Consider the following 269,007-nt stretch of genomic DNA (forward strand, 5'->3'; position numbering starts at 1 on the left):
CTTCAACCAAGGCCAACCAGATGGCCCCATTCCAGGTTTCAGTGTCCCATTCTTCCCACATCACTGCCCACGATTCACGTGTGAAATGTGGCGAGGCTGGAAATTCATCACTTTGGGAATCTGTAACTGGCACAATAAAATGTGTTTGATTGTCAGAACTGTCAGCCCTGCAAGTACAAGGAGTAAGGGAACTTTGAGGCCTTTCCTGGAAGCACCCTGGTTCTCTTACTGTGGCTTGAGCTGAGAGTTAGGGAGCCTGAGCCCATTGTGTCTTCATGGTACATAGTCAGGGTCACTAAGGATCATCCCATACCACAGCCCTCATAGCCATCAGTGACCACCATGACAGGTGCAGCAAGGACTTGAGCTCCCTGGTGCTTGTTTCAGTTGGCCCATCATCCCAAGCAACCGAAGTGACAGCTAGATTAATTGTGAAGCCACTGCAGGTCATGGATGGCTCATGCCCCACTTCCCACTGGGAAAATGCTCAACCCTGCACTCCAGCCCAAAGGCAGGACCAGACCAATCGCCAGATTCCGTGTGAATAGGCCTTTTCTTCCAGAACCTTACCCAGGGCCAGTTCTGGATTAGTCAGGAACCAGTTAGGAGACAAAAATACATACCTAGTATCTCAAGAAAGGGAAGTGAAAGCGTGTTTACTTGGGGTTTGAGGACTGAAAGTGCAAAAGGGACACTGAAGTAACAGAGTTGATGAAGGAAGAAGCTACAACCCCCAGAGCAGGGGGGGCAAAAATAAAGACGTTGGGGTGACCAGGAGTGTAGTAGTGAGCCTGGGAGCATGGAAGGCCTAGGGCTCTGGACCTCGAGGAGGGGCTGCTGCAGTGCATCACAGAAGGAGGAAGCCACATCGTCTGCTAAGAACGGGGCAGGAGGAAGTGTCTTTGGCATCGTCTTCCAGGTCACTCATTCTGTGTTCAGGGGCATCAATTTGCTGTTGAGTCCATCGGATGAGATTTTCATTTCAATGACTAGGCTTGTGTACGTGCTGCTTTTCAAATCTCCCTGGATTTCTAACTCTTCTCTTTTGTATCTCTTTCTTTCTACCCTTAGGTGGTTGTGTCAGAGAGACTATTAGAGATCTGAGGAGTCAGTAGCTTTACATCACAATAATGCAAACATCTATGAGAACTGCTCTGTGATCTGCTGAGAATTCTAAGCTGGTCAGTCTGTGCTTGCAGAGTTCAGCCGATTAGGCCCGAGAGGAGAACAGCGGTTCTCATTTTACCCTCCTCTGTTTTTCGCGTGATGACCCGAGGCCTGGGAGATACTGAGCCAGACTTGCCTCTGACTCCTTCCTTCCACATGCATCACACTCCACACACCACACACCACACACCACGGGGAATCTCCAAAGGGCAGGAGTGGGAGGGAGTGCAGCAAAGCCGAGAAAGGGCTCAGGCTCTGGAGCCCAACTTCATGAGTCACATTTCCCTCCTGTTCTTGTCTGAAAATGGGGATAACACTGGCACCGACATCCTAGGGCTGCTGTGAGGAGGGGGTGGATGCTCCCAGCCATTGCTGACAATGATGTGATTGGGGATCTTTGAGGATTCCACCCCGGAACCCTGACAGGTCCAGCCTTACTCTTTGACCTGCCCACTGACTCTACTCTCCATGACGGTGGCCAGTGCTGTTATCGTGAGGCTGTGGGCCCCACTTCAGCTTTACCTCCAAAAGTCCTGTGGCAGAATCCTGGGGTGACGTGTCCCCTCTAGGGAAGGTAGGTTGTCTCTGCCAGGATCCCAGCAGTATGACCGCACTAAGGAGGCAAGGTGATCTATCAGCCAGGGCTCACAGAGACCTGAGCCTTTTCCCCGCGCCTGTGGGCGGGCAGGCCGTGCTGGAGGGTGCTCAGGGCACCTGCTGGGAGGCAGGCAGATTCCTTCTCACCTGCTCACGCAGACCCAGGCTAACATGGACCTGCTATCCCTGAACTCCCTGTGCTGAGGCAGGGCTCACCCCATCTTTCCTTTATCCCGGAAGTAACCCTGCAAAAACACTGGGTTGAGCTGAGGGGTTCCTTTCGGCACACTCACCTGAAGGCACAAGGCCTCCTGTCCCAGAGGCCATCAAGACCAAGTGCAGCAAGCTGCTTCTGCACGGCCCCAGCATCAGGTCCTGCTTAGGCCTGTTTTTTTGGTTGTTTCTATTTTTTTCTCTGTATTTAGAGATGGGGTCTCACCTTGTTGCCCAGGCTGGTCTCCAGTGATCCTCCTGCCTCAGCCTCCAAAAATTCTGGGATTACAGGTGTGATCTACCGAGTCCCGACCCCTCTGTGTTTTCATTTGCTCTTTGTTTCCACCCAGGGACGGCCCTCACTCACCTGTGGCCCAGGTATGCTTGAAATGACACAACTACAAGTTGTATCATTGCTCTTTTCCTTGCCTTCTCCCAAACTCCACTAAGGATGCATGGAGGACAGGCGATGGGGTCTGACAGGTGCGATGCTCATCCCAGCCTAGTTAGCACTGGCTCATGTAACCTAGACCACAGGCCATAGCTGGACAGGGCTGGCGGGGCGACCTGCCCAGCTTGGTTCAATCAGGAATTTGTAACGGGCACTCAGAAATCTCACCTACAGCTGGGTGAGGTGGCTCATGCCTGTAATCCCAAGACTTTGGGAGGCTGAGGTGGGTAGATCAATTGAGGTCAGGAGTTCGAGACCAGCCTGGCCAACATGGTGAAACCACGTCTACTAAAAATACAGAAATTAGCCGGGCATGGTGGAACATGCCTGTAATCTCAGCTACCCGGGGGGCTGAGGCAGGAGAATCTGGCTTGAACCTGGGAGGTGGAGGTTTGAGTGAGCCAAGATCACACCACTGCACTCCAGCCTGGGACCACAGAGCAAGACTCTTCTGTCTCCGAAAAAAAAGAAAAAAGAAATTGCACCTACAGTCTCCTCACTCTCTAGTGGGCGTTAAAATGAACTTTCTGTAGCCAGTTTGGGCAGATGGAGGATATAGCCTAATCCTGGGTGCCCTAGAAGGTCGTGCAGGCTGTTCTCTGCACAAGGACACCTTCCTGGGGAGCGAGAGGGCTGAAATCCCTCCCGTGTCCTCGCCTCCAGCCGAGTACCTGCCCCAGAGCAGAGTGCCTCTTGCTGATCCGCACATAAGCCTGCAGGGGTGGGTGGGGGCCCTGGAGCCCAGACAGGCACCAAGGAATCTTGCAGCCCTACAAGGTGAGGACGGGGGAACTGTCGGAGTTCCACCTGTTGGCTCCTCTCCCTCCTGACCTTCCCACGGGAATCCTTCCAACCGTTGGCTCAAAGAAATTGAAGTGGGTTTCTCCATTGCTACCCTCGCCATCTAGGACTCCACTGTCCTTTTTTTTTTTCTGAGATGGAGTTTCGCTCTTATTGCCCAGGCTGGAGTGCAATGGCGCGATCTTGGCCCACCGCAACCTCTGCCTCCCGAGTTCGAGCGATTCTCCTGCCTCAGCCTCCCGAGTAGCTGGGATCACAGGCATGTGCCACCATGCCTGGCTTATTTTGTATTTTTAGTAGAGACAGGGTTTCTCCGTGTGGTCAGGCTGGTCTCAAACTCCTGACCTCAGGTGATCTGCCCGCCTCAGCCTCCCAATGTGCTGGAATTACAGGTGTGAGCCACCATGCCCGGCTTTTTTTTTTTTTTTTAATTGAGACAGGGTCCTGCTCCGTTACCCAGACTGGAATGCAGTGGCACGATCAACACTCACTGCAGCCTCGAACTCCTGGGCTCCAGAGATGCTCCTGCCTCAGCCTCCCAATCAGCTGGGACTACAGGCACACGCCACCATGCCTGGATAATTTTTTTTTTTTTTCTTTTGTAGAGATGGGGCCTTGTTAGGTTGCCCAGACTGGTCTTGAACTGCTGGAGCCAAGTGATCCTCCTGCCCTAACCCTAACCCAAAGTGCTGGGATTACAGGCAGGAGCCAACGTGCCTGGCCAGACTCCATGGTCTCTTACCTGGACCAGGGCGATGGCCCCACCCAGGCCCTCAGAACTGTGGGATGAGGTGTTTGCTTCTGGCTCACCCACGAGAAAGAAACTCCCGGAAGGAAGGGACCGTGTCTGGAGCGCTCCAACTCCAGGCCCCAGACTGCAGGTATCCCTTGCCAACAGAGCTGAGGCCAGCAGGGGAAACCATTCCTGCCGCCTGGACTAAGAATGAGATCCTCTTGAAAAAAACAATGCTGAGAAGTGGGCTCTTCCCATCACGCCACCAGAGTCCCAGGAAGCCAGGGATGTGGGTGTCTAATGGTCCGGGACAAGATGATGGGAAACTTCACATGGAGAAGAAAATGCCCAAGAATGACTGAAACTGTCTGCAAGGTCCTGCTAAGGGAGCTGGCAGGTGCACCAGGTATGGCGAGATGCAAAGCAAGGAGCCCACTGCATTGTTCCCTGGAAGGACAAGTGCAGAGGAGACCACAGATGCCTGCGCATTTAGCGGGAGTACGGCAGTGCCATCATGGGGGAAAGGCTGTGTGTGACAAATGGTATGGAGGAGACTGACTGTCCCTTAGAAAATGGGAAAGGAGCCAGGCGCGGTGGCTCACGCCTGTCATCCCAGCACTTTGGGAGGCCGAGGCGGGGGGATTACTTGAGGTCAGGAGTTCAAGACCAGCCTGGCCAACATGGTGAAACCCCGTCTCTACTAAAAATGCAAAAACTAGCTGGGCGTGGTGGCTCACGCCTGTAATCCCAGCTACTCGGTAGGCTGAGGTGGGAGAATTGCTTAAACCCAGGAGGTGAATGTTGCAGTGAGCCAAGATTGTGCCACTGCACTCCAGCCTGGGTGACAGAGTGAGACTCTTTCTTTAACAAAACAAACAAACAAAAAAAAGGCCAGGCACGGTGGCTCACACCTGTCATCCCAGCACTTTGGGAGGCCGAGGCCGGCGGATCAGGAGGTCAGGAGATCGAAACCATCCTGGCTACCACGGTGAAACCCTGTCTCTACTAAAAAAATACAAAAAATTAACCGGGCGTGGTGGCAGGCGCCCGTAGTCCCAGCTACTCGGGAGGCTGAGGCAGGAGAATAGCATGAACCCGGGAGGCAGAGCTTGCAGTGAGCCGAGATTCGCGCCACTGCACTCCAGCCTGGGTGACAGAGCGAGACTCCGTCTCAAAAAGAAAATAAAAATAAAAGAAAATGGGAAAGGAGCCAGGCATGGTGGCTCGCCTGTTATCCCAGCACTTTGGGAGGCCGAGGCGGGGGGATCACTTGAGGTCAGGAGTTCAGGACCAGCCTGGCCAACACGGTGAAACCCCGTCTCCACTAAAAATACAAAAATTAGCCGGGCGTGGTGGCGTGCGCCTTTAGTCCCAGCTACTTGGTAGGCTGAGGTGGGAGAATTGCTTATACCCAGGAGGTGAATGTTGCAGTGAGCCGAGATCGCGCCACTGCACTCCAGCCTGGGTGACAGAGTGAGACTCTTTCAAAAAAAAAAAAAAAAAGAACAGAACAAACATAAGAAAATGAAGCATCAATGTTCTTGAACCCAGCAATCCTACCCCTTGATACCTCAGCAAGAGCAATTCTCCCTTCTCGCTAAGGCCACATTCCGTGCCATGGCCTTGGTGGCATGGTTTGTGGCACACCAGGAGCTGAAGCCCTGGGGTTGCATCACTCAGGGTGGGAATGATCAAATGTGTTGCATCCAAGTTCTGAAATCCTCTGCAGGAGCACAGGAGTCAACTGTATGTCTCCAGGGCCACAGACAAAGAGCTGAGAAACCCTGTTGAATGATGGAAGCAGTCAGCAGAATAGGAATGCAGCACAGGGACAGTTACGGTGGGCAAAACCATACACACAAAAAATCCACAGGTGCGGGGCGGTGGCTCACACCTGTCATCCAAGCACTTTGGGAGGCTGAGACGGGCAGATCGCTTGAAGCCAGGAATAGGAGACCAGCCTGGGCAACAGGGTGAGACCTCATCTCTACAAAAAAATAAAATTAGCTGGCGTGGTGGCACATGCCTGTAGTCCTAGTTACTCCAGAAGCTGAGGTGGGAGGATCACTTGAGTCTGGGACATCAAGGCTGCCGTGAGCTATGATCACACCACTGCACTCCAGCCTGGGTGACAAAGCGAGGCCCTGTCTCAGAAAACTAAAATACAATTGAACAAACACATTCCAAATGACACCACATTTTAAATGACCCCTTTGGGAGGGAGGGGAACAGGACTAGGAAACAGGGAAGAAGGAAAAAGCGAAAAGCTACAGTTCTCCCATCTAATTTTCAGCTACCTAAAAAGCTGTTAGCCCAAAAGGTGCTGGTGAGGCTGTGGGTAAACACTGAGGGTACAATGTGAGGGACGGACAGTATCAAAGGTAGGGTCTTCTGGGGAGGCAATTCCCTAGTGTCTCTTACAATTTTAAATGCAGGCCACACAAGGTGGGACACATCTGTAAAACCAGCACTTTGAGAGGCCAAGGAGGGAGGACTTGAGCCCAGGGGTTCAAGACCAGCCTGGGCAACACAGTGAGACCCTGTCTGTACAAAAAGAAGTTTTCTAAAAAAGCCAGGGATGGTGGCACACACTTGTGGTCCCAGCAGCTCAGGAGGCTGAAATAGGAAGATCACTTGAGCCCAGGAGGTTGAGGCGGTGGTGAGCTGTGATCGAGCCACTCCACTCCAGCCTGAGCGACAGACTGAGATCCTGTCTCAAAAAAAAAAAAAAAAAAAAAAATTTTTTTTAATGTACATATATCTCGACCCAGCAATTCCACTTACAGGTAATTATTCTAGAGAGAGATGGATGCACGTTCAAGGCTGTGTTCATAGTAAATGCAAGGTAGAAATAATAATGCTTTAAAAGTACATCAAATGGAAGCCCGGTGCAGTGGCACATGCCTGTAATCCCAGCTACTCGGGAGGCTGAGGCAGGAGAATCACTTGAGCCCAGGAGGTGGAGGTTGCGGTGAGCTGAGATCTTTTGTTTTTGAGACGGAGTCTCACTGTGTCACCCAGGCTGGAGTGCAGTGGTGCGATCTCGGCTTGCTGCAACCTTCACCTCCCGGGTTCAAGCGATTCTTCTGCCTCAGCCTCCCGAGTAGCTGGGACTACAGGCACAGGCCACCACGCCCAGCTAATTTTTGTATTTTTAGTAGAAACGAGGTTTCACCATATTAGCCAGGCTGGTCTCGAACTCCTGACCTCGTGATCCACGCGCCTCAGCCTCCCAAAGTGCTGGGATTACAGGCGTGAGCCACCGCGCCCGGCCGCATAATGGGTCTTAACTTGGTTAACTATGTGGGTGATCGCACAGAAAAATAGTATAAATAACTTTATGCTTTTTTATACATGGGATAACTTGCTTCAAGTTGTTTCAAAAACTTTTTTTTTTTTTTTGAGACAGAATCTTGCTCTATCACCCAGGCTGGAGTGCCGTGGTGCGATCTCGGCTCAGTGCAACCTCTGCCTCCTGGGTTCAAGCGATTCTCCTGCCTCAGCCTCCTGAGTACTTGGGATTATAGGCGAGGGCGCCACCACACCCGGCTAATTTTGTATTTTTATTAGAGACAGAGTTTCACTATGTTGGTCAGGCTGGTCTCAAAACTCCTGACCTCAAACGATCCACCCGCCTCGGCCTCCCAAAGTGCTGGGATCAAGGCGTGAGCTACCGCGCCCGGCCTCAAACACCTCTCAATGATTCGCTTGAGTATGTATGTGTAAAGTGATGCACGGGCCACCCTGAAGACCTTGGTGGTTTCTATTGAAACTACACATCAAGCCGGGCGCGGCGGCCGGTGCCCGGTGCCCAGAATCCCAGCACTTTGTGAGGCTGGGGTGGATCACCTGAGCCCAGGAATCCCAGACCAACCTGGGCGAAAAAGCGAGACCCCATCTCTACAAAAAGTAAAAAAATTAGCCGGACATGGTGGTGGCGTGCGCCTGTAGTCCCAGCTACACGGAAGGCTGAGGCTGGAGGTTGAAGCCCTCGCTGGGGTGGAGAGGTCAAGGCTGTAGTGAGCCCTCATCGCGCCACTGCACTCCAGACTGGGCGCAGAGTGAGACCCTGACTCAAAAAGAAAGAAAAGGAAAGAAAGAAGGAAAGAAAGGAAGAAAGAAAGAGAATTACAAATAAAGCTACACATCCACTTCTACACTTCTGCGTGGACTCGAGCGTTCAAGATGGGCGTGGCAACCCGATGACAAGAAACCCTACACGTGCGTGCTCCCAGCAGGCTCCTCCGTGAGGGCCACCAGCCACGGGAAACCACGACCTTGTCCCTCACCAGCAAAAGCTCAGCCTGCGGCTCCGCGAGCGTGGACCGTTCCGTGGCCATGAGCGGGAAGAACCACGGGCCCCCGCCAATGGCTGGGATGGATCTCGCGGGCGGGAGGCGGAGGGTACTCGGCCCACCCCAGCGGAGGACACCGCGTGGGTCCGCTGAGATAACGCTCCGCGGTGATGGACTCCATGACTCCCGGAGCAGAGCCCTGGCTGCGCTGCACCGCGGGAGGGAGGGGCTGCGTCTACTGCGGGGCCGCGAGAGGGAGGGGCCGGGGCCGGGGCGGGACAGGAACCCGCGCAAGCGCGGAAATGCCCACGGCCGCGCCCTCCCGCGCGCACCGCGGCGACACCCGGGCCGCCCTCGGAAGGCACGGACGTCGCGCCGCGCTCCCGGGGCGCTTCACTTGCGCCCACGGCCGACGCCCCGGCAGCGGCGGGCAGGTGCCACGACCTCTGGACGTTTCTCGCCCCTTCTCGGGAATGGAACGCTTAGAGAAGCGCAGGTCCACACCCAAAACACAAGGCGGCACTGTTGCGTGTGCACCGGCGACTCTGCGGCCAGCGCCCTGGGTCTCGCCCCGGGAACGCCTAGGAGCCTGAGAGCGCCGCGCCACACCCGGCAGGGCCCCAGCGGCGCGCACGCGACGGGGTGTCGTCCACTGGGCAGCAGGAGCGTCAGTCAAGGGCGAGGGGCGGGAATCCCGTGCAATCTGAGCATGGTCATTGGCGAGGACAGGCGAAGAGGAGGACGGATAGGCGGGGCTGGGCGGGGCTTCCCGTGGGCGCCTGGAGCTTACGAGGAGCGACCGAAGCGGAGGCGGGGAGCGAGGCAGCTGTGAGCCCCGGCGGGCGGAGACTAGGGCTGTCCCTCCACGCCCCGCCCCCGCCTCGGCACCGCCTTCCGCGCCTGCGAGTCCTGGGCCGGCCCTGCCGGGCATGCGCCGAGTCCCCTTCCTTTGCAGACCGGTGGTCGCTGTCCTCCCCCGGGGACGAGGCGGACAGGCGTCCCCTGAGATCAGGGCCCGGGAAGCCCCGTGAGCCGCTCTCGCCTCGGCGCCGTCGAGGGGCCGCCCCGCCCTTCCCACTCCACTATGCTGCGAAAGTGCCTCGGGGCGCGTCTGGGGGGTCGTGGGGAAGCAGGGCCGCGCCCACCCGGCAGCGTCCAGGGAGAGGTGGGCAGAGCGGGGCGGGCGGCGGTCCTGGGGGAAGTGGCGTCTGGAGGTGTCTGTGCACCATTCCGCGGTGGCGCGCGGTGGGGTAACAAAGTCTTCCCCGTCCCTTGACAGCGGTGGCCGCCGGGGAGGGAATCCTGCTCTGCTGCGGGCGGTCGTGGGCTGGGGCGCTTCCTGGCCTGACTGTCTCCTGGGGGAGGTAGGAAAGGCGAGCCCCGCAGAGAAGGCGGTGGCTTCCCTCGACGTGGGTGCCAACAGGAGCCATCCCTCCAGCCGGTCTTCCCGCGGGTGGGTGCCTGGGAACACCCGCAGGGCTGGTTCCAGCACCCCTGGGACCGCTGGGTCCAGCCCAGTGTTTCCGGGGAAGCCCCGCCTTACCCGCCAACCTTCCCGCACCGGGAGGGTTCCCAGCTGCTGGTGATGCTGCTCAGGCGACTCCCCGCAGCGCCACCACCCACCCCCCGGGAGCCGGCCGCTGGGTTTGGCCCGTCCGCCCTGGTTCCTCTTTGCTGGGCTCCGAGGCCCGGCGGGACTTCTCCGCGGCGGCTCTGGCGACCCAGCATCTCTTTGCCCTGGGGTCAGACGGGCTCCCAAGGAATTGCATCCCGGTGGAGAAGACGCTTCCTTCCCTCTCCCTTCCTCTCCTCCGCCCCCTTTTGCTCTCTTGTCCTTGCACTTTGCCTTGTCCGTGTGTCCGGCTCTGTGTGTGTGTGACTGACGCGAGCCCTTAGTCACCTCTTGCTACTATTTTCTCCCCTTGTTATCACTTGTCTCTTGACTGTGTGGTTTGCGGGTTGTGCTTGGTCACAGAGGGGATTTTAGTTTTCGTGTCATCAGAATCTCCAGGCTTTCCTGATGGTTTCTGGGGGTTCTTGTCGGTTTGTTTCCTTCTGGCTCACGCCGTGTCTTGCTCCCTGGACGCTGGGCACCAGTTCCGACTACTGGGTAACAGACGACTTCACGTTTCGGTCCTTCCCCACCTAGCACTCGTGTCACCCCCCCAGCACTCGTGTCACCCCCCCAGGGTTCTGAGGGACAGGCTCTGGGAGGGCTCTCGGGGAGCCAGGACTGTGGCTCAGGGTCCCTCTCAGGCTGCGGTCAGGTGTCCACTGGGGCCCAGCCATCCTATCTGACTGGGTGGGGAGCCCTCGTGATGACTCTCCCTCTGGAGGCTGTGGCAGGAGGCCTCAGTTCCTCCCCACCGGGCCTCCTCCCCAGGGCTGCTCGGCTTCCCCCGGACCTGCAATCCAGTCGAACCAGCAGGAGAGGGCGCCCCAGACCCGGCCACAGTCTCTTCATGGCCCGGGCTCCTAAGTGACTCGCCTCGCCTCCGCTGTGGTTTTTATTGGTCTCACAGGTCCACCCTGGCACGTGCTGGAGAGGGCGCCACGCTCAGGGTGGAGGCTGTTCCTGAGTGCTGCGAGTCAGAAGCACCCTTGCACGTGTGGACCTGCGTCGGCTGCTGGAGATCCCGAGCGGGCCGCCTCAGGAACATGTCCTTGGTGTCAGCGGGAGCAGCAGGCCACCTCCTGGGGCCGACACTGGCCGGGGCCTGCATTTCTGAGGGCGGGGCGTGCTTTGACATCCTGAAAGGGTTGCAAAACCCATCACAGAGAACCCCAAGAAGGGAGACTCTGCCACCGAGACCCCGTGTGCCCAGCAGGGCCTGCGCCGTGTGCTCTCTGGCTCTTCATGGAAGCCTTTCCCAGCCCTGGTCGGGGAGCCCCGGTCCAACATCCCCAGGAGCCGGTGGGAAGCCCCTTCTGGTCTGCATGGCATGAGTGCCCCACGCCAGCCTGGGTGGCAGGATGTGCCCCCCACCTCCAATGCCCCCCTCCCAGGGGCTCATTCCTGCCCCTGTCCCCTCTCTGCCCCAGGTGGGGCGACCTCTCTCTGCAGACAGGGGAGGCCTCTCCTCCCCGCATGCAGCCCTGAAGGGGAGGGGCCGGGGCAGGGAGGGGGTGTGCCGCGTCGTCGTGGTGAAGGCAGAGCAGCTCCTTTTTTCCGTGATGTGTCAGGTTGCCGGATACTGGGCTCCGGTCCCTGGCCTGGAGGGTGGGATGTGGAGGGCCAGGTGGGTCCTGGAAGGAGCTTTCCACTGGGGCCCCAGGAGGACCTTGGCGTCTCGTTTCCCTGGAGATGTGCCCCATCCTTCCCACTGGGACTGGCAAGTGACTTGCTGATGACGCTCTCCGTGGCTCTGAGTTTGTCACAGAGGTTCCGTGGGCGGTGAGTGCTTTTCCTGTTGGCCCGCGCCGCCTCTGGGCAATGCGGGGGCCCTTGGTGACAGCTCCTGGCCCCTTCCAAAGCCGCCTGGCCCTTCTTGAACCCGACGAGAGCAGGTTGCCGGGCCTTCCCTGAGGAATGTGTTCCTGGCAGGTGGGGACAGCCCCTCCGCCAGGGTGTCGGATACAGGGTCCTGGGGTGCTTCAGGACACGGTCAGGCCCACCGACCCCCCACACTCCTGGGCCACCTGCCTGCTGGCTGTCCTCTGTGACCCTCTCTCCCCTGAGCCGAGGTGCCGGCCCGGTCCCGCGGGAAGAACAGCGAGGAGGGCCGGCTCTCCCTGCTATGGGGGCCTCGGGGGCCTGGACGGGGACTGTGTCCTCCCTCCCCGGGCTGCCCGGCGCCCTCGCTGAGGGAGTGCTCTCCTAGCGGCCTGTTCGGCAGATGGGCACAGTCACGACAGCAGCCAGACCCTGTCCCGGCCCATGCACCCACCTGGACGGATCGGCGGCCTCCTGGACTTACTGGCTCCATTGAGGGTCCCAAAGGAGCTGCCCCAGAGCACCCTAGGGGTGTCCGGACTCCTCGGCCCGCAGCAGCTACCAGCAGCCCAGGCAGGACCCAGGGGCTTCCGGGCACAGAGGCGCCGCTCCCTGGCTCGTGAGCCCAGGGCCTCTCCAGCCGTCCCCTGTTGGGGGCCTCCATTCCTGCTCTGGATCAAGGTCCTGCCCCTAGGGAGAGCTGGTGCCTTCGGGGGAGCGGGCCCTGGTTGCAGTTGGAGTGTGGGTCCAGGGATGGTGTTCTGCTTGGCTGCCGCCCTGCCTCCTGGGGGCCTCCCCAGGTCCCCGGCTGCTGTCAGCTGGGGCTGAGGGGTCCTGTGGCCTAGGGGGCATCCTGGTTCGGGAGTGCCCTGCCCTGGACACCGTGTCCAGGAAGGATACATGCTCACCCTTTGTTGGGGGCCAGGCACAGGGTGAGGGGGCACTCGGCCCCACCACCCGTGTCTCTGGGAACCCTGGCTGGGTACGGCCCCTCTTCCGAGAGATCCTGCCCGGGACTGGTGCCGCCTGCCTCCGGCCTGCCCCCCACACAGTTGGGGACCCTGGCGGGGCACCTCCTGCCAGCCACCTGCTGCTGTCCTAGCCTCAGCCGGGCCCTGCAAGCTGTCCGTGTGCCTGGGACACCCGGTCCCTCTGCAAATGTTTGCAAACACCCCTGCCCCCACAGGCATGTCTGGGGGCCTCTCTGGGCCTTTGTGTGCCGAGTTGGGCGTGGGTGGCGGCGGGGGTCTTTCCATAGTCACCTACTTCCTGTCCTCCTCGGCCCCAGGTCCAGCGGTGCCCTGTCTGCTCGGTTTCCAGCCTGAGCCCTTTCCTGAGCTGGCCGGGTCCCCTAAGCTTCTGCAGCAGGTTCCCAGGTCCACCCCGAGGGACTCCTGGCCAGTGTTCCCAACAGTGTCTGAGTGCTGGCCTCAGTCCCTGGCCATAGATTTTGGGGAACCCCGCTCTGAGGGGCCGTTGCTTCCCTTTCCTCTCCAGGTCCCCTCCCAGTTTCCTCGGAGAGCGGGGATGGGGCTGTTGGGAGGCGGAAGGGAGGGTTGGGGTGCAGAGGCGTGGCTTGGGGGAGGGAAGGTCAACTGGGCTACCGCCCCTCCCTGCCCTCCCTGGACTCGGTCCAGACACAACCTGCGGGTTGGAGGCCTGTGCACCCTTTATCTCCTCCTAGTAGCCTGGCGGGTCCTCCTGGGTCTTCCTCAGTGTGTCTGGGTCCCCAGGCCATAGGCCCCCGGCAGGGTGGGGGCCCGTGCTCTGCTCTTGTTTTTGCTCCTACTTGCCCGCCCTTCCCGGGGAGGCCCCTGGCCAGGACCGTGCCAGTCTCTTTCCCTGCTGCCTGCCTGCCTGCCTGGGTGGCCTCCAGCTCACCACCCTGTGAGGCCTGTGGCCTCCCGCCAGGGCTGTCCTCAGGGGCCTGGATCCCCCTAGTTTATCTTCTGCCCTTGCCGCCCCACATGTGTCCCTGCAGCCTGGGGACGATCGGCAGGTTTGGGGGACCGGTGCCCTTGGTTCACCTAGCCCAGCCGTAGGGCGGTGGCCCTGCCAGGCATGGGGCTTGAGAGAGGATGTGATGGAGCAGGCACAGGGAGGGGGCAGGAGACTCTGGGTGACTCGGGACAGGAGGGAGTGCCCCAGAGGTTCAGAATCCTGGGCACACAGTGGGCTGAGCGGACAAGTCGCAGCCTCAGGGGGACCTCCCGTCCTCCCAACTGGCACTGCATCTTTCTGGGCCTGGCTCTGCTGCCTCACACCCACGTTCAGCTGGTGGCTTTTAGAGGCTTCCAGAGTGTGCTTGGCCCCTTTGCCTCTATGCCATTGGGCCCAGGGGGAGCAGTAGAGTGGCTGTGGCTGGGGGTGGGACTTCCCCTTTCTGTGTCTTGCTTGCCCCGTGTCTCCCAGTGAGTGGCTGCCCTGAGCCTGGGGCCAGCAGCCCAGCCCCAGGTGGAAGTCAGGCAGGGTTCCTCTGCCGTTTTCCTTTCCTTTATGCCATCAGAGTCAGGAGTGTGCCATGCTCATGAAGCCACAGGTTCTACACCCCTGGCACTCTCTTCTTGAAAGTGGTAGCGGCCCCGCAGACACCCCTCGTACCTCCACCCCAGCTGAGGGTCAAGGCAAATGTCCTTCTTGGCCGGTCTTGGTGCTGTCACCTCTTTTGGACCTGTCTGGGGCCGAGGTCAAGGGCCTTGCCAGGACCATGGGTTCTGGACCCTGGCCCTGCAGTCCGTCTCCACAGTCTCCTTCTCCACTGGCTGCCTCCACACCCTCCCAGCCCCCTCAGGTGGTTCTCCTCCCTGGTCTGGCAGGGCCTGGTGGTAGCGGAGGAAAAAAATGCAGTATCTTCTTGGACAGTGCCCAGAGTGGCCTCTCGCTTGGACCTTGGGCAGCTGCTGCCCCCTGCTGTATGTCTGAGCATGACTGGAGCCCTGCGGGGGACCCCAGATTCTTTAGGAACTTTTGAAAGTGGGGCCACAGTGGTCTCTCAGAGCTCTGGAGAACATGTAAGTGGAGGCCTGGAGGCTCTTGAGGCCCATGGAACCTTCCTAATCCTCTGGTTCCAGTTGGGGCACCCAGTGCACTTGGGTGTGTCCAGAATAGTCAGGATCCTTCATGGGGTTCGAAGCCCTGGGGGTTGGACAGATCACAGGATGGGGTTGGCAGAACCCTGAGGAGCCCTGAAACGGCGGGGCGGGGTACTCCAAGGCCCATGGAGCCCTGGGGATTGGTGACCAAGCCCAAGTGGGAGGCCTCAGGAATCCAGGGGGAGCTCAGGGAGGTGGTGGGAGCAGAGCCCTGGGGAAGGCCATGAGCCCTCAGGAGCAGGGAGTCTCGCAGCCCTTTTCATTCCCTGGGGAACTGGGGTGGGGACTCCGGGAGCCCTCTTCCATCCAATCTTGGGAGCTCTTTTGGAATGAATGAAAAGGGGCAAGCTACGTCAGGGGTGGCCGCTGTTCCTTCCCTCTCTTCCCTCACACCAGACACCACAGTGGTTTCCAAGTACACCCAGCTACCTCCTCTTTACTCCCCACCTGGAACAGATCCAGGACCTGACCTAAGGCCTAGAAAGCACCATTTCGTCCCGATACCTGGATATCTTTTCCCTCCTTGGGATGCCCCGAGCCCAGCTCCACATCCCCCATCTCCCTGACACCAGCTATTACTCCAGAGCTTTGGGATGTCAACCTTGCCACCACCCCAGGTCCCATGTAGGTTCCTGCTAGGCCCCATCTGCCTCTGTCCAGCCACACTGGGCTGCAGTCCAGCCCCAATCCCGGGTAGTGAGTGCTTCCTGGGGGAACTGGACTGAGGTGAGTTCGGTTCTTCCTGTCAGCGTACTTGGTTTTTATCAGCTGCTGAAACAGGAGGTTCTGTCACTGCGTCCTTCTAGGGTCCTGGCAGTAGCAACCTGTTTGTTGTGCCCCCCACGTACAGGCTCATTAATGGGATCATTGAGTCCCTAAGGTGGACCTGTGAGGAGGTGGCATCCCCTGCCCATGCCTGCCACCCGCCATGGACCATCCAGGTCTCGCCTGCTGCAGGGCCAGCCATCAGTCTGTTGCATTAGGCTTAGGATGGTGAGGGGCAGAGGGCAGGGGCTTGGGGAATCCACACAGCAAGTGGCTGGGCACTGGGGGGTGAGCCAGGTAAGAGGAGCTTATAGCAATCAAACAAGAAAGGCTGAAACTGTGAGTGGTAAGAAAATTAGAAGTGATTCACTCTTTTCTGCATGTTTGCAACACACAAGGACCATGTACTATTTTAGGACCAAAAATATACGTGAGGAGAGACGAGGATGCAGCCAAGATAAATGGTCAGGAGTAGCCAGGGAGGGTCCCAGCCCCAGCCCTGCCTCCACAAATGCATGTGCAGGCACTACATGGGAGCTGTGCCAAGTGTGGGAGGCTGGGCTGTCCCACTACCTGCAGCAAGGAGCCAAAGGCTTGGGTGACTAATGCCAGCACCCCACCCCTTGCTGGGCCTCTGCTTCCCACCTGCCCATGTGCAGTGGACGGCAGCCCTTCTGTGCTTTCCCGCCCTCTGCCGGCAGCATAGAGCCAGGCATGCACAGCAACACGTGGCATTGTCTTGGGTTTTAGTACCCACTTTCCACTTAAAAACATGTATGTAGACTGGGCGCGGTGGCTCACACATGTAATCCCAGCACTTTCGGAGGCCAAAGTGGGTGGATCACGAGGTCAGAAGATTGAGACCATCCTGGCCAACATGGTGAAACCCTGTCTCTACCAAAATACAAAGCAATAGCCTTGCATGGTGGTGCACACCTGTAGTCGCAGCTACTCGGGAGGCTGAGGGAGGGGAATCGCTTGGACTCAGGAGGCAGAGGTTGCGGTGAGCTGAGATTGCGCCACTGCACTCCACCCTGGTGACAGTGAGACTGCATCTCAAAAAAATAAATATATAATATATATAGTAAACTTTGGCTGGGCATGGTGGCTCATACCTGTAATCCCAGCACTTTGGGAGGCCAAGATGGGTGGGTCACCTGAGGTCAGGAGTTTGAGACCAGCCTGACCAATATGGTGAAACCTTGTCTCTACTAAAAATACAAAAATTAGCCAGGTATGGTGGCGTGCGACTGTAGTCCCAGCTACTAGGGAGCTACTAGAAGAATTGCTTGAACCCGGAGGCAGAGATTGCAGTGAGCCAAGATCGTGCCATTGCACTCCAGCCTGGGTGACAGAGCATGACTCCGTGTCAAAAAAGAAAAAAAATTATATATATATATACTTTGAAGATTATGAAATACATACCCAGGGCAGAAAACCTGGGAGCTAAGTGAGAATATAGGCAGGTGAATTCCATCACCCAGGGATGATGGGGCATTTCAGCCTTTGGAGCTTTTCTCCCATGTTAAACAAGCAGCAGTTCCAGGAGCTGAGAATGATGTGCCAGAGACGCCTCATTTTCTTTCCATCCCCATGCCCTTGGACACTGGGGTGGACTTCGGCTTTTTCCAGTTAAAACACCCGCAGACTGCTGGTAGCGTGCACGCAGCTTTGCCTGAATTTCCGAGTGGGTTCTCTGTATATACCTTGTTGTACCACAATTATATGTATAAGCAGTTACACGTGCTTTGGGGAATGAGTTAGGGAATAAAACTCCCAAACAAAACACAAACATCTCTGGGTAGCATTTGATTCCTATCCCCAGACCAAAGCAAAAATGTGGACCCAACAAAGCCAGATTGCAATCCTGGAGCCCCAAGACGCAGAGGCCCTTGCCATGGGAGCCCAACCCTCTCCTCCAGGAAGAGCCAACGCATTACAAATAAACGGGGCTTTTATTGTGTGTCCACAAAAACAAAGTCAGGGTGGCCTTTGGTTAATCCTCTCCCCCCAACAAGATGACAAAAGGAGGAATGCATGTCAACAAAATGACAAAGAGGACCATGGAGGGCCTGAGTCTGCTGCCTCCCTGGTGGGACAAGGCAGGGGGAGCAAGCACTACTCTGGGCTAGGCCCAGCGCCCCCCCCCCCCCCAAGCAAAAACACATAAAAGCCCCTGCCCCTGCCCCCGCCCCCACCCCCACCCCCACCCCCACCCCCACCCCCACCGCTAAGGCAGTCAGCCAGGACTTCCCCAAAGACCTAGCTCTGAAGCCCAGACCCTCATGGCTCCCTCTAGAAGGGGTTGCCTTCTTCAGCCTGCATGAAGTGGTAAATGAAGAAGAGGACGATCACAAAGACCACGAAAAGCAGCAGCTGGCCCCAGAGTGGGACCTGGCGATCCTGGCCCAGCCCAGCCCCAGGAGCATGGTTTTCAGGCCGGATGGCACGGCGGGTGAGCCATGAAGAGGAAGATGATGAAGAGGACATAAAAGAGGTGGAGGAGGAAGTGGGATAATAGGACAGGTCCAGGGAGCTCCTGGAGGCTGAAACAGGGCGGTAGTGCGTGATGCTCTGGTAGGCACTGTCCCGGCCGTACATGGGGCGTTCCCTGAGGCAAAAGAGGGGAGCAAGTGGGCCAGGAGCCTGGACCCAGAACCAGCCCCTGTCCCTGGGCTCCCCCACTACGCACCTATCTTTGCACTCCTCTTCAGAAGAAGACAAAAGATCGTCATCACGCACCTGCAGAAGAGAGTCAGGGTGAGGGGACTGGCTGGCAGGGCCACCATGGCCCTGTCATGTCCCTCAGTCCAAACTTCCCCAGCCGGTCCCCTCTGACCTTTGGTTAGAGGCCAGGGACCCACACCCTCCTGAATGGCTCTGGGTGTTCAGCCTTTTATCCATGGGGCCTTGCCACTTGTGCTCATGCCCCAGCATCCCCTTTTGCCCCCAGGACTCTCAGGAAGAGTCTGAGCCTAGATCCCAGACCAGGGTGCTCTAGTCACATAGTTCAAACAGGTGTCTGCTGAGCCAGAGTCTCCCCGGAAGCCCAAGAGCCACCATTTGTACCCAGTGCCCCCCTGGATTTATCCAAACACAGCCGCGATCTCCTAGGTTGTACCCAAGTACAGGACGCCTGCCAGCCACCTCACCTGGTGGTGGAAAGCGTCAGCATCTGGGAATGAAGTCACTGACTGGCGGACGGCCCTGGACGGGCCCGCAGACTCGGGCTCCCCGTAAGTCCTGGTAGTGAAGTAGCTCTCTTCATAGTAGTCGTCATTGTAGCCTTGGGAAGGGGGGCAGCGGTAGCAGAGAGGGCATCGGTGTGCCCCGCCTGGCCCGATGGCCCTAATCTGAATCCCATTTCGGGACCTGTAACAGTTTCTCCCTCCTAAGGCTGCTGGAGTGGTTGGGACTGAGGTCTCAGGTCCTCCCTGTGAGCGGGGTCCCTGATGCAGTCGGGTGAAGGTGCCAGCATGCCCACCCAACCCCTGCCTTACCCTTGCTCTGGTAGAGTAAAGCGTCCTCTTTCTTGGGAAGATCATACATATCTGCATCCCCTCTAGTCGAATTCAAGTCTGGATTGAAAGGAGGAGACAGAACTGTTTGCCCCCCCCAGACTTCCCTCCCCTTTCTCCAGTGCCGCTCTCGACCGGCCCCCCTGCCACACCCTCGCGACCCCATCCTCCCCGCGTCCCAGGCCGTCCCCACAGGCGAGGCTCTCACCAGAGAAGCTATAAGAGGAGGCGGCGGACGAGCTGGGTGGCGAGAGCCGCCGCCTCTGGGTCTCGTACTCGAAGATCTTCTTCTCGTAAAGCCTACGAGTTGATCCTGGCCGGACACGGGGCGGTCAGGGCCGCGGGCCGGGGAAGGGGCGCGGGGAGGGCAGCGGGGAGGTCGCGAGGCGGAGCACGAGGAGGGGGCCCGGAAGGGGTCCCGCCCGCCGCCGCGTACCTACTACAGGCCCGTGCGGGATGTTGTACCGGCGCAGCAAGGTGGTCAGCTCGGTATCCGAAAGATCTGCGTAGTTGTCCATGGCGGGTGCGGGCTCAGGCGGAGGCCTGGCGGCGGCCCGGGCCTACCAAAACCGGCCGAGCAACGGCTGCCGAGGAGCACGGCGGGGGCGGCACGAGCGCATCGGGAGCGGCCGCGCTCGCGTCACAGCCGAATCGTTGTCGCGTCACAGCCGAATCGTTGTCGCGTCACGGCCGCTGGCTCCGCAGGCTGCGCGCGCTGCGCGGGGCGGGACCTAACCGCGGGAGCAGCCGGCACAGACCGGCCGTGCCCTGAGAGCTGGGAGGCTGGGGCCGCGAGCCCAAACGTCATCAACGCGAGGATTGGCTAGCGGCGGAGAGGGCGGGGCCCGCCCGGGAGTCAGGGGGGTGGGAACCATTCTCGCGATGGGAGCGGGCGGGGCCGCAAGCCCATATGTCACAAGCACGGGGATTGGCTAGTGATGGAGGGGGCGGGGCCCGCGCGGGCGCGGAGCAAAAGGTCTCGCGGTGGGAGCGAGCGGGGCCGCGAGCCCATACGTCACAAAACGGGGATTGGCTAGCGATGGAGGGGGAGGGGCCCGCGCGGGCGCGGAGCAGAAGGTCTCGCGGTGGGAGCGAGCGGCACTGCGAGCCCAGACGCCACTAATGCATGGATTGGCTAGCGGCGTAGGGGGCGGGGCCCGCGCGGGAGTCAGGGCAATGCAAACCGGTATCGCTGTGGGAGCAGGCGGGGCTGCGGGCCCAAAAGTCACAAACGCACAGATTGGCTAGCGGCAGGGGGCGGGGCCCGCGCGGGAGTCAGGGCGACGCGACTGGGAGCCGAGACGGCACCCTGTGGCGTGAGGCGGGGTGAGAGGGGCGGGGCCTGCGCGCGAGGGACCCGGGACGTGCGAGCGGGCGAAGTCGGCGCTTGGGGTGGCTCTGGTCCCTAAGTCACTTGGGCTTCGCCCGATGCCTGCACATCCCTACTCCCCGCCGTCGTCCCCCTTCCCCGGGACCCAGCGCCTAGGGTTCCCCGGCCGCATCCCGGTCGGCTGCCCCAGCAGCGGCGGGAAGGGCCCAGACCCTAAGAGCGCGCGGGCCCCGGGCCAGGCGCTGCCGAGGGCGCTTTGTGTGCGCACCGCCCGGGAAGCGGCTGCAGGGCAAGGCCCGCGCCTACGCGATCCCCGCAGACCCCCTGCCATGGGCCCGCCTTCCCAGTCTGCGGGGCTCTCGCCCGCGCACATGTGCCTGCTGCTTGCCACCGCCTACCTTTCTGCTTCCCTTCCTCCTCCCTCGCTCCACCCGGGAGGAAATGGGGCACTGGGCCAGGAGGCCGCTGGCACTCCAGAAGCAAGCAGCCTTCGAAGGGGCCTGGGCATGCCGACGGGCACGCCAGTGGGCGCGGGCAGAGGGCGCCGTGCGATGCATGCAGAGACGACGTGTGCCCGCCTAACCCTTCATGCCGTTCATTCACCCGGGGCATTGGGGGGAGCTGAAGTGGGGCGTCCTCTCCTGTCGGAATGGTCCCTGAGCGCAGCGTGGCTAGGCAGGGGGCAGACGTGGGTGGCGAGCTATGGAAGGCTGCCAAGGCCTGCTCAGGAGCCTGGACTGTGGCTAGGATTCCCAGGGCCTTGATCAGATATTGGCTGTCTCATGGAGAAGAGAAAGGAGGTGACATTCATCATTTATATTCTTTTTTTTTTTTTTTTTTTGAGACAGAGTCTCGCTCTGTCACCCAGGCTGGAGTGCAGTGGCGCAATCTTGGCTCTCTGTAGCCTCCACCTCCCGGGTTCAAGTGATTCTCCTGTCTCAGCCTCCCGAGTAGCTGGGAGTACAGTCATATGCCACCATGCCTGGCTTTGTATTTTTAGTATTTAGTATTTGTATTTTTAGTAGAAACAGGATTTCACCATGTTGGCCAGGCTGGTCTCGAACTCCTGACCTCAAGTGATCAGCCCGGCTCGGCCTCCCAAAGTGCTGGGATTACAGGCATGAGCCACCGCGCCTGGCTGTGACATTCACATTCTAAACAAAGCCAGCTGAGGGTGTATGGAATCAACTAGTGTGCCCCTCACTGGGTAGGCCCCAAACTGGGAGCATTAAGAGGTGACATGCCATCTGTAGTTTCACAGATGAGGGCTGGTGACAAGGGAAGAAGAGGGGAGGGCTCTGGTCATGTCCAGAATGGCCGGCCTGGCTGGTGAGGGTCACAGACCGGTCATCCATGGAGGTTTGCCCATGGGGTGGGAAGAGGTAGACACCTGGGGGAGTACTGAGGAGATGGGGCCCTGTTTTGACTACACACAAAGATCCTAACAAAGAGGAATCACTGTTGGCAAGGCCCCACTCTGTCCCCAGCAATATGGAAGGAAGTGTGGGTCCATGAAGACAGTGCCTGGCAGTGTGCAGCAGGAGAGCCTTGGGTAGGGCAGGGGTTTGCACCTCATCTTTCAGAGCTGAGGGGACAGATGGCAGTTTGGACTCTGGGCTGCTCAGAGGCTGCCTCGTGGATTTTTTAGTTTTGACAAAATCAGATTCCCCAGCACCTCTGCAAGCCTTCTGCAATCCTGGCCCCTCTCCCAGAGGCCTCTGTGTACTAAGTGCTGCTCCATCCTCCCCCATGCCACCCCTCCCCATACGGATCCAAGCTGTTTCCTTATGAGGTCAAGGAATTCTAGATTTGCCTTCTCCCTAAGGAGCACCCCCCCACCCGTTCTGTACCTGCCTCGACACTCTGCCTTTTATGTCCCACCCCTTTGCCCCACAATCAGGTCCCACCACAGATGGCACCAGGAAGCTGAACTGTGATGGTCCCCCTGCACCCACCCTGTGGGTACCTGGAGCCTAAGTCCAGCCCCATTGCAGTGCAGCTCCACTCCAGACCACTGGAAGCCAGGCAGGCTCCTGAGCAGCAGAGCCTCCATCTTATACAGGGAGAGTCAGGACCCTGCGATCAGGGGAGACTTGTCCAAGAGCCCTGAGTACAGCAGTTAATTCATGGAACATTCCCCCACCAGTACCTGGTCCCTGGGGGTGATGACCTGGACAGCCTCAGAGAGTTTCCCATCAAGGGTAGGGTGGGATTTGCAGTCGTCAGAGGGTCTGGGAAGGGCGTGTACAGGAAAATCTGAGGGCCTCAGGGGGTTCTTCCTGGGAAGTGCAGGCAGAGGAGACATCGGGATGCAACCAATTCTAAGTCAAGAATAAGAAAACTGAGTTGCTCCTTAAGGATGGAATGGCTTGCAAGCAGTATATGCTGTATAACTTACAATCCCAACATGATTGAGTTACAAGGAAAAAATATCAACATGGAAACATTCCTCAGTGTCTATGACAAGTAGATGATTGTTCACTGAGCTGTTAACATTATTTTTTTATTTGTATTTGTATTTTTATCTTTATTATTTTTTTCCAAGACAGAGTCTAGCTCTATCGCCCAGGCTGGAGTGCAGTGGCAACAATCTCAGCTCACTGCAACCTCCGCCTCCCGGGTTCACGCGATTCTCCTGTCTCAGCCTCTCGAGTAGCTGGGATTACAGGCGCCTGCCACCACGCCCAGCTAATTTTTGTATTTTTAGTAGAGACCTGGTTTCACTGTGTTGACCAGTCTGGTCTCAAACTCCTGACCTCGTGATCCACCTGCCTCAGCCTCCCAAAGTGCTGGGATCCACCACGCCCGGCATTTTTTTTTTTTTTTTTTGAGACGGAGTCTCACTCTATCACCCAGGTTGGAGTGCAGTGACGTGATCTCGGCTCACTGCAACCTCTGCCGCCCGGGTTTACGCGATTCTCCTTCCTCAGCCTCCCGAGTAGCTGGGATTACAGGCGCCTGCCACTGCGCCCGGCTAGTTTTTATATTTTTAGTAGAGACGGGGTTTCACCATCTTGGCCAGGCTGGTCTTGAACTCCTGACCTCGTGATCCACCCACTTCGGCCTCCCAAAGTGCTGGGATTACAGGCATGAACCACCGCACCTGGCCTTTTTTTTTTATGTTTAGTGACAGGGTTTCACTGTGTGACCCAGGCTGGAGTGTAGTGGTGAAATTATAGCTCACTGCAGCCTCAAACTCCCGGGCTTAAACGATCCTCCCACCTGTCTCCTGAGCAGCTGAGACTACCGGTGCACGTCACCACGCCCAGCTAATTTTTATATTTTTGGTAGAGATAGTGTCTTGCTGTGTTGCCCAGGTTGGTCTCAAACTCCTGGGCTCAATTAATCCACCTGCCTCAGCTTCCCACAGTGCTAGGATTATAGGCATGAGCCACCATGCCCGGCCAATGTTTTCTTTAAGATCAGAATCTTCTTAATACTAAACAAACTTAACTTTCGCGTCCCCCTGAGCGATCCTGTTTCTGCTGCCCACCCCAGGCCAGACCTGGCAGCGCCTGATCCATGGCAGTCAGGTTCATCCCAGGGCTCGGAGCCCTGCAGTCCCGTCCCGGGGCCCTGCCTGACGTAGGCGCCCAGCCAACACCTGCAACGACCTGTTGCCCCCACCCCAGCAAACAATCCCGGCTTGGGACAGACACCAGGGGCTGTGACTGTGGGTGGTTCCTTGGAGAAGGTGGCCTTGGGCCTCGGCCTTTCCACCTGGGGTGCGCTTGGCTCCCCCAGACTCAGACACGCAGGATCCTTGTGATTGGGCCTAGACACGAGCCCTGCAGTCCCTGTGGGCGCTGGAGGCGACTCCCCCACGAAGCCCTCCCTCCCCTAGGGCCTGGCGGCCCTCGCCGGCGGTGAGCTCATCTCGGGGGGCGGCGTCGCCCGGCGGCGGGTCGCTGGAGCTCATGGCGCGCCCCCGCACCCCCGCCCCCCACGCACCCGTCCCGGGCTCCTGGGCAATTTTACCAATTAAGGCTTTCTCGCCGGGCCGGGCCGGGCGCGGGGCGGGCGCGGGGCGGGGGTGCGGCCAACAAGAAGGCGGGCGGCGGCGGCCCATTCGCGTGGAGGCGCGTCGCGCGCAGCGGACGCCGACAGAACCCCCGAGGCGCCTGGCGCGGGCGCGAAGGCGATCCGGGCGCCACCCCGCGGTCATCGGTCACCGGTCGCTCTCAGGAACAGCAGGTGAGGTCTCCGCGGCCCGGCTTCGCGCCTTAGGGTCGCCGCGCTCCTCGTCGGCCGGGGGCGGGGTTGGAGAAGGCGGCCAGAGAGGCCAGAGAACGCAGGCGCCAGCTCGCGCCCAGGTCCGGGCCAGGTTCAGCTGGGATGCGTGAGCCGATGGAGGCGCCCCTGGCATCTGGGAGTGAGTGTCCAGAGAATAGCTTCCCTAGTTGACCCACGAGCCATATCTGTGCCCAAGAATGTGGGAGCCTGAGGCCATGGGGGGGTCCCCGAGAGAGAGAGGGTGTCTGGGCACTTGCCAGGAAACTGGTGCCTGCGTGGGTGCCCATGAACGGACCACTGCATGCCTATCTGAGAGAGAAGGGCCCTGACACCAGGAACTTGTGTGGACTCAGGGCGAGTGGCCACCTGGAAGGACACTTCTCAGCCAGTGTGCCCACTGGGAGGGGGACAGCGCGTCCCTTGCTGGCTCGAGTCCACAGGGCACCAGCTGCTTTGGGCACAGGGGAGCTGGTTCTGGGGCTGCTCTACTCCATGGGGGCCATGGTGAGGATGAGACCAGGCCAGGTTCCTTGGTTGGGCCCTGGGCCCTATGCCAGGTTGGCTCTGAGTTGGATGCGCACTGCCAGCCAGGATGTAACCAACAATGTCCCCAGATTCCCATGCCACCTGGGGCCAGGCAAAGTAGGTTAAAATCCACTGGCAGACCCATTTGTAAGTGCTCCGAGTGCACCGTCAAGGTGGGAGCTTGGGAATGGGCGACCTCACCTGCCGCACCTGGACTTGCCAGCACAGGTCTCTTCTCACCTTGCCAATCTGCTGCTTCCTTCCCTCCTGCGCCCCCTGGCTACGCAGGCCCAGAAACGGCTCCTTAGGGATCCCAGCTGAACAGCCCCTGGGTTTGGGCTATACCTCCCAGTGGGAGGGTCTGGCCTGGGGTCTGAGGGCCAGGGGTGGTGTGGTGGGTGGGGTGTCTAACATCCAAGAATCTACTCCAAATAAGGGAAAATATGAAAGAGCTGGATTTTGGCTTCCCAGGACTGCCCGATCTGGTGGCTTTGGGATCGGGCGACATCTGGCGGTGATACTATGTTCTGGGGACAAGAACCCTCTACACGCCCATTCCTTGTTTCCTCTAAATAGGGAAAAGCTAGGGCTGGAAGACACGGCACCCACCTCCTGACACCCTTTCTGCTGGAATTGACCACTGGTCACTCTGACTCAGTTTCCCTGAGCTCTGAAGATTAAGGAATGAACCCAGACAACCCAGCTCAATGGCCTTAGTGGAGAGAGAGTCAATTATTGATGGAATTCCGTGCCTGGGAACTTGCTTTCCAGTGGGGCAGGGGAACCAGAAGGACTACTTCAAGCCCGTCTTGAATGGGGCCCGTGCAGGGAGGGGTCTGTATGGGTTCCCCCTTCCCAGCCCTCCCTCCCACCTCCACCCCAGCTCCCAGACGCCCAGGCGCACTTGGTGCAGGTGTGTCTCAAAGTGGTCAGGAGAGGGGACAATATACAGGGGTTGGCCTCAGTACTGGAAAATGCCATTTGCACCCCCTAACACCACTACTAGTGGGAAAAACCAGTGGGGCCACAGGCAGCCCCGAAGTGAATGTGCTGGGCGGATCACAGCCCCACCACATGTCATGTAGACACCCAGGGCTACAGGAGAGTCAACCATATTTGGGCATGACGAGCTGGCCAACCCAGGGCCTCCATCTCTCACTGGTCTTTAGCAGATAAATTAATTATTACTAGAATTGAACAGGAGGGACAGATACCTGCCTTCCTAGAAAAAAAAAAAAACACTCAGAGGAGGAAACATTCTGGAGAGGGGAGGTACCGAGGACTGAGAGGGAGGGGAGTGCACGCTGGGAAGGAAGCCATAGGCAGGCTGGCTTCTGACTGAAGATAGTAGCAGTGAGCGTCCCCAACCGTTCCCTGGTCCCAGTCTACATCTCGGCACAGCAGCCACTGCACCATCTCCAGAGTTATCTACCAGAAAATTTTGAGTGAAGAGCCCCCACGGCTCTGGGGACACAACCCCCCAGGCCCCTGATCCCTGTCCTCAGGCCTCCTCTGCACCCAGGTGCTCAGAGCCTGACAAGTCTTATGGGAACCTCTGAGCAGGCCCCTGTGGGTCTGGAATGCCACTCCCGTTTGCCCCCTGCCCTGGCCACGCTGGGCTAAGGGGACTTTCCGACAGGAGAGGAACCCCCGCTTCAGCTCCCCCCAGTGCCCCGGGTGAACTGGCATGAAGGGTTAGGCGGGCACACGTCTCTGCATGCATCGCACGGCGCCCTCTGCCCGCGCCCACTGGCGTGCCCGTTGGCATGCCCGGACCCCTTCGAAGGCTGCTTGCTCCTGGAGTGCCGGCGGCCTCCTGGCCCAGTGCCCCATATCCTCCCGGGTGGAGGGAAGCAGAGAGGGAGGCGGTGGGAAGCAGCGGGCACAGGTGCGCGGGCGAGGGCCCTACAGACTGGGAAGGCGGGCCCGTGGCAGGGGGTCTGCGGGGACCGCGTAGGCGCAGGCCTTGCCCTGCAGCCGCTTCCCAGGTGATGAGCACACAAAGCGCCCTCGGCAGTGCCTGGTCCGGGGCTGCCGCTCTCCAGAGGTTCGCTCTTAGGGTTGGCCCCTTCCCGCCGCTGCCGGGGCGGCGGACCGGGATGCCGCCGGGGAACCCTAGGCCCTGGGGGCCCGGGGAAGGGGGATGACGGCGGGGGGTAGGGATGTGCAGGGACGGGGCAGAGCCCAAGTGACTTAGGGACGAGAGCCACCCCACCCCCCGCAGGGGCCCTGGGGAAGGAAAGTCCCTTGTAAGGCGCGCCGGCTGCAGGCCAAGCAGTCCCGCGCCAGACACTGCTCAGCCTTTCCTCGCTCTAGGGCGCGTTTCCTGCAGCGCCAACGCGAGGCTGCGGGGCTGGGAGCATCCTTGCCCACCCCACTGCCCAGCGACCCACCCTGGAGCCCGGGTTTCGTGTCTGATCAGCCGAAGCCGGGGGCCTAGTGGGGGCATTCCAACGGGCGGGGCGGGGTGGGGCAGGCGCGCCCTCGAAGCCCCACCCCACGGCCCCTCCCCGCAGGAGGCCCGCCCCTGGCCCCGCCCTCCGCTCGCATTTAAAGGGCTCGCTCTCTCCGCAGCGCAACCTCTGCTCCCTGCCTCGCCTCCCGCGCGCCTAGGTGCCTGCGACTTTAATTAAAGGGCCGTCCCCTCGCCGAGGCTGCAGCACCGCCCCCCCGGCTTCTCGCGCCTCAAAATGAGTAGCTCCCACTCTCGGGCGGGCCAGAGCGCAGCAGGCGCGGCTCCGGGCGGCGGCGTCGACACGCGGGACGCCGAGATGCCGGCCACCGAGAAGGACCTGGCGGAGGACGCGCCGTGGAAGAAGATCCAGCAGAACACTTTCACGCGCTGGTGCAACGAGCACCTGAAGTGCGTGAGCAAGCGCATCGCCAACCTGCAGACGGACCTGAGCGACGGGCTGCGGCTCATCGCGCTGTTGGAGGTGCTCAGCCAGAAGAAGATGCACCGCAAGCACAACCAGCGGCCCACTTTCCGCCAAATGCAGCTTGAGAACGTGTCGGTGGCGCTCGAGTTCCTGGACCGCGAGAGCATCAAACTGGTGTCCATCGGTGAGGGACGCCCCGAAGCGCCGGGCGGGCGGGGGCGGGGACTCCGTGCGTCCTTCCATCCCCCCGGGCGGACCCCTCCAAACCACCCCCTTCCGGGCCGCGGCGCAACTCCCGAGGCCTCCGGCTGCTCTGCTCCACGAGGGCCTGGAGAACAAAGGCGCGCGGGCTGGCTGGCTGGCTGGCCGGCCGGGCGTGCGAACCGCTACGCGCCCCCGCCCGCTGCGCCCCGGCTGGCCGGCGCCCAGGCTGAACTCACATCCTCCGCAGGCCGCGCCTCTGCGGCTGTGCTCGCGGTGGGAGTGGGCCTTGGGGGTCGGGCACTGGGCAGGCTCCTGGCCCTGCGCCCCATCCCCGAGGAGGAGGAGGCCCGGGCTCTCCCGCCACAGCTGTTTAGAGAGGGCCCTCTGGCCTTCAGACGCCCGTTGGTTCTGAAGTGTGGGTTGGAGCTCTTTGTGTCCCTGGAGGATGGGTCGCCCATCGGAGATGGCTCCAACCACCAGTTTAGATCTACCCCCCCCCCCCCACACACACACACACAGGCAACCTGGGGGCCAGAAAGAGGCATAGTTAGCAAAACTGCACCCGGGGTGAGTTGGGCGTGGTTGACTGAGGGACCTGGCTTGTAGACTACTTGGACGCCAACTTTTCTCTTCATCTTGGGCCAAACTCTTGCTTCCATGTAGGCCTTGCTTTTCTGCGTGTAGCACGCAGGAGTTGGTTGGTAGATGCTCCAGCGTGCATTGTGCCAGCCCAGTGTCTGTGTCACTGGACTGGAGAGGCTGGCATTGACCGGGCCTGCTGCAGCATCCCAGTTTGTTCTCAAGATAGGGGCTGCATGGGAGGGCAGGCCCCAGAATGGGTGACTTGGGGGTGATGTGGAACAGGGAGAGGAGAAGGATGATGAGTCTTCTCTTCTTCAGAATTGAGAGGCCTTCCAGTTACCCTGCAGCCCTGGAATGGCCCTTGCTGAACCCAAGAAAGTGAGGGACCAAGACTTGAGTTCCCCCAGCCACTCAGAGGGCAGATCCCAAGAACCAAAGTTCTTTCTTTGGAATGCCAGTTGAGGCGAGGGGCAGGCCCACCCCCCCAAGTCCCAGCCTCAGTCTAGCCAAGCTGAGTCATCTCAGTCCTGGATGGTGGGGGGGGCGACCGGATGTGGGGAGGCGGGCCACACCCCAGCTCTTTGGGGGGGGTCTCCTCCCTCCTCCCAGCTCCCCTCCTCCTTGTGAGCTGGCTGGAGCAGGCCTAGTTCCCAGAGCTTTGCCATATAAGGCAAAAAAATGTTGGAAAGCAGCAGTGATTAGGGGAGGGAGGGGTTGGCTGGCCCAGGGGCTGGGGAAAGGGGGTGGGATGGGGCGGGGCCATCCAGCCAGACAGTCTTCCAGCCCTGGGCCCTGATCCTTCCCTCTCTCTTTTGGGAGGGGGATGGGGACGGAGTAGGCTGGCCTAACATGGACCTGGTGGGCCTGGTTGCTCCCCGTGTGGGGGTGGTTGAGGGGTCTGAGGCTGGACTGGGGTGGGGGCCTGATGGGAAGCCCTGGCTGGCCTTGTTCCCTGGCCCTGCACCCTTGGTCCTCTCTGAGCCCCCCTCCCTGCTGCCATTTGGGGAGAATGAAAGGCAGCCTCGTGGGGCCAGGACCAACCTGGGAACTGGGGAGGCCACTCTGAGCGGCTCACCTGGCCCTCCAGGTGCTGCCTGCTGGGCTGGGAAGCAGCTGCCGTGGACAGCCCAGCCCCTCCTCATAGGCCCGCCCCCTAGTTGACTCACCAGAGAAGTATGTTGTCTGATTATGGGGGAGGCTGACAGGGCTTCTAAAGCCTGAGACCCAGAAGTAGCCTTGGGTGGGGCCCAGAGCCCAGCAGGGTTGCCATGGTGATGGGGGGTGTCAGGGACCCGCCCTAACCACTTCCCCTGTGGCGAGCCTGCCGAGGCCCAGAGGCCCGTTAGGTGGCAAGTGGGTCAGGCAGTGGGTGGCAAGGGGGTTCCCAGTGTCTCTTGCTGCCACCCCGGCATCTCCTGATGGGCCCCAGTGAGTCAGGGCCATGTGGCCCAACTGCTGGTTCCTTTGGGCTCTGGGCCCCTCCCCTGGCTAGGCCTGTGGCCTCCCAACTCCAAGCTTGGGTCTTCGAGGTGGTAGAGGAAGTGGGGGTGGTGGCGGGGGTCACGATCTCTCACCCAAAGGGCGTTTGCCCAACTCCCCCACTTCCCCTGCCTCACCCCACCCACCCTGGAACAACAGTTGTATTTCCCAACCACCCAGGGCCACCCGCCTTCCTCTTCCTCAGCCCCAGCCCCACTCCAGGTCATGGGCCCTGGATTCTGGGCCAGCTGGAGTCAGCCTCCTCCTCCTGGTTCCCCATAGGCCCCTGAGGTGTGTGGCGGACCCCTGCTCTGGCAGCTGTGGACACTGTCCAGCTGTTCTCCAGAGCTGCCCATCTGCGGGCTGGGTCTGCCCTCTGCCCTTCCTCTGGGCCCAGGGCTTCTGGCAGTAATCATACCCTGCTGGCATCGTGTATCTGTGTGTATCTGCCCTCACCCCAAAGTCTCCTTCACCTCTGAACACCCCCTGGGACCCTGGGCAGAGAGGGCCTCATCCACATCCTACCACTGGCCAAGAGGGGGTATCTACCTCCTCCTTGGCCCCTGCTACCCCATGCTGCCAGACCCTGACCCCAAAGCCTGGGAGCGGCCCCTCCCGCACAGCTGTGTGCCCAGCATGGCCACTCTTCTACTCACAGACAGCAAGGCCATCGTGGACGGGAACCTGAAGCTGATCCTGGGCCTCATCTGGACCCTGATCCTGCACTACTCCATCTCCATGCCCATGTGGGACGAGGAGGAGGATGAGGAGGCCAAGAAGCAGACCCCCAAGCAGAGGCTCCTGGGTTGGATCCAGAACAAGCTGCCGCAGCTGCCCATCACCAACTTCAGCCGGGACTGGCAGAGCGGCCGGGCCCTGGGCGCCCTGGTGGACAGCTGTGCCCCGGGTGAGGGGGCGCAGAGGCAGGAGAGACTGGGCTGTGGTCACCCATGGGCGGCCCTTGAGGGGGTTCTGCGGCCCCCAGACTCACAGCCTCCCTTGCGTCACAGGCCTGTGTCCTGACTGGGACTCTTGGGACGCCAGCAAGCCCGTTACCAATGCGCGAGAGGCCATGCAGCAGGCGGATGACTGGCTGGGCATCCCCCAGGTACACCCACCCGGCCTGGCTACAGCTGTAGGGGACTGGATCGGCAGTTGGGAGAGACTCGGAGGCCCGATGGCTCCTGTTTTCTGCCTGTGACAGGTGATCACCCCCGAGGAGATTGTGGACCCCAACGTGGACGAGCACTCTGTCATGACCTACCTGTCCCAGTTCCCCAAGGCCAAGCTGAAGCCAGGGGCTCCCTTGCGGCCCAAACTGAACCCGAAGAAAGCCCGTGCCTACGGGCCAGGTGAGGGAGCCCCGCCAGGGGTGCACCCGTGTGCCAACGTCTTCCCCATAAGACAGTGTCCCATCTAAACGTGGCGGTCCCGAGGGGTCTTGGGTTACATGGCGGCTAGGTGATCAAGCCACCCAAGAGTCAGACAGGAGTGGGTTTTTGGGACTAGTGAAAACACTCCACTGAGTAGACAAGAGAATGCGAATAGGTTTCTCCAGTCACAGAAGCCTGCTGCGTGGGGTCCTCGGGGAGGTAGCATCCAGCGGTCTTTATTATAAATGGAGATGAACCAGGTCTCAGTAACAGGGACCTAAAACCCAGTCAAGGCTCACACAGGAACAAGGGCCCAGTGCGGTGAGAATGAATGTTCCAGAAAACAGGCATGGGCCTGTCCCAGCAGCAAGAGCACAGCTGGGTCCCGAGGCCAGGCTCTGTGCCGCAGCTCACACTGAATGAACTTGCCCAGTTTGGAATGTGCCTGACTTAGGGGCCGGCAGGGAGGGGCATTGAGCCTTAACGTCCAGGGCTGAAGGGTGGAGGGGTGAGGCTGTGGCCTTAACAGCTGGCCCGTGGTTGGCTCGCCTTCCCCTGCCAGGCATCGAGCCCACAGGCAACATGGTGAAGAAGCGGGCAGAGTTCACTGTGGAGACCAGAAGTGCTGGCCAGGGAGAGGTGCTGGTGTACGTGGAGGACCCGGCCGGACACCAGGAGGAGGTAGGGCCAGCTGCTGGCAGCAGAGGCCCCGCAGCGCTCCCTTTCAGTGGGGCTGCTCTTAGCAAAGGCTCACAGGCTCCTTCCCACCGCAGGCAAAAGTGACCGCCAATAACGACAAGAACCGCACCTTCTCCGTCTGGTACGTCCCCGAGGTGACGGGGACTCATAAGGTGAGCCTTGGCCGGGGGGAGGTTTGTGACCTCAGGCAGTGGCTGGAGGCCCCCAGCCCTACCCTCACGGCCCACCCTTCTGGGGACAGGTTACTGTGCTCTTTGCTGGCCAGCACATCGCCAAGAGCCCCTTCGAGGTGTACGTGGATAAGTCACAGGGTGACGCCAGCAAAGTGACAGCCCAAGGTCCCGGCCTGGAGCCCAGTGGCAACATCGCCAACAAGACCACCTACTTTGAGATCTTTACGGCAGGTGAGGGGAGGCTGCCGAGGCCCAGCTGGTCTGTGGGGAGAGCCGCACCTGGGGCCTGGGAGCTGAGCAGGTGCCTCGTGGCAGGAGCTGGCACGGGTGAGGTCGAGGTTGTGATCCAGGACCCCATGGGACAGAAGGGCACCGTAGAGCCTCAGCTGGAGGCCCGGGGCGACAGCACATACCGCTGCAGCTACCAGCCCACCATGGAGGGCGTCCACACCGTGCACGTCACGTTTGCCGGCGTGCCCATCCCTCGCAGCCCCTACACTGTCACTGTTGGCCAAGGTAGGCCCGGCCCTGACTGCCCTCTGCTGTGGCACTGCAGTCTGGGCCTCCCACAGGAGGGGGACCCCCTGGGCCAGTCCCGCTGCAGCCCGCCCCGGGGCCCCTACTCTTTGAGCTTCTACTGTCTGGGCACATGCTTTTTTTCCTCCCCTGCTGGGGCCCTTCCTCCTCTCCTCTCCTCGCCCCTCTCCATCTCTCTCCTCACGCTTTCACCTTCGGAAGAGCTCGCTCCAGCTGTCTAGAAACCTGCTGCTCTCTGCTCTGCCCACAGGGTCAACGGTACTTGGATCTGTCTTCTTCTTGGAAGGGAGGATGGGGGGCTCTGGGCTGGTGTGGAGCAGGTGGGAGGAGGCCTGCCATGTCCTGGCCCAGGCCACAGTTCCTGGGGTCACGGTCCCTTCTAGTTCTTTCTTGCATGTCCCCCTCCAGCCAAGCTCTGAGGGACCCACCAGTCCTGACAGCCCGGCCCTGTGGGAGGCAAGGGAGGGGTCGCCCAGCCGAGCTGCTGGTGCTCAGCTGGCCCCTCTGCCTGCAGCCTGTAACCCGAGTGCCTGCCGGGCGGTTGGCCGGGGCCTCCAGCCCAAGGGTGTGCGGGTGAAGGAGACAGCTGACTTCAAGGTGTACACAAAGGGCGCTGGCAGTGGGGAGCTGAAGGTCGCCGTGAAGGGCCCTAGTAAGTTGGCCTGGAGCCAGGCCAGGATGGGTGGCGGCAGCCCCCGGGTTCACTGCTGGGCAGGCCTGAGGCCCTCCTTGTCTTGGCAGAGGGAGAGGAGCGCGTGAAGCAGAAGGACCTGGGGGATGGCGTGTATGGCTTCGAGTATTACCCCATGGTCCCTGGAACCTATATCGTCACCATCACGTGGGGTGGTCAGAACATCGGGCGCAGGTGAGGCCCCCAGGCATCCCTCTCCCAGCTCTGCACGCTCTGCCTCTTCCTTCTGCCTCCCCACCTGATGATGAGGGGCCACATGGGCTCCTCCTGCCTGGCCGCCACAGTGGGGCCCACGCTGGCTCACGTGGTGATCCTCGGTGTTCCCTGTGTGGCTCTCGCATTTGCAGTCCCTTCGAGGTGAAGGTGGGCACCGAGTGTGGCAATCAGAAGGTACGGGCCTGGGGCCCTGGGCTGGAGGGCGGCGTCGTTGGCAAGTCAGCAGACTTTGTGGTGGAGGCTATTGGGGACGACGTGGGCACGCTGGGTAAGTTGGAGGCTGCAGCATGGGCACCTGGGGACAGACGATGGCAAGGACAGCCCACCCTGAGGCTCCAGGGCACTGAGGGGACTGGTGGCTGTTGTCAGGCTTCTCGGTGGAAGGGCCATCGCAGGCTAAGATCGAATGTGACGACAAGGGTGATGGCTCCTGTGATGTGCGCTACTGGCCGCAGGAGGCTGGCGAGTATGCCGTTCACGTGCTGTGCAACAGCGAAGACATCCGCCTCAGCCCCTTCATGGCTGACATCCGTGACGCGCCCCAGGACTTCCACCCAGACAGGGTAAAGAGCAGGCTGTGATGGCCTAAGTCTCGCCCTGCTGCTCCTGCTTGGGGTCTGGTGGGGGTGAGCCCAGGCCCTGGGCTGGTATCCCCAGCAGTATTCCTGGCACTCTGTGTCCCTGGCCACCCTGCCTGGGTTGTAGCTCTGGTCCCCTGACAGCTGGGTGGTCTCCCGCTAGGTGAAGGCACGTGGGCCTGGATTGGAGAAGACGGGTGTGGCCGTCAACAAGCCAGCAGAGTTCACAGTGGATGCCAAGCACGGTGGCAAGGCCCCACTTCGGGTCCAAGTCCAGGTAGAGCACCCATGGGTGTTGGGGGCAGGGCAGGTGTGGGCACCCAGGCCTGGGCACTGACCAGCAGGCCACCTGCTCCTATCTGCCTGACAGGACAATGAAGGCTGCCCTGTGGAGGCGTTGGTCAAGGACAACGGCAATGGCACTTACAGCTGCTCCTACGTGCCCAGGAAGCCGGTGAAGCACACAGCCATGGTGTCCTGGGGAGGCGTCAGCATCCCCAACAGCCCCTTCAGGGTGAGCCAACCTCCACCGGCCTTTAATCCATCTCGATAGCATTCACATAGCACACGATTTGTCCATTTCAAGTGGTTGTAGCATGCCATCCTGACTCCCCTGTCCCACAGCTCCTGGTGACCACTAACCTGCTTTCTGCTGTGGCTTTGCCTATCCTGGACATGTTCTATAGATGGAACTGTGTGCCACGTGGCCTTTTGTGTCTGGCTTCTTTCGCTCACCACGAAGTTTTCCGTGTTTTCATTCATGTTTAGCATGTCTTGGCACTTTGTTCCTTTATAATTATTTTGTTTATTTATTTATTTATTTGAGATGGAGTCTCGCACTGTCGCCCAGGCTGGAGTGCAATGGCGCGATCTCGGCTCACTGCAGGCTCTTTCTCCCAGGTTCACACCATTGTCTTGCCTCAGCCTCCCGGGTAGCTGGGACTACAGGCGCCTGCCACCCCCGCCCCCCCCCAGCTAATTTTTTTTATTTTTAGTAGAGACAAGGTTTCACTGTGTCAGCCAGGATGGTGTCGATCTCCTGACCTTGTGATCCGCCCACCTCGGCCTCCCAAAGTGCTGGGATTACAGGCATGAGCCACTGCACCCGTCCTGTTTTTTTTTTTGAGCCAGAGTTTTGCTCTTATTGCCAGGCTGGAGTGCAATGACGTGATCTCAGCTCGCTGCAACCTCTGCCTGCCAGGTTCAAGCAATTCTCTCCTGCCTCAGCCTCCTGAGTAGCTGGGATTGCAGGCATACGCCACCATTCCCAGCTAATTTTGTATTTTTAGTACAGACGGGGTTTCTCCATGTTGGTCAGACTGGTCTCAACCGCCTGACCCCAGGTGGTCCGCCCACCTTGGCCTTCCAAAGTGCTGGGATTACAGGCGTGAGCCACCACGTCCGGCCGCTTCATTTCTTTTTATTGCTGCATAATACTCCATTGTGTGGCCAGACCACGTTCCATTTTTCCGTTCACTTGCTAACAGATATTGAGGATGAGCTTGCCTTTGGTGATCATGAACAGTGCTGTTAACAGTGAGTCCAGGTGTTTGCGTGGACATTTGCTTTCATTTCTCTTGGGTAGTTGCCTCGGAGTGAACCGGAGCATCACACAGTCCCTCTGTGGTCAACTGAGGAACTGCCAGACTCTTCCCAAGGCAGCTGGACCATTTTGTGTGCCTGCCAGTGTAGCTGAGGGAGCTTCTGAGTCTCCTCCAGGCTGCTCATGCCCTTGCCCTTGCCCCTGTGCCCTGCAGGTGAATGTGGGAGCTGGCAGCCACCCCAACAAGGTCAAAGTATACGGCCCCGGAGTAGCCAAGACAGGGCTCAAGGCCCACGAGCCTACCTACTTCACTGTGGACTGTGCCGAGGCTGGCCAGGGTAAGGCCTGGCTGTGGGTGGGAGGGCAGGTGGCTGGGGTGTCCCTGCGAGGTCTCAGCCTCCGCTCCTCTCCCCGCCGCAGGGGACGTCAGCATCGGCATCAAGTGTGCCCCTGGAGTGGTAGGCCCTGCCGAAGCTGACATCGACTTCGACATCATCCGCAATGACAATGACACCTTCACGGTCAAGTACACGCCCCGGGGGGCTGGCAGCTACACCATTATGGTCCTCTTTGCTGACCAGGTGGGTGCTGCGCTCCTGGCCGCTAAGATGTCATTGTGGATGACATCTGCCCTCCTCTAAGGCCTTCTCCTCCCACTGCCTGCAGGCCACGCCCACCAGCCCCATCCGAGTCAAGGTGGAGCCCTCTCATGATGCCAGTAAGGTGAAGGCCGAGGGCCCTGGCCTCAGTCGCACTGGTGAGGACAGGTACCCCATGGCAGGTTGCGGGGCATCAAGGGTAGGAGGGCTTGGGGCAGGGTGCCCCTACATGGTCCCTGTGTGTTCCTCAGGTGTCGAGCTTGGCAAGCCCACCCACTTCACAGTAAATGCCAAAGCCGCTGGCAAAGGCAAGCTGGACGTCCAGTTCTCAGGACTCACCAAGGGGGATGCAGTGCGAGATGTGGACATCATCGACCACCATGACAACACCTACACAGTCAAGTACACGCCTGTGCAGCAGGTAGCCACACCCTCCACTACAGTCACCGAGTCCCCAGCCTCCTCATGCAGCAGCCTAGGGGACAGCTCCGAGGGACTTTCTGCCCACTCTCATTCCTTACCTGGGAGAGGACAGGCATGGAGGCCCAGGAGGGGGTTGGGGAGCAATTCTGGTGTCTCTAAATACCCCCTTCCCTTCTGCACCCTTCCCAGGGTCCAGTAGGCGTCAATGTCACTTATGGAGGGGATCCCATCCCTAAGAGCCCTTTCTCAGTGGCAGTATCTCCAAGCCTGGACCTCAGCAAGATCAAGGTGTCTGGCCTGGGAGAGAGTAAGTAGTTGGGGCCCTTGTCGCAAAGGCCTTTGTCACATCCAGGGATTGGCTAAGCTGGGTGTCATGTCTCTCTCCTTCCTTTCATCGTTTCCACAGAGGTGGACATTGGCAAAGACCAGGAGTTCACAGTCAAATCAAAGGGTGCTGGTGGTCAAGGCAAAGTGGCATCCAAGATTGTGGGCCCCTCGGGTGGAGCGGTGCCCTGCAAGGTGGAGCCAGGCCTGGGGGCTGACAACAGTGTGGTGCGCTTCGTGCCCCGTGAGGAAGGGCCCTACGAGGTGGAGGTGACCTATGACGGCGTGCCTGTGCCTGGCAGCCCCTTTCCTCTGGAAGCTGTGGCCCCCACCAAGCCTAGCAAGGTAATTGGGGTATGGGAGGCCCTAAGGGTAGAACCCACTGTGCTCTCTGAGGGCCCCAAAGGTACCCCATCTTCTCCAGACCTGCCCTAAATCCTTTTTTTTTTTTTTTTTTTTTTCCTGAGACAGACTGTCAACCTTGACCCTGTTTAAGTGAGAGTAAAGGGGAGGAGGGAAATAGAAACCCACAAAAAGTCATCAGGGTTGAAGAATTTCTTTTTTTCTTTTTTTTTGAGAAAGACTCTCACTCTGTCGCCCAGGCTGGAGTGCAGTGGCGCGATCTTGGCTCACGGCACCCTCCGCCTCCTGGCTTCAAGCAATACTCCTGCCTCAGCCTCCCAAGTAGCTGGGATTACAGGTGCCTGCCACCATGCCCAGCTAATTTTGGTATTTTTAGTAGGGACGAGGTTTCACCATGTTGGCCAGGCTGTTCTCAAACTCCTGACCTCAGGTGATCCACCCACCTTGGCCTCCCAAAGGGCTGAGATTACAGGCTTGAGTGACCACGCCCTGCCCTCCTTTTTGTCCTTATGACTGATGGATGGCCCATCTGGCAGGCAGCCTGGGCCCACCCGTGTCCCTGTTTGGTGAGGGCAGGAAGCCAGGGCAAGGGGAGGCAGGTGGAAAGTCAAGCAGGAGGTCTGGGATCGGGGCACAGCGTGGCCTTGGCTCCTGACCCCTTCTTCCCTCAGGTGAAGGCGTTTGGGCCGGGGCTGCAGGGAGGCAGTGCAGGCTCCCCCGCCCGCTTCACCATCGACACCAAGGGCGCCGGCACAGGTGGCCTGGGCCTGACGGTGGAGGGCCCCTGCGAGGCGCAGCTCGAGTGCTTGGACAATGGGGATGGCACATGTTCCGTGTCCTACGTGCCCACCGAGCCCGGGGACTACAACATCAACATCCTCTTCGCTGACACCCACATCCCTGGCTCCCCATTCAAGGCCCACGTGGTTCCTTGCTTTGACGCATCCAAAGTCAAGTGCTCAGGCCCCGGGCTGGAGCGGGCCACCGCTGGGGAGGTGGGCCAATTCCAAGTGGACTGCTCGAGCGCAGGCAGCGCGGAGCTGACCATTGAGATCTGCTCGGAGGCGGGGCTTCCGGCCGAGGTGTACATCCAGGACCACGGTGACGGCACGCACACCATTACATACATTCCCCTCTGCCCCGGGGCCTACACCGTCACCATCAAGTACGGCGGCCAGCCCGTGCCCAACTTCCCCAGCAAGCTGCAGGTGGAACCTGCGGTGGACACTTCCGGTGTCCAGTGCTATGGGCCTGGTATCGAGGGCCAGGGTGAGTTGCCCTGCCGTGGAGTATGTGACAGCGGGGACAGGGACCAGAACCCCAGAGCCCCAAGCCTCCTCTCTGTGCCTTTGCAGGTGTCTTCCGTGAGGCCACCACTGAGTTCAGTGTGGACGCCCGGGCTCTGACACAGACCGGAGGGCCGCACGTCAAGGCCCGTGTGGCCAACCCCTCAGGCAACCTGACGGAGACCTACGTTCAGGACCGTGGCGACGGCATGTACAAAGTGGAGTACACGCCTTACGAGGAGGGTGCGTGCTGGGGACTCCCACAGGCTGGCAGACGGGGGTGGGTGGGGTGGCCCGGGCTCCTCCTGACCTGGCCTGCACTCCTCCAGGACTGCACTCCGTGGACGTGACCTACGACGGCAGCCCCGTGCCCAGCAGCCCCTTCCAGGTGCCCGTGACCGAGGGCTGCGACCCCTCCCGGGTGCGTGTCCACGGGCCAGGCATCCAAAGTGGCACCACCAACAAGCCCAACAAGTTCACTGTGGAGACCAGGTAAGGGAGCCCCCAGGAGCCTGTGTGGCTGGTGGGCCTGGGAACCCCAGGAACGACCGGCTGTCTGTTTGGACCAGGGGAGCTGGCACGGGCGGCCTGGGCCTGGCTGTAGAGGGCCCCTCTGAGGCCAAGATGTCCTGCATGGATAACAAGGACGGCAGCTGCTCGGTCGAGTACATCCCTTATGAGGCTGGTACCTACAGCCTCAACGTCACCTATGGTGGCCATCAAGTGCCAGGTGAGGAGGTGGCGGCCAGGGCAGGGCTGGGACTGTCTGCTTGTCCCCACCCTGTCTCATACAGCCGCCATCCCTTTGCCCCAACCCTCAGGCAGTCCTTTCAAGGTCCCTGTGCATGATGTGACAGATGCGTCCAAGGTCAAGTGCTCTGGGCCCGGCCTGAGCCCAGGCATGGTTCGTGCCAACCTCCCTCAGTCCTTCCAGGTGGACACAAGCAAGGCTGGTGTGGCCCCGTTGCAGGTCAAAGTGCAAGGGCCCAAAGGTGAGTGTTTGCATGCCTGGAGCCAGGGGTCGGGAGGGCAGTGTCCTCTTTGAGGGCCGGGAAAGGAAACTGGAGGCCCAAAGTGAGGCCCAGAGTGCAGAGGTGGTGCAAGTGTGTAGGTGTTTTTGGAAGAGCCTCAGGTGACAGTGCAGCCAGGTGGGGGACTTGGAGGAGGTAGAGCAGATGGGACTGGTCACTGAGCAGATGTGGCAGGAAGGCAGGCAGGCAAGGGTCACAGCTGGCACCCAGATGGGTGTCTTTCGTGCCAGAGGGGGTCAAGGCCATTCCCAGGGTCGGGTGGATGAGGATAAAGCGAGGTCTAAGCCTGGGGCTGGGTCCTGGCCGTCCAGTGTGGTGGGGTAGGAATGGAGGCCCAGGAGACTAGCTGAGGCTCTGTCCCTGGGGCTGGGGCCAGGCCTGGTGGAGCCAGTGGACGTGGTAGACAACGCTGATGGCACCCAGACCGTCAATTATGTGCCCAGCCGAGAAGGGCCGTACAGCATCTCAGTACTGTACGGAGATGAAGAGGTACCCCGGAGGTAAGAGGCAGGGCCTGCTGCCTGTGGGGAGTGGCCCAGGCTGGATGCTGAGAACCCGTGTGACTGCTCACGACACCATCCCTCACAGCCCCTTCAAGGTCAAGGTGCTGCCTACTCATGATGCCAGCAAGGTGAAGGCCAGTGGCCCCGGGCTCAACACCACTGGCGTGCCCGCCAGCCTGCCCGTGGAGTTCACCATCGATGCAAAGGACGCCGGGGAGGGCCTGCTGGCTGTCCAGATCACGGTGAGCCCCGGGCACAGGCAGGGGAGGCAAGGGGGGCCTGGGCGGCTGGAGTGTGGGCTGCGGGTGGCCGGTGTCTGATCTCCCTGGGGAGCTGCACCAAGGAGGGCAGGGAAGGACAGGGCCCCTGTCTTTGGTTCGCTAAGGTTGTGACTACCTCAGGATGGTGGTGACAGGCACAGGCTTCCCCAGACATGCACTTGCTGCTAACTTTGAGCACGTCACCAAAGCCTTTTGTGCCTCAGTTTCCCCACCTGTAATATTCTCATGGGGCAGGTATAGGATAGAAGCTTGAGATCACCCCGGTGAGCTCCTCCTAGTGCTGGCCAGGCCCTGGGGCTGAGGATGGGTGCCAAGCTCTCTGGCCGCGCCTGTTGTCATGTGGGAAGTGTGGGATGTTTTAGTCTCCATTCTGGACTCTGCCAGGTGCAGGCAGCCCTTTTGCGCCATAGCAGTTGAGAGGCCTGAGGCCCAGAGACTGTCCCTGTAGCAGCAGCGCTGGGCACTCTGGGAGCGCCTGAGGCAGGCCCGGGGCTACTCGGGCTTGGGCCAACTGCCTCCCCTGCCTCTGCCACACACAGGATCCCGAAGGCAAGCCGAAGAAGACACACATCCAAGACAACCATGACGGCACGTATACAGTGGCCTACGTGCCAGACGTGACGGGTCGCTACACCATCCTCATCAAGTACGGTGGTGACGAGATCCCCTTCTCCCCGTACCGCGTGCGTGCCGTGCCCACCGGGGACGCCAGCAAGTGCACAGTCACAGGTGAGCCTGCCCGCTGTTGGCCGCTGCGGCGCTCGGCACGGGGCTTGGGTTGTGCCTGTGTGCAAGGGCTCGCTGCTTGGGGCGGCGTGTGGGAGTGGGGGCCGCCCCCTTGAGTGACTCACCTGACCTTTCTCCTTGCTCTCTGCCCTCTCACCTCAGTGTCAATCGGAGGTCACGGGCTAGGTAAGCTGCTTGCTGGGGCCACTCCCAATGCCCCTCCTGCCCAGAGGGGCAGCTTCCTTTCCTCTTGGGGCCGATTCCCAGGACAGTTCCAGCTGCAGCTCTAGGCAGGGACAGAGTTGGGTGGGGTGCAGAAGATGAGGCCGTGGGCTGGAGGGCGAGGGCCCAGGGAGGCTTCCGGAGCTGAGCATGACCGCTCCAGCTCTTCCCCTCTCTGGGCCTTTATTTCCCCATCTGAGAACTCGGGTTGCAGCTGAGAGCTTTGGGGTGAGGTGCATCCTGAGAGGCACCCCACTGGGGACTTTGGGGTCTCGGGATCTTGGCACCCAGGAAGGCACAAGGGCTCCTGCGTGAGCTGAGGGAACAAGGGGTCTCCCCAACTCAATGGGAGCCCCAGCCCTGGCCAGATCCACAGACCCCCATCCCCACCTTCCAGGGGCCTCTGCGTCCCGGGCCGGGGGAGGTGCATGAGCGGGTGGGGCTGGCTGGTAGTGCAGTAGCGCCAGTGTCGACTGCTTGGGCGGCCAGCATGGCGGGGCCCGGCCCAGCCTCAGAGCCCCAAAGTGCATTCTGTGGCCCGTCTCCCTCCTTCCCCCTTCCCCTATCCCCCAGCAGTGACGTTATTCAGACATTCCCCAACAGGCATGGAGGGTCACCTGCCCCAGCCAGGGACACCCAGGGATGCTGATGAGAGGCTACAGGCCTGGCACTTGGGCGAGGTGGCTAAGGAAAGGGTTAGAGGGTGGCTAGAGTTTTGCGGCAGGAGCGACATGGCTTTATAGAGCAGGCCGTAGGATCCGATGTGTGTGTGACAGGCGTGTGTGTGCAGGGCGGGGGAGGCTGGGGAGTACTGATTGCAGGGCCTTGGGGGCTTTGAGGGTGGGAGCAAGACTCAGTAACCTCAGTTTCCCTGTGGAGACAGGGAGACAGGGAGCCCGGGGGGGAAGGGGGGGCTGAAGTTGCTCTCTGGCAAGCTTGATGGCCACGGGGCTTCAGTGAGAGCCAAATTAGGAGGCATACTTTGAGGATGGAGTGGCTGAGACCTGCGGTTGGCTGGGAGCCGGGCAGGGAAAGTGGGGGCAGTCGGGTACCTGTGAGGTTGGGGCCCAAGCCACTAACTAGATGGCATGGGGTGCGCATGAGTGAAGCCTCCCAGGGCAGCGTGGGCAGCCGGCAGCCAGGTCTGGAGCCTGGGAGAGCTGCCTGGCTGCGGCAGGCCAGCATGGAGCCTAGTGCAGCAGGAGCCCTCGGCCGATAGTGGGACTTGGTGGCAGGGCCCCTCGAGCTTGGCCTTCAAGTAGGTTTCATGCTCCTGGCTGCTTCCCTGGCAGGAGGCCAGGCTGCAGGGGGCACTCTCACTGCCAGGCCTCACAGCCCACAGCCCCCCAAGCCTCCACGGCGGAGCCCCAGATCATAACGTCACTGTCTCTCCCCTTTCCTCGGGCACTCTGGGGCCCTGGAGCCTGCTCAGCTGCTCTGCCCTCGCAACCCAGCGGTGGTGGCTGTAGCTTGGGCCTCCTGTTCCCTGTCTCCCTGGGCGCTATCCCCGCTCTGCCAAGCCTGCTGCGCTGCGCAACTCAGGTGCTAACCCTGCTGCCTCCTGCTTCCCCGCTCCCACTCCTGTCTGCACCGGGCTGCTTTTCACCGCGAGCCTTCTCAGTTGTCAGGAAACTCCGGTTTCACCATCAGGCCTGGGGGGTGGGGAGGCAAGTGTCACGTCCCCCCACGCTGCAGCAGGACTCCGCCTCACCGCGTCCACACACAGCAATGGGGGCCGGGGCCAGGCCACAAGGGCGCAGGCAGCCGTGTGCCCAGCCAGATGCTGGCGTTCAGCAGTGTGGGCCATGGTGCTGAACGAGGCTGAGTAGGCAAGGGAGTGGCTGTCAACACTTAGGCTGGAGTGGGCCCTTCCTTTTCCTCCCAGGCACCTGGGTGCTACTGTCGGGCCTCTCCCACATGGGCACTTGAGGTGGTCAGGAGAACCCTTCCTGCCTTCTGAGAAACCACTCGCCATCCCAGCTTGGAGGGGCAGGGCGGGGCAGGAGGCCTGGTGGCCTGGCTGTGCTTGGTGGTGGCAATGAGAGGCCTGTGTGGGCGGCAGGCGGACGGGAACAACCTGAACCCGAGCTCACACGCTGGCCCCCCTTTGGGGACCCACCCTGCCCCACCAGGTGCTGGCATCGGCCCCACCATTCAGATTGGGGAGGAGACGGTGATCACTGTGGACACTAAGGCGGCAGGCAAAGGCAAAGTGACGTGCACCGTGTGCACGCCTGATGGCTCAGAGGTGGATGTGGACGTGGTGGAGAATGAGGACGGCACTTTCGACATCTTCTACACGGCCCCCCAGCCGGGCAAATACGTCATCTGTGTGCGCTTTGGTGGCGAGCACGTGCCCAACAGCCCCTTCCAAGTGACGGTGAGGAGGGGTGGGGGGTAGGTCAGCAGAGGCATCTGGCAGGTCCTGGCCTGTTCCCCTGGGGCCCCTCTGTGACAACAGACTCTCCAGCAGCTCTCTGCTTTGCCCTGCAGGCTCTGGCTGGGGACCAGCCCTCGGTGCAGCCCCCTCTACGGTCTCAGCAGCTGGCCCCACAGTACACCTACGCCCAGGGCGGCCAGCAGACTTGGGTACGGCCTGGCCAGCTAGGGACACTGGGGCTAGCCAGCTGGGTGTTCTGTGAGCCCCTAGTTTACCATGTGTGAGGAGGGACCCCAGATCCTCCCACTGTCCCTCACCCATGCCCTGTGTCTCCACTGCAGGCCCCGGAGAGGCCCCTGGTGGGTGTCAATGGGCTGGATGTGACCAGCCTGAGGCCCTTTGACCTTGTTATCCCCTTCACCATCAAGAAGGGTGAGATCACAGGTGAGTGGGGACTTGGGAAGGAGCTCGGGAGCCAAGGAGGCCAGATTGTGCCAATGAGCTGCCCTGACCTCAGCCCCACTGCCCCACAGGGGAGGTTCGGATGCCCTCAGGCAAGGTGGCGCAGCCCACCATCGCTGACAACAAAGACGGCACCGTGACCGTGCGGTATGCACCCAGCGAGGCTGGCCTGCACGAGATGGACATCCGCTACGACAACATGCACATCCCAGGTGGGCCTGCCCTGCCTCTGCCCACTCCACCGCCACCACCTCACAGAGAGATGGGGCTGGGGGACACACGAGGCTGCCATTCCACAAGGCCCTTCTTCCTGCCTCAGGAAGCCCCTTGCAGTTCTATGTGGATTATGTCAACTGTGGCCATGTCACTGCCTATGGGCCTGGCCTCACCCATGGAGTAGTGAACAAGCCTGCCACCTTCACCGTCAACACCAAGGATGCAGGAGAGGGTGAGCAATAGCTCTGGTCTTGACCTGCTCTGTGCCCGGGATGCCCTCACCGGGGTAAGGGGTGGACTCAGGAGATACTCCTGAATGGGGCTCCCTGCCCTGCTGCCCTGGCCATCGGAGCTCCTCAGTGCAGGCCAACTGGAGTGTCCCCAGCATAGTTCCCATGCTCACCCACGGCTCTCTCCAGGGGGCCTGTCTCTGGCCATCGAGGGCCCGTCCAAAGCAGAAATCAGCTGCACTGACAACCAGGATGGGACATGCAGCGTGTCCTACCTGCCTGTGCTGCCGGGGGACTACAGCATTCTAGTCAAGTACAATGAACAGCACGTCCCAGGCAGCCCCTTCACTGCCCGGGTCACAGGTGGGTGGCACTGGGAGCAGTGACAGAAACGGGTGGCAGGGTGGGCATGGTCTCCCATGGCTGGACGCACAGTGATGGCTGGCCTGTCCCCACCAGGTGACGACTCCATGCGTATGTCCCACCTAAAGGTCGGCTCTGCTGCCGACATCCCCATCAACATCTCAGAGACGGATCTCAGCCTGCTGACGGCCACTGTGGTCCCGCCCTCGGGCCGGGAGGAGCCCTGTTTGCTGAAGCGGCTGCGTAATGGCCACGTGGGTAAGCGGCTGAAAGGTCCAGGGATTTCAGAAAGGAGGCAGTCTGTGGGGAGCCATGCCCTCCCTGACTGACAGCCATGCCCTGTGTCCAGGGATTTCATTCGTGCCCAAGGAGACAGGGGAGCACCTGGTGCATGTGAAGAAAAATGGCCAGCACGTGGCCAGCAGCCCCATCCCGGTGGTGATCAGCCAGTCGGAAATTGGGGATGCCAGTCGTGTTCGGGTCTCTGGTCAGGGCCTTCATGAAGGCCACACCTTTGAGCCTGCAGAGTTTATCATTGATACCCGAGATGCAGGTAGGCAGTGGCTGCCCACCAGCTGGGGCGGGAGCACTGTGCATAGCACCGAAGCTCAGGGGTATCCCTCCCCTAGGCTATGGTGGGCTCAGCCTGTCCATTGAGGGCCCCAGCAAGGTGGACATCAACACAGAGGACCTGGAGGACGGGACGTGCAGGGTCACCTACTGCCCCACAGAGCCAGGCAACTACATCATCAACATCAAGTTTGCCGACCAGCACGTGCCTGGTGAGTGCAGCAGTGCCTCGGCAGCCCCCCTCACTACACCAGGGCCCACAGGCAGCGTGTGACTGGAGGGGCGTGGGCCGTGCTTTCTTCCTGCAGGCAGCCCCTTCTCTGTGAAGGTGACAGGCGAGGGCCGGGTGAAAGAGAGCATCACCCGCAGGCGTCGGGCTCCTTCAGTGGCCAACGTTGGTAGTCATTGTGACCTCAGCCTGAAGATCCCTGGTAGGGGCTGTGGGGAGCCTGGGGAGGGGTCCTGGGGCTCAAGCAGCCCCAAGAGGAGGGGTGGAGCCCAGGGCTGCTGCTCACTAGCCCATCCCCGCCCTGCAGAAATTAGCATCCAGGATATGACAGCCCAGGTGACCAGCCCATCGGGCAAGACCCATGAGGCCGAGATCGTGGAAGGGGAGAACCACACCTACTGTATCCGCTTTGTTCCCGCTGAGATGGGCACACACACAGTCAGCGTCAAGTACAAGGGCCAGCACGTGCCTGGGAGCCCCTTCCAGTTCACCGTGGGGCCCCTAGGGGAAGGGGGAGCCCACAAGGTCCGAGCTGGGGGCCCTGGCCTGGAGAGAGCTGAAGCTGGAGTGCCAGGTAGGCCTGCTCACACCCCGAGCACTCGCTCTCCTGTGTTGGCCAGGGTGGGGTTGGGGGTGGAGGAAAGAGCTGGCAGGCATGTCTACCTTGGCTATGCCTGGAGGGGGCCAAGGCTGGTGAAGCAGCCTTCAGTGAGGACACACTGTTCTCCCACAGCCGAATTCAGTATCTGGACCCGGGAAGCTGGTGCCGGAGGCCTGGCCATTGCTGTCGAGGGCCCCAGCAAGGCTGAGATCTCTTTTGAGGACCGCAAGGACGGCTCCTGTGGTGTGGCTTATGTGGTCCAGGAGCCAGGTACTGGGAACCCGGCTGGGGTTGGAGGAGGTGGGGCCTGAGTGTGGGTATTGGACCCAGGGGTTGCACAGATAGCCCTGCCTGGCACTCACTCTTCACTTTGAGGTCACAGGGCCACCCAGGCTGTTCGTGGGAGGTGGGAGGCCCAAAGGCTGATGAGCCGGTCTTACACTCTTTCCCTGCCCAGGTGACTACGAAGTCTCAGTCAAGTTCAACGAGGAACACATTCCCGACAGCCCCTTCGTGGTGCCTGTGGCTTCTCCGTCTGGCGACGCCCGCCGCCTCACTGTTTCTAGCCTTCAGGTGAGGCACCGAGAGAAACCGCCCACCTGGGGCTCCTGGGCCCGGACAGACCAGAGCCACCGCAGAGAGCAGGCCTTGGCCCTGTGTTCAGTGACCCCCCTGGCCCAGCTCTGGGTTCCAGGCCTCTGCTCTGGCCGGGTGCAGCCCACGCTTGGGGTCGGCAGGAAATATCCTGCCCACCACGTGGAGTTTTTCTCGTGTCTCAGGTCTAAAGGCTTTGAACAGAAGCCTGTGCCCCTTGAGCACCAGGGCTGCGGTTTAAAGAGGGACAGCCTGCCAAGGCTGGGTGCTGCCCACAGGGTGGGGCAGCCCTCCCTTCCTGCCACCTGGGTGTGTGCGACGGCAGAGTGTGGGGGCAGGGGCAGGGATGTGCGCCTGTGGCTTGCTGCCCCTTGCAAATCAGTGGCTCTCCCTCTTTAAACCAAGTTGGACGCCAGATGGGTAAGTGCGACCCGCGGGCCTCTTGCTCCTGGGGCCTTTCCTTCCTCCCTTGCCCTGGCCCAAGCCCCCCCATCTAACCATGTCTGCTGTGCTTCCAGGAGTCAGGGCTAAAGGTCAACCAGCCAGCCTCTTTTGCAGTCAGCCTGAACGGGGCCAAGGGGGCGATCGATGCCAAGGTGCACAGCCCCTCAGGAGCCCTGGAGGAGTGCTATGTCACAGAAATTGACCAAGGTGAGGCCCTGTCCCTGCCCGGCCGCCCTGCCCTGCTGGCTGGAAGCAGGCTGAGAGTACAAAAGGAAGGTACCGCTTCTGTAAGCAGCCAAGACGGGGCCCCAACTCCTGGGCCCCCTAAGCCAGGCAACCCTTTCCCAATTGGTGACCCAAGCCGTTGGGGATGTGGCTCGCCACCTACAGCTATTAGGAAGGCCTTCTACCCTGCAGTACCATGCCATCTCCACAGGGAAAGACTCAAAGTCCAGCCTCAGTGCTGCCCGGCCCTTCAGCCACGGCCATGGTACTTGTGCACAGGCCTGGGGCAGCCTTGCGGGTAGGAGGAGCCCAGTGGGCTTCATTTCACAGCCTAGTCCTGCCCTTCCCAGCTGCATGACCTGAAGCAAGTTCCTGCCTGTCTCTGAGCCCGTTAACATGCAGGGGATATGGTGTTCACGGTAACCTTTCTTAGGAGGCAGCAAGGCCTGGGTTTGGCTTGTAAAAGATTTCCGTCCCAATGCACCCTGACGGTGGGCAGCTTGAGTGTCTAAAGCTTCGGCCCTCAGGAGGTCTGCTTCGGGGTGCAGGTGCCCAGCGTGGCTGGGCTCACACTGATGGACCGGCAAAATGGGGAGGGCCAGGGTTGAGGCTGTTCCTCACAGACACCATCTGCTGGTTTGAGGAGGGGCCCCAGGCCCACAGCATGACTCCCTGCTCCTCAGATAAGTATGCTGTGCGCTTCATCCCTCGGGAGAATGGCGTTTACCTGATTGACGTCAAGTTCAACGGCACCCACATCCCTGGAAGCCCCTTCAAGATTCGAGTTGGGGAGCCTGGGCATGGAGGGGACCCAGGCTTGGTGTCTGCTTACGGAGCAGGTCTGGAAGGCGGTGTCACAGGTAAGTCTGTGGGTGCGGCTGCAGGTGTGCACACAGCTGCTAGGCCCTTGCCTCCAAGCTCTTGGTGACAACAGGAGGCACCTGGAGGTGACAAGCCTGCGCTGGGTGGCCGAGGACAGGGAGGCAGGCCAGTCTGGCTCTGCCTGACCTCCTGTGCTCCCAGGGAACCCAGCTGAGTTCGTCGTGAACACGAGCAGTGCGGGAGCTGGTGCCCTGTCGGTGACCATTGACGGCCCCTCCAAGGTGAAGATGGATTGCCAGGAGTGCCCTGAGGGCTACCGCGTCACCTATACCCCCATGGCACCTGGCAGCTACCTCATCTCCATCAAGTATGGCGGCCCCTACCACATTGGGGGCAGCCCCTTCAAGGCCAAAGTCACAGGTGAGCCTGGGGCCAAGCTACTGGCATCTGCCCAATGCCGGGCACCACAGCCACCTCTTAGCCCCACCCACTCTGCCTTGCAGGCCCCCGTCTCGTCAGCAACCACAGCCTCCACGAGACATCATCGGTGTTTGTAGACTCTCTGACCAAGGCCACCTGTGCCCCCCAGCATGGGGCCCCGGGTCCTGGGCCTGCTGACGCCAGCAAGGTGGTGGCCAAGGGCCTGGGGCTGAGCAAGGCCTACATAGGCCAGAAAAGCAGCTTCACAGTAGACTGCAGCAAAGCAGGTGGGCAACCCGGGCCCCCGGCCCACCTTCCCACCAAAATGAGGCCAGAAATCACAGGATGGCCAGTGTCTGGGAGAGCAGGGACCGCCTTTGGGGTGTGGCTTTCACTTCTAGAGCCACCTCCCTGCCACCTCCTGGACCCCTCAAACAAAGGCCAGGGAGGAGCTGGAATCTGCTAAGCTGGCCTGGGTTGGGGAGGTGCTGGCAGCTCTTTAGGAAGCGAGAACTGTGACCCCAGAACTGGCTTAGGGACAGGAGAGGAGAGCAGGACACCAGTGGGAGGAAGGGGGCTGGGACCTGGGACTGAGGACCCCTCTTGCCTCAGGCAACAACATGCTGCTGGTGGGGGTTCATGGCCCAAGGACCCCCTGCGAGGAGATCCTGGTGAAGCACGTGGGCAGCCGGCTCTACAGCGTGTCCTACCTGCTCAAGGACAAGGGGGAGTACACACTGGTGGTCAAATGGGGGGACGAGCACATCCCAGGCAGCCCCTACCGCGTTGTGGTGCCCTGAGTCTGGGGCCCGTGCCAGCCGGCAGCCCCCAAGCCTGCCCCACTACCCAAGCAGCCCCGCCCTCTTCCCCTCAACCCCGGCCCCTGGGCCGCCCTGGCCGCCCGCCTGTCACTGCAGCCTCCCCTGCCCTGTGCCGTGCTGCGCTCACCTGCCTCCCCAGCCAGCCGCTGACCTCTCGGCTTTCACTTGGGCAGAGGGAGCCATTTGGTGGCGCTGCTTGTCTTCTTTGGTTCTGGGAGGGGTGAGGGATGGGGGTCCTGTACACAACCACCCACTAGTTCTCTTCTCCAGCCAAGAGGAATAAAGTTTTGCTTCCATTCTCCTTTGGGTGGCTGTAGCTTTGTTGGGGTTGGGGGACCAGTCAAGGCCAACCTGACAGGGGTGCCAATGAGCAGATCAAAGCATGGGCTGAGCACAGGTCACCTCCCTCCGGGGCTCCTGCTTCACCCCACCCTGACTCCAGAAGGCGCTATCTATCTTTGCTTCCTCTGCCTCCCTGAGTTCAAGCCAACGTAAGGAGAGGGACATGTAGCAACCTGGAATGGAGCCCAGGCAGCAAGGAGGCAAAGAGCTGGGCAGGAGAGCCCATTACTGGGTAGGGTGGTGTCAGGAAGGCTCCCTGGTGGAGGTGGCCAGATAATCAAGGGCCCTCTAAGCAGCCCTCAAAATCACAGCAGGCCCGGCCGGGTGTGGTGGCTCACGCCTGTAATCCCAGCACTTTGGGAGGCCGAGGCAGGCGGATCACGAGGTCAGGAGATCGAGACCATCCTGGCTAACACGGTGAAACCCCGTCTCTACTAAAAATACAAAAAATTAGCCAGGTGTGGTGGCGGGCGCTTGTAGTCCCAGCTCCTCGGGAGGCTGAGGCAGTAGAATGGCGCGAACCCAGGAGACAGAGCTTGCAGTGAGCCGAGATCGCGCCACTGCACTCCAGCCTGGGCGACAGAGCGAGACTCTGTCTCAAAAAAAAAAAAAAAAAAGAAAATCACAGCAGGCCCTGGCCATCTGCCAGGTAACTCGAACATGCCACCATTCCCCCGAACAAGGGACTGGGATGAGGCCCCCTCCCCCAGGCTCTGGGCCTCAGGGCCCTTTAGTTAACAGGTGGCAGGAGGTGGATGCATTCAAGGTGCCAATCCCAGGTACCCTGGGCCCCCTGCTGAATATCCCCTCATTGGTACCCCTGCCGTGGATTCCCACACCAACCTATGCGTCTCCCACTGTAAAGACTGCCCCCAAACACACAACATCCCAAGTTGTCCTGGCTCCTGGTGCTGCCTGCATGCTATTGGGACATCCCAACTGCAGCACGCAAAGCTGCCTGCTCCCTGGGCCAAAGGCTTTGGCCCTCAATCAAACCCCTGACAAGGACACCACCACCTCAGACATCTGCAGACAAGGGCCAGGAAGCAAGGCTCTCAGGGGTAACGCTCAGCTTTCTCGCCACATCCTCCCTCAGCTCCCTCGCCACATCCTCCCTCAGCTCCACAGCGTCTGACACGACCAGGCCGTAGCCTGCAGCCATGGCACACATCAAACCCAGACCTTCTGAGACCTCAACACCACGCGTACCCTCCTTGACCCCTGTTGAGAGAGCAAAGTAGAAAAGGCAGCGGCAGTTGAGGCAGGATGGCTACTTTTATTTCTCACTGGGGCTGGGCTGCTGGCCCCAGGCTCAGGGTGGCCACTCACTGGGAGACACGGGGCAAGCAAGACACAGAAAGGGGAAGTCCCACCCCCAGCCGCAGCCACTCTACTGCTCCCCCTGGGCCCAATGGCATAGAGGCAAAGGGGCCAAGCACACTCTGGAAGCCTCTAAAAGCCACCAGCTGAACGTGGGTGTGAGGCAGCAGAGCCAGGCCCAGAAAGATGCAGTGCCAGTTGGGAGGACGGGAGGTCCCCCTGAGGCTGCGACTTGTCCGCTCAGCCCACTGTGTGCCCAGGACTCTGAACCTCTGGGGCACTCCCTCCTGTCCCGAGTCACCCAGAGTCTCCTGCCCCCTCCCTGTGCCTGCTCCATCACATCCTCTCTCAAGCCCCATGCCTGGCAGGGCCACCGCCCTACGGCTGGGCTAGGTGAACCAAGGGCACCGGTCCCCCAAACCTGCCGATCGTCCCCAGGCTGCAGGGACACATGTGGGGCGGCAAGGGCAGAAGATAAACTAGGGGGATCCAGGCCCCTGAGGACAGCCCTGGCGGGAGGCCACAGGCCTCACAGGGTGGTGAGCTGGAGGCCACCCAGGCAGGCAGGCAGGCAGCAGGGAAAGAGACTGGCACCGTCCTGGCCAGGGGCCTCCCCGGGAAGGGCGGGCAAGTAGGAGCAAAAACAAGAGCAGAGCACGGGCACCCACCCTGCCGGGGGCCTATGGCCTGGGGACCCAGACACACTGAGGAAGACCCAGGAGGACCCGCCAGGCTACTAGGAGGAGATAAAGGGTGCACAGGCCTCCAACCCGCAGGTTGTGTCTGGACCGAGTCCAGGGAGGGCAGGGAGGGGCGGTAGCCCAGTTGACCTTCCCTCCCCCAAGCCACGCCTCTGCACCCCAACCCTCCCTTCCGCCTCCCAACAGCCCCATCCCCGCTCTCCGAGGAAACTGGGAGGGGACCTGGAGAGGAAAGGGAAGCAACGGCCCCTCAGAGCGGGGTTCCCCAAAATCTATGGCCAGGGACTGAGGCCAGCACTCAGACACTGTTGGGAACACTGGCCAGGAGTCCCTCGGGGTGGACCTGGGAACCTGCTGCAGAAGCTTAGGGGACCCGGCCAGCTCAGGAAAGGGCTCAGGCTGGAAACCGAGCAGACAGGGCACCGCTGGACCTGGGGCCGAGGAGGACAGGAAGTAGGTGACTATGGAAAGACCCCCGCCGCCACCCACGCCCAACTCGGCACACAAAGGCCCAGAGAGGCCCCCAGACATGCCTGTGGGGGCAGGGGTGTTTGCAAACATTTGCAGAGGGACCGGGTGTCCCAGGCACACGGACAGCTTGCAGGGCCCGGCTGAGGCTAGGACAGCAGCAGGTGGCTGGCAGGAGGTGCCCCGCCAGGGTCCCCAACTGTGTGGGGGGCAGGCCGGAGGCAGGCGGCACCAGTCCTGGGCAGGATCTCTCGGAAGAGGGGCCGTACCCAGCCAGGGTTCCCAGAGACACGGGTGGTGGGGCCGAGTGCCCCCTCACCCTGTGCCTGGCCCCCAACAAAGGGTGAGCATGTATCCTTCCTGGACACGGTGTCCAGGGCAGGGCACTCCCGAACCAGGATGCCCCCTAGGCCACAGGACCCCTCAGCCCCAGCTGACAGCAGCCGGGGACCTGGGGAGGCCCCCAGGAGGCAGGGCGGCAGCCAAGCAGAACACCATCCCTGGACCCACACTCCAACTGCAACCAGGGCCCGCTCCCCCGAAGGCACCAGCTCTCCCTAGGGGCAGGACCTTGATCCAGAGCAGGAATGGAGGCCCCCAACAGGGGACGGCTGGAGAGGCCCTGAGCTCACGAGCCAGGGAGCGGCGCCTCTGTGCCCGGAAGCCCCTGGGTCCTGCCTGGGCTGCTGGTAGCTGCTGCGGGCCGAGGAGTCCGGACACCCCTAGGGTGCTCTGGGGCAGCTCCTTTGGGACCCTCAATGGAGCCAGTAAGTCCAGGAGGCCGCCGATCCGTCCAGGTGGGTGCATGGGCCGGGACAGGGTCTGGCTGCTGTCGTGACTGTGCCCATCTGCCGAACAGGCCGCTAGGAGAGCACTCCCTCAGCGAGGGCGCCGGGCAGCCCGGGGAGGGAGGACACAGTCCCCGTCCAGGCCCCCGAGGCCCCCATAGCAGGGAGAGCCGGCCCTCCTCGCTGTTCTTCCCGCGGGACCGGGCCGGCACCTCGGCTCAGGGGAGAGAGGGTCACAGAGGACAGCCAGCAGGCAGGTGGCCCAGGAGTGTGGGGGGTCGGTGGGCCTGACCGTGTCCTGAAGCACCCCAGGACCCTGTATCCGACACCCTGGCGGAGGGGCTGTCCCCACCTGCCAGGAACACATTCCTCAGGGAAGGCCCGGCAACCTGCTCTCGTCGGGTTCAAGAAGGGCCAGGCGGCTTTGGAAGGGGCCAGGAGCTGTCACCAAGGGCCCCCGCATTGCCCAGAGGCGGCGCGGGCCAACAGGAAAAGCACTCACCGCCCACGGAACCTCTGTGACAAACTCAGAGCCACGGAGAGCGTCATCAGCAAGTCACTTGCCAGTCCCAGTGGGAAGGATGGGGCACATCTCCAGGGAAACGAGACGCCAAGGTCCTCCTGGGGCCCCAGTGGAAAGCTCCTTCCAGGACCCACCTGGCCCTCCACATCCCACCCTCCAGGCCAGGGACCGGAGCCCAGTATCCGGCAACCTGACACATCACGGAAAAAAGGAGCTGCTCTGCCTTCACCACGACGACGCGGCACACCCCCTCCCTGCCCCGGCCCCTCCCCTTCAGGGCTGCATGCGGGGAGGAGAGGCCTCCCCTGTCTGCAGAGAGAGGTCGCCCCACCTGGGGCAGAGAGGGGACAGGGGCAGGAATGAGCCCCTGGGAGGGGGGCATTGGAGGTGGGGGGCACATCCTGCCACCCAGGCTGGCGTGGGGCACTCATGCCATGCAGACCAGAAGGGGCTTCCCACCGGCTCCTGGGGATGTTGGACCGGGGCTCCCCGACCAGGGCTGGGAAAGGCTTCCATGAAGAGCCAGAGAGCACACGGCGCAGGCCCTGCTGGGCACACGGGGTCTCGGTGGCAGAGTCTCCCTTCTTGGGGTTCTCTGTGATGGGTTTTGCAACCCTTTCAGGATGTCAAAGCACGCCCCGCCCTCAGAAATGCAGGCCCCGGCCAGTGTCGGCCCCAGGAGGTGGCCTGCTGCTCCCGCTGACACCAAGGACATGTTCCTGAGGCGGCCCGCTCGGGATCTCCAGCAGCCGACGCAGGTCCACACGTGCAAGGGTGCTTCTGACTCGCAGCACTCAGGAACAGCCTCCACCCTGAGCGTGGCGCCCTCTCCAGCACGTGCCAGGGTGGACCTGTGAGACCAATAAAAACCACAGCGGAGGCGAGGCGAGTCACTTAGGAGCCCGGGCCATGAAGAGACTGTGGCCGGGTCTGGGGCGCCCTCTCCTGCTGGTTCGACTGGATTGCAGGTCCGGGGGAAGCCGAGCAGCCCTGGGGAGGAGGCCCGGTGGGGAGGAACTGAGGCCTCCTGCCACAGCCTCCAGAGGGAGAGTCATCACGAGGGCTCCCCACCCAGTCAGATAGGATGGCTGGGCCCCAGTGGACACCTGACCGCAGCCTGAGAGGGACCCTGAGCCACAGTCCTGGCTCCCCGAGAGCCCTCCCAGAGCCTGTCCCTCAGAACCCTGGGGGGGTGACACGAGTGCTGGGGGGGTGACACGAGTGCTAGGTGGGGAAGGACCGAAACGTGAAGTCGTCTGTTACCCAGTAGTCGGAACTGGTGCCCAGCGTCCAGGGAGCAAGACACGGCGTGAGCCAGAAGGAAACAAACCGACAAGAACCCCCAGAAACCATCAGGAAAGCCTGGAGATTCTGATGACACGAAAACTAAAATCCCCTCTGTGACCAAGCACAACCCGCAAACCACACAGTCAAGAGACAAGTGATAACAAGGGGAGAAAATAGTAGCAAGAGGTGACTAAGGGCTCGCGTCAGTCACACACACACAGAGCCGGACACACGGACAAGGCAAAGTGCAAGGACAAGAGAGCAAAAGGGGGCGGAGGAGAGGAAGGGAGAGGGAAGGAAGCGTCTTCTCCACCGGGATGCAATTCCTTGGGAGCCCGTCTGACCCCAGGGCAAAGAGATGCTGGGTCGCCAGAGCCGCCGCGGAGAAGTCCCGCCGGGCCTCGGAGCCCAGCAAAGAGGAACCAGGGCGGACGGGCCAAACCCAGCGGCCGGCTCCCGGGGGGTGGGTGGTGGCGCTGCGGGGAGTCGCCTGAGCAGCATCACCAGCAGCTGGGAACCCTCCCGGTGCGGGAAGGTTGGCGGGTAAGGCGGGGCTTCCCCGGAAACACTGGGCTGGACCCAGCGGTCCCAGGGGTGCTGGAACCAGCCCTGCGGGTGTTCCCAGGCACCCACCCGCGGGAAGACCGGCTGGAGGGATGGCTCCTGTTGGCACCCACGTCGAGGGAAGCCACCGCCTTCTCTGCGGGGCTCGCCTTTCCTACCTCCCCCAGGAGACAGTCAGGCCAGGAAGCGCCCCAGCCCACGACCGCCCGCAGCAGAGCAGGATTCCCTCCCCGGCGGCCACCGCTGTCAAGGGACGGGGAAGACTTTGTTACCCCACCGCGCGCCACCGCGGAATGGTGCACAGACACCTCCAGACGCCACTTCCCCCAGGACCGCCGCCCGCCCCGCTCTGCCCACCTCTCCCTGGACGCTGCCGGGTGGGCGCGGCCCTGCTTCCCCACGACCCCCCAGACGCGCCCCGAGGCACTTTCGCAGCATAGTGGAGTGGGAAGGGCGGGGCGGCCCCTCGACGGCGCCGAGGCGAGAGCGGCTCACGGGGCTTCCCGGGCCCTGATCTCAGGGGACGCCTGTCCGCCTCGTCCCCGGGGGAGGACAGCGACCACCGGTCTGCAAAGGAAGGGGACTCGGCGCATGCCCGGCAGGGCCGGCCCAGGACTCGCAGGCGCGGAAGGCGGTGCCGAGGCGGGGGCGGGGCGTGGAGGGACAGCCCTAGTCTCCGCCCGCCGGGGCTCACAGCTGCCTCGCTCCCCGCCTCCGCTTCGGTCGCTCCTCGTAAGCTCCAGGCGCCCACGGGAAGCCCCGCCCAGCCCCGCCTATCCGTCCTCCTCTTCGCCTGTCCTCGCCAATGACCATGCTCAGATTGCACGGGATTCCCGCCCCTCGCCCTTGACTGACGCTCCTGCTGCCCAGTGGACGACACCCCGTCGCGTGCGCGCCGCTGGGGCCCTGCCGGGTGTGGCGCGGCGCTCTCAGGCTCCTAGGCGTTCCCGGGGCGAGACCCAGGGCGCTGGCCGCAGAGTCGCCGGTGCACACGCAACAGTGCCGCCTTGTGTTTTGGGTGTGGACCTGCGCTTCTCTAAGCGTTCCATTCCCGAGAAGGGGCGAGAAACGTCCAGAGGTCGTGGCACCTGCCCGCCGCTGCCGGGGCGTCGGCCGTGGGCGCAAGTGAAGCGCCCCGGGAGCGCGGCGCGACGTCCGTGCCTTCCGAGGGCGGCCCGGGTGTCGCCGCGGTGCGCGCGGGAGGGCGCGGCCGTGGGCATTTCCGCGCTTGCGCGGGTTCCTGTCCCGCCCCGGCCCCGGCCCCTCCCTCTCGCGGCCCCGCAGTAGACGCAGCCCCTCCCTCCCGCGGTGCAGCGCAGCCAGGGCTCTGCTCCGGGAGTCATGGAGTCCATCACCGCGGAGCGTTATCTCAGCGGACCCACGCGGTGTCCTCCGCTGGGGTGGGCCGAGTACCCTCCGCCTCCCGCCCGCGAGATCCATCCCAGCCATTGGCGGGGGCCCGTGGTTCTTCCCGCTCATGGCCACGGAACGGTCCACGCTCGCGGAGCCGCAGGCTGAGCTTTTGCTGGTGAGGGACAAGGTCGTGGTTTCCCGTGGCTGGTGGCCCTCACGGAGGAGCCTGCTGGGAGCACGCACGTGTAGGGTTTCTTGTCATCGGGTTGCCACGCCCATCTTGAACGCTCGAGTCCACGCAGAAGTGTAGAAGTGGATGTGTAGCTTTATTTGTAATTCTCTTTCTTTCTTCCTTTCTTTCCTTCTTTCTTTCCTTTTCTTTCTTTTTGAGTCAGGGTCTCACTCTGCGCCCAGTCTGGAGTGCAGTGGCGCGATGAGGGCTCACTACAGCCTTGACCTCTCCACCCCAGCGAGGGCTTCAACCTCCAGCCTCAGCCTTCCGTGTAGCTGGGACTACAGGCGCACGCCACCACCATGTCCGGCTAATTTTTTTACTTTTTGTAGAGATGGGGTCTCGCTTTTTCGCCCAGGTTGGTCTGGGATTCCTGGGCTCAGGTGATCCACCCCAGCCTCACAAAGTGCTGGGATTCTGGGCACCGGGCACCGGCCGCCGCGCCCGGCTTGATGTGTAGTTTCAATAGAAACCACCAAGGTCTTCAGGGTGGCCCGTGCATCACTTTACACATACATACTCAAGCGAATCATTGAGAGGTGTTTGAGGCCGGGCGCGGTAGCTCACGCCTTGATCCCAGCACTTTGGGAGGCCGAGGCGGGTGGATCGTTTGAGGTCAGGAGTTTTGAGACCAGCCTGACCAACATAGTGAAACTCTGTCTCTAATAAAAATACAAAATTAGCCGGGTGTGGTGGCGCCCTCGCCTATAATCCCAAGTACTCAGGAGGCTGAGGCAGGAGAATCGCTTGAACCCAGGAGGCAGAGGTTGCACTGAGCCGAGATCGCACCACGGCACTCCAGCCTGGGTGATAGAGCAAGATTCTGTCTCAAAAAAAAAAAAAAAGTTTTTGAAACAACTTGAAGCAAGTTATCCCATGTATAAAAAAGCATAAAGTTATTTATACTATTTTTCTGTGCGATCACCCACATAGTTAACCAAGTTAAGACCCATTATGCGGCCGGGCGCGGTGGCTCACGCCTGTAATCCCAGCACTTTGGGAGGCTGAGGCGCGTGGATCACGAGGTCAGGAGTTCGAGACCAGCCTGGCTAATATGGTGAAACCTCGTTTCTACTAAAAATACAAAAATTAGCTGGGCGTGGTGGCCTGTGCCTGTAGTCCCAGCTACTCGGGAGGCTGAGGCAGAAGAATCGCTTGAACCCGGGAGGTGAAGGTTGCAGCAAGCCGAGATCGCACCACTGCACTCCAGCCTGGGTGACACAGTGAGACTCCGTCTCAAAAACAAAAGATCTCAGCTCACCGCAACCTCCACCTCCTGGGCTCAAGTGATTCTCCTGCCTCAGCCTCCCGAGTAGCTGGGATTACAGGCATGTGCCACTGCACCGGGCTTCCATTTGATGTACTTTTAAAGCATTATTATTTCTACCTTGCATTTACTATGAACACAGCCTTGAACGTGCATCCATCTCTCTCTAGAATAATTACCTGTAAGTGGAATTGCTGGGTCGAGATATATGTACATTAAAAAAAATTTTTTTTTTTTTTTTTTTTTTTGAGACAGGATCTCAGTCTGTCGCTCAGGCTGGAGTGGAGTGGCTCGATCACAGCTCACCACCGCCTCAACCTCCTGGGCTCAAGTGATCTTCCTATTTCAGCCTCCTGAGCTGCTGGGACCACAAGTGTGTGCCACCATCCCTGGCTTTTTTAGAAAACTTCTTTTTGTACAGACAGGGTCTCACTGTGTTGCCCAGGCTGGTCTTGAACCCCTGGGCTCAAGTCCTCCCTCCTTGGCCTCTCAAAGTGCTGGTTTTACAGATGTGTCCCACCTTGTGTGGCCTGCATTTAAAATTGTAAGAGACACTAGGGAATTGCCTCCCCAGAAGACCCTACCTTTGATACTGTCCGTCCCTCACATTGTACCCTCAGTGTTTACCCACAGCCTCACCAGCACCTTTTGGGCTAACAGCTTTTTAGGTAGCTGAAAATTAGATGGGAGAACTGTAGCTTTTCGCTTTTTCCTTCTTCCCTGTTTCCTAGTCCTGTTCCCCTCCCTCCCAAAGGGGTCATTTAAAATGTGGTGTCATTTGGAATGTGTTTGTTCAATTGTATTTTAGTTTTCTGAGACAGGGCCTCGCTTTGTCACCCAGGCTGGAGTGCAGTGGTGTGATCATAGCTCACGGCAGCCTTGATGTCCCAGACTCAAGTGATCCTCCCACCTCAGCTTCTGGAGTAACTAGGACTACAGGCATGTGCCACCACGCCAGCTAATTTTATTTTTTTGTAGAGATGAGGTCTCACCCTGTTGCCCAGGCTGGTCTCCTATTCCTGGCTTCAAGCGATCTGCCCGTCTCAGCCTCCCAAAGTGCTTGGATGACAGGTGTGAGCCACCGCCCCGCACCTGTGGATTTTTTGTGTGTATGGTTTTGCCCACCGTAACTGTCCCTGTGCTGCATTCCTATTCTGCTGACTGCTTCCATCATTCAACAGGGTTTCTCAGCTCTTTGTCTGTGGCCCTGGAGACATACAGTTGACTCCTGTGCTCCTGCAGAGGATTTCAGAACTTGGATGCAACACATTTGATCATTCCCACCCTGAGTGATGCAACCCCAGGGCTTCAGCTCCTGGTGTGCCACAAACCATGCCACCAAGGCCATGGCACGGAATGTGGCCTTAGCGAGAAGGGAGAATTGCTCTTGCTGAGGTATCAAGGGGTAGGATTGCTGGGTTCAAGAACATTGATGCTTCATTTTCTTATGTTTGTTCTGTTCTTTTTTTTTTTTTTTTTGAAAGAGTCTCACTCTGTCACCCAGGCTGGAGTGCAGTGGCGCGATCTCGGCTCACTGCAACATTCACCTCCTGGGTATAAGCAATTCTCCCACCTCAGCCTACCAAGTAGCTGGGACTAAAGGCGCACGCCACCACGCCCGGCTAATTTTTGTATTTTTAGTGGAGACGGGGTTTCACCGTGTTGGCCAGGCTGGTCCTGAACTCCTGACCTCAAGTGATCCCCCCGCCTCGGCCTCCCAAAGTGCTGGGATAACAGGCGAGCCACCATGCCTGGCTCCTTTCCCATTTTCTTTTATTTTTATTTTCTTTTTGAGACGGAGTCTCGCTCTGTCACCCAGGCTGGAGTGCAGTGGCGCGAATCTCGGCTCACTGCAAGCTCTGCCTCCCGGGTTCATGCTATTCTCCTGCCTCAGCCTCCCGAGTAGCTGGGACTACGGGCGCCTGCCACCACGCCCGGTTAATTTTTTGTATTTTTTTAGTAGAGACAGGGTTTCACCGTGGTAGCCAGGATGGTTTCGATCTCCTGACCTCCTGATCCGCCGGCCTCGGCCTCCCAAAGTGCTGGGATGACAGGTGTGAGCCACCGTGCCTGGCCTTTTTTTTGTTTGTTTGTTTTGTTAAAGAAAGAGTCTCACTCTGTCACCCAGGCTGGAGTGCAGTGGCACAATCTTGGCTCACTGCAACATTCACCTCCTGGGTTTAAGCAATTCTCCCACCTCAGCCTACCGAGTAGCTGGGATTACAGGCGTGAGCCACCACGCCCAGCTAGTTTTTGCATTTTTAGTAGAGACGGGGTTTCACCATGTTGGCCAGGCTGGTCTTGAACTCCTGACCTCAAGTAATCCCCCCGCCTCGGCCTCCCAAAGTGCTGGGATGACAGGCGTGAGCCACCGCGCCTGGCTCCTTTCCCATTTTCTAAGGGACAGTCAGTCTCCTCCATACCATTTGTCACACACAGCCTTTCCCCCATGATGGCACTGCCGTACTCCCGCTAAATGCGCAGGCATCTGTGGTCTCCTCTGCACTTGTCCTTCCAGGGAACAATGCAGTGGGCTCCTTGCTTTGCATCTCGCCATACCTGGTGCACCTGCCAGCTCCCTTAGCAGGACCTTGCAGACAGTTTCAGTCATTCTTGGGCATTTTCTTCTCCATGTGAAGTTTCCCATCATCTTGTCCCGGACCATTAGACACCCACATCCCTGGCTTCCTGGGACTCTGGTGGCGTGATGGGAAGAGCCCACTTCTCAGCATTGTTTTTTTCAAGAGGATCTCATTCTTAGTCCAGGCGGCAGGAATGGTTTCCCCTGCTGGCCTCAGCTCTGTTGGCAAGGGATACCTGCAGTCTGGGGCCTGGAGTTGGAGCGCTCCAGACACGGTCCCTTCCTTCCGGGAGTTTCTTTCTCGTGGGTGAGCCAGAAGCAAACACCTCATCCCACAGTTCTGAGGGCCTGGGTGGGGCCATCGCCCTGGTCCAGGTAAGAGACCATGGAGTCTGGCCAGGCACGTTGGCTCCTGCCTGTAATCCCAGCACTTTGGGTTAGGGTTAGGGCAGGAGGATCACTTGGCTCCAGCAGTTCAAGACCAGTCTGGGCAACCTAACAAGGCCCCATCTCTACAAAAGAAAAAAAAAAAAATTATCCAGGCATGGTGGCGTGTGCCTGTAGTCCCAGCTGATTGGGAGGCTGAGGCAGGAGCATCTCTGGAGCCCAGGAGTTCGAGGCTGCAGTGAGTGTTGATCGTGCCACTGCATTCCAGTCTGGGTAACGGAGCAGGACCCTGTCTCAATTAAAAAAAAAAAAAAAAGCCGGGCATGGTGGCTCACACCTGTAATTCCAGCACATTGGGAGGCTGAGGCGGGCAGATCACCTGAGGTCAGGAGTTTGAGACCAGCCTGACCACACGGAGAAACCCTGTCTCTACTAAAAATACAAAATAAGCCAGGCATGGTGGCACATGCCTGTGATCCCAGCTACTCGGGAGGCTGAGGCAGGAGAATCGCTCGAACTCGGGAGGCAGAGGTTGCGGTGGGCCAAGATCGCGCCATTGCACTCCAGCCTGGGCAATAAGAGCGAAACTCCATCTCAGAAAAAAAAAAAGGACAGTGGAGTCCTAGATGGCGAGGGTAGCAATGGAGAAACCCACTTCAATTTCTTTGAGCCAACGGTTGGAAGGATTCCCGTGGGAAGGTCAGGAGGGAGAGGAGCCAACAGGTGGAACTCCGACAGTTCCCCCGTCCTCACCTTGTAGGGCTGCAAGATTCCTTGGTGCCTGTCTGGGCTCCAGGGCCCCCACCCACCCCTGCAGGCTTATGTGCGGATCAGCAAGAGGCACTCTGCTCTGGGGCAGGTACTCGGCTGGAGGCGAGGACATGGGAGGGATTTCAGCCCTCTCGCTCCCCAGGAAGGTGTCCTTGTGCAGAGAACAGCCTGCACGACCTTCTAGGGCACCCAGGATTAGGCTGTATCCTCCGTCTGCCCAAACTGGCTACAGAAAGTTCATTTTAACGCCCACTAGAGAGTGAGGAGACTGTAGGTGCAATTTCTTTTTTCTTTTTTTTCGGAGACAGAAGAGTCTTGCTCTGTGGTCCCAGGCTGGAGTGCAGTGGTGTGATCTTGGCTCACTCAAACCTCCACCTCCCAGGTTCAAGCCAGATTCTCCTGCCTCAGCCCCCCGGGTAGCTGAGATTACAGGCACGTTCCACCATGCCCGGCTAATTTCTGTATTTTTAGTAGACGTGGTTTCACCATGTTGGCCAGGCTGGTCTCGAACTCCTGACCTCAATTGATCTACCCACCTCAGCCTCCCAAAGTGCTGGGATTATAGGCGTGAGCCACTGCACCCGCCTTGTAGGCAGATTTTTTTTTTTTTTTTTTTTTTTTCTGAGATAGTTTCTCTGTAGACCAGGCTGGAGTGCAGTGGCATGATCTCGGCTCACTGCAACCTCTGTCTTCCGGGCTCAAGCAATTCTCCTGCCTCAGCCTCCCAAGTAGCTAGAATTACAGGTGTGTGCCACCACACCCGGCTTATTTTTGTATGTTTAGTAGACAGGGTTTCACCATGTTGGCCAGGTTGGCCTCGAACTCCTGACCTCAGGTAATCCGCCCGCTTCGGCCTCCCAAAGCGCTGGGATTGCAGGCGTGAGCCACCGTGCCTGGCCATACACGAATTTTTTTGAGACAGTCTTGCTCTGTCGCCCAGGCTGGAGAACAGTGGTGTGATCTCAGCTCACTGCAGTCTCTGCCTCCTGAGCTCAAGCGATCCTCCCACCTCAGCTGGGATTAGAGTGTGCCGCCACGCCTGGCTAATTTTTAAATATATATATCTAGATATATATATATATATAGATATATATATCTAAATATATATATATCTAAATATATATATATTTAGATATATATATATGGTTTTTTTTGTTTTTTTTTTTTCTGAGACGGAGTCTCGCTCTGTCGCCCAGGCTGGAGTGCAATGGCGTGGTTTCGGCTCACTGCAACCTCCGCCTCCTGGGTTCAAGCGATTCTCCTGCTTCAGCCTCCAGAGCAGCTGGGATTACAGGCGCCCGCCAGTATGCCCGGCTAATTTTTGTATTTTTAGTAGAGACGGGGTTTCACCATGTTGGCCAGGCTGGTCTCGATCTGCTGACCTCATGATCCGCCCGCCTCGGCCTCCCAAAGTGCTGGGATTACAGGCGTGAGCCACTGCGCCCAGCCAATTTTTAGGTTTTAATTTTTGTAGAAGCGGTTTTTCGCCATGTTGTCCAGGCTGGTCTCAAATTCCTGGGCTCAAGTGATCCGCCCACCTCCGCCCCTGAAAGTGCTGAGATTACAGGCGTGAGCCACCGCGCTCCGCCGCAATTCCTGACTTGTACTGCCCCAGTGGTGTTACAGCCTCGAACCCAGTTTCCAGACCTAAGTCACCGCCGGGATCCAGAGTCCCATGATGGAAAGGGCGGCTAGGTTCCCCTGGGAAGGACCTTGCACCATTGCTGCAAGTGCACCCCAGAAATCGTCCCAAGCTTTTCCCAAAGGGACCTGCAGCCATTTATAAAAGCGACATATCATCCTGGAAAACAGGTGCGCTCGAGCAGGATTTCCTCCCGTCCTTCCTGTCAAAGGACGGGAAGACTTTGTTACCCCACCGCGCCCCACCTGCAGAATGGTGGACAGATACCTCCAGATGCCACTTCCCCCAGGACGCCCGCCTGCTCTGCGCACCTCTCCCCGGATGCTGCCCCGTGGGCGGGTGGGGGCGGCCCTGCTTCCCCACGACCCCCAGACGCACCCCGAGGGACTCTGAGCACAGTGGAGTGGGAAGGGCGAGGTGGGGCGGTGCCCAGGCGAGAGCGGCTCACGGGAGGCGGCGCCCGAGACGCAGCTTGTCGGGAGGGTGTGGGTCAGGGTGGGCGGAGCGGGGCCAGAGATGCCCCGGGGTTTCCCAGGCCATGAGTCTCGATGGAGATTTCTCCTCGACCTCTTCCCCGCGGCAATGTGCGAACCCGGGTCTCCAGGAAACGGGGATACGGGGCATGGCTCCCAGCAAGGCCTGGTCCAGCCTCTCCGGTAGGGGAATGGGTCTCCCCCTCCGGCCTCCCGGGTTGACAAAGGAACGCGGGCCCAGGTCCCTGTATGGCGCTTCACCGCCGGGGCCTCTAGCCTAGAAGGAGGCACGGAGCGCGTGTGCGGGACCCGTGCAAGCTCAGGGACACTCTCGCGGTCGCCGGGAGGCCCACCTAGGGTACTTTCCTTTTTTCCACTCTCAGAAATATACGTCTGTCACAGTTAACGGCAAAGCCTAGGGCAAGAGTTCTACGCCCAAGATGGCCAGCCGGAAGCGGGCTTCTCGCGACCATGTGGCGGAGCCCCATTCGTCAGCTGGCCGCCCGCGGCCCTGGTACCCGGTCACCTCTCTGATCTGCGCATGTGCTGGGCTACGCCCGGGCGCAAGCGCCAAGAGCGGCTGCGTCTATGGTCATGACGTCTGACAGAGCGTCCACCCGTCTTCGCCAGGACTCTATGGTTCTTACGCGCGCAGACAGACCGCCTATATAAGCCATGCGCAGGCGGAGGAGCGCCTCTTTCCCTTCGGTGTGGTGAGTAAGCGCAGTTGTCGTCTCTTGCGGTGCTGTTGCTGGTTCTCACACCTTTTAGGTCTGTTCTCGTCTTCCGTTCCGACTCTCTCTTTTTCGTTGCAGCCACTGAAGATCCTGGTGTCGCCATGGGCCGCCGCCCCGCCCGTTGGTGAGTCTTGAATCCGTGTACTTTCACTGCTGGGAAACGGGCGGGGAAAGAAGTGCCTATGGCCGCTGACAACAATTGTGGGGTGGAGCCTCCCCCGTGCGGCGGCCCTGTCTTGGGAACTGACCCTATGTTTTACACTTCCCGGCTATTTTTCAGTCTGCAATATTACTGTCTGTTCCTTCGTTCCCGTGTCGGTGTGGAAGCGACGGTTCCCTCGTATCTTTGCCTGTGTCCTGCAAGCTCACCGCATTTTCGGGCGCTCGATACTCTCTTGGGGCCTTTGTGTGCGTTCTCTGTCTTATTTCCGGGCGACGTGCCGCGTGCGTTGTCGGACGTGAAGGGCAGTCCGGGAAAAACGGGTGCGGCCGCCTCCTGTGTCCTACAGGGGGCGCCAGACGCATTTCCACTCGGCTCGGAGGTGGATTTAGTGCCACGTGCCCGAAAGTCTTAAATTGGGTGACCTGAGTTGTGCAATGATAGTGCGGCGATTTTGTAGTACGCAATGTCTTGAAGAGAGAATTTTTAACTAGGAAAGTTTGTTGCAAAGTGTTTATAGGAAGCGTAAGACAAAGTAACGGAAGATGGTGGCTGTTGTGTTTCTAGTCTTGGGTGTTCTGTGTTGTAGCAGCCAACTGTTGCTTTGTAGTTTATTTCCCCGAATGGAAACGGTTTAGAAGTGGACGTGCATTCCCCACCCTTTTCCCGTCCCTCGTTTGGGTTGTTCCTTGAGGGGCAAAGTGCCTGTTGGGCTTTCTGTGAACCTCACCTAACCTGTGTTTTTTCACTCCCCTGCAGTTACCGGTATTGTAAGAACAAGCCGTACCCAAAGTCTCGCTTCTGCCGAGGTGTCCCTGGTAAGTAGTGGAAGAGCCCCTGCACTGGTTGGCTGTGCTGACTCAGCGTCCGTCTGTGACACCCCCTGCACACTTACCCAATCCTTTTAGATGCCAAGATTCGCATTTTTGACCTGGGGCGGAAAAAGGCAAAAGTGGATGAGTTTCCGCTCTGTGGCCACATGGTGTCAGATGAATATGAGCAGCTGTCCTCTGAAGGTAAGGCAGGATTCTTTGTTCGTCACCCCCCAGTCCTTCCTCCGTGCTCCCTCAACCCCACCCACATACACTGCACTGGAATTGGGAGTTGATGAAACATGAGCCTTACAAAACTCAGCCAACACAATTCCCCTGAGCTGGAGATAGTCGTGGTGAATGTTTCTCTATTATCTTCTCTCACTTTGCTGCTTTTCTTCTCCCTACCTAGCCCTGGAGGCTGCCCGAATTTGTGCCAATAAGTACATGGTAAAAAGTTGTGGCAAAGATGGCTTCCATATCCGGGTGCGGCTCCACCCTTTCCACGTCATCCGCATCAACAAGATGTTGTCCTGTGCTGGGGCTGACAGGTGAGCTTGGTCTGGGCCTTTTAAGGCAGTTGGAGTCTCTACATTATTAGGCTTGCATTATTTTATCAGAGCATAGAGGTGGCCCCAGTGACTCAGCCACTATGGCTACTAGAAAAGCCAGGCTGGCAAGTGACTTTCAGTGGTCACTCAGGACCCCTTCCTGTGGACTGTTGCGGATACAAACAAAGCATGAGTAAGTCTTAGCAAGCTCTTCCCCACAGGTTAGGGGAAACACTTGTGATGGGAGTAGCTCTTCTTGCTTTTAGCTGAATGACAACCATCTTGCCAGCAGGTAGCTGAAGCTGGCGGAGGAGCCCAGTGGCGCCTTTTCAGTGGTTCTTGGGATGCTCCGCAGCCAATTAAGCCGACTGAGTTCCTTTCTTCATGGGGACCCAGTGTGCAATGGCTGCACACAGCAGCTTCCTTGGTAGTGTACGCAGCCTGTTGGTTGTATGGGTTGCTCTAAGGGACCTTGGAGACAGGCCTTTCCGGTGGATGTTCATGTTTCTGACCTTGCACTACCCCAATGTAGGCTCCAAACAGGCATGCGAGGTGCCTTTGGAAAGCCCCAGGGCACTGTGGCCAGGGTTCACATTGGCCAAGTTATCATGTCCATCCGCACCAAGCTGCAGAACAAGGAGCATGTGATTGAGGCCCTGCGCAGGGCCAAGTTCAAGTTTCCTGGCCGCCAGAAGGTATGTAGTGCGCCAGCCCCCTTCTCCCACCTTTCTTTGTCCCAGGCCTCCTGACTCAGTTCTTTCCATTGCTCCCTAGATCCACATCTCAAAGAAGTGGGGCTTCACCAAGTTCAATGCTGATGAATTTGAAGACATGGTGGCTGAAAAGCGGCTCATCCCAGATGGCTGTGGGGTCAAGTACATCCCCAATCGTGGCCCTCTGGACAAGTGGCGGGCCCTGCACTCATGAGGGCTTCCAATGTGCTGCCCCCCCTCTTAATACTCACCAATAAATTCTACTCCTGTCCACCTATGTCTTTGTATCTACATTCTTGACGGGGAAGGAACTTCCTCTGGGAACCTTTGGGTCATTGCCCTTTCACTTCAGAAACAGGTTGACAACTCAGCCCTGCTAATGAGGCAGCAAACCCTGCAAAGGGCTGGGACTGGTGGCCTTATGTCAGTTGTCTACTCTGGAGCTTGACTTGGACCTCCCCAGGTCCTAGGCAGTAGGTTGGAAAACACTGAAGTGCTTTTCATGAAGCACAGCTGCAGCAAAGCCTTGCAATCCCAGGCTGGGGTCAGCCTACAGTTGTGTTGCTTATTACAACACATGCGGACCAAGAGGGGCTTGTGGGCTAGAGGCTGACCAGCAGCGTTTATTTAGCAAGGGTAGGTGTGCATCACATGTGGCTTGTTCTCACCCATCTGGTTTGGCCATTCCTCCTTGGTGGGAATCATCCAGGTACTGCTGATGTCACCTGCGATTTGCCCCATTTCCTATCTCTAGCAACCTCCTGGGCCCCATGCCCCCACCCCTTCTACAGCCTGCATTCCCAGGGCCCTCACCACCTGACCAAAGGTCTAGGCTAACCTTTGGTCCTTTGTAACAAAAAGACCTCGGAACAGACACGTGTGTGGCATGGTTTGGCCTGGGGATCTTAGATGTCTGACCTGAACTATTGTAGAACAGCGCTGGCTTTTGGGGGAGCAGCAAAAATGAGAGGAGTGCTAGGTGGGTGGCCTGAGCATCTGTATCCAGGGACAGGACTCCAAAGGCTTTTGGTCCCAGAGCTGGGATATGTTGGCCCCAGCCCCCAGCCTGTGGCTCTCAAAAGGCCTCTGGTTTTTTGTAATCTCAGTTTACAGCCATTTCTTAGGTTTTTAATTACCTTTATTTTCTTTTGCCAAACATGCCTGGGAATACCTTTTATTTTTTTTTTTTTTTACCTTGGGGTGATGGTTCCAAACCATAAATGTGATTATAGTTAACACATGACCCTTCTAGCGTCCCAGCCAGTGTTTTTCCTGACCTCTGTTCTTTGGAGAGGAGGATGGAAGGGAGGGGTCCGGCACGCTGCTGGCATTTTGCTGTGTCCTGCAGCCCCTTTCCGGGGCACCTGGGTTCACACAGCTTTTTAGGTTACATAACGTGCAGATTTTCTGTGTGGAGATGTTGCCTTGACCAGCCTTGGCTGGACTTTACCAGGCATGCAGAAGCCTGTGCCAACACAGACTACAGCACCCAGGAGGTGCGAGTGTGGCTGCTCAGCGGTTATAACAGGCCTGACTGCATTGTTCACCGGATTACAATGAGCCGAAATGTTTCCTGGTGTTTGCTGGTTTCAGGGAAGGAGTTTGATGTAGCAGATTAACCACCCTCCTTGTAGCTATTGGGGCTTAATGGTTTCCTGGTGATTCTTACCAATCCACAATAAACATGGCCCATTGGCGTATCTGCTGCACAAGTGTCCTATCTCACCAATCTGGGTTTTTGTTCTCAGTAACTTTCCTTCTTGTCATACAACATCTTGATTCCTCTTTCTGAGCCCTCCCTTCCCCTACCCCAACCCAGAGCCCACTTTGTCTCCACTCCTGATACTACACTACCTGGCAGGTGGTATGAGTGCAGCCTTGGGGCCCCTGGCTTCCTCTCCTAATCTAGGCACAAGCCCAACCAAAGAACAAGAGCCAAATCAAACAAAAGGCAGGCGGGGGTGGACTACAGTCACAGGGCAACTGTAGTTGAAGCCCCCCCAGCCCCAGGGCTGGATGGACAGGGGAGGCTGGGGTTTAAGTCCCAAAAGGCAGCAGGCCCTGCGGGGGGTAGGGGGACGCTCAGGCGGCAGGGCACAGCTGAGGGGACAGGAGTGATAGCAGCAACAGAACAGTGAGGCTGAGAGGCTGGACGCTGTGCGCCTGGCTCAGCTTCAGCTCCACCTCCACGGGGTAGTGGTCACTGATGTTGAGGGCCTGGGAATGGGTGGTGGGGCAGTGTCAGTGCCCGGGGCCGAGGGGCTTCCCTGTGACCCTGCTGCTGCCCTCCCTCCTCGTGCCAGCCCCATCCCTTCACCTCCTCCTCGGTGAGCTGGAAGCTCGTGGGGAAGTCAAAGGCAGCCGCAGTGTGCAGCAGACTCCGGCAGCGCTCCCCGTGCAGCACGATGCGGTCATAGGTGCAGTGGGTGCTGGCCCGCACTGTGGTGTCCTCCCCGTCGGCAATCACCCAGTGGAAGCCTGGCTCAGTCCGCAGCTCCAGCTTGTCCAGGCGCTTTTTGGTCAGTGAAGCGCAGTCAGCATTGAAGTCCCCGAGCAGGATCACGTCCTAGAGACACAGCAGCCATCAGGCTGGCCGCTGGGCCGCCCTATCCTTGTTCCTCCTGTACAAACTGCCCAGGCCTACCTTGCTCTGCCAGTGCTGGGAGACCTCCAGAAACACATCGTAGAGGGCGTTCAGCTCCTTCTCTACGGCCTTAGGAGTGGTGTGCAGCGGGACCAACACCAGGCTGGGAAGGACTGCAAGGCCCAGGGACCAAGGGCTGCCATCCACTCCTGGACCTTCTCCCCCTAGCCCCTCTGGGTGATGAAGCCCCCAGTGGAGCCAGCCAGAACTCCCCTTCTGCTCCCACATACCAAGCCCACCCTTCCCTTCCTACCATTGCTGGGCAAAGAGAACTGGGCCACAAATGGCTCCCGGGCAAAGACGTCATCCTCGTCGTTGTACACGTAGGAACTCAGGACCTGTGTTTTGTGTGACCTGGGAGGACAAAGGGATGGGCAGCAGTGGCCCCACGTCTTTGATTTTGGCTTGCAAGTGCCAAACGGCGCTCAGGGAGGGGCCCTCCACTAACAGCGGCAATGTGGGCACAGCCCTCCCAACCTGTCTCTAGAACTTTAAAAAATCAGACATAATTCATATGCCATAAAATTCACCTGCTTCAAGTACACAACACGGTTTTTTTGTACATTCATAAGGCTGTGCAACTATTGCTAAAATCAATTTTAAAACATTGGTATCCATTACCCCTAATAAAAACATAACATCCATTACCAGTTACTCTCCATTCTCCCCTCCCCCCAGCCCCTGCAACCATTAATCTGTTCTCTATCTTGTACATTTGCCTATTCTGGATATTTCATATGAATGAAATCAGCTCATCGATGTTTTCTGCATTCGTCCATATGCTGTGGCACGTCTGTGCTTCATTCCTCTTTCTGGCTGAATAATATTCCACGGACTGGGTATAGTACATTTTGACATTTGGACACTTTGATGTCATTCTTTTTTTTTTTTTTTTTTTTTTTTTGAGACATGGTCTCACTCTGTTGCTCAGGCTGCAGTGCACTGGCACAATCATAGCTCACTGCAGCCTTGAACTCTTGGGTTCAAGTGATCCTGCTGCTTCAGCCTCCCAAAGCGTTGGGATTACAGGCATGAGCCACTGTACCCTGCCTACCCAGTAATTTTGGAGCACATACCAGATGTCATATCATTTTATTTATATAGAGAATCAGTTCTCCTTCCCTGCAGCCTCCCTTGCCCTCTGGATCCTGACTCCAAAGGGCTCCCTGCCAGCCTGTCCTCCCAGGGACTTAGAAGATCGGGTCTACGCAAGGCCCATAAGTGGTCCCCACGGAGCCTCTTCCCAGGAGCTGCAGCCCTTGCTGGCCACTTTCATAGAGGGGGCCAGCCACACCTTGAGCCCCAGCAGCTCCCACAGGAGAGAGGAGGAGGGACCCCACATTTGTGCTTATAGAAGGAAGGCCTCCTGCTCTATGGACACTCTGGCGGGGGTCGAGGATGGGAAGAGCCCAGAATAAAAGGTGTTGAGAAGAGAAAGCATGCAAAGCAGGTGAGGCTGTCCCAGGATGGGGGGCCTGTGGGCCCGGGGACTAATGAGCCTACCTCACATTAGGGCCAAGGACCGCCCCCCACCCTGCTGCGCTGCCAGCTCCGTGCTCACCGATAGAAGTACACATACGTCTCCATGTAGGTGCTGCGCCCCAGCTGGGGGCTGCTCAGGGTGCTGTAGGGCCCGGAGCCATCAAATCTGCCAAGAAAAGGGGAGGCGGGGTCAGGGCCTCAAGCCTCTGGGTGTGCCCCTGATTAGACCTACAGAACCTTCCTCACCGATTGAGTTCTCGAAGCAGGAGGGGGATGGCGCTGCCAGAAGAGTCCACCACCTCCTGCAGCACCATGATGTCACAGCGAGCCAGTATCTGTGGGACACCAGGAAGGCCAGCCTGACTCAGTGCCAACTGCCCTGAGGGGAGGCAGTGGGCCCAGGGAACTGGCACTGTTGTGGCCAAGAGTGTTAAGGCTCACTGGCTGCAGCCCACAGAAAGCAGTGGGACTGGAAATGCCCCAGGAAAAGACTCATCCCACCCACATGTCACCTGTTTCACAGAGGAGGAGACTGAGGCCAGCAGCAGGCAAGCGCCTGCGCTGCATCTCCGTGCCACACCTCTTCTTGTCCCCTCTTCTCTAGAACATACCCCTGGTCAGGCAGGGCTGGGGGCTTTGGGTCATGGTGGTTAGGGGCACGGCTTCCCTGAAGTGATGAACTTACCCGAACTAAGGTGTCCATCACCTGCTCCCTGGCCACCTTGGCCAGCGTCAGCCGCTGGGCATTGAAGGCACAGATGCGAAAGGCCTGGGCCCCATTGGCCAGGATGAGGAAGAGGAGTGCAGTTGGGTAGTGCATGGCTGTGTGTGGCTGCCGGGGACACCCCAGGAATCCAGGCTGCCCCAGGGTGCGCTCTCACTGGGCTCAGTTCTGGCTCTGGAAGCGCTGAAATATGGAACAGAGAAAGTGGCACTAGCTGCTGCCCAGTACCAGCCTCCCAGTGACCTCCTGAGATCATACCACTGCACTCCAGCCTGGGTGACAGAGTGAGACTCTGTCTCCAAAAAAAAAAATTGTTTTTGAGACAGAGTCTTGCTCTGTGAAGATCAAGCCAAGATCGCACCACTGCACTCCAGCCTGGGCGACAATAAGACTCCGTCTCAAAAAAAAAGTGAAATCCTACAGTATTTGTCTTTTTGTGACTGGCTCATTTCACTGAGCAAAATGTCCTCAAGGGTCATTCATGTTGGAGCATATGTCAGAATTTTTTTTTTTTTTCTTTTTGAGACGGAGTCTCACTCTGTCGCCCAGGCTGGAGTGCAGTGGCGCAAACGCGGCTCACTGCAAGCTCCACCTCCTGGGTTCACGCCATTCTCCTGCCTCAGCCTCCCGAGTAGCTGGGACTACAGGCGCCCGCCACCGTGCCCGGCTAATTTTTTTGTATTTTTAGTAGAGACGGGGTTTCACCATGTTAGCCAGAATGGTCTCCATCTCCTGACCTCGTGATCTGCCCACCTCGGCCTCCCAAAATGCTGGGATTACAGGCGTGAGCCACCGCACCCGGCTGTAGAATTTCTTTCCTTTTCATGACTGAATCATATTCCATTGTCTAGGCATCTGGGTAGACCACATTTTGTTCATTCATTCATTCATCCATCCATCTGGTGTTTTTTTTTTTTTTTTTGAGACGGAGTTTCGCTCTTGCTGCCCAGGCTGGAATGCAATGGTGCGATCTCAGCTTACTGCAACCTCTGCCTCCCAGGTTCAAGCGATTCTCCTGCCTCAGCCTCCCAAATAGCTGGGACTACAGGCACGCTCCACCACGCCCAGCTAATTTTGTATTTTTAGTAGAGACGGGGTTTCTTCATGTTGGTCAGGCTGGTCTCGAACTCCTGACCTCAGGTGAGGTGCCCACCTTGGCCTCCCAAAGTGCTGGGATTACAGGCGTGAGCCACCGTGTCCTTTTTTTTTTTTAAATAGAGACAAGGTCTCACTATGTTTCCCAGGCTGGTCTTGAACTCCTGGGCTCAAGCAATTCTCCTGCCTCAGCCTCCTAAAGTGCTGGGATTGCAGGAATGAGCCCTGGTGCCCCAGCCTCATGAATCTCTTGACCTCGTGATCTGCCCACCTCGGCATCTCAAAGTGCTGGGATTACAGGCGTGAGCCACAGCGCCCAGCCCCTGCTTTCAGTTCTTTTCGGTATATACCCAGAAGTGGAATTGCTGGATCATATGGTAGTTCTATTTTTAATTTTCTGAGGAACTGTCATATTGGTCTCCATGGTGACTGCACCATTTTACGTTCTCGCCAACAGTGCACAAGCGGTCAAGCTTATTCTTTTATTGTTTATTTATTTGGGACAAAGTCTTGCTCTGTCGCCCAGACTGGAGTGCAATGGTGCCATCACAGCTCACTGTAGCCTCCTGAATTCTATGTTTCCCAGGCTGGTCTCAAACTCCTGGACTCAAGTGATCTTCCTACCTCAGCCTCCCAAAGTGCTGGGATTTTTTTTTTTTTTTTTGAGACAGAGTCTCACTCTGTCGCCCGGACTGGAGAGCAGTGGCGTGATCTCGGCTTACTGCAACCTCAGCCTCCTGGGTTCAAGCAACTCCCTGCCTCAGCCTCCCGAGTAGCTGGGATTACAGGCACCCGCCACCACGCCCAGCTAATTTTTATATTTTTTAGTAGAGACAGGGTTTCACCATCTTGGCCAGGATGGTCTCGAACTCCTGACTTCAGGTGATCAGCCGGCCTTGGCCTCCCAAAGTGCTGGGATTACAGGTGTGAGCCACTGCGCCCAGCCAGTGCTGGGATATTATAGGCCTGACCCACTGCGCCTGGCCTAGTCTACCTTTTTTTTTTTTTTTTTTTTTTGAGATGGAGTCTTGCTCTGTCACCAGGCTGGAGTGCAGTGGCGTGATCTTGGCTCACTGCAACCTCTGCCTTCCGGGTTCAAGTGATTCTCCTGCCTCAGCCTCCTGAGTAGTTGGGGCTACAGGCGTGAGCCACCGCGCCCGGCCCCCCCCCTTTTTTTTTTTTTTTTTTTTTTTGATAGTCTCATTCTGTTGCTCAGGCTGGAGGGCAGTAATGTGATCTCAGCTCACTGCAATCTCCACCTTCCAGGCTCAAGTGATGCTCTCACCTCAGCCTTCCGAGTAGCTGGGACTACAGGTGCATGCTGCCACACCAAGCTAATTTTTTTTTCTTTTTTTGAGATGGAGTCTCACTCTGTCTCCCAGGCTGGAGTGCAGTGGCTCGATCTCAGTTCACTGCAGCCTCCGTCTCCCAGGCTCAAGAGATTCTCCTGCCTCAGCCTCCCGAGTAGCTGGGATTACAGGCGCGTGCCACCACACCCGGCTAATTTTTGTACTTTTAGTAGAGACAGGGTTTCACCATGTTGGCCAGGCTGGTCTCAAACTCCTGACCTCAAGTAATCCTCCCACCTCAGCCTCCCAAAGTGCTGGAATTACAGGTGTGAGCCACCGTGCCCGGCTACCAAGCTAATTTTTTAAATTTGTTTGGAGAGATGGGGTTTCACCATGTTGTTCCAAGACCCCAGTGCTTTTCGCCTCCATTAGCAACTACAGGAACATCTTCGTTCATCTCTGTCTCCCCACTTGTGAGATGTTCTCTTTAAGATAAACTCCCGGCAGTGAAGGGTGTGTGCATTTTAAAAGGTCTCAGATATGGCCAAATCATCCCCATTGCAACCTGTGATGGGGACTCTTTCCCATGCCCCTGCCACCACTAGGGAGCCCTTCTTGTTCATCTCACCAGCTGGAGCCCCCCTCTCTCAGTTTATCTTTGTCTCACACTCACCTGACCTTGCAGGGCTCAGCTCCTTGGTCCACACCCTGTCCATGTGGCTTTTGCATCCTGAGGCATGAGTTCCTCTGCTCTGTCTGCCTGCTTTTCTCTATCAACCTGTCACCTTCCCTTCGGGCTCACTTCCTGCCTCTCTGAGGCTCTGCCTGTCTCTGTCTCACTTTCCCTCTCGTCTCTGGTTTCCCTTCTCTGTCTCTCTGTTGCGGTGTCTCTCTCCTCGCTGGGTTTGATGTCTGTTTCTCCCTGACCACCTGCTCTGTCACTCATGCTAGTTTGGGTTCCCTACCCTGGTGCCTATTCTGGGATATACATGGGCATGTGGGCAGCCCTGGGCTGGCACAGGCAGCCTTGGAGGCTCTGGCGTCAGGGACCCCCACGAGGGCTACCAGTAAGAACCAGAGAGAGCGACGGTTCCTGGCTTCAGCCCCAAACCCTGGCTGTCAATATCAGCCTTGGTGGGAGCCCTAGGCTTCCCTCTCCCTCCCAAACCCTCCCCAGGCAGAAGGCAACTTCCTCCCTTCTTCCGTCTCCCCAGGGGGCTCCCATACCTGCTCAGACCAGCTTGTCACCAAGTCTGCCTCATCCTTAAGTGGATCGCGATACCCCAGAAGAGCAGCTCCTGCCTGAATAGGGCTAGGAGGGGAAAAAAAAGAGGAAGAGGCTGTGTTCCTGAGCCACCCGGCCAGGAAGGGCCTGGCTGGGCTGCCAACAGGCAGGCCCGCCCCGTCTCCGCCCCGCCGCCAACAAGGAGGACAACGAGCACTGGGCCTGGGAACTGCTGACCTACCCGCCCACCTTCCCACCCAGACCCCGCCTTCCCGGGCCAGCGGGACATGACAGACCTGTGAGTCACTCAAGACTGGCAGGCCAGCTGTCTCCGCGGCTGAGCAGCAGCAGTCCCTTAATGAGCAGTTACCTGTGCCAAGGGCCTGGGGCAAGGAGGAGCTGGTGCCTGAGTGAGACCCCGAGCTTCGCTCACCAGGCCCGTCGCTCAGCTCCCGGTCTGGGTCCCCAGTCAGCAGTTGCTGGGGAAGGCTCAGGAGCTGGAAGTCATGCCTGATGCCACGAGACCGGGCACCCCAAGGGCGTGAGTCTTCTGTCCCTGTTCTTGGGTTCTGAGTCCCAGTGTGGCTGCACACTTCTGAGTTAGGGGTGTTTGATGCAAGCGCTCTGGAGGCCCAAAGAGAGGGACAGTCCACACATGATCTGGCCACAGTCGTGAAGTCAAGGGAGGACTGAGGATCTGCCCCAGAGAGGAGGAGACCCAGGGAGCTGGCAGTCCAACGTCCTGGGGGTCCTGCAGTGACGCTGTTGGGACAACTGAGGTGCTCGGACAGCGTCTGTGAGCAGGAGGTGGGGCTGAATCCACTCAGCTTCTCATGGGATGGCTGTAGCTAATGGATTCGACGTGGTGATAGAAGGCTGGACAAATTTTAAAAAATCAATAAATTATGGGCTGGGCGTGGTGGCTCATGCCTGTAATCCCAGCACTTTGGGAGGCTGAGGCGGGTGGATATGAGGTCAGGTGTTCAAGACCGCGTTCAAGACCAGCCTGGCCAACATAATGAAACCCGTTTCTACTAAAAATACAAAAAATTAGCTGGGCGTGGTGGTGGGCGCCTGTAATCCCAGCTACTCAGGAGGCTGAGGCAGGAGAATTGCTTGAACCTGGAAGGCGGAGCTTGCAGTGAGCCGAGATCACACCACTGCACTCGCACTCCAGCCCGGGCGACAGTGCGAGACTCCATCTCAAAAAAAAAATCAATAAATTATGGTTTAAAAATAAAAAACAGGCCAGGTAGGATGACTCACACTTTGGGAGGAGAGGCGGGTGGATCACCTGAGGCCGGGAGTTCGAGACCAGCCTGACCAACATGAAGAAACCCAGCCTCTACTAAAAATACAAAAATTAGCCAGGTGTGGTGGCTTGCGCCTGTAATCCCAGCTACTCAGGAGGCTGAGACAGAAGAATCGCTTGAACCTGGGAGGCAGAGGTTGCAATGAGCTGAGATCTCGTCACTGCACTCCAGCCTGGGCAACAGAGCAAGACTCTGTCTCAAAAATAAAAATAAATAAAAATAAAAATAAAAAACTGCCGGGTGCGGTGGCCCATGCCTGTAATCCTAGCACTTTGGGAGGCTGAGGTGGGTGGACTGCCTGAGCTCAGGAGTTCAAGACCAACCTGGGCAACATGGTGAAACCCCATCTCTACTAAAATACAAAAAAAAAAAAAAAAAAAAAATTAGCTGGGCGTGGCGACCTGCGCCTGTGGTCCCAGCTACTCAGGAGGCTGAGGCAGGAGAATAGCTTGAACCCGGGAGGCGGAGGTTGCAGTGAGCCGAGATTGTGCCACTGCACTCCAGCCTGGCGACAGAGCGAGACTCCTAAAAAAATAATAATAAATAAATAAATATCAAATAAAAATAAAAAACTGGCTGCTTAATGCATAGGGGGCTTTCTTTCCGGGTCATGAATATGTTTCAGAACTAGAGGTAGTAGCTGACATTGTGACTGTATCAGATGGTATAAAATACTGTTTCTTGTATTACATATAATACACAATATGTTTGTATATATTGCTGTATATATTGTATATTTTGCCATACAGTAGATTATACATTGCTACATACACATAGTATCATGTAGTACTGTAACTATGTAAAATTGTATATGTGGCTGGGCGGGGTGGCTCACGGCTGTAATCCCAACACTTTGGGAGGCCGAGGCGGGTGGATCAGTGTGTGATGGCGGGCGCCTGTGGTCCCAGCTACTCGGGAGGCTGAGGCAGGAGAATCGCTTGAGTCTGGGAGATCGAGGCTGCAGTGAGCCATGATCACATCACTGCACTCCAGCCTGGGTCTGGCTGGACCCTGTGTCAAACAAAAAACAGAAACACTAGAGAGACAAAAGGCGAGCGCAGGTGGCTGCCAGGAAGCGGGAGCCCCACGGGGTGACGGCCACTTCCCGCCGCCCCGGGGCTGGCCTCGCTGCCGTCAAGCGGCCCGGGCGCGCTTTGCGACAGTCGGTCGGGCCGGGCACCAGCGCAGGTTCGCTTTCCGGCGGTTGCGCCGGGCCGGGGTGCCAGCGCCCGCCTTCCCGTTTCCTCCCGTTCCGCAGCGCGCCCACGGCCTGTGACCCCGGCGACCGCTCCCCAGTGACGAGAGAGCGGGGCCGGGCGCTGCTCCGGCCTGACCTGCGAAGGGACCTCGGTCCAGTCCCCTGTTGCGCCGCGCCCCCTGTCCGTCCGTGCGCAGGGCAGTCAGGGGCCGGTGTCTCGAGCGGTCGAGGTCGCAGACCTAGAGGCGCCCCACAGGCCGGCCCGGGGCGCTGGGAGCGCCGGCCGCGGGCCGGGTGGGGATGCCTCTGCACGTGAAGTGGCCGTTCCCCGCGGTGCCGCCGCTCACCTGGACCCTGGCCAGCAGCGTCGTCATGGGCTTGGTGGGCACCTACAGCTGCTTCTGGACTAGTGAGTGGGCCCAGGCCGAGGCAGGCCCGCCCGGGTACCCATGCCCGGCCGGAGGTGGGACTTAGGGTGGGGGACGCCGCGGCCCCGACCTAGCGGGCGAGCCCGGAGCGCCTGACCTCTTCTTCCCCGCCAGAGTACATGAACCACCTGACCGTGCACAACAAGGAGGTGCTGTACGAGCTCATCGAGAACCGAGGCCCGGCCACGCCCCTCATCACCGTGTCCAATCACCAGTCCTGCATGGACGACCCTCATCTCTGGGGTACCCGGGCCAGTGTGCTGGGCAGGGGGAGGAAAGGCGAGGATTCGGGACGGGCCCAGCCTCGTCAGAACAAACCCCTTCTCGCTGCCTTTTCATGGAGCCCTGGCACTCCGGTTTCCGGCTGTTCTGCCCCAGGGCTGAGACTTTGATTTGTGGCTCCTGCAGCATCCCTGAGGGAGCATGATTTGGAGAGGGCCTCGGATGGAGCAGGACCAAGGAACGGCTACAGGGCATATCTTACAGCTCCTTTAACGTCAGGCCTCCAGAACCCTCTGTTCTCTAAACCATCCAGGGCCCCACAGTCTTGGGAAAAATTTGGGGGTTGGACATAGGATATCCTGTGAGGAAGTTCTGGGCCAGGGACTGGAAGCCCAGTGTCCTGGCTTCAGATTTGCCCCTGGCTGGGAGTGTACCCTTCAGCCCTATTTGGGAGCCTGGTTGCCACACCTAGAGGATGCTGCTCTGCTGACTTCACAGGAAGTTGCTTGGCTCTGGTAACCAGATGGCTGGGTGGAGGGGTGCCCGGGGCTTCCACTCCTGAACAGAGGGGTTAGACTGTCCTAGAGTTCATGGGGAGCCACCTAGCCACACTGGAGCCCTTCAGAGCTCACCCTGGCTGCTGGGTGGAGAAAGGCCTATAGATGTCACAGGTGGATCCTGGGAGGCCAGGAAGGAGGACTTGGAGCCATCCACTAGCCTAGACTGGGCTGGTTGCAGTGACAGTACAGGGAGAAGTATAGAAGAATGGGCATTGTCCAAGTATGTTGGCGAGGTAGGCAGCCCAGGTGCAGTGATTAGTAAGATGTGGAGGGTGGGGGAGAGGGAAGAGCCAGGGAGAACTGAATGATCTGGCCTAAGGGTCTGAAAGATGCCACTTTGGGCTGTAGGGAAATGGTAGTGCTGCTGTCCCTCATTCCCTGAAATGGGGTGAAGGAAGGGCACTCCCTGGGGATATGGGAAGTTGGGGCATGAAGCCTTTCCTGTCCTCTAGGGATCCTGAAACTCCGCCACATCTGGAACCTGAAGTTGATGCGTTGGTGAGGAGGAATGGGCCCCTCGAAGTGGGCCGGGCCGGCCCCACCTGCCTCTGCCCAGATTTGCCCTCCTCCTGCTCTGCCCAGGAGGTGGCGTCCAGCAGTCCAGGCAGGGCATGGGGTGGGGCCCCGCAGGCCCTCCCCTGTGCCTCCCTTCTGCATGCTGATGCTGGGGGCAGGGTGGTGGAGCGGGGTGCAGGGGGCAGGACTAATTGCATCTGTCCCTGCTTAGGACCCCTGCAGCTGCAGACATCTGCTTCACCAAGGAGCTACACTCCCACTTCTTCAGCTTGGGCAAGTGTGTGCCTGTGTGCCGAGGTGAGCTGCTCCTCCAGCGAGTGCAGGGAGGCACTTCTGGGGCAGGAAAGCTGGTGGCCAGTGTCTCTGTTTTGGAGGGACCTATGGGGGTAGGCAGCCCAGGAGCCAACATGAGGCCCAGCTCCATCACATGCCAGCAGAGGGGAAAGAGGCTGCGGGAGGAGGGATGGCTCCTTGGAGAGTCCTCAACTCTCTGCAACTGCCCAGGGATCGTGTGGACCTGGAGCCTTGGCATTAGAATTCAAGGAGGCATTATCCATACCCCCTTCTCTCAGGGATGTCACTAAGAGACCCATTGAGAACAGTGCATTGTCATTGGTCCATGGTGGCAGTAGCATGTACCTGCAGGCCAGAGGGTTTTGCTTCTAGGAGAACAAACAGGCTTGTGGGGGGAGAACCCCAGGGGATAGGGGCCATTTTGATCCCTATTCTCCAGACAAGGAGGATCACAGAGATTAAGCTGCTGGCCCAAGGTCATGGGGTAGGAGGTGGCAAAGCCAGGATTTGAATCCAGATTGCTCCTTCCTCTGCAGGAGCAGAATTTTTCCAAGCAGAGAATGAGGGGAAAGGTGTTCCAGACACAGGCAGGCACATGCCAGGTGCTGGAAAAAGAAGAGAGAAAGGTAGGCCAGGCATAGCGGTTCACACTTGTCATCCCAGCACTTTGTGAGGTCAAGGTGAGAGAATCACTCAAGCCCAGGAGTTTGAGACCAGCCTGGGCAACATAGTAAGACCCTGTCTCTTTAAAAATAAAAATATTTTAAACAAAAGAAAGGTAGAAAATATGAGTTGTATGTAGAATATGAAGGTTCTAGAATAATCCTATTAAGAATTTTGGATTCTGGCTGGGTGCGGTGGCTCACGCCTGTAATCCCAGCACTTTGGGAGGCTGAGGCCATCGGATCACGAGGTCAGGAGATCGAGACCATCCTGGCTAACACAGTGAAACCCCGTCTCTACTAAAAATACAAAAAATTAGCTGGGCGTGGTGGTGGGCGCCTGTAGTCCCAGCTACTCGGGAGGCTGAGGCAGGAGAATGGCGTGAACCCAAGAGGTGGAGCTTGCAGTGAGCCGAGTTCGCGCCACTGCACTCCAGCCTGGGTGACAGAGCGAGATTCTATCACCAAGGTTGATGAGATCCTTACTGTGTACTTACTGTCTCCAAGTGTCCCCAGGCTTCCAGCCAGCATGCAGCAGCCAACATTGGCTTCAGAAGGAAGGAGGTTTGCATTTCCTTCTCTTGGGTCCAGTGCCATGGTCTCAGGGTTATCTCCAATGTGCAAAGTTGCTAGACCAGGAGCAGTTTGACTCCACTGTTTTTCAGTCTAGCAAGTTTGAGTTTTTCCCAAGCTCTTGATTCAAATGAATGTTCTCCCTTTCCCAAGAGACCTCCCTATAAGGGAGGGTCTAGTTTCCCGGGGTGCCCTGAGAAGAAGGGGTCAGCAGGAGGGAGGAATGGTGGAGGCTGAGGCCTCGGGCAGGTGCCCTGTGGGGAGTGGCTGTGACAAGCGGCTGAGACCCCAGCAAAGGGTTGTTGCCCAGAATCTGGGGCCTAAGCGAGGTTGGAAATCACAAATGCACTTGGTTTTTCTAGCAGCTGGCACATGGTAGGATCAGCCCAGGAGTGGCACCTTCAAAGAGAAAGGAACGCATGAGGCTCCGAGAGCGGTCGGCTGGCAGCCAGGGCCTGGCTGGGGAGGGAGGGCAGGTGGTGCGCTGACCTGGGGATTTTTGAGAGCGTGCAGGAGTATGTGGCTGAAGCGGCCCAGCTGGTGAGCCACTGAAGATGGAGGTAGATGGAGGAATTGCCAGGTCAGAATCTTGGTAGGAGATGACTTGAGCTGATGCTGCCTGGCACATAGGGGTTTAGAAGATATTAGGAAGGAAGCCCCACAGCGTGCCCAAGTGCCATGCAGGCCCTGGAGACGGTCATTGGAGGGCGTCTGTGGATGGCGCAGTGGGGGTTGGGAAGTCCCTAATCTGCTGGGGCTTTCCCAGCAAGCAGGGACTGAGGGGGATAGTCCCCAGCACATGGGCCCCAGGGAGAAGGGCCTGTTTCATTGAGGTTTGGAGAGTGTTGAGGGTAAGCTAACCTGTCACCCCACGCCCCCGAGAATGGTTACTGATGGGGAGAGGCCTTTTCCTTGCAGGAGATGGCGTCTACCAGAAGGGGATGGACTTCATTTTGGAGAAGCTCAACCATGGGGACTGGGTGCATATCTTCCCAGAAGGTCAGCAGGGCTGACTGGGTCGAGCCCCCCCAGTATGAGCGGGATGGGCTCCCAAGCCTCGCCTCTGTGCTCTCTCACCAGGGAAAGTGAACATGAGTTCCGAATTCCTGCGTTTCAAGTGGGGTAAGGGCTGCTGGTCTCTGGCCACAGCCATCCTCCCGGCCCAGAGATGGCCCTGTGGGCCCCTGACTCCCGCCCCCTTGGGCTGGGTTGTATGGGGGTAGATGGGCGTGTTGTAGCGCCAGGAAGGGGACAGGTGCTGAGACTAGGCCTGCCTCTTGCAGGGGCTTGCCCAAGGGAGCTGAATTGAACTGGAGGATATCGGGGGTGGCAGTGGCCAGAGGCTGGCACAGAAGCTTGGCTCAGGGCCCAGCTTATGCTAACATTTCTACCTCCCCACTGGGCAGGAATCGGGCGCCTGATTGCTGAGTGTCATCTCAACCCCATCATCCTGCCCCTGTGGCATGTCGGTGAGCCTGGGGATGGGGACAGAGAGATGGCATCTGGGGTGGGGGGCCTGGGACTCCCTCTGGTCCCAGGCTGCCCTGCTCCACCCCACGTCTGGCCTTCTGTCCACTGTGCTGCAGGAATGAATGACGTCCTTCCTAACAGTCCGCCCTACTTCCCCCGCTTTGGACAGGTGGGTGGGGACTGCTGACCTTCGGCTGTCTGTTTGTCTGCCTGTCTGCTGTCTGCCCCGTGTCTCCCACTCAGCACTATGGAGGCCAGCTGCAGGAGGAGCTGAGCGTGAGGCTACAGCAGGGGACAGAGTGGAACATAGACAGGGACTTCCTGGCACCGAGACATTAAAATGAGAGCAGAGGAAGTCAGGCTGGGGCAGAGGTGGGCTGTGGGGTCAGGACAGGACAGGTCATCTACAGCACAGGACCCAGGACCAGGACCTTGTTTTAGAGGAAAAGTGGCCCCTGGGGAGTGTGTGGCACAGCAGGGCCGGGGCTTAGCTTCTGGCTCCTGGGTTGCTTGGGCTGGGGCTGTGGGCACTCCTCCTGCTCCTCATCACTCTTGGCGGCCACCCCACAGAAAATCACCGTGCTGATCGGGAAGCCCTTCAGTGCCCTGCCTGTACTCGAGCGGCTCCGGGCGGAGAACAAGTCGGCTGTGAGTTTCCTCCTGGGTCCCCCGTAGCTGTCCCCGGACCCCCTGCTGCTGGCTGCCAGCAGGGTGCCTCCACCCTCTCCGTCCCGTCACCCTCCCAGGGCACCTTGGCCAAGCTTCCCGAGGGGTGCAGGCCATCCCTGGTCCTTTCCCTCAGGTGGAGATGCGGAAAGCCCTGACGGACTTCATTCAAGAGGAATTCCAGCGTCTGAAGACTCAGGCAGAGCAGCTCCACAACCACCTCCAGCCTGGGAGATAGGCCTTGCTTGCTGCCTTCTGGATTCTTGGCCTGCACAGAGCTGGGGCTGAGGGATGGACTGATGCTTTTAGCTCAAACGTGGCTTTTAGACACATTTGTTCATAGACCCTCTCAAGTGCCCTCTCCGAGCTGGTAGGCATTCCAGCTCCTCCGTGCTTCCTCAGTTACACAAAGGACCTCAGCTGCTTCTCCCACTTGGCCAAGCAGGGAGGAAGAAGCTTAGGCAGGGCTCTCTTTCCTTCTTGCCTTCAGATGTTCTCTCCCAGGGGCTGGCTTCAGGAGGGAGCGTAGAAGGCAGGTGAGCAACCAGTTGGCTAGGGGAGCGGGGGGCTCACCAGAGCTGTGGAGAGGGGACCCTAAGACTTCTCGGCCTGGCTCCTACCCACCGCCCTTGCCGAACCAGGAGCTGCTCACTACCTCCTCAGGGATGGCCGTTGGCCACGTCTTCCTTCTGCCTGAGCTTCCCCCCCACCACAGGCCCTTTCCTCAGGCAAGGTCTGGCCTCAGGTGGGCCGCAGGCGGGAAGAGCAGCCCTTGGCCAGAAGTCAAGCCCAGCCACGTGGAGCCTAGAGTGAGGGCCTGAGGTCTGGCTGCTTGCCCCCATGCTGGGGCCAACAACTTCTCCATCCTTTCTGCCTCTCAACATCACTTGAATCCTAGGGCCTGGGTTTTCGTGTTTTTGAAACAGAACCATAAAGCATATGTGTTGGCTTGTTGTAAAATGGCTCTAGCCTCTCTGTAGGGGTGAAAATGGGAAGTGACTGCTGGACAGAAAGGCTGAACCCTTAGTGCCCTGGGGACATGGAGCACACTTGAGCAGATGGGCATCAATCTCTTCTGCACCAGTCACTTAAGGCTTCAGTTATTGTCTGTAATCCCTGTAACAACATTGCAGAAATAGGGATTAATCTCCTCATTTTGCCAAGGAGGTGGAGTGAGGCTAATGAACTTGCTTCAAAACCCAAAGCTAGCCAGGTAGATTGGGGCCACACTTCAGAGAGCCCCAAGTGTGGAGAATCAATTGGATCCTACCTGGGCTGCATCATAGGTGGGAGAGGAGCTCTGAAGAGCCCGGCAAGTAGCCAGCCATGAGCAGTGCACGCTGTGATCAGGAGGTAGGATTGGGGTTGCCCAGATGGAGCTGGGGGTCCTGGGTGGGAGCAAAGGCAAATCCAGGGTGGTGGCGTAGACACAGTATTAAAAATACTGTAACAGAAACGTGGAAAGAAAGAAAATATAGAACCACCAAAGATGAGCCAGCAACAAGAGAAGATTCAGACAACCAGGTCTTTCAGCAGTGTTGGTGCCTAATTATTTCAAAATAAAAGGTTTTTTAAAAAATGACCAAAAAGGGAAAAAATTACCTGGGAAAAAACAAACACTTGTAATTAAATATAGATAGAAGCAGCTGGGCACCATGGCTCACGCCTGTAATCCCAACACTTTAGGAAGCCAAGGTGGGCGGATCATTTGAAGTCAGGAGTTCGAGACCAACCTGGCCAACATGGTGAAACCCCATCTCTACTAAAATACAAAAATTAGGCCAGTCGCAGTGGCTCACACCTATAATCCCAACACTTTAGGAGGCCGAGGCAGGCAGATCACCTGAGGTCGGGAGTTTGAGACCAGCCTGACCAACATGGAGAAACCCCATCTCTACTAAAAATACAAAATTAGCCGGGCATGGTAGCGCATGCCTGTAATCCCAGCTACTTGGGAAGGCTGAGGCAGAAGAATCGCTTGAACCTGGGAGGAGGAGGTTGCGGTGAGCCGAGATCGAGCCATTGCACTCCAGCCTGGGAAACAACAGCGAAACTCCGTCTCAAAAAAAAAGACTGGGCATGGTGGCTCACGCCTGTAATCCAAGCACTTTGGGAGGCCGAGGCAGGCAGATCACGAGGTCAGGAGATCGAGACCATCCTGGCTAACATGGTGAAACCCCGTCTCTACTAAAAATACAAAAAAATTAGCCAGGCGTGGTGGCGGGTGCCTGTAGTCCCAGCTACTCTGGAGGCTGAGGCAGGAGAATGGCGTGAACCCGGGAGGCGGAGCTTGCAGTGAGCCAAGATCACACCACTGCACTCCAGCCTGGTCGACAGAGTGAGACTCCGTCTCAAAAACAAAAAACCCCCCAAAAATTAGCTGGCGTGATGGCGCACGCCTGTAATCCCAGCTACTCAGGAGGCTGAGGCAGGAGAATCACTTGAACCCAAGAGGCAGAGGTTGCAATGAGCTGAGATCGTGCCACTGGACTCCAGCCTGGGCGATAGAGGGAGACTTCATCTCAAAAAAAAAAAAAACACAAAAACCCAAAAAAAAAACACCAGGCACAGTGGCTCACGCCTGTAATCCAGCACTTTGGGAGGCCGAGGCAGGCAGATCACAAGGTCAGGAGATCGAGACCATCCTGGCTAACACGGCGAAACCCCGTCTCTACTAAAAATAAACAACAACAACAAAAAAATTAGCCAGGCGTGGTGGCAGGTGCCTGTAGTCCCAGCTGGAGGCTGAGGCAGGATAATGGCGTGAACCCAGGAGGCGGAGCTTGCAGTGAGCCGAGATCGTGCCACTGCACTCCAGCCTGGGCAAAGAGCAAGACTCTGTCTCAAAAAAAAAAAAAAATTAAAAATAAAGAAAAAGGAATATTTTGATACATGCTATCAAATGGATACTCTCAAAGGATTTTCAAGAAACATTATGTTAACTGCAATAAGCCAGAAACAAAAGGCTGCATATTATATGATTCCACTTATATGATGTATTTACCAGCTTCAGATCCAGAGTCAAAAAGTAGAAGGTTGGTTGCCAGGGCCTGGGAGGATGGGGGAATGGGAAATTGTATAATGGGGACAGAGCTTTGGTTTGGGAAGATGAAAAGTGTTCTGAAGATGGATGGTGGTGATGGCTGTACAACAGTGTGAACGTACTTAATGCCACTGAACTGTACAGTTAAAAGTGGTTAAGGCCGGGCGCGGTGGCTCACACCTGTAATCCCAGCACTTTGGGAGGCCGAGGTGGGCGGATCACCTGAGGCCAGGAGTTTGAGACCAGCCTGGACAACATGGTGAAACCCCCATCTCTACAAAAAAAAAAAAAAAATTAGCTGGGCATGTTGGTGGGTGCCTGTAATCCCAGCTACTCAGGAGGCTGAGGCGGGAGAATCACTGAAACCCGGGAAGCAGAGGCTTCAGTGAGCCAAGATTGTGCCCTTGCACTCCAGCCTGGACAACAAGAGCGAAATTCCATCTCAAAAAAAAAAAAAAAAAAGCATTTCACAGAAGAGGAAACACAAAAGGCAGAGTGTGCACTGTATGGGTTTCCTGTGGCTGCAGTAACAAAGTGCCAGAGACCGGGAAGTTTAAAGCAACAGAAATTTATTCTCTCCCAGTTCTGAAGGCCAGAAGTCCAAAATCAAGGTGGCACCAGGGTGGGTTCCTTCTGGGGCTGTGAGGGAAAGTCAGCTCCAGGCCTGTCTTCTGGCTTCTTCTGGTGGTTCCCAGCAATGCTCCGTGTTCCTTGGCTTGCAGAGGTGTTATTCCAATCTCTGCCTTCAGCTTCATGCGGTGCTCTCCTCCCTGTGTCTGTCTCTTTTTCTCCTCCTTTAAAAACACCATGCATTGAACTAGGGGTCACCCTTATGCAGTATAACCTCACCTTAACTTGATTCTGTCTGCAATGACTTTTATGGGGACACTACTCAACCCAGTGCATATACTCTATGACCTACCAATTCCCCACCTAGTTATATACCTATTGAAATGAACATCTATGTTTAACAAAAGACACATACATCGGCTGGGCGCAGTGGCTCACGCCTGTAATCCAAGCACTCAGGCCGAGGCGGGCAGATCTTGAGGTCAGGAGATGGAGACCATCCTGGCTAACACAGTGAAACCCCGTCTCTACTAAAAATACAAAAAATTAGCCGGGTATGGGGGTGGGCACCTGTAGTCTCAGCTACTCAGGAGGCTGAGGCAGGAGACTGGCGTGAACCCGGAAGGCGGAGCTTGCAGTGAGCTAGATCACGCCACTGCACTCCAGCCTGGGTGACAGAGCAAGACTCCGTCTCAAAAAAAAAAAAAAAAAAGAAGAAAAAGAAAGACGTATACATAATTGTTCACAGCAGCATTAGCCATAACAGCCCAAATGGGAAACCAACCAAATGTCAACAGTTGAAGGACACAATCAATGGTAACATATTCATCCAGTGGAATACTATGCAGCAACATTGTTACATGCAGCCACTTGAATTAATCTGCCAATGTTGAGCAAAGAATCTAGACACAAAATAATACTTCCCTTCCGAGTGGAGGAGAGGGCTGAGTGCGGTGACTCACACCTGTAATCTCAGCACTTTGGGAGGCCGAGGTGGGTGGGTCACCTGAGGTTAGGAGTTCAAGACCAGCCTGACCAACATGGTGAAATCCCGTCTCTACTAAATACAAAAAATTAGCCAGGCGTGGTGGCACATGCCTGTAATCCCAGCTACTCGGGAGGCTGAGGCAGGAGAATTGCTTGAATCCGAAGGTTGCAGTGAGCCGAGATGGCGCTATTGCACTCCGGCCTGGGCAACAAGAGCCAAACTCTGTCTCCAAAAAAAAAAAAAAAAAGAGTGGAGGAGGGAAAAATATTATACTGAATAATTTCCTTTATTTAAAGCCTCAAAACAGCCATAACAACACATCCCATCATTTTTAGGAATGCATGCTTAACTGGTCAAACTATAAAGACCAAAGTGATTAGCGTAAGAATCAAGTTCATGGTCACATTGGGAAGTGATAGTACGGGTATGAGAGGGGCTTTTGGGGCAATGATATTCAAATTCTTGACCTGGGTGATGCCATGGAACTGTCTGCTTTGATAAGCATTACACTGTACATCTTTATTTTGTGGGTTTTTTTTTGGTTTGTTTTTGTTTTTTTGAGACAGTTTTGCTCTGTCACCCAGGCTGGAGTACAATGGCATGATCTCTGGTGACTGCAACCTCTGCCTCCTGGGTTCAAGTGATTCTCCTGCCTCAGCCTCCCGAGTAGCTGGGATTACAGGCGCGTGCCACCATGCCCGGCTAATTATTTTGTATTTTTAATAGAGACGGGGTTTCACCATGTTGGCCAGGCTGGTCTCGAACCCCTGTCCTCAGGTGATCCACCCGCCTTGGCCTCCCAAAGTGCTGGGATTACAGGCGTGAGCCAATGCGCCTGGCCTACTTCTTTTCTTTTTTGGGTTACGTTTCACCATAGAAGTGCTTTTTTTTTTTTTTTTTTTTGAGACAGAGTCTCGCTCTGTCGCCCAGGCTGGAGTGCAGTGGCACGATCTGGGCTCACTGCAAGCTCCATCTCCTGGGTTCACGCCATTCTCCTGCCTCAGCCTCCCGAGTAGCTGGGACTACAGGCGCCCGCCACCACGCCTGGCTAATTTTTCGTATTTTTAGTAGAGATGGGGTTTCACCGTGTTAGCCAGGATGGTCCTGATCTCCTGACTTCGTGATCCGCCTGCCTCGGCCTCCCAAAGTGCTAGGATTACAGGCGTGAGCCACCGCGCCTGGCCAGAAGTGCTTTTTTAAAAGGTCGGGGGAGTAGGAGGTGCAAGGGCTTGGGGGTTTCAGTCACTCACTTCGCGGTGTGGAAAGACCCCCCACAGCGGCCATGATGGTCTCCTGATCCCTGAGTCATAGCTACTTTCAGTTCCAGTCTCCAGCTGGCTACGGTCTAGGACTACTCTTAAAGAGAAAGGGGCGATTGAGTACTTGTGAACAATGATGCAGTCTACCACCGTATCTGAGACTTCTTGCATTCTGCAAACAAAGGGAACCACCCAGTGTCCAGCAACAGGGGAATGAGCCTAGCAGCTGCGGTGGGCACATGTGCTGGAACATGAAGCTACGGTACAATGGGTAAGCGAACAGCAACCTCCATCAACTGCTGGTGAACAAACAGGCTGCAGAGGACTACAGGCAGAAAGATGCCATCTGGGACGGGCGCGGTGGCTCATGCCGTAATCCCAGCACTTTGGGAAGCCGAGGTGGGCAGATCACAAGGTCAGGAGTTTGAGACCAGCCTGACCAACATGGTGAATCCCCATCTCTACTAAAAATACAAAAATTAGCCGGGTGTGGTGGTGGGTGCCTGTAGTCCTGGCTACTCGGGAGGCCGAGTCAGGAGAATCGCTTGAACCCAGGGGGTGGATGTTGCACTGAGCTGAGATTGTGCCACTGCACTCCAGCCTGGGTGACAGAGCGAAACTCCATCTCAAAAAAAAAAAAAAAAAAAAAAAAAAAAAGAACAATGCCATCTGGTACCGATGCAGGATAGCAATTGCTTCTCAGGGGACGCAGGAAAATGGGGTTTGGGGGACCCAGGTTCCTGCTAAGCAACTGGCAGTGCTCTTCACTGACTGTGAAGTCCGGGGTGGGGGGTTGGTCTGAGGTTCCTTTTATTTATTTATTTATTTTGAGACGGAGTCTTACTCTGTCGCCCAGGGTGGAGTGCAGTGGTGCGATCTTGGCTCACTGCAACCTCTGCCTCCTGGGTTCAAGCGATTCTCCTGCCTCAGCCTCCCAAGTAGCTGGGATCACAGGCGCCCGCCACCACACCCGGCTAATTTTTTGTCTTTTTAGTAGAGGCAGTGTTTCACCATGTTGGTCAGGCTGGTCTCAATCGCCTGACCTCGTGATCCACCCGCCTCGGCCTCCCAAAGTCCTGGGATTACAGGCTTGAGCCGCCGTGCCCAGCTGAGATGGAGTTTCGCTCTCGTTGCCCAGGCTGGAGTGCAATGGCACGATCTCGGCTCACTGCAACCCCTGCCTCCCGAGTTCAAGCGATTCTCCTGCCTCAGCCTCCTGAGTGGCTGGGATTACAGGCATGCGCCACCATGCCTGGCTAATTTTTGTATCTTTAGGAGAGACGGGGTTTCTCCATGTTGGTCAGGCTGGTGTGGAACTCCCGACCTCAGGTGATCTGCCCGCCTCAGCCTCCCAAAGTGCTGGGATTACAGGCATGAGCCTCCAAGCCTGGCCATTCCTTTTATTTTTATACTGCATGTAGAGGTAACATATGTGTAACATACCTTACACACGTATATGTAACATGTAAGTTCCACATATTTTGGTATGTGTCCAATAGTACATTAAAACAATTTTAAAAGCCACAGGGAGATGAGGGCCTGAAGGGATTCTTTTTTCTTTCTTTCTTTTTTTTGTTTTGAGACGGAGTCTCGCTCTGTCCCCCAGGCTGGAGTGCAGTGGCACGATCTCTGCTCACTGCAAGCTCCACCTCCCGGGTTCGTGCCATTCTCCTGCCCCAGCCTCCAGAGTAGCTGGGACTACAGGCGACCGCCACCACACCCGGCTAATTTTTTGTATTTTTAGTAGAGACAGGGTTTCACCGTGTTAGCCAGGATGGTCTTGATCTCCTGCCCTCGTGATCCGCCCGCCTCGGGCTCCCAAAGTGCTGGGATTACAGGCGTGAGCCAAAGTGCCCGGCCCTTTTTTTTTTTTTTTGAGATGGAGTTTCGCTCTTGTTGCTCAGGCTGGAGTGCAATGGCATGATCTCGGCTCACTGCAACCTCCGCCTCCCAGGTTCAAGCAATTGTCCTGTCTCAGCCTCCTGAGTAGCTGGGACTACAGGTGCCCGCCACCACGCCCAGCTAATTTTTGTATTTTTAGTAGAGACGGGGTTTTGCCGTGTTTGCTAGGCTGGTCTCGAACTCTTGACCTCAGGTTATCTGCCCGCCTCAGCCTCCCAGTGTTGGGATTACAGGCGTGAGCCACCACGCCCAGCCAGGATTTTGATGAACAAAATGCTTTTACCCTAAAGATGAAGTCCCCAGACAGAAGGTGCTCATTGGTGCTGTCAACATTTGGTGATTGGTTCAGTTTAGATATCACCTCCTGGTGGGAGCAGCTTCATCGGTGCCCCTCTCCTTACATCCCTCCCAGTCCCATGTCTCAACCTTTGGAACATTCATGACCCTGTATCATGACCTGCTGTCCTGCATGTCCTCTAGACTAAACTGTCAACTTCCAGGGCAGAGTCCAGGTGCCTGGCCCATAGCAGGTGCTTCAGGAAGCCTCAAGGGCCATCACTCCAGGGACCCCTAGCAATGCAGGGAAGAATAAAAGCAGCCACAGGTGGGTTTCTTCCCTAAGGATGGAAGCAGCTCAGCAACAGGTCCTGACGGAGGCAAGATTGCCTTCCGCATTCCAGAGGAAGTATTTGCCTTGAAACTATGTAACAAAAGTAACAGAAACATAATAGACATGCTTTCCTTTTTAAGTTTGCTGGATTCTCCTGGGATACAGTGAAGCTCCAGTGAAAACCTCTCTCCTCAGCTAGTTAAGGCCTGGAAATGGCCACTTGGGGGTTTCCCTAAGCACCCGAAACTCAGTGAGCCCCCAAGTGACCTCGTCTCCCAGTCCCCAACTCAGAGAGACCCAAAAGCTACAATCTTCTTTGACTGTATCGTCAGACCCACTTCCTCTCTCCAGCTCAACTGCCACTATCCTAGTCCTAGTCTGAATCACATGTGACAATCATGACTACAATCTTTTTTTTTTTTTTTTTTTTGAGATGGACTCTCACTCTGTCGCCCAGGATGGAGTGCAGTGGCGCGATCTCGGCTCACTGCAACCTCCGCCTCCCGGGTTCAAGTGATTCTCCTGCCTCAGCCTCCCGTGTAACTGGGACTACAGGCGTGTGCCACCATGCCCAGCTAATTTTCGTATTTTCAGTAGAGATGGGGTTTCACCATGTTGTCCAGGATGGTCTCGATCTCTTGACCTCATGATTCGCCCGCCTCGGGCTCCCAAAGTGCTGGGATTACAGGCGTGAGCCACAGCGCCCGGCCCGTTAGGGTGTCTTTGATGCCACGCTTCGCTCTGGGTTTTCTCCTTCCTCTTTGATTGCTCCTTGTCCGATCTCTTTTCTGGACACTTCTCCTCCTGCCCAATGTAAGTGCTGGGTGTTCCCCTAGATGCTATCCTGAGCCCGCTTCACTCCTCGTTCTAAGGGATTACAGTCTCCTGTCACCTGTATCAGGGAGGGTCCATCTGCAGGAAAAAGACACCACTTTTGCAATTTTAAGGAAAAGGATTAAAACAGGGATTGGCCGGGTGCGGCGATGCGCGCCTGTAGTCTCACTTTTCCGGAGGCTGAGGCGGGAGTATCGCTTGAGCCCGGGGACTCGAGACCAGCCTGGCCAACATAGCGAGACCCCGTCTCTAAAGAAAAAAAAAAAGACAAAAGAAGAGAACAACAACAAAAAAACCAAAATAAAAATAAAAATAAAAACGGACGGGCGAACGCGTCGGGTGGGCGTAGGGTTCCGCGAAGCCTCCCTGTCCCTCTTGTCTCGTCCTAGTCGGTCTAGCTGGGCCCCATCCCCTTTCCCACTCGGAGCGTGAGTGCCTGGAGACACGTACAGCCAACCAGTGAGGAGTGGCCGCGAGTGGCATGCACTTGGTCCAATTACCTGCGGCCCTGCCGGTCGGCCCGCGCTTCGGCCAATGGAGGTGCGAGGCGGGGCTCGGGCGGGGGCAACGGTCACCTGATCTGCGGCTGTCGAGGCCCCTGAGGCAGTGGAGGCTGAGGCTATGATGGCGGCCATGGCGACGGCTCGAGTGCGGATGGGGCCGCGGTGCGCCCAGGCGCTCTGGCGGATGCCGTGGCTGCCGGTGTTTTTGTCGTTGGCGGCGGCGGCGGCGGCGGCAGCGGCGGAGCAGCAGGTCCCGCTGGTGCTGTGGTCGAGTGACCGGTGAGCGGGCCGGGGTGGGATGCGCTGTGGCGGCTGAGGCGCCCTCGCCCGACTCCGGCTCTGTCCTAGGCGAGGGGTGGTGAGGTCCGGAGGTGGACTGTTCCTTGCTCGGGGGCTCGCAGCGAATCTGCCGGCGACAGAGCTCCAGTCCACATGCGCCCCCGTCTGACAGCACCTCTTCTGTCCCCTGCCAGGGACTTGTGGGCTCCTGCGGCCGACACTCATGAAGGCCACATCACCAGCGACTTGCAGCTCTCTACCTACTTAGATCCCGCCCTGGAGCTGGGTCCCAGGAATGTGCTGCTGTTCCTGCAGGACAAGGTGCGCCCGCCCCAGCCCACTCTCCCCCGGTCATCGGGAGGCAGCCAGGCCCCCTCCCCCCATGACACTGACGCCCATTCCCCAAGGGAAGCTTCAGTGACCTTGTCCCAACTGTAGGGAGGTGTGGGTCGTCTCATGGGAAGGCCTGTAGTAAACGCTTCAGTGGGCATGGCGACAGCCTCGGAAATGGCACCAACTTGATTGGAGGAAGCGACGGATCAGAGGCCAGGTACCTACTGAGTACCAAGCACTTTGGATATCTGACTTAGTCCAATATGGTGGGTGGGGATTATCGTCCCTGTTTGTTTATAGATGAGAAGACTGAGGCTGGAGGTTAAGTGACTTGTCCAAGCTCCTACAGCTAATGGGTGGCAGAGTTGTAATTCTAGCTGCGATGATCATAATAATGATAATTGGAAAATGATCACCTGTTTAGTGCTTTGTAGGCACTTGCTACACTGATGTCATTATCTTGGTTTCACTGCCAAGGAAAGTAAGGTTTGTCGAGATACAATGTTTCACTACAGTTGATAGATACCACTTTGGTTCCAGCCTGAGTCTGCCAATCCTCCCTCCCAGTTGGAGCTCATAACCCACAAGCTGTTTTCCTTCCCATCCAGGATCTTTGCCCCGAAAGCAGGCGTGGAGACCATGAGATGACTCTAATATAGCAAGTCTCTGCTAGGCCCTCCCTTGTTGGTGGCCTGTATGGCTCATTGCCCTTGTAGTCTCCCTTGGTTGCTGTGTGGGCAGATGGTGGTGGCCTGAAGTCTTTTCAGGAGGTGGTAAATAATATAGTCAGATAGGAACTGAGTCCTAGTTCTACCATGTAACCAGCCATTGGAGGCATGAAATAATCTTTGTGAATGACAGTTTCTACATCTGTAAAATGAAGACACCACCTATATCAGAGGGCTGTGAGTGGGAAATCTTTTTTTTTTTTTTTTTTTTGAGACAGAGTCTCGCTCTGTTGCCCAGGCTGGAATGCAGTGGTGCAACGTCAGCTCAGCTCACTGCACCCTCCGCCTCCCGGGTTCAAGCAGTTCTCTGCCTCAGCCTCCCGAGTAGCTAGGATTACAGGGCACCCGCCACTACACCCAGCTAATTTTTGTATTTTTTTGTATTTTTAGTAGAGATGGGGTTTCACCATGTTGGCCAGGCTGGTCTTGAACTCCTGACCTCGTGATCCACCCGCCTCAGCCTCCCAAACTGCTGGGATTACAGGCGTGAGCCACCACGCCCGGCCTGCGAGGGGGAATTCTTATAATCCACATAAAACATCTAGCCAGGATCCCCCAGTCTTAGGGCATTCACCCATTCATTCATTTGCCCAATATGGAAAGCCTACTATGTGCCAGGTATTGTGAAGTGTTGGGGATATGGCAGTGAGCAGAAGAACCCAAGCCCCCACCCTCAGGAAGCTGACATTCTTGTGAGGGTGGCCAGTAAATACTAAGTCGGTATAGGATACGATGTCAGTGTTAACGGTCTTTAGGGAAGGAAGCAGGCTAAGGGGACAGAGTGACTGGGATGCTATTTTAGATAAGGGTGGTCAGGCCAGGCCTCATTGAGGAGGCGATATATGAGCAGCGATCTTAATGGAGGGAGGGAGCCGTTTGGGGAAGGACATTCCTGGAACAGCAAATGTGAGGGTCCTGGGCGAGGTGTGCTCTTGGCCAGCTCAAGGAAGAGCTGGTGTGGCTGGAGCACAGTGAGTGAGAGAAAGGGGTAGGAGATGTAGGAGATGGTTTGCAGGTGGCTAGGCGATGAAGTAGGACCTTGTAGGCCATGAGGGGGAAGGTCAGTTGCAGTTCGAAATGTGTGAGAAAGCCTTGGGTAACGTGCAGCAGGGAGTGGTGTGATTTCTCAATTAAAGAAAGCCCACAGTTCCTGGGCTTTCCGACTGAGAACCCTGGTGGCCAAACAGCAGCAAGGTCCTGCCCACAAGTGAGGGGAGGCTGGGCGAGTGTGTATACCAAACAGGTTAGGGAAGCTGATTAAAATCTCCTCAGGGCCTAACTGGGAAGGGCCAGAGGAAGCTGGGGATGGGAGTGGAGGGTAGGAGCAAAAGGACAAAGGACATCTGTAGCTTGTGGAGAAAAAGGGATGGGGTCGGGGCCACTGTGGTCCTGAGAGCTCAAAAGACTTCAATGCTCAATGCTTCCTCCAGCGTGTTCTGAGATCTTCACCTCTCCCCTTCCGCCAAAAGCAGGTGGGGGGAGGGTCCTGTCCAGACTGGACGTAGCCGACTCTCCTTTTCTCTGGCTGGGAGGCCTGCCACAAATGCTCTTGGCTGCCCCACCCCTCCCCGCAGCTTCCCTGTTCCCTCCCCAGTTCCTCTTGTCTGTAGGGCGGGCAAGGCAGCTGACTCCTACTCCTGAGTTACCACAAGTCAGCTGCCTGCAGATCTCCCCACCCCATGACTGCCCTTCATGTCTTCTCACCCTGCCCTGAGAGTGCTGGAGGGAAGAGGTGAGTCTCCCACCCCACCCCCACCAACACACAGTTGCGCTCCACCATACTGAACCTGACTCTCAGTGAGACTTTGCTGGCCCTGAGAATGCACGGGGAAGGTGGCTGTCCCCTGCCTTGGCCCCCATTCCTTGCCAAACCTCCTCAGATGTCTCCCCTATTTCCCTATTAGCTGAGCATTGAGGATTTCACAGCATATGGCGGTGTGTTTGGAAACAAGCAGGACAGCGCCTTTTCTAACCTAGAGGTGAGAGTCCTCTCCCAGCCAGGGGCCATGCGGGACATTCTGTGCTCCTTCTCCCAGCATAAGAACTGTACTCTTACCTCATATCAGGGTTACTTGGGTCTGAGTCTCTTCTGGGTCAAACACCCCCCCCAAAAACAACAACAACAACAAAAGCCACCTCATACTCTTAGGGAGCAGAGACGCTGGCTTTGGGGTAGAAAGGCCTGGGGCCTGAATGTCAGGGGCTGGGGTGTGGGCCATTTTCTTGGTGAGCCTTTATGGGTATGGCTTGCCAGAGGAGAGCTGCCAGAGAGGTTGTCGGGGGCTGGGCCAGGCCCACTGGCCCCTAGCTAACTCACCTTTTGCCTCTCCCCTGTCCCCAGAATGCCCTGGACCTGGCCCCCTCCTCACTGGTGCTTCCTGCCGTCGACTGGTATGCAGTCAGCACTCTGACCACTTACCTGCAGGAGAAGCTCGGGGCCAGCCCCTTGCATGTGGACCTGGCCACCCTGCGGGAGCTGAAGCTCAACGCCAGCCTCCCTGCTCTGCTGCTCATTCGCCTGCCCTACACAGCCAGGTACTGCGCACATGGCCCAGCCACCAGCCTCGGGGCCCAGAGAGCAGCAAGGCCCTGGGCTATGGCATGTGGTGGCACCGTTTGGCTAAAGATGCCAGTACTCCCCACCCCCTCACAGCCCTTCCAGAAGGTGCCCTGTGTGGCCAGAAGAGGAGGGGAGGGCCTCTTCTGTGACTCAGGAGTTGGTGCCTAGCACTGAGCTGGGCCTCCAGAGATGAGGCAGATGTAAGCCCTGCGGGTGGGGAGCCTTCTCACCTAGCCAGGCCCTTGTCACAGAGCAGGTGGCCAGGACTTGAGTGTGACTGAGAAGCCTCGGGGTGGGATGGGCTTCCAGGAGGGGGCACTGAGGTAAGAGTGTGCAGGCTTGGTGCGTGGGGCTAGTGGGGAGGAGAAGCTGGGGTCGGGGAAGGGTAGTGGGCAGTGCAGGTCCAGGCCGCCTGAGGACTCTGGCGCTCTGTTTGTCTTCCATAGCTCCGGTCTGATGGCACCCAGGGAAGTCCTCACAGGCAACGGTGAGTAGAATCAGGGAGGATGCACGTCCTCATCTAGCCCTTGGGTGGGGGTCACAGAGAGAGCTGGCCTGCAGTTCCTCGGCCTCCTCACTCCCAGGGTAGCCCGCCTGCTTCTTGGGGCAGCTGGCAGTGGAGCAGGGAAATGCTGGCTCCCAGGACCAGCCAGGGACCACCTGACAGAAGACCCTGTCCAGCCAGACCCCACTTGGCAGAGCGGGGGGGCTCTCTGTGCTGGAGGCTGTGGAGCCAGTTTCTGTGCAGGCAGCGTGAATCCTAGAGTTATGGGTTTAATAAGACTGCAGACATTTGGAAAAACAATTCTGGGGACTTATCTATTTGCAATAAAGGACAGTCACTCCCCATGGAAAGGCAGTCGTGAACCTTTCATGGGTGGATGTGGAGTTTTCTGTATTGATATGTATTTTCTTGTGTCACACAGGTAGGGCTTGGCATTAGGGAATCGATGACTGAAGCCACAGTTGTCTCTGGGGGAGGCTGGGAATGGGGGTGGGATGAGAAATAGCTGCTCCTAAGGATCCTCAGTGGAAAGTAAAAACACCACTTTCAGATGGTCTAGAAGGTTTCTAAAGCAGACAGTGGGGAGTGTTTCCTTATGCAGGGTGCCTGGTGACCTGAGTCTCTGCTCTCCTTGTTGACCCTCAGATGAGGTCATCGGGCAGGTCCTGAGCACACTCAAGTCCGAAGATGTCCCATACACAGCGGCCCTCACAGCGGTCCGCCCTTCCAGGGTATGTGCCCTTCCAGCAGGGGCTCTGGGGCGTGCAGGGAGAGGCAGTGTGGTGAGTCTGCTTGGAGGTGGGGAGTGTATGCCACAGGTAGGCTGCCCAGGAGGCCCAGCATAGGGGAAGCATCAGGCACAGAACCCCTGTGGTGTGACTATTTGGAGTGGCTGACTCTGGGGGCAGGGCTAGGATGAGCACTCAAGTCCTGCCTCCCCATTCCAGGGGCAGCTTTCCATCTCGTCCTGTGAGGCTTGTGGGTGGCAGACTTGGACACTAAGTCTAAATGACCCTAAGTTTGAGGGACTAGGAATGTCATCAGGGTTTAGGGGGCATCAGGGAAGGCTTCCTGGAGGAAAGGTCTCCTCTGGCTGATGGGACTTTGAGATAGTGGACAGGGTCTTCTGTTGGGAGGGGAAGGAGGGTACGACAATTGGGTTGGAGTGTGACACTCTCCCAGGGCTGCTGAAAGAAGGCTGGTTGGGTGTTTCTGCAGGTGGCCCGTGATGTAGCCATGGTGGCTGGAGGGCTAGGTCGCCAGCTGCTACAAAAACAGCCAGTATCACCTGTGATCCATCCTCCTGTGAGTTACAATGACACCGCTCCCCGGATCCTGTTCTGGGCCCAAAACTTCTCTGTGGCGTACAAGGACCAGTGGGAGGACCTGACTCCCCTCACCTTTGGGGTGCAGGAACTCAACCTGACTGGCTCCTTCTGGAATGACTCCTTTGCCAGGCAAGGGCACTAGGCTGGGGAGGACTGTGCCACCACAGGTGACCTTCCCATCACTGTGGGTCACAGGTGGGGCAGGGAGCCAGGGTCAGGTCTGTGTGTTGGGGTGGGGATGGCCATGGTCTGGTTGCGGTCTGGGCAGCGTGAGGATGTAGGAGGTGTCATGGCATGGGGTGCTGTTGGAGGGGGAGTTGCTCAGACTTCTGCCTCCCCATGCTTGCGAGTCTTTGGTTGGGACCTTGGTTGTTAACACCTCAAGGTTACCTGGGAACCTGTCACCTCCCCCTTGAGCAAAACCTCTGGGACTTTGTGTGGGCAAATACCAGGCCAGCTACCTGAGCCATTTATGGGGCAACCATGCCCTTCTGTTTGCTCTCGCCCCCAAAGCCCAGCCCAGGCACCTTAGTGACCCTAAGAGGGAGTAAAAGGAGGGTCAATGAGCTCAGGGGAACCAGAGGAAGGACCCCCATGCTGGTGGCAAGGGGGACCTGGGTCCTGGCTTCCAGCTCTGTTCTGGCCTTGCAATGTGACTGGATCCTCAGTTTTCCTATCTGTCAAGTGGGGACACTGCTTCTTCAGGTGGCTGCAAGGACCCAAGGCAGCTTAGGTAGGAGCAGAGCTGAGGAACTTGTTCCTCTAAGATGCCAAAGGCCCTCCCAGAGCCTCACAGTGAGCCTCTTTCTCTGGCCCCACAGGCTCTCACTGACCTATGAACGACTCTTTGGTACCACAGTGACATTCAAGTGAGTCCTGGGGGTGGTTGAGGTATGGGTGGGCTGGTGTGGCCCCAGCCTCCCCAGCTCACCTGACATCCCTGCCACCTTCCCCAGGTTCATTCTGGCCAACCGCCTCTACCCAGTGTCTGCCCGGCACTGGTTTACCATGGAGCGCCTCGAAGTCCACAGCAATGGCTCCGTCGCCTACTTCAATGCTTCCCAGGTCACAGGGCCCAGCATCTACTCCTTCCACTGCGAGTATGTCAGCAGCCTGAGCAAGAAGGGTAGTCTCCTCGTGGCCCGCACGCAGCCCTCCCCCTGGCAGATGATGCTTCAGGACTTCCAGGTATGGAGCGGGCGTGGCCCAGCTTCAGGTGGGGGAGCCCAGGCTAGTGGTTGAGAGATGAAGAGAGGCTTGGGCTTGGGCATGTAGTTGAGAGTCCTGTCCCTGCGCTGCCCCTGTCCCAGTTCTTGCTGGGCCTCCCAGCGGTCCTTTCTGACCTGTGTCTGTGTGTCTGCCAGATCCAGGCTTTCAACGTAATGGGGGAGCAGTTCTCCTACGCCAGCGACTGTGCCAGCTTCTTCTCCCCCGGCATCTGGATGGGGCTGCTCACCTCCCTGTTCATGCTCTTCATCTTCACCTATGGCCTGCACATGATCCTCAGCCTCAAGACCATGGATCGCTTTGATGACCACAAGGGCCCCACTATTTCTTTGACCCAGATTGTGTGACCCTGTGCCAGTGGGGGGGTTGAGGGTGGGACGGTGTCCGTGTTGTTGCTTTCCCACCCTGCAGCGCACTGGACTGAAGAGCTTCCCTCTTCCTACTGCAGCATGAACTCCAAGCTCCCCTCAGCCCATCTTGCTCCCTCTTCAGCCCGCTGAGGAGCTTTCTTGGGCTGCCCCCATCTCTCCCAACAAGGTGTACATATTCTGCGTAGATGCTAGACCAACCAGCTTCCCAGGCTTCGTCGCTGTGAGGCGTAAGGGACATGAATTCTAGGGTCTCCTTTTTCCTTATTTATTCTTGTGTCTACATCATCCCTGGCTGTGGATAGTGCTTTTGTGTAGCAAATGCTCCCTCCTTAAGGTTATAGGGCTTCCTGAGTTTGGGGGTGTGGAAGTACTACTTAACTGTCTGTCCTGCTTGGCTGTCGTTATCGTTTTCTGGTGATGTTGTGCTAACAATAAGCAGTACACTGGGGTTTATTTCTGTGGCCTGAGAAGGAAGGGACCTCCACGACAGGTGGGCTGGGTGCGATCGCCGGCTGTCTGGCATGTTCCCACCGGGAGTGCCTGGCAGGAGCATGGGGTGCTTGGTTGTTTCCTTCCTAATAAAATAAACGTGGATTGCCATGCGTTGGGCCTCTTGTCGCTCATTTCTGCGCTGGGCTTTAGGCGCGTGCTCGCCGGAGGGATGCGGGAGGATGGAGCCTGGCGAGGGGGAGGCGAAGAGGCATCCGCGGAGACCGGGAGGGGCTTTAGCAAGCTGGTCCCTAACCGCTTAGGGTAGGGAGGGGCGGTCGGGCCGAGTCCCGGTGCGCTTCGGCGTCTCAGGAGGCCGTCGTGACAATGGCAGCCTTCGCGTCGTGAAGGGGCCGCCCCCGGCTGCCGCAGCGGCGCGCGTCCGGCCGCGGGGCCGCGCCGAGACTCCCGGGGGGGTGGGCGGGGGTAGGGGAGGTGGGCGGGCGCGCGCGGGGCGGGGAGGGGCGGGGCGCGGCGGGTGGGGTGGGGCGGGGCGCGCGCGGCTCCCGCGCACGGATTCTTCCCGGGCCGCAGCACCGGCCGCCGGCCCGCCCCGCCCGCCCCGCCCGCCCCGCCCCGCGCCTCTCTAGACTCTCGGCGAGCAGCGTCGCCCGCGGAGCCGCGCTGGTGCTGTGGCCCGGGCCCTGGCAGCCCTCCCGGGAGGCGAGCCGGGGAGGCGGTGGCCCCTGCCGGGTGCGGCGGGGCGCGGGAAGAGGCGGGACTCTTTGACGCGGCGGAGGGGTCGGGCGACGGCCGACGCGCCGCCATCTTTGGTCCAGTGCGGTGGCGGCGGCGGTGGCGGCGGCGACTGCTGCGGTGAAGGAGGAGGAGGAGCCGAGCGGGCGCTGGCACCGAGGCCTGACCATGGACGAGGAATACGATGTGATCGTGCTGGGGACCGGCCTCACCGTAAGTGCGGCCCCGGCGCCCCTGGCCCTGCGTCGTGCCCTCGCCATCCCCCGCGATGATGCGGCCACCGGCCCATCCTCCGGTCACTGCCGTCTTCTGCGCTCCGCTCCCCGAAAAGCCGGCGCTGTGCCCACCCCGCTGCTCCCCCCGCGACGTCGCCTCTGCTCGTTGCCATGACCCCATCTCCCCGAAGAGGCCCCCTTCCTGGCCGCCTTCTGGGCTACCCGGGTCCGACCCCCGGCGCCCTCCCATCTTCCCTACCCCTGCCCGCTGGACCGGAAAACGCACCCCCACTCGGCCCGATGCCCCCGACCCCGCCCACCCATCGCCCCCACCCATCACGGCATCCACCCGTCGCCCGCACCCAGTGCCCGCCTAGCGTTGCCTCTCAGCGTCCCTTCCCATCTTGCGCTAATCCCGGTGGGGATGAAGTAGAAGGATCTGGGGTCGGGGGTCCTCGCCAGAGTGGGCCCTCAGCCCGCCTCCTCATCGTCTTCTGGGGCCAGGGGATCCAGGGAATGTTCCAGAAGGAACAGCAGTGGGGGCAGTAAGCACATTTCCCGCAACCCCACCTCGGTTGCCCATGGAGACCTCAGGCTGAGTAGCATCTGCAGCCTTTGTCCTTGGGCTAGTGACAGTGACTGGTGAGGGTGTTTATCTTCCCCCTTTCCCCGAAAACCCCGTTGGCCCACTCCCCTCAGAGACTCTTCTTCCTCGGTCCAGGCCCAGATGCCCCTCCTCAGCGGCAGGAGCTCCTGCTATTTGAAGAAAGAGCAGTCCAGGGTGGGGCCTACAATTTCAAGGACTGTGCTAAGCCTTTCTTTTCCTCCCTTTCGAGTGTCCTTCGCAGTCCAGCTGGGTCTCCTCTGTGCCTTATTGTGTTTTATCGGCGTTTTTGTGCGGCTCTGCGTAGGTAGATGCCTCTCGGCGTGTTGGTACTGGAAGGCCATCCTGTGTCTGCTGGATGCCCTGCCTCCCTCAAAGCCTCCGTTATTTCACTGTCCGCCTTGTGAGGGGGACGGGACTCCTTTGCCCAGCAAGGTTGCAATGGAGAGTGTGGTCGGATGAAGCCATCACCCCAATTTTAGGCGAGGCAACTAGCCAGTGGGGATGGTGGGTGGAAGGAGCTGTCCACTGAGGCAGGTTTGGGTGGGGAACAAATCAGGTCTGCTGGTAGGAGCGGAGGCAGGTGGGAGTGCAGCGGATGGTGTCACCCTCCCCCAGGAATGCATCCTGTCGGGCATCATGTCTGTGAACGGGAAGAAGGTGCTGCACATGGACCGGAACCCCTACTACGGGGGCGAGAGCTCCTCCATCACACCCCTGGAGGAGGTGAGGCTGCCCAGGCCTAAGCCTATCCCTGTTAACCTCCCACATAGCGGCACAGGGTGGAAGTAGCTCCCCAGGTGCCTGGAGCAGGAGGCACCTGGAGGGACCTGGAGGTGGTCCCTGAGGTGTCTCTCTCTCTCCCTTCTGCTTACAGCTGTATAAGCGTTTTCAGTTGCTGGAGGGGCCCCCTGAGTCGATGGGCCGAGGCCGAGACTGGAACGTTGACCTGATTCCCAAATTCCTCATGGCTAACGGTGAGGGACAGGAAGGAGGTATTGCAGGTCGGGGGTGATAGGGAAGACCCGAGGACGGTCAGGCCCCAGAGGAGGCACAGCCACACCAGCTAGAGCCTCTGGAGAGAGCCGTGCTGATGTTGCCCTTGTGCACCCCCACAGGGCAGCTGGTAAAGATGCTACTGTATACAGAGGTGACTCGCTACCTGGACTTCAAGGTGGTGGAGGGCAGCTTTGTCTACAAGGGGGGCAAGATCTACAAAGTGCCGTCCACTGAGACTGAGGCCTTGGCTTCCAGTGAGTGTGGGCCCCCTGAGCCAGAGAAATCATGGGGTGGCAGGGAAGCCAACTATCTTTGGGATGGGTGGCTGTCCAGAATAAGGCACCCACTTGTCCAAAGTCACATTTCCCGTGAAGGACCAGAGAGGCCCTTCACTCTGTATTCCCTCTGCCCCATGTCATGCCGCACGGCTGGCTGCCAGGAGGGAGGTCCTCACACAGCAGGGATGTGATGTGGAGGGGAACGGGGCTCCTTTTGAAAGACTTGAGCCTGGCCAGGTGCAGTGGCTCACGCCTGTAATCCCAGCACTTTGGGAGGCCTAGGCGGGTGGATCACGAGGTCAGGAGTTCAAGACCAGCCTGGCCAACATGGTGAAACCCCGTCTCATCTCAAAATACGAAAAATTAGCTGGGTGTGGTGGCATGCACCTGTAATCCCAGCTACTCGGGAGGCTGAGGCAAGAGAATGGTTTGCACCCGGGAGGCGGAGGTTGTGGTGAGCCGAGATCACACCACTGCACTCCAGCCTGGGCGATAGAGCGAGACTCCATCTCAAAAAAAAAACAGAAACTTGAGCCTTTGGCAGGGCCTCCACTGAATCCCCGAGACATCGCCAAGTGTCTGAGCCAGGAAGGCCCTTAGAGCCCATCCAGGCCAATCCCCTCTTCATCCAGGTGGGGAAACTGAGACTAAAAAGGGTGGAGAGGTTAACCTAAGATCACAGGACAGCTGGGCTGTGAGTGGGGGTGCCTGCCCTGCTGGGATGGAGAGTTTTGTGCTGCATTGGTGCAGAACCTCCTCCCGCCGCGTTCCTTAGATCTGATGGGCATGTTTGAGAAACGGCGCTTCCGCAAGTTCCTGGTGTTTGTGGCAAACTTCGATGAGAATGACCCCAAGACCTTTGAGGGCGTTGACCCCCAGACTACCAGCATGCGTGACGTCTACCGGAAGTTTGATCTGGGCCAGGATGTCATCGATTTCACTGGCCATGCCCTGGCGCTCTACCGCACTGATGAGTGAGGGGAAGCTGGGTGGTGGCAGCCCCCTCGCCCAGCCCGCCCCCGCCCTTCCCACACCTGCCTGCTGTCCCCTTGCCCCACATGTCTCTTGTACTCAGCCACAGGCTCACCTATCACCCTTTCCATTTCCCCCTTGCATTTGATCCTCATCTTCCCCAGGCCATTCAGGGTGGTGGGAAGATTGGCCTGGTACCTGGGTGGGGGTAAGTCAGGGGTGCTGCTATTCCCCCAGCTACCTGGACCAGCCCTGCCTCGAGACCGTCAACCGCATCAAGTTGTACAGTGAGTCCCTGGCCCGGTATGGCAAGAGCCCATATTTATACCCGCTCTACGGCTTGGGCGAGCTGCCCCAGGGTTTTGCAAGGTGAGGACGTGGGTTTTTTCAGTTGGCATAGCTGAGTAGGACTAGGGCTAGGAGTGGAGATGGCCCCCTTGAGCATTTCCTTGGTAGTACTTCCTCCTTTCCAATTCGTGCTCTTCATTTACTTCACTCCATCCTTGGGTGATGAGGGCACAACCCCAGTGCACGGAGTACAGAAGTCTCCACAAATGTGACTTGCTCAGTTCCCGGCAGCACCAGGACTGGGCCCAGGGTCCCAGAACCTTGAGTCAGGGCTTAGCTGGGAGCTGACCTATCTCCAGAGAGTCCATTCTGGTCCCTCAGGCTGTCTTGGTGCGGAGCACTGCTCCCTCATGCCCCCTCCCGCTGGCCCTTGGCAGTGTATTCTGAGCAGAAGCTCCAGAGAGGAAAGGGCCCGCTGAGATGGGGCCAGCGTTCACGGCAGTGACAGAGCTGGGATGAATCCCGGCGTCTCCTGCCTGCTGCCTGCTGCCTGCTTGGGGCAGCCTTCTTTGCACTTTGGTGGAGGAAGGGTGCAGTGGAATTGGTCCCCGTTTCTCCTGGGAGGGGCCTTCACCGGAGCTGCTCTCACCACAGATTGAGTGCCATTTATGGGGGGACATATATGCTGAACAAACCTGTGGATGACATCATCATGGAGAACGGCAAAGTGGTGGGCGTGAAGTCTGAGGGAGAGGTGAGCCTTTCCCGTGCATGCAGTGCAGTCCCATGGTTGAGGCGGGGCTTGGTCACTTTCTCTCTGTGCTGCCGAGTCTCCTGCTGCACAGCCCCAAGGGTCTTGGAGCTGGGAACTGGGGGTCCAGAAGTCTTCAGAGTCATGACTGTGGGTGAGAGGTCTCTTTCAGAGGCCACATGCCATGTCTGTGGTGCAGAAAGCGTTCTTGATCACAGTGCCTCTGGGGGGTGGGGTGGGGTGGGGGCGGGCACCCAGCCCGTGCGTCAAGGCCCACCTATCTGAGCGGCAGGGTAGGGCCATGCATTCAGGAGGGGCAGTAGTGATGGCTCCAAGGAGCGTCTTGTCTGCCAGAGCTGCCTGCCCTTGCTGTGAGCGCAGCCCCACGTCTGCCTAAGGGAGGGATGTGACAGGGGCGAGGACTTCTGGTGCCTTCTCAGGTGGCCCGCTGCAAGCAGCTGATCTGTGACCCCAGCTACATCCCGGACCGTGTGCGGAAGGCTGGCCAGGTTATCCGCATCATCTGTATCCTTAGCCACCCCATCAAGAACACCAACGACGCCAACTCCTGCCAAATAATCATCCCCCAGAACCAGGTCAACAGGAAGTCAGGTAGGCCGGGCGCTGGTACAGCTTCCTCTAGGGTGTTCTCTTTGGGGTTACTCTTTTTCTCCCCATCAGTGTTGGAGCTCCCTGCCTTACTTCTCTGGAAAAAATTTGAGCCACATTGTAGCCACCACAACTTGGAGCCCTAGGGTTTGGGTGGCCTGGACTCTTTCCCTCTGGGAGGGTGGCGGCTTGGATGCTACCTGCTCTGCGGGGCTGGGGAGGGGCAGTCGGGCCAGACTTGTGTCCAGCCACTGGAACCCTTCTCTGCGTATGGCCAGCGCCTCTGGCCTGAATTGACGGAGCTCTTCCTGTGGCCAGACATCTACGTGTGCATGATCTCCTATGCACACAACGTGGCGGCCCAGGGCAAGTACATAGCTATTGCCAGCACTACTGTGGAGACCACGGACCCTGAAAAGGAGGTGGAGCCGGCTCTGGAGCTGTTGGAGCCCATTGACCAGAAGTGAGGGACTGGGCTGAGCCCAAGGGGGAGAGGGAGGGAGCCCAGCAGCTGGGCTTGGGGACCAGGAAGGGCATGGCCCATTGTGAGGCCTGTCCCCTCCCCTCTGTCTGCCCCTCAGGTTTGTGGCTATCAGTGACTTGTATGAGCCCATTGATGATGGTTGTGAGAGCCAGGTAAGCAGCTCGTCCCAGCCCTGGCTCCTGGCTGCCCGCCCAGGACACCTGCCTGACTCACCCTGGGCGCTGGGCTCTGGCTGTTTCCAGGTGTTCTGTTCCTGCTCCTACGATGCCACCACACACTTTGAGACAACCTGCAACGACATCAAAGACATCTACAAACGCATGGCTGGCACGGCCTTTGACTTTGAGAACATGAAGCGCAAACAGAACGACGTCTTTGGAGAAGCTGAGCAGTGATTGTGGCCGCCCCCAGCCCCTGCTGCCCCAGCCTGTGTCTGTTCTCCTCGAGGGCTCCAGCATCCTCTGCTTCCCCCACCACGTTCCCATCACCCACCTCATTGATCCACTGACCAAATCCTTAACCCTAGCGATGGTTTGGGAGATGGGGGGTTGGATAGCATCCTCTTTCTTGGCCCTTCCTTATCCTAGGAAAAGAGGGTTCCTCTCCTTGTGTGTGTCTCTTCCCCCCACCCCTAATTCTTCTGCTCTGTTTGGGAAGACGTGGAGGAAAAGGTGACTTCTGCCCCCACCGCTCTTACCCCCACTGTAGTGGCCTTTGGAGATGCCCCCACCTCCCCCCGACCAACTCTTGCGTGTTGGAGAGAAGGGGCCCTCCCAGCACAAAGTTGCATTCCTCCCCCCTAATTTATTCTAATTTATTAACTTTGACCCACCTTTTCAGAGCCTGCAGCCTTCCCGTGTGGCCTGAGGGCTGTAGAGTGAGCTTCCCCAGCCCCTCCCAGCCCTTGCCCAGCGTGGGGGAGTGGGGAAGGCTTGGGCGTGGCCCCGTTGGAGGTTGATTTGCTGTTTTGTTTCTTGTCTTTGTGTTTGTGTTCTGTGGTACTTGCTGAGAGAAAAGAAAAGTGAGCAAAGCAGAAGGAGGTGGGAAAACGGACCCAAACCCCAGTGTGCCCTGCCCCATGCCTTTCCTTTAGTGGTGGGAAACCCTTATCTTGCAAAGTGAATGTGTCCCCTTCCCCACTCTCTAGTGTATTTCACAGAAAACAAAACCTCCCAATAAAACGGTTGAAACCTGAATCTCTGGATCTTGATGGTTATCTCCCAAAAGCTGGGTACCTGGCAGGGCTTTGGCTGCCTGGGTTGGGGCTCTGGCTTAGCTTCACTCTGAACTGTAAAAGGTGACATTCTTCACCAGGGAATTCCTCACCCAGAGCACGCTGGGGCCAAACTGACTTAAAGCTTAAGGCTACCCAGTGAGTCAATGCTGGCACCAGGACTGCAGCCCTCGGTGCTCAATGCAGGGGGAGTGTGGTGGAGGGCGGGTGTCAACGTGGAGAAAGCAGAGGGAGCAGGGGTCCTGGCTTCTGGCTTGAAAGGAGAGGGCAGAGGGGACCAGGGGCCAGCCTTGGATGGGATTCTAAGTGAAGCAGGGAGTCGGGTGCCAGTTTTCGGCTTAATGCGGGGGAACTAGGGCAGCAAGGGGACCAGCGTTGGGGTCAACAGGAGGAATTAGAGGGACCAGGGGCCCAGCCTTGGCTCGGGTTAACGTCGAGGCAGTGCGAGGGGCTGGGGAATTCAGCCTCCGGGGTCCACAGGAGCCGGCGGTAGGGGCTGGGGCGGGAGTCCACGCAGGACCAGGGGCGGTTTCCGGCGGGGCGGGGCGGGGCGGGCGGTGGTCACGCTCCGGGCCAGCTGGCGCGCGGCGGGGCGGGGCATCCGTGCGTCTCCTGGTGGCTGACGTCACGGCGCGGGCGTCAGCTGACTGTTCGGCCGCCACCGCCGCTGCCGCTGACGCCGAGACCCGGCTGGGCCGCTGTCGCTGTCGCCGCCGCCGCCGCTGCCGCCGCTGCCATGGCTCAATACAAGGGCGCCGCGAGCGAGGCCGGCCGCGCCATGCACCTGATGAAGAAGCGGGAGAAGCAGCGCGAGCAGATGGAGCAGATGAAGCAGCGCATCGCGGAGGTGCGAGCCGGGGAGCCTCGGAGCATGCGCGCTGCCCAGGTCCCCTGGCGGCCCCGCGCCACGCTCCGGCCCTGGAAGCCCTGGGGCGGTGGCCACGGAGCGCGGGCGGCGCGCCGGGGCAGGCCCCTGGCTCGCTGACTTCCAGCAGGGCACAGAAGCAAGCCAGCGACAGTCTCATCTGTAAAATGGGCCTGGAGCCGGGCGTTCTCCGAGGCTGAGGCCACTAGCTGATGACCGGCCTCCGGCAGGAGGGAGCCGAGCCAGTGTTTCTGTTGGGAGGCACGGCGGGGACGGGCCTCTCGTCGCCTCGCCTGGGCACCCAGCGTCCTGGCTCTGGCCCCTCGGCCCTCAGAGCCAGGCCTCTGCCCTGGTCCTATGGACACCGGGCAGGGCGGTTCGTCTCCCCCTGGAGAGGCGCGGGGAGGCCTGAGCCAGACCTGGCCAGTCCACTGGCCAGGAGGCTCCTTCCAGAACCCCTTGCACCTGTGAGGCAGGCACAACCCTCCCGGGTGCCAGCGGTTGACCCACTGCTTCCGTGAGTGGCTCGTGATGGTGGTGGTCAGGGAAGGAGCGTTGAGGAGCTTGATCCTTTTGGGGAGACTCACTCATCAGGACTCGGGGCTCCAGGGGAGAGCAGGCTCCTGCCTGGGGAACTGGGGAAGCCTGGCCAGAGGAGCCTTGAAACACCAAGTCCTCATGCCCTGGCCCAACTGTCTGAGCCAGGGTGCCCAGCAAGCAGAAGGTGTATTTCTCTGCCAGCCACCTTCTTGGGAGGCCACTGGTCAGCGAGGGCTTGACATGGTACCAAGTGGATTCGGGTTGGGGCCAAAGAGAGGCCTCCTGGGAAGCTGTTGATGACATTCTGGGGCCTGGAGGGAGGAAAATCACTCAGGGAGGGGCCAGGCCCCTCAACCACTCTGTTCTTGTTTGCCCTCTCCTCATAACCCTTGGCTTGGGTCTCGGAAGCTTCGGCTTAAAGGCTGGAGATGAAAAAGGCCAAAGGTCAGTAGGGTCGGTGGCTTCAGGCTACTGAGGGACCTGTGATCCCCAGCAGGAGACCTGAAGAGCCAGAGCAGCTCAGGGATGGAAACAGCCCCATTTGGCACTCTTAGCATTTGAAGAGCCCTGCCCAACCTCATGGAACCTTCCATCGACAAGGGCACAGGGGCAGATTTGGACTATAACCCAGGTCCCTGATGGCCAGCCTGCCATTTCCACAGTGAGGGGTGGTTCTCATGGTGGCTGTCACTCCCCGCAGGAGAACATCATGAAATCCAACATTGACAAGAAGTTCTCTGCGCACTACGACGCGGTGGAGGCAGAGCTCAAGTCCAGCACCGTGGGTGAGCAGGGTGCGGGTGCCCCTCACCCGGGCCCCGGGCCACTCTTCCGCTGGCCCTGCGACTACCTTGCCCCTTGTGCCTCCTTGCTTCAAAGGTCTCGTGACCCTGAATGACATGAAGGCCAAGCAGGAGGCTCTGGTGAAGGAGCGGGAGAAGCAGCTGGCCAAGAAGGAGCAGTCCAAGGAGCTGCAGATGTGGGTCCTCTCGCCGCAGCCCTCAACATGGAGCTAGTGCTTACGGGGTCCCGTGGCTGGTCGGGCTCTTTTTGCACCCTGGGGGGGACCCTGTCTCCTGCTTTGGGACAGGGGTAGCATCTAGCTTGCGATTTGCATTTCTCTCTCCCGCCTCCTCGGGTCCACGCTCACGTCTTTTCACCATGGCGGCTTGTCTTCTTTCTGACCCTCTAAATGCAGTGGGCCCTTTCCCAGCATCCGGTGCCTGAGCAGCCTGCGTTCTCCCCATTGCTCTCTGTTCTGCAGCCCCTGTGGCCCTCTGTGCTTGCTGTTTGTAACAGAGCCCGCGCCCATGAGCTCAAAGTCATCCACGACAGCAGGACCCGTCTGGGGCAATGGGGACCCAGCCTGGGCTGGGCAGTCCCCACATTGGGCACACAGGTGGCTCTGGGTCAAGGAAGGGGCTGGGTCAGGGTCGGGAAGGACATGATGTGTGATGGGGCCACCTGCACCTCGCTAGGAAGCTGGAGAAGCTTCGAGAGAAGGAGCGTAAGAAGGAAGCCAAGCGGAAGATCTCCAGCCTGTCCTTCACCCTGGAGGAGGAAGAAGAGGGAGGCGAGGAGGAAGAGGAGGCGGCCATGTATGAGGAGGAGATGGAAAGGGAAGGTGAGGGCTGGCTTGAGTCGGAGCCCCGCCCGCAGCCCCTGGGGAGGGGTCCCCAATGTGAGAGGCTGTCAGCAAAGCTGATGCCCTGTCAAGATGGCTCCAAAAGCTGCCCTCTGGAGGCACCGTGCACAGTAGACCGGGGAGGGAGGAGGCTGGTCTAGACCAGGCTGGCTGGGCACATTTTCTGTGATGATGGAAATGTTAGAGTCTGTGCCACCCAATATGGTAGCCACTTGCCACAGGTGGCTCGTATGACTGGGGCACTAAATGGTTCATTCTGTTTGATTTGTTTCAGCGTAAATGTATACAGCCACGGAAATTCCGGGGCTACTAGTCAGACACTGCAGGTCTCAGCTGTGAGAACAAGGGGCTGTCAGGGAAAGCTCAGGATGGCTGGGGAGTGAGGGTAAAGCCAGCCTGGCCTCCACGTGTGCCACACACCTGTGCTGTGCCTGGCCAGGGCACATAGGGTGCTGTCCCTCTCCTGGTGGAAGTCACGGGTCACCATGCACTGAAGACACTACTCAGGGTTACTGCTCTGCTTGGGGCCCGCCGGGCTAACCGAGGGGTCAAGGAAGGAGGGGAGGGTTGAGTTAGGCCCTAAGGATGAGGGGATTTGCATTCGCCAGAGAGGCAGGAGGGGCGACGAGAAAGTACATGCCAGAAGTCCAGCAGGAAAGAGCTTTTCAAAACGTTTGAAGATTGGGAGCAAGTTGTGTCACGGGCCCCTGGAGGGTGTGGTGGCAGTTCTGGAAATTGTGTCACCCAGGGAATGGCAGAGGGAGAGAAGCGAGGCAGGGGATGGTGCTGTGTGGCTGTGGTAACAGGCTGGGTGCCATGGCTTTGAGGGGAGTGCAGGATTGTGGGGAGGAAGAACCTGCTAGCCACCTGCCATTTGGGTTCCATGTTCCAGCAGCCACAGTAAAACACAGAAAAAGAAACAAGCAGGATTTTAGTATGACATTGTATTTAACCCAGCGTATCCAAAATATCACCATTGCGGCAGGCGCACTAGCTGCAATGCGGGGGTGCTGTGTGCAGTGGGAGCTACTGGTTTGTGTTTGTGTTTTTGTTTTGGTGGTGGTTGTTTTTGAGACAGTGTCTCCCTGTGGCCCAGGCTGGAGTGCAGAGGGGCGATCACAGCTTACTTCAGCCTTTACCTCCTGGACTCAAGGGACCCTCCCACCTCAGCCACTTGAGTAGCTGGGGCTACAGGCGCTTTGTATTTTTGTATTTTTTGTAGAGACGGAATCTCGCCATGTTGCCCAAGCTGGTCTCGAACTTGGGAGCTACTGGCGTGGACAGTGCAGGCCTGGGGGAAAGGTTGTCACCCTCACTGTGTGTCACTGGGGCTTTTACAAAACACTGCTTGGTGGGCTCTTCCCTCCCTCCACAGGTTCCGTTTAGGGGGCCCAGCAACAAGACCCCAGGCTCTAGAATCTCTGCCCTTGAGCATCAGGCTAAAGAGTTTAGATTTGTCTTTTTTTGTTGTTCTTTTCTTTTTTTTTCTTTCTTTCTTTCTTTTTTTTTTTTTGAGATGAGGTCTCACTCTGTTGCCCAGGCTAGAGTGCAGTGGTTTGATCACGGCTCACTGCAGCCCCGACCTCCCAGGCTCAAGCGATCCTCCCACCTCAGCCTCCTGAGTAGCTGGGACTGCAGGTGCGCCACCACACCCGGCTGGTTTTTTTGAGTTTTAGTAGAGACGAGGTCTTGCTATGTTGCCCATGCTGGTCTCCACCTCCTGGGCTCAGGCGATCCTTCTGCCTCATCCTCCCCAAGTGTTGGGTTGACAAGCGTGAGCCTCTGTGCCCGCCCTAGGCTTATCTTCTAGATCGATTGTTCTCAAGGTATGCTTGGGGGACCCTGGGCGTCGGCCATATCAAAATCATTTTTATAATAATGCTATGATATTCGGCTTCCTTTTGTTCCAGAGATCACCACAAAGAAGAGAAAACTGGGGAAGAACCCAGACGTTGACACAAGCTTCTTGCCTGATCGAGACCGTGAGGTAAAGGCTGCCTGGCCCTGACCCCGGCCTCAACTCCAGCCCTGGTGGAGACGCTTGCTCAGGGAGCCAGGCTGTGCGTGCACCCTGAGCAGCCCTGGGCCTCACCCGTCTGCCTGCTCTCTCTCCCAGGAGGAGGAGAATCGGCTTCGGGAAGAGCTGCGGCAGGAGTGGGAAGCCAAGCAGGAGAAGATCAAGAGTGAGTGTTTGCGGAGTCAGACGCGAGGGGCCTGGGCCCAAGCCAGCTTCCCTGTCCACAGTCTCCTGGGTGGTGCGCTGAGCCCCAAGGCTGCTCTCAGTGGGGCTGGAGACCAAGAGGCAGCTCTGCCTTGTAGGTGAGGAGATCGAGATCACCTTCAGCTACTGGGATGGCTCTGGGCACCGGCGGACAGTCAAGGTAGGCAGCGTGCAGCCTGCTTCCTGCTCACCATGGGCCCAGCCTCCCTCAGGTTCCGTGGGAAGGAACTGACCTTCCTGACTTGGGAAGCCCCAGGGATCCTGAGGATAACTGGCTCCAGGGCCTGGCCCCCTGTCTGGGGAGTGAGGCCCAGGCCTGGCTGAGGCTCTGCAGTGTCTGGCAGGGCCCTCTGGGCCTCTGCCTTGTTGAGAGCCCTTCTGCAGGCTTCCGCCTTCCCTTCCCAACTCCTGGATTCCCGGATACAGATGAGAAAGGGCAACACCATGCAGCAGTTCCTGCAGAAGGCGCTCGAGATCCTTCGGAAAGACTTCAGTGAGCTGAGGTGTGAGGTGTGCATGTGTGCACGGTGGTGTGTGTGGCACCTGTGGCTCCAGCCCGGGTGCCAGACACCCAGTGTGATGTGGGCGCTGTCTGGGCAAGCAAGCAGCGTGCTGGGCACTCTCCTCCCAAAAGAGGGGGTCAGGCTCCTCTTCCCTTCCCTCCCACCAGAGAGAGCTTTGCTGAGAGCGGCCTGCCTTGGTTCCTTAGCCCAAAGGTGGAGGGTGCTGGGTGCCAGTCCTGTGCTCACTAAACCGTGGAGCTTCCCTCAGAGCCAACTGGCCACTGCTTCCCAGCCCCAGCATGGGCTCTCCTGGGCTGGCTGTCTCCTCCCTCCCTGGGCAGGGGTGCTGTCCTCTTGCCCACACCCTCCTGCCTTCCTCCCTCAGGTCTGCAGGGGTGGAGCAGCTCATGTACATCAAGGAGGACTTGATCATCCCTCACGTGAGTCCCTTCAGCCCCAGTACCCGCAGTGGGTGCAGCACCCTGGGCTTTGGCTCAGGCTGGTGGGGGCAGTGTGCGCAGGTGGGGGGTGTGGGGAGGGGCCGAGATGGACCATCAAGACACCGCTTTCCTGCCCTTGGCTCCCAGCATCACAGCTTCTACGACTTCATCGTCACCAAGGCACGGGGGAAGAGTGGTGAGTGCCGCCGACCCAGCCACCCCCATAGCACCTTGCCGCCGATGTTGTCACTGGGGCAGCAGCGGGACATTGGGCTGTCACTTCTCCCCTGCAGGACCACTCTTCAACTTTGATGTTCATGACGATGTGCGGTTGCTCAGTGACGCCACTGTGGAGAAGGATGAGGTACAGCGTAGGGGGCCGTGTGAGGGGGAACGGGTGTCCCTGGGCTATGGAGGAGAAGCCAAGGGAAGGGGAGGTCAGCAGGCGGCCCTGTGCCCTCTTCCTCCCTTAGTCCCACGCAGGCAAGGTGGTGCTGAGGAGCTGGTACGAGAAGAACAAGCACATCTTTCCCGCCAGCCGCTGGGAACCCTACGACCCTGAAAAGAAGTGGGACAAGTACACGGTGAGGAGGGGCTGGCAGGGACCCCTCCAAGTTGGGGATGGCAGCCAGCCCCTGCTCACCCCTCGCCTTCCTTGTCTCCTCTGCCCACCTTGTCCTCACACCAGATCCGCTGAGCATCCAGGAGGCTGCGCGGCCCCGGCCCCTCAGCTCCCTCAGTGTGCCCCGTGGTGTCCCCGGGACTCCAGGCACCCGCTCCCCTGCGACCATGCCAGGCACGCTGGGAGGAGGACGGCAGCTGCTCGTGTCCTGCCCCTGCCACATCAGTGACTGCTTTATTCTTTTCCAATAAAGAAGTGCACGTGTCAGAGCTGGAGCGCCTGCATCGTGAGAAACCATTTGTGTTCGGACCAAATTCATTTGTCATTTTGACCATTTAAAACTGTACAATTTGGTGGCATTTAGCACATTTGCCATGTTGTGTAATCATCACCCTGGTCTGCTTCCAGGACATTCTCATCCCTCCAAAGGCCCTGTGGCCATGGGCAGGCTCCTCCCCTCACATCCCCCCACCAGGCTCTCATGTGCTTTCTGTCTCCATGGATTGACCTGTTCTGGACGTGTCATACGTGCCTGGGGAGTCTGTCACCGTGGCAGCCCCACCATCCCTGAGGTGTCTTTGTGGCACTGTGCTTCTTGACCGTGGGCACCTGTCCTTGGGCGGTGGTGGCTCTGGTGGGTGGGAAGGGGGTTCCTCCCCAGGCCTCTCTCCCAGGCCCTTGGGCTCCTGTTGAGTTTCCCGTAGGGGACGTGGCCGTACTGTGGCCACGAAAACCCATCCTTCCTTCCTTGCTGTGGGCCGTCCCAGCACAGTCGTTCTGCTGTGGTGCCCTGTGCTCGACACTTGCCTGCCCTGCCCTAGCTAGCCCTGCTCAGACAGCCCTCGGGGCAGGATCCAGATCGGGGGTAGGTCCAGGACCCCTACTCTGCTACCTCAGCAGCTGGTTCCCCAAGTTCCACTTGGCTAAGCTGAGGCAGGCAGGCCTGGCTCCAGGAGGCTGAGGAAGGCCAGCTTACAGCTCCCTGTTTCCTCCCCTGGCCTGAAGCCAAGAAGAAAGGGCAGGGGATAGCCCCTCACTGGCCAGGAGCACCCCAGCCCTGGGTCTGGCCTCCCCTTCCTGGCAAATGTGGAGATCTGATGGTGCCCGATAGTGCAGAGGCCCAGTGTCTCATTCAGCGTGGCCGGGAAGTAGCCACCTGGCGTCACTAGGAATAGAGATGAGAGTAGAGTAATGTTTTCTTTCTTTCTTTTCTTTTCCTTCCCTCCTTCCTTCCTTCCTTCTTCCTTCCTTCCTTCCTCCTTTCCTTTCCTTTCCTTCCTTTCCTCTTTCTTTTTTTTTTTTTTTGAGACTGGGTCTTGCTCTGTCTCCCAGGCTGGAGTGCAGTGGTGCAATCTCAGCTCGCTGCAGCCCCCACCTCCTGGGCTCAAGTGATCCTCCCGCCTCAGCCTCCTGAGTAGCTGGGACTACAGGTGTGCACCACAATGCCCAGCTATTTTTATTTTTATGTACATGAAAATTGGAACAGAATTAAAAAAAAAATTTTTTTGTAGAGATGGGATCTTGCTCTGTTGCCCAGGCTGGTCTCGAACTGCTGGGCTCAAGTGATCCTGCCACCTCAGCCTCCCAAATTGCTGGGATTGCAGGTGTGAGCCACTGTGTTTGGCTGAGTAGGCTATTTGATGCTCTGGAACCAGATAAGGTCACCAAGGATCAGTGTGTGCCAGGGGTGGTCACCCACTTTGCTCACCCGGGCCTCGTTCCTGGGGGCTGTGTGTGTAGAAAACAGAGAGGGAAACAAACAAAACAAAATGTAGAACAAGATGAACTGGCCTTTGTGGCGTGGAGACATTTAAGCTGACATCCAAATGACAAGAAGTCAGCCACTCCGATGCGGGAGGGAGTGTTCCAGGCAGAGGGAACACCAAGTCTGGGTCAAAAGTGAGCTGGAGGCCGGGTGCAGTGGCTCACGCCTGTAATCCCAGCACTTTGGGAGGCTGAGGCGGGTGGATCACTTGAGGTCGGGAGTTCGAGACCAGCCTGACCAACATGGTGAAACCCCGTCTCTACTAAAAATACAAAAATTAGCTGGGCGTGGTGGCAGGTGCCTGTTATCTCAGCTACTCAGGAGGCTGAAGCAGGAGAATCGCTTGAACCCGGGAGACGGATGTTGCATTGAGCCGAAATCACGGCACCGCATTCCAGCCTGGATGACAAGAGTGAAACTCCGTCTCAAAAAAAAAAAAAAAAAAAGGTGAGCTGTGCTGGAACAAGGGAAAGCTACCTTTTTCCCTCATCTTCACTGTCCAGCAGAAGCCATGTATTCAGGCAGTTCCCATGTCAGCGTGGAAGCCAGTTCCTGCAATGTCCCCCACAGAGATGTGCTTTTCTTCACTGCCTGCTTACCTGTTCTCTTTCTCTAGACAAAGACAAGCTCCTATGGCCGCCCCTCCTGGCCCTCACCTTTCTCGCATGGAAAGGTATTGCGCTTGCATGCTGTTCGACACGGTGTGATATAGTGTCCGTTAGCGATATATCCCAGTACTCGGCATCTTTCCACATGGGTGCATAGAGACCCTCATTCTCTCTTCAGCTGCAGAGTCGGCATGGCAGATATTGGCCAACTCCACTCCTTAGGGCCTGCCCACTTGGCAGCCTCACGGGCAGGATGAGGGCCGGCTCCCCCAGCCTTGCCCACACAGTGCCCTCACTCGCCGCCAGGAGACGCATGCCAAGCTGAGATGGAGACATGGTTTCTCAGCATGGGGTGTTGTTTCTTCTTTGTGTTTTTAATTTTTTCAACTGAGGAAAAATTCACATAACAGAAAAGTAGCCATTAACCATTTTAAAGTTTACAATTTGGTGGCATTTGGTACATTCACATTGTTGTGTGACCATTGCCTCTCTCTACTGGAACATTTTCATCCCCAAAAGGAGATCCCGTGGTTGGTTATTCAGCAGTCTCTCCCCATTCCCCCACTCCCCAGGCCCTGGCAGCTGCTAATCTACCGTTTCAATGGATTGGACTGTTCTGGAAGCTTCACATCAATGGAATCATACAATACATGACCTTTTGTGTCTGGCTTGTTTTTCTTAGCATCATGTTTTTGAGGTTCATGGCTTACTTTTTATAACTAACTGAGTCGTAGTTCATTATCTGTGTACACCACATCTTGTTTATCTATTCATCCATGGATGGGCATTTCAGGTGTTCCTACCTTTCGGCTATTATTGTAAATAATGCTGCTATGAACATTCATGTACAAGTTTTTGTTTGACCTTAGTGTGGTTTTTAATTTGTATTTCTCTTTTCACATGTTTAAAAACTATGTGCATTTTATTTCTCCTGCAAACTGTCTATTCCTGACATTTGCCCATTAATTGTATTGTTGGTCTTCTTTGTTTTGTTTTTTTTTTTTAATAGAGACAGGATCTCACTATGTTGCCCAGGCCGGTTTTGAAATCTTGGGCTCAAGCGATCCTCCTGCCTTGGCCTCCTGTTGGTCTTTTTTTATCTAGAAATCGGTCAGGTGCAGTGGCTCACGCCTGTAATCCCAGCACTTTGGGAGGCCGAGGTGGGCAGATCACCTGAGGTCAGGAGTTCGAGACCAGCCTGGCCAACATGGTGAAACCCCGTCTCTACTAAAAATACAAAAATTAGCCGGGCGTGGTGGTGGGCGCCTGTAATCTCAGCTGCTCAGGAAGCTGAGGCAGGAGAATAGCGTGAACTCAGGAGGCGGAGGTTGCAGTGAGCCGAGATCGTACCACTGTACTCCAGCCTGGGTGACAGAGCGAAACTCTGTCTCAAATAAATAAATAAATAATATGTAGAATCCTAGGTACCTTCCATGTATGAGAGAGAGTACCCCTTTGTGTTATATAGTGCAAATACTTTTCCTCGTTTTTCATTGATTTGATGGTGTTTTTTAGACACGAGAAGTTTATTTTTAGCTAGCTGGACTCTTTTGTCTTCTATGCCTTCTGGGTTTGAGGTCATAGTTAGAAGGTCTTCTGGAAGTCAGTGTTATAAAGGAAGTGATTGGAGGCTTTTACCAGGAGCAAGACATAATCTTGACTTAAGTTTTCCAGTCACTCTTGTAGCAGTGTGGCAAAGGGACTGGGGGAGGGCAAGCATGGGAGGCCAGTGAGGAGGCCACCACAGCCATCCTGATGAGAGGCTGGTGGCTTGGACCAGGGTGGGGACAGAAGATCAGCTTCTGGATAGATTTTGGGGGGAAAGCCAACAAGATTTGCTGACGAATAGGACATGGCGTTTGAGAGAAAGAGAGGAGTCAAGAACTCCACTTTGGCCTGAGCAAGAGGAAGAACCTTTACTAAGATGCGGGGCATGCGAAGAGAAGCAAGTCTGCGGTGAACAATGAAGGCTTCGCTTGTGGAAATGGTATGTTGAGACGCCTATTAGATCCAAGCAGAGATTTGGATCTATGAACCTGGAGCCTGGAGTTCACAGGAGAGCTTGAGAGGATGGAGTGAGAAATTGCAGAGCTGTCAAGACAGACATGGCTGATGCTCTGGAACTAGAAAGATTGCCAAGGGAATCAAAGGGTAACACCTGCTCGTCTGGTCAAGCCAATGGATGAGATGACAAAGATGGGACTAAGGCCAGGCACAGTGGCTCACGCCTGTAATCCCAGCACTTTGGGAGGCCTAGGTAGGTGGATTGTTTGAGCCCAGGAGTTCGAGACCAGCTGGGCAACATAGTGAGACTCTGTGTGTATAGAAAATACAAAGATTAGCTGGGTGTGGTGGCACACACCTGTAGTCCCAGCTACTTGGGAGGCTGAGGTGGGCGGATCACTTGAGCCCAGGAGGTGGAGACCAGCCTGGGCAACATGGTGAAACCGTGTCTCTACAAAAATTCAAAAATTAGCCTGGCGTGGTGGCATGCACCTGTAGTCCTAGCTACTTGGGAGGCTGAGCTGGGAAGATTGCTTGAGCCTGGGAAGGCGAGGCTGCAGTGAGTGGTGTTCATACCACTGCACTCCAGCCTGGGTGACAAAGTGAGACATTGTCTCCAAAAAGATCATTATACAAAAATCAATTTTTTAAAGTTTTTTGAGATAGAGTCTTGCTCTCTGTTGCCTAGGCTGGAGTGCAATGGCATGATCTTGGCTCACTGCAACCTCTGCCTCTTGGGTTCAAGCGATTGCCCCCCTCCTCAGCCTCCCGAGTAACTGGGATTACAGGTGCCCACCACCATGCCTGGCCAATTTTCGTATTTTTAGTAGAGACGGGGTTTTGTCATCTTGGCCAGGCTGGTCTCGAGTTCCTGATCTCAAGTGATCCACCCACCTCTGCCTCCCAAAGTGCTTGAATTGCAGGCATGAGCCACCACACCTGGCCAATCAATTGTATTTCTATACACAATCCAAAATGAAATTAAGAAAATAATTCCATTTATAACAGTGTCAAAAAAGAATAAAATACTTATTAATAGATTTTTTTAAAAGAAGCATGAGATTTGTACACTGAAAACTACAAAACATCATTGAAAGAAATTCAAGAAGACCTAAATAAATGGAAAGACATCTGTATTAGTCATGGTTCTCCAGAGAAACGGAACCAACAGGACACACACACACAGTTTATTTTAAGGATTTGGTTCACACAATTGTCGGGGCTGACAAGTTGGTGTGAAATTTGTAGGACAGACTGACGGGCTGGAAACTCGGAGAATTTCTGTGTTACAGTCTTGTTGTTGTTGTTGTTGTTGTTGTTGAGATGGAGTCTCACTCTTGTCGCCCAGGCTGGAGTGCAGTGGCACGATATCAGCTCACTGCAACCACTGCCTCCTGGGTTCAAGCGATTCTCCTGCCTCAGCCTCCCGAGTAGCTGGGATTACAGATGCCCGCCACCATGCCCAACTAATTTTTGTATTTTTAGTAGAGACAGGGTTTCATCACGTTGGTCAGGCTGGTCTCGAACTCATGACCTCAGGCAATCCGCCTGCCTTGGCCTCCCAAAGTGCTGGGATGACAGACATGAGCCACCGCGCCTGGCCTGTGTTACAGTCTTGAGGCAGAATTTCTGCTTCTCCAGGAAACCTCGGGTTTTGCTCTTAAAGCCATCCAACTAAATGGATGAGGCCCACACACATTATCAAGGGTGATCTCTTTTACTTAAAGTCAGTTGAGGGCCAGGCATGGTGGCTCATGCCTATAATCTCAGTGCTTTTTTTTTTTTAGACAGAGTCTTGCTCTATCTCCCAGGCTGGAGTGCAATGGCACGATCTTGGCTCACTGCAACCTCCCCCTCCCAGGTTCAAGAGATTCTCGGCCGGGCGTGGTGGCTCACGCCTGTAATCCCAGCACTTTGGGAGGCCGAGATGGGCGGATCACAAGGTCAGGAGATCGAGACCATCCTGGCTAACACGGTGAAACCTCGTCTCTACCAAAAATACAAAAAAATTAGCGGGGCGTGGTGGCGAGTGCCTGTAGTCCCAGCTACTTGGGAGGCTGAGACAGGAGAATGGCGTGAACCCGGGAGGCGGAGCTTGCAGTGAGCCGAGGTCATGCCACTGCACTCCAGCCTGGGCGACAGAGCAAGACTTTGTCTCAAAAAAAAAAAAAAGATTCCCCTGCCTCAGCCTCCTGAGTAGCTGGGACTACAGGCATATGACACCATGTCCGGCTAATTTTTGTATTTTTTGTAGAGATGGGGTTTCGCCATGTTGGCCAGGCTGGTCTCGAACTCCTGACCTCAGGTGATCCGCTCACTTCAGCCTTCCAAAATGCTGGGATTACAGGCTTGAGTCACTGCACCCAGCATATCCCAGTACTTTGGAAGGCTGAGGCAGGAGGATTACTTAAGCCCAGGAGTTCAAGACTAGCCTGGGCAGTGTAGCAAGACCCTGTCTCTCTCTACAAAAATAGGAAAAGTTAGCCAGGCGTGGTGGCACTTGCCTGTGGTCCCAGCTACCTGGGAGGCTGAGGCAGGAGGATCCCTTGAGCTCAGGAAGTCGAGGCTGCAGTGAGCCATGATCCAATGCCGCTACACTGCAGCCTGGGTGATAGAGCGCGACCTCAACTTGGGGGGAGAAATCTGTCTATCTGTCTATCTCTCCATATATATGTTTAATAAAAATGGGCAAATGACTTGAATAGACATTTCTTCAGAGATCATATACCAAAGGCCAGCAAGCACATGAAAAGATGCTGAACACCATTAGTCATCAGGGAAATGAAAAGGAAAACCTTAGCGGGGCGCGGTGGCTCACACCTGTAGTCCCAGCACTTTGGGAGGCTGAGGCGGGAGCATCGTTTGAGCCTGGGGCGGTCGAGGCTGCAGTGAGCTATGATCTCACCACTACACTCCAGCCCGGGTGACAGAGCGAGACCCTGTGTCAAAACAAAACAGAAAAAGAAAAGGAAAAAGAAAGCAAGGGAAGGAAGAAAGCCCTCGATTCAGGGTCGCCGGGGAAGGGGCTGGTTTGGACGGCTGTCCCGCAGGCCCTCCGGGTTAGAGACCGTCGGGGGCGTGTCTTGAGCTGGGGACGCGACTCCTCGGCGGGGGTGCACCTGAGAGGCCGGGACCAGCGAGGCCGCGCCCCGGTGGCAGGTGACCCCGGGCGCGTCTCCGAGCGCCAGGGTGGGGCGAGGCGGACGCGCGCCCCAGGCCCGAGGGGGTGTGGCGCGGGCGCGCGCGGGTTCCGGGGTCGCCCGAGGCGGCGGGCGGGGAGCCGGGGCGCGGGGGAGGCGCGCGCCGCGGACGCGGCCATCGAGCGAAGGGGGTCGGCTGGCCGGGCGGGTCCCCCTTCAGGTCGCGGGGGTCAGGGCTGCGCGCGAGGTCCCTGGCCCCGGGGAGCAGCGGCCCCGCCTGCGTCCCCTGCCGCCGCGTCCCCCTCGGCCGGGCGTCCCCGGGCGCCCCCGCCCCGCGCGGTGGTACGGTCCGGGTTTAAAAGGCTCCGGCGGCCCCCGGGCCAGCCCAGTGTGTGGGCGGCGGCGGCGGCGGCTGCGCGCGTGGGGCCCGGGGCGCGGGGCGAGGCCGTGGGGACGCGCGAGCGGGGCCGCGGTGGGGCTCGGGGGCGCGTCCACGTGGCCAGAGGGCGGCCACCCGGAGCCAGCGGAGGGACAGGTAGGTGGCCGTCATCTTCGCCGTCCGTGCGGGGCCAAACAGCTCGGGGCCCGGGGCTCCGGCAGCCCGGGGGTCCGGCTCGGCCTGTGGGGGTCAGGCCCTATCCCTGCCCGTCGGCGCCGGCCTGCCCGACTCCTTGTGCCCCGCGTGGTGGGGACGCCAACCCAAGACCAACACCCTGCCCAAAGAGGACCCTTTGTCGCAGGGGAGCGGCCCCTCGGAGGATCAACGCTGTACTTCCCTCCCGCTAAGGGCTCCGCGAGTCCGCCGAGGGGTGCCCTGATGGGGCCCGGGCAAACTGGACCAGCAGCGCGGTGGGGGGTGTGGGGGGGGCGGCCGCTGGACCCCCGTCTCTGCGTGGGGCTGCCCCTTCCTCAGGCTCTCTGCTGGCCCAGCTGTACCTGTGATGCCCGAGGTTGCCACTTACAGGTGGGGGCTGGGCCTGAAATTCTGCCTCCCCAGGTCTCCCTCCCGACCTGTCCCCAGCCTGTTCCTAAGCTTGTGTTCCCGGGGTGTAGAGGAGGTGAAGACAGGATGTGGCCTCTCTTTTCTTTGGCCTTCCTTTCTTCTCCGGCTGTTGCATGAGGGGTCCAGCTGACAAAAGAGCCCTGGAGAGGTGATCAATCTGAGCTGAAACTTTGCAGTTTCAAGCTGGGCCTGCTGCTTGTTCCTGGCAAATGCCTTATTTTTCCTTTCTCTCTTCTGTGCCTCCTTGGTTTGGTTCCCTGCACCGCCCCCCGCTCCCCCCGCCTCCCGCCCTCAAGCTGGGTACCTCCTATCTCCCCCGGGGGCTCTGGCACTGAGAGGGTAGCGCTGAGCCCTGCCCTGTTGGCTGCCACGACACTGCTCTGCTGTCTTAGCAGCCTGGGGCAGACTGGGTGTGGCCTGGGGACTAAGTGCCAGTCCCAGCACTGTCCCTATGGCTCCTGCCCTGTCTCTCCAAGGCCTTGACTGTATTTGGGGACATTGCTCCTCCTTTTGTAAGGCTCCTGGGACTCCAAAGGGCAGGTAGGGCCCCCTGTACATTCCCTTCTCCAGTGAACCCCTGGGTCTGGAGGGGGAGCCATGCAGGCTGTGGCTGAGCAGAGCTTGACTGATGTGTGTCTGGGTGCGTGGCTGAGGGGCAGGCGCGACTTGGCTTTGTGTTGCATCGGGGAGGCCAGACAGCGGGCTCCTGGATGGCCAGCTGAGGCCCTTGTCGGGGAGGCAGCTGGGGCCCCTGCAGGGGACATGGTGGTGCTGGATCCTGCATCAGGCCTCCATTCCCCAGACCTCTGTCCCCGGGCTCCTGGTGGCAGTGCCACTCCAGGTGGTGTTCCTGGCCCTGCCCCTCTCCCCCAGCTTGCGATTATTCTGTGCCTGCCTCCCTCTCCCCTCAGCTCAGGCGTTGGGGGCAGCCCAGAGGCCTGGGGCTTGCTGTTCTTTGCTGTTGGTTGCCCCGGGTTCTGAGATGTGGCATCTGGGGTCTCAGTTCCAGAGGGCCTCCTGCCTGGCCTTTCCCAGCATCTGCTCTGCTACCCCCTTGGGTGTGGCCCAGCTGAGGCGAGGCCTCCTGGCTCCTTTCCAGCATGGGGGCTGAGGGACGATTGATGGCCCCCAAGCCTGCCCTTGCTGGCTGCTCACTCATGCGCCCTGGCGGAGGCCCCTCCTCTCTCCCTGTCACGGTGGCCATCTGGGGCTTTGGCGGGGTGGTGGGTGAATGGCCCAGCCCTCTGTGGCTCGAGGCCTCTGACTCCCACACACCGTCTCTCCCTAGGCCTGTCCCCAGGCGCGGCTGCCGGCCATGCCCTCTGTCTGCCTCCTCCTGCTGCTCTTCCTTGCCGTGGGGGGGGCCCTGGGCAACAGGCCCTTCCGTGCCTTCGTGGTGACAGACACCACGCTTACCCACCTGGCTGTGCACCGGGTGACTGGGGAGGTGTTCGTGGGCGCAGTGAACCGAGTCTTTAAGCTGGCCCCCAACCTGACTGAGCTGCGGGCCCATGTCACGGGGCCCGTCGAGGACAACGCTCGCTGCTACCCGCCCCCCAGCATGCGCGTGTGTGCCCACCGCCTCGCCCCCGTGGACAACATCAACAAGCTGCTGCTCATAGACTATGCGGCCCGCCGCCTGGTGGCCTGCGGCAGCATCTGGCAGGGCATCTGCCAGTTCCTGCGTCTGGATGACCTCTTCAAGCTGGGTGAGCCGCACCACCGCAAGGAGCACTACCTGTCGGGGGCCCAGGAGCCCGACTCCATGGCTGGTGTCATTGTGGAGCAGGGCCAGGGGCCCAGCAAGCTGTTTGTGGGCACTGCTGTCGACGGCAAGTCGGAGTACTTCCCCACCTTGAGCTCCCGCAAGCTCATCAGTGATGAAGACAGCGCGGACATGTTCAGTCTCGTGCGTGAGCCTTCCTTCTCTCCTTCCTCCACCCAGTCCTGGCTCTGCCTCCCAGAAGAGCCCTGTTCTTTCTGAGAGGGGACTTTCGGCTCCTCAGTGTCTGGGATGCAGACAGGTTGCAGAGGGTGGGATGACAGCCTGAACCCAGGTTGCGGGGGTCCCCTGTGTGCAGGGAGGCTGGTCACACTGCCCTCTGCAGCCTTTCTGGCCTGGGCCTCTGTGGTCATCCAGGCGGGAGGGGGATGCAGAGGGAAGCTGGCGGTGGCCCGTGATGTTGGCACAGGGCCTCACCCGATGCTGTCTCCTCCCCCCTGCTCCCCAGGTGTACCAGGATGAGTTTGTCTCCTCCCAGATCAAGATCCCCTCAGACACGCTGTCCTTGTACCCTGCCTTTGACATCTACTACATCTACGGCTTCGTCAGCGCCTCCTTCGTGTACTTCCTGACGCTGCAGCTGGACACCCAGCAGACGCTGCTGGACACAGCGGGCGAGAAATTCTTCACGTCCAAGATCGTGCGCATGTGCGCGGGGGACTCAGAGTTCTACTCATACGTGGAATTCCCCATCGGCTGCTCCTGGCGCGGCGTGGAGTACCGCTTGGTGCAGAGCGCCCACCTGGCCAAGCCTGGCCTGCTGCTGGCCCAGGCCCTGGGCGTGCCGGCTGATGAGGATGTGCTCTTCACCATCTTCTCTCAGGGCCAGAAGAACCGGGCCAGCCCACCCCGGCAGACCATCCTCTGCCTCTTCACCCTCAGCAACATCAATGCCCACATCCGGCACCGCATCCAGTCCTGCTATCGTGGGGAGGGCACTCTGGCTCTGCCCTGGCTGCTGAACAAGGAGCTGCCCTGCATCAACACCGTGAGCCCCTCATCACCCCACACTGGTCCTCTGCCCTGTCCCAGGTCTACCATGCCCAGCGTGGGCTCACGGCCAGTCATCCTGTCCCAGGCTTTGCCATGGCCCTGGGAGTGGCACCTTTGCCCTCCCACCTGTTTCGCCCTCCCAGGGGTCCCTGCCCTCTCCTTGCCTCTCTCTGGCCTGCCCAGTGCCCCACTTCTGCTTCCGTTCCCAGCTCGTTCCTCCTTGCTTCGTCTCCCGGTTGCCCCTTGTCTTGAGCCAACAAGAGTCTTGTGGGCCCAGGCTTCGCTCCTCCCTTCCTGCTGTCCCTCCTCTGTCTCCCTCCGCAGCCACCAATTTCCTGGAGCACCCTAGCGCGAGCAGTCAGTCCTGGCTGGAGGGGACCGGGTTCTAGATCCCGCTCTCTTCTGGGACACAGGAACTGCCGGCCTCCATCTTGCGCCTGGGAGCTTTGACTCTCACGGGTTCCTCCTCTGTTTCACCAGCCCATGCAGATCAACGGCAACTTCTGTGGGCTGGTGTTGAACCAGCCTCTGGGAGGCCTGCATGTGATCGAGGGCCTGCCCCTGCTGGCCGACAGCACCGACGGCATGGCCAGTGTGGCTGCCTACACCTACCGCCAGCACTCTGTGGTCTTCATTGGCACGCGCAGCGGCAGCTTGAAGAAGGTGGCCCCCAGAGCCCTGGGCATGTGGGGGTGGGGACAGTCTCAGATGGACAAGGCTGGTGGTGGGAACACACGGGAGAGCTCTGAGGACAGGACAGGAGAGGACACAGCTGGTGCAGGGAGGGAGATTTCCCTGGCTGGGTCCCAGGCGCCTGGCCCTGCTCCTCGGGTGGCCCCTCGGCCGCCCACCCTCACCATTGCCAGTTCCCACTGTGGACTGAATTGCCAGCTTCGTATGGCTCTGGGGACAGAGAACAGACCTATTGTGGGGTCTCCCTGCCACGAGAGCAGGTCTGGGGCTGAGCCGGCATTGCTGGGTCCTCTGTTGAATGAACAAGGGAGCAAATGCCTTGCCCCTCGAGCCTCCCTATCCCTGGGACAGACCCACTTGCCCCTGCCCTCTCCTTGGCTCACTACTTCCCATCCTTCCCCTCCTACCCATGGGCCCTGGGGCTGCAGCTGCTTCCATTGGGGATCTGGGGGTAGCTTGGCATGAAGGGGGAGATGAACTTCTGGGCACTCAGGTACGTGTTGAATAGGTGGGAGTCGGGGGACTGCAGTGCTCTCATCCTGCTTGCCTCGTAGATGCAGTGCCATACCCCAGGAGGGCAAGAGTTGGTCTGGGGGCGCAGGGAAGGGTTTGTGGAGAAGGATGATGAACTCTCCTGGCCCACCTGCTCTGTTCCTGGGACCCTCTTTTCCTTTGTAGCAGCTTTGTTGAACGCGTACTATCCAATTCACCCATTTTAAAGTGCGCAGTTCAGTGGGTTTCTGTGGATCTGCAGAGTGGCACAACCATCGCCACTACCTCATTCTCCTAATCAATGCCATCTTCTAGCTCTTCCCCTCCCCTGCATCCCCTGACCTTGGGCAACACGAATCACTCCGTCCTTCTGTTTGCTGAGGGCATTTTCTGGCGTCTGCACCCTCCTTTTTTCGGCCTCCGGGCTGTGGGTGTGAGTGCTGAACCCCACCAGGTCCTGACTTCAGCTCAGCCACAACCTCCAAAGTCTTTGGCTGGAGAAGACAGTGTCCCAGGTGCAGGAGGCTGTGGTGGCATCAGGCTGGTCTTGTGGCTCAGGTGCGGGTTGATGGCTCCCAGGATGCCCACCTGTATGAGACAGTCCCCGTGGTGGATGGCAGCCCCATCCTCCGAGACCTGCTCTTCAGCCCGGACCACCGGCACATCTATCTCCTGAGTGAGAAGCAGGTGGGCCTGTGGTGGGTGGCGGTGGGTGGTGGGGCAGGGGTGGGCTGGGTGCTGACGTGGCTGTCCCCAGGTGAGCCAGCTCCCGGTGGAGACCTGTGAGCAGTACCAGAGCTGCGCAGCCTGCCTGGGCTCCGGGGACCCGCACTGTGGTTGGTGTGTGCTGCGACACAGGTGAGGGCGGGGGCCCCTGCTCGGGGAGTTGGAGGGCCCCACTGGCCAGGGGGAGCCAGCCACACCCAGCAGTGCCCTTGCGGCCTCCCCCCCGCCCTCCTCCACTTTCTCCAGCTAATGAGTGGAACCTCCACCCCGAGTGACGTCCCTCGGGCCCCAGGGGACGCGGCCAAGGCTCGCTGTTGCCTGGCACTGTGAGCTGGACAGGCCTGGGCCCTCCCGGGGCAGTGGCGGGACCGGCTCTGGCCCGACCCCGTGCAGGTGCTGCCGCGAAGGGGCCTGTCTGGGCGCCTCTGCCCCACACGGCTTTGCTGAGGAGCTGAGCAAGTGTGTCCAGGTGCAGGTCCGGCCCAACAATGTGTCAGTGACGTCACCTGGGGTGCAGGTGAGGAGCTTGGGGGTGCCCGGCTGGGTGTGCACATGTGTGCTGGGAGTCCGCCCTGCCCTGAGCCCTCTGCTTCCCCCAGCTGACCGTCACCCTGCACAACGTGCCAGACCTTAGCGCGGGCGTGAGCTGCGCCTTCGAGGCGGCGGCGGAGAACGAGGCGGTCCTGCTGCCCTCCGGTGAACTGCTCTGCCCCTCACCCTCCCTCCAGGAGCTCCGAGCTCTTACCAGGGGGCATGGTCAGTGGGTTGGGGCTGCCCAGGATGGGGCAGGGTGGGGCCTCTCCCTACCCCCAGCGAGTTCACGGCCACCCCGGGACTGCTGCAGGGGCCACCCGCACCGTGCGGCTGCAGCTTCTCTCCAAGGAGACAGGCGTGAGGTTTGCCGGTGCTGACTTTGTCTTCTACAACTGCAGTGTCCTCCAGTCGTGAGTACCTGGCCAGCACCGGTCCCTACCCCTGCGGATAGAGGGGACCTCTGGGACAGGTGACACCTTCAGGGCAGCTGTTTCTGGGGCATCAGGGGCTAACTGTCAGGCCCTGATGGCCCCTGACATCCCCACATCTCTCTGTCCCGTGATATGGCTGCCTTCTTCCTTCAGTTCCCGATGTGTCCTATTGGGGAGCAGTGAGGGGCAGTGCAGCCTCCTCTGTTATTTCTGAAGCCACTTCCCCCCCAGGTGCATGTCCTGTGTTGGCAGCCCTTACCCCTGCCACTGGTGTAAGTACCGCCACACGTGTACCAGCCGCCCCCACGAGTGCTCCTTCCAGGAGGGCAGGGTCCACAGCCCTGAGGTGAGGCGGGCGCCGCATGTGAGGGGCTGGGCTCTGCGGTGCGGGCGGGGCCACCGGCTTCTATGCGTTCTCGGTTTCTTTGAGCCTTCTCCAGGCTGGGCCTGGAGAAGGGTGTCCCTGTGTGCAGCTGACAGGCGCTTTCCCCGCAGGGCTGCCCTGAGATCCTGCCCAGTGGGGACCTCCTGATCCCCGTTGGGGTCATGCAGCCTCTTACCTTGCGGGCTAAGAACCTACCTCAGCCGCAGTCGGGCCAGAAGAACTATGAGTGCGTGGTGCGGGTGCAGGGGCGGCAGCAGCGGGTGCCTGCCGTGCGCTTCAACAGCAGCAGTGTGCAGTGCCAGAACGCCTCGGTGAGGTCCCACCCGCTGCCTACCTTCGGGGTCTGGGCTGTGGCGTGGTGTGGATCGTTCTTGTCTATGCCCAGCTCCCTGGCAGGGAACTGTCTGAGTCTCCTGCTACGGATTCCTGTACCTGGAGGAGGGGGGCAGCTGGCAAAGATCTTGGGTAGGGGTTCTGCACATCTTATCTGGGGTCCCATGGGTTCCTTTTCTCCAGTACTCCTATGAAGGTGATGAGCATGGTGACACCGAGCTGGACTTCTCCGTGGTCTGGGATGGAGACTTCCCCATAGACAAGCCTCCCAGCTTCCGAGGTGAAGGCATGGGCCAGGGAGCTTCCCTCCTAAGGCAATCGGCACTGCTGGGGTCGGGTCTGGGGGCCCTAGTGCTCCCCACTTTCCACTTTTCTGCCGCTGCCTGCTCCGTCAGCAGTGCCTTCTGTGCCTGCAGCCCTCCTGTACAAGTGCTGGGCGCAGCGGCCCAGCTGTGGCCTCTGCCTCAAGGCTGATCCCCGCTTCAACTGTGGCTGGTGCATCTCAGAGCACAGGTGCCAGCTGCGGACCCACTGCCCGGCCCCGAAGACCAACTGGATGCACCTGAGCCAGAAGGGCACCCGGTGCAGCCACCCCCGCATCACGCAGGTCAGCCTCCCTCACCGCCCCTGCCCACTGCCAACAGGGCCCCTGGGAGTCTGAGCCAACTCTCTTACTGCCCATCCTGCTCCACAGATCCACCCTCTCGTGGGGCCCAAGGAAGGAGGCACCCGGGTCACCATCGTGGGTGAGAACCTGGGCCTCTTGTCCCGAGAGGTGGGCCTGCGGGTGGCTGGCGTGCGTTGCAACTCCATTCCGGCCGAGTACATCAGTGCTGAGAGGTGAGTGCGGCTGTGTGGGTGCCCGGGCCGTATGTGGCCTGGCCGACCCTGACGCTCTCTGAGCCCTAGGATCGTGTGTGAGATGGAGGAGTCGCTGGTGCCCAGCCCGCCGCCGGGGCCCGTGGAGCTGTGTGTGGGTGACTGTTCAGCCGACTTCCGCACGCAGTCGGAGCAGATCTACAGTTTTGTGGTGCGTGGCTGCCGGCCGTCCCCCTTCCTGTCCCTTCTCTCTCCCGCAAGGGGCGTGTGGAGCAGCCCGGCCCGGCTCCTCCCCTCAGGGCAGCTTCTCCCGCAGACCCCAACGTTTGACCAAGTGAGTCCCAGCCGTGGCCCGGCGTCAGGGGGCACACGGCTGACCATCTCAGGCAGCTCTCTGGATGCTGGCAGCAGGGTCACAGTGACTGTGAGGGACAGCGAGTGCCAGTTTGTAAGGTGGGCCGGGGCCCTGCCAGCTTTGGGTTGGGCATCGTGTGGGGGGCCATGGGGACGGGTGGCTGAGGGCCCTGGGCCACCCGCTCCAAGCACCCTGCTTGCCAATGTAGGAGAGATGCCAAGGCGATCGTGTGCATCTCACCTGTCTCCACCCTGGGCCCCAGCCAGGCCCCCATCACACTTGCCATTGACCGGGCTAACATCTCCAGCCCCGGGGTCATCTACACCTACACTCAGGACCCCACCGTCACCCGCCTTGAGCCCACCTGGAGCATCATCAAGTAAGACCCTGGGGGACTGGGGAGCCTGGCAGTGTCCAGAGGGCTCAGGGACTGGGTGGTTTCTGAGCTCCGGTGGGGCCCCTCCTGGAGCCTAGGCCCTCATTGGTGGACGGGGTGGAGCTGTCCTGGTTGCACAGTACCCGGCACCCACTAGGTGATCCGGGGTCAGGGAAGGCCTGGGCTGCCATGGCAGCCTTGATCACTCTCCAGGGCTGGGTGGGTGCACTGGAGGAGGGAGCCTGAGGCCCCTGCCCTGTCCCTAGTGGAAGCACTGCCATCACTGTGAGTGGGACCCACCTGCTGACGGTCCAGGAGCCCCGGGTCCGTGCCAAGTACCGCGGCATCGAGACCACCAATGTGAGTACCAGCTGCCCCACCCCACCCCGACCCTGCAGCCCATGGCTTCACGTGCCTGGCTGTCCACCTTTGTCCCCACAGACATGCCAAGTGATCAACGACACTGCCATGCTGTGTAAGGCCCCCGGCATCTTTCTTGGGCGGCCCCAGCCTCGGGCGCAAGGCGAGCACCCTGATGAGTTTGGCTTCCTGCTGGACCACGTGCAAACGGCCCGCTCCCTCAACCGCTCCTCCTTTACCTACTACCCTGATCCCAGCTTTGAGCCCCTGGGGCCCTCTGGCGTGCTGGACGTCAAACCGGGCTCCCACGTGGTGCTGAAGGTGCGGGCGGGGTGGGGGCGGGGAGGGGCGGGAAAGTGGAGAGTCCTGGGCTGAAGTTGTCCTCCACCCCCAGGGCAAGAACCTGATTCCCGCGGCAGCCGGCAGCTCCCGCCTCAACTACACTGTGCTGATAGGAGGCCAGCCGTGTGCGCTCACTGTCTCGGACACACAACTCCTGTGCGACTCACCCAGCCAGACTGGCCGGCAGCCTGTCATGGTAGGGGGGATGGGGAGATCCCCTGGGCAGCCCGGGGTGGGCGTGGTGGTCAGCTCACCTCAGGCCTGTCCCCACAGGTGCTGGTGGGTGGCCTGGAGTTCTGGCTGGGCACCCTGCACATCTCGGCAGAGCGGGCGCTGACCCTACCGGCCATGATGGGGCTGGCGGCGGGGGGCGGGCTCCTGCTGCTGGCCATCACGGCCGTGCTGGTGGCCTACAAGCGCAAGACTCAGGACGCGGACCGTACCCTCAAGCGTCTGCAGCTGCAGATGGACAACCTGGAGTCCCGTGTGGCCCTGGAGTGCAAGGAAGGTGCCTGAGGCGGGGCGGGATGTGGTGTGGAAGCTGGGAACCTCCCTCCTGCCCACTCATTCCCTCTCTCCACCCCCCAGCTTTTGCAGAGCTGCAGACAGACATCAATGAGCTGACTAACCACATGGACGAGGTGCAGATCCCCTTCCTGGACTACCGGACTTATGCCGTGCGCGTGCTCTTCCCGGGCATCGAGGCCCACCCGGTGCTCAAGGAGCTGGATGTGAGCCTCTGCCTGGCCTGCCCCCCACCATTCCCTTCAGGGCCGCCCCCACCCTCTGAGACCTCCTGCTCCCCACAGACGCCACCCAACGTGGAGAAGGCCCTGCGCCTCTTCGGGCAGCTGCTGCACAGCCGCGCGTTCGTGCTTACCTTCATCCACACGCTGGAGGCCCAGAGCAGCTTCTCCATGCGCGACCGCGGCACCGTGGCCTCGCTCACCATGGTGGCCCTGCAGAGCCGGCTCGACTATGCCACGGGGCTGCTCAAGCAACTGCTGGCCGACCTCATCGAGAAAAACCTCGAGAGCAAGAACCACCCCAAGCTGCTGCTACGCAGGTACCTGCCTCGCTCTATCCAGGCCACACCTTTGTCCTGCCTGGGCCTGCCCCCTGTCCAAGCCCCACCCCTGCCAGGCCCGAGCCCCCTTCTCTTGCCCTAGGACAGAGTCAGTGGCTGAGAAGATGCTTACCAACTGGTTCACGTTCCTGCTGCATAAGTTTCTGAAGGTGCGCCAGGTGGGCGGGCGGCAGGGAGGTGGTGGCAGAGGACCAGCCAGTGGTCAGGCAGGCAGCCGGCTGTGCACCTGTCCCTGGCTGCAGGAGTGCGCTGGGGAGCCTCTCTTCCTGCTTTACTGTGCCATCAAGCAGCAGATGGAGAAGGGCCCCATTGATGCCATCACGGGCGAGGCACGATACTCCCTGAGCGAAGACAAGCTCATCCGTCAGCAGATCGACTACAAGACATTGGTGAGCGCAGGGCCAGGCGGGCCAGAGGTAGGGGCGCAGAGAGAGGCCTCGCCTCAGACTGACACTGGAGTCCACTTTCCCCTCAGACCCTTCACTGCGTGTGTCCGGAGAACGAGGGCAGCGCCCAGGTCCCAGTGAAGGTTCTCAACTGTGACAGCATCACCCAGGCCAAAGATAAGCTGCTGGACACTGTATACAAGGGCATTCCGTACTCCCAGCGTCCCAAAGCTGAGGACATGGACCTGGGTGAGGTCCCCACCCTCTCCTCCTGGCTCCCACTCATACCCTCCTGTGCCGTGTGACCTCTGTGGGCTCTCCCGCTCCCCACCTGAACCCTGTTTCCTAAGAGGAGTGGGCCAGGCACTTGGGGGCTGCCAGCGTAATCTTAAGGGCTGTCTGTGGTCCACAGAGTGGCGCCAGGGCCGCATGACTCGCATCATCCTCCAGGATGAGGATGTCACCACCAAGATCGAGTGTGACTGGAAGAGGCTCAACTCACTGGCCCACTACCAGGTGAGGGGTTGGGGCCCGTTCCTCCCCAGGGCCACCTGGGAGCCAGGACCCTGCCTTGAGCTGCAGCAGGACACGGGAGCAGTGGCCCTGGCTCCCCTGGCCCTTCTCCCTGGGCTCGTGGTCTCCCCTCCTGGGTGTGGGTGGGTGGGGGCTCCTTGGCTTCTCAGCTTCCTGCACTGCCCCCCTCTGTCTCTGGGGCCTCCAGGTGACAGACGGTTCCTTGGTGGCATTGGTGCCCAAACAAGTGTCTGCCTATAACATGGCCAACTCCTTCACCTTCACCCGCTCCCTCAGCCGCTACGGTAGGTGTCCTCAGTGTGGTGGCCGTGTGCCCTTCGAGGGAACCCCCACTTCCAAGTGCCATCGATTCTGTGGAGTGTAGACAGAGGGTCGGCCAGCGAGGGCAGATGGGTCCCCACATGCTGCTGAGCTCCCGGGAGAGTGGGGCAGGGGCCAGGTGGTGGCCTAAGGGTCACATGCATTCTCTGCTCCAGAGAGCTTGCTCCGCACGGCCAGCAGCCCTGATAGCCTCCGCTCACGGGCACCCATGATTACGCCTGACCAGGAGACGGGCACCAAATTGTGGCACCTGGTGAAAAACCACGACCATGCCGACCATCGCGAGGGGGACCGTGGCAGCAAGATGGTCTCCGAGATCTACCTGACACGGCTGCTGGCCACCAAGGTGTGGGCCTGCCTCTCGCCACCTTGGCCTCAGCCCGGAGGTTGTCCCGGCCTTACAGGGGAGGGGGCCATGGATCATTTGCTTCCAGTGGGCCTTTCTTCGGGTCTTTGCTGTGGGAACTCTGAGCCTTAGATAAAGGCCGTGTCTATCTGAGAGGCCACTGGCCCTGTAGGGAAGCCCCTCTCTTTGCCAAGCCTTTCTGCCTCCATCTGTCCTGCTCTGGGGACATCCCGACCTGGCTCCCTCATAGCCTGTGACCTCTCTGCCCCACACAGGGCACACTGCAGAAGTTCGTGGATGACCTCTTTGAGACAGTGTTCAGCACAGCCCACCGGGGCTCGGCCCTGCCCCTGGCCATCAAGTACATGTTCGACTTCCTGGATGAGCAGGCGGACCAGCGCCAGATCAGCGACCCCGACGTGCGCCACACCTGGAAGAGCAACTGGTATCACCCCATGCTGGGCTGCCAGCAGCCTGTCTGGAGACTGGTGGGCAGAAGACGCTGGTGGCTCTGCTGAGACCCAGGGCCTGGAGTAGCATCCAGGCAGGAGGGAATGAGGCCTGGCCTGGGGTTGACACTGACGGTGCCATCAAGCCAAGGGGCCTGTTGCATCCAGTTCTGGAGCTGGACTGCCTGGGTGGGTGGAATGGGGGTGGTGAGGCCTTTGCCCTCTGGGGTCTTGCACCAGGTAGAGATGCTGGTGGTCAGTCGCAGGTGGTGAGAGCGGTGACAGGAGAAGCTGTGAAGGGGGTTGAGCCCTATTGAGAACAGAAGTTCAGCAGAGACTTAGAGGAAAGGCTGTTCACCCTAAATGTGTTGCTCTCACCACCTCTGGACAAGATGTGAGCCGGCCCGACAGGAAAGAGATGTGCACATGGGAGGGGCCCCTTGGGGCTAACTAGGGAGCCTCAGGCGCACGTCCCTCTGTTGTCCACAGCCTGCCGCTGCGCTTCTGGGTGAATGTGATCAAAAACCCGCAGTTCGTGTTCGACATCCACAAGAACAGCATCACGGATGCCTGCCTGTCGGTGGTAGCCCAGACCTTCATGGACTCCTGCTCTACATCCGAGCACCGCCTGGGGAAGGACTCGCCCTCCAACAAACTGCTCTACGCCAAGGACATCCCCAACTACAAGAGCTGGGTGGAGAGGTGGGCTCCGCCCTGCTGTGGGTGGCAGAGGGCAGGACCTGCCCCTCCCTGGGCTGCCTGTGCGAGGCAGGCCAGCTACAGGCAGGAAGCCCGGGGGCTGGCCGGGCAGTGAGGGCAGGGGTTCTAGTTTTTGTTATATCGCCTGAGTGACACACTCAGGGTCCCAACAGGTATTATCGAGACATTGCAAAGATGGCATCCATCAGCGACCAGGACATGGATGCCTACCTGGTGGAGCAGTCCCGCCTCCACGCCAGCGACTTCAGCGTCCTGAGTGCGCTCAGCGAGCTGTATTTCTATGTCACCAAGTACCGCCAGGAGGTGTGTGTCATCCCCACAGACTCCTAGTTACTTGGTCCTGAAGGTGCAGCCAGTGACAAAGGCAGGAGGGTTGGTGGGGGTTGGGGATTGTTCACGGTCTCTCCCCTGACCAGGGCCTGTGGCTGGCACAGGTGATGCTCTCTGGGATCACAGGTAGATGCTGGAATTTGAGGGACCCAGGAGATAAGCCACTGGCTGGGTACGAAGTGGCCACTGGGCAAAAGTTAAAGGGCCTGAGCACTGGAAGGGATGGGTCAGGCTTTGTGATGAGAAATAGCCGGAGGCAGGAGGACATAGAGGTGTGGACTTTAGGATGGAGTCTGGGCTGGACACATTTGCGAGCCTGTGGATGGCATTTAAAGCCCTGAGCCTGGATGAGCTCACAGGGAAGCCACAAGTGGGTGTGGAGGGAGAAGCGGCCCAAGCACTGAGCCCAGGGCCCCAGCACACAAAGAGGGGAGGGGAGGGGAGGTGCAGCAGCCAGCGGGGAGGATGCCTGAGAGCGCCTGGTGGGGTCTGGCAACCTGAGCCAGTGAGGACCCCTCACAGGTCAGGGAGTGGCAGTGGCCGGCTGCATCTTCCAGTGCTGCTGCTGGTGAAGGATGGTGACCTGCAGAACACTCACTGGGTCTGGCGAGGGTCACGGGGTCCTGGCGCAAGGGAGGCTTGGGCTAGTAGGTAATGGGAGGGGGAATCCAGCACGGCGAGTCCAGAGTCCAGGTCACTCTAGGGACAGGCCGCGCCCTAGCTGTGGAGAGGAGGAGGAGAAAGTGCTGTCGTCGGAGGGACATTTGGGGCTGGGGACAGCTGGTGGGTTTGTATAGGGGCTGCGGGGGAGGACGGAGGGATGAGGCGTGTGGGAGGGAGGAGCCCAGCTGGGAAGTGGGGACTTTGCATGGCAGGAGCTGCGCCCCCTACAGAGCCCAGCTCCAGGGGACTCCTCTCCCCCAGATTCTCACGGCTCTGGACCGAGATGCCTCTTGTCGGAAGCATAAGTTGCGGCAGAAACTGGAACAGATCATCAGCCTCGTGTCCAGCGACAGCTAAGGTGGTGGAATTGGTGAGGAGGGGGCTTCTCAGTCCTGTGCCGTCCTCCCATCCAGGGGAGTGGCTGGCTCAAGCCTGGGTCCCCGGGCTGAGCCCTGGATTGGGTATCGTGGGGCAGGTCACCCTGGCCACGATGCCCCCGGCACACCCAGGCCCCCTTCATTAGTGCCTTGCTTTGGGCCCTGCGGGGGGAGGGGTGACAGGGCGAGCCCCCACCCCAGCAGCAGCAATACCCCCACCCTCCTGCCCTGTGCCCAGGTGTTGGGACAGTCCCACCCTCCCTGCTATTTATATCCCTCTGCCTATTTATTGAATCGAACTTCGCCTCTGTCTCCATCTGTAAATATGTGTCCCCCACCGGATGTCACCAGCCTCACTCACCTGCCTCTTCTTGAGCTGTCCTGGGCCCTGCCACCCGTCTGGGCTCCTTTGTGTAGCATTATCAGCCTCGGTCTGGCCTCTGGCACCTCACCCTTGCCATGGCTGACCCCACCCATTCCTAGGCGGGGTCACGGTACCAGCAGCACTTGGGGCGAGGCCTCCAAAGCTTCCTCAGAATTGTGGCTGTGCCATGCTGGACCACAGGGTCCCCCTCAAGCATCTCGGGGCCCTATTCTCTCTGAGCACCTGGAGGGCTGGACTCAGGCTTGTGCCAGGGCCTGACTTGGGCCTGGGGGCCCTAGAACGCTCCTCCTCCTGAGCCTACTGCCAAACGTCCTCAGTGTTGTCTGCACCTGCTCCGACTCCTTCAGCTGCCCCATTCAGCGCCCGCTCCGTCCAGTGCCCGCCCTGTGGGGCCAAGGCGGCCGTGCCTTACTACTCTGTGTCTTCTGCCTCCTCTGAGGAATCTGGCCCTGTCTCACAGTCCCAGACCCCCCGTTCTCTCCTCTTTAGTTGCATGAGTTTTTCTTTGTTCATGGAATGTTTTTTCCTGATTAAATGTTGGGGAAATGCCATCCATGTGGGGCTCTGTCCTTGGGGCAGGTCAGTAGACCTGTGGATGCTGCATGAGCTGGAGCCCCATCATGGGAGAAAGGACCACTCCTTGCAGGGTCCCAGAGGGTTTGGGGAGGTTCAGGGCCATGCCCGACCCATCAGCAAACCCCGGTGGCTCTACCTTCAAGACAGATTCAAGGTAGATAGATTCTCCTCCCTTCCACCACCCCCACCCAGCTCTCCCGTGCCATCGTCTATCTCTGCCTGGATGCCAGTCTCCCTGCTTCTGCCCTGGCTCTCTTTAGCCTGTTCTCAGCGTGGGAGGCAGAGAGATCCTGTTATGATATAAGGTGGATCATGTTGCCTCACTGTTTAGAACCCTCCGGCGGTTTCAGCTGCAGCCAGCTCCTTCAAAACCTGACAATTGCGTACTGTCGAGGTTGTGGCACCCATCATGGTGCACCTACCAAAGTCTTACTCCCAGGCCTGTTAAGTAATGCAGGTGGGGAGAAGGTGACATGCAATTTATTTATTTATTTTTTTGAGACAGAGTGTAGCTGTGTTGCCCAGGCTGGAGTGCAGTGGCAAGATCACAGCTCAGTGCAGTCTCAAACTCCTGGGCTCAAGTGATCCTCCCACCTCAGCCTCCTGAATAGCTGGGTGTATTAGTGCACTCTACTATGCCAGGCTTTTTTTTTTTTTTTTTTTTTTTTGAGATAGGTTGCCGCTATGTTGTTCAGGCTGGTCTTGAATTCCTGGTCTCAAGTGATCCTCACCCCTCAGCCTCCCAAAGTATTGGAATTACAGGCATGAGCCACTGTGCCCGGCCAGGAGAGATGGAATCTTATTTTTACTTTTTATGTTTTTTTTTTTCTTTGACGGAGTGTCGCTCTGTCGCCCAGGCTGGAGTGCAGTGGCATGATCTCAGCTTACTGCAAGCTCCGCCTCCCGGGTTCACGCTATTCTCCTGCCTCAGCCTCCCGAATAGCTGGAACTACAGGTGCCCACCACCACGCCCGGCTAATTTTTTGTATTTTTAGTAGAGACGGGGTTTTACTGTGTTAGCCAGGATGGTCTCGATCTCCTGACCTCGTGATCCACCTGCCTCAGCCTCCCAAAGTGCTGGGATTACAGGCGTGAGCCACCATGCCTGGCCCTTTTTTTTTTGGAGACAGGATCTTGCCCTGTTGCCCACGCTGGAGTGCAGTGGCAAAATCAACTCACTGCAGCCTTGATGTCCTGGGCTCAAGTGATCTTCCTGCCTCAGCCTTCTGAGTAGCTAGGATTACAAGTGCTTGCCACCATACCCAGCTGTTTGTTTGTTTTTTTTTCTTTAGTAGAGATGGAGTCTTGCTGGTTTTGAACCTCCTGGGCTCAAGTGATCCTCCTGTTTTGGCCTCTCAAAATTCTGGGATTACAGTTGTGAGCCACTGTGCCCAGCCAAGTGAGATGCAATTTTTTTTTTTTTTTTTTTTTTTTTTGAGACAGAGTTTCACTCTTGTTGCCCAGGCTGGAGTACAATGGTACAATCTTGGCTCACCGCAACCTCCGCCTCCCAGGTTCAAGTGATTCTCCTGCCTCAGCCTCCTGAGTAGCTGGGATTACAGGCATGTGCCACCACGCCCAGCTAATTTTATATTTTTAGTAGAGACAGGGTTTCTCCATGTTGGTCAGGCTGGTCTCGAGCTCCCGACCTCAGGTGATCCGCCCGCCTCAGCCTCCCAAAGTGCTGGGATTATAGGCATGAGCCACTGTTCCTGGCCTTTCTTTTTTTGTTTTTGTTTTTTTTTTTTTTTGAGATGCAATTTTAAATAGGGTGGCTTGGACAGCCACCTGAGTTGGGTTTAAAAGCTACCAGCTCCAGCCGTCCAGCTGTGGGGCCACGGTGCCAGACAGTGGTGGTGGTTATAGGACCGTAGATGTTTACCAAAACTAGACAAGTCCACGTAACAACCAACTGCACAAATAAGGAGTAAAATAATAAAGAGAAGGACGTGTGAGGCAGGACTGGATTGTAGCCCAGGATAAAGAGAAGGACAGAGGATAAGGGAGATGGTTGAAAATACTACCATCATATGATAATGATAACTAAGCCACAGGAAAACAAGGCAGTTTTAACCTCAGGGGAAATCCCTCAGAAATGGATGGAATCTACCAGAAGCATCATGAGAGGAAGAGGAAGGGAAACAGAGCTAAATTGGGGCCAGGTGTGGTGGCTCGCACTTGTCATCCCAGCAATTTTGGAGGCCCAGGCGGGAAGATCACTTGAGCCCAGGAGTTCAGGACCAGCCTGGGCAACAAAGCGAGATCCCCTCTCTACAAAAAAATAAAAAACTAGCCAGGCATGGTGGTGCATGCCTGTGGTCCCAGTTACTCAGGAGGCTGAGGTGCTGGGGAACAAGGCTGCAGTGAGCTGTGATTGTGCCAGCCTAGGTGACAGAGCCAGACCCTGTATCAAAAAAAATAATAATAATTAAAAAATAAAAGATCGGCTGGGCACGGTGGCTCATGCCTGTAATCCCAGCACTTTGGGAGGCTGAGGCGGGTGGACCACCTGAGGTCGGGAGTTCGAGACCAGCCTGACCAACATGGAGAAACCCCGTCTCTACTAAAAATACAACATTAGCTGGGCGTGGTGGTGCATGCCTGTAATTCTAGCTACTTGGGAGGCTGAGGCAGGAGAATCACTTGAACCCGGAAAGCGGAGGTTGCGGTGAGCCAAGATCGCACCATTGCACTCCAGCCTGGGCAACAAGAGTGAAACTCTGTCTCAAAAAAAAAAAAAAAAAAAAAGTGAAAGATCTAAATTGTCAACTATTCGTCAATAATTAATGTCTAAAAAATATTAAGAAAGGAAGAAAGGAATGAGAGCAAAAGAGAGGGAGAGAGGAAAGTGTCATCTTCATAAGCTGAAGGCCAGTGCCACTGTCACCACTGGCAGAGCTCCCCAGATTCTACAAAGGGAAACTGTTCCTCCATATGGAGTAATAGGGACTGGATATGTCATGCCAAATGAAAGAACACGCCAAACCAGACAAAATATATGGAATGCAGAGTATAAAAAAACTGGCTGTGAGCCAGTGAGGGACAGCGACGTGTGGGAGCTGGGAAACAAGGTAAGCCATGCGACTGGCCCAGTGTCCTGTGTGGAGTTTCCTGGTGGAGCCTGGCAGACACCCGGACTTTAGGAGTTGAAACTGATTCAGAGCGTCCCAGCAGCTGGAGTTTGCAGGGCGGAGAACCAGAGAGAAGAGAGCTGCACAGGGAAAGAACCCCGGATATCCACAGAGGCTCCCGTTCCAGTGTGCAGCGGACTGCGACTACTGGTGAGCACAGGCGTGTGAGGAAGCTACCCAAGACCAGGGAAGGCCATCACCCCAGCAGGAGAGGATGAACGGTAACTCCAGTGTGCAAGCAGGACAGGGACTAGCAGCTGTCCCCACCCACCAGGATAGAGGAGCTCATGTTCACCTAGGCAGCACTGGCCAGGGTGCCCAGAATGGTGGTTGTTGCTTCCATAGAGGGAAACAAGCCTACAGTAAGAGCTGCTCTGGTCCCACACAGCACATCTTCAAAGCAAGACTCAAAAGGATCAAACCATTTCCTTGTTTTCTGAGAATAAAAGCAGTTGTACGTCTTCCTTTTCACTCTCAGAAAATCTGATAGAATCTACAAAAGAGCCCTAAGGCTGGAGACACTGTATTTTCCAGGGAGCCAACTCCTTGCCCCAGATACTAGTCAATTGCCCCAGCACTTTCTTCACTGATCGTTAGAGGAAAAAAGCTCATGTTAGATTTAAAAATCAGGAAAAAATTTAACACTAAACTTGCAAATATTATGTGGTGTATATTACAGTTACACATTGACTATGTAAGTGCAACTGTAAAACTGAGGAAGTATTCCAAAATGTTGACAGTAGTTAATCCTGAATGACAGAACCCAATTGATTTTCATTTTCTTCCGTTTCCTAAATTGTCTTCAATTTCCTTGTACTCCTTCAATATCTGAATTCTAGAACCCCCCCAGCAACTCAAGCACAACAAGAATACTGGGAGGTGCTGCAGCTGCAAATAAACTCAGACTTGGAATAGTAGCACAGTTTTATTTTCTGTAGTAACAAACATTTAAGAACCAGATAAAACATGAGGCCCTCCCAGGAAAGTAGCAACTGTGGGAATTCCTGCCCTAGGGAAGGATGGACGCACTGCCTACAAGGAGACGCAAAGTGGGACCTCCACTTGCGTCCATTTGCCCAGGCCAGGCTTAGCGGGAAACGGGGGGCCCAAAGCGCTGCATGGTCCGCACCACCAGGGAAAGCTGGTCAAGAAAGTTGATGACGGAAATTCGGAGCAGGCGACAGTCTTCAGCTTTCCAGCGGCTAAAAGTGAGGGGAAAAGAAAATCAAATTGGAGGTGGCAACTCCTGGTCCCTCGCTCTGCCCCTCAGGTACCCAATATAGCAAACCCTTGGGAGCCCGGCCATTACACAGCCCCTCAGGCAGAGACCGGCCCAGCGCACCTGGCGCTCCTTAGGGCTCATCCTTGGATGTCCCCCATGTCTCCATCGGCCGCCTCCCCCAACCCCGTCCCTTTCAGAACTTACACGACCAGGATCCTGCCACTCACTGTGAGATCCTTCCCAACCACCCTTTGGTGGGGCTCGGCATCTGGTGCCAGGGACCCATGGGCGATTTCCGCCTCCAAGGGGGTCGGGAAAGGCACGCTGAGGGTGCTGGGGGTCATTCGGTTAAGGTGCCATCTGATACGATTTTGCCTATGTCTCAGGCCTTCTTGCTCCTCTGAAGCCCCCTCTCAGGTCACCCTGCCTAGCGTCACCCCCTTCACTCCTTACCTCGCCCAGGCCACCGTTAGCAGAGCTTCTCCCTCCATTTCAATTTCTTCCCCTCCTCCGACCACCTCTGACCGTATACCCCAGCCCCGGTCCCCCCTGCTACCCTTTCCGTCGGCCCCCGCCGGCCCGCCCGCCCTCCTTTCTTTCTCCCCGAGTCCAGCCCTCGCTCCGCCGCAAGCAGCCCCCAGCTCGGAAAGGATACAATATGTGCGGCCGCATTCCTGACCCCCTGGCCGCAGACGCGGCGTCTCTGCCCGGACCTGGCGCGTGCGCTGGGGGAGCTCCAGCGGCCGGAGCTGCGGCTGTGTCCACGCCCCCGCGGCAGCTGTGGCCACCCCGGCCATCCCCGCCGTCGGCGCCTCCGCCTGCGTCTGCATCCGCGTCCCGCATGACCGCCGCCGCGCCGCTCCGACTCCACCCACTAAGCGCAGGTCCTACGCCCCGCCCTCTCTGTGGCTCCTTCCCGAAGCCCCGCCCCCTGCGCACGACTCCGCCCACACGCGCCTGCGCAGGTCCCTGGAGAGCCTGACTGGCGCGTGGTCAGTTCCCGCCAAGCGGCCGTGCCGGGGGCCTTCTGAGACCCGGTCAGCGGTTGAGAGGCTGCGGTTTCCTCCAGAAACTCTGCCCCTTCGCGCGTTTTAACTCGATTCCTGAGCGCTGGTGCAAACTGACCCACAGTCGGTCCGGCCCCAGGAAGCCAGCCCTTGACGGGGCTTTTGAAGACACCGTGGTCGCCTATCCCAGAGGCGCACCCCGCGAGGCTCCGCCCCTAAGCGCGCCTTGTGACCTTAGCGCGCCTGCGCTGGCGGGGCCTTCCCCCTTGTCCCTGGAGGCCCCAGTGAGGCCCTGGGGTGCCTGGACAGCTTCCCGCCCAGTTTCTTACCTGGACCCAAGATCCCCAGGAGATGTGGCACAACGTCCATGTTGCGATTCGCAGAGGGAGGGTGGCAGGGTCGGGTAACCCCCAAGGATAGTGCTCTTGCCCTCAACCCCAGTGCCCAACCAACGGGGCTTCACCATGGACTGTGAAGCATCGGATTTGCATTTTAGAGGAAGCATTTTAGTGGGTGGGCTGTGCAGAGCGGGCAGCCTGTCAGCAGAAGGCCTGCACGGAGGCGAAAAATGACAGGGCCTTGAATGAAAGTACTGGCGGTGGGTCTAGGTCTAATATAACGTGAAAAATCAGACTGCACAACTATGAGTATGAAAATGCCAGTTTAGGCCAGGCAAAGTGGCCCCCGCTGGGAATCCCAGCACTTTGGAAGGCCAAGGGAGGAGGATCACTTGAGCCCAGGAGTTCAAGACAAACATGGGCAACATAGTGAGACCCCGTCTCTACAAAAAATACAAAAATAAATTTTAAAAGTTAGCTGGGAGTGGTGGAGCTTGCCTGTAGTCATAGCTTCTTGGAGGCTGAGGAGGGTTGATTGCTTGAGCCCAGGAGTTCGACACCAGCCTGGGCAACATGGTGAAACCCTGCCTCTACAAAAAATACAAAAATTAGCTGGGTGTGATGGTGCACACCTGTGGTCCCAGCTACTAGGGAGGCTGAGATGGGAGGACAGCCTGAGTCCGGGAGGCAGAGGCTGCAGTTAGCCGTGATCGCCCCACCGCACTCCAGCCTGGTTGATAGAGCCAGACCCTGCCTCAAAAAATAAAAGAAAATGCCAACTTAGTCTCTTACTGTACATATGTAGAGAAATCCTAGAACAATACAGCGTCAGGTAAATCCTCATGATCTCTGCTAATAGTATGGTGGGCGACTTTAATTTCCTTTTTGTGTTTTCCCTCCAATTTTTCCGAAGTGGTCTTTTATGACATTTACAATTAAAAAAAAGTATTTAAAGTGACATCAGTCCGGGCACGGTGGCTCACGCCTGTAATCCCAGCACTTTGGGAGACCGAGGCGGGTGGATCACTTGAAGTCAGGAGTTCAACACCATCCTGGCCAACATGGTGAAACCCCCGTCCCTACTAAAAATAGCAAAAATTAGCTGCGTGTTGTGGTGTGCGCCTGTAGTCCCAGCTATTCGGGAGGCTGGGACAGAAGAATCACTTGAACCCGGGAGGTGGAGGTTGTGGTGAGCCGACATCACGCCACTGCACTCCAGCCTGGGCGACAGAGGGAGACTGTCTCAAAAAGAAAAATAATAAAAATAAAAAATGAATAAATGAAGTGACATCATAAAATTTCCAACAGTGTTTGTCATATTTGGACAACCTATTTTCCTCCTTTGCAGTCATAAGGAAGGATTAAACACTGAACTATATCAGCAAATCCTGTTGGGTTTCCCTCTGAAATAGGTTCCACATCAGCCCACTTCTCGCTCTCCACTGCTAGTCTGCCGTGGAAGCCAGCATCTTTCCTTGACCTCCCTCAACAGCTTCCTGGCTGATTCTCTTTTACACTTTCCCCTCTACAACCTATTCACCACACCGCAGAATGACTTTTTAATTTCTAATTTAAATTGCATGGGGCTGGGCGCAGTGGCTCATGCCTGTAATCCCAGCACTTTGGGAGGCCAAGGCAGGCAGATCACTTGAGGTCAGGAGTTCCAGACCAGCCTGACCAACATGGTGAAACCCCATCTCTACTAAAAATACAAAAATTAGCCAGTTGTGGTGGCAGGAGCTTGTTATCCCAGCTATTTGGGAGGCTGAGACAGGAGAATGGCTTGAACCCGGGAGGTGGAGGTTGCGGTGAGCCCAGATCGCACCATTGCACTCCAGCCTGGGCAACAAGAGCAAAACTCTGTCTCAAAAAAAAAAAAAAAAAAAATTAGCCGGCTGTGACAGTGTGTGCCTGCGGTCCCAGCTACTAGAGAGGCTGAGGCAGGAGGATTGCTTGAGCCCAGGAAGTCAAGGCTACAGTGAGCTATGATCTAGCCACTGCACTCTGCACAAGTAACAGATTGAGACTCTGTCTCAATCAAACAAACAAACAAAAAAGTCCATGATATTCAGGAAAGAAAGCAGAGATAAAGGAAAGGTTTTTATAGGGAAATGGCAAGTAATAGCTGTAGAAAAAACTATCAGAAAATTACCATTTTTGCAACCACCAATGTAATAATTAATTGTTATTAACTTAATAATTGATTCAGGATTGCCAGGTGCAGTGGCTCACGCCTGTAATTCCAGCACTTTGGGAGGCCGAGGCGAGTGGATTGCGAGGTCAGGAGTTCGAGACCAGCCTGGCCAACACAGTGAAGTCCCATCTCTACTAAAAGTACAAAAAAAAATTAGCCGGCTGTGGTGGCACGCATCTGTAGTCTCAGCTACTCAGGAGGCTGAGGCGGGAGAATCTCTTGAACCCAGGAGGCAGAGATTGCAGTGAGCCGAGACCACGCCATTGCACTCCAGCTTGGGTGACAGAGTGAGGCTCCGTCTCACACACACAAAAAATCGATTCAGGCAAGGATTGTCACTGGATGCCAAAAGCATTAGCTGAAAGGTTGTTGGGGACAGGATATTCACAAAGTCCCCAAATATTACCCCAAATTACTTGTGAATCAGGAAGGGAAATTGTGTCTTTACAGGGGAGAGATCTGGCAGCAGCCACCTGGATCACGTGATCAAACTGAGCGTCCTCAACAGTGGGGCAGCCTGACCCTGCCAGCTGCCTGATAAGGGGGCTGGGGGTGAGTGTGGTCAGAGGAGGAAAGGATACAGTAGCAGCTGCCCTGGATGCTTCAAAAAATATTCTTGCCTGATTGCGTATGGAGAATGGCTAGTTGGGAGAGGCAAAGATGGCCTCCTGCTCCCTCAGAAGCCTGGCTGAGTGGCATTGCCATTCATCCAGTTGGGCCATGGAGAAAACGTGTGTGCTGAGGAGCTGGCCAGTGCTGGACGTGAGTGCCAAGAGGGAAGGGACTGTGTCTTCCAGTCTCAGGGTTGCCAGCACTTGGGACACAGCGGGGCACTCAGCGATGAGCAGGGTGTCTGCAGCAAAGTCAGGCGCTGTCTGGAAGACATGGGCTGGAGCTCAGGAGAGAGGGCCGGGATGAGACATAGACATGGCAGTGAGGCGCAGAAATAGAAAGCAAGCTGGATGAGCTCCCCAAGGAGTGATACAGAGAGAAGAGAAGGGGCTCAGGGACAGAGCCCTGGGGCACCAACATTGAGGGGTGGAGTGTGTGTGAAGAACCAGCAAGAGAGCCTGAGAAGGAGCAAGCGGTGGAAACAGCGGGAGAGCAAAGGCAGAAGAGGGTGAGGAATGAGGACTGCTGGCCATTCAGTGGGGCCCTGAAGGTGTATGCAGGCTGCTCCAGCTGGGCCCTGGAGGAGGACAGGGCAGTTGCTGTGTGTCTCTCATCTCTCCTGAAGGCTTTTCAGGGCTGGGAGGCTCAAGGCTGGCCACCTCTGCTGCATCTACTCCTGGGAGTACCAGGCCCGGGCAGATCTATTGGAGCTGGTGAGGCTCACATGGGACACCTGCAAAGTGCCAGCAAACTGTGGGCACAGCTAATCCATTGCCAGGGAACCTCCCCACCCCAAGGCAAATGCTGCTGTCCTCTGAGGCCGCTCTTCCTCCCGTGGGCCCTTGGGAAACGACACCAAAAGCACCTCATCCCAGCTGGGCCCTTCACTCATGCTGCTATCTCCCGATGTCATTGTAGTCACACCATGGCCGCAGGACTCAGATACTGTCCTGAGGCCCCTCCCTGAGGGGCAGGTGGTGGGTCTCAGGGCCCTTCACCGGGCAGGGGGCAGTGGATGACTCGGTGCTACCTCTCAGGGCGGACAATTGGCTCAGAGGGGCGCAGCACCTGCAGTAAACATTCTGACCCGTTAGAGGATCTCAGCATTGGGGGGGGCTGCAGCCTGTGGCTGCTCCATCTTCATGCAGAATCCCCAGTGTCCTCTAATGATCCCCCCACTTCCTGTCTCCCATCCCTGCAGTGTTTCCTCTCTCTGGTGCTTTCCCTAACCCAAGCCTCAGAAAACGCTTTCCCTGTGTGATCTTGATGCCTCCAGCCCTCTCCTCCACTACCTGCAAGGTGGCCCTGATCTGACACATGCATGGCCCCTGTAGTGGACAGCTGCCATTTGCGGCCACCATTGAGGATATCCATTCATCCAGCCCTCCCCCAGAGCCTTCTGTCCCTTGCATAGCCCATGTGTGTCCAGGGAAGTGGCCCCATGCCTAGCTCCAGGGAGCCAGCCCTGACGGAGAATTACCCCCTACCCCAGCCAAAATGATTGGACGCACAATCCAGTTCTGACCAACGAGAAGAGTGTTTATTTGCTGGGGGCATCTGAGACAGCAGAGGTGGTACACAGAGAAGATGCTGCTCTGGCAGTGAGGGAGGGATTCCGTGGAAGCTGCAGGCAGCCATCTTTTCATCCTCGGAGGTGGTGGCCTGGGATATAGCAGATACAAACGCAGAGGGAGGCAGAAGACACTGGATGAAATTGCTCACCTGCTGCCAATGCCAATACCACTGGACTTTTCACTTTCATAAGCCAAGAAATTTCCGTTAACTGATTAAACAAATTGCCTTTATTGTTAAACCAATGATTGGATATCAGAAACAGCCTAGCTAATATAGCTCCTTTTGGATAAAAGTAGAAGTCTCACATTCACCTTTAATGTTATTTCACTTTCCAAAATCAATTTCCTGGCACCGCACAAACAAGAACACTGGTAAATGTATCACCTGAACTGCAGGCCACACATGCTCACAAGTGTGTCCCTGCCATAGGTGGCTTTGAAGCCATATATATGGCTCTCCAGCTCTCGTGGGGGGCCAGGGGCTTCTGTGTGCTCTTCAAAGCCTTCACCCATTGGGCCTTTGTCCATCTTTCCAGCCTGGGGACCCAATATTTGCCCCACAAGGCCCAGGCAGGAGGGCCTCCAGCATGCGCAGCCCTGACCACACTGTGAGCAGCTCACTTGGCAAGGGTGAAGGGCCGGAGTGGTGTCCTCCTGATGTGGCTTCCTTCCAGCCTCTACCACCCCTGGGGGCCTCCTCCAAGGAGCAGGTGGTTAGATGTCCTCTTGTGCCCGCACACACGGCAGGGTGGAGGAGGATGAACTGGAACCCAGCCCATGCTTCTGCCCCCACCCTGGCACCCCAAGGTTTCCTCTCAGGCAACAAGGGGCACACAAAGTGAGCCCCTGTACACAGGTGGCTGGGATGTGTTCATCTTCCACAGGGAGGCCAGTGCTGGGGACGAGGACAAAGGCCTACGCCCAGTCCCAGCTCTGACACTGCCTTGCTGAGTCACCCATCAGCCCTAACGCTTCCTGGACGAGACAAGCAGATAGGGTGCCCCAGAGAGGAGCTGTGTCACTAAGGGCCAGGACACCCCATCTCTGGGTCACACTTGGCCACGGCTTCATTTTTGGCTTCAGTTTGTTTACTGAACAGAAGGGAGAGGGGCCCTGTGAGACAGAGGATACTGACTCAGGTCGGTGAGTGGCCCTCACTGTATAGAGTCCATGGCTGGGGACCAAGTGGCACTGAGACTCGCCCAAAGTCACATCACAGAGCTGGGGTGCCTTGCTGACTCCCTGGCCCCAATCTGCTTTTCCATTTGTCGAACGCACACTGGCACACTGGCTGCAGCAGCTGCGGGGGTCGGGGGGTTCCAGGGCTGGCTGTCACTTGGCCTCCTGCAGAGGTAAGCTGAGGGCTATGTTGGACCCGCCAGAAGTCAGGTGACAGCTGCTTTCCCTTTCAGGATCGGGAGGGAGTCACCTGAGGGTATATTCTCAGTGGGCTAAACATGACATGCGAGAGCCCAGCTCTCCAAGCGGCCCCTTCCTCCTTCTCACACCAAGGCACTTTCAGAAGCCGCTGGATTCCGACTGGGGCTGTGCCACTTCATCGCCGGTGCCTCTGCTGTGCGGCTCTCCTCTTCTGAGGGTGTGGAAGCAAACCCAGGTCAAGCTGTGAGGAGTGCCTAGCACCTGGCCAGAGCCAGGTGCATGCCAGCTATTATGATGATGAGCCCAACTGCAACAGGAGAACACACTTAGTGCGACATGCAGCGGTAGCCTGGTGTTGGGCACCTCCCCATGCTCCGAGAATTCTATTTGGAGAAGCCCTTCTCCATTGTCTCAGTCACTTCAGGGTGCAGGAAGCGGCTGGCCAACCGTTCGATGTCGTCCAGCGTCAGGCGACTCAGGGACCTCTCGTAATCCTGGGGAGAGAAGGGCAGGAAGATTCAGGGGCTGCCAGTGGGGGGGGCCATACACTGCAACAGAGGTAGGGGCTGGGAGCAACTGGGCCTGAAGAGGATGCCCAGGGTTACCCTTCTCACCCTCTGTAGCTGTTCCAGGACCCTGCTGGCATCTGCCGCACTGAAGTGGCGTGCCAAGACTTTGGAGATCAGCTGCCAGACCTGCGGGGGTGGGGAGTCGGCCAGCCTCTGGGCCTCGCCTTCTTCTAGTAGCACCTTCTCCAGGGGTTTGACCACTAGGTTGAGCTTGGAGTTGGGCCCGATGCTATAATCCGAGAGTCGTTTCCCATCTGCCAAAGACAGATCGATGGGTTCCTCCTCCTCCACCGCCGTGGGGGTGGCCCGGGACGCGAGGCCGCCTCGGGCGGCGGGAGCGGAGCGCTGCGGCATCCGGCTGTGAGGCATGCGGCCGCCTCCCTTGGGGTCATGTGGCGCTTGGCGCCCGCACCCCGACCCGACACACGGCTGCTGGCCTCGGCCCGCGCACCCCGGTCCCGCTTCCTGCGGGGCTCCCCGGGCGTCTCCTCTCCCTGGGTACCTGCCAGGGCCTTGCCCTTGAACAGCAGCCGCTGCTGGCGCACTGGGACGTTCAGCTTCTCGGAGACCAGCTGCTTCAGCGTGGACACCAGCTCGTCCTCTGGCACCTGGCCGCGCGGAGGGTGGGAGGCAAGGGTTGAGCCCGCGGCCCCCAGACGGCGAAGCCCACGCGTCCGCTCCCGAGGGCAGCTCTCCCGGCTCCCAGCCCTCGGCCCGGCCGCCCCGTGCCCGCCCTCGGCCCTGCCGGTCCCCCTGCCAGGAGCGGGCGAGAGAGCGCGCCGGACCCGGCGGCCCGGCCCGGGGACCCTACCTGCAGGCTGCACTCGCGGCCCTGCAGCGCCTTCACCGTCAGCTGCATGGCGGTCGCGACGGCGTCCACTCGGGCCGGCGCGCACCCCAACCACCCCCCGCCGCGCGCCGCCGCCCCGGGCGCGCGCTGGAACCGCCCGCCGCCGCCGGAAGCAGCGAGAGGGGCGCGCCCGCCGCCCGCGCTTCCCGGCCCCGCCCTCCTGCCCCGTCCACGCCCCGGCCCCGCCCCCCGGCCCAATTGCGCCCCGGGAGGAGTCCCCCCGGGGTCCCGCCTAGCACACGCGCATCGACCGCCCTGGCCGGCGGACCCCTCCCAAAGCGACGACGCGGGGGAGTTGGGAGCAGGAACCAGTCGGGCCAGGTTGGCGTCATCTGGGAGCTGGGACATGGAGAAGGGAGGGCCAGAAGGTACGCTCGCCCCCGCGGACTGCCTGGACCACCCCACGCGCCAGGACTGCTGGCGGCGCCTGGCCCTGCATACCCACAGACGGCCCGCCCCCGCTCCCTGTCTGGTGGCTTTCTACCTCCTCCTTTCTGGTCTGGCTGCGAAACACTCCACTGAGCTTGAGAGGGGGCAGGGGGGCTACGCCTCTGCCCTCATCCTCCCACCTCTCCCAGAGTGGGGACACCCCCGGGGAGGGCTGATAGAGAAAGCCTATGCAGGGGTCACCGTGTCACCCAAGCTGGCCCTCCACCCTGGTCCACACTTACCCAGCACACTCTTTCTACCCCCACGCCCAGGCCCCAAAGGGCAAAGAGTAGAAGGGACCCAAGCTTGCTTCTCTCTTTTATTGAAATATATTTTCTGGGCAGCGCCCACCTACCTAACTCAGCATGGCCTCTTTGGCACTGAAAGCTGGAGAATAAAAAATCAGTAAAAAAAATAAGCCTGGATTTTTCTGAGTGCATAGTGCATGAGAACTTTGGTGCAGTGTGGGGGCTGGGGCTGATGAAAGCTTGACCCAGAGGCCTCAGGGAACTGGGAACAGGCTGCTGTAGATGAAGTGGCCGATGACCAAGGCCAGCATCTCGGAGGTGCCGCTCAGCGCCACAATGAAGGGGGCCTGGGAGGCATAGTCAGCTTGAAGGCGGCGGAGGGATAGCTGCAGCATGGCCAAGGCCAGCAGGCTGTTCTGCACCCCTACCTCAATGCTGACCGTCCGCCGCTGGGCCACTGGCAGCTTCAGACACGTGGCTAGGCAGTAGCCCACCAACAGGCCAACCAGGGGCACCGTGATACCCACCAGTACGATGGGTAGCTGGATGCCTGCCAGGATGAAGACCCCCATGCGATAGGCCAGGAAGAGGCCGCCCAGGAGGAGCACAAAGCTGAAGGGCTTGATGACCTGCAGCAGCAGCTGGGAGAACTTGGGGAGCTTGGACTTGATCAGCACGCCCACGGCTATGGGGATGGCGATGAACAGCAGGGTCCCCAGGATCTTGGAGATGGGCACGTGGAGTGTCTCATGAATGCTGAGCAGGCGGCTGTAGATGGCCGAAGACAGAGGCAAGAAGCCAGTGGCAGCCACTGTAGAGATGAAAGTCATGGAGATGGCCAGGGTGACGTCGCCTCCAAGAAGGAGGCTGAAGAGGTAGCTCCCCCCGCCGCCAGGCGACGAGCAGGTGATGATGAGGCCCAGAGCCAGGGCCTTGGGCAGCATGAAGACCTTGGCCATGAGGAAAGCGTACAAGGGCATGACCAGAAACTGGCCCAGGAGGCCCAGCAGCATGGGCTGGGGGCTCTGCATGAGCCCCTTCAGAACCTCGAGTTCCACTTTGCACCCAAACGAACACTTGTTGACAAAGATAAGAGGCAGGAGCAGGTAGAGGATTGGGTTTTCCGAGAAGTGGGCCAGGTCGGCGCTGAGGGTGGCAGGGGTGTCTTCAGCAGGTGAGACCTTGATGCAGAAGTCTCTCCGCTCCTCAATCAGTGTGGGCGGGGCCTCATGGGCGTCCACGAGCTGGATGTGGAGTGGGGCCAGCCCAGCCAGGCCTGAGTGGATGCTCACCACAAAGCCACCCCCGCCTCCCCAGGTTATAGCACTCACGTTCTTGATGGTCAGCACCTCTGTGTCCAGGGAGGTGACCCTGAGCATGGGGCCAGGCGCCGTCCTGTTGGCCTGGCCTGGGTACTGGCTGGAGATCACAATGATGCCCTCACTCTCCTCAGGAAACTCAAACTCCATCACAGAGCCATCTCCAATGCTCAAGTAGCGGCCCCCAGTCAGTGGCACGGTGTGACCCCCAGCAGTGCTGAGGCTGGTGCTGGCTGTCCCTCGGGCCCCCCACGGCAGGCTGATGAGCAGCAGGGCAGCTCTGAGCATGCTTAAGGGACCTGTGCCACCACCCTCGCCTCCCAGACCAGGCCACTGCTGAGAGCTGCCCTTGTCCTTCATTAACACCATGGCTCTTCCTGGAGGACGGATGGCGTGCCCAGGCCCTCTGCGGCTTAGGAGAACATCCCCACTGGTGCTGTTGGGTTGTCCTGAGAAGGGTTCATGGGTGGGTCCCAGTCCTGTGCTGTCTTCCTTGATGGCAGGGCTCTCCCTGAGGAGGTAAGGGACACAGGCAGCTGGTGAGGGCGCGCAGTCAAGAACCCAGGAGCATGGGGATCTGGAAGCCCACCGCTAAGAGTAAAACTCAGCAGGGACCCTTGCCCCACACTCAGGAATGGAGAGGCAATGCCTAGTGATGGCCCTTGAGTGCCATTCAGCTGTGGCTCCCTGGCCCGCTCTACCTGCCCCTACAGTGACTCGATGAGGGTCCTGCTGGGAAGCAGGTCCTCCCTCCCCAGGGAAGTTGCCAGAAGGGGCAGCAGGAGTGGATCAGACAGAGCCACATGTCTACTGGGGGGGTTTCTCCTCCTTTTGTCAGAGCTCCCACTGGGCTGAGACTTTGAGCTCCCAGAGCCACTGCGTTACATCTGAGAGGCTGTGCTCAGAGTGCAGGGCTCCTTCCCATGCCCACATGCGCCCCTACCAGAGCCTCAAACTCAGTGGAATTATGAGTGTTTCTAGCGGCCAGCAACACCCCCTTCCACTTCTCAATCTGGGCAGCGACCACCGTAGTGTCACATCACCTGCTAGAACTGGGGCAACCAGGATGGAGACACAACAGCTTTACATCACCCTTGTCAGTTGCCTCATGCACTGTTGTGTCCCAGTCCTAGAAGAGGACTGCCTCTATAGATCCTATCCGTCTTCGGCATTGGCCTCCCGTCATCTGAGACTGGGGTGAGGCAGAAGTAGGGAGCAGAGGTTAGGTTAAGCCAAAGGTTCATCCCGGCGAGCCTCCCCTATCCCTAGCTTAGGATGACATGGCCTCTGCTGGCTTGAAGTTCGGGTCACTTACCCTGGAGGCCTTGGTCCAGCCATGTGTCTTACCTCTGAAGAGGGAGGCAGGAAAACCAGTGGGGTGGGAGAGGCAAAGTACAGGAGCTAAGATGAAGGCACCAGGACTGAAGCCACCGGGGTGATACAAACCAGTTCAGAAGGGAAAGGCTAGGGGCCATCCACCCCATGCCCCATCCCTCCAGTAGGGCTGGCGGCTCTGAGTCACTCCAAGAGGGGTTTGGCCCAGATCCCACACCATTTCTGCTTGAAGGGCCGACAGAGTTTGAGCAGATGCACCCACAAGGCAGGGGAGGGAGTCCCGGCCCTTCCAAAACGGCCAGGTGTTCGGGGTAACTGGCAGTGCTAACAGGGGCTCCTCCCTACCTGGGAGTCCGGAAGTTGTCGGACGGGTGGCTAGCAGAGCTCGGGCGCGAACCTGGGAGGGAGGAAAGGAAGGGCACGCCGCCGTCCCACAGCCGGGGACCCGCTCGGGCCGTCTCGGAGTCTGGGGGGGGCCCTTACGCCATTCCTGGGCCCCGCGGCCCCGCCAGGCCTCGCAAACGCGCGGCGGCGGCGGCGGCCCTTCCCTGCCAGGCCCGGCCGGGCGCCCGAGTGGGCGATCGCGGAGCAGGGTCGGGGCCAGAGGCCGCCTCCCTTCCGGAGGCTCTCACCTGCCACAGCCACCGCGCAGCTTAGCTGCAGCGTCTGCCTGGCCGGCAGACGCCCGCGAGCTCGGCCTGTCAGGGCCCCGCCCCACCGAAGCCCCTCCCTTCCCCGCCCCGCGCGTCAGGGCCCCGCCCCTCCCTCAGCGTCCCGCTCAACTCCGGCTGCTCGCTGGGTTCCGACCGGTTGTGACGTCTCTGGGAGTGACGCGCCGGCGCGGAAGCGGTGCGGGTGAGCTGGTCGGCGCTTGGCGCTGCCTGGACCAATCGCTTGGCAGCGCATCCGAACCTGTTGTGATCGCTGGGGCGGCCCGCTCTGGGAGGGAGCCCCAGGCATTCCCGATGACGCTGCGACCTCTAAAGGCAATGGGACAGAGGGTTAGACGTTAGCAGGGCTGGGACGCCCGTGGGCTGCTGCTAGGGCTGGGAGCCCGGGGCTAGGGTTTTGGCCAGGTTGCCGCTCAAGGTGCCCAGCCCTGGGGCCTCAGGGTTGAGTTTGACCGACCTGGACGCCAGGCTCTGTGCGGAGTTCCTCCTTTCGTTCAAGTTTTGACCGAGCGCCTATTTCTATTTTATGTATTTATTTTCTGAGACTGAGTCTTGCTCTGTCACCCAGCCTGGAGTGCAGTGGCGCGATCTCGGCTCACTGCAACCTCCGCCTCCCGGGTTCAATCCATTCTCCTCTCTAAGCCTCCCGCGTAGCTAAGATTACAGGCGCCCGCCCCCGCGCCCGGCTAATTTTTGTAGTTTTAGTAGAGACGGGGTTTCACCATGTTGGCCAGGTTGGTCTCGAACTCCTGACCTCGTGAGCCACCCGCCTCGGCCTCGCAAAGTTCTGGGATTACAGGCGTGAGCCACTGCGCCCGGCGTAGGCCAATTTCTATACTGTGGAACATTAAGTGGACTTGTCTGCTTTTCCAAACTTTGGCGCCACTAGCAAGGTGCAGAGGCTTTGTGGTAAAGGAAGAGAAAGAAGGCAGAAAGTTGGGGAAAAATATGATGGGAATGTGTAGAAAGAAGGTCGGAAGACAGTACAGAAGACAGTACAGAGTGGAGGGGGATCATATCTTCCCAAAGCTTATTGGTGCAACTGGAATCAATCTGCACACTTCAACCTCTTGTCAAGACTGTGATGGAGTCGGAGGTATTTGCCCCGGGTAGGTGCACAAGACGCATGGTTGCAGATGTGGAAACAGAACAGAACAAAACCACCCACGTCTCTAATGTTTCAAATGAATGATATACATTTGTTTTTATTATTACAGGGTCTCGCTCTGTCGCCTAGGCTGGAGTGCAGTGGCACAAGCTCGGCTGACTGCAACCTCCGACTCCCGGATTCAAGCGATTCTCCTGCCTCAGCCTCCTGAGTAGCTGGGATTACAGGCGTGCGCCACTACCACCCGGCTAATTTTTATATTTTTTAGTAGAGACAGGGTTTGCCACGTTGGCCAGGCTTGTCTCAAATTCGTGACCTCAAACGATCCACCTGCCTCAGCCTCCCTAAGTGCTGGGATTACAGGTGTGAGCCACCGTGCCCAGCCAAATAATATACTTTTAATAAATTTATTGACATTTAAATTTATTTTAAAACTTTATTTATTTATTTAGAGACAGGGTCTCGCTCTGTTACCCAGGCTGGAATGCAGTAGTGCCATCATAATCACTGCAGCCTCGAACCCCTGGGCTCAAGCGATCTTCCCACCTCAGTATCCCAAGTAGCTGGGACTACAGGAGCATGCCACCATGCCCAGCTTAAACAGTTTTTTTGGCTGGGTGCGGTGGCTAATGCCTGTAATCCCAGCACTTTGGGAGGCCGAGGCGGGCGGATCACGAGGTCAGGAGATTGAGACCATCCTGGCTAACACGGTGAGACCCCGTCTCTACTAAAAATACAAACAAATTAGCCGGGCGTGGTGGTGGGTGTCTGTTGTCCCAGCTATTTGGGAGGCTGAGGCAGGACAATCTCTTGAACCCCGGATGGGGGGAGGTTGCAGTGAGCCGAGATCGCACCACTCTCCTCCAGCCTGGGCAACAGAGTGAGACTCCCGTCTCAAAAAAAAAAAAATTGATTTTTGTGTGTGTTTTACAAAGTTCAAGTTAGTATGTGCGCATAATATGAGCAAATATACATATGCTGAGGGTTGTTACAAGGGTTTGATGTGTAGATGATCAAAAACATTTGCAGCCATAGCTCTCAGCCATTGTTTAGCCTCCAGGGATCACTAAGGCAGAAGCGATTTGTGTGTTTGTACTTGGTGTTCTGGAAAGGTTGTTCTGTCCCTTTCAAATGGGATTGAAGGGTCCTGATGGAAGTAGACAGTATTTAGACTAGGACAGGTGAAAGGGCTGGACTAGGCACATGCTGGGGCTGAAGATTGCAATTTGGAAAACGGCAGTAAGGGTAGGGATTGTCTGAGGATGGGGTAAAATTGGCCAGAGGGAGAAAGGAGTCAGCTGGAAAAGCCAAAGAAGGAAAACCAAAAAGTTGTGTCCTTCTTGAAGGAAAAGTGAATTTTTATATTCCACTTGCCTGTGCTGTTGGGCCTGCCTGACGCTGTCAGTGAAATTCACCTGGAACTAGCCACTTGGCAGCCACCAATTCTTGTTTTTGCCAGGTGTCAAGGAGAGCAAATGCAGTCAGAAGACTGCTGTCTGTTATTGTCAATCACTTCAGCCTTCCCTGAAAAGCCCAAGAGGGCAGGTGGGATATCTGACATGAAGAATTTGGTGGCTTTGTCTGCAGGAAAAGGGAATAGCAAAATTAAAGGCAAGACAATGTTCCTAGTTGGTTTAGGGAATCAGTAATTTACCCCAGGGTGCGGGTGGCTCACGCCTGTTATCTCAGCACTTCGGGAGACCAAGGCGGGTGGATCACTTGAGCTCAGGAGTTCAAGACCAGCCTGGGCAACATGGCAAAACCCCGTCTCTACAAAAAATACAAAAATTAGCCTGGCGTGGTGGCATGCGCCTGTACTCCCAGCTACTCGGAAGGCTGATGTGGGAGGGTCGCTTGAACCCCGGGAGATAGAGGCTGCAGTGAGCTGAGATGGCACCACTGCACTCCAGCCTGGGCAACAAAGTGAGACCTTGACTCAAAATAATAATAATAATAATAATAATAATAGTAATAATAATAATAATTTACCCTAGAAGAGAAGGAGGAAGAGGTGAGGATATCTAGTGCCCAAAGAGAAGTCATCTGGACCGAAAAAACAGATGGAACAAATGATAGCAACAGCTGAAACAACATCAACACATTTCAGATGGGAGGGCTGCCAGGTATTATGTAATAAGGTCACAGTGGTGACCCTGAGAGGCGTGCCTACCTCTGCTCTTGAGGCAGGGACCTCTAGAAACAGGATTTTTTTTTTTTTTTTTTTTTTTTTTTGAGACAGAGTCTCACTCTATCGCCCGGGCTAGAGTGCAGTGGCACAGTCTTGGCTCACTGCAACCTCTGCCTCCCGGGTTCAAGTGATTCTCCTACCTCAGCCTCCCAAGTAGCTGGGATTACAGGTATGTACCACCACACCCAGCTAATTTTTGTATTTTTAGTAGAGGCGGGGTTTCACCATGTTGGCCAGGCTGGTCTCAAACTCCTGACCTCAGGTGATCCACCCACCTCGGCCTCCCAAAGTGCTGGGATTACAGGCATAAGCCACCGTGCCTGGCCCAGAAACAGTATTTGATAAATAAGGAGGCCAGGTGAGGTGGCTCATACCTGTAATCCCAGCATTTTGGGAGGCTGAGGAGGGAAGATTGCTTGAGCCCAGGAGTTTGAGACCAGCCCGGGCATCATGGGAAGACCCTATTTCTACATAAACAGATTTTTAAAAAAATTTAAAAAGGCATGGAAGGCATATGCTAGTGTAAGTATGAGGTACATTGAGTATCCACAGGGAAGTGTAATGACACCTGTCACTTTTGCCTGCCAAGCATCAGGTTGCAGCACCTTAGTTTTCTTTGGGGGAACCATCCCTCCTCCACTCTCAGTACACATGGTTTGCATGTGGATGACCCCAACGCTGGGCCCTGGAGTGGGCACATAACCAGGTGTAACCAGCCAGCCACTCAGAGTGGGCAGACATCATGCCATAATCCAGTCTGGACCAGTGAGGGTTAGTCCCCAGGAACTTGTACTGAAGTATTGGGAATGCCATCCTAAGTCACAGAGAGGGAGACTAAAAGAAAATGGTATTTATTTGGAATGGGTACTGCAATGGGAATGTGTGTGCCATAGTAAACTGTGTATATTCAGGGAGGCGAAGGGAGAAAAAGGGTTTCGTTGTTGTTGTTTTTTAAGGTAGGGTCTCACTCTGTTGCCCAGGGTGGAGTGCAGTGGTGTGATACTGGCTAACTGCAGCCTTCACCTCCTGGACTCAGGTGACCCTTCCACTTCAGCCCCCTCGAGTAGCTGGGACTACAGGTATGTGCCACCATGCCTGGCTAATTTTTTTGCATTTTTTGTAGAGATGGGGTTTAACCATGTTGCCTTACACTGGTCCCAAACTCCTGGGCTTAAGCAATTCTCCTGTCTCGGCCTTCCAAAGTGCTCGGATTACAAACACGAGCCATTGCAGCAGGCTAACAAAGGTGTTTTTTGTTTGTTTGTTTGTTTGTTTTTGAGATGGAGTTTGGCTCTTGTCGCCCAGGCTGGAGTGCAATGGCGCGATCTCAGCTCACTGCAACCTCCGCCTCCTGGATTCAAGCGATTCTCCTGCCTCAGCCTCCTGAGTAGCTGGGATTACAGGCACCCGCCACCACGCCCGGCTGATTTTGTATTTTTAGTAGAGATGGGGTTTCACTATGTTGGTCAGACTGGTCTTGAACTCCCGACCTCAGGTGATCCGCCTTCCTCAGCCTCCCAAAGTGCTGGGATTATAGGTGTGAACCACCGTGCCCGGCTGAGAAAAGTTTTTAAAGAAAAAATGAGAATTACATAATTATTTTCAGGTAACTATCCTTGGCTACAAGGATTAATAACAAAGGTGGCATCAGTCCAAATTTGGACAGGCAGTTGCTGGGTAGATGTGTTCACAGAAGTATTTTCTGTGTGTAAGGTGATGAGACTGCAAAAACTATATCACTATGGTGATGATAGCCATTGTACAGGGTTATAGTTTTTGCAGTCTCATGATGGGTTTTGCTATCAGGCATCACACATGAGAACCTTCCCTTCATGGCCTTCCCCAGCTCCGGTTTTCAGGTTTTTTTTTTTTTTTTAAGGTGGGGTCTTGCTATGTGACCCTGGCTGGAAGTGCAGTGGCTTTTCACGGAGCGATCCTACTACTGATCAGTGTGGGAGTTTTTATTTGCTCTGTTTCTGAGCTGGGCTGGTTCACTCTTCCTTAGGAAACCTGGTGGTCTCCTGCTCCCAGGAGATTACCATATTGATGCTGAGTTTAGTGAAGACACCAGATCAGAATAGCATACCACAGCCCAGAAATCCTGGGCTCAAGTGGTCCTCCTGCCTCAGCCTCCCCAGTAGCTAGGAATACAGGTGTGTACTACCATGCCTGGCTAATTTTAAAAAATTTTTCGTAGAGACAGGGTCTCCCTATGTTGCTCAGGCTCATCTCGAACTCCTAGGCTCAAGGGATCCTCCCATGACAGCCTCCCAAAGTGCTAGATTACAGGGGTGAGCCACCGTACCTGGCCTAGCATGGAAGTTTTAACCTGCTCCATTTCCAGCCTGGGCTGGTTCATTCCTCCCTAGACAACCTAGTGGTCCTCCATTCCCAGGATACTGATGCTGAGCTTTTTGTGGACACCTGATCGGCCTGGCATACTACAGCCCAGAACTCCTGGGCTCAAGCAATTCTCCTGCTGCAGCCTCCTGAGTAGCTAGGACTACAGGCATGTGCCACCACACCTGGCAGGGTTTGTTTGTTTGTTTGTTTGTTTGTTTTTAATGAGACAGAGTCTCACTTTGTCACCCAGGCTGGAGTGCAGTGGTGCGATCTTGGCTCACTGCAACCTCCGTGTCCCAGGTTCCAGCAATTCTCCCACCTCAACCTCCTGAGTAGCTGGGACTACAGGCCTGCATCACCATGCCTGGCTAATTTTTGTATTTTTACTAGAGACAGGGTTTTACCATGTTGGCCAGGATGGTCTCAAACTCCTGACCTCAAGTGATCCACCCACCTCAGCCTCCCAAAGTGTTGGGATTACAGGCGTGAGCCACCGCGCCTGTTTTATTTTTAATACAAGTGACTCCATTTTGCTTCTGGCAACTTTCACATTTCCCCTTTTTGATCGTGATCTTTCTTCAAAAGCAGTAGGTTTGGATTGTCCCTCAGTGCTGGGATGGACCTGTCCTGGGTTGTTGGTCTGGTTCCAGATAAGAGGGAGTGATTGACAACTAAGAGTCAGTGTCAAAACCCCTTTAGGCACATCTGAGCAACAATGGAAATTTGGAGAGAGTTGCACTCAGACTAAGTCTACCTGAAGTCCATCGTTAAATTCTATTTTTTCTGTTCCGTGGTCTTTTGGCCATCATCTGGAAGCCCCGTGCCAGCGTACTCTGTTAGCAGCTGTACTTCTGCAGAAGTTTCACAAGTAACAAGTACAAATTGTTAAAAGGAAAATACAAATTAATATTAGTAGTAATATGATACCCCTAGTTTTCATAATAGTTTTGAGCTATGAACCTAGGCTTAAAGGCAATCAAGTGAATAAATCAAATGACCATGGGGAATTAGGTGAGACCCATTATAACCTATGTGACCTGTTATAACCTGTGTTTTGTAATTTCGTGTATATGGGGCCTCAGGTTCAGCATGTGCTATTAGCAATAGAACAGATATTTCCTGATTTAACCAATAGATGCTGAAGGATCTCTTAGGTCAGGTTCTGTGAGGTTACTGACAGAAGCTATTGATTGTGCAATTTCAATTACACCATTATCCTGTCAACGAAAAGGCAGACATAAGAAAGGAAAAATTAAGAGTGACAAGATTTTCGTTTCGATGGGTGAAGCTCTCAACTTCTTTTTCTTTTTTGAGATGGAGTCTCGCTCTGTTGCCCAGGCTGGAGTGCAGCAGCATGATCTTGGCTCACTGCAACCTCCAACTCCCAGGTTCAAGCAATTCTCCTGCCTCAGCCTCCCGAGTAGCTGGGATTACAGGTGTGTGCCACCACAGCCAGGTAATTTTTAAAAAATATTTTTGGTAGAGATGGGGTTTCACCATGTTGGCCAGACTGGTCTTGAACTCCTGACCCCAAGTGATCCGCCCGCCTCGGCCTCCCAAAGTGCTGGGATTACAGGCGTGAAGCCACCGTGCCCAGCCGAAGCGCTCAACTTCTTGTTCTGCTTTGCAGTTTGAATGTCTCTGGTTATGGCATCAGGTGGTTTGGAGAACTTCCTGTGAGACCCATACATCAGGCATGAGACTTGTCCCTGGATATTTATACCAAGTTTTCCAGCTTCAGCTTCAAGGCCTTTAGCAACATAACAGGTTTTTTTCTTAGTTGGAGAGTTTTAGCCAAATATTAGAGGAAATTAGGAGGATTTGGGGTCTAGTCCCGTCTTCATGTAGATAAGAAACAATGCAAAGGGCTGCAATCTAATAACAGGCATATTTTAGTGTTTTTCCTTTAGAAACAACTTTTTCTGGGAGGCCAAGACGGGCGGATCACGAGGTCAGGAGATCGAGACCATCCTGGCTAACACGGTGAAACCCCGTCTCTACTAAAAATACAAAAAAAAAAAAAAAATAGCCAGGCGTGGTGGCGCGCACCTGTAGTCCCAGCTACAGATTTTTTTTGAGACAGAGTCTCGCTCTATTGCCCAGGCTGGAGTGCAGTGGTGCAATCTCAGCTCACTGCAACCCCCACCTCCCAGGTTGAAGCAATTCTCATGCTTCCACCTCCCAAGTAGCTGGGATTACAAGCATGAGCCACTGTTTTTGAGACAGGGTCTCACTCTGTCGCCCAGGCTGGAGTGCAGTGGTGCCATCATGGCTCACTACAGTCTCAACCTCCTGGGCTCAAGCAATCCTCTCCTCCTACCTGAGCTCCCTGAGTAGCTGGGCATACAGGTGCGCACTACCACACTGGCTATTTTTTTTTTTTTTGTAGAGATGGGGGGGTCTCCTTATGTTGCCCAGGCTAGTTTTTTTTTTTTTTTTTAACTTTTGTACCTTTTGTATTTTTAGTAGAGACTAATTTTTGTATTTTTAGTAGAGATGGGGTTTCACCATGTTGGGCAGGCTGGTCTCAAACTCCTGACCTCGTGATCCGCCCGCCTGGGCCTCCCAAAGTGCTGGGATTACAGGCGTGAAGCACCGCGCCCCGCCTGCCCAGGCTAGTTTTAGAACTCCTGGGCTTAAGTCATCACCTGTCTCAGCCTTCTAAAGTGCTGAGATTACAGGCGTGACTCACCATGCCCACCTAATTACTATATTTTTGATAAAATAATTAATGCTCTTAATTTTTCCCTTTAATTAATTAGATATTTTTCATATATTTTGGTAGAAAATATTACACAGAATGTGAAAACATACGGACACATGATTACATAGAAACAGATTCCCTAGCTTTCATTTTGAAATTTTTGTCATGAGACAGTACAATATAGTAATATACGCTTGCCAGTTTATAAAAGGACAGTTGGATCCAATTTCTGACAAAATGAGACTTGTTCGTGTGGCTGAGCATTATTTGACCCCATAGGTAATCTTATGAAGGCTGAAGATCAAAATTTTGGGTAAAGCAGTGTCTACAGCAGTTTGATTTAAAATATCTTTTTAAAATCCTTTTTTTCCGTATCAAATGAGTTTAGAGGTTAAATATTCAAATGTTCACATTTCAGTTAGGACTGGCTGAATTGTATGAGAAAAACAGAATTTCCAGTGGCCTTGAATTTGCCAATCTGGTTTGCTTGATTAGTCAGCACAGGTGGAGAGGCACTTTTCAAAAAGATATTTACAGTTGTTTTTTTTCCTCAGCTTTTTCTGGATTGTACATGACAGACAAAGCAAAATTTTTATGCTGGACAGAGATACCTTATGTGATTGCTGTGTGCTCAAGAGTTTGACCTGTTTGATCTGAGAACCTAACTTTCACAAACATTGATCTAGTTCTTTCCTTTTTAGACTATCAATCTTTTAATTAACTGTTCCGTCACCCTAAGCAATTGTCAGCTAGGCAAACCTCCATACGTTTCTGAAAGGAATGACTCCTAAGTGTACAAGGCTAGGTTTTTGGTTGCCATGGAGCTGTTGTAATTTGAAAGCACCCTTTTTTTTTTTCTTTTTCTTGGCTGAAATGCCCTAAGGAAAAGTTATAAACAGCTTTTGAAATCACCAATGTTAGATTATCTTTTTTTATTTTTATTTTTTTGAGACAAGATCTCACTCCCTCGCCCAGGCTAGAGTGCAGTAGTGTGTCATGGCTCAACGCAGCCTTGAACTTCCAGGCTCGAGTGATCCTCCCACCTCAGCCTCCTGAATAGCTGGGACCACAGGTGTGTGCCTCCACCCTAGCTACCTTTTTGTATTTTTAATGTAGGGTTGGGGTCTGATCAGGTTGCCCAGGGTGAAATTATCTTAATACAATTATCTTAATACAAGTGAAGAAGCTGGCTGGGCACGGTGGCCACGCCTGTAATTCTAGCACTTTGAGAGGCCAAGATGAGTGGATCATGTGAGCTCAGGAGATACAGACCAGCCTGAACAACATGATGAAACCCCATCTCTACAAAAATTAGCCAGGCGTGGTGGCAGGTGCCTGTGTTCCCAACTCCTTGGGAGGCTGAGGTGGGAGGATCGCTTGAGCCCAGGAGGTTGAGGCTGCAGTGAGCTGAGACTGCACCACTGCACTCCAGCCTGGGTGGCAGAGTGAGACCCTGTCTAAAAAAAAAAAAAAAAAAGAAGAAAAAGACCAGGTGCGGTGGCTCACACCTGTAATCCCAGCACTTTGGGAGGCCGAGGCAGGCAGATCATGAGGTCAGGAGATCGAGACCATCCTGGCCAACATGATAAAATACAAAAAATTAGCCAGGCATGGTGGCGCATGCCTGTAGTCCCAGCTATTCGGGATGCTAAGGCAGCGGAATTCCTTGAACCCGGGAGGCAGAGGTTGCCGAGATCGTGCCAGCCTGGTGACAGAGCAAGACTCCGCCTCAAAAAAAAAAAAAAGAAGAAGAAGAAGAAAAAGCCAACAGAGTCAGCAGAGAGGAGGAAGAAAAGAAAAGCAGATAGAGAAGTTAGGCGCCTCTACATACCAGTGTTTTAGTTTTATTTATTTAATTTTATTTTTTATTTTAATTTTATTTTTTTGAAACAGGGTCTCACTCTGTTTCCCAGGCTGGCCTTGAATTCCTGGGCTCAAATAATCCTCCTGTCTTGGCCTCCAAAAGTGCTGGGATAACAGGCATGAGCCACCGTGCCCAGCCCCAATTCCTTTTAAAGGTGATTTTGTTTCAGGTCTCACTTATTTTTTTTTTCTTTTCTTTTCTTTTTTCTTTCTTTTTTTTTTTTTTTTTCTGAGACAGCCTTGACCTCCTGGGCTCAAGCCATCCTCCCATCTCAGCCTCCCTAGTAGCTGGGACTACAGGTGTGCACCACCACACCTGGCTAATTAATTTTTTTTTTTTGTAGAGACAGGGTCTTGCTGTGTTGCCCAGGATGGTGTCAAATTCCTGGGCTCAAGTGATCCTCCTGCCTTGGTCTCTCAAGTGCTGGGATGACAGGTGTGAGCCACCACGCCCAGCTGTAGGTCCCACTTCTGACTCTAGTTATGTCATCCTAAATAACAGACAGGCTCTCTGACAGAAAATGATATTTATTCTGGAATGCGTTGCAGTGGGAATGCATGTGCCATGGTAAACTGTATGGTAAACTGTGTGCATATACAGGGAGGCAAAAGAAGGCAAAGGTTTTTCAAGGAAAAGTGAAGAGGATCACCTAATTGTTTTGAGATAATTCTCCTTGGCTACAAGGATCGATAACAAGGGTGACCTCAGTATGAGGTTGGACAGGGTTAGGGTTAAGTTGCTCAGCTGGGTGCGGTGGCTCACACCTATAATCCTAGCACTTTGGGAGGCTGAGGCGGGTGGATCACCTGAGGTCAGGAGTTCAAGAGCAGCCTGGCCAAGAAGGTAAAACCCTGTCTCTACTAAAAACACAAAAATGAGCCAGGCGTGGTAGCGCATGCCTGTGATCCCAGCTACTCAGGAGGCTGAGGCAGGAGAATCGCTTGAACCTAGGAGGTGGAGGTTGTGGTGAGCCAAGATTGTGCCACTATACTCCAGCCTGGGTGACTGATCCAGACTCCGTTTCAGGAAAAAAAAAAAAAAAAAAAAAAGTCAGCCGGGCACGGTAGCTCACGCCTTTAATCCCAGCACTTTGGGAGGCTGAGGCAGGTGGATCACTTGAAGTCAGGAGTTCAAGACCAGCCTGGCCAACATGGTGAAACCGTGTCTCTACTAAAAATACAAAAATTAGCTGGGTGTGGTGGTGCACACCTGTAATTCCAGCTACTTGGGAGGCTGAGGCAGAATCGCTTGAACCCAGGAGGTGGAGGTTGCAGTGAGCCGAGATCGCGCCGCTGCGCTTCAGCCTGGGTAACAAGAGCGAAACTCCGTCTCAAAAAGTTGCTGGGCAGATGTCCTCGCAGTATTTTGTTTCTGTGGAAGGCTGTCGTTTCTGCATTTGCAGCCTCCCCAGCTCTGTTTTTTGTTTTTTAACACAAGTGACTCCATTTTGATTCTGACAACTGTCATGGCAAGGAAGGCTGCCATGTTGGAAAATGAAGCCAATACAGAGAGAAAAACAAAGCCAAGAGGTGGAGAGAGCCCAAGTCCCTTGGGCTTTGGGGTCCATTACAGGAACAATGCATTCTGCCATCCTCCCTTTTTTTTTTTTTTTTTTTGCTTATGCCAGTTTGAGTTTGAATTCTGGCATTGTAAGTGAGGACATCCTAACTCCTAAAGGGCAGGCCCAGGGGGCGATACCCTGGCAAAACAGGACTGTGGGATATATCAAGCTTACCTCCTCTTTGGGAAGTCAAGCAGGCTGTGCTCCATGCCATCAGCTTCCTAGCCTATGTTGGGCTGTGACACTGGTGACCCCAGTGAGGGTGCAGCCCCATGAAGAGGTAGAGGCTGTCACTGTGGCTCACTACGGTGTTCCTGGACCAGTTCAGGCACTTGGTGAATGTTTAGTGAACAAATGAGCTGAAGGAACAAATGGAGGAAGGCTGGGCAATCACAGCAGTTGCTGGAGAAGTGTCGGGGAGCCCAAGCCCCTCCCAGCCTGGCAGTATAGACACTCCGTGAGCTTCCGTTTCATTTAGGGGCAAGCTGGTAACCTTGTGGAATTGTACTTATCTGGCTTGTAATCTTGCTGCACTGGGAACTCTCCTATCCCCACTAGGGACCTTTACTTTTTTGTACAGTGGGGACAATGGCCACACTTACTGGCTAGGGTTGTGGTGAGGTGTTACCTATGGTATAACAGAGGCATTGATGCAAGAAGGAAGTTGAGATTTGTGTCAACATATGGGACCATGTGGGTACAGATGAGACAGCACTGGTCACATGTCGATCACTAGAGGGATGAGCACATCAGAGTTGATGACAGTCATCTGTTGGTATCCGATAGGTATTTGTTCCAGGGCACCCTATAGCTGCCAAAGTCCAGGGATGCTCAAGTCCCTGATATAAAATGGATACATTATAGTTATACATATTTATTCCCATAGATTTTTTTTTCTTTTGAGATGGAGTCTCGCTCTGTCACCCAGGCTGGAGGGCAGTGGTGCAATCTCAGCTCACTGTAAGCTCCGCCTCCTGGGTTCAAGCGATTCTCCTGCTTCAGCCTCCCGAGTAGCTGGGACTACAGGCACCCGCCACCATGCTCAGCTAATTTTTCGTATTTTTAGTAGAGACGGGGTTTCACCGTGTTAGCCAGGATGGTCTTGATCTCCTGACCTCTTGATCTCCTGACCTTGTGATCCGCCCACCTCGGCCTCTCAAAGTGCTGGGATTACAGGCGTGAGCCACTGTGCGCCCAGCCCTTTTTTCTTTTTTTTTTGAGACCGTGTGTCACTCTGTCGTCCAGGCTGGAGTGCAGTGGCGTGATCTCGGCTCACTGCAACCTCCACCTCCCAGGTTCAAGCGATTCTGCCTCAGCCTCCCGAGTAGCTGGGATTACAGGCATGCGCCAGCACGCCTGGCTAATTTTTGTGTTTTTAGTAGAGACAGGGTTTTACCATGTTGGCTAGCCTGGTCTGAAACTCCCGACTTCAGATTATCTGCCCACCTCGGTCTCCCAAAGTGCTGGGATTACAGGTGTGAGCCACCGTGCGCGGCCTGATTTTTTTTTTTTTTTTTTTTTTTTTTTGAGACAAAGTCTCGCTCTGTCACCCTGGCTGGAGTGCAGTGGCACAATCACGGCTCACTGCAGCCTCAACCTCCCGGACTGCAGCAATCTGCCTGCTTCAACCTCCATAAGTGCTGGGATTACAGACATGAGCCACCAAGCCTGGTCCCGTAGAATCTAAACCATCTTTAGATTATTTATCATGCTTAATACAATGTAAATGCTGTGCAAATAACAATTACACTGTATTGTGTGTTTTTTTTTTTTGATAGGATCTCACTCTGTTGCCCAGGCTGAAGTGCAGTGGTGTGATCTTGGCTCACTGCATCCTTGACCTCCTGGGCTCAAGTAATCCTGTCTCAGTCTCTCAAGTAGCTGGAACTACAGATGCGTGTCACCACGACTGGCTAATTTTATTTTTTTGTAGAGATGGGGTCTCGCTATTTTGCCTAGGCTGGTCTTGAATGCTTGGGTTCAAGTGATCTGCCCACTTTGGCCTCCCAAAGTGCTGGGTTATAGGGCATGAGCCACTGTGCCAGCCTACACTGTATTTTTTTTTTTTTTTTGAGACGAAGTTTTGCTTTTGTTGCCCAGGCTGGAGTGCAATGGCACAATCTTGGCTCACTGCAACTTCTGCCTCCCGAGTTCAAGTGATTCTCCTGCCTCAGCCTCCCAAGTAGCTGGGATTATAGGCGCCTGCCACCACGCCTGGCTAATTTTTCTTTTTTGAGACGGGAGTCACGCTGTCACCCAGGCTGGAGTGCAGTCATGTGATCTCAGCTCACTGCAAGCTCCGCCTCCCGGGTTCACGCCATTCTCCTGCCTCAGCCTCCCGAGTAGCTGGGACTACAGGCGCCCGCCACCACGCCCGGCTAAATTTTTGTATTTCTTAGTAGAGACGGGGCTTCACCATGTTAGCCAGGATGGTCTTGATCTCCTGACCTCATGATCCACCTGCCTTGGCCTCCCAAAGTGCTGGGATTATAGGCGTGAGCCACCACGCCCGGCCACTGTATTGTTTTTTACTTGTACTATTTTTTATTCTTGTATTTTTATTTTTTCCAAGTATTTCCAATCTGTGGTTGGTTGAATCTGTGGACATGGAACCCCCATGGATATGAAGGGCCGACTGTATGCTAGTCTGTCTCCTGGAGATGTTTGCAATTTTCCATAGCAAGTCTAAAGAGTGAAGTGTGTATGATCCTGCAGTGGATCCATCATTACACATTTTTGTCCAAACCCATCGAACGTCCAACAGCAAAGTGAAGCCTCATGCGAGCACCGATACTGGTTCATTGACAGCAACAGATGGGAAGCTGGGGGCTGGCAGGGGGCACACAGGAACTCTGACCTTTTCACTCAGTTTTGCTGTGAACCTAAAATGGCTCTAAGAAAGAAAGTTTACAAAAATAAAAAAAAAAAAAAAGGAATGGAATACACGTAGAAAGTTCCTGGTGCAGAGGCAGGACTGGGTGTTTGCTGTGTGACCTTTTCAGTCCTGGCATCACCATGTCCCTCCACTTTTGTCTTATGAGGCTCTGTCTGCGCTCTGCACTCTTCCTGGGATTGGCTCCTAAGTCCATCGCCCCTAACGTGGCCCCATGAAGGACACCACAGTGCCTCCCATCTAGGAACTGCCTTCTCTCCTTTCGCTGAACTGAGACTGCTTCTGGGCCTCTGGATTTGATATTCCAGCAAAATTGCTTCTAATTTGCTGGCTCTCGCTTAGCAAAGGGAGATATTAACCGTAACCTGGGAGAGACGCAAAAAGCCCAAGTGACTCGACCCCTCACAACCCTGACTTCAAAGGCAGCCGAAGTCTGTGGGCGACATGTGCTCTTGGATGATGATGGGGTGTGGTGGGGGCCTGGGCTGGTGTTAATCCCTGTCCCTGTCCCTGTCCGTACAGGCCTGCACTGGGTCAGAGGGAGTTGTTGAGTTTCCTGCAGCCCCTGAATGTGGAATCTTCTCTGCCAGACAAAAAGAGTCCCACTGCTCTGTTCACTGCTTGAGTCACATCTCAGTCGCAGCGGGGCCTGTTGGTGGCAGGAGCCCTGGAGACAAAAGGCCGTCTGCTCGGGCTGTGGGAGCAGGTTGGTTAAGACTCTGGAATCTGTCCTCCCGCACACCAGAGGACAGCGCCACCTCTGACTCCGCACTGACAACAGCATCTGAAGGCATTTCTTCTGTGGGGCCATCACTTTATTAAGGGGTCATCTAGAAGGTGGGCCCCCTGACAAACCGCGGGACTGTGATCGGGCTCCAGCTACTTCACCACCCCGGGCCAGCCTGCTCCAGGGGTCCCTTCCTGCTGAGAGCAGGCGAGAGGCAGTCAGGCTCATGAAGCAGCCACCGGGTTTGGCTCACTGGAAGGAATCACACTGGAAACATGTTTAGCCCGCAGTGCAGAGTGGCTCCAGAAGGGAGAGGTTCTGGAAGACGCCGCAACCTGCCGGCCTGCTCCCAGAGTTGCACAGTGAGGGGCAGGCACCCAGGGCCGTTCCAGGACTCAGGATGGGGACAGAGATGGCGTGAGGAATGGAGGACAGGGCTAGATGGGCTGACCGGGGGGAACAGTGTTACGAAAAGGAGGCGGGTACCCTGGGCTCCCGTGACAAACTGCGGCAGGGCTAGCCCCTGCAGCCCCCATAGCCCCCACCACCTTGAGACCACGTTCTGGTCACTGCCTCGGAGCCCCGATGTGTTGGGGCCAGGGAGCGCTCCTGCCCGCGCGTGGGGTGTGAGCCTCAGCCTCTGTCCACCCGGCAGCGCGCGTGCCTCCCTTGGTCTGGCCTCCCTCGGCCCGGTCCTGGCGCTGGCCGTGCTAGCTGGCCGTGCTTCTCCGAGGGATACAGCCTTCCATCTCCAGCGCCTCGGGCCAGCCCTCGTACTTGTTGCTGTGCTTACTGTTCTTCACGTGCTGCGGGGAGGGGAGCAGAAAGTCATGACCTTGGCCCTCAGGGACAGGGGACAGGAGTGGACCAGGACCCAGGCTGTCAGTCAACTGTGCTGTGTTGGCCAACGGTGTACTCTCAGGGCACTTGGCCCCTCCACCCATCCCAGGGAAACATGGCATCAGCTGCACTGGCCCACCCCTCATAGCTGGACTGGGGACGGTCCCCTGCTGGGGCATGAGCAGCTGGGGAGCCTCGTCGCATGCAGGCAGAAGGGGCGACGGGCTGCCCTGGTGGGGGTGATGCCAGGCACCCACCATACCTGCTCAAAGGGGCTCTTGTTCTGCACACCCTTGGCCCCGACAAACACCCAGCTGTCCCGGAAGGCCAGCTCCTTGGCGTTCCTGCTGCCCAGCTCACTGAAGAGCTTTCTGGTCTCTTCATTCATCCTGCAGCATGGGAGGAAGGGGTGTCAGCTGTTGCTGCAGAAGGGCAAGGCTGAGGCTGGCCTCCCCAAGCACCTACTTGGTGGCTGGGTCGTCGTAGGATGCCACGAACACCAGGGTGCCTTCGTGCAGTGGCCGAATAAACTTCAACAGGTCGTTGACATCTGGGGGGGCAGGTGCCACGGAACAGGGGTCATCAGGCACCACTGAGCACCCTCCCACAAGCCCGTTCTCCAAACAAGGAAACAGAAGTAGGGATTGGGCCTGGGACATGCCCCACCAAGGGACAGACTGAGGCATCCCCGTGACCTCCCACAGCCTCCAGACCAAGCTGGCGATGCCCCTGTCCTTTCTGAACCCACGGAGGTGACTGAGAAGCTCCAAGTACAGACAGAGAGAGCAGTGTCTCAGGGGAAGCTGCCCAGGTCATTTTGCTGCAGTCAAAATGCAAGATGCTGCGCTGCAACTCACCTCCGGCCCACATGTCAAAGGCCCGGGCCTCGATGAGCTCGCCGCTGACCCCTGTGTCAGGAGGGAGGGGCCCTGCTGGGTAAGCCAGGCCAGCCTCAGGGCACGGCAGGCGGGTAGCACGGGGGGGGGCAGCCCTTCTGGAAGCTTTCAAACAGTCCCCCAATATTCATCCATTTGTTCAGGCAGCTGCATCCCACCCCAAGCCGTGGTGCCTCTGTCTGGCATTTGAGGCCCTCCGGGGGCTCTCCATGAAGCACCCTCAACCTCCCAGAACTTTCCCTAGTTCTTTATTGCCATCATGCTTTTTTGTTCATTGGGTCACTCCTCTGTGGAGCCTTGCGCTTGCACAGACTCCTTCCCAGGCCTCCCTGGGAGATCTTGAATGGGAGGGGAAGGGAGGGCAAACACCCAGAGGCCTCCTGGGGAGGTAGCAGGGAAGGAGGGCGGCAGGCCACGCTCAGCCAGGGGCCTCACCGTTCACCAGGGCGATGTTCAGCCCGCGGCCCACGTTGTCCTTGACGCTGCTCATCAGCCTAGTTGGGGGGGGTGGGGGGGACGGGGAGATCCCACATGGGCACGTCTGCTCCACTCTCCCTTGCAGACCCGGCCCTGGATCCCCCACTCCCTCCCTGATCCCCAGTCACCCCAGGGAGCTCACATCTTGTCCTCGAGGCAGATCTTGGGCCCAATGACGTTGGCGGCCCCGCTGACCACGCGAAAGGCCAGGTGCTCCTCAGGACACGGCTGGGGCAGGCCACACTTGTACTTCCTGGCCCGTGGCGCTGGGCAGGGATAGCAGGTGTTATCCATGGGCCTGGCCCTGAGGTCACCTGAGATCTGAAGGGGAGGTCAGGACCAGCACACATGGTAGAACAAGTGACCGCAGAGCAGGACACAAGTAGGGGGATGTGGCTCAGGCCGAGGCTGGGGACACTTCCATACTCTGTGTCCTACTGGTGAGGCCACAGGGACCCAAGACAGAAGGATTTTCTGTTACTGGTGGGAGAAAAGAAAGGATGCTGAGGGCTGGCCTGGGCCACTGCACAGCCAGGAACAAAGCAGGGGTGAAGTAAGTCAGGCTGGCGGTCTAGCTGCATGGATGAGGCCAACCTGAGCAAAGGCAGTGTGGCAGGGGGTAGTGTGGCAGGGGGTGCAGCCTGTCTCCCGATTTTGATGGGGGTTGGTTGGGAGGACTGGAGCAGGATGGCTTCTATTATGGGTTGAATTCTGTCCCCTCAAGGTATGCTGAAGTTCTAATCTCTGGTACTTCAGAACGTGATGTTTGCAAATAGGGCCTTTGCAGTTCAGATGGGGTCATACTGGAGTAGGTTGGGTCCTTAATGCAACACGACTGATGTCCTTATAAGAACAGAAGTGACAAAGACACACAGAGGGAAGACAGCCATGGTACAGTGGAGGAAGAGACAGGAGTGACACAGCCAGAGGCCAAGGTATGCCTGGGGCCACTGGAACCTGGGGAGGTCAGGAAGGACCCTCCTGTAGAACTTTCAGGGTGAGTGCCGCCCTGCTGACACTTTGATTTCAGACTTCTGGCTTTCAGAATGGGGAGAGAATCCATTTCTGTTGTTTAAGCCACCCAGTTGAAATGGCAGTTCCAGGAAATGGATACAGGTTTTGGCACCAGGAAGTGTGGTGCTTAGGTAACAAATACCTAAAAATGTGGAAATGGCTTTGGAACTGGGTAGTCAGTAGAGGCTTGTCTTAGTCCATTTGCTGCTGCCATAACAGAATACCACAGACTGGGTAATTTATAAAGACAACAGATTCATTTGGCTCATGGTTCTGGAGGCTGGGAAGTCCAAAAGCATGGCGCTGGCATCTGGTGAGGGTCATCCCGTGGCAGAAAGGTGGAAGGTGGAAGCAAGCATATGAGACGCAGGAAAAAAGGGGGCTGAACTTCAAGGTAACTAACTCACCCATAATAATGGCATTCATCCATTCATGAGGGCAGAGCCCTCATGACGTAACTACCTCAAAAAGGCCCTCCTCTCAATACCAATACATTGACAAATTTCAACATGAGTTTTAGAGACGACATTTAAACCATATCAAGGCTATAGAAGTTTGAGGTACATGTTAGAAAAGGTCTGGATTGCCTTTAAGAGACTGTTGGTAGGAGTATGGATGTTAAAGGTAATTCTGGTGAGAGGAGGGGAGAGCAATAGAGACAGCCTCTGTGGTCTTAGAGAATACAAATATCATCAAGAACAGAACGTTGCTAGAAACATGAATGTTAAAGGTGCTTTTGGGTTGGGTGTGGTGATTCATGCATGTGATCCCAGCACCTTGGGAGGCCAAGGCAGGAGCATCACATGAGGCCAGGTGATCAAGACCAGCCTGGGCAACATAGTGAGATCCCGTCTCTACAAAAAATACAAAATAAGCTGGGTGTGGTGGTGCATGCCTGTAATCCCAGCTACTCAGGAGGCTGAGGCAGGAGAATCACTTGAGCTATGATTGCACCACTGCCCTCCAGCCTGGGTGAGAGAGCAAGACCCTGTCTCAATACATTCAAAAAATAAATAATAAAAAATAAAACATTAGCTGGGTGTGGTGGCACATGCCTGTAGTCGCAGCTACTTGGGAGACTGAGGTGAGAGGATCGCTTGAGCCCAGGAGTTTGAGCTTACAGTGCACTGGGATGATACCACTGAACTCCAGCCTGAGCAACAGAGTAAGACCTCTGTCTCTACCAAAAAAAAAAAAAAAAAAAAAAAAAAGGTGCTTTTGGTTAAGCCTCAGAGGAAAATGAGGGACATGTTATTGAGTTATTGGGCGCTGGAGGAAAGCTGATCCTTGTTATAAAGGAACTTGGCCCAGGTGTGGTGGCTCACGCCTATAATCCCAGCACTTTGTGGGGCCAAGGCGGGTGGATCACTTGAGGTCAGGAATTCGAGACCAGCCTGACCAACACGGTGAAACCCCATCTCTACTAAATATGAAAATTAGTTGGGTATGGTGGCAGGTGCCTGTAATCCCAGCTAATCAGGAGGCTGAGGTGGGAGAATCGCTTGAACCCGGGAGGCGGAGGTTGCAGTGAGCCAAGATGGCTCCACTGTACTCCAGCCTGGGTGACAGAGCAAGACTCCGTCTCAAAAAAAAAACAAAAAACAAAAAACTTGGTTGAATTGTGTTCTAGTGTTTGGTCGAAAGGAGAACGTGTAAGTGCTGGGTGCTGAACTTGGATATTCAGCTGAGGAGATTTCCAAGCAGTGTTGAGAGCATAGCCTGACTTCTCCTTGCTGCTTATAGTAAAATGTGAGAGATATAAGGAAGAAACTGTTGAGCACAAAGGAGCCAGAAAGCGAAGATGTGGAAAATTCTTGGCCTAATCATATTACAAAAACTGCAAAAGTGTCCCCTGGACAGAACAGCAAGGCTGTTCAAGCGTTTGCCCCAGAGCTGAGGTATGTGACTCGTGGGTCCACTCAACCCTTTCAGCAGAAATCTACAATGAAGATGGGGTTATCTAGGAAGCGTCTGTGGGAAAACTCTCTGATTTTATAGCTTGGGCCTCTATAACTTGCACAAGAGACCAACAAGGCTCTTGAGAATCTGACACCAGCAGAAACACTGCCGGCCTGGAGTGAAGGGGGCAGAGATGAGATGAAGGGAAGGAAGGGTGGCCCCGAAGGTGGGGCTGTCTCCTGTTTCAGAGCATGGGGTCATTCCAGCAGGCCCAGAAGAAAGAATCTCAGGCCACAGAGGATTCCCCTCAGGCCTTGAAACCAAATGAATTTTGCCCTGCTGGGCTTTGGACTTGCTTGGGACGGGTGACCTCTTTCTTCCTTCCAAGTTGCCCTTTTGCAGTGGGAGTATCTATCCTAGGCCTGCCCCACCGTCATATTCTGGCAGGAAGTAACTTGGCAGGAAGTAACTTGTTTTCTAGGTTGACAGTGGCAAGCAGCCCCCGTGGACCACCACAGCTGGTTTGGGGAGGAATAAATGGAAAACCGAAGCCCTACGGGACTGGGGGCAGGCAGGGATGTCACAAAGGGGAGGAGCAGGGAGGTGACAGGGGCCTTACCTGCAGTCACCGAGCTCTCTGGACCTGTGGATACAGAGTGGTTTCTGTTAGTGTGGAGCCTCCCAGGGCCTGCGGCAGGGCAGCCTGGCCCTCCTTACACCGCGAAGTGTAGACACAGGCAGTCAGGCTCAGGGGCCGGGGGCTAAGCCAGGCCGACCTTGGCATGCTTCCTGCTCAAGTGTAAGTCATGTTCAGATGAAAAACTCCCTACTCTAGGAACAGGGGGAAATGGAATTAGAAAAACTACTTAGATGACCTGGCCGGGCATAGTGGCTCATGCCTGTAGCACTTTGGGAGGCTGAGGCGGGTAGATTGCTTGAGCCCAGGAGTTTGAGACCAGCCTGGGCAACATGGTGAAACCCCATCTCTACTAAAAATACAGTAATAATAATAATAATAATAATAATAATAATAATAATAATAAGCCGGGTTTGGTGGTGCGCACCTGTAGTCTCAGCTACTCGGGAGGCTGAGGCACTAGAATCGCTTGAACCCAGGAGGTAGAGGTTGCAGTGAACCGAGATCGCACCACTGCACTCCAGCCTGGGAGACAAAGTGAGACACTGTCTCAAACAAACAAACAAAAAAGTACTTAGGTGACCTATTACCAGTCAACAAGGTGTAGAGTCCCCTCTCCATCTCAGAGCCTGCAGGGAGCAACCGGGGCATCACTCCCCATGTTCAGTAGAAGCTCCCTGCCCCTTACTCTGGCCCTACTGACTCCAGTTGGGCATATAATTCTAGTGATCAGGTATTGGCTTTCCTAGATGAAGCAACTGGGTGTTGGGGGAGGCTGCGCCTGATGCCCAGAGACAGACTGGGGACAGCCAAAGGTAGCCTGCCAGGGAGGAGATAGAAAACCCAAGTCAACTCCCAACCCAGAGCCTCAACCACAGGCCCAGGTGGCCACCTTGGTGGCCTCCAGAGAAGGATAAGGCGGGGTCCCACACTCACTGGTGAAGAGTTGCTGGATGCGAGGAAAGCCACTGCCAGGCCCACCCAGGAGGATGCTGACCACGATCCATGTGACACCCACACTGACGACTAGGACCACAATGCGGAGAGGGCCTGGAGGCAGGATAGACACAGGGTGGGGTCACCTCAGATACCAGCGAACCCCAGAATGACCCCATAGCCTTGCATGACTGGATCTCCCCTGCCACTTGGGAAGAAGTGGCTGGAGGACAAGGAGGTGGAGACCTGTTGCCTTCCACCAGGGCTGAAAGGGAGACTTGAGCTCCCTGGCAGGTGGAAGGAGGAAATTGAGTTCAAATCCCAAGGCTGCTGGGTTTGGTTCTCCCTGGCGGGTCTGGGAGGGGGCCTTCCAGAACTCTCTGCTCAAGAAGGGCTCCAGCCCTCTTTCCAAGAACCCCCTCAACTTCCTGCCTCTGAAACCACCAATATATTTGGGCATCCACCTGCCCCTCCTTTCCTCCTGTTCTGAGGGAGAAGGGTCCCTACTCCCTTTTAAGACCAGTCCCAGCCGGGCGCAGTGGCTCACGCCTGTAATCCCAGAACTTTAGGAGGCCGAGGCAGGTAGATCATGAGGTCAGGTGTTCGAGACCAGCCTGACAAAGATGGTGACCCGGCCTCTACAGAAAATACAAAAATTAGCCGGGCATGGTGGCGCGCGCCTGTAATCCCAGCTACTCAGGAGGCTGAGGCAGGAGAATCAGTTGAACCTGGGTGGCGGAGGTTGCAGTTAGCCGAGACCATGCCACTGCACTCCAGCCTGGCGACAGAGTGAGACTCTGTCTCAAAACAAAAACAAAAACAAAACCAAACAAAACCAAAACAACAACAGTCCCGTCATCTGCTGGGACCTGGATTGCAAGCTCCCCAGCCTTCTCTGATTTCTTGTAATAGTGATCACTCTCTCTAGCTCGCTCTTTCTCCTGTATTTTCAACATCTCCAATGTTAAGGAAGCAAAGAAAACACTCTTCTTCAAAACCACATCCCCATCCTCTTTCCCCTAACCTTTCTTTTCCCTGTCAACCCCCTCAAAAGTCATCCATACTCATTCCATCATCTCACCTCCTACTCCCTCCCACCCTACTCCAGTCTGGCCTGGCTTCCACCACCTCACCAAATCAGCTTGTTGCCAAGGCCACTGATGACCTTTGTGGTGTCACCACTCCTGGTGACCTGTCAGCCTTGATCTTCCTTGACCTCTCAGTGGGCTGCCCATGTCCTCCTGACAGAAGCACTAACTTCTCTGCTGGCTTTCTGGACAGCACACTCTCCTGACCCAATCTCTCTGGACACTCCTCATTCTCCTTAGTTAGATCGTCTCCTCTACCCTCCCCTTAAAAGCTGGACTTTCCCAGGCTTCCATCTCAGGCTGCCTTCTGGTCCCTACCTGTAGTGTCTTTTTATTTTTTTTATTTTTGAGACGGAGTCTTGCTCTTGCCCCCCCAGGCTGGAGTGCAATGGCGTGATCTCGGCTCACTGCAACCTCTGCCTCCTGGGTTCAAGCGATTCTCCTGCCTCAGCCTCCCAAGTAGCCGGGATTACAGGCGCGCACCACCGTGCCTGGCTTATTTTTTTTTTTGAGACAGAGTCTTGCTCTGTCGCCCAGACTGGAGTGCAGTGGCGTGATCTTGGCTCACTGCAAGCTCCGCCTCCTGGGTACACGCCATTCTCCTGCCTCAGCCTCTCTGGTAGCTGGGACTACAGGCGCCCGCCACCACGCCCGGCTAATTTTTTTGTATTTTTAGTAGAGACGGGGTATCACCATGTTAGCCAGGATGGTCTTGATCTCCAGACCTCGTGATCCGCCCGCCTCGGCCTCCCAAAGTGCTGGGATTACAGGTGTGAGCCACCGCACCCGGCCATGCCTGGCTAATTTTTGTATTTTTAGTAGAGACGGGGTTTCACCATCTTGGCCAGACTGGTCTTGAACTCTTGACCTCAGGTGATCCACCCGCCTTGGCCTCCCAAAGTGTTGAGATTACAGGCGTGAGCCACTGCGCCCAGCTGTCTTTATTTTTTTGAGACGGAGTCTCGCTCTGTCGCCCAGGCTGGAGTTATGCGGTGGCGCGATCTCGGCTCACTGCAAGCTCAGCCTCCCGGGTAGCTGGGACTACAGGCGCCCGCCACCACGCCCGGCTCATTTTTTTGTATTTTTTTAGTAGAGATGAGGATTCACCATGTTGGCCAGGCTGGTCTCGAACTCCTGACTTCAAGTGATCCTCCCACCTCGGCCTCCCAAAGTGCTAGGATTACAGGCGTGAGCCACCGCGCCCGGCCTGTAGTGTCTTTTAAGATGATGTCATCTACTCCTAGCTCTTTAATTAACCACCATGTGTCAATGACTTTCTATTTTCTAGTTCCAGCCGTGGCCTCTCTTGAAACCACTCCCTGCCAGCTGGTTCCTCAGTGGCCAGCTCCACCTGGATATGTCCACAAAGTTACCACCTTAGCAAGTCTGAAGTCCAATTCCCGAGTTGTTTCTACTCTCCACCCCGCCCCAACCTATCCCTCCCCAAGGATCTTCATCTTACTTGTCCAGGTGACAGTAGGGCTGTCATCGGGTTCATGTCGAAGCCCACAGCCACTTTTGTCACTTCCCCTCTAAGACCACGCCTCTCCACCTGGACTGCCCACCTCCTCTCTCTCACCACTCATTTTCCAAAAAGCAGCTGGTCTGCTACCTGCGTTGGGAGATACTGACTATACTAATCCTCATGTCATAGCTCGGGGAGCTGACGTCCTCAGAGGTGAAAGGATTTGGTTAAGGTCAAGGAACGAGTGTTTGTGCAGAGTCCTCCATTTCCAAAACCAAACCCAGTGGTTCACCCGGGCCTCTCCAGACACAGATGTCGCGACGCTGGGCCTCCAGCCAGGTGCCCTTTTCAACTCCCTCCCGTTCGCTGTGGAAGCCACCCACCTGCCAACCTCATGTCCACTTCTCCTGCTGGGTTGGGACCGCCGGCAAGTGCACTGTTTGGGGGCAAAGCGGAAGAACAGGTTTGGGTGGGGGTCAGGGGCAAGCCTGTGCGGGACCCCTGCTGGGGGCGGGCGCGATCGGTGCTACGGACCTGTTTGTCCAGCCGCCCGGCCAGGCAGGGCTCCTCGGAAACGCGCGGGGAAACCCTGCCTGGCCAGGAGGGGCCTCAGGAACCCGTTGGCTCACGATCTTGCCCACAGGAGCCTCCGGGGCCGGGACGAAGATGTGGTTCTCCTGGGCTCGGGCCGTTCCTCCGGGCCTGGGGGCTGGCGACGCGGGCCGGGCCGGAGATTTCTCTGGCCGTGGGGAGACGTGGGCTCGGTCAGGGAGGTTCCCTGTCAGGCCCGCCGACCCGCTCCGCCCCGGGAGAGGACGCAAGGCCGCTGCGCAGGGTGGCCAGGCAGGCCCGGCAATGGCGGCTAAGGGCGGGGCCACAGCCCGTCGGCTCCGCCCCCGGCAGCAGCGGCGCCTTCTGGCTCCACGCAGGCCCCGCCTCCAGACCCGCCTCTACCGCTCGCGCTGGCCGCCGGATGGGAGGGGCCTGAACCTGTCCCGCCCCGAACCTGTCCCGCCCCTGGATCCCTCGTCGGCCCCGCCTCCGCAGTGCGTTCAGGCTGAACCCACCGGCCGCCGAGTGGGAGGGGCCCACGTCGGTCCCGCCCCGGAAGTCTCCCCTCGGCCCTTTCTCGGGTGGGAGAGCCCTGCCTACCCAGGCTTGGAGGGCTGGGGCTGCGCTTGCACCTTGAGGTCAGATTTGTGAGTCGTGGGAAGACGCAGATGGATCTGGGGCAGAATTAGAACCTGTTCCAAAGTTGATCCATGCGCTTTGTAAAGGCAAGGGAGGTACAGAGGCGCAGATAGGGAAGACCGCAGGATCCAGCGTGAGCCTCTGGCTGCGTTTCCTTAGGGTCTGTTTTCTGTCCAGAAGCGCGTTCCTGCTGTCTCTCGTTATCACTTTTATAATGGGACGGGGCGTCTCAAACTATTTCGACATCCTTGAAAACTCTTGCCTGCTCCGCCTGCCTGATCTCTAACACCCTCCTCCTCAGAGCTGCTCAAGCTGTGTTGTTTACGCCACACCCCACCCTAAAAGCAGAGGAGAATACAACTTTCGGGGGCAGTGGAGGGGGGAGTTTAGTGCTATAACCCGAGGCTTTCACAGCAAACCAGAATTTATTTTGAGGCCTGTCAGGTTCAGCTTTCAAGTCACGTGACTTTCGCGTCCTACACAACTCTTATTTTCACTTGAAAACAAGTGTGACGTCGTGAATTCCCTAACAATAGGAAAAAAGAAGGCTCCAGAAAGAGCGGTGCTTGGCTTTCCCAGCGGCTCCAAGCGGTGCCCGGCACCCAGCTGGCTGTATGGACCTGGGGTGGTCTCCGGCCGCAGGCAGACGCGGCCCTTCGGCCTTTCTCCAGTCACCCCAATTCTCCCTGACTGCCTGGCTGTCTCCCCTCCGCGCCTGCCCGCACGCTGCCCCCAACACTGCCCGGGCTCCCTCTGCCCATGAGAACACGGGTCAAGCTCCCGTCCCTTCTGCCCTGCCGGCTGCCCCAAGTGCGCCCTGACCACCTACTGCGCTGGCATGGCCGGGGCCACCCTGACAGCTGATCCATCATCTGTCTGGAGAGCAGCAGCAGGGCCGAATGAGAACCACGGAAACCTCCCTGCCCTTTGACCCAACTTACGGGAATCTCCTACCCTTAGGGAAACAATGCAAAATATAGAGAAAGTTTATAGAGCCGGGCATGGGAGAGCCCTGGTTAGAATCCAGCAGTTTCTATACTGGAGTACTCAACAGGGTCAAGGTCCCTTTCAGCTGCCTGCTGCTGGGGCCAGGGCTTTGCATTTGCGTTTTGTCATGGAATTTGACAGCCTCTCAAGTAATTATGGTAACGAATCTTGGGCTCCATGCCCTCCTCAGGGGGGCCCAGTCGAAGAAGCTCCAGGTTACTCACACCCTTGAGCTGCCAGCCGGTGTTTTTCAAAGACAATATTTACATGTTGTTCAGAGCAGGCATTTATGAAAGTGTTGCTTTAATGAGTCCCCCTGAGCATTCCGAGACAACTCTCCCTTCCTTGGGGACACCACGTGGGTGATGGGCCAGAGGCCTGGGATTCAGTTCCACGTCTTCCGTGCTTCCTGGGGCAGCCTTGCAAAAGTCCCTTATTTTCTCTGGGATGGTTTGGATTCCTGTGGGGGTCTGGCCAGCACGGTGACTAGAGCACATGGTCTGTCACCATCCAGGCCAACGTCCTGGGGTACACTCACAGTCATCTGTTCTTCCAGGTCAGCCCTCATAGATCAGGGCAGCTTCAGCAGTTCTCAAATAGCAGATGTTACAAAATGGGGGCGGGCAATCCTGCAGCAGACGTCTCTGCACTTTCTGTTAGAAGGACACCCCAGGTATTTTTGAGCACTGTTCTGAAGATGGAAAAATCCAGAGTATACATACACTTAAAGCTGGGAGGGGCACCTGCCGGGGAGAATGCATAAGGGATAGAAACAAAAACAGAGGGCCAAAGCCTCTGCCAGGCAGAAGACACTGAGTTCTCAGCAAAGAGAACACCTTTCAGTGCTGTGGTCAAAGGGATGTCAAGCCTCCTGAGGCCCGGAAAGAGCAGGAAACTGAGGGCAGAATTGGAAAAAATCAAGTTACAGACACACACGACAGGATAACCTCTATACAGAAAGGAGCACACCCAAAATAATACTATATATTTATAGATGTACTTTTGTATTGGGGTAAGACACATATAACATAACATTTGCCATCCAAATCATTTTAAGTATACGATCCTGTGGCATCAGTTACATTCACAATGTTGTACAACCATCACTACTATCTTTTTGTGTGTGTGTATATTACTTTTTTTTTTTTCCCCGAGACAGAGTCTTGCTCTGTCTCCAGGCTGGAGTGCAGTGGCTCAATCTTGGCTCACTGCAACCTCTGCCTCCCAGGTTCAAGCAATTCTCCCGCCTCAGTCTCCTAAGTAGCTGGGATTACAGGCGCCTGCCATCATACCCAGCTAACTTTTATATTTTTAGTAGAGACGGGGTTTCAACATGCTGGCCAGGCTCGTTTCAAACTCCTGAGCTCGTGATCTGCCCGCCTTGGCCTCCCAAGCTGCTGGGATTACAGGCGTGAGCTACTGTGCCCGGCCATGTATTACTTTTATGGGCTCATATATATGTCCATAGAAATATAGAGTTCTTTTAAAAATTCTATCAATAGATATTTCTTTTTCTTTTTCTTTTCTTTTCTTTCTTTCTTTTTTTTTTTTTTTGAGTCAGAATCTCACTCTGTCGCCCAGGCTGGAGTGCAGTGGCGTGATCTCGGCTCACTGCAACTCCTGCTTCCCGGGTTCAAGTGATTCTCCTGCATCAGCCTCCCGAGTAGCTGGAACTACAGGCGTCTGTCACCATACCCGGCTAATTTTTTTGTATTTTTAGTAGAGATGGGGTTTCACTATGTTGGCTAGGCTGGTCTCGAACTCCTGACCTCAGGTGATCCGCCTGCCTCGGCCTCCCAAAGTGCTAGGATTACAGGCATGTGCCACCATGCACGGAAATCAATAGATATTTCATTTCCACCAATACAGAAGCATCAGTTAACAGTGACTGGTTGACACTTTTAGACAGTGGCTTGAGAAGGGCCCTGAATGAGCCACCTACATGGAACACAGAATTTGAGATGTGCAAATGTGGAGACCTGAAGGCTTGTTATGGGAACAAAAGGTGGCTGTGTATAGAGAGGAGCGCAGATGAAGGGGACTTATCAGCAGTCGCAGGGAGTTCATGCTCAACAACTGGCAACAAGCGGGGCAGCTACAGGCTACTCAACTGGGGATTGATGCGCGGTGCCTCTGAGGTTCAGCTCTGGGCCTGATCGTCCAAGAAAGGGCAGCTAAGGTGGGCATAGTGAATCACGCCTGTAATCCTAGGACTTTGGGAGGCTGAGGTGGGAGGATTGCTTGAAGCCAGGAACTTGAGACCAGCCTGGGCAACAAAGTGAGACCCTGCATATATATATATATATATATATATATTTACACAAATAAATAAAGGGCAGCTAGACTCCACAGAAACCATGTTGAAGATTCCTGTGCAGGAAGGGGGTGATAAAATGCAGAAACCTGACCTGACACAGCCAACACATAACTACATTGCCTCATTTTTCACGACTTTTTTCTTTCTTTTTGGAGAGAGGGTCTCATTGTGTTGCCCAGGCTGGAGTGCAGTGGCGCAGTCACAGCTCACAGCAACCTTTGCCTCCCAGGCTCAAGCGATTCTCCTGCCTCAGCCTCCTCAGCAGCTGGGATTACAGGCATGTGCCACTACTGGCCAGCTAATTTCTGTATTTTTAGTAGAGACGGGGTTTCACCATGTTGGCCAGGCTGGTCTTGAACTCCTGGCCTCAAATGATCCACCTGCCTCGGCCTCCTAAAGTGCTGGGATTACAGGCGTGAGTCACTACGCCCAGCCATTAATTGCCAAGTCTCATTGGCTCCTAGTCTCTTAATCCACATCTGCTAAAGTTGTTTAAGGTACAGCTAAAAGATCACCCAGGCTGGGCTCAGTGGCTCACACCTGTAATCCCAGTAATTTGGAAGGCCCAGGCGGGAGTATCACTTGAGCCCAGGAGTTCGAGACCAGCCTGGACAACACAGGAAGACCTTATCTCTACCAAAAATACAAAAATTAGCAGCATGTGGTGGTGCACACCTGTGGTCCCAGATACTTGGGAGGCTGAGGTGGGAGGATCACTTGAGCCCAGGAGGTCAAGGCTGCAGTGAGCTATGATCACACCACTGCACTCCAGCCTGGGCAGCAGAGCAAGGCCCTGTCTCAAAAAAAATAAAATAGGGGCCGGGCGCGGTGGCTCACGCCTGTAATCTCAGCACTTTGGGAGGCTGAGGCAGGTGAATCACCTGAGGTCAGGAGTTCAGGACCAGCCTGGCCAACGTGGTGAAACCTCGTCTCTACTAAAAATACAAAAATTAGCTGGGCATGGTGGTACACGCCTGTAATACCAGATACTCGGGAGGCTGAGGCAGGAGAATCGCTTTAACCTGGGAGGTGGAGGTTGCAGTGAGCCGAGACTGCGCCACTGCACTGCAGCCTGGGTGACAGAGCGAGACTCTGTCTCTAAATAAATAAAATAAATAAATAAATAAATAAGGCTGGGTGCGGTGGCTCACGCCTGTAATCCCAGCACTTTGGGAGGCCGAGGCAGGTGGATCACCTGAGGTCAGGAGTTCAAGACCAGCCTGGCCAACATGACGAAACCCCGTCTCTACTAAAAATACAAAAATTAGCCAGGCATGGTGGCGGGTGCCTGTAATCTCAGCTACTGGGGAGGCTGAGGCAGGATAATTGCTTGAACCCAGGAGGTGGAGGTTGTGGCGAGCCGAGATCATGCCACTGTACTCCAGCAGCCTGGGCAATAAGGGCGAGACTTCATCGCACCAAAAAAAAAAAAAAAAAAGCAGCTCCACTAGGAAGACTAAAATACTAAAATGATGGTGTGCTAACTTGAACAGTTAGGTTGTACAAGAAAGGACTTGGCAGTTCCCTTTCTGATGTCCTCCAAGACATGGGTTCCATTTATATGCACCTTGTTCTTTCCTCAGACCTGTAACTTCAGCCTGGAGTTGAGCAGAAACATGGCTTCCTTGTCTTCAAGTCATTCTTGGGCTTCAGAGAGAAGATGCTGGACCTTTGAACCAGCAAGCAGGTTACTGGTACCTTTGCCCTGAGAATACGCTGGTGGTGCTTGTGGCTGCAGCGTTTACCCCGAGATAACTTTGCCATGAAATATCTTCCTTTTATTATTTCTTCATCGCTCTAGTATATCGACTTTGGAAACAAAAGACATCACTCTATTTAGAGCATTCCTTTCTTAGTAGTGGTATTTCCGTTGACAAAAAAATAGTAATTCTGAATTGCCGAAAATGTCAAATCATAGAAAACGTTGTTAGCCGAAGATTCATCTGATGAATCAGATTTTTCCAAAATAGATGATTCTGATGTTAGTTCTGTTTAGAAATAACTCCAAGTACAGTTTTTATATATTATTTTCACATTGAAAATCAGTCAGATTTGCTTCAGCCTCAAAGAGTGTGTTTATGTAAAAATAAATGAGCACTGGCAACCTCCGCCTCCCGGGTTCAAGCAATTCTCCTGCCTCAGCCTCCCCAGTAGCTGAAATTACAGGCGCCCGCCACCACACCTGGCTAATTTTTGTATTTTTAGTAGAGACGAGGTTTCACTATGTTGGCCAGGCTCGTCTTGAACTCCTGACCTCAGGTGATCTGCCTGCCTCAGCCTCCCAAAGTGCTGAGATATATAGGTGTGAGCCACGGCACCCGGCCGGCTTTTCAATGGTATGTGGGAATGAGCTGCTTGGTCAGCTGGATAAATGTACTGTCAGCCTCAGGACTGCCTGCATTCACCCTGGGAAGCAGTCAAACCCTATGTGATGGGTCATTGGGTCATGAGATGCTGGAACATCACTGTATTGCTGGCTTTGGAGAAAGATGGAATTTTTTTTTGTTTTTTTTTTTGAGACGGAGTTTCACTCTGTTGCCCAGGCTGGAGTGCAATGGTGTGACCTCGGCTCACTGCAACCTCCGCCTCCCGGGTCCAAGTGATTCTCCTGCCTCAGCCTCCCGAGTAGCTGGGATTACAGGCACCCGCCACCAAGCCTGGCTAATTTTTGTATTTTTAGTAGAGACGGGGTTTCACCATGTTGGCCAGGCTGGTCTTGAATTCCTGACCTCAAGTGATCCGCCTGCCTCATCCTCCCAAAGTCCTGGGATTACAGGTGTGAGCCACCGCGCCTGGCCAAAAGGTAGATCTTGTCTCATTTTCCTGCCAGAAAGCTCCCTGAGGCTGAACATCTGAAAAAAGAACCCAAATCAGAAAGAAGACCCCAGACATTTGCTGTGTACAGTGCTACTCAGAATTATTTGAAGAAAATGTTCAATTCCTTCTTAATTTCTTCACTGACTCACTGGTCATTCAGGATGATATTTCCCATGAAGGCCAGGTAGTAAATACCCTCAGCTCTGTAGGCTACACAAGTCTCTGTCATGACCACAGTCAGCCCTTTGTATTTGCAGGTTTCACATCCTCAATCAACCTCAGAAAATGTTTGGGGGAAAAAAAAAAAACCACCACCACCACCACCACCACTAAAAAATAACAGCACTGGGTGGGTGTGGTGGCTCATGCTTGTAATCCCAGCACTTTGAAAGGCCAATGAGGGCGGATCAGCTGAGGTCAAGAGTTCAAGACCAGCTCGGTCAACATGGCAAAATTCTGTCTCTACTAAAAATACAAAGATTAGCCAGGTGGTAGTGCATGCCTGTAATTCCAGCTATTCAGGTGGCTGAGGCACAAGAATCGCTTGAACCAATGAGGTGAAGGTTGCAGTGAGTCGAGATTGTGGCCACTGCACTCCAACCTGGGCTACAGAGTTGGACTGTGTCTCAAAAAAAAAAAAAAAAAGGCAGCAAGACAGTGAAACAACTATTTACGTAGTACTTGTATTAGATACTATAAGTTATCTAGAGATGATTCGATTATTTCAAGTGTATGGGAGGGCTGGGGAGTTCTGCACTTTGGGAGGCTGAGGCAGGAGGATTGCTTCAGCCCAAGAGTTCAAGAGCAGCCTTGGCAACATGGCAAGATCCCAACTCTATTTAAAAAAAAAATACAAATTTAAAAAGTACACGGGAGGGGCCGGGCACGGTGGCTCACGCCTATAAGCACTTTGGGAGGCCGAGGTGGGCGGATCACGAGGTCAGGAGTTCGAGACCAGACTGGCCAATATAGTGAAACCCCACCTCTACTAAAAGTAAAAAAATTAGCTGGGCGTGGTGGCATATACCTGTAATCCCAGTGACTTGGGAGGCTGAGGGAGGAGAATCGCTTTAATCTGGGAGACGAAGGTTGCAGTGAGCCGAGATTGTGCCACTGCACTCCAGCCTGGGTGACAGACAAGACTCCGCCTCAAAAAAAAAAAAAAAAAAAAAGTAGTATACAGGAGGATGTGCATAGGTTATATGCTGTGCCATTTTATATCAGGGACTTCAGCATCTGTGGATTTTGATACCCCTGGGGGTCCTGGAACCAATCCCCGTGGATACCAAGGGAAGACTCCACTCAACTCTGCCACTACAGACAGCATGTAAGCAAATGGGTGTGGCTGGGTTCCCATAAAACTGTATTTACAAACAGCCAATGTCTACTTAGGTGAGCTGCACATTGACCTCTTTAGCTCGTTATTCCTTCTTGCATCTCAGATTGTTCCATCTAGTACTGGGTTTCTTCTGCTTGAGGCACACACTTTTTGGTGAGAAAATGTTGGTGGCAAATTCTTTGCTTCTGTTTGCACTTCACCATCATACTTGAAAGATTTTTTTTTTTTTTAAGTCGGAGTCTCGCTCTTTTGCCCAGGCTGGAGTGCAGTGGCACAATCTAGGCTCACTACCACCTCTGCCTCCCGGGTTCAAGTGATTCTGCCTCAGCCTCCCACGCAGCTGGGATTACAGGCAAGCGCCACCATGCCTGGCTAATATTTGTATTTTTATTAGAGACGGGGTTTCACCATGTTGTCTAGGCTGGTCTGGAACTCCTGACCTCAAGTGATCCGGCCACCTCGGCCTCCCAAAGTGCTGGGATCACAGGTGTGAGCCACCACGCCTGGCCAGCGACCATCACACCCAGCCAGCCATCATTATATCTTCAAGTTTTGCTTCTGCCACACTTGCTGTCTTCTGTTTCTGTGAAATCAGTTAAATGTATGGAACACCTTCTCATTCTCCTTGCGGCTTCTTCCTCTGTCTTTAGTGTCTTCCCTGAACTTGTCTTTCTGGGTTGTATTCTGAATACATTCTTCTGAGCCAGTTTTTGGTTCCTGCATTCTCTCTTTGATGTTGCGTAATTTGCCACTAAACCAGTCCATCTACTTTTAAACTTACAAGCTCACATTTTACCTTTTTTGAGACAGGGTCTCACTATGTCGCCCAGGCTGGAGTGCAGTGGCTTGATCTTGGCTCACTGCAACCTCCACTTCCTGGCCTCAAGCGACCCTCCCATCTCAGCTTCCTGAGTAGATGGGACTACAGGCACTCGCCACCACACCTGGCTAGTTTTCGTATTTTTTGTAGACATGGGGTCTCACCATGTTGCCCAGGCTGGCCTAGAACCCCTGGGCTCAAGCAATCTGTCTGCTTGATCCCTCCCAAAGTGCTGGGATTACAGGCATGCGCCACTGCACCCAGCTGTCCCACCATGACTTATTATTTCATTAGATCTGGTTAAGTACGGTTATTTTATGTCTGGCTAACAATTCCAGCGCCTGAAGACCTCACGATCTGTCGCTATTGCTCATTGTTTCTCTTGCAATGTTGTTTCCTGGTGCGCCCGGTTATCTCTGATGATGTGCTTGCCCTCATGCTTTAAAAAGTACCTGTAGGAGGAAGGAGTCTCTCCTGAGAGGGTTTGCTCTGGGTTCTGCCAGATAGGCAGAACCATCTGCGTTGGGGAACTGCCCATCCAGGACCCCTTAAGCCAAGTTAAAGACTTAAGGTTCCATGGTCAAGCCTGGGGAATTTGAACCTTGGGGAATTTGAACCCTGGGGGATTTGAACCCTGGGGGATTTGAACCCTGGGAATTTGAACCCTGGGGAATCTGAACCCGGGGAATTTGAACCCTGGGGAATTTGAACCCTGGGGGATTTGAACCCTGGGAATCTGAACCCTGGGGAATCTGAACCCTGGGGAATCTGAACCCTGGGGATTTGAACCCTGGGGAATTTGAACCCTGGGGAATTTGAACCCTGGGGATTTGAACCCTGGGGAATTTGAACCCTGGGGATTTGAACCCTGGGGAATTTGAACCCTGGGGATTTGAACCCTGGGGATTTGAACCCTGGGGAATTTGAACCCTGGGGATTTGAACCCTGGGGAATTTGAACCCTGGGAATTTGAACCCTGGGGAATTTGAACCCCGGCTCAGCTGCAATTCTGGGTTTCCTCTCAGTATGATGGGGCAGCAAGTTGGGGGCCTCAAGGTTTGATTTCTGTCCTCTTCGCTTTATACGGCTGTCAAGGAAAAGTTCCTGGGTGGGCAAAGGCAACTTGGGGGTTAATTTGTATCATGAGGTCCTAGTTTTCTCTGAAAATTTGGCCTTGCAAATATATGTGTGTGTGTGTGTATATATATATATTTATATTTGAGACAGGGTCTTGCTGTGTGGCCCAGGCTGGAGTGCAATGGTGTGATCATGGCCCAAGTGATCCTCCCACCTCAGTCTCCTGAATAGCTAGGACTACAGGCGTGTGCCAACATGCCCGGCTAATTTTTGTATTATTGTAGAAACAGGGTTTCATCATGTTGCTCTGCTGGTCTCGAACTCTTGGGCTCAAGCAACATGCCCAAAGTGCTGGGATTACAGGAGTGAGACACTGTGTCCAGCCATAGAGTCTCACTGTCCTTACAGAAAGCCAGAATTCAGTCTGCTTCTTGTTCTCTCAAAGCTTCCTCGAAGTGTTCCAGCGGAGGCAAGCAGTGAAGCTCTAGGAGGCAAGAGGCCTTCTCAGGGACCCCAGCTTTGGCCTGTATGTCTGGGTGTCGTCCTGGACTAGTCTGATCACGTCTCACAGCTGAGTTTCTCAGCTTCTCCTCCTGCAGTACAGGAAGGACAACCCCTTCCGACTGCTTCTCACAGGGAGAGGGCAGTGGTGAGCCTAGAAAATAAACGCCCGAAGCCAGCCCCGCCCCATTTGTGCCTCTCCCTCCCCTCCTTTTCTGCTTCGCAGAGCAGACAACGCAACACTCGCCCCCGCCCAGCTCAGCCTGAAGACCCCTTCTCCACTCCCATCCCTTTCTGGCTCAGCCACCCGGCAGTGGGCCAGGTTCGGATGGAGGGAGGGAGGGAGAGGAGCCGGAGAGAGTTTTAAGTACTCTCTGGGCTTCTCACATTGCTGGCTTCAGTGGTTGCTGGACGCAAATTGATGTGATGTCAGACACCGGCAGCAGAGAAGCTAAGGCATTTGGGTCTGTGCTGCTGTGGCACCTGGGACTCAGTGTGAAGGGATCAGGCTAGGTTTGAAATTCTCTTCTGGCTTAATAATTTGCAGGTCTGGGCTGGGAGGTGAAGCTCTGAGTACACTGCGAGTGTCAGGGGTCCGGCAGGGGGTCTCTATCCAGCTCCTGCCCACTCCCGCGTGGGGTGAAACCTTGAGAGATGAGACACCAATCCAGGGCCTCTGAAGACCCACGAGGTAGAGTGCACTTAACAGTAAATTGTGGGCTGGGTGCGGTGGCTCATGCCTGTAATCCCAGCACTTTGAGAAGCCTAGGCGGGTGGATCACGGGGTCAAGAGATAGAGACCATCCTGACCAACATGGTGAAACCCCATCTCTACTAAAAATACAAAAATTAGCTGTGTGTGCTGGCGGCTGCCTGTAGTCCCAGCTACTTGGGAGGCTGAGGCAGGAGAATCACTTGACCCCAGGTGGTGGAGGTTGCAGTGAGCTGAGATCGCGCCACTGCACTCCTGCACTCCAGCCTGGCGAAAGAGCAAGAGTCTGTCTCAAAAAAAAAAAAAAAAAAAAGAGTAAATTGTGGCCAGGTGCGGTGGCCCATGCCTGTAATCCCAGCACTTTGGGAGGCTGAGGTGGGCGGATCACGGGAGTTCCAGATCAGCCTGGCCAGCATGGGGAAACCCCATCTCTACTAAAAATAAAAATTAGCTGGGCATGGTAGCAGGCGCCTGTAATCCCAGCTACTCAGGATGCTGAGACAGAAGAATTGCTTGAACCTGGGAGGTAGAGGTTGCAGTGAGCAGAGATTGTGCCACTGCACTCCAGCCTGAGTGCCAGAGCCACACTCTGTCTCAAAAAACAAAAACAAAAACAAACAAAAAAACCCGGTAAATTGCGGGGCCGAGTGCAGTGGCTCACGCCTGTAATCCCAGCACTTTGGGCGGCCAAGGCTGGGGGATCACCTAAGGTCAAGAGTTCGAGACCAGCCTGCCCAACATGATGAAACCCCGTCTCTACTAAAAATACAAAAACTAGCCAGGCGTGGTGGCATACACCTGTAGCCTCAGCTACTTGAGAGGCTGAGGCAGGAGAATCACTTGAACCCAGGAGGTGGAGGTTGCAGTGAGCCGAGATCACGCCAGTGTAGTCCAGACTGGGCGACAGAGCAAGACTCCATCTCAAAAAAAAAAAAAAAAAAAAAGAGTACATTGCGGGCCAAGCGTGGTGGCTCACGCCTGTAGACCCAGCTACTCAGGAGGCTGAGGTAGGAGGATGCTTGAACTTGGGAGGTGGAAGCTGCAGTGAGTTGTGATTGCGTCACTGCACTCCAACCTGGGCAACAGAGTGAGATCCAGTCTCAAAAAAAAAAAAAAAAAAAAAAGCAAATTGTGGCTGAATTCTTTGGCATTGCAGGCAGAGAAGGGGTGAAAACAGGGCTCCAGCCTTGAACCGGTCAGCAGGGGTCAGGGAGGCTGAGTGAGTCACCCTATGGAATGGGCCAGGGTGGATCTGGGCTCACAGGCAAGGGCCTCAGTGCTCCTGTGAGCTCCAAGGGGCTGGGGAGGACTGCCTTCTTGTTCAGGGTACAGCTCGTGTTGTGTTTTCTCGGGCTTATGTCCATGTCTCAGTGTAGACACCCGCAACTGAGGTGACAGTGGAATGCCCTGACCTGATCTCTCATTCTCTCCCATTGTGGACCCAGCACTGTCCTCACCTGGGACCTCCTGCCTCCACCCGAGTAGGCGCCCAGAGCTGAAGGGACAGTTGCCTGATGGGTTCAGGTGCCAGTGGATGGTCCTCCACCTCCCGGGTTCAAGCGATTGTCCTGCCTCAGCCTCCTGGGTAGCTGGGACCACAGGTGCCCACCACCACGCCTGGCAAATTTTTGTATTTTTTTTGGTAGGGACATATTTTCGTCATGTTGGTCAGGCTGGTCTTGAACTTCTGGCCTCAAGTGATCTGCCCACCTTGGCTTCCTAAAGTGCTGAGATTACACGCTTGAGCCACTGTGCCTGGCCTTACTTGGGTGTTGTTCCCTGCCCTGGAACCTACCCTGCTTAGCCTTACCACACCCCATCAGCCCCCAGCCCAACCCGACTCTCAGCCTTGCCACAGCCCCTTCTGGAGGCCACAGGAACCAGGACAAGAGGACTAAAACCACTGCCCCTGTGGCCGAAGCCTGGCCCCCAATCCTGTGCACACAGAGCCCACTGAGCCTGTGACCTGTCCTTGGCCCCCATCAAGCTCCTTTCCCTATCTAGGGTCCACATGAACTTGGCATACTTCCTCCCTCTGAAAACTCAAGAGGTGCCACTCCCCATTCAGGGGACAAGAAGAGCAAGAATTGAACACCGGGATGCAGCATGTGTCCCTGTTGCCACAGGTCTCACCAGAGGCCTCCTTTGTTCTAGGACATCGGGCCCTGCTACCTGCAGCGCCCAGGGTGCGCGTCCTCACCTGTGCTGCGGGTGGAACACTCCTCCCTGGCCACTTTCCAGGCCACTGGTTTGCTCTCCGCAAAGGACAAATCCCAGCACCACCTGGTTATTTTGTTCCCTGCCGGCCTCACCTCCTAGAACCCGGGCCACAAGTGCAGGGACCATAGTGTCTGGTTTTGCCATCTCCCTGGCAGGACACATGCTGCACTGAGACACCCAGGGGCTGTGTGGGGAGCAGTGCAGGGGCTGAACAGCGGCCCCCAAATACATGTCTCCTGGGAGTTCCTGATGTGGCCTTATTTGGAAATAGGAGGTCTGCAGATGTCGCTGAGTTAGGACATAGAAGAGAAGTCACACCATGGGGAGGCTACGAGAAGACAGGCAGAGTGAGTGGAGTGAGATGACCACCAGCCCAAGATGCCTGGTTCCCCAGGAGCTGGAGAGGGCAGGAAGGACCCTCCCCTTGGGCCTCTGGCCGGAGTGCTGGATCTTGGACTCTGGCCTCCAGAACTGGGAGAATCAGCCTATGTTGAGAGCTGCCCAGTGTGTGGCCCTTCTGCCTGGAAGGGGTGGCTGGGCCTGGCTGTGCATCACTGTGGACTGTCCCCTCTCCCTTGGCCTCTGACATCAGTCACAAAAACCATCCCCTCTCCTTCCTAAATACTTCTGGGATCTGTGGACTGGCAGTGTTGCTGGAAGTCATCTTGGGTGGGGCAAGGACATGGACAGTAAGAGCGGAAGGTGACCCCACATCCTTGCACCTCAAGCTGGTCTCACAATGACAATATGCGTGGAGCGGAGGGGGACTCAGGAGGTGTCTCTGACACCAAACATGGTCATGGCTGGACATGGGGTCAGAACCAGAAGTGAGGAGGCTCCTCAGTGGCCACAGAGGAAGCACCCGGGTGACTCAGGGAGTGGGACGAGGAAGTGGGTCCTCAGGGAAGCAAATGACAAGGGGACAGGAGGGGCTGTTTGCGGATTTAATGGCAGGGGATTGAGGTTGGGAGGGGTCCCAGCTGCTGCTTCTGCTTTTCTTATAGCAGAGAGGCTGCCTACGGGTGGCACGGGGTGGCCATGGAGTGCAGAGTTGGTGGGACAGGGGACATCCAGGGGGCTGGAGATGTTGCTGGTGACGAGGAATGTCAAGTGGCACTGAGGCTGGCGGGCAAGGCCACAGGCAGATTCTCTCACATGGGTGCTCACCCCTTTCCTCCCCCTCGTCCCTCCCTCCCACCCTGGCCCCACTCAGGAGTGAGACCCAGTGGCCAATAAGCTCTGGGACAGACGAATGGGCGCCCTCCTCCTTCCTTCTGTTGGGCTGGAGTGAGTGGAGGAGGTGACTCAGCTCCTGGGCTCAGGCAGGGTCTGGAGGGGCCAGGATGGTCTCGAGTGCTTGGCAGCTGAGGAATGTAGCTGGGCTCGGGTAGTAGCAGCAGCGAGGGGCGGGCCAGGGTGGCCCGAGCCCGGGGCCAGGAATGTGCAGCTGAGGTCAATGGTCCCGGAGTCCTCCCGACTCGGGGTCGGGCGGCGGGAAGGAGGCTGGCCATGGCGGGGGTGGAGGTGGGTGCCCAGGGCTCAGAGCTTGTGGGGGTTCACCCACTTGTAGGTGCCCTCATACTGGAAACCCACTCTCTTCATCAGCTCGTCTGCCTCCGTGGGGCCTCGGCTGGAGAGTGATGGGTGGAGGAGAGGCATGAGGTAGCTCCACCCTCACCCCGCCCCTGCCCGCTGGGTTCTGCCCCCAGCCCCCACCCTTTCCTCACCTGCCATAAATATAGGGGATGGGCTTGGGCTTCTCCAGCTCAATCTGGTGCAGCAGTGGGGTGAAAATACGCCAGGCCTCACGGAGCTCGTCGCTGAGGGGACACGGTATGGCTTGGGAGGCTGGTGGCACACAGGGAGGGTGGGCAAAAGCCACCCCATAGCCCACAGGTATGCAGGGGCCGGCAGCTGGGCCTCACCTGCGCACGAAGTGCATCTGGCTCCCGCAGAAGACGTCCAGGATGAGGCGCTCGTAGGCATCAGGGAGCTTCACGTTCTGTGAGGGAGGGAGTGTCTTGCTGATGCCACTGCCTGCCACCATGCGGAGTCCCCCGGGCCCAGGCCGCCCACCCTCCACACTGCTCCTTCTCTGTAGGGCACCTTGTATCTGTTGCCGTAGGTCAGGTCCAGCTCCGACTCCTCGGGGTTGAAGAACATGCCCGGCTTCTTGGTCATCATCTTGGTGTACACGGCCTCGTTGGGCTGCACACGGATCACCAGCTCGTTGCGCTTGCACTGCTGGTGGAAGATGTCGCCGGCCACATCATGGAACTGCAGCCTCACCTCGGCCTTGCGCTCGTTCAGGGCCTTGCCGCAGCGCAGGATGAAGGGCACCCCTATGTGGCGGAAAGGGCAGCCTCAGCACCAGCTCTCTCAGGGTGTGGACCAGTGCGTGAGTGTCTCAGTGGGAGCTCCAGTGCCCGCACACAGGGCATGCCCAGTTCTGCCTTGCTGGGCCTCGAAGGCATCACCTACCATCCCACCTCTCATTCTCCACATAGAGGACGACAGCTGCAAAAGTGGCGGTGGTGGACCCGCGGGGCACCGTGGGGTCGTCCAGGTACCCTTTGGTGGCCTCGCCCTCTCCATCGGGGTTCCCCACGTACTGGCCCAGGACCACATTGTTGGCCTGCACCTCTGAGATACATTTCAACACCTTGACCTGAGAGAAAGCCAGGGGAGAGAATGGGCTCCTTGGGTGTTGAGTTGGGGTGCAGGGATGACTGTGGCCACAGATGTGCAGCCCTCAGGGCAGAAGGAGGCCCCTGCTTGGCTCTGCTCACCCTGCCAGAGGCCCAGCTCAGGGCCCCTCCCTGAGGACCCTCCAGGACCACCCTGGTCCATCTCGAGTCTATTCTGATGAACAGGCTGAGGCCCAGAGAGGCAATGGCCTTCCCTGGTCACATAGTGACTGTCAGGCCTGGGACATGACAACTTGGGCTTCATGACTGCCAGTCCAGGTCACCTCCGGGAGGCCACGCTGTGCTCAGAGGTGGTGACTTCTCCGGGGTTGAGGACACCTGCTCTGCATGCACACCCCAGCTCAGTGCCTCGTCACAGATGGGCCTGCGACAGGGCATGCTCCTGGGGACTGGGGTGCACCCCCCACCTTCTCATCACGGACGTCATCTGAGTTGGTGGAGGCGGGCTTCTCCATGGCCACCAGACACAGCATCTGCAGTAGGTGGTTCTGCATCACGTCCCTGGGGACAGAAGAGGCCAGAGCTCGCCTTAGCTCCCCGCCCTGTTCACCTGGTTCAAGGGCATGGGGGCCCCAAACAAGGCTTCCTAGTGACAAGCTGCAAGACTCACTTCCTGATCCCCCTCTTGTCTTCCAGGTCCCCTTAAATCAAGGAAGGACATGGTGATGCTATCACTGAATCATAAAACCGTGGGGTGCTTGGCTGTGTAGGGGTCCAGCCCTTTCCAGCCCGGTCTGACAGCTCAGACACTTAGGTTTTGAACTGCAGGGTGAGGAGGAGCTCCCCCAAGATAGGGAAGGGCAGCCCTGCAGGGTGACTGGCTCTGCCACCCTGTGCCAGCCTCCCAGGAGAGAGGAAGAGCTCTCACCGGATGATCCCAAATTCATCAAAATAGCCCCCGCGACCCTCAGTGCCAAAGGGCTCCTTGAAGGTGAGGATAACGCAGGCGATGTTGTCCCGGTTCCAGATGGGGCCGAAGATCCTGTTGGCAAATCTGCGGGGAGGGGCAAGGTGGAGGAACTGCCCTTGGGCCTCTGTGGTGCAGGGGCCACATGTGAGGGGTCACCCTTGTCTGAGTTCTGGAGGAATTCGTCCTCGGGGAGGCAGTGGGCCAGGTGAGGCTCCTGAGCACCACCCCCACCCTGGTCCCCCGGCCCAGGCTTGGCCCCACCTCAGCACCATGAGGTTCTGCACCATCTCCTTGCCCAGGTAGTGGTCGATGCGGTAGATCTGGTCCTCACGGAACAGGGAGGAGATGTGGTTGGACAGCCGGTCAGAGCTCTGCAGGTCCCTCCCGAAGGGCTTCTCCACGATGATGCGGTTCCAGCCTCTGCTGGGAGCCCGGAGCTGCGTTACCCCCTTGAACCCCTCTTCGGGGAGTGAGGATCAGAGCTGCATCATTCAGACGCCCTCCCAGGGGAGTAGAGGCCAGAACCTCCTCGCCCCCGTGGCCACCTCCCGTGCCTTGCATTCCCAGATGACCCTCTGGCTCAACACCTTCTGGGAAGCCTTCCCACCCTGGGTGCCAGGGTGGCATTGCTGGCATGCTGCCGGGGGCCCATTCCCCTCCTGCCTCATGCTGGGTCCCCAGTGGGTTGGAGTGGCCTGAAGGCCTGTAGGGGAGCAGGGGGAGGAGGCATCCAAGCCATGGCTTCCTCATTGGTTTTGAAAATGAGAAGAGGACCTTTGCTTTACTACCCCCGCGTTCAAAACCAGCCAGAGGACAAGAGCCTCTGGCTGGGTTGGGAAACCACCCAGCGCGGGCCATGCTGCATTCGCAGAGCAAGGCTGCCACCCTGCGGCCTGGCCGGGCCTTTGGGAAAGCAGAGCGGAAAGGCGGTGTTTCGTGGAGCAATGCTGCCACCTTGTGGTCCCGCTGGGGATGGCCCCGGCACCATGGATGCTGCCCAGATCCCCGGCCCCGGACACGCCCACAGAGTGGTGGGAGCACTGCCTGGGCCAGCCTGGCAGGCGGGAAGGGAGGGCAACGGCAAGCCTTACATCTGGCTCATGCAGGACTCGTGAATGTTCTTGGTGACGGCCTCGTAGACGGTGGGGGGCAAGGCCAGGTAGAAGAGGCGGTTGGCCTGTGACCCCAGGTGGAGGGCATTCATGTGGCTGTTGAGGCGCTGGTAGGAGGCTGCATCATCGTACTGGCCAGCCACATAGGAGTTGCGGGCAAAGAAGTCCTCCAGCTTGAGCTTCTCCTCTGGGGTGGCCTGGGAGACACGGACGGACAGACACACAGACAGATGTCAGCCCCTCTCTTGGAGTCCATGTGTGTTCTGCCCCAGGGGAGTGGAGGGTCTTCCCTGGAGGTCCAGGGAGGGTGCCCTCAGAAGTCAGTGTCCCGGTCCCACACTGGGTTCAGCCCCATCTCAGCAGCTCTGCACATCCAGAGGGAGGGAGGCCAAAGCAGGCAGCACAGACACTGCCCCAGGCTGGGACCCCTGTGCCTTAGGACAGAGGCCAGATCTCAGGATATTTTGACCTGGGAGAAATACACTGGAGAAAGCTCTCTCTCCAAAATCATGACACCCAACTATGATTGGCGGAAAAAACGCAGCAGAGCACAGCAGGAGGGGACCTGTGGGTCCTGGTCACGGGGGCTGGTAATGGGGGTCTCCAGGAAGTATGAGAGCAGGCGGGGCGGGGCAGGAGGGGAGGAGAGCATCCCGGGATGGGATGGGGGGAGGTCCCCGAAGCTGGCCACGCTGGGGGCTGGTAGAGAGGGCAGAACCAGGCTGGGCGAGGCCCTGACACCACCCACCTTGAAGAAGGGCTCACTCTGTTTGCGGATGTCAGCCACTGTGAGGCGGGAACGGGCATAGCCCACGATGAAGGTGTTTTCGGGCAGAAGGCCATCCCGGAACAGCCACCTGAGGGCAGGGCACAGCCGTAACCAGTGCGGGCAGGGCAGGACCAGGCCTGTCCCTGGCGGGAGGTCACAGGGGCAGTGGTGGGACACACTTACCAGATGGTGGGGTAGATCTTCTTCTTGGCCAGGTCACCCTGTGGCAGAGGGAACAGGTGTGTGGTTAGAAGTGGCTGGGGACACGACCTACATACATCATCCTCCACCCTTGGTGATCTGGGCACTACTCAGGATCACTACTGGGCCACAAGCATGTCTGTCTTGCCTGATATACAGACAGAAGAGCCCCGAGATTCAAGCCTGTGCCAGCCCTCCATCCCTGACCCAGAAGACATAAACGCATCTCCTGCGTTCCAGGAGAAAACCTGAAAATTCAATTCAGTAGAACCAAGGGACGACAGAAGTACCATGTAGCCACATTTGTGAGATGTGACCTCAAGTGCTTACATTAGCAAAAAAGAGTGGTTCAAAAATAAGGAGCTAAGCATTCCACTTAAGAAGTGAGAAAAAGGGCCAGATGCGGTGGCTCACACCTATAATCCCAGCACTTTGGGAGGCTGAGGCAGGCAGATCACCTGAAGTCAGGAGTTCAAGAGCAGCCAATGTGGCAAAACCCCATCTCTATTAAAAATACAAAAATTAGCCAGGTGTGGTGGCAGGCACCTGTAATCCCAGTTACTCAGGAGGCTGAGGCAGGAGAATCACTTGAATGCGGGAGGCAGAGGTTGTAGTGAGCCAAGATCATGCCACTGCACTCCAGCCTGGGTGACAAGAGTGAGACTTCATCTCCAAAAAAAAAAAAAAAAAAAAAAAAAAAAGTGAGAAAAAGATAGAACTGCAAGCCAAATTACCAGGAAGAAAATAGGAAATAATGACAAGTAAAATTAATAAAATTAAAAGCTAACCCAAAGAAAAGATGAACAAAGCCAGAAGTTGGTGTTTGAAAAAGACGAATAGAAACAGACAACCCCCTGGCATGGTTGCTTTTTTAAAAGGGCATAGGCCGGGCACAGTGGCTTACTCCTGTAATCCCAGCACTTTGGGAGGCCGAGGCAGGCGGATCAAGAGGTCAGGAGATCGAGACCATCCTGGCTGACACGGTGAAACCCCGCCTCTACCAAAAATACAAAAAATTAGCCAGGCGTGGTGGCGGCTGTCTGTAGTCCCAGCTACTCGGAAGGCTGAGGTAGGAGAATCACTTGAACCCGGGAGATGGAGGTTGCAGTGAGCCAAGATCGCACCATTGCACCCCAGCCTGGGCGACAAAAGTGAAACTCCGTCTCAAAAAACAAAAAACAAAAAAACAACTAAACAGCTGGACGCGGTGGCTCAAGCCTATAATCCCAGCACTTTGGAAGGCCGAGGCGGATGGATTACCTGAGTTCGGGAGTTCAAGACCAGCCTGACCAACATGGAGAAACCGTTTCTACTAAAAATACAAAATTGGCTGGGCATGGTGGTCCATGCCTGTAATCCCAGCTACTCAGGAGGCTGAGGCAGGAGAATTGCTTGAACCTGGGAGGCGGAGGTTGCAGTGAGCCAAGATCAAGCCATTGCACTCCAGCCTGGGCTACAAAAGCGAAACTCTGTCTCAAACAAACAAAAAATAGAGCAATGGACCTGAGAGGGGACAGTGGCCACAAATCTTCCTACAGAAACAACCCCCTGGCATAGAGATTGTTGCCAGTGGGTTCTACCAAAATGCAAGCACAAGAGAATTCCAGCCTGAAGCAAACTTTTCCTGCAGAAGGAAGAAAGGGGAACACTTCCCAAGCCACCTTATGGGGCCTACAGAGCGTTGGTACGGAAACCTGATGAGAAAGGCACATGGGAAAACCCATACGCCTCATTCACACACACATGCAGATGCAGAAATCCCACACGAAATATCAGCAGGCCGGGCACAGCTCACACACCCCAGCACTTTGGGAGACCAAGGTGGGAGGAGGATTGCTTGAAATCAGGAGGTTTTTTTTTTTTTTTTTTAAAAGACATGGTCTCACTCTGTCACCTAGGCTGGAGTGCAGTGGCATGATCTCAGTTCACTGCAACCTCTGCCTCTGGGCTCAAGCAATCCTCCCACCTCAGCCTCTGGAGTAGCTGGGACTACAGGTACAGGCCAACACACCCAGCTAATTTTTTGTATTTTTTGTAGAGACAGGGTTTCCCCATGTTGTCCAGGCTGCTCTTGAACTCCTGGGCTCAAGTGATCTGCCCGCCTCAGCCTCCCAAAGTGTTGGGATTACAGGCGTGAGCCACGGCGACCCACTGACCCTGTCTCTTTAAAAAAAGGAAGAAAACATCAGCAAACCAAATCCTGCAATGTTAAAAACAGTAGGTTTTTTATTTACAGAATAAATACATCTGTAAATAAAAAGTTGGTTTGATATTAACATAGAAAAAAATCAATCATTGAAATTCACCATATTAAGAGATTAAAAAAAAAACTCTAAGAACTCTCTGCCTACTGCTGTGTTTTGATTTTTTAAATCTAGCAATCTTGCTCAACCCAACAGATGTAGATCAAGTGTTTCAGAAATCACCTATTCACGCTAAAACTCTTAGCAGAGGGGGAATGCAAGGGAACTTCACTAACTTGATAAAGGGCATCTATAAAACACCATTCTGGCTGGGCGTGGTGGCTCAAGCCTGTAATCCCAGCACTTTGGGAGGCTGAGGCAGTGGATCGCTTGAGGTCAGGAGTTTGAGACCAGCCTGACCAACATGGTGAAACCCCATTTCTACTAAAAATACAAAACTTAGCTGAGCATGGTGGTGTATGCCTGTAATCCCAGCTATTCAGGAGACTGAGGCAGGAGAATCGCTTGAACCAGGAGGCAGAGACTGGAGTGAGCCGAGATCACACCACTGTAGCCTGAGAAACAGAGCTAGACTTCGTCTCAAAAAAAAAAACCACCACCAAAAAACAAAGAACAAAAAAACCCCCAAACCATCATCCTTACAAATACTACAAATATCACACTTATAGGAAATGTTGAAATATTAATCATCCCTTTAAGCAATCAGGAACAAGAAAAGTGCAGTAAGGCAAGAAAATGAAAACGGCTAAGGTTGAGCTGTGAGGTGGTGCGGGTGCTCCCGACAGTCTGCAAGCCTCTGATCAAGTGAAACACACACCTATCATGTGATCCGGCCGTTCCACCACAAGAGAAATGAAAGTGCAAGTCCACACAAAGACCTGCACACGAATGGTCACAGCAGCCTTAGTTCATAGCGGCCCCAAACTGGAAACAAGTCAAACACTTGAATTAACATGTGACCCGGCAAACTGTGCATTCATACAACGGATACTACTCAGCAACACTGGGAAATCTCAGCATCAGAGATGCAACCCATTGTGACAGAAATCAGATCAGCGGTTGCCTGGAGCAGGGGCAGATTGGCTGGGAATGGGTACCCAGGAACTTTCTGGGGAGATGACGATGGCCTTTATTGTGATGAGGGTGTACAGCCAATTGTACAGTTAAGATTTGCGCACCAACAAAAGACGGCGAGAAAACCAACAATGGAGCGGAGGGTGGGGAGTGGGTCAGAAATAACCCTTTGAGGGCCAGTGACTGTGAGAGCCCCAGGTGAGGGGGCTTCCTGGGTACAGAGCATATTCTGTTTCTTGATCTAGGAGCAGTTTCTGTGGCTGTGCTGAGTTTGTGAAAAGTCATCAACAAGCTAGACCTGCACCATCTGTGTTCTTCATGACATGTATTTCCTTTTTTTTTTTTTTTTTGAGACGGAGTCTCACTCTGTCGGCCAGGCTGGAGTGCAGTGGCGTGATCTTGGCTCACTGAAATCTCCACCTCCTGGGTTCAAGCCATTCTCCTGCCTCAGCCTCCTGAGTAGCTGGGACTCCAGGCACCTGCCACCACGCCCTGCTAATTTTTGTATTTTTACTAGAGATGGGGTTTCACCATGTTGGCCAGGCTGGCCTCAAACTCCTGACCTTGTGATCCACCTGCCGTGGCCTCCCAAAGTGTCAGGATTACAGGCGTGAGCCACCGTGGCCGGCCCATGACATATATTTCAATAAAACATGGTAAAAACTAATAGTCTGGGCGTGGTGGCTCACGCCTGTAACCCCAGCACTTTGGGAGGCTGAGGAGGGTGGATCACCTGAGGTCAGGAGTTCGAGACCAGCCTGGCAAACATGGTGAAACTCCGTCTCTACTAAAAATACAGGCCAGGCGCGGTGGCTCATGCCTGTAATCCCAGCACTTTGGGAGGTTGAGGCGGGTGGATCACGAGGTCAGGAGATTGAGACCATCCTGGCCAACATGGTGAGACCCCGTTTCTACTAAAATACAAAAAATTAGCTGGATGTGGTGGTGCGCGCCTGTAGTCCCAGCTACTTGGGAGGCTGAGGCAGGGGAATTGCTTGAACCTCGCAGGTGGAGATTGCAGTGAGCCAAGATTGCACCACTGTACTCCAGCCTGGTGAAAGAGCAAGACTCCATCTCAAAAAAAAGAAAAAACAAAAATTAGCTGGATGTGGTGGCAGGCACCTGGAATCCCAGCTACTCAGGAGGCTAAGGCAGGAGAATCACTTGAATCTGGGAGACGGAGGTAGCAGTGAGCCAAGATTGCGCCACTGTACTCCAGCCTGGTGAAAGAGCAAGACTCCACCTCAAAAAAAAGAAAAAACAAAAATTAGCTGGATGTGGTGGCAGGCACCTGGAATCCCAGCTACTCAGGAGGCTAAGGCAGGAGAATCACTTGAATCTGGGAGACGGAGGTTGCAGTGAGCCAAGATTGCGCCACCAAACTCCAGCCTGGGTGACAGCAAGACTCCATGTCACGAAAAAAAAAAAACAAAAAAAACACATGCTCTTCGAAGCAATCAGGCACTGCAACCATGGATGGGTCCATTTCTACAAACCATTACAGAATGGGGGCCATGCCACCAGGTCAAATGCCCTCACCCAGAGCCAGGCAGTTAGGAAGCCACCAGAGGGCTTCCAGGAGGGCAACTGCTATGGTGTGGGTGCCTTGTGTGCTTGCGCTCTTCAGGGGCCCTGCTCCACTTCTGACGCTCCTCAGGTGAGCTCAGTGCCAGGACTACAGCCACACGGACCTCTCACTGCTGCACCCTTCAAAGTCCAGCAGATAACCCCTCGCCCTGGGGTAGGAGCTCCTCTACTCAGCTCCTCACAGCACCTGCCATCAGTGGGGCTGGGGAGGGGAACGTTGCCCATGTCACATCAACTCACAGCTGGCCCCACACAGAAAGGGTCAGCTTACTGGGAACTAACTGGACCCTGAAATAAACGGGAAGAACCACAGCCTGCAAATACCTCTAAGCCTCACTCAAAGCAGGTCATGTTTGCTCATGACCAAATTCCGGAAGACTGGGAGGCATCGGGACAGACTCCAGAAAGGTACTGGTGGCAGGGGACTGGTCTGCTGAGTCACAGCAACCCCACGCTCCAGGCCGTTTGTTCCTGCTGCTCCCTTTGGGATTAACTAGAGATTGAACCGGCTCACCTTGTTTCAGCTCAGGCCCTGCAACTGACCGACCGTCTGCTGGGCTCCAAGTCACCTGAGAGGCGAGGTGAGGTAAGACGGACAGTAGGGGTGGGGTAAGGCAGGCCGCTCTCTCCCATGGTGACCCGGAGCTAAGCTAAGCTGAGCTGAGCCGGACTGAGCTGCTCTCCTCAGGACTCAGGGGTAGCCCTGCCCTCCCAGCTGGCTGCGACACTCTAGTGGGACTTTCTGGAGGAACAAACATGGGAAGACATCGGGAAACCTGACAGCTTGGTCAAGAGTCTACTTGTGCCATGTGGGTGGGGGCAATTCAAGGGGTCCTTAGTGAAAAGCAGTTGGGAGCTTCTCATCTTCCCCACGCCCTCCTCTTTCCTGAGGACCACAGCAGGGGAGGGATCTGCCCAAGGACACAAGGTGACTTAGTAGAAGCAGGGCATGATGAAGATCTCTAGCCACCAACATCTGGCTAGGCCAGGGCAAAGGGACCTGGGCCATGACCTGTCTGTTTTATAAACCCAAATCGCTGCAGCCCTTGTCTTGGCATGAGGGCTTCATGGTAGAGCACGATGCCTGCTGGAGGGCCAGCGGGGGTGGGCCATCCCATCCCCAAGGGTCACTGGGGTTAAGGACCTGCCCAGACTCCCTGGGTGGAGCCCTGGGCCTTGGCAGGGGCCCAGCTGGTTCCTGGCCACTGGGGCCAGAAAACCTGGGGGCTGCTGAGTTAGTTCAGCTGAAAAACCAACAAAAGGGCCTCCCTGCTATACCCGGGGGCTCATGAGTCACCGGGGCTTTGGGGGAGTGCCAACATCATCATGACACAGCAAGAATCTTATCAGACCAATGGGGAAGTCAGCCCAGAAATGTTCTGAGGAAAGGGGAGGCGGGGGCCGCTGGGTCACCCCTCACACAGGCCCATCATTGGGATGCGTCCTGAACGCCCATCAAGCCCATGGCCCTTGTGATCCAGGTGGGGAAACTAAGGCCCAGAGAAGTGAGGACCCCGCAGACTATCAATCCCAGTCTCTTCCCCTCACTCCCTGTGAAGCTCTCCGGCATCATCGAGGTCCCATCAGGTGGGGAAAGATGCTGTTCCAGGCGCACACTGGTCTACAAGGCCAGAGCTTTCTGGAAGGGGGCAATAAGTACCTCGGCTCCCTTTCTGGTAGGGGTGGGAGTCCTGAGAAGGCAGGAAGTGGCCCACTTGGTAACTCTGAGGTGCCATCAGGGCCCCCAGGAAGGAAGCTGGGTGTGTGGGCAAGTGTGAGGTAAGCTGGCCAGGGAGGAGGAAGGGACAGAGGAAGGCCACGTGGGTCCAGCCTGCCCCAGGGTGTCCTCCTTGCCCAGGCTGTGGGTCTGCCAGCCACTTGCCTGCTTTCAGTTTCTAGGTCATGCTGAGCTTGTTCCCAACTCGGGGCTCCGGGCATTTGCTCTTCCTTCTGTGTTTGTGCTCTCCAGGCCCTCTGTGGGCCCTCTATGTGCTTTGGGGGACTGGGGACACAGGGCCCATGTGTATCTTCTGAAACACACGTCAGCCTGAACTCTTGCTGGTCTGCTTACTTGCCATGGTTCCCTGGCCACAACAGCACATAGGTCCCATGAGGAGGGCAGGGACTGGCTGCTGTGGCCCAGAAGTACCCAATCGCTGTCCGCTCAATGAATGGAGAACGGGCTGCTTTCCTGGGACAGCAGATTCTAGGATCACGTGCCCTCAAGTGCCACCCTGCCTACCTCCCGCACCGAATGAGGCATCAGGCGCGGAAGGAGCCTGGGAGCCGGAGCTGTTCCAGGTGCTGCCTGAGCACGCCACCTCCCATCTCCCCCTCCAGCAGGAAGAGGAAAAAACAAACCACGAGGCTCTTCAGAGAGAGGACCCCTTGTCCCCTACCCACAGTGCTGGAGCTGGCACTTCCTATTTCTGCTTTGAAAGCCTCAGGTTGTCACTCTCAGAACAGAGGAGAGCAAAGGGGAACCCTACTGATTTCAACAAAACAAAGTTGCCCAACCCCAAGCTGGCCACAGGCGAAGGCAGTGAAATGACAAAATCAGGTTGGAAAAGCCTAAGGACCCTGGGCCCTCGTTTCAAAAGCTGTCATTTGCTACACGAAATGCTGAGGTTCAGGAAAAGGAAAACACTTGCTCCAAGTCACACAGCAAGCTTGGATGCTCTCAATGAGGTGTCTAATAAGAGCTGAAGGCCAGGAGTCATAAGCTATCATTGTGGCCTGGGTTGCTCTGTTGCAGTGCCTTGTGACAGCATGGGGTGGGGATGGAGAAAGCAACCTCAGTTACCTTCTCCTCCAGTCTGCTTCTTGGACTAAGGGCTCAACGGTCAGAGTCCTGGCTGTTAAGGTTTGTGGCTGATGCAGGTATGGCTCTTTTTATTTTTATTTTTTTGAGATGGAGTCTCACTCACTCTGTCGCCCAGGATGGAGTGCAATGGTGCCATCTCAGCTCACTGCAACCTCCACCTCCTGGGTTCAAGCGATTTTCCTGCCTCAGCCTCCCAAGTAGCTGGGATTACAGATGGGTGCCACTACACCTAACTAATTTTTGTTATTTTTCTTTTTTTTTGAGATGGAGTCTCACTCTGTCACCCAGGCTGGAATGCAGTGTTGCAATTTCTGCTCACTGCAAGCTCCGCCTCCCGAGTTCACGCCTTTCTCCTGCCTCAGCCTCCTGAGTAGCTGGACTACAGGTGCCCATACCAGGCCTGGCTAATTTTTTGTTTATTTAGTAGAGACGGGATTTCACCATGTTAGCCAGGATGGTCTCAATCTCCTGACCTCGTGATCCACCCGCTTCAGCCTCCCAAAGTGCTGGGATTACAGACGTGAGCCACTGCGCCCGGCCTTTTTGTTTTGTTTTGAGACAGAGTCTCGCTCTGTCGCCAGGCTGGAGTGCAGTGGCGCGATCTCAGCTCACTGCAACCTCTGACTCCCTGATTCAAGCGATTCTACTGCCTCAGCCTACTGAGTAGCTGGGACTACAGGCACGCACCACCACGCCCAGCTAATTTTTGTATTTTTAGTAGAGACGGGGTTTCACCATGTTGGCCAGGATGGTCTCGATCTCTTGACCTTGTGATCCGCCCACCTTGGCCCCCCAAAGTGCTGGGATTACAGATGTGAGCCACCGCGCCCAGCCAATTTTTGTATTTTAAGTAGAGACTGGGTTTCGCCATGTTGGCCAGGCTGGTCTCAAACTCCTGACCTCAGGCGATCCACCTGCCTCGGCCTCCCAAAGTGCTGGGATTACAGGCGTGAGCCACCGTGCCCAGCCAGGTATGGCTCTTCTGAGGGGACCAGGCTGGGGCTGGGGCTGAGCCCAAGCCCAATCTACTGTGGGCTCCACCTGGTACCTCTCCTGGGTCTCAGGCTTATGGGGAGTCAGAGGACAATGGCCCCTCCTTACTCTGCCACTGGCAGAACCCTTCTCCCTCGGCTGCCTCCTCATTCCTTTTTGGCTTTCCTTTTCTAAGTTCTGATCAGAAGTACAAAGGTGTCAAGGAGTAGGTTTGACAAAGTGTGACAGCGCGTTGTTCTATGTGAACAAAGAACCACTGAGCTCAGCCAGCACTGAGGGGCGCACGATGTGGAAGAGCTAACTAGTTTTGATAGAGCTCCTGCTCAAGGTTACAAGGTAAGTTAATGGCAAAGATGGTCACACAGTAATGAGCAGAGAGATTCTTGAGTGCATCCAGGGTTAAAAGTGAAAACTGAGACCACGTGTAATTTGAGATGAAGCCCTTGTTCCACCAGCCCCTGCACAGTCTCACTGCCCCATGGGACACAGGGGAGGGTGCTCTAGTCTCGGGCGATGGCTGTCCTAGGACCACCCCTCCCTCCCCTCCCATGGAAATCCTCATGCTATACTATTCTTTTGTCTTTCCTATGAGTGCAGAATGGCGGTTCTACAAGCTGGACAATTGGGGCCAGGTGGGGTGAGGCAGAGCTCCTTGGTAGGCTTTCGAAATTGAGGCAAAGAGACAGTGTTCAAAGAAAAGCTAAGTGTTTGTTATCGACGGAACTTGAAGTGTTAGTGAAGAGGCAGAGATCAGGCCTCAGATCCTGCCTTTGGAACTCATTTGTTAAGGCATGAACAGGTCTGAAAAAACTACAGAATGAATAGCATTCCCTGTTTTCCCCAAGAAGTCCATCTAGACAGTCCCTAAAGAGCCTGCAACTCCAGGACTAAGGGCTACATTCAGCGGCTAGGCACAGGGTTTAGAAATGTCCTGCAGCCGGGCGTGGTGGCTCACGCCTGTCATCCCAGCACTTTGGGAGGCCGAGGCGGGCGGATCACTTGAGGTCAGGAGTTTGAGACCAGCCTGGCCAACATGGTGAAACCCTGTCTCTACTAAAAACACAAAAATTAGCCGGGTGTGGTGGTGCATGCCTGTAATCTCAGCTACTTGGGGGGCTGAGGCAGGAGAATCACGTGAACCCAGGAGGCCGAGGTTGCAGTGAGCCAAGATGGCGCCACTGCACCCCATCCTGGGCGACCAGAGCAAAACTCCGTCTCCAAAAAAAAAAAAAAACAAGTCTTGCAAGTGCATATGCACACCAGGTAGAGCCGGGATGATCCTGGCGCACTAGCAGGAGCGGGAGGAGGAGCTCAACTTAGCAGAGCCCGTGTGGCCCTGCAACAATTAGTTGGAAAAGCTGAGGCATGGAGCAGGCACTTCCTGGCTTTTAAGACTGGGGCCTGGGAGATACTCACCGATGCACCCATGATAATGAATATGTGTGTATCGGACTGATGGAAGGCATCGCCCTGGAACAGCTCTTCCCGCAGGATCCCACACACCTGGGTCCGGCTCAGGGCCACCTGCTCTGCCATGACGCTGTCTGGTGGAAGAAAGGCTCGTTAACAAGGCAGAAGAACAGGAGAGCATTGAGAAGTTAGCCCCTTTCTTGAGAGTTCCTCTGGGGTCTCACACCGGGGTGACACCTGATTACCCAAATCACTCCTTGTGAACGGCTGGGCGTTGGGGAGTGGTTGATGGGTTAGAAACTGCTGGCTCTGGGCTCCAGCCACTCTCTCCTAGGCAGCCTTCATTCAGGGTGTACATTACAAAATTACTCAAAACATTGGTGGATTCCGACTACAGCATCAATTCTGGACAACCGAGTAAAATCCTTGTGGGGCATGGAACTGCGTGCCCAGGACCATCTCATTCCCGACTGTAGCGGGAACTCCACAATGACCTGGAGCATGGGAGATGGTGCAGATGCTGGAGTTCAGCTCCAGCCCTCCCCTTGCCAAGCTGGGTGACCCCGGTCGGCAAGTCCCCTTCGCTCTCGGGGTCTCAGGGGCTCAAGAGAGGAGGTGCGGGGTATAAAGGGATTGGTTAAGACCCTCTCGATTCTGCTCGGTTCTCAAGCACAACAAACAGCGTGTATTTTACCGCCGCGCGGCGCAGCGCGGGACAGTACGCTCCTCCGTCTGCGCGGCGCCCGCCCGGCCGGTTACCTGCGCTTCGTCGTCGTCGCCCTCCGCGCTCGCAGCCCCGAAGTGTACGACCGTTTCCGGGGGCTGAGCCCCGCCGGCCCATTTAATCGGCGGGGGCGGGGGCGGGCGCCTGGGCTGAGCGGACCCGCCTCAGGCGAGGCGTGCGGGGCGGGGCCTCGGCCACCACCCCTCGTGCGGGCGGGGCGGTGCGAGGGCAGGTGCGCGCGCATCCCAGGCCAGCCCCTGCCTCTCGGGCACCTGCGCTGGAGGCCGGCCCGCCGGCTGCCTGCCATACCCGCTGCCGCTGCTCCGCATCCCCAATTCCGGCGGGGACGGGTGCAGCTCCGCGTAGTGCTCTCGCATCCCCATCGCCGGCCCGGCCCCGCCCCTACTGTCCGGTTTCCCCGCCTGCCCCGGCGGCCTCGCCCGCTCGCGGAGGGCTCCACTTCCGCCGGCGGCGTGGCCACGCCTCCTCTGGGCTGTCCCTCGGCTCCTGGGCGGGGCCTTCTGCCGCGCCACTCCCCCGGGAACCCTCGCCTGTTCGCGGGTCAAGCCGGCCCTATTGGGCAGTCTCTTCTTGATTCCTCCTCCGGAGAGGGCGGGGCGGCCGAGCGCCCCGAGGCTAGACGCCGCCGTCCGAGAGACGAGGGGGCGTGTAGGCGGTGACGCCCTGCAAAGTGGCCGGCGTGCTTATCATTACCGAGCTTCCGCGGGCCTGCAGAGCCTAGCGGACTCAGACTTCTCTCCGGAGCGGGATGCGGCCCTACCGCGGCCTCACACTTCTCGCCGGCTTCCCGTGTTCCCGGGGCGGGGCTTGTGTTTTTACTTCCGGATCCCACAGCTATGACACCGGAAGCCGGAAGCGGGGATTTCGACAGCGGAGTAGGGAAGGGCGACCGCGAAACTGGGACTTTCTCGGAGCGCCGGGGCCCTACCAGCGTTCACAGTCCGCCGCTCCCACCCTTCTCACGTCTGACGGACTCTGCTGACAGGTGTGGTCCTTTTCCCCAAAGACAGGGTTCCATCCGTGGGCGTTCCGCCGCCTCCGAAACTTCCCCCGGACGTTCAGGCTCCCCCCTCTTTTTTGGGCCCCAGCCCGTTCCTGCTGCGCGCTTCTGGAGCACTGGCCAAGGCGGGCCGATTCAGGACCCAGGTTACTTGGGCGGCGAGCTGGACTGTTTCTACTCCTCCCTCCTCCTCCACTGCGGGGTCTGACCCTACTCCTTGTGTGAGGACTCCTCTAGTTCAGAGACATATTCTGTTTACCAAACTTGACTGCGCTGTATCGAGGTCGTTAAATTCTTCGGAAATGCCTCACATATAGTTTGGCAGCTAGGTATCTGATTTCATATGCCTGTTTGCTCGTTTTGCAAGACAACATCTGCCTATCGTCATACTGTTCCTGTGATCTGAGAATGAATGGGCTCTCCTGGCACATTAGAGGAATAGCACGGAGGTCACTATAGCTGGAGCAGAGTGAGGGAGGGGAGCACAGTTGGAGAGGAAGGGATGGGGAACCCGATGGTACAGGGCCTTGTAGGCCGTTGTAGGGAGATTGGCTTTTACGCAGAAGGCAACGGGGAGCCATGGTAGGGTTCTCAGTAGAGGAGGAATGTGATCGGAATTACGTCTTACACTGATCGTTCTAGCAGTGGTGGGGAGAACAGACCATAGTGGGCAAGGGTAAAAGAAGGGCGACCTGTTAAGAGGTAATTGCAGTAATCCAGCTCAGAGACAGTGCTTTGAGCATTTTATTATTGGAAATTTCAAAAATGTACAAAAGTAGAAAAATTAGCATAGTAAATCTTTTTAGTTTGTTTGTTTTTGAGAGATGGAGTCTCGCTCTGTCGCCCAGGCTGGAGTGCAGTGGCATGATCTCAGCTCACTCTAACCTCCTCCTCCTGGGTTCAAGCGATTCTCCTGCCTCAGCTTCCCAGGTAGCTGGGACTGCAGGCGTGCGCCACTACGCCCAGCTAATTTTTGTATTTTTAGTGGAGACGGGGTTTCACTATATGTTGGCCAGTCTGGTCTTGAACTCCTGACCTCAGGTGATCTGCCTGCCTCAGACTCCCAAAGTGCTGGGATTACAGGTGTGAGCCACTGCGCTCGGCCAGTATAGTAAATCTTACATTCACAGCTACCAACTTCAACAATTGAAGGTATCAACTTCTGACTAATTTTGTTTATATCCCTCGCAATCCTCTCCCATTATTATTTTATTTCTTTTTCTTTCTTTTTTTTTTTTTTTTTTTGAGACAGAATCTCGCTCTGTCACCAGGCTGGAGTGCAGTGGTGTGATCTCCACCCACTGCAACTTCTGCCTCCTGGATTCAAGCGATTCTCCTGCCTCAGCCTCCCGCGTAGCTGGGACTACAGGTGTGCACCACCACACCCAGCTAATTTTTGTATTTTTAGTAGAGATGGGGTTTCATCATGTTGGCCAGGATGGTCTTGATCTCTTGACCTTGTCATCCGCCCGCCTCGGCCTCCCAAAGTGCTGGGATTACAGGCATGAGCCACCGCGCCTGGCCTCTTTTTTTTTTGAGACCCAGTCTCACTCTGTCACCCAGGCTGGAGTGCAGTGGCATGATCTTGGCTCACCGCAACCTCCATCTCCCAGGTTTGAGCGATTCTCCTGCCTCAGCTTCCCAAATAGCTGGGATTACAGGCATGCACCATCACTCCCAGCTATTTTTTTTTTTTTTTTGTATTTTTGGTAAATACAGGGTTTTGTCATGTTGGCCAGGCTGGTCTCGAATTCCTGACCTCAAGTGATCCACCTGCCATGACCTCCCAAAGTGCTGGGATTACAGGTGTGAACCACCATGCCTGGCCACCACTATTATTTTCAATAACAGCTTGAGATATCATTAGCATGTCACACAGTTCATCCATTTAAAGTGTACAATTCAATGGTTTGTTGTATGTATATTCACAGGACATTTTCGTCACCCCTCAAAGAAACCCCATACCCTTTAGCTCAGCTTATCTTCCCCTCAGCCCTAAGTGGCTCTCCCCAGCAACCTTTAATCCACTTTATGTCTCTGTGGATTTGCCTGTTGTAGACATCTTACATAAATAGACTCATACAATGTTTAATCTTTTGTGACTTGTTTATTTCTCAGCATATTTGCAAGATTTGTTCATGTTATAGCATGTGGATGTACTAGATTTTGTTTATTCGTAGTTGATGGACATTTGGGTTGTTTCCGCTCTCTGGCTACTATGAGTAATGCTGCTACAAGCATTCATGTGGAGACATGTGTTTTCATTTCTCTCGGGTATATACCTAGGAGTTTTCCCATTATTTGGAGATGAATTCAGACATCATCTTTAAACATTTAAGTGTGCCTCTCTCTAAGACAGGACTCTGAAAAACAACCACAATATCATTATGACACCTAAAATAGTTAATGTTAATTGCTCAGTGTGATCAGATCGGTTGGGGGATACATTTTAACAGGATTTCTTGATGGATTAGATGTGCTCTTGTGTGTGTGTGTGTATGTGTGTGTGTGTGTGTGAGAGAGAGAGAGAGAGAGAGAATCAAAAAAGACTTTTGACAGCTGGAGGATGGATTCGCCATCAGCTGATAACAAAGAAGGCCTTGGGTAGATCTGGGTTTTGGGGACTGTCGGAGGTCTTAGAGAGGTTCGTTTTGAGAAGGCTACTAGATAACCAAGTAGAAATGTTGAGTTTGATAAATGAATGTGGAGTTTAGAAAAGAGGTCTAATTAAGCATCAAGATTGGAGTTCAAGGCATGAGACTGGACAGAATTCCTGTGGGAGTGAATGAAGTTACAGAGAAGAAGATGTCCTAGGACAGAGCCCTGGGGCACCCCAACACGAAGGATGGGAACCCAGTGAGAGTGCCTGGGCAGGAGTAGCCAGCAAGATAGGGAGGAAACCAGGAGAAGGGGCTGTTCTGAAAGCCAAGGGTGGAGTGCAGTGGCGCAATCTCAGCTCACTGCAACGTCCGCCTCCTGGGTTCAAGCGATTCTCCTGCTTCGGCCTCCCGAGTAGCTGGGACTACAGGCGCGTGTCACCACACTCTGCTAATTTTTTGTATTTTTTTTTTTTGAGATGGAGTCTCGCTCTGTTGCCCAGGCTGGAGTGCAGTGGCGCGATCCCGGGTTCATGCCATTCTCCTGCCTCCCGGGTTCACGCCATTCTCTGCCTCCCGGGTTCACGCCATTCTCCTGCCTCAGCCTCCTGGGTAGCTGGGGCTACAGGCGCCCGCTACCATGCCTGGCTAATTTTTTGTAGTTTTAGTAGAGACAGGCTTTCACTGTGTTAGCCAGGCTGGTCTCGATCTCCTGACCTCATGATTGGCCCGCCTCGGCCTCCCAAAGTGCTGGGATTACAGGTGTGAGCCACTGTGCCCGGCCAGACATTTTAATCTCACAGTTCTGGAGACTAGAAGTCCAAAACCAAAGGGTTAGCAAGCCCATACCCTCAAAGGCTCTAAGAGGGCGATCCTCCCTTGCCTCTCCCAAGCTTCTGCCCCATTTATTCCTGGGCTTGTGGCTGCCTCACTCCAGTCTCCGAGGCAGTCCCGACATGGCCTCCTCCACTTGCATCTCCCTCTGGCTTCTCTCTTCTGTCTCTCATAAAGACACGTTGTTGGATTTAGGGCCCACCCACGTCACCCAGAATGATCTCATCTTGAGATCCTACATCTGCAAAGACCCTTTTCCCAAATCACATATGTTTCAGGGGTTAGAACATGGGCATATCTTTTCGGCGGGCTACCATTCAGCCCACTACACTCGATGAGGGGCCGGTACCCTCCACTTCTCCTGCTTGGAGGTGTGTAGGGGATCAGGATTCCCAGCATACTGACATCTCCCTCCACAAACAGTCCTGTCCTGACTCTCCCACCTCTGGTGAAATTCTTCTATTTCCAGCCTGGAGCTAGGCCTTTTCAAGTCCCACATGGGTGGTCCAGCACCTCCCTTTGGAATGGGAGTATCTGCTACCCCTTAGACTGAAAACCCACTTTAGCATCCTGATACACTAGGTGAATTATCAGCATTCTGTTTAAAATGTAGCCCCAGAACTCATAGGCTTTTTCTGCTGGGTAAGGATGTGGGTCTCCTGTGACTCCCCTGCTGCCTTTCTCTTTCAGCCCTTGCCCTGTTGGATGAATAGGCACCTCTGGAAGAGCCAACTGTGTGAGATGGTGCAGCCCAGTGGTGGCCCGGCAGCAGATCAGGACGTACTGGGCGAAGAGTCTCCTCTGGGGAAGCCAGCCATGCTGCACCTGCCTTCAGAACAGGGCGCTCCTGAGACCCTCCAGCGCTGCCTGGAGGAGAATCAAGAGCTCCGAGGTGAGGAAAGAGTCAGGGAATCCAGCCCTGCTGAGGGGAAGGCATCTTCTCCCCACCTGCACCTCTGCGTTTCCTGGGCCTGGGGTGGGGATGTGCTGCCCTCCCTCTTGGTTTCAGGAAGTAGACTCTGAGATGCAGATTAGCGGGGAGGAAGTTTAGTGTGCTCTCAGGACCAGTACTGGGAAGGGAAAGGAGGGACAGGGGAAGAAGCCGGGGAGGGCAGAGGGAGAAGCACGCTGCCGGGTAGGCTCCAGGACAGCCTTGCTGGACCTTACAGGGAGCTCTGGAGCTGGAATGAACCTTCCAGGTTGGACCAACATGTCCAGGCCTCTGTGTCCCTGCACTGAGCACTTATGAAGTGCTGTCCATCCTGGGACAGGGCAGAGTCGGCCCTGGGAAGAGGCGTGGTCTGCCCAGAGAGGGGGTGGGGCCTGTCCTGGAAATGGGCGGGGCATGCCCTGGTAGAGGGGCGTGGTCTGTCTTGGGAAGGAAGGTGCGTGGCCCCCACAGGCAACATTCCTCTGGGGCAATCCCGGCGCACACCTCAGCGGAGGTGAAGGCTGACTTCCCACACCCAGTGGCTGGGACTGGGGAGTTCTTTCCTAGACTGCCATCCGGGCGCCCCTCACCCTCTTGCTGCTCAGCTCCAGGTCGTTGTGAGTTCAGGGCTCAGCTGCACGCTCCTGCCCGCGCCCTGGGCGTGATGGCACCCCCAGCCCCTGCCATTCTTCCCCCTCACCCCCTCTCCCTGCCACTGCTCTGCATTGTCCTGGGTTAGCCTGGCAGGGCCAGGTGGCACCCGCCGTATACTCTTGCCTTTCTGCTGCGGGGGCCTTCTAAGCCGCGGGTCCCAGAGCCGCAGGGAGGGGCGGCATAGACTCCCCACATGGCTCACTGGGTGTGGTGGGGCCTGTAGCCCTTTTTGTTTCATCCTTTGGTTCCTGCTGGGGACTCAGGCCTAAGTGTCCACCCCATCGTGGAGGACAACACCCCTTCCTTGTAGGAGTCATCCCTGAGCTGGCACCTTCAATTGGCTCTCCGTGTCCTGGCTGGCTGGCAGCTCCTGGGCGAGGTGGCATGTGCCGTGACTACTAGAGACCGCTGTCATGGGCCCACTCCCCCGCCTTCTTTGCTGGACTGTGGTCCGAGATGTTATGTGGGGCTCTGTGCTGACAAGTCACATAGTCTGTAGGCTTCAGAGAGTGGCTCTGGCTGACACCCCGTGGGCAGGGACAAGACCCATGCCTGCGATGTGTCTCCTCTTACTGTCAAGGCAAATCACCTTTCCTTCCATGGAGGAAGGGGTCAGTGCAGTCAGATTGCTGTCAAGGGGCTGCTTGGTCTCCTCGATGGTGAGGCTGAATTGGAGAGGCCCTGCTGGAGCATGGAGACCCAACATGACCTGCCTGTTCCAGGACAGGATCCCCCACCTCAGTGCCATCGGCACCTGGGGCTGGAGAATTCTCTTGTACGTTGTAGGGTGTGGAGCAGAGTCCCTGGCTTGTACCTGCTAGATGCCAGTAGCACCCGTCCTGTTGTGACAACTAACAATATCCCCAGATATTTATTGCCAAATGACCCCTGGGGGATACAGTTGTCCCTGGTGAGACCCACTGTATTGGGATCTTCAGAGCACTGGTACACAGAGAGGTGACAGCTAGACTGGGGGCTTCTGCTCATCCCCAGGAGAGTGCTCTATTGAGGGGGACTTGAGGGTGAGTGTTGCAGGCCAGCTGTGCAGGGACCCTGGCACAGCGTAGGGCGCCCTTGCTTCCCTTCCAGGCTGTGTGTTCAGTGCAGCAGCTTCCCTCGGGCTCCAGGGACACAAGGAGGCCTCAAGGCTGTATTGACTCCCCCTGCTCCGCCTGACCTGAACTTTGTGGGTGGCAAGTGAAACTTGGTAGCTCCATGTGTCAGGCCCTGGGCCAAGCCCCTAAGGGCCCAGAAGATGTCTGTCCCCCAAGATGTACATGCTTATGTCCATGGAGGAGGCTGTACTTAGAATGTTGAGGGAGAGATTCACGAAGAAGTTGCATGTCTCTCGTGTGTGACTCCACTAGTGTGAGACATATCCAGAAGAGGCCAATCTGCAGGGGCAGATGCAGATGAGGAGGGGGCTGGGGGAGCGACTGCTTATGGGGTCCCGGAACTGTTCTGGAATTAGATAGTGCGGATGGTTGCACAACCTGATGGATACACCGAAAACTGCTGAATTAGTTAAAATAGTGAATTTGATGTCATGAGAATTTTACCTCAGTTCAGAACATTTTTTAAAAGACAAGTTGCCAGCCAGGTGCAGTGGCTCATGCCTGTAATCCGAGCACTTTGGGAGGCCCAGGCGGGGGGATCACCTGAGGTCAGGAGTTTGAGACCAGCTTGGCCAACATGGTGAAACCCCATCTCTACTACAAAAATTAGCCAGACGTGGTGGCGGGCACCTATAATCCCAGCTACTTGGGAGGCTGAGGCAGGGAGAATTGCTTGAACCCAGGAGGTGGAGGTTGCAGTGAGCTGAGATCGCGCCACTGCACTCCAGCCTGGGCGACAGAGCGAGAGTCTGTCTCAAAAAAAAAGACAAGTTGCAGATGAGCTGAGCTTTGGGCAGAGCAAGTGGGATTCTGATGGGGGGTGGATGTTGCGCTTGTCAGCAGGCAATAGTTAGTTGGATGAGGGTTATGATCACGGGGTAGCTACTGCCTGCCCCATTTTATCCAGCTCTGTAGTTGCTATAGAGTTGCTAGAACCTTGGCACATCACTTATCAGTTTTGTCACCTCAGATGGCTCCTTCACTACTTGGGGTGTCTCCCGGGTGTGGGGCTCTCCTTCCTGTGGCCTCTGCTGACTGCCTGGCACTGGCACACATGCTCTGGTGAGGGGAGGACCAGTGGTTTTTCGCGTTTGTTTTCTGCTTCCTCGTTTAACCCTCCTCGTCTTGTAAGATGAATGTTGTTGTCTCTGTTCACTATGCAGATGAGGACTTTGAGGCTCAGAGATGCCACTAACTTGCCTGGTCCAAGCCTTTTGGGCCTCTCAGGCTGCAGCCAGCAATGCTGCAGTGAAGTTTGCCTGGGAGGCTGACCCTAGGGGTCTGCAGGCGTGTTAGGACCCCGGATCTAGAAGACAGCAGAGATGTAGGCCAGGGAGGACCAATACCGAGCATCTGAGAGCAGGCACACCTCGGAGTGACCAGAATACAAATGAATTTGAGTCACTTACAAACAAAGTGGCATAAGGCCAGGCACAGTGGCCCATGCCTATAATCCCAGCACGTTGGGAGGCCGAGGTGGGAGGATTGCTTGAGGCCAACGATTTGAGACCAACCTGGGCAACATAGCAAGACCTTGTCTCTACAAAAATAAAAATTCAAAAAAGTGGCATTTAACACATACTTTTTTTCTTTTTTTTGAGGCAGAGTTTTGCTCTGTCACCCAGGCTGGAGTGCAATGGCGTGATCTCGGCTCACTGCAACCTCCACCTCCCAGATTCAAGTGCTTCTCCTGCCTTAGCTTCCCAAGTAGCTGGGATTACAGGCGTGTGTCACCACACCGGGCTAATTTTTGTATTTTTATTAGAGACGGGGTTTCACCATGTTGGCCAAGCTGGTCTGGAGCTCCTGACCTCAGGTGATCCACCCACCTCGGCCTCCCAAAGTGCTGGGATTACAGGCGTGTGCCACCACACCGGGCTAATTTTTGTATTTTTATTAGACACGGGGTTTCACCATGTTGGCCAAGCTGGTCTGGAGCTCCTGACCTCAGGTGATCCACCCACCTCGGCCTCCCAAAGTGCTGGGATTACAGGCATGAGCCACTGTGCCTGGCCAACACGTACTTTTAAGTGAAGCTGATGTGTTTGGTATTATTTTCTTGCAGAAAGTGAGGGGCATTAGTGTAAAGGATTTTGGAAGTGTTTAAAGAAACAAAAGGGAGCGTTGAGACGCCATCCACCCCTGAGAGAAGCTGCGTGGTATTATGGCGGGGGGGGCACCAGGATGGGTGGCCCCACTTCTGGCCTCTGACTTCCTGAGCCTCAGGCCCATGTGGGCCCAGGCAGGGCCCGGCAGGCCGGGCTGCCCAGCTGCCCTCCACTGTCCCCTCTGCCACCAGATGCCATCCGGCAGAGCAACCAGATGCTGCGGGAGCGCTGCGAGGAGCTTCTGCATTTCCAAGCCAGCCAGAGGGAGGAGAAGGAGTTCCTCATGTGCAGATTCCAGGAGGCCAGGAAACTGGTGGAGAGACTCAGCCTGGAGAAGCTCGACCTGAAGAGGCAGAAGGAGCAGGCTCTGCGGGAGGTGGAGCACCTGAAGAGATGCCAGCAGGTAGTCGGGGCAGGGCCAGGTTCTGAAAACCCGCGGTGACGCCAGTGCTCCACAAGGGAACCCGCGGTCGGGGTCCCCCAAAGCGCCTTGGGGCTCAGTGCTGTGCCGGGAGGGCTCGGAACTCAGAAAAGCCGTCACACTCCCAGTTCCGGTTCATTACAAGGAAAGGACACAGGTTACGGTGAGCGAAGGCTCAGGGCGCACAGGGCGGGCTCCAGGAGAGACCAGGCGTGAGCTTCAGCGGCTCCTCGCCCAGGGGAGTTGTGCAGACGGCACCTGTTTCTTTCGGCGACAGTGTGGGACAGCGAGCACGGAGTCACAACCGGGAAGCTCACCCCAGCCGTGGCGGCCGGGGTTTTCACGGGGGGTGGGCCGCGTAGGCACAGAGCGCCTGCGTGGCCAACTTTGGTCACTCGGCTGTAGCCACCAGAGGTCCAGCTGTGTGGCCCAAGGCTACCCCGATAAATCGTGTCATTAGCACAGACCGCCTGGTTTCAGGGTCTTTGTGTGTGGGCTTGGCTGATCGCAGGATCCTGGCGATGGTAGTCAGGAAGGGGCTGTGCTCCCTTTGAGGGGCAAGGTGGAGAGAAGTGGTGGAGAGGAAACTTGCTGGCGGGTACCTGGCACTTGCCACAGCCAGGCTGCACTCCCCTGGGGAAAGGCATGGATGGTGGGCTGTGCACGCCGCTCCACTCAGGGCTGAGAGCGCCTGGCTTAAGGCGTTGATTTCCTGTGTGGGAAGTGGATGAGTTTTCTACAGCTGCCGTGACCAAGCACCACAGACTGCGGGGCCGAAGCCACAGAAACGCGTGGCCTCCCGCTTCTGGAGGCCTGGAGGCTGAGCTAGCGGTGGCGTCGGCAGGGTGGGCTCCCCGCCAGGGCCGTGAGGGAGCTGCCTTCCAGGCCTCTCCACGGCGCCGGGGGCCGCCGGCTGCACCTCTCCAGCCTCCATCTCCGTCATCCTGTGGCCTTGTCCCCGCGGGCCTCTGTGCCTGTCCTCCTCTTTTGACAAGAACACCGGAGATACGCAAAGGTACACAAAAGCGGGCCTTTGTTCAAGCTGGCAAAAGAGATTTTCTTCAGAAACCCCTGCTTGCGGGGGAGAGAGCTGAGCTCCGTTCCCGCCCCAGCAGAGGCGGCCTGGCCTTGCGAAGGGAGGATGAGGGAGTCGGGAGGGGGCGAGTGCAGGCTCAGGTGAAAGATGACGGGGCGGCCAGCGTCCTTGCCACGAGGCCAGCCGTGTGTGGGAGCTGCCGGTGCCTACCAAGGTTGGGATGCTTCCGTCCCGTGGAGACTGGGAGACTGGGCCCCGCGCCTCCTGAGGTTTCCGTTTCCAAGGAGTGGCTGCGGGGCCCTCGGGAAAGCCCCTGGGTTGTGGGTGCTACACAGATGTCTCAAAGGGACAGGGTAAGCCCTTTGTAGTAAATGCGGTAAGAAAGGGAGGTCAGGTGTTGGCCGGAACAGACAGTAAATGCTCTGGGCAGCCCTGAGCGTTTCCAGACGGGAACTCACTCAAAAAGGGGGCTGGGGCGTCCCAGGGGCGCGGCCTTAGGCTCCCAGAGGCCCCGTGAGGTGGTGGCCGGGTGTCTTCGGGCGGGGGTTTGAGTGCAGTGTGCCTGCCGAGAGGTTCTGCAGTTCCCAGTGTTTAACAAAATTCAGTGTCCACTCTTGATTTGCACAAACTCTCCCATCCTGGCGGTCCCGGGTGTGGACTGGGGCCTGTGTTTACTTTGCCCTATTCGTGTCTGGCCTCCTTTTGTCCCAAGTCTCAGAGAGACGGAGAGAGATCCCCTGCTGGGGCTGTAGCTGCAAGGCCACCGGGTTCAGCCCTCGAGGCCTGCTTGCCGGGGCAGTGACTAAGCCGTTGACAACCTCAAGGCAGCTTTGTGCTCCTTCGTCTCTTTGGGGATCTCTTTTTGCCCCATCTGTGTGTCACCCTGTGGCAGAGGGTTAAGGTGGGCAGCTGGGGAGGGTTGGGTGGCCCTTGGGCTCATGAGGCCCTAGGGCACCCAGGTTTGGGGGTGCCGAGGGCAGGAAAAAAGGCCTCATGGTGCGCAGGCCTCAGCCGCTTGCAGGTTGCCCCGGGCTTGCGGATGGCAGGAGTGGGCCGCTGGGGAGAAAGCAGTGCTGACAGGAAGTGGCTTTTTATCCTGCAGCAGATGGCTGAGGACAAGGCCTCTGTGAAAGCCCAGGTGACGTCCTTGCTCGGGGAGCTGCAGGAGAGCCAGAGTCGCTTGGAGGCTGCCACTAAGGAATGCCAGGCTCTGGAGGGTCGGTGAGTCGGGGGAGCCGGCTCCGGAGACCCCTTCCAGGGTTTCCAAAAGCAATGAGGTGGGTTTAGGGGCCTCCAGGGTGCTCCTTGATGAGGATAGACCGGGGCAGGCTGCGTAAACACGTCGGGGCAGACGTCGGGAGAGGTCTGGGCCAGGCGTCCGGGACCTGGGTCCCAGCCGGCTCTCCGCACTCTGTGACCCTTTGATGGAGTTTGGATTATTTCCTTAGGAGGCATTTTGGGGGCCCCGAGCCCACACCCACGGTGTCTAGTTCTCTGGAAGGACTTCTGGGACCGGCGCACAGTCGCCCTCGTGGCTGAGGTTGATGACAGGGAAAAAGGCACAGGGCAGCAGCCGCCAGGGCAGGAGCCGCCAGGGCAGGAGCCGTGGGGGGAGTTGGAGAAGCCCTGTCCCAGCCTCCCGCCGCCCTGCGAGCGGCACAGTGAGAAGCGCCTCCCACACGGGCCATGTTCCTGCCCAGCGATGCCCGCTAGAGACTCAGCGCCCTGGGTGTTTACTGGGGGCAGGTCCTGTCAGTGCCCTCTGCCAGGCAGGTAGCTAAATCCCCGACTCCCAGCAGCAGAGCGGGTGCTCACGTCAACCACGTTCTTCCTACAAATGGCCTAGGTGCAGGGACCGCCCTGACCACTAGAGAAAGTGTCACTGTGGCAAGGGAACTTCACCAGCCAAGGGCCAACCTTGCCAGCCGGTGGCCTCAGGCCTGCTGGTTACTCTCTTTTGCAAAGGGGTCTTGGTTCTTGTGAGTGGGACCATTGGGTCAAAGGGCAGGGAGGTTTCTGTGGTTGTCATTCGGTCCTGCTTCTGCCCTCCAGACAGATGGATCAGCTGCCAGGGGGGCCCCAGCCATCCCAGCACAGTAGGCGGTCAAGGTGCACTTGGGGCAGCCAGCAGGGCAGAGGGGAGGGGAGCTTGACCCAGGCTCTGATGGGCAGAGGGAACCCGTGCAGGGTGTGGGGGCAGTATGCAGGCAGGCGCGGAGGGGAGAGCCAAGCAGCCAGGCCTGCCAGGCAGAGTTGGGGTGACTGGAGAAGGGCCGTGTCTGCCTGTGGCCAGAGGCCACCCAGGACCTGGACAGATGCACCCACCATTGTCCCTGCAGTGAGGCTGTGGAAGGGCTTGGTGTGGTGGGATGAGGCCAGACCCTGGAAACTGGAGGTTAAGGGAGCTGTAGGGGGGCAGGTGTGGGAACTGAGCATCCGAGCAGGTCGTCTGGGACTCCAGCAGAGCTCTGGGCAGCAGCAGGGATGGGGCCGAGGCCCGGTCTGCATTGAGCTCAGTGCTTGCACGCCCAGGTGGGCAGTCTCTCATTTTTGGAACAGCAGTCTCTCCTGACCCCCTCCACTGAGACTGCTTTTGCTGGGGCCCCCAGCAGCCCCCCAGTGGAACTCCACGAGCAGTTCCGAGGGCTCCTCTCACCTGGCCCCAGCACTGCGGGATGCAGGCGACCCCATCCTTTTCTCGGACCACCCCCTTCCCCTGGCTTCCAGGTCTCCTTGCCATCTGTACTTGGTCACCTGCTGGGCCCCTGCATTGAAGCAAACACGTCTTAAGCAAAGCTCCTCACCTGCTGCTCCCACCTGGCCCCCTGCAGTTGTCCTCGTGTCTGTTGACGGTGCCTCCACCCTGCCGCCCGGCATCAGCTCGCAGTCACAGGGTGTTCAGAGCCGACCCCCACGCCCTGCGCATAGCCCCTCCCGTCCCCCCGTTCGTCCTCCCTGAGTCTGCTCTTTCCCCGTGCCAGGGCCCGGGCGGCCAGCGAGCAGGCGCGGCAGCTGGAGAGTGAGCGCGAGGCGCTGCAGCAGCAGCACAGCGTGCAGGTGGACCAGCTGCGCATGCAGGGCCAGAGCGTGGAGGCCGCGCTCCGCATGGAGCGCCAGGCCGCCTCGGAGGAGAAGTGAGTCAGCGGGGGCGGGGCCGCACCACGGGGTCTGTGGTTCTACACTTGATCTTAGCCGAAAGGCTGAGAAGTGTCGGGTCCCTGGTTCTTTCTGCCTTCTGAGGACTCCTTCAGATTCTGCCTGTGGCTGTGGGCCCATTCTATCCCTTAGCCTTGCTAACGGTAGAGGCGACCATGATGACACCCGGTTTGTCTTTGATACAGTCATGCCATCTGCTCTCCAGACCACGTTTCACTGCGTGTCCACACGTGGCCTTTTTTGTAGTTTTTTTTCCTAGCCACTAGGTCATCAGGGGACTTGTCCTTTGAAACCCCTTCTAGGCCAGGTGCCGTGGCTCACGCCTGTAATCCCAACACTTTGGGAGGCCAAAGTGGGTGGATGGCTTAAGCCCGGGAGTTCCAAGACCAGCCTGGGCAACAGAAAGACAACAAAAATACCCCCAAACCCCCCCTTCTACCAGCATCCAATCTGGGACCTCAGGTTCCTGTCCTTGGCGTGCCTTTTGAGTCTCCTTTAATCTAGAACAGTTCCCCTGCCTTTCTGAGCTGTTTGTGAAGTTCACAGTTTTGAACAGTGCAGGGTAGTTCCATTGTATTATTATTATTATTTTCAAGACAGGGTCTTGCTCTGCCGTCCAGGCTGGAGTGCAGTGGCATAATCTCGGCTTACTGTACCTTCCGCCTCTTGGGCTCAAGCGATCCTCCCAGGTAGCTGGGACTATAGGCACAGGCCAGCACACCTGGCTAATTTTTGCATTTTTGGTAGAGGTGGCGTTTTCCCATGTTGCCCGGGCTGGTCTTGAACTCCTGAGCTCAAGCGATCCTCCTGCCTTGGCTTCTCAAAGTGTTGGGATTATGGGCGTGAGCCACCGCGTCTGGCCACGATTTTATTATAAACATTAAAAATACTAGCTTTTAGGAAAACGATATTAACTGCCTGGTGACCAGCCCACCAAAGCCTGCTTTAGAGTTGACGGCCTCAGGAGTCCTCACACAGCCTTGGAAGACCCCATTCCAGGGCTGTGATGCAAGGGAGGGAAGGAAGGGGGTAGAGTTGGAAGCAGGCAGCACCGTGGCTGGACTGGCATGAGGTGGTTTCTCCAGCAAAAGCTCCCTTTCCTCAGGAGGAAGCTGGCCCAGTTGCAGGTGGCCTATCACCAGCTCTTCCAAGAATACGACAACCACATCAAGAGCAGCGTGGTGGGCAGTGAGCGGAAGCGAGTGAGTGCGGCCACCGGGGCTCTAGGGCTGGCCTTGCCTCTTCCTCTCCCCGTGGCCCTGAACCTTGAGAATGGGTAGACCTGCCTTAGACTTGCCTTAGACCTGTGTCAGACTGCAGCTGCGACAGCTCAGGGAAGCTGTGGGGAGATGGCAACCCCAGGATGTTGCTCTCAGGAGTGTCAGCAGGCCATCTTAATGGGGGGCTGGGCCAGAGCCTTGGGATGCTCCCTCTGTGGGGCTGGGGACATCTTGTCTCCATGGACATTCCCTCTTGCCAGCCATCGCCATCTGGGCACCTGGCTCAGCTTCCCCCAAGCCAAGGTAAGCCCGACAGCATTTCCACCCCAGTGTTGGCTGGGAGCCTTTTCCTAGTTTGTCCTCATCAGACCTAAGCTGGGTGCAGTTTGCTAGTGATCACATTTGAGCAGGACACCGTCAATCGTAAGTGTACCCAGAAGAGATTTATAAGGACAAAGCCTGAAGCCAGGTCACATGGGGAAGAGTTAGCTACAAAACTGGCCACTTAATCTCTGGAGGGGGGCGTTGGTGGGGTGTGTCTGTGTGTGTCTCAGGGGGCTGGAGATGCCTGCGTGGGAGGAGTGCACCTCTGACCAGGTGGCAGAGTGGAAGGACTGAGGGCTCTCAGCTGAGCTGTGCACATGGCGGGCACAGGACCGGCTCGCTGTGAGTGGGTGTGGCCTGTGTCCTATGAAGGGTGGGAGGAGGGCTGTGGAGCTGGGGATTCTGGGAAGGGAATGTCGGCCCAGCTGGGAGGTTGTACCAGATGACCTCAGCGGCCTCTTCAGTCCTGAAAAAAACCTCAGCATCTCCTCTGTCGTTTTGGGCCGTGACAGGACGCAGCCATCTCCCTGTGCACGCTGAGCTCCTGCAATGGGCCCTCAAGTCAGGGGCTGGCATCACCCAGCCTGGTCAGCCAGGGCCACTCTTTCATCCTTCTCAGTTCTTCTCAGCCAGCCTCGCCCTGGGCTGACGAGGCTCCGTCAGCTCCCCTTGCCCATCCTTAGGGAATGCAGCTGGAAGATCTCAAACAGCAGCTCCAGCAGGCCGAGGAGGCCCTGGTGGCCAAACAGGAGGTGATCGATAAGCTGAAGGAGGAGGCCGAGCAGCACAAGATTGTGATGGAGACCGTTCCGGTGCTGAAGGCCCAGGTGAGGGCCCTCCTCTCTGACCCACCCTGGCACTGGGACCTGGAGTGTCTCTTTGGCGTCTTTTTTTTTTTTTTGCTTTTGCTTTTTGAGATTGAGTCTTGCTCTTGTTGCCCAGGCTGGAGTGCCACTAGTGGCACGATCTTGGCTCACTGCAACCTCTGCCTCCCAGGTTCAAACAATTCTCTTGCCTCAGCCTCCTGAGTAGCTGGGATTACAGGCACCTGCCACCATGCCCGTCTAATTTTTGTATTTTTAGTAGAGACAGGGTTTCACCATGTTGGCCCAGCTGGTCTCGAACTTCTGGCCTCAGGTGATCTGCCCACCTCAGTCTCTCAAAGTTCTGAGATTACAGGCGTGAGCCACCGCACCCGGCCTCTTTGGCATCATTTTGTAGTGGCCTTTCGTAAGCTTCTGAGCCACTTGTGCTGCTCCTTAGACCTCTCGGTGAGCTTGGCATTACTCGCCGACGTATCTGTTTCCTCTGCGCTGCTGGGGGCTCTGGGAGGACGGCAGTGGGTTCTGCTTTGTTCCTGTGGTGCCTGGCACAGTGCCTGGTGGGTGGCTGGCTTGTGGCGGGCACATCCCTTTCTGTTGGATTTGCCAGGCGGATATCTACAAGGCGGACTTCCAGGCTGAGAGGCAGGCCCGGGAGAAGCTGGCCGAGAAGAAGGAGCTCCTGCAGGAGCAGCTGGAGCAGCTGCAGAGGGAGTACAGCAAACTGAAGGCCAGCTGTCAGGAGTCGGCCAGGTGGGCCTCTGAGAGCGTGCCCGTGTGAGCAGTGGGTGCGACACTGGGGGGTCGCCAGTGGTGACTGCAGGAGACGGATGGCTCCTGGTGTTCTGGGTTAGGGCTCACTGTGGTCCCTCTCCTCTCACCTGAGCTTCCAAGAGCTGCTTTGACACTAGTCCAGCCAAGGAGCTTTACAGAAATGCGTGCCTTGACTGGACGGTTTCTGTTTTCAAAGGATCGAGGACATGAGGAAGCGGCATGTCGAGGTCTCCCAGGCCCCCTTGCCCCCCGCCCCTGGTGAGTGAGCGAGAACTGGGCCTGCGGGAGGAGGTGGGTGGGGAGGGCAGGTGCTGCGCCGCGGGAGGTCACAGTTCGACCTTCCTGTTGCTCTCTGGAGACTTGACGGCGGGAGCTCGTGTAGGCCACCCCATCGGTAGCCCACCCCCTTCCCCGAGGCTAAGGGAGGCATGCCGTGGTAGCGGCGGCTCCTGGTCTTACATGAGTGGCCTGTGAGACCAGGCCTGCCATTGACAGTCGTGCCAAGTCTCCATCCCCCTCCATCCTCCCCTTCCCTCTGACTCTTCTCTTTTCCCAGCCTACCTCTCCTCTCCCCTGGCCCTGCCCAGCCAGAGGAGGAGCCCCCCCGAGGAGCCACCTGACTTCTGCTGTCCCAAGTGCCAGTATCAGGCCCCTGATATGGACACCCTGCAGATACATGTCATGGAGTGCATTGAGTAGGGCCGGCCAGTGCAAGGCCACTGCCTGCCGAGGACGTGCCCGGGACCGTGCAGTCTGCGCTTTCCTCTCCCGCCTGCCTAGCCCAGGATGAAGGGCTGGGTGGCCACAACTGGGATGCCACCTGGAGCCCCACCCAGGAGCTGGCCGCGGCGCCTTACGCTTCAGCTGTTGATCCGCTGGTCCCCTCTTTTGGGGTAGATGCGGCCCGGATCAGGCCTGACTCGCTGCTCTTTTTGTTCCCTTCTGTCTGCTCGAACCACTTGCCTCGGGCTAATCCCTCCCTCTTCATCCACCCGGCACTGGGGAAGTCAAGAATGGGGGCCTGGGGCTCTCAGGGAGAACTGCTTCCCCTGGCAGAGCTGGGTGGCAGCTCTTCCTCCCACCGGACACCGACCCGCCCGCCGCCGTGCCCTGGGAGTGCTGCCCTCTTACCAGGCACATGGGTGCTCTCCTTTTGGGCTGCATGCTATTCCATTTTGCAGCCAGACCGATGTGTATTTAACCAGCCACTATTGATGGACATTTGGGTTGTTTCCCATCTTTTTGTTACCATAAATAACGGCATAGTAAAAATCCTTGTGCAGTAGTCGTGCGTATCTTTGGCATAGATTCTGAGAAGTGACACCACTGAGCATGGGCGATGGGGTAGATGGTACCTGAGCCCCTTCCTCCCTGGAGCTTGGTTTCCCATCTCTCCCCACCCCCTATTTCCCTAGCCTTGCCAAGGAGGAGGTGGGAAAGCCCGTTTGGGTTTTTGTCATTCGCTAGGCCATGCAGTTCTCTGTTAAGAGTGAGCTTAAACATCTTTCCTGAGGCTTTAAGGACCTTTTTTAGTTCTGCTTCTGAATGGGCTGCTCATATCATATATACATATGTATATGTATAGCTGTGTATATGTATATGTATATGTATGTATGTGTGTGTGTGTGTGTGTGTATATATATATATATATATATATATTTTTTTTTTTTTTTTTGAGACAGAGTTTTGCTCTTCTCGCCCAGACTGGAGTGCAATGGCGTGATCTCAGCTCACTGCAACCTCTGCCTCCTGGGTTCAAGCGATTCTCCTGCCTCAGCCTCCCTAGTAGCTGGGACTACAGGCGCCTGCCACCATGCTCGGCTAATTTTTGTATTTTTAGTAGAGATGGGGTTTCACCATGTTGGCCAGGCTGGTCTCGAACTCCTGACCTCACGTGATCCACCTGCCTTGGCCTCCCAAAGTGCTGGGATTACAGGTGTGAGCCACTGTACCTGGCCAATTTTTGTATTTTTAGTAGAGATGGGGGTTTCACCACTTTGGCCAGGCTGGTCTCAAACTCCTGACCTCAGGTGATCTGCCTGCCTCGGCCTCCCAAAGTGCTAGGATTACAGGTGTGAGCCACTGCGCCCCGCTGGGCTGCTCATATCTTTTATCCATTTTTCTACTGGGTTATCTTTTGTTGCTCAGCTTTTAGAAACTCTTTGTCCATGAGCAGGATTAGGTTTGTGGCTGTGATAGAAATTGCAGATATCTTTTCCTGCTTTGACCTCGCTACTAGTGTTTCTTTGTTTTTTGTTTTGAGATAAGGTCTCTGTCACCCGGGTGGGAGTGTAGTGGCACAATCAGAGCTCACTGCAGCCTTGACCTCCTGAGCTCCAGCAGTCCTCCTGCCTCGGCCTTGCGAGTAGCTGGGATCACAGGCGTGCGCCACCACACCCTGCTAAACTACTGGTGCTTCTCAGCCTCGAAGTTTTTTTTTTCTTTATGTAGTCACATTTATCCATTTTTTCCCCCTTTTACTGCTTTGAGTTCGGAGTCGTCATGACCACCTTGTGGTCTGTGGGAAGGATGCTTCACACATGAGCACTTTTCTTTTTCTAACACCGAAGCGTGCTCTTGTCTTCACCAAGAGTGTTGCTGCCCAGTGTGACTGGTGGTGGCTGTTTCATCATATTCCAGAAGTTTGTGATGCCATTTCCCACACTGGCCCCAATTAGGAAGAACAGACGACTCTACTTGTTTTGCAAGATTCTGGAAATTTCCTGGGGTGTCAGAGCCCTGGGCATTAACCCTGCAATTGTAGCAAAGGAAACAAAGTTGGAAGTTGACTCCCCAGCACCCGGGCCTTCCTTCCTGCCCTCCTCCAAGCTGCCCTGGTTGGGAACGGGATGTTGTGAATCCACCCTGAGGCTTCCTCACAGGGCTTCCTGCTATTTGACAGTGTGAGGCTGGCTAGAATTGGGATATGAGGCCTTCTAAAAATTAACCTGGCCTGAGGGCTTTCTCAGCATCTGGGGGCGGGGTGTGGGGGCGGGGAGTGACCTTTCCCCTTCTTCAAGCCAGGTGCCCATCAGATTCTACTTGGGAAAATGTGAAAGGCACAGACAGCTTCTCTGCTCACGGGTGCTGCACTTAAATCCTAATCTTGCAATTTTTCTACAAGAGCACTTTACCTTTTTTTTTGGAGGGAGGGTGTATGAGTAGACGGTGGTTGCTGTAACAAAGTACTGCACACTTGGGGCTTAAAACAACAGAAACTCCTTCACAGTGTTGGAAGCCACAGTCTGCAATCAAGTTGTCAGCAAGGCTGGTTTCTTTTTTCTTTTTCTTTCTTTCTTTCTTCTTTTCTTTCTTTCTTTTCTTTCTCTCTCTTTCTTTCTTTCTTCTTTCTTTCTCTCTCTTTCTTTTTCTTTCTTTCTCTTTCTCTTTCTTTCTTTCTTTTTTCTTTCTTTTCTTTCTCCCTCACTCTCTTCCTCTCTCTCTCCTCTCTCTCTTTCTTTCTCTCTTTCTTTCTTGTTGGATACAGTCTTGCTCTGACACCCAGGCTGGAGTGCAGTGGCGCCATCTCAGTTCACTGCAACTTCCGCCTCCAGGGTTCAAGCAATTCTTGTGCCTCAGCCTCCCGAGTATCTGGGATTACAAGTGCCCGCCACTACGTCCGGCAAGGCTGGTTTCCTCTGCAGGTGCCAAGAGAATCGTTTACAGGCCTCTGTCTTAGCCTCTGCTGGTTGCTTATAGAGCCATCACCCTAGTCTCTGCCTCTGTCATCACACAGTCTCTTCCTCTTCGTCTGTGTCTTCCCTTTTGTCTCATAAAGGACACCAGTCATTGGATGTAGGGCCCACCTGGATAATCCGGAATGATCTCCTCATCTCGGCATTCATTACATCTGCAAAGACCCTTTTCCCAAAGAAGGTCACACCCATAAGATATGCACGTATCTCTTCAGGGCCATCACACAACCCAGTATGGGGACATGTTCCAGTGCACACAGATGAGGGCAAATGCAGCAGCAGTGCCTGGGAGCTGGAAAAACACCCCTGCTTGGGCCCCCTGGACCAACTGAGTCAGAATCTTGGTCTAGACCCACCAGGCATTGGTCTAGACCCACCGCCCTGCCCGGAGGTGGGGCTGCCTCCTCCCTCCTCCGGTAGCACAGTGTAGGGTTGACCGTACACCAGACACCAAGGATTTAAAACCATACCATTTGCCCAGAAGTACGGCATTCCAGGGTTTTCCTTTTCGGCTTTACTTAGGTTGAGCTTCCAGAACAACTGGTCGGATTACTCTTGGGAGGGAACCAGCCTGCCTGCCCTATTGGCTGCGGCCCCTTGATCCACAAACGAAGCCCATCCCTGCCGGAGCTTGTGGCGTTCTCTGGTGTTCATGCGCGCTCCCCCTCCTGCCGACCAATGCACAAGAACAGTGCGGGCGACCAGTAAGCACAGTGAGAAAGCATTTCGCCCTCATCAGTAACTAAAACAACACCAAGTCTGACAGCAAGCAAAAAGTGATCTGAAAATGGCAACCGATGAAGCCCTAGGTGAGCGCTCTGCTGGCAAGGTGCAGGACAGCGGCCCTTGCAATGCTGCCCTTTCCGAGGGGGCCATTTGCTGGGATGGAGCAAGCCCGTAGGCAGCGTCCTCGGCCCTGGTGCGTAACCCTAAGAGAGAGTCGGGCACTCAACGATGACTCTGGCATTGGGAAGGTGCTTCACTTCATCATCTGTAGCTGCCAAAGGTCGGGGTGAGATAAGAGGCTGCGTATGTAACGATGTGGCCCGGCACAGCTGGCATTTTGAACATCTCCTCACACGCAACATGCCTTGTAGCATGTTGGTGTGAACAGGCCAGGTGACAAACTTATGGATAAAGCGTGACCCCAATAGAGAAGTGAAAGCTCTGAGTGCATACCCTGCTATAACATTTGGACGGACGTGAGTAGCTGGGTGGCCAGTAATGAGAAGTTTTCCTTACATGTTAATACATTTCCTAAATGCCTATAATTTGCACGCATTCCTTTGATACACAGAGAATACGGCTTCCCACACAGTCGCTCGGGGGTTAACGCAGCTTGGTTTTCTTCTGTGCCAGTGGCAGGGAAGAGCCCGCTGTTGACACAGCCGCTCAGCAAGGCACGGGGCAGGGGCTGACTGTGTCTCCTGGGGCTGCCGTGACCAAGCACCACAGACTGCGGGGCCGAAGCCACAGAAACGCGTGGCCTCCCGCTTCTGGAGGCCTGGAGGCTGAGCTAGCGGTGGCGTCGGCAGGGTGGGCTCCCCGCCAGGGCCGTGAGGGAGCTGCCTTCCAGGCCTCTCCACGGCGCCGGGGGCCGCCGGCTGCACCTCTCCAGCCTCCATCTCCGTCATCCTGTGGCCTTGTCCCCGCGGGCCTCTGTGCCTGTCCTCCTCTTTTGACAAGAACACCGGAGATACGCAAAGGTACACAAAAGCGGGCCTTTGTTCAAGCTGGCAAAAGAGATTTTCTTCAGAAACCCCTGCTTGCGGGGGAGAGAGCTGAGCTCCGTTCCCGCCCCAGCAGAGGCGGCCTGGCCTTGCGAAGGGAGGATGAGGGAGTCGGGAGGGGGCGAGTGCAGGCTCAGGTGAAAGATGACGGGGCGGCCAGCGTCCTTGCCACGAGGCCAGCCGTGTGTGGGAGCTGCCGGTGCCTACCAAGGTTGGGATGCTTCCGTCCCGTGGAGACTGGGAGACTGGGCCCCGCGCCTCCTGAGGTTTCCGTTTCCAAGGAGTGGCTGCGGGGCCCTCGGGAAAGCCCCTGGGTTGTGGGTGCTACACAGATGTCTCAAAGGGACAGGGTAAGCCCTTTGTAGTAAATGCGGTAAGAAAGGGAGGTCAGGTGTTGGCCGGAACAGACAGTAAATGCTCTGGGCAGCCCTGAGCGTTTCCAGACGGGAACTCACTCAAAAAGGGGGCTGGGGCGTCCCAGGGGCGCGGCCTTAGGCTCCCAGAGGCCCCGTGAGGTGGTGGCCGGGTGTCTTCGGGCGGGGGTTTGAGTGCAGTGTGCCTGCCGAGAGGTTCTGCAGTTCCTAGCACCATCATTTTCTCCTCCTCAGACCCCTGGGTTCTCCTTCCACGTCCCGGCAGCTGCTTCGCAGGCTCCTTGCTGGTTCCTGTGTCTCCGAGCTGACTCCCGAATTCTCTTCCTCTCCTTGCTCAGACGCTCCCCCTTTGTGACCTCGTCCATCTTCAAGGCCTTGATGCTGATGACAGATTTCTGTCTTCCAGTCCTGATCTGTTCCTTCACGAAAATGAGCCCAGTAGCCCGTCCAAGCCAGAAATGGACTTTTAGCCCCCACCGCCTGCCAACTCTGCCCTTTCCCTCATCCCCAGTTGCTTAAGCCAAAACGGATTCCTCTTCCTCTCGTGATCCAAACTCCTGAGTCCCTTCACCTTTTGCCTACACTATCACAGTGACCTCCTTGCTGCTTTCACGCTGGAGAGCGTGGGCTCCCTGTGATCTACTCTCCACATGGCAGCCAGTGTCATCTGGTAAACCTTTGCTGAAACCCTGCCATGCCCTTCAGTTGCCCTGGAAACCTGAACTCATCCTCAGCCTGGCTCGCAGAGCCCTCATGCCACTGGGACGTCACGTTATGTCCCTCTCCTGCTGGCCCGCTGCACCCAGCCGCACCACATGCCGGCCGCACCACACACACGCTGGCCTTTTGGCCCTTCCTCGAACACACGGCGCTTGTCCTTGTTGTCCCCTCATCTTTGCATGGCCGATTTCTTTTTCTCATTCAGCTCTAAGTTTAAACTTTCAACAGTTCTGAGCGTATCACCTTCTTCATCTTAAAGTCCTCATCCTAAATCACACTGCGCTGTTTTAACTCCCTGCTTGGCAGTCCAAATGGCCTCATTTATTCTGCTTTGTTTTCTCTCTCCTTCCACCAGAGGGAGAGCAGAGGCCTCCTCCAGCTCAGTCAGGCATCATCCCCCGGAACAGCGGTCTCCAACCTTTTTGGCACCAGGGACTGGTTTTGTGGAAGACAACTTTTCCACAGACGGGGATGGGGCGTGGGATGACGGTTCGGGGATGAAACTCTTCCACTTCAGATCATCAGGCATTAGTCAGATGCTCCTAAGGAGCACACAACCTAGATCCCTCGCACACACAGTTCACAATAGGGTTTGCGCTCCTGTGAGAATCTGAGGCCGCTGGCTGATCTGACAGGAGGCACAGCTCAGGCGGTCATGACAGCAATGGGGAGCAGCTGTACACACAGATGAAGCTTCGCTCGCGTGCCCACCACTCGCCGCCTGCTCTGTGGCTCAGTTCTTAACAGGCCACAGACCAGTATGGGTCCGTGGCCGGGGGGTTGGGGACCCCTGCCCTAGAACGATGCTCGGCACAGCTACACTCGGTGCACATTTCTTGGTGGCCTGAGCTTGTCTTGAGCTCCATCAGGATTTCTCTGTCAATATTTTTGTAGACCATACCCTGTCACCATAAATGGTGCTTGGTAGAAATGACTCTATGAATGTGATAGGGATAACACAGAAAACCCATGGTAGAGAGCATGGCGACTAACTTGGAGGGACTTCTTTTTGTCTTTTTTTTTTTTTTTTTTTTCGTTTTTGCAGAGATGCAGGTATTGTCATGTTGCCTGGGCTGGTCTCAAACTCCTGGGTTCAAGCAATCCTCCCGCCTGTGCCTCCCTAAGTGTTGGGATTACAGGCATGAGCCGCTGCCTCCCCCCAGCATGGGGGGACTTCTTATAAGCATTTTTATTTATTTATTTGGAATTCGGATGGATAGATCATGTTGGCCTGATAATGTATGTGCAAGAGCACAGACTCTGGGGTCTCATGGACAAGCCCCACTCTGCCCCTTGCTTAATGTCTCTGAGCCTCAGTTTCCTCATCTGTAAAAAGGTCAGAAATGCCATCCGTGTGCAGCAGAGTACCGACGAAAGGATGGATGCAATGCTCTTACGGCAGTGCCCGACCCAAGGCACAAGGAAAAACCACGAAAGCAATTCCAGTTTACACCACGTCCCAAACTGGATTTTCCATTCGACTATAATTCCTCCCAATAAGGGCTCAAAACGTTGTCTAAGGAAAGTCGATTGGTTGTTGCCCAGGGCTGGAGGAGTTGGGGGAAAACGGGGAGTGACTGCTGATGGAGACAGGGTTTCCTTTTGGGATGATGAGAATGTCCTGAAGCTGGTCATGCTGATGGTTGCACATATCTATGAATATACTAAAAATCATCGAATTGTACACTTTAGACATGTGAATTGTGTAGCATGTGAATTAAACCTCAAGTCGTTATTTTAAAAATGTTGTCTGAGACACCTGTGCGCCTCCTGTAAGCTCCCATGAAAATGCAAATGAAGATACAGAAGAAGATCAACATTGAACATTTACATCCTCTCCTAAAGCTATGTTTGACAGGTGACCTTTTTTTCTTCCTTCCTTCCTTCCTTGCTTCCTTCCTTCCTTCCTTCCTCTTCCTTATTCCTTCCTTCCTTCTTTCCCTCTTCCTTATTCCTTTCTTCCTTCTTTCCCTCTTCCTTATTCCTTCCTTCCTTCTTTCCCTCTTCCTTATTCCTTCCTTACTTCACTCCCTCTTCCTTATTCCTTCCTTCCTTCTTTCCCTCTTCCTTATTCCTTTCTTCGTTCCTTCCTCCCTTCCTTCCTTCCCTCCTTCCTTTTTTCCTTATTCCTTGCTTTCCTCCCTTCCTCCTTCCCTCCCTCCCTTCCTTCCTTCCTTCCTTCTTCCTTATCCCTCCCTCCCTCCCTCTCTCCCTCCCTCCTTCCTTCCTTCCTTACGTTTTTTAGCAGTAGAGACAGGGTCTCACTGTGTTGCCCAGGCTGGACTCGAACTCCTGGAAATCAAGTGATCCTCCCACCTGGGCCTCCCCAAATGCTGGGATTACAGGCTTGAGAACTGGCAGGGAGAATGGGCGACTGACTTTGTGTTGTGAAGCAGAGTGACCCTACTCTGTCCTTTCCTCAGAGACCCAGGGTTGGTACCAACCAGGAGACTAGCAGCTGCTCTTCTACTCGGCCCAGGTTGCTTTCTCTATAGTCATTGAGAGGCAAACCCTCAAACAGAAAGTGTGTCAGCAGGGGGCAGGCAGCTGATGGATGTCGTTGTACCCTTGGAGGAACAGAACTCAGCGGTCACAGGAAGCGGGGAGATCCAGGGATTCCATCGGTCGCGTTGGTTCCGAGTGTCGCAGGCCTGAGGGGAAGGGGTGAGATTTGCTTTCTCAGTCTAGGAGAGCCAAAGTCAACAAATGTGTGCTATAGCTGGAAATAAGTCTTCTCCCGCACCTAGCGGGCGGTGGTCAGGGTGGTCTGTCTGTCCATCCCCGAAAGCACTGCAAGACCTGCCATCTGTTTCTGGTGATGCTGGGTGGTATTATTGAGACAGATATTTCTGCTGAAAATAACTGCAAATGATAGATGAAACAGTTTGAGACTGTTCAAAACAGCTGAGAACCAACAAGAGAGCAAAACCTGAGAGGAAGTGGGAATCCAAGAAGAAGTACGCCACTGAAGCTGCTTATTTCCCGAGGACGCTGGCCGACCTGGGCAAACTTGGGTTTTGGTTCTGGAGGCCGTCCAGGCAAGGGAGACAGCAGGCAAGGCCCAAAGCCTTTGTGAAGTGTGGGGAGTTGCATAGCAGCCCCCGCTACATTAAGGAAACCCCACCCCAGCTCTGCAGATTGCGGGGAAGCAGGAGATGAAAGGAAAGGGAAAACACCCCTGTGCAAAGTTGTGGCCAAGGGCCAGGTTCTGTGCAGACTTGCAGTCTAGGTTTTCCTGGTGGGGCCGTTCAGTGGCCCTCGAGTCCTAAATTTGGTCTGAGGTGGTCCTGGGCCGACAGTACCCATATTAGTTTTCTAGGGCTGCCGTAAGAAATGGCCACAAACTGGGTGGCCGAAAACAACAGAAACGGATTCTCCCGTGGTTCTGGAAGCTACAAGTCTGGAATCCAGCTGTCAGCAGGGTTGGTTCCTACTGGAGGCTCTGTGGGAGAATCTGTTCCATGCCTCTCTCGTAGCTCCAGGTGGTTTCTGGCAATCCTTGGCACTCTCTGTCTCATAGAGACACCGCTCCAATCTCTGCCTCCTTCTTCGTGGGGTCATCTTCCCAGTGTGTCTGCCTCTCTCTCTTATGAGGACACTAGTCACATTTGATTAGCGCCCACCCCAGTCTAGTATGACCTTAAGTTGATTACATCGGCAAAGACCCTATTTCCAAATCAGGTCACATTCCCAGGCACCCAGGTGTTAGGACTTGAACATACCTTTTTGGGGGACACAATTCAACCCACAACGGTTACCCCAATGGATGTGTGGATTCGTGGGAGCCTGGGGTTGAGATGCAGTCTCCACAAAAGTTCCTGAGTGAGAGCATGTCCTTTGCAGGAGCGTGGATGGAGCTGGAGGCCATTATCCTTAGCAAACTGACGCAGGAACAGACAACCAAATACCACATGTTCTCACTTATAAGTGGGAGCTAAATGATGAGAACACACGGATACATAGAGGGGAATGAAACACACTGGGGCCTTTTGCAGGGCGGAGGTTGGGAGGAGGGAGAGTATGAGGAGAAATAGCTCATGGGTACTAGGCTTAATACCTAGGTGATAAAATAATCTGTACAACAAACCCCCATGACACAAGTTTACTCATATAACAAACCTGCACGTGTATACCTGAGCTCTTAAAATAAAAAGAGCGATGTATTAATATAACAACTTTAGGAGCACTGGGGGAAAAAAAGTTCTTAATGACAATGAGCAGTGCACATAAAAACTAAGCACACCCAGGGCAGGAAAGAGACCATGAGACTAAGAGTTCAGATGCTGGAGGCTGGGTGCAGTGACTCACACCTGTAATCCCAGCACTTTGGGAGGCTGAGGCGCGTGGATCACAAGGTCAGGAGTTCTAGACCAGCCTGGCCAATATGGTGAAACCCCGTCTCTACTAAAAATACAAAAATTAGCCGGGCGTGGTAGTGGGCGCCTGTACTCCCAGCTACTCGGGAGGCTGAGGCAGGAGAATCACTTGAACCCGGGAGGTGGAGGTTGCAGTGAGCCGAGATGGCACCATTGCACTCCAGCCTGGGCAACGGAGCGAGACTCAAAACAGATGCTGGAGCACCACACAGATGACAGAACAACTGAACTTTAAAAACTTAAAAAAAAAAAAAAAAGGCTTGTGAATATCCGCAGGGAATAGGGAATATATATATCCAAAAAGTAAAAGCTGTCTAACTTTTTATTTATTTGTTTGTCTGTTTATTTATTTGAGACAGGGTCTCACTCTGTCACCCAGGCTGGAGTGTAGTGGCACGATCACAGCTCATTGCAGCCTCAACCTCCCGGGCTCAAGCGATCCTCCCGCCTCAGCCTATCAAGTAGCCGGGACTACAGGCGCGTGCCATCACGCCCGGCTAATTTTTTATTTTTTCGTGGAGATGGGGTTTCGCTATGTTGTCCAGGCTGCTCTCGAACTCCTGGGCTCAAGCCATCCTCCCACCTTGGCCTGCCAAAGTGCTGGGATTACAGGCGTGATGAACTCAATTTATTTTTCTCTTTCTAAAAAATACCCATTTGCTTTCTCTGTCCCCTGAAAAGCCTTCAAAGCAATGCCAATGCCATTGCAGCTGGCACCAAGACTATGGACTGAAGTGCTCCCTCTGGAGGTAAATCTGAGACATGACCACAGCGTTTGTCAGGAGGACACTGCTGCCAACCAATCTGAGTTGCCATCGGCTACGAATGGAGCATCAGAAGGAATAATGGCCCTTCCTGCCGGCTGCTCTGCTGGTCTTCCTTCCTGCCTCTCTTCCTCGGTCCTGTCCTTCTCCCCCTCTTCTTCCAAAAGCCCCTGGGATTGGGGGCCCACTCAAGGAAAGCGTGGAGGGCAGCTGGGGACCAGTGTGAAGCATGATCCTCCGCTGAGCGCAGCAGCGTCCTGCACAAGGAAGTTTTGTGGAGTAAGGAAGGGAGTCGGCGAGGGTGACTGTGTCCTGGGGAGGGGTCAGGGGTCCAAGAGAGGAACGTGTGCCAAGTTGGGTGGTGACCTGATGGGCTCAGATGATTGATTGGCTTTGCAGTAAATATATGAATGATGTAGGGACCTGGCTTTCTCACCGTTTGGAAAAGGAGTTGCAGATATGAAAAGGGAGAAGGCTTGAATGTGGATTCGATTTGGAGTTGTTGGTGTGAATTCATCGATCTAGTTTGGATGTTTGTCCCCACCCACATCTGATGTTAACTTGTAATCCCCAGGGCTGGAGGTGGGGCCTGGTAGGGGGTGTTTGGGTCATGGGGGTGGATCCCTCATGAATGGCTTGGTGCTGTCTTCGTGATAGTGAGTTCTCGAGAGATCTTGTCATTTTAAAGTGGGTGGCATCCCCCCCCCCCCCCCCACACACACACACTCTCTCTCTCTCGCTTGCTCCTGCTTTCGCCATGAGATACACAAGCTCTTGCTTTGCCTCCCACCACAAGTAGAAGCTTCCCGAGGCCTCTCTAGAAGCTGGGCAGATGCCAGCACTAGGCGTCCTGCAGAGCCTGCAGAACCAAGAGCCCATTAAACCTCTCTTCTGTATAAATTACCCAGTCTCAGGTATTTCTTTATAGCGGTGCAAGAGTGGCCTGATACACTGATGGCTTTCAATATACAGATAGGTATAGAAATAAGCATAGCTGTAAAATAGGGCTGTGTGTATGGGTATTTCTCAGCTCCATCACTTAGAAGGCCTGGGACCATCTCAGTAGCAGTGAGTTGACTTAGTGCCTGGGTCTCAATTTCTAAACAACAGTCTTGATTAAAAAGAGCAGAGCTCACTAGAGAAATGACTGATTCCGGAGCTAGGGCAGAGAAAGTCCAAGATTAACTGGATCATCTTGTTGTCCCAGAAAAATAAGGAAGTGCTTAAAGAACAACGGAGACACATTTAGCTGGACTAAGACAGAGAGAGCGAGGACTAAAATCAGAAATGAAAGTAGCCACATTACTACTGACCTTACAGAAATAAAAATATGCATGAGAGCACGGAAACGTATGACTTCCTTTACTTCATTCTCCTCCTTTACTTCTGAGTTGGTCAAGAATTAGAAGCAAGAGTTTGGGAGCACTTTGCTAAAGGGGTTTCTATTCACTGTTGCAGATATAGCTAAGCTATAGATAGAGATATAGATGATAGATAGATGATATAGATATAGATATAGATATAGATAGATACAGATTAGATATAGATATAGATAGACAGATATATAGAGAGAGACCAGGTCTCACTTTGTCACCCAAGCTGGAGTGCAGTGGCATGAACATGGCTTATTGCAGCCTTGACTTCCTGGGCTCAATGCCATCTTCCCACCTCAGCCTCCAGAGTAGCTGGGACCACAGGCGTGCGCCACCGCGCCTGGCAAATTTTACAATTTTTTGTAGAGAGTGGGTACAGCCATGTTGCCCAGGCTGCTCTCAAACTCTTGGGCTCAAGCGATCTGCCCAGCTCGGTCTCCCAGAGTGTTGGGATTACAGGCATAAGCAACCATGCCCGGCCAATTGCAGCAATAATATTCTTTTGCAAAAAATTTGTTCATCGTTGGTACCGAAGAGCTGTTGAACATCCTATTATTGCACAGGAGGCATTTATCGTGGTACAGGCCAGGGTTTTCTGCCCCAATCAGGGTCTGATGTTAGGAGGTACGTGGAGAGATGGGTAACCTTAACAGTGTCACCTTTTTCTTACTTTTCCCCAACAACTCATCTCATTTATTCATGTTTGTGTTTTGCAGACAATTGGAAATAACACGTCACAGTTACAAGCACCATTACATATGATGGTGGTATTTCTGATCCTAGACAAAGACCACTTGAGTTCATTACAACCCCTATCAGCCATGGTACTTTGGGCCAGTCACTCAGCCTCTCTTAGTTTTAGTTTCCATGTCTATGAATAGGATGACAATAATATTCTGCATGCTTGCTCTGAGGATGGAAAAGATAATTTCCCTTTTTTTAGAGTCAAGGTGTCGCTCTGTCGCCCAGGCTGGCAGGAGTGCAGTAGTGCGATCACGGCTCACTGGAGCCTCGACCTCCTGGGCTCAAGTGATCCTCCCACCTCAGCCTCCCGAGTAGCTGGGACGACAGGCATGAGCCACCATGCCTGGTGGGAAAGACAGTTTTTATAATGACTTTTATCCCTTTTATTTTTTGACAAAACCATGTTTTTGTTCACTACTTCAAGGTGAATGATGTCCTCCCAGTTCCAAATCTAGTGTCTGATTTGAGGGCTAGCTAGCCACTGGATCGACATTGGAGGAAAAACAGCTGTTCTCTGATTTGATCTTATGCTTAAGCAGATTTGCTGGAAGCTTGCACACCTGTTATCTTTGAAAAAATAAATTGGTTATTGGTTAATTTTTTCCCCAAACCGTGATACAATGAGTTATGATTATAGCATGACATACGTGTACACCTCAAAATCATTGTGTAGTACAAATCGCAAAACTTATAGGAAAAATGGGGTTAGGGACACAATACTCAAAACCTTTGTCAGTGACACATAAAAAAACGAAGATAGGAACCTAATGAAAATGGTAGCACAATTCTATGCATGTTAAATGGTTAAAAAATACTTCAGTGCTGCAGCAAGTATGGCACTTCACCTCGAAAAAGACCTGAAGTTTGCTTGTGGAAATGGCGGTGGAAGGGTTGCAGGTCATGAATTGGTGAAAGGAGGGTGTTCTGAAATTGGACAGAAAGTTGTAACACCGGATGTGGACTAGTGTGGCTTATAATACGTGTGCTGAGCCGAGGGAGTGGAGTAAGGTGGGAATCCCCTGGGAATTTAAGTGAACACTGATCAAAATGTTTGTTTCAAACCAATTCTCTTGTATTCATTACGCTGGCACTTAGGAATGAAGTGATGTTTCCATGACCTATGTTGATTGAAAGACCAAAGATTTTGTACCTGTTGAGTCTATGTCTTTACAGTGCAGTAAATTTGTACTTCTGAGTTTAAAGATTAGGTCAACAACTGGGTATTTAGCAAGGCACTCTGGGAAACAGAAAAACTATAAGACAGTCTCTGCCTCCGGGCGACCAACTACTTTTTAAAAATTCAACTGGAGTCTATATAAAAGAGGAAATGAAGGCGGCCTGGTGCAGTGTGGCTCACGCCTGTAATCCCTACACTTTGGGAAGCTGAGGCGGGAGGACTGCTTGTGTCCAGGAGTTTGAGACCAGCCCGGGCAACATAGTCAGACGCCATCTCTACAAACAATTTTAAAAAATGAGTCGGGCGTGGAGGTGTGCACCTGTAGTCCCAGCTACTTAGGAGGCTGAGGTGGGAAGATGGATTGAGCATGGGAAGTCGAGGCTGCAGTGAGCTGTGACTGCACCGCTGCACTCTGACCTGGGTGACAGAGTGAGACCTTGTCTCCAAAAAAAAACAACAACAAAAAGAAGAAATGAAAATCTAGAAAAATACGTGAAATCTTTTCCTATCAAATGTTTCCCCCTAAGCTTTAATGATCCTATTTCATTAAAGGAAATATGGGAGAATATTGATGACTGGCAGCACGTAGTGGTTAAGAGCACCGGACTGGGAGCTGGAAGAGTCTGTGATTCTTGAACTCCTGGGCTCAAGCGATCCTCCCACCTCGATCTCCCAAAGTACTGGGACTACAGGCATGAGCCAACATGCATGGCCGAGTCTGTGATTCTTTACTGGAATGGAGTGACGTGTGTTTTCTTCTTAAATGACATTGTGAATTTCCAAGGTCCTTGAAATCTCTTTGCATCTCTTTCCAATTTGCCATCGCTATGCCTGAAGTTCAGTTGGAATGCTTATATTTCAGCTTATCACATTACCTATATTCTGATCAAATATGTTATGGCATCAAAGCTAATTTTGAGACATGGTCCCTAGGCCATGGGACCTAATGACCAGAGATGGAAGTCTATGTGCTGCTTCTGTCCCAAGGGAGATGAGTATCTGTTAGGGGCTCACTCGGGACTGTGTGGTGCTACCTGAGTGCGACACAGATGCTGGAGACTTGAGAAGATATCACTGTAGACTCCAACCCTGTTATAGCTGATGAGGAAAAAACTGAGAGTATTTATTATTGCCCCCACAAAATGCACATATTTTATTATATTGATAAGATGTGAACAATATGTTATTCCTCAATATTCTGCAGGTTGCCTTTTCATTTTGTTGATTGTTACTGAATTCTTCTACCCCCAAAAAGGATTTTATGAGAAGATTGTGAACAATTGTTTGCCAACAAATTAGATAACCGAGATGAAGTGGACAAATTCCTAGAAATGTACAAACCATGAAAACTGACTCAGGAAGAAATAGATTTCATTTCCTTCAGATCTATACCCAGAAGTGGGAGAGCTGGATCATATGGTAGTTCTATTTTTAATTTTTTGAGGGACATTCACAGGCCTGGAGGCTGAAGAGGGAAGAATGGTTTTTTGGACCCAGCCCAGAGCCCTGCTGGCCTGAGCACCCTCAGGACACTGCTATCTGCGCCCCAGCTGCTCCAGCTCCAGCCATGGCTACAAGGGCCCCAGATACGCCTCCGGCTGCTGCTCTGGAGGGTGCAAGCTGTAAGCCTTGGTGGCTTCCATGTGGTGTTAAGCCTGCGGGTATGCAGAGGGCAAAAGTTGAGGCTTGGGAACCTCTGCCTAGATTCAGAGGATGTATGGAAACGCCTGAATGTCCAGGCAGAAGTCTGCTGGAGGGGCGGAGCCCTCCTGGGGAACCTCTACTAGGGTAGTGCAGAAGGGAAATCTGGGGTTGGAGTCCCCACTGGGGCACTGCCTAGTGGAGCTGTGAGAAGGGGGCCACCATCCTCAAGACCCCCGAATCATAGATCCACTGACAACTTGCATTATACTCCTGGAAAAGCTGCAGACATTCAATACCAGCCCAGGAAAGCAGCCGAGGGGGCTGTACCCTGCAGAGCCACAGGAGCGGAGCTGCCCAAGGCCTCAGGAGCCCACCCCTTGCCTCAGTGTGGCCTGGATGTAAGACATGGAGTCAAAGGAGATTATTTTCGAGCTTTAAGAATTAATGACGATTTTCTGCTCTGCCCGCCCACAGATGTAGTTTCCTCCGCACGTGCGCGCCTTCCCTCCTCCCCGCCTGCAGGGTCCATGGCCACCATGGCGTTTTAGGGGCAGCAGTGCCTGTGGCAGCCTTGGCCTTTGCAGCGGTGGCAGCAGCACCAGGCTCTGCAGTGGCATCCACCGGCGGCTTAAGCCGTAGCACTTCTCACAGCATTCAGCAGCAGCATTGCCGTAACCGACAAAGACACCTTCGAATTAAGCACATTCGTTGATTCCAGCAAAGCACTGCACCATGACCGAGATGAGCTTCCTGAGCAGCGAGGTGTTGGTGGGGGCTTGATGTCCCCCCTTGACCAGTCAGGTTTGGGGACTGAAGAAAGCCTAGGTCTCTTAGATGACTACCTGGAGGTGGCCAAGCACTTCAAACCTCATGGGTTCTCCAGCGACAAGGCTAAGGCAGACTCCTCCGAATGGCTGGCTGTGGATGGGTGGGTCAGTGCCTCCAACGATGGCAAGGAGGACGCTTTCTTTGGGACAGATTGGATGTTGGAGAAAACTGATCTGAAGGAGTTCGACTTTGATGCCCTGTTGGGTATAGATGACCTGGAAACCATGCCAGATGAGCTTCTGGCCACGTTGGATGACTCGTGTGATCTCTTTGCCCCCCTAGTCCAGGAGACTATTAAGGAGCCCCCCCAGATGGTGAACTCGATTTGCCATCTCCCAGAAAGTTTAACCCGACCAGGTTGCCCCCTTCACCTTCTTGCAACCTCTTCCCCTTTCCCCAGGGGTCCAGTCCTCCACTCCAGATTATTCCTTTAGTCTAGAGCTGGGCAGTGAAGTGGATATCTTTGAAGGAGCTAGGAAGCCAGACTCCACTGCTTACATTTCCAAGATCCCTCAGTGCACAAAGGAGGAAGACGCCCCCTCAGATAATGATAGTGGCATCTGTATGAGCCCAGAGTCCTATCTGGGCTCTCCCTCTACCTCCAGGGGCTCCCCGAGTAGGAGCCCGCCATCTCCAGGTGTCCTCTGTGGCTCTGCCTGCCCCGAACCTCATGACCCTCCTGGAGAGAAGATGGTAGCAGCACAAGTAAAGGGTGAGAAACTGGATAAGAAGCTGAAAAGAAATGGAGCAAAACAAAACAGCAGGAACTAGGTATCGCCAGAAGAAGAGGGTGGAGCAGGAGAGGTCCTCACTGGTGAGTGCAAAGCGGTGGAAAAGAAGAACGAGGCTCTGCAAGAGAGGGCGGATTCCCTGGCCGAGGACATCCAGTACATGAAAGATTCGATAGAAGAGGTCTGCAAGGCAAGGGGGAAGAAAAGGGTCCTCTAGTTGAGGGTAGTCAGGAGCGTCAATGTGCTTGTACATAGGAGTCTCGCGCTGTAGCTGTGTGTTCGAATAAATTATTTTGTAGTGAAAAAAAAAAAAAAGAATTAATGACTGTCCTGTTGGGTTTTGGACTTGCATGGGGCCTGTAGCCCCTTTGTTTTGGCCGATGTCCCCCCTTTGGAAAGGGAGTATTTACCCAATGCCTGTACCTCAATTTTATCTTGGAAGTAACTAACTTGTTTTAGATTTTACAGGCTCATAGGCAGAAGGGACTTGCCTTGTCTCAGATGAGACTTTGGACTGTGGATTTTTGAGTTAATGCTGAAATGGGTTAAGACTTGGGGGACTGTTGAGAGGAGATTATTGTATTTTGCAATGTGAGAAGTACATGAGATTTGGGAGGGGGCAGGGGTGGAATGATATGATTTGGATTTGTGTCCCCACCCAAATCTCATGTTGAATTGTAATCCCTAGTGTTGGAGGAGGGGACTGGTGGGAGGCGATTGGATCATGGGGGTCGATTTCCCCCTTGCTATTCTCATGATGGTGAGCTCTCACAAGATCTGGTTGTTTAAAAGTGTATAGCACCTCCCCCTTCACTTTCTCTTTCTCCTTCTCTGGCCATATAAGATGTGACTCCTTCCTCTTTGCCTTCCGCTATGATTGTAACTTTCCTGAGGCCTCCCCAGCCATGCTTCCTGTAGAGCCTGCAGAACTGTGAGTCAATTAAACCTCTTTTCTTTATAAATTACTCAGTCTTAGGTAGTCCTTTATAGCAATGCGAGAACGGACTAGTACCGTCAATATTGATGAGAATGTTGAGCTATGTGTATGCACGCTCACACATTATGGTGGAAGCGAAAATTGGCTCAAACCACTTGGGAAAACATGGCATTATCTAGTAAATTTCGAGATATGTACTGGCTGTGATACAGCAATTCCAAAAAAAAACTTGGACATGTGCTTCAAGAGACCTGTACAAGCATGTTCATAGCCAAGGGCTGGAAACTATCCAAATGCCTGCCCATCATCAGCAGAATGGATAAATTAGAGGACTATAAAACTCTGCCGTAATGTAATAGGTAGTTTCCAAGAAATCCAATCGCATACAATGTGAAACTGTGTTACTGTGGGGTTAATGAAATGAATGAGGCAAGCCCGCTGGACCATCCAAATCTGTCCTGCTCCCGGCTGGAGTTTGATGCCATCTAGTGGCAGATGTTGCTCTGGCTGAAATATTGATGGAGGAGATTTCCGGTCCAGTGGCTGGCTGAGACTTCCAGGACAGTGGCAGTATCTCCAGGAATCTCTCAATCAGTTAGGACTTCCTTTCTTGACTTGATCTGAGGATAATAGGCCGGGAAAATAATGGGGACCCGGAGACCCTCCCTCTGTCTTCCTGCTTCCTAAGACAGGGTCACAGGCACTTTACTCTCCCTTCCCTGACCTGTTGAAGGTAAGAACTTCAGCCTGCCTCTGTCTGAGAATGGGGAGACTGAGCAGAGGACGACAGGAAGGATGGCAATCACTAACTGGGTTATGTCTGATTTTCAGCTATTCCAGGTGTAATTGTGTTAACAAGTTGTGTTCTCTGGTTTTTAAAATTCATCATTTAATGAAATATATGTAATGAAATACAGCAGTGAAAATAATGAACTGGAGGTGCACGCAAGAGCTTGGGTGAATTTTTCTTTTCTGTAAGTAAAAACATTTTTAACTGATGTATGATAACTCTGCATATTTATGGGATACATGTGATATTCTGATACATGCACACGCACACACGATGTAATGATCAAGTCGGGGTATTTAGGATCTCCACCACCTCAAGCATTTATCATTTCTTTTTTGGGGGAACATTTCCTATCTTTTAGCTATTTTGAAATATACAATAAATAATCACCTATAGTCCCTCTACGGTGCTATCAAACACTAGAACTTAATCCTTCTATGCAACTATATGTTTGTCCCCATTAACCTCCCCACCCTCCCCACCTTTCCCAGCGTCTGGTAACCATCATTCTGCTCTACCTCCAAAAGATCAACGTTTTTAGTTTCCACATGAGTGCCAACATGCTTTTCCCAGGTGCAGAGGCTGCTGATTCCTGGATTTGGAAGGTGGGGGAGAGTGGTTTGGATTTCAGTACCTCCCCCTTCCTCAGGGCTAGGCCCTGTCTGGTCACCTCCTGTTGCTACAGGCGTGCCTGGCACAGACATTCAGCTCCCGGGGCCGTGCCGCCCTCACCCCTGCATGCCTCTAGAGGTACCTGTCCCGTGGATTTGACCCCCTTCCAGACACACAAGTAGATCACCACTGAGCAGACACAGGGTCACCTCCCAGCTCCCTACCAGGCAAGAGCGACCAGGGCAGGGACTGATACTGCCGAACCCAGGAGCCGGGCCCGACCCAGCCTCAGGTCCAGCAGGTCCCGCCTGTCCACCTGAGCCAGGCCTAGAGCCCGGGAGCCCCTGGCTGGTGGGAGGCCACCCACAACCCACCCCACACGCAGCTCCGGCTCCCCCACCAGGCGGGGCGACTAGGACAGGGACAGAACCCGTTGAACCCAGGAGTGAGATCCGGCCCCGGGTCCCGCTGGGCCCTCCCGTCCACCTTGGCTGGACCTGGCGCCTGGGAGACCTTGGCTGGCGCGAGGCCACGCCCACCAGACATGCAGTTCCAGCTACCCCACCAGCTGGGCGACCAGGACAGGGACGGAGGCTGCTGAACCCAGTTAGAGGCCTGCCCCCGGGGTCTGTCCTGGGCGCTCCCCCAAGGACGGACAGGGCAGGCAGGGTCCGGGACGATGGCCGCACAGTCCCGGCCCCGTGTTCCCAGGCCCGTCTTGCTCCTCGATGTGAGGGAGACCCGGGGGATGGGACAGGCTGGGCCCCGCAGTGCCTGACTCCCTGCAGGGCTCCCGGGACAGGGGTCCGGCGGACAGCCGGCTGCTCAGGGGTGAGGGGTCCAAGCTGGCATTGCGGCCACCTTCCGGCCCGGGCTCTCTTGGGGAGGGGCGGGGTTGGTGAGAACCGGTCACGTGCTCCGGGGCTCACTCGGGGTCTCCCAGGGCCGGAAGTAGGGCCCCTGTGCGCAGGCGCCCTGAGGATCCCGGGCTGCCCATCTCACGCCAGGGGGCGGAATTTCCTGCAGCCTCTCTGCCTCCGCATCCTCGTGGGCCCTGACTTTCTCTCTGAGAGCCGCGCAGAGGCTCCGGAGCCATGCAGGCCGCAGGCCAGGGCACAGGGGGTTCGACGGGCGATGCTGATGGCCCAGGAGGCCCTGGCGTTCCTGGTGGCCCAGGGAGCGATGCTGGCGGCCCAGGAGAGGCGGGTGCTGCGGGCAGCGGTGGTCCCCAGGGCGTCGGGGCGTCAAGGGCCTCAGGGCCGAGAGGAGGCGCCCCGCGGGGCCCGCATGGCGGCGCGGCTTCAGGGCTGAATGGATGCTGCAGATGCGGGGCCAGGGGGCCGGAGAGCCGCCTGCTTGAGTTGTATTCTGTTCTGTTCTGTTCTGTTCTGTTCTGTTCTGTTCTGTTCTGACAGTTCTGGTGGCGAGGTGGGGGCCGGGAGATTGGGGAGGGCAGGGCCAGGTGGGGGAGGAGGCGGGGGAGATGCGAGTAAGTGGTTGGGTGGGGGTGGGGGTGGGGGTGGGGGTTGGGAGGTGGGGATATGGGAGGCCAGCTGCGAGGAGGGGAGCAGGTAAGGGCTGGGAGGTAGAGGGGGTGGGGGTGGGGGAGAGGGGCTGGGTGATTGGGTGAGGGGCACCGGGTCATGCGGGGAGGGGAGCAGGGGCCAGGAGATAGGGGGACCCAGGTGTAGGAAGGGATCAGGAGGTGGGGGGAAGGGGGCAAGATGGGAGCGGGTGGCCGGAGGTGGTTGGGATGGAGGGTCGAGTGATGAGGAGGGGGCCGGGTGATGCCACAGGGGGCAGGGTGGGGAGGGGTCTTGTAAGGGCATGGAGGAGTCAGCTTGGGGTGCAGCAAAGGAAAGTGGGGAACCAAGACAGCTGGGTGGGGTGTGCTACTGGGCCAGTGCCTGGGGAGACAGCCTGGGGGGATGAGCTGGGCAATCGGGGGTGGGGGGGAGGGGTGGGGGAGTGGGGGAGGGGGAAGCTGGCCTGGGGTAAGCAGCAGGCCAGAGCCACAGGCCAAGTCCTAGGAGAGGATGCCTTAACTGGGCCCCCACCAGCTGCCTCACCATGCCTTTCGCGACACCCATGGAAGCAGAGCTGGCCCGCAGGAGCCTGGCCCGGGATGCCCCACCGCTTCCCGTGCCAGGGGTGCTTCTGAAGGAGTTCACTGTGTCCGGCAACATACTGACTATGTCAGTTCAGGACCAGGACAGGGATGGGGCCTGGGTGGGTGGCGGTCACAGCGTGGCAGGGTGGGGGCTGGGATCCGCCTACACCCCACGGTCAGGCTGCTAGAAACCTGGGAACACCCCAGCACAGGGTCTCAGAACAGAGACCTGGTACACCAGGCCCGCCGCCACCCGAGGGAGCCCGGAGAGATGGGTGCAGAGGTGTCGCCTTTAACGTGATGTTCTCTGCCCCTCACATTTAGCCGACTGACTGCTGCAGACCACCGCCAACTCCAGCTCTCCATCAGCTCCTGTCTCCAGCAGCTTTCCCTGTTGATGTGGATCATGCAGTGCTTTCTGCCCGTGTTTTTGGCTCAGCCTCCCTCAGGGCAGAGGCGCTAAGCCCAGCCTGGCGCCCCTTCCTAGGTCATGCCTCCTCCCCTAGGGAATGGTCCCAGCACGAGTGGCCAGTTCATTGTGGGGGCCCGATTGTTTGTCGCTGGAGGAGGACGGCTTACATGTTTGTTTCTGTAGAAAATAAAACTGAGCTACGATTCCGTGTCTGAGTCTCTTTTCGGCGAGCGAAGGCACCTTCGGACTTGCATGCCCTTGTCCTCGGGTTGCAGGGGAGGCTCTGGGATTCACAGATTGAAGTAGCACAAGGTAACGGGAGGCAATTTGGGAAATGGGGGAAAACGAAAAGCCACTGGGTCCCGCCATTCAGCATTAACTACTGTGAACATTTTAGAATATTTTCCTCAATATACTTGCATTTATATGTTAAATATATGACAGTAGCATATATAATGTTTTTCCAGGTCAGCATGAAATTTTTTCCCAAATTGTTTTCATTGAACATATGAGCTTTTTTACTTGGGAAAAATTCTTTGAAAACGTACTTGAGTAGATGCATAGAACCAGCATTATCATATCACTGTTAAGCATGTGATATGGGTTGGGCATGGTGGCCCACACCTGTATTTCCAGCGCCGCGGGAGGCTTGAGGCGGGAGGATGGCTTGAGACCTGCAGTCGGAGGCCACCCTGGGCAATGTAGCGAGATTCTGTCTGTAGAAAAATCATTTAAAGGCCGGGTGCGGTGGCTCATGCCTGTGATCCCAGCACTTTGGGAGGCCGAGGCGGGCGGATCACCTGAGGTCAGGAGTTGGAGACCAGCCTGGCCAACATAGTGAAACTCCATCTCTACTAAAAATACACACACAAAACAACAACAACAAAAAAACGTTAGCCAGGTGTGGTGGTGTGCGCCTGTGATCCCAGCTACTTGGGAGGCTGAGGCAGGAGAATCACGTGAACCTGGAAGGTGGAGGTTGCAGTGAGCCGAGATGGTGCCACTGCACTCCAGCCTGGGCAACAGAAAAAGACTCTGTCTCAAAAAAAAAAAAAAAAAGAAAAGAAAGAAAAAATTAGCAGGGTGTGGTGGTCTGTGCCTGTAATCCCAGCTACTTGGGAGGTTGAGGTAGGAGAATCACTTGAACCCAGGAGGTGGAGGGTGCAGGGAGCCGAGATCATGCCACTGCACTCCAGCCAGGTTGACAGAAAAAGGCTCTGTCAAAAAAAAATTTTTTTTTTAAATTAGGTGGGTGTGGTGGCAGGCACCTGTAGTCCCAGTTACCCAGGAGGCTGAGGTGTGAGGTGGAAGGATGTGTTGAGTCCAGGAGCTGGATGCTGCAGTGAGCTATGAATGCACCCCTGAGCTCCAGCCTGGGTGACAGAGTGAGACCCTGCCTCTAAAATAATGATAATAGTAATTCAAATAATCTAAAATCTTTGTGAACATGTAATATAACCAAAACACAGGTTCATTCCCTCATCGCTTGGAGATCCAATTAACGAGAGCGTGGTCTGCTATAAAGAAACGGACTTTCTGCCATGCTTGGTTTAGGGGAAGACGTACAGGCTCCTGCCTTTAAGGGTGCTGCTTCCCATTGGGGGCAGAAAGCAGGGCCTTTTAAAGGAGGACTTGGCGTGAATGGTAGGCAGGGGAGGGAGCAGGCAGCTGTGGGGTCTACATGACATGCTGAGGTGTCTTGTCTGCCAGGAGGTCACGTTGGCACCATCTTGGGCAGAGCTAGGTTGGAAAGGGGCTGTTTGTCAAAGCAAAACAGACATATGCTTGAGCTGTGTTCTGGGATGCTCTTAAGTTGCTTGGAGACAACTTGATCCCTTTGAGTTTTGTTTTAGCATTTGCTCAGTGGGAACATAGCAGATTTTAATGTAAGATTAATAATATTAGTTGACAATCTCCAATGCTTGGCAAGGCTGTAGTTGGAAACAAGGACTTATACGCTGTTAGTAGGAGTGGCAGTAACATCTATCTGGACATTTATTTGGCATTTTTCTATTAAGGGAAAGATGTGTATACCCTTCCAGCTGTAGGGAAAAGAAAGAGAGATCAGACTGTTACTGTTGTCTATGTAGAAAAGGAAGACATAAGAAACTCCATTTTGACCTGTACCCTGAACGATTGTTTTGCCCCGAGATGCTGTTAATCTGTAACTTTGCCCCAACCTTGAGCTCACAGAAACATGTGTTGTATGGAATCAAGGTTTAAGGGATCTAGGGCTGTGCAGTATGTGCCTTGTTAACAAAATGTTTACAGGCAGTATGCTTCGTAAAAGTCATCACCATTCTCCATTCTCGATAAACCAGGGGCACAATGCACTGCGGAAAGCCGCAGGGACCTCTGCCCTGGAAAGCCGGGTATTGTCCAAGGTTTCTCCCCATGTGATAGCCTGAGATATGGCCTCGTGGGGCGGGAAAGACCTGACCGCCCCCCAGCCCAACACCCGTGAAGGGTCTGTGCTGAGGAGGAAGGCCTCTTGCAGTTGAGATAAGAGGAAGGCCTCTTGCAGTTGAGATAAGAGGAAGGCCTCTGTCTCCTGCCTGCCCCTGGGAACTAAATGTCTCGGTATAAAACTCGATTGTACGTTTGTTCTCTTCTGAGATAGGAGAAAACCCGCCCTGTGGCAGGAGGCGAGACATGTTGGTGGCAGCAACGCTGCTCTGTTACTCTTTACTCCACTGAGATGTTTGGGTGGAGAAAAGCATAAATCTGGCCTATGTGCACATCCAGGCATAGTACCTTCCCTTGAACTTATTTGTGACACAGATTCCTTTGCTCACATGTTTTCTTGTTGACCTTCTCCGCACTATCACCCTGTTCCCCTGCCACATTCCCCTTACTGAGATAGTAAAAATAGTAATCAATAAATACTGAGGGAACTCAGAGACCGGTGCCAGTGCGGGTCCTCCGTATGCTGAGCAACAGTCTCCTGGGCCCACTGTTCTTTCTCTATACTTTGTCTCTGTGTCTTATTTCTTTTCTCAGTCTCTCGTCCCACCTGACGAGAAATACCCACAGGTGTGGATGGGGCTGGCCCCCTTCATTTGGCGCCCAACGTGGGGCCTTTCTCTAGGGTGAAGGTACGCTAAGACCGTGAGCATTGAGGACAGTTGATGAGAGATTCCTGAGTACGTCCACGGTGAGTCTTGTGTGCACAACACAGAGGAACCCAGGGTAACAATGGGACAAACTGAAAGTAAATATGCCTCTTATCTCAGCTTTATTAAAATTCTTTTAAGAAGAAGGGGAGTTAGAGCTTCTACAGAAAATCTAATTATGCTATTTCAAACAATAGAACAATTCTGCCCATAGTTTCCAGAACAGGGAACTTTAGATCTAAAAGACTGGGAAAAAATTGGCAAAGAATTAAAACAAGCAAGTAGGGAAGGCAAAATCATCCCACTTACAATATGCAATGATTGGGCCATTATTAAAGCAGCTTTAGAACCGTTTCAAACAGAAGAAGATAGCGTTTTGGTTTCTGATGCCCCTGAAAGTTGTGTAATAGATTGTGAAGAAGAGGTGGGGACAGAGTTCAAGAAAGGAATGGAAAATTCACATTGTGAAAATGTAGCAGAGTCTGTAATGGCTCGGTGAACACAAAATGTTGACTACAATCAATTACAGGAGGTAATATATCCTGAATCACCAAAACTGGGGGAAGGAGGTCCAGAACCATCGGGGCCGTCAGGGCTAAAACCACGATGGCCACCTCCTCCTCAGTCGAGTGAGTGCTGGGGGAGGGAGCCTGAAACCAGGCTGGCTGCAACTTGGCTCGCGGTGCCCATTATTGCCCAACCGGCAGTTCACTGCGGTGAAGGAGCAATTCAGACTCGCCCTGTAGCATCCTGTCTGGGTCAAACAGTGGCCGCTCCCTAAGGAAAAGTTAGGGGCGCTACATAAAATAGTTTAAAAAAAAACTATTTAAAAAAGGACATGTTTCACCCACTGTCTCTCCTTAGAATTCTCCAGTGTTTGTAATTCAGAAAAAATCCGGCAGATGGCGCATGCTAACCGACTTAAGAGCTGTTAATGCCGTAATTCAACCCATGGGGGCTCTCCAACGCAGGCTGCCCTCTCCGGCCGTGATCCCCAAAGGTTGGCCTTTAATTATAATTGATCTGAAGGATTGCTTTTTTTTTTTTTTTTTTTACCATTCCTCTGGCAAAACAGGATTTTGAAAAATTTGCTTTTGCTATACCAGCCATAAATAATAAAGAACCAGCCACCAGGTTTCAGTGGAAAGTGTTGCCTCAGGGAATGCTTAATAGTCCAACTATTTGTCAGACTTTTGTAGCTCAAGCTCTTCAACCAGTTAGAGACATGTTTTCAGACTGTTATATCATTCATTATGTTGATGATATTTTGTGTGCTGCAGAAATGAGAGACAAATTAATTGACTGTTACACATTTCTGCAGACAGAGGTTGCCAACGCAGGACTGACAATAGCATCTGATAAAATTCAAACAACAGCTCCTTTTCATTATTTAGAAATGCAGGTAGAGGAAAGGAAGGTTAATCCTCATAAGATAGAAATGAGAAAAGACACATTAAAATATTAAATGACTTTCAAAAGTTGCTGGGAGATATTAATTGGATTTGGCCAACTCTAGGCATCCCTACTTATGCCATGTCAAATTTGTTCTCTATCTTAAGAGGGGATCCAGAATCAAATAGTAAAAGAACATTAACTCCAGAGGCAACTAAAGAAATACAAGAAAAGAAATACAAAAGCAAATAAGCACATGAAAAGATGCTCAGCTTCACTAATTTTTAAATAATTTTCATTTCCCTCTTTAGCTTTTTATTTTCTTCTTCTTGAGGCAGAGTCTCGCTCTGTCACCCAGGCCAGAGTGCACTGGTGCAACCTTGGCTCACTGCAACCTCGGCTCACTGCAACCTCCGCCTCCTAGGTTCAAATGATTCTCCCGTCTCAGCCTCTTGAGTAGGTGGGATTGCAGGCGTGCACCACCACTCCCGGCTAAGTTTTTTATTTTTAGTGGAGACGGGGTTTCATCATGTTGGCCAGGCTGGTCTCAGACTCTTGACGTCAAATGATCCACCCACCTTGGTCTCCCAAAATGCTGGGATTACAGGTGTGAGCCACCCTGCCCGGCCTCCTGCTTTAGTTTTTAAAGAAAAATTAAAACAATGATTTTTTTTCCATCTGATTGGCAAAAATTTAAATAATTCCCATCAGTTCGGCAAGGATGTGAGGCTAGCGACACTGTCATAGGCTGTTGATGACGGTGTATATTGGAGGGCAAGTTGGCAGCAATGTAAGACAAGGGTAGAGAAGGGAGGGTCCAGATGGCCGGGGAATCTCCTCTGGCCAGAGCAGAAAGTACTGGAGGAAGAGAAAGGACAGGCAGGTATGCTGAGCACCTTGTCCTGTGTTTTAATTGAGGGGTTTCCTGGGGCCTCACCCTGTGCGCTGCAGAGAGCAAGTCAGGACTGTGGAACAGCCTGAGCTGCAGGGAACCTGAAGGAAGCTTTGGTAAAACTTGATGATATGGTTTGGCTGTGTCCCCACCCACATCTGATCTTGAAGTGTGGCTCCCATAATTCCCACGTGCCATGGGAGGGACCTGGTGGGAGGTAACTGAATCATGGGGGCGGATGTTTCCCATGCTGTTCTCGTGATAGTGAATAAGTCTCATGAGATCTGACGGTTTCATGAAGGGGAGATCCCCTGCACACGCTCTCTTGACTGCCACCATGTAAGATGTGCCTTTGTGCATCCTTTGCCTTCCACCATGATTGTGAGACCTCCCAGCCATGTGGCACTGTGAGCCCATTAAATCTCCTTCCTTTGTAAATTACCCAGTCTTGGATATGTCTTCATTAGCAGCATGAGAACAGACTAATACACTTGGCCTTTCTCCCAAACCCACGCTCAGTGTCTGTCCTGTTTGGAAAGCCTTTCCTGGAGATACATGCTCAGATCCAAAGGACACCATCCTTCCACCCCACAGCCGCATTAGCACATTGGCTTTCATATGTGTTCATTCAACCACCATTTATTCAGCATCTATGAAGCAGCAGACACTGGGGCCAGGCTCTAGAGATGTGCCCAATTGCAGAAACTCCTGGGGACACTAGGGACCCAGCTGCCACCACTCAACACATGCTCATCCCAGACTGGAGAGCTCATGGGCTAGAGAGAAACATGGAAAGAGTCAGCAGAATAAAGGTGCTACATGTTTGCCGGTCAATCCTGAGGAAGTCGTTTCCTTACCCTTAGGCTGGCTTTCCACGCCATGTCCCTTTCTTCTTGTGTCTCCTTTTGGTGGCCTGGCATGAGGGGGTGGTGTAATTGAGCTAGCTTTCGCCACTGAGACAACACCACAGGGGAAGGGCAAGAAGAGAGCCAGACAGACCAAGGTCTCCACAGAGGTACTGCATCTGGAGATCATTGTCATATATATGAGCCGGTGCTTTGCTCGAACTGGCTAACATCCATATTCCCATCATCCCCTCCTATCTATCTGTCTCATTGGCCGACACTGCAATGTAGACCACATCCAGAAGGCCCTTCTGGCTCCTTCTTAGTGGATATGGGAGACTCAGAGACAGAGTCCTGATGATGTTTTAGAGCAGGAGGGTTTTCAAGTTACTCCACACCTTGACTGTCACCTGGGGATAGAGTTTGGATATTCGTCCCCTCCACATCTCATGTTGAAATGTGATCCCCAGTGTCGGAGGTGGGGCCTGGTGGGAGGTGTTTGGGTCATGGAAGCAGATCCCTCAAGAATGGCTTGGGCCATCCTCTTGGTGATGAGCGAGCTCTCGCTCTGAGTTCACACGAGATCTGGTCATTTAATAGTACGTGGCAACTCCCCACCCCCTTGCTCCTGCCCTGGCCATGTGATGGTCCAACTCCACCTTTGCCCTCTGCCGTGATTGGAAGCTTCCTGAGGCCTCACCAGCAACAGATGCTGCTGTGCTTCCTGTACAGCCTGCAGAACCGTGAGCCCATTCAACCTCTTTTCTTATCAATGACCCAGCCTCAGGCATTTCTTTATAGCAGGGCAAGAATGGCCTAATACACCTGTAAATTTGGGAGCTGCTTGCGGTCATCCTGGGAAAAGGTGCAGAAGACATTTGTCTTCAGAGAAAAGGAAGAAAGGAGCAGATCCACAGGGCTGAAAGACACAGGGAGGGAGGAAGTCCTGATGGTGTCTGAGTCTCTGGTTTCAGTTTGTTCCTGAGGCCCAGCTGCAGTCCTGTCCTGGGCTTCTGAGAGACAACCACCCTGCATCCCATAAACCTGGTATTCACATTAGAAGGTCCCATGCTTTCCTGACCTTGGTGGAGTTGCTTTCTGCTTCTTTTGACCCACAGAATCCCAGCCGCCACATCTGCTTGATCACTGCTACAGTTTGGATGTTTTGTGCCCTCCAAACCTCATGTTGAAATTGATCTCCAATGTCGGAGGTGGGGCCTGGTGGGAGGTGTTTGCTCATGGGGGTGGATCCCTCACGAAGGGCTTGGGGTTGTCCTCATGGTGGCAAGTGAGCTCTCCCTCTCTTAGTTCCCAGAATATCTGGTTCCTAAAAAGAGCCTGGCACCTCCTTCTCTCTCTCTTGCTTCCTTTCTTGTCCTGTGACCTCTGCACATGCCACCTCCCCTTCACTTTCCACAATGAGTGGAAGCGGCCCGAGGCCCTCCCCAGAAGCAGAGCAGATGCCACCACCATGCTTTCTGTACAGTCTGCAGAAGCCTGAGCCAAATAAACCTCTTTTCTTTATCCATGACCCAGCCTCGGGTATTCCTTTGGAGCAACACAGATGGACTAAGACACTCATCCTTACAGAAGAAGGTCTCTGTCTTCCAATATTGGGAGTTAAGGAGGCTCCATCAGACACTCTGTGTTCCAATCTTTCGGGCAGGATGAAGAGAGAGGGAAAAAGTCTAGACTCTCTGTGGTTCTACTTTGCCAGCTAAGAGATCTGGTAAAATGTGAAGAGCCCAAGACAATGGCGGCAGAGAGGTGGGACAGTGCCCCCTGACCTGGCACATTCCCCCTCAGAAAGCCAGATCGTGGCAGTGGCCAGCCCTTTCCATGGTGCTGCCACATGTAACCAGTATAAGGCAGGAGTACAGACTCCTGTGGACTTCTCAGAAAGCTGGACTTCCAGGGGCGCTGGTGGGGCCAGATGTATCTCCTTCCTCCAGCTGCTGCAGAACTCAACCTTGCTTCCAACCCAGGCCCCTCTCAGTTAGTGGGTGCGATTCCCCAAGACGCTGTGTTTTCATAGGCAGGGAGCCACAGGCTGCCCCTGCCTTTAAATTAGTCTTGCACCCTCTCCATGAGAGCCACAGAAAGTGAAGTTCACAAAATGAGGATGCTCCATGTAGTGGGTTGAACTGTGTCCCCCAAAAGTCATGTTGACCCAGGACCCGTCGATGCGACCTTATTTGGAAATAGGGTCTTTGCAGATGTAATCAAGTTAAGATGAAGTCCTTACGGTGGGCCCTAATCCAATAGGACTGATATCTTAATTAAAAAGGGGAAAATTTGGAAACAGACACATACAGGGACAAGGTCATATGATGACAGAGACAGAGATTGGAGTGATGTGTCTAAGCATCTAAAAGCCACAGAACATCAAGGAATGCCACCAGCCACCCGAAGCTGGGAGAGACCAGGAACGATTTTTCCCTGGGAGCCTCTTTGGAGGGAGCGCGGCCCTGCCCATACCTTGACTTCAGACTAGTGGATGCCAGAACCTGCAAGAAAATCCATTTTTGTCGTTTTAAGCCATGCAGTTTGTGTTATTTTGTTCTGATGGCCCTAAATAAATGAATACAGTCTGCAAGTGGATGGTGATCCAGAAACTGCTTCCAGCCTGTAATAAGTACAGAAATTGAGTGTATACGCAGGCAGAGTAAATCTGTTGAATCAGAGTGTCTGTTGACTCTAACAATAAAGTAGATGGGCTTGGACTTGGTATGTCTTTTTCAGTTAATTGTGTGATAAATTTTATTGTTTTTACAAAAGTACCAGTCCATGATAGATTGGAACTATGAGAGAGAGACAGAGACAGAGAGAGAGAGGAGAGAGAAGAGAGAGAGGAGAGAGAGAGAGAGAGGAGAGAGAGAGAGAGAGGAGAGAGAGAGAGAGAGGAGAGAGAGAGAGAGGAGAGAGAGAGAGGAGAGAGAGAGAGGAGAGAGAGAGAGGTGAGAGAGAGACAGAGGAGAGACAGAGAGAGAGAGGAGAGAGAGAGAAATTCCTCAGAGATCCTGGTGAGGAGCTGCTGCTGTTTCCTAGTTAGCTGATGAACTGGCTTCCCCTTATAGTTTACATTTCATTTGCTTCATTTGTCATTTCAGCGTAACTCTGGGGAGAGGACTTAAAAATCTTTGCCCTCTGGTCACTATTTTACCCAGAAGTTCTAATGCTTATGGTTTTCTTGTGTTAAAGTTAAAACATCCTTATGAATTATTCCGATATAGAAGTGATGCAATTTCTACATTCTGAGATGACATCAATGATTGTAACATCATTTTTGTATATTCATAACAGAGAGAGAGAGAGAGAGAGAGAGAGAAATAGGATAGCAAAACCAAAACCCGAGGGCAGCATCCACAATAAAACTAAGTGGTGACAAGATATCCACATGAACTCCAAAATCTGGAGTGGCTGAGACCAAATCACCCCTCCCGCACCTGCTCCAAGATCTGCAGAGCCTTAGCATCTGAGGGAAGTGAGTGGGCACCTGGCAGACCCAGAATTCCAATACTTACCTGCCTTCAGGCAATTGCAACTATGGAATTCTTTGTGGTTGCCTCCACTACAAAACAAGGTAATAAAAATCATCTATAAATCTGTAGCTAACCATTTCAAAACACAAATGGACTGTAATGAGTAAGCTCAAGTGAGACAAAAAAATGATCAACCAGATTGCTTCATCACATCTCAACCTGGTACTTGCAGAGGGTTCTATTGAGCAGAGCTTAGTGTTGAGGCTGTGGGTGCAGCTGTGGCTTCCTCACCCCCTCCAGGCAGGGGTGGAGCACCATTGTGAGGGGAGGGGGGCCAGAGTTCACCGTAGAAACCAGAAGTGCTAGTTAAGAAGCCAGAGGAATTCTGAGCCTCCCCCCGCACCGCCTTCCCCTGCAACCAGAATTGCATTCCTGCATATTTAGCACCAGAATTCCTAAGCAATTTACAAGCATTAGCACCGAAGTTGAGAATCTGGGGGAGTAGGGAGGGGCCAATAAATAGCACCTCTTCCCTGCCTGCCAGGGTTCCTAACCAACTGAGAAATTCCACAAACGTGCCAGCAGATGGGGAAGCAGCCTTGGTGGACAGGGCTTGTTAGAAGAGCCAAATGGGCTTGCTAATTCCTCACAAGCCCCCTAGTCTAGACTTAGAGCGGTTCACTGGAGGAAGGTTTTGGGTCTGTAGAACAGGTCCACATCCCCAGTATTGCTGCCTGCCACCAAACTGGGCAGGAAGGAAAGGAAAAAGAGGCCAGATCTCCCACAGTGAGAACTTTTGACAAATTAACCACTTGATCCTTCCTCAAGGAGACTGGGGGAGAGAAGAGTTACCGCCCTAACATGCACACCTAATGTTTCACAAATTTTTGTACCTTGATATGGTTTGGCTGTGTCCCCACCCAGATCTCATCTTGAACTGTAGCTCCCATAATCCCCACGGGTCGGGTCATGGGAGGGACCCAGGGGGAGGTAATGGAATCATGGGGGAGGGTCTTTCCCATGCTGTTCTCACGGTAGTGAATAAGTCTCACGAGATCTGGTGGTTTTACAGAGGGCAGTTCCCCTGCACACGCTGTCTTGCCTGCCGCCATGTAAGATGTGCCTTTGCTCATCCTTCGCCTTCCACCATGATTGTGAGGCCTCCCCAGCCACGTGGAACTGTGAGTCCATTGAACTTCTCTTTCTTTATAAACTACCCAGTGTTGGGTATTTCTTCATAGTGAAACAGCCAAGTAGAAAGGGGCCCTGGAGAAGCTCCAACCGGCTAGGGCACTGGGAGAACAGGGTAGCGCCATGGAAGTTTGTGCCATTTCCAGGCGGGAGGAGCCTGGCCCCTCCTGTTCCTGTGCAGTAACCTGGGATTCAACCTGTGAGATGGGGGCCTGTTAACAGGAACCCCTCTGGCTTTGCTGAGAGTCTTTTTCCTTTTCGCCCAATATATTCCATAACCCCTCACCCTTCAAAATGTCTGCATGCCAAATCTTTCCTGGTCATGTGACAAGAACCCAGTTTTTAGCTGAACTGAGGAGAAAGTCCTACAACAGTAGCAGTATGAAAATGGTCAGATACATACCTCTTAACCCACTGGGCTTAACTAGTAAGTCTATGGTGTACCCACAGCCAAAAGTTTACCCCTTACTCTGTTTGCTCATCCCAAATTATTTCTGGCCATTGTTGCCCAACATATCTCATCAGAGGTTCTGCAACAGGGTCAAATGGCATCTATGAGATATTCTAACAATGAGAGTCCAACATAGCACATGTCCCAAATGTAAACCCTCTCCCATGAAGAATTACCTGCAGAGACAATAAAGTTCAAAATTCTCCTGATCAGCCTGGACAACATAGGGAGACCCTGTCTCTACAAAAAAATAAAAATAAATTAGCCGGTGTTGGGGTGATCGGACTCAACACCAGGCCGTGGGTGTGATGAAGTCCAGCAGAGTCAAAGGAATGAGAAAAGACAGTTTGAGAGAGAAAGTGGGTCCAGGGGGCCATCGCAAGTGTATGGAGGCTGTGAAGGCCCTGAGCTCTGGAAGCCCAGACTATTTATTGGTGATCAAAGAAACAGGTGGTGAGAATGTGGGGTTGAAAGGGAGCGTTGCATTAAGCACATGATTTACAGCTGTGATGGTTTAGCATATGCTCTGCTACTTGAGATAATGGAGAGCAGGTTCTTCTAACTCAAGATACAGTCAATCCTGGGAGAGCAAGGAGCAAGGAGCCAGCAAGTCTAGGCACATTCCAGAGGCCCCTGGGGGGTTTTGTGCCCTGAGCCCTGGATTCTATGCAAACCATGAGGGGTTTTATGCCCTGGGCTTAGATTATGGTGCATCAGGGTAGCCTTCCACCCTTTAGCACAGAGCTTGGTGTTCCAAAGGCCATGAGGGGTTTCAGACCCTGGACCCTGGACATGTTCCAAGACTCTTTTACATTATGTCAGACATGCAAGCCCTGCCTCAGCTTCTCTCCCAACACTCAGCTTTTCTCCCAACAAGCTAGGTGTTCACCTGTAGTCCCAGCTACTTGAAAGGCTGAGATGGGAGGATTGCTGGAGCCTGGGAGGGCGAGGCAGCAGTGAGCTGTGATCGTGCCAGTGCACTCTGGCCTGGGCGACAGAGCCAGACCCTTTCTCAAAAAAATAAGATAAAATAAAATTAAATCTCCCGGCAAGCTGAAGCTCAAAGGCATTAGAGAAAGGCTGTGCCCCCCACCCCCGCCCCCACCCCCCAAAGTCTTTTGATCTTGTGAGCTAATGTTGGAAGAAACTGAAGTCCCCAATCACTCTCTCCAACCTCCTCTCTGCTCCCACTCAGCTAGATGTTCTCGATGGCTTGTAGACCACCATCCACAGGAATGGGTGCTGTTTATTCAGTGCCTCGGCAGTTGGGTTATTTAAATGCCAACTCACTGTGAGTTTCCCCTTTAAAGAGTTCATAGGATGCACAGGAATATCTAGCCCCGGCCCTATAGCCACCAAATGTAGAAGACAAGCCAGTGTCCCATCCCAGTAGAATTATGTTCCCAGAACTCAGTCCCACGTTGCCCCAGACCCTATCAGAATCGGTGATCTCTAATTAGTATCTAAGTTAAGGGAGGTGTAGAAAGTCTGGGTAATTTTGAGAGCTGTGGTACCTGAGCTATCGCTGCTTTAGGATGTCTAGAAATTTGCAAAGGCAACAGCCACAGTTACTGAGGTGTCATTTGCGGTGCCTTTCTTTCGAAATGTTCGGTTTCTATTGGAATCTTCTTCCCTTTCCATTCCTCCCTCGGGGCCCTATGCCGAGGCAATCCTGGCTGGAAAGCTGCCTGCCGAAGGCACCCCAAGGTCTCCCTGAGCAGGCCCTCTCAGGGCACTCCATCGTCCCCTGCCTGCCGGCCACCGCCACTCTAGACTGCCAACCCTGAGTTCACCACCACTGCCCTTTCCAGGTACACCAGTGCATGGGCCAATGCCACCTGGGCCTCCAGGCCATCTGTCTCCCACAGTGTCCTTGGGTTTCTGCTGTTGGCTGGCTCAGTTCAGGAAGTCTCGGCAACTCTGGAACAGTCCCGCATGCTTCCCACTTGCAAGGCAAGATCCCTCATAGGGCACCTCCCAAAGCCTGTTCCCTGGGTGCTGAGAACAATAGGGTTTCCATGGCCTGTGCCTCCATTATAAGCAGAAGAGCTCTGTTTTAGCAACTGTGGCTGACGTGAGACAGGTGCCCGAGAGGAGGAAGGGGGAAGAGCAAGGTGGAGGGGCTGGAAAGGTACCACCGTGCGGTGTTGGGAGCCCCTCTGGGGGTGGAGGCAGAGGCAGAAGCTACTGGAGTGATTCGAGGGGGAGAGTGTGTGATTCTAAGCTCAGACAGGGCTGTCTGGGGGTCCTGTTTCCTGTTTTGTGGTTTCCCGTAAGAAGCCGAGCTGGCCCTCCAAGGATTGGAAGCTTCTGAGGCCTGGCAGTGGCATTGGCCTGTGCACTGGTATACCTGGAAAGGGCAGTGGTGGCAGACGCAGAGTTGGCAGCCTAGAGTGGCTGCAGCTGGCAGGCAGGGGATGATGGAGCGTCCTGACCGGGCTGAGCAGCAGTGACCTCCGTCCTGCTCTACTGAGAGGGCGACCATGGTGCAGGCTGGACGTTGGGCTGCACCCCAGTCAGGAGTCATCGGGATGTGGCTACACTCGCCTGGGGTGACGATGGGATTAGGTGGAAGGTTAGGTCAGCTGAGTGGTAGCATTCTTGGGTTCTCTGACTCTGATTCCCCACCTCACTCCCTGAAGATGACTCACTCACTTTGATGACTGTGGTTTTGCAGATTAAATGTGGAGGCCTTGAGAGCCCCGAAGAATGCCCCCTCCGAGTTATTACAAAGAAGCACAGAATCCCAGCCCAGTCTCTGTGTGTGTGTGTGTGTGTGTGTGTGTGTGTGTGTGTGTGTGTGTGTGGTGTGGGGGGGCAAGGGGAGCAGTGTTTCAAAGGCCACCAATCTCAGGCCCCATTGCCCACTTTACATGTCTCTCTAGCAAGGCGTGGGCACGGAATTCCACCCAAGCCAACCCTCTAAGTTTCTGGCCTCTGGAGTCAGCCTGAGACCCATTCACACGCTGGTAATTGCATAGCGGGAGCTGCCTTTTCAGCAGATCTGACTGAAGCAACATTGCCCAGACCTATGCCATCTCTAGGGTTGGCACATAAGACATAAACGGTCGGGGTTTGGGTTCCGCTGGGAACCTGAGGAACTGAGTGACCTGGTGAAGTCACTCCCCTCGGTGGGTGAGTCCCAGTATGGCCGGCCGGTGCCTTCCTGGCCTCTCCTGGGACTTTCTGAGTCCCGTGTTCGCCTCTATTTAAGGCAAGTTGCAGACCTTCGTGACTCCTCGAAGGACACTCCCTTCCTAAGAGCTGCCAGCAGGTTCTTCTGAGGGCTGCTCCCCGTGGTCCAGACAGGCTGGAAAGCCACCATCTGAGCTCCAGGAAGCCACTGGGCCCCGCCACTGTTCACCCGAGGATGGGCTACTCTCACTGACAGCAGATGGTTCTCAACGGAAGAGTCTCCTAGACGGGGCTGCTCTCCGGATTTCTGCCCCTCCCAGGTCACCCCAGGCCTCCTCTCCAGGGGTGCTCAGGGGAGTGAGAAAAGCCGGGCATGCCGTGCTCTATGCCAGGATGTGCTCTGTGCCATGGGCTGTGGTAAAAAAGAAATGCCAGAAGCCACTTCAACAGCAAAGTACTCAAAGACTGATGAAATTATGATTTATTTTAGTTAGATTTTATTTTTGTTTATGTGTATTATTACTTTCTGTTATTAATATTAATCTATAATTAGTTAAATTAGAGCGCATTCATACTGCGGAATGCAGCAGCTACAAAGAATGAAGTAAGCCAGTAAGTGCTGACTGAAAACTGCTCCCAGACATTTTGTTAAGTAACAAATTAAATTACTGCAATAAGGGTGGGAAGTTTGTAGACTATGATCCCATTGAATGTTTGCAGTGGGTGAGTGTGGTGTTTGTGCACATGCACGTGTGTGTATGTGTGTGTGCGTGCGTGTGTGCGAACACATGTGTGCGCGTGAGTGCGTGAGTGCGTGTTTGCATGCACAGTACCAAGCAGGGAAGAAAATGTCCCTGGCAGCTAAGAATGGTTCTCTCTGGAGAGTGGGGAAAGACGGAAGGAGCAGGAACCTTCACTCTGACTTTCACGTCTTACTTTTCAAGTGTCTGCATGCTGTGTGACTTTTACCTTCCTTTTTGTGTCTTTCAGTGTTTTCAAGGTTTAGGGCCCAAAGGAAACAAAACACACACCACGTCTCCGCAGCGTGGTGCAGAGAAAAGAGTGGACATGATTTGACCTGGCAAAGCTACAGCCAAGGGCACGAGTCCAAGGAAGACACACATGAACCCAGAAAGCAGGTTCTTGCCTACCCTCAGGGAGGGCCGGCTAGGGACAATGGAGGGGCTGGGGGAGGCTGGGCTGGGTCGCAGGAGGGAGCTGGGCTCTCGCTGGAGGGAACCCCTGTCTGGAGGGAGGCTGGTCACCCTTCCCTCTGCCAGTCCTTCCACCCTGGGCTCCTGTGACCATAGCGAGAGGAGATGCCAGAGGGGAAGCCCGAGCTGGGCTGGGCTCCGTCGGGACAGGGGACCTGGGGCAGGAGCCAGTGGCGGGGGCAGTAGCAGGAGGTGAGTCATCCAAGGAAGAAGGCTTCCTGACCTAGTGCTCTAAGGCGAGGAGTGGGCATGTGGCCCTCTGGGGACCTGTCCAGCTCAAAGACTCCAGGTGCCCTTCAGGTAAGTAAAACAACCAAGTAATCCTCAGTGCAACGCGAAAGTGGCTGGGAAGCTGGAATCACAGTCACCACCTATGCTGAGCAAAACCATGATTAAAATGGGTTTTCTGCTTTCACTGAACCCACTTTGTGGATCAGCGGTCCCAGTAGAAATGGCTCCTGTAGTTGACAGCTCCACTGGCACTGAACTCTCCTTGATTCTTGCTTTGCTGAATCTCGAGAATCTTTTAAGATTGCTGGGATGGAGGGACGCACGGGGAGAAATGGCAGGCGAAACACCAGGTCCTGCCAAGGGAAGGAGGAAACAAACACCTCCCCGATGGAAGCCAGGGAAACAGACCAGCCAAGGGTGTGGTCCCACACCGGGTGCTTGAGCCCCTGTTGTCCTGAGACCATTCCCTCCCTGACTCTCTCCTAACTCTGTCCCCGTCACTCCCACTCGGCCACCTGGCTCTCCCTTTGCCCTCTGCTCTTCTCACTCTATGCCTGACCCTGCACTAACTGTAGAAAATGCAGAAATGAGAAACAGACATTCATTCAACAAGCATTTATTCTTTTTTATTTATTTATTTATTTATTTATTTATTTATTTATTTATTTATTTATTTTTATTTCTTGAGAGATGGGGTCTGGCCCTGTCGCCCAGGCTGTAGTGCAGTGGTACGACCATAGCTCACTGCAGCCTCTACCTCCCGGGCTCAAGCGATCCTCCTGCCTCAACCTCCTCAGTAGCTGGGACCACAGGCGCATGCCACCATGCCCGGCTAACTTAAAAAAAATGTTTTTGGTAGAGATGGGGGTCTCACTGTGTTGTGCAGGCTGGTCTCGAACTCATGGCCTCAAGCAATCCTTCTGCCTCAGCCTCCCACAGTGCTGGGATTACAAGCAAAGGCTCTGAGGCAGAAGTGTGCCTGGTGTGTTCCAGAAAGGGCCAGGGGCCCTGTGTGGCTGCATCAGCGTGAGCAAGGGCAAGTGTGGGAGGTGAGAAGGCCAGAGAGGAAAGGTTCGATCATGTCGGGACTGTAGGCTGCCATCAGGGCTCTGGCTTTCACTGTGAGTGAGGGAAGCCCACTGGACAGCTTAGAGCAGAGGACTGGGGCCACCTGACTTGGGTTTAAAAGCCGCCAGCTCCAGCCATCCAGCCATGGGGCTAGGGTGGCCGGCTGCACCTGGGCCATGTTTGGGCAGAGGTGGCGGGATGGGGTCACGGGACAATGAAACTAAAGACTCAAGCTCTGGGTGAATGAAGCCCGCACTTGTGGACCAGGTTGGGGAGCCCTATCTGGAAAGAGCTGGTCCCTGTGCCCGTTCTCCTCCTCCCTTTCCTCCTGGGACTCCCTTGCAGGCTCACTCCTCCCTATTTGGATTCTTATGCACAGAAGACTCATTCACTGCTTTTTCTACCATCGCAGCTTTTGAGGGCTTATCAGCAAGGACTCAATCCCTGTGTTAGTCTGTTTGCATTGCTATAGAGGAATACCTGATGCTGAGAAATTCATAAAGAGTTTTATTTGGCTCATAGTTCTGCAGCTGTAAGATGGGTGGTGCCAGCATCTGCTTCTGGTGAGGGCCTCAGACCACATCTACTTCTGGCAGGAAGTGGCGGAAAGCTGGCATCACATAGTGAGAGAGGAAGGATGAGTCATTCCACCTGGAATCTGGGGTGAAGTCAACTCCAGCACAATCAAAACTGCTGAAGGGAAAGGGAGGGAGTGGTTCTAGGGGAAATATGCACACTGGTACAGGGGAACAGAGGTTGGGTGACAAAACCAACAGGTGCCCTCTGCTGTGGCACAGACATTTCAACACACTCAAAATCCACTTCCAATGTTTTGAAAGAACAGGACTAGGAGAGATGGTTT

The 269,007-nt window shown here is 55.9% G+C and overlaps 16 protein-coding genes, 1 long non-coding RNA gene, 1 other non-coding gene and 1 pseudogene across 55 annotated transcripts; 11 read left to right on the forward strand and 8 right to left on the reverse strand.

Annotated features, from left to right (window-relative positions):
- Positions 1-17,483: 17,483 nt before the first annotated feature.
- EMD (emerin) lies at positions 17,484-19,837 on the reverse strand. Its single transcript, XM_019018888.4, has 6 exons — positions 19,502-19,837; positions 19,274-19,378; positions 19,048-19,125; positions 18,700-18,833; positions 18,240-18,289; positions 17,484-18,158 (listed from the first exon to the last, which is right to left on the reverse strand). Exons 1-6 carry the CDS (start codon positions 19,581-19,583, stop codon positions 17,843-17,845), a joined length of 765 nt encoding a protein of 254 aa, XP_018874433.2. The 5' UTR covers positions 19,584-19,837; the 3' UTR covers positions 17,484-17,842.
- Positions 19,838-24,441: 4,604 nt separating this feature from the next.
- On the forward strand, positions 24,442-50,541 carry FLNA (filamin A). Of its 2 annotated transcripts, XM_004065114.5 has the most exons (48): positions 24,466-24,589; positions 27,728-28,216; positions 30,956-31,204; positions 31,308-31,405; positions 31,502-31,649; positions 32,233-32,351; positions 32,444-32,521; positions 32,611-32,773; positions 32,858-33,058; positions 33,594-33,731; positions 33,821-33,944; positions 34,118-34,254; positions 34,356-34,549; positions 34,728-34,841; positions 34,935-35,078; positions 36,322-36,445; positions 36,528-36,688; positions 36,774-36,864; positions 36,958-37,127; positions 37,319-37,436; positions 37,536-37,798; positions 38,488-39,085; positions 39,172-39,345; positions 39,432-39,594; positions 39,672-39,832; positions 39,924-40,094; positions 40,510-40,633; positions 40,722-40,878; positions 41,457-41,646; positions 41,806-41,829; positions 43,998-44,245; positions 44,359-44,454; positions 44,587-44,689; positions 44,779-44,919; positions 45,027-45,155; positions 45,343-45,516; positions 45,613-45,774; positions 45,866-46,069; positions 46,146-46,298; positions 46,395-46,517; positions 46,623-46,889; positions 47,049-47,186; positions 47,374-47,489; positions 48,029-48,161; positions 48,863-49,039; positions 49,203-49,421; positions 49,505-49,708; positions 50,034-50,541. In XM_004065114.5, the coding sequence occupies exons 2-48, from the start codon at positions 27,844-27,846 to the stop codon at positions 50,219-50,221; spliced, it is 7,944 nt and encodes a 2,647-aa protein (XP_004065162.1). In that variant the 5' UTR covers positions 24,466-24,589; positions 27,728-27,843; the 3' UTR covers positions 50,222-50,541. The 2 variants fall into 2 exon arrangements, with proteins under 2 accessions (XP_004065163.1, XP_004065162.1); XM_004065115.5 differs by lacking the exon at positions 41,806-41,829 and having other exon boundaries at positions 24,442-24,589.
- A 14,401-nt stretch (positions 50,542-64,942) lies between these two features.
- Positions 64,943-68,191, forward strand: RPL10 (ribosomal protein L10). Of its 2 annotated transcripts, XM_055375906.2 has the most exons (7): positions 64,943-65,124; positions 65,325-65,802; positions 66,598-66,656; positions 66,747-66,854; positions 67,063-67,201; positions 67,734-67,896; positions 67,976-68,191. In XM_055375906.2, exons 2-7 carry the CDS (start codon positions 65,780-65,782, stop codon positions 68,126-68,128), a joined length of 645 nt encoding a protein of 214 aa, XP_055231881.1. In that variant the 5' UTR covers positions 64,943-65,124; positions 65,325-65,779; the 3' UTR covers positions 68,129-68,191. The 2 variants fall into 2 exon arrangements, with proteins under 2 accessions (XP_055231881.1, XP_063559085.1); XM_063703015.1 differs by lacking the exons at positions 64,943-65,124; positions 67,976-68,191 and having other exon boundaries at positions 65,632-65,802; positions 67,745-67,853.
- Positions 67,551-67,685, forward strand: LOC115932524 (small nucleolar RNA SNORA70). Its single transcript, XR_004068793.1, has one exon. It is a non-coding gene; the product is annotated as a small nucleolar RNA SNORA70 (small nucleolar RNA).
- Positions 68,192-69,030: 839 nt separating the features above from the next.
- On the reverse strand, positions 69,031-77,830 carry DNASE1L1 (deoxyribonuclease 1 like 1). 2 transcript variants are annotated; one of them, XM_055375901.2, is made up of 9 exons: positions 76,744-77,830; positions 76,376-76,460; positions 72,726-72,947; positions 72,287-72,375; positions 72,120-72,206; positions 70,812-70,912; positions 70,559-70,671; positions 70,232-70,480; positions 69,031-70,131 (listed from the first exon to the last, which is right to left on the reverse strand). In XM_055375901.2, exons 3-9 carry the CDS (start codon positions 72,858-72,860, stop codon positions 69,997-69,999), a joined length of 909 nt encoding a protein of 302 aa, XP_055231876.1. In that variant the 5' UTR covers positions 72,861-72,947; positions 76,376-76,460; positions 76,744-77,830; the 3' UTR covers positions 69,031-69,996. The 2 variants fall into 2 exon arrangements, with proteins under 2 accessions (XP_055231876.1, XP_018874434.1); XM_019018889.4 differs by lacking the exon at positions 76,744-77,830 and having other exon boundaries at positions 76,376-76,616.
- A 1,033-nt stretch (positions 77,831-78,863) lies between these two features.
- Positions 78,864-85,235, forward strand: TAFAZZIN (tafazzin, phospholipid-lysophospholipid transacylase). Of its 8 annotated transcripts, none has more exons than XR_002004159.4 (13): positions 78,864-79,293; positions 79,427-79,555; positions 80,547-80,592; positions 80,822-80,907; positions 81,441-81,530; positions 83,058-83,138; positions 83,220-83,261; positions 83,546-83,608; positions 83,726-83,778; positions 84,180-84,257; positions 84,412-84,645; positions 84,766-84,811; positions 84,991-85,235. XR_002004159.4 is itself a non-coding variant. In XM_019018895.4 (11 exons), the coding sequence occupies exons 1-11, from the start codon at positions 79,185-79,187 to the stop codon at positions 84,511-84,513; spliced, it is 879 nt and encodes a 292-aa protein (XP_018874440.1). In that variant the 5' UTR covers positions 78,864-79,184; the 3' UTR covers positions 84,514-85,235. The 8 variants fall into 8 exon arrangements, 3 of the variants coding, with proteins under 3 accessions (XP_018874440.1, XP_063559084.1, XP_004065193.2); XR_008675397.2 differs by having other exon boundaries at positions 85,004-85,235; XR_002004157.4 differs by having other exon boundaries at positions 84,412-84,811.
- Positions 85,236-87,866: 2,631 nt separating this feature from the next.
- On the reverse strand, positions 87,867-93,892 carry LOC134757941 (uncharacterized). The gene is made up of 2 exons (XR_010132598.1): positions 93,540-93,892; positions 87,867-88,112 (listed from the first exon to the last, which is right to left on the reverse strand). It is a non-coding gene; the product is annotated as an uncharacterized lncRNA (long non-coding RNA).
- A 138-nt stretch (positions 93,893-94,030) lies between these two features.
- On the forward strand, positions 94,031-101,917 carry ATP6AP1 (ATPase H+ transporting accessory protein 1). Its single transcript, XM_031005720.3, has 10 exons — positions 94,031-94,263; positions 94,458-94,584; positions 97,229-97,303; positions 97,666-97,859; positions 98,331-98,371; positions 99,035-99,120; positions 99,608-99,846; positions 100,539-100,586; positions 100,674-100,905; positions 101,082-101,917. Exons 1-10 carry the CDS (start codon positions 94,103-94,105, stop codon positions 101,289-101,291), a joined length of 1,413 nt encoding a protein of 470 aa, XP_030861580.1. The 5' UTR covers positions 94,031-94,102; the 3' UTR covers positions 101,292-101,917.
- Positions 101,918-102,377: 460 nt separating this feature from the next.
- Positions 102,378-108,896, forward strand: GDI1 (GDP dissociation inhibitor 1). Its single transcript, XM_004065130.4, has 11 exons — positions 102,378-102,713; positions 103,938-104,045; positions 104,197-104,296; positions 104,438-104,572; positions 105,372-105,570; positions 105,806-105,937; positions 106,511-106,610; positions 107,048-107,219; positions 107,535-107,679; positions 107,798-107,852; positions 107,943-108,896. Exons 1-11 carry the CDS (start codon positions 102,669-102,671, stop codon positions 108,093-108,095), a joined length of 1,344 nt encoding a protein of 447 aa, XP_004065178.1. The 5' UTR covers positions 102,378-102,668; the 3' UTR covers positions 108,096-108,896.
- A 600-nt stretch (positions 108,897-109,496) lies between these two features.
- On the forward strand, positions 109,497-116,067 carry FAM50A (family with sequence similarity 50 member A). 2 transcript variants are annotated; one of them, XM_004065132.3, is made up of 13 exons: positions 109,497-109,781; positions 111,040-111,124; positions 111,219-111,318; positions 111,818-111,963; positions 113,895-113,971; positions 114,101-114,167; positions 114,304-114,365; positions 114,632-114,708; positions 115,094-115,148; positions 115,296-115,344; positions 115,442-115,512; positions 115,622-115,732; positions 115,837-116,067. In XM_004065132.3, the coding sequence occupies exons 1-13, from the start codon at positions 109,671-109,673 to the stop codon at positions 115,843-115,845; spliced, it is 1,020 nt and encodes a 339-aa protein (XP_004065180.1). In that variant the 5' UTR covers positions 109,497-109,670; the 3' UTR covers positions 115,846-116,067. The 2 variants fall into 2 exon arrangements, with proteins under 2 accessions (XP_004065180.1, XP_063559362.1); XM_063703292.1 differs by lacking the exon at positions 109,497-109,781 and adding an exon at positions 109,854-110,316.
- A 7,610-nt stretch (positions 116,068-123,677) lies between these two features.
- PLXNA3 (plexin A3) lies at positions 123,678-139,061 on the forward strand. 6 transcript variants are annotated; one of them, XM_031005721.3, is made up of 33 exons: positions 123,678-123,822; positions 125,579-126,199; positions 126,522-127,061; positions 127,547-127,729; positions 128,810-128,938; positions 129,009-129,109; positions 129,371-129,494; positions 129,577-129,733; positions 129,822-129,921; positions 130,174-130,288; positions 130,438-130,638; positions 130,844-130,940; positions 131,077-131,267; positions 131,355-131,500; positions 131,570-131,690; positions 131,796-131,932; positions 132,043-132,213; positions 132,477-132,570; positions 132,652-132,891; positions 132,965-133,108; positions 133,186-133,420; positions 133,501-133,643; positions 133,722-133,978; positions 134,082-134,148; positions 134,242-134,388; positions 134,475-134,634; positions 134,798-134,901; positions 135,107-135,203; positions 135,396-135,586; positions 135,862-136,031; positions 136,525-136,737; positions 136,908-137,058; positions 138,010-139,061. In XM_031005721.3, exons 2-33 carry the CDS (start codon positions 125,606-125,608, stop codon positions 138,103-138,105), a joined length of 5,616 nt encoding a protein of 1,871 aa, XP_030861581.1. In that variant the 5' UTR covers positions 123,678-123,822; positions 125,579-125,605; the 3' UTR covers positions 138,106-139,061. The 6 variants fall into 6 exon arrangements, with proteins under 6 accessions (XP_030861581.1, XP_030861583.1, XP_063559221.1 ...); XM_031005723.3 differs by having other exon boundaries at positions 125,851-126,199; XM_055375909.2 differs by lacking the exon at positions 123,678-123,822 and adding an exon at positions 123,837-124,830.
- Positions 139,062-143,129: 4,068 nt separating this feature from the next.
- Positions 143,130-144,652, reverse strand: LAGE3 (L antigen family member 3). Its single transcript, XM_004065137.5, has 3 exons — positions 144,095-144,652; positions 143,644-143,772; positions 143,130-143,419 (listed from the first exon to the last, which is right to left on the reverse strand). The coding sequence occupies exons 1-3, from the start codon at positions 144,280-144,282 to the stop codon at positions 143,305-143,307; spliced, it is 432 nt and encodes a 143-aa protein (XP_004065185.3). The 5' UTR covers positions 144,283-144,652; the 3' UTR covers positions 143,130-143,304.
- Positions 144,653-149,108: 4,456 nt separating this feature from the next.
- On the reverse strand, positions 149,109-152,080 carry UBL4A (ubiquitin like 4A). Its single transcript, XM_004065139.4, has 4 exons — positions 151,925-152,080; positions 151,616-151,721; positions 151,159-151,367; positions 149,109-151,038 (listed from the first exon to the last, which is right to left on the reverse strand). The coding sequence occupies exons 1-4, from the start codon at positions 151,970-151,972 to the stop codon at positions 150,928-150,930; spliced, it is 474 nt and encodes a 157-aa protein (XP_004065187.1). The 5' UTR covers positions 151,973-152,080; the 3' UTR covers positions 149,109-150,927.
- A 618-nt stretch (positions 152,081-152,698) lies between these two features.
- On the reverse strand, positions 152,699-156,043 carry SLC10A3 (solute carrier family 10 member 3). Of its 3 annotated transcripts, none has more exons than XM_031006117.3 (4): positions 155,927-156,024; positions 155,640-155,691; positions 153,972-154,470; positions 152,699-153,884 (listed from the first exon to the last, which is right to left on the reverse strand). In XM_031006117.3, exons 3-4 carry the CDS (start codon positions 154,326-154,328, stop codon positions 152,895-152,897), a joined length of 1,347 nt encoding a protein of 448 aa, XP_030861977.2. In that variant the 5' UTR covers positions 154,329-154,470; positions 155,640-155,691; positions 155,927-156,024; the 3' UTR covers positions 152,699-152,894. The 3 variants fall into 3 exon arrangements, with proteins under 3 accessions (XP_030861977.2, XP_055231889.1, XP_030861976.2); XM_055375914.2 differs by adding an exon at positions 155,307-155,360 and having other exon boundaries at positions 152,699-154,470; XM_031006116.2 differs by having other exon boundaries at positions 152,699-154,470; positions 155,927-156,043.
- A 15,376-nt stretch (positions 156,044-171,419) lies between these two features.
- On the reverse strand, positions 171,420-181,533 carry FAM3A (FAM3 metabolism regulating signaling molecule A). Of its 15 annotated transcripts, none has more exons than XM_004065133.5 (10): positions 181,140-181,533; positions 180,989-181,041; positions 178,053-178,166; positions 177,099-177,122; positions 173,709-173,832; positions 173,525-173,583; positions 173,051-173,101; positions 172,659-172,743; positions 172,456-172,582; positions 171,420-172,159 (listed from the first exon to the last, which is right to left on the reverse strand). In XM_004065133.5, exons 2-10 carry the CDS (start codon positions 180,999-181,001, stop codon positions 172,064-172,066), a joined length of 693 nt encoding a protein of 230 aa, XP_004065181.1. In that variant the 5' UTR covers positions 181,002-181,041; positions 181,140-181,533; the 3' UTR covers positions 171,420-172,063. The 15 variants fall into 15 exon arrangements, with proteins under 15 accessions (XP_004065181.1, XP_018874450.1, XP_063559385.1 ...); XM_019018905.4 differs by having other exon boundaries at positions 173,051-173,122; XM_063703315.1 differs by lacking the exon at positions 180,989-181,041 and adding an exon at positions 177,544-177,641 and having other exon boundaries at positions 173,051-173,194; positions 181,140-181,499.
- A 13,983-nt stretch (positions 181,534-195,516) lies between these two features.
- On the reverse strand, positions 195,517-211,928 carry G6PD (glucose-6-phosphate dehydrogenase). 4 transcript variants are annotated; one of them, XM_055375923.2, is made up of 13 exons: positions 211,817-211,928; positions 210,385-210,512; positions 200,269-200,306; positions 200,065-200,173; positions 199,296-199,513; positions 198,466-198,624; positions 198,163-198,288; positions 197,702-197,795; positions 197,068-197,254; positions 196,693-196,928; positions 196,512-196,588; positions 196,314-196,406; positions 195,517-196,216 (listed from the first exon to the last, which is right to left on the reverse strand). In XM_055375923.2, the coding sequence occupies exons 2-13, from the start codon at positions 210,502-210,504 to the stop codon at positions 196,126-196,128; spliced, it is 1,548 nt and encodes a 515-aa protein (XP_055231898.1). In that variant the 5' UTR covers positions 210,505-210,512; positions 211,817-211,928; the 3' UTR covers positions 195,517-196,125. The 4 variants fall into 4 exon arrangements, with proteins under 4 accessions (XP_055231898.1, XP_055231897.1, XP_004065188.2 ...); XM_055375922.2 differs by having other exon boundaries at positions 198,466-198,627; positions 211,817-211,914; XM_004065140.5 differs by lacking the exon at positions 211,817-211,928 and adding an exon at positions 211,138-211,256.
- IKBKG (inhibitor of nuclear factor kappa B kinase regulatory subunit gamma) lies at positions 211,915-233,075 on the forward strand. Of its 3 annotated transcripts, none has more exons than XM_019018912.4 (10): positions 211,915-212,108; positions 216,245-216,446; positions 220,554-220,765; positions 222,922-223,040; positions 224,801-224,953; positions 226,081-226,177; positions 227,203-227,346; positions 227,951-228,093; positions 228,311-228,372; positions 232,332-233,075. In XM_019018912.4, the coding sequence occupies exons 2-10, from the start codon at positions 216,260-216,262 to the stop codon at positions 232,334-232,336; spliced, it is 1,122 nt and encodes a 373-aa protein (XP_018874457.1). In that variant the 5' UTR covers positions 211,915-212,108; positions 216,245-216,259; the 3' UTR covers positions 232,337-233,075. The 3 variants fall into 3 exon arrangements, with proteins under 3 accessions (XP_018874457.1, XP_004065190.1, XP_055231901.1); XM_004065142.5 differs by lacking the exon at positions 232,332-233,075 and adding an exon at positions 228,671-229,399; XM_055375926.2 differs by lacking the exons at positions 224,801-224,953; positions 232,332-233,075 and adding an exon at positions 228,671-229,399.
- A 9,254-nt stretch (positions 233,076-242,329) lies between these two features.
- Positions 242,330-249,458, forward strand: LOC129529888 (cyclic AMP-dependent transcription factor ATF-4-like; annotated as a pseudogene).
- Positions 249,459-249,569: 111 nt separating this feature from the next.
- Positions 249,570-251,534, forward strand: LOC101149184 (cancer/testis antigen 1). The gene is made up of 3 exons (XM_031006790.3): positions 249,570-249,972; positions 250,670-250,804; positions 251,044-251,534. Exons 1-3 carry the CDS (start codon positions 249,704-249,706, stop codon positions 251,180-251,182), a joined length of 543 nt encoding a protein of 180 aa, XP_030862650.1. The 5' UTR covers positions 249,570-249,703; the 3' UTR covers positions 251,183-251,534.
- The last annotated feature ends 17,473 nt before the right edge of the window (positions 251,535-269,007 follow it).

This window comes from Gorilla gorilla, chromosome X (assembly GCF_029281585.2).
Source record: "Gorilla gorilla gorilla isolate KB3781 chromosome X, NHGRI_mGorGor1-v2.1_pri, whole genome shotgun sequence".
NCBI classification, from domain to species: domain Eukaryota; kingdom Metazoa; phylum Chordata; class Mammalia; order Primates; family Hominidae; genus Gorilla; species Gorilla gorilla.

What these genes read in the sequence shown, in the direction of transcription:
- EMD (XM_019018888.4), bottom strand. Translation starts at nt 19,583, where the DNA reads ATGGACAACTACGCAGATCTTTCGGATACCGAGCTGACCACCTTGCTG. An exon ending in CTCCTCTTATAGCTTCTCTG is followed by an intron (nt 19,126 to 19,273) that starts GTGAGAGCCTCG and finishes CTTTCAATCCAG; the next exon opens with ACTTGAATTCGACTAGAGGG. An exon ending in GAAGAGGAGTGCAAAGATAG is followed by an intron (nt 18,159 to 18,239) that starts GTGCGTAGTGGG and finishes CTTTTGCCTCAG; the next exon opens with GGAACGCCCCATGTACGGCC.
- FLNA (XM_004065114.5), top strand. Translation starts at nt 27,844, where the DNA reads ATGAGTAGCTCCCACTCTCGGGCGGGCCAGAGCGCAGCAGGCGCGGCT. An exon ending in AGGGCGGCCAGCAGACTTGG is followed by an intron (nt 44,455 to 44,586) that starts GTACGGCCTGGC and finishes TCTCCACTGCAG; the next exon opens with GCCCCGGAGAGGCCCCTGGT. An exon ending in CCTCAGCCTGAAGATCCCTG is followed by an intron (nt 46,518 to 46,622) that starts GTAGGGGCTGTG and finishes CCCGCCCTGCAG; the next exon opens with AAATTAGCATCCAGGATATG.
- RPL10 (XM_055375906.2), top strand. Translation starts at nt 65,780, where the DNA reads ATGGGCCGCCGCCCCGCCCGTTG. An exon ending in TCCTGTGCTGGGGCTGACAG is followed by an intron (nt 67,202 to 67,733) that starts GTGAGCTTGGTC and finishes ACCCCAATGTAG; the next exon opens with GCTCCAAACAGGCATGCGAG. An exon ending in AGTTTCCTGGCCGCCAGAAG is followed by an intron (nt 67,897 to 67,975) that starts GTATGTAGTGCG and finishes ATTGCTCCCTAG; the next exon opens with ATCCACATCTCAAAGAAGTG.
- DNASE1L1 (XM_055375901.2), bottom strand. Translation starts at nt 72,860, where the DNA reads ATGCACTACCCAACTGCACTCCTCTTCCTCATCCTGGCCAATGGGGCC. An exon ending in TGATGGACACCTTAGTTCGG is followed by an intron (nt 72,376 to 72,725) that starts GTAAGTTCATCA and finishes GGTGTCCCACAG; the next exon opens with ATACTGGCTCGCTGTGACAT. An exon ending in GTTCTCTTTGCCCAGCAATG is followed by an intron (nt 70,672 to 70,811) that starts GTAGGAAGGGAA and finishes TGGGCCTTGCAG; the next exon opens with TCCTTCCCAGCCTGGTGTTG.
- TAFAZZIN (XM_019018895.4), top strand. Translation starts at nt 79,185, where the DNA reads ATGCCTCTGCACGTGAAGTGGCCGTTCCCCGCGGTGCCGCCGCTCACC. An exon ending in CCTGCCCCTGTGGCATGTCG is followed by an intron (nt 83,609 to 83,725) that starts GTGAGCCTGGGG and finishes ACTGTGCTGCAG; the next exon opens with GAATGAATGACGTCCTTCCT. An exon ending in ACTTCCCCCGCTTTGGACAG is followed by an intron (nt 83,779 to 84,179) that starts GTGGGTGGGGAC and finishes GCCACCCCACAG; the next exon opens with AAAATCACCGTGCTGATCGG.
- ATP6AP1 (XM_031005720.3), top strand. Translation starts at nt 94,103, where the DNA reads ATGATGGCGGCCATGGCGACGGCTCGAGTGCGGATGGGGCCGCGGTGC. An exon ending in CAGCGGTCCGCCCTTCCAGG is followed by an intron (nt 99,121 to 99,607) that starts GTATGTGCCCTT and finishes GTGTTTCTGCAG; the next exon opens with GTGGCCCGTGATGTAGCCAT. An exon ending in TGGAATGACTCCTTTGCCAG is followed by an intron (nt 99,847 to 100,538) that starts GCAAGGGCACTA and finishes CTGGCCCCACAG; the next exon opens with GCTCTCACTGACCTATGAAC.
- GDI1 (XM_004065130.4), top strand. Translation starts at nt 102,669, where the DNA reads ATGGACGAGGAATACGATGTGATCGTGCTGGGGACCGGCCTCACC. An exon ending in TGCTGGGGACCGGCCTCACC is followed by an intron (nt 102,714 to 103,937) that starts GTAAGTGCGGCC and finishes ACCCTCCCCCAG; the next exon opens with GAATGCATCCTGTCGGGCAT. An exon ending in CTGCCCCAGGGTTTTGCAAG is followed by an intron (nt 105,938 to 106,510) that starts GTGAGGACGTGG and finishes CTCTCACCACAG; the next exon opens with ATTGAGTGCCATTTATGGGG.
- FAM50A (XM_004065132.3), top strand. Translation starts at nt 109,671, where the DNA reads ATGGCTCAATACAAGGGCGCCGCGAGCGAGGCCGGCCGCGCCATGCAC. An exon ending in CAGTCCAAGGAGCTGCAGAT is followed by an intron (nt 111,319 to 111,817) that starts GTGGGTCCTCTC and finishes GCACCTCGCTAG; the next exon opens with GAAGCTGGAGAAGCTTCGAG. An exon ending in AAAGACTTCAGTGAGCTGAG is followed by an intron (nt 114,709 to 115,093) that starts GTGTGAGGTGTG and finishes TTCCTCCCTCAG; the next exon opens with GTCTGCAGGGGTGGAGCAGC.
- PLXNA3 (XM_031005721.3), top strand. Translation starts at nt 125,606, where the DNA reads ATGCCCTCTGTCTGCCTCCTCCTGCTGCTCTTCCTTGCCGTGGGGGGG. An exon ending in CAAGCCTCCCAGCTTCCGAG is followed by an intron (nt 130,941 to 131,076) that starts GTGAAGGCATGG and finishes CTGTGCCTGCAG; the next exon opens with CCCTCCTGTACAAGTGCTGG. An exon ending in GCTCCCACGTGGTGCTGAAG is followed by an intron (nt 132,892 to 132,964) that starts GTGCGGGCGGGG and finishes CTCCACCCCCAG; the next exon opens with GGCAAGAACCTGATTCCCGC.
- LAGE3 (XM_004065137.5), bottom strand. Translation starts at nt 144,282, where the DNA reads ATGCGGGACGCGGATGCAGACGCAGGCGGAGGCGCCGACGGCGGGGAT. An exon ending in GGAATGCGGCCGCACATATT is followed by an intron (nt 143,773 to 144,094) that starts GTATCCTTTCCG and finishes AATGACCCCCAG; the next exon opens with CACCCTCAGCGTGCCTTTCC. An exon ending in AGTGGCAGGATCCTGGTCGT is followed by an intron (nt 143,420 to 143,643) that starts GTAAGTTCTGAA and finishes CCTCACTTTTAG; the next exon opens with CCGCTGGAAAGCTGAAGACT.
- UBL4A (XM_004065139.4), bottom strand. Translation starts at nt 151,972, where the DNA reads ATGCAGCTGACGGTGAAGGCGCTGCAGGGCCGCGAGTGCAGCCTGCAG. An exon ending in GCCGCGAGTGCAGCCTGCAG is followed by an intron (nt 151,722 to 151,924) that starts GTAGGGTCCCCG and finishes CCGCGCGGCCAG; the next exon opens with GTGCCAGAGGACGAGCTGGT. An exon ending in TCCTGGAACAGCTACAGAGG is followed by an intron (nt 151,039 to 151,158) that starts GTGAGAAGGGTA and finishes TTCTCTCCCCAG; the next exon opens with GATTACGAGAGGTCCCTGAG.
- SLC10A3 (XM_031006116.2), bottom strand. Translation starts at nt 154,328, where the DNA reads ATGGTGTTAATGAAGGACAAGGGCAGCTCTCAGCAGTGGCCTGGTCTG.
- FAM3A (XM_063703315.1), bottom strand. Translation starts at nt 178,123, where the DNA reads ATGGATCGTGGTCAGCATCCTCCTGGGTGGGCCTGGCAGTGGCTTTCC. An exon ending in GAACATCGCCCTGGTGAACG is followed by an intron (nt 173,195 to 173,524) that starts GTGAGGCCCCTG and finishes ACTGTTTGAAAG; the next exon opens with CTTCCAGAAGGGCTGCCCCC. An exon ending in CTTTGACATGTGGGCCGGAG is followed by an intron (nt 172,744 to 173,050) that starts GTGAGTTGCAGC and finishes CTGCCCCCCCAG; the next exon opens with ATGTCAACGACCTGTTGAAG.
- G6PD (XM_019018908.4), bottom strand. Translation starts at nt 211,219, where the DNA reads ATGGGCCGGCGGGGCTCAGCCCCCGGAAACGGTCGTACACTTCGGGGC. An exon ending in AGAGTGAGCCCTTCTTCAAG is followed by an intron (nt 199,514 to 200,064) that starts GTGGGTGGTGTC and finishes CGTGTCTCCCAG; the next exon opens with GCCACCCCAGAGGAGAAGCT. An exon ending in CCTACGGCAACAGATACAAG is followed by an intron (nt 196,589 to 196,692) that starts GTGCCCTACAGA and finishes CCTCCCTCACAG; the next exon opens with AACGTGAAGCTCCCTGATGC.
- IKBKG (XM_004065142.5), top strand. Translation starts at nt 216,260, where the DNA reads ATGAATAGGCACCTCTGGAAGAGCCAACTGTGTGAGATGGTGCAGCCC. An exon ending in GGAGAATCAAGAGCTCCGAG is followed by an intron (nt 216,447 to 220,553) that starts GTGAGGAAAGAG and finishes CTCTGCCACCAG; the next exon opens with ATGCCATCCGGCAGAGCAAC. An exon ending in TGGGCAGTGAGCGGAAGCGA is followed by an intron (nt 226,178 to 227,202) that starts GTGAGTGCGGCC and finishes GCCCATCCTTAG; the next exon opens with GGAATGCAGCTGGAAGATCT.
- LOC101149184 (XM_031006790.3), top strand. Translation starts at nt 249,704, where the DNA reads ATGCAGGCCGCAGGCCAGGGCACAGGGGGTTCGACGGGCGATGCTGAT. An exon ending in GAGAGCCGCCTGCTTGAGTT is followed by an intron (nt 249,973 to 250,669) that starts GTATTCTGTTCT and finishes GGCCCCCACCAG; the next exon opens with CTGCCTCACCATGCCTTTCG. An exon ending in TCCGGCAACATACTGACTAT is followed by an intron (nt 250,805 to 251,043) that starts GTCAGTTCAGGA and finishes CCTCACATTTAG; the next exon opens with CCGACTGACTGCTGCAGACC.